The 288358-nt window shown below is 44.0% G+C and overlaps 2 protein-coding genes and 2 long non-coding RNA genes across 5 annotated transcripts; 2 read left to right on the top strand and 2 right to left on the bottom strand.

Moving 5' to 3' along the window:
• The first annotated feature begins 88302 nt into the window (after positions 1 to 88302).
• Positions 88303 to 218823, top strand: TMEFF2 (transmembrane protein with EGF like and two follistatin like domains 2). Its single transcript, XM_037398460.1, has 11 exons — positions 88303 to 88744; positions 90081 to 90190; positions 96220 to 96349; positions 99356 to 99382; positions 165233 to 165329; positions 185594 to 185742; positions 186940 to 186999; positions 210003 to 210126; positions 211664 to 211822; positions 217474 to 217560; positions 217970 to 218823. The coding sequence occupies exons 1-11, from the start codon at positions 88564 to 88566 to the stop codon at positions 218064 to 218066; spliced, it is 1221 nt and encodes a 406-aa protein (XP_037254357.1). The 5' UTR covers positions 88303 to 88563; the 3' UTR covers positions 218067 to 218823.
• A 5807-nt stretch (positions 218824 to 224630) lies between these two features.
• Positions 224631 to 226861, bottom strand: LOC119152643. The gene is made up of 3 exons (XR_005105832.1): positions 226702 to 226861; positions 225898 to 225971; positions 224631 to 225126 (listed from the first exon to the last, which is right to left on the bottom strand). It is a non-coding gene; the product is annotated as an uncharacterized LOC119152643 (long non-coding RNA).
• Positions 226862 to 245497: 18636 nt separating this feature from the next.
• Positions 245498 to 275150, bottom strand: LOC119152564. 2 transcript variants are annotated; one of them, XR_005105808.1, is made up of 9 exons: positions 275058 to 275150; positions 274007 to 274133; positions 273020 to 273120; positions 270055 to 270223; positions 252253 to 252309; positions 250576 to 250733; positions 250138 to 250279; positions 246331 to 246443; positions 245498 to 246209 (listed from the first exon to the last, which is right to left on the bottom strand). It is a non-coding gene; the product is annotated as an uncharacterized LOC119152564 (long non-coding RNA). The 2 variants fall into 2 exon arrangements; XR_005105807.1 differs by having other exon boundaries at positions 245498 to 246443.
• On the top strand, positions 247562 to 258007 carry CAVIN2 (caveolae associated protein 2). Its single transcript, XM_037398028.1, has 2 exons — positions 247562 to 248009; positions 255392 to 258007. The coding sequence occupies exons 1-2, from the start codon at positions 247617 to 247619 to the stop codon at positions 256184 to 256186; spliced, it is 1188 nt and encodes a 395-aa protein (XP_037253925.1). The 5' UTR covers positions 247562 to 247616; the 3' UTR covers positions 256187 to 258007.
• Positions 275151 to 288358: the final 13208 nt, after the last annotated feature.

Below are 288358 nucleotides of genomic sequence, written 5' to 3'. Positions count from 1 at the left end.
ATATCACTTCTTTTCTTAGGATCTTAAAGGAAAAATTCAGTATAGGACTATACTCCCTTACTGTATTTTGTTTAAAAGCTAATTTTTGTGTATACAATTCCTACAAGGCATTTCTGTAATGATATAAATTTAGTGAAATAAAAAAGTTAGAGAAATTGATATTATAATTCAGAATATTTTTATGAAGTCTTTGCAGAATAGAGGATTGCATGAAATGAAAGGCTTAGAAGAGGTTTTGAGGTAGGTGAAAAAATACCAGTGAAACAGAAATACTGGTAAGCTCCTTCAGAAATAGCATGAGAGAAGACAGGGTGGACCTGTCCATTCAAAAAGCATGAATTAACGGGACAAGACAGAAGAAGCAGACAGAAGCATAAGTTCCTCATCTGATTAAACTGATAAAGGTTCTCTGATTTCAGTGAAGTTGTATGGATTTATGTCGGCTGGGAGGATTTGTCCTTCAAACAAGGGGGGGGGGGGGGGGGGGGGGGAAGCACAGAGATGAGTGATAATCTTATCTTAAAGAGGATGGAGAAAGACAATACCAATGAGAAGGTAAAGCAAGGTCTGAAATGCCCGTGGATAGGATATGCCAGTTTGGGGGCAGTAGGAGGGAGAGGGAAAAGAAGAGCTGATGGAAGAGAAGGGAGGATATTTCATTGAGAGCAGCTATAAGGAAGCCTCCCACTCCTATATGCAGAGCTTGGACCTCACTGAATTAAATTCTATTTTGTGCTCTTGCTATGTTAATTTTATCTATAGTTTTTATATATAGTATTTGGTTATGGAGTCCTTTGAAGAAAAAGTATTTTGAGAAAGCAAGCCCTCTTAGCTCTAAATTACTGAAGGATGAGGGAGGATTGCTGTGTTCAGGTAATGGAACTCCATTGCTGTGAAGAACAGCAGCAGCGTACATACGGGCAATTATGTTGCACATGTCCTGTATTCTTCTTTTCTTTTGGCAGCTCAGTTTGTCATCTAGTTTAATTTTTTTCTGTATTGCTTGTGCACTAAATATTTTATCAGGAAAAGTGCAAAATAACCTGTTTTGTTGTGTTGCATTGATATGTATTATACAAGTCCAATGATCCAGCAGCTATATTTTGCCTTTGGTCATTGTGCATATTCGTTGTATATATTTTATATATATATATATATATATATATATATATATAAGCAACTTCCGCTCCATTTTAAGGTTCTGTACTGCCTTTCAGAAAAAAGATGGTTCTGTGTGAAAGCAGTTGATGTTTTGATGTTTTAGCAGGGTTTGGATTGATCACTAGGATCAGGATGCTTTAGTTTTCATGAAGTAATTTTTCAAGCTGCGCTGAAACATATTCTGCTTGATTCACTTCATTCCTCGTGGAGGGATTCCTGGGGGAAATTCATCTACCTGCATTACGGAAGAGATAAGACTAGACCTACGTATTGGTTCCTTCTAGCCTCAAAATGATAAAAGTTTAAACTAGTGGCAATACAGGTTGTTCTGCTTAAGTCATTAGTGCTGTACTGATATTAACACTAATAAGGAATTATTCTGTGCACATGAGGCTGTAGATGAATTTTGCGATCCAGATAAAAGACCTTCAGCTTAGGTATGTAGGTGTATTGTTCAGAATAGCTTGGCTTCTGGCAGTGGATATGTGTGGATCCGAGACACAGAGAAGGCCAGCCACACAGCGGTGATAACAGACATATCAGACCTCTAGTCTTGGGAGTCACAGGCCTTTCTTTTAAGACTTCTCTTTAGGAATACAGGAACTTGAAAGAATCATTTTCTATCTAAAACTCCAACTACAGGTTCCTCTATGAAACCTAATAGGGGAGATCAGGGGTTCCAGTCCTCCTTTACAACAAAAAGAGGATATTCCATAATTCATATTGTAAAATATGTCTTCTCCTGTAAACAGGAATCTATAAACAAGCAACCACCTGCTCTGCATGACCTTGTACAGGCTCTGTTCTTTCCCATCTGCTACCCTGTCTGGGTAGCTGTCACAACCCTTTCCCTTCTCCACAACAATTTTTTTAATGTTGAGCTGTAATTAAGCAAGAATGATGCTTCACCATGTACACCTACTTTGAGATTCTCCCTTACGCAGCATCAGCTCTGGTGTTAGCATACTGGAGCATGCATCGGTTTTGTGGCATGGATGGCAAAGGCTTGCATCTCATTAATGGGCCATGCAAAAGCTAATGTCAATCCCAGTTATATTTGTCTGCTGGAACATAGTAAGTGCAGCTTTTTTAATGGAAGATGAGTGCTAGCGGTGTGGCACACTGAAGACAGCAGACTTTGATGACTTAGCAAAGCTCACGGTTCCTGGCAGAACCAGCAGTTTCTCTGGCCATATGCAGTGCAGCATGCTGATGTCCCTGAGCTGTAACTTACAAACTCTGTGCAGTGTGGAAGTTAGCACTAATGCTTTTTTCCTGAATGGCTGACCAAGAATTTAAATGGAGCAAGGCCCATCAGAAGAGATGAAAATAGATCTTTGGACATGTTTTAATGAATCTGATGGTGAGTGTCCCATTCTTTTTTAACACTGGGAGACCACAGTTTGGGTGTACTCATAGGCAGGATGATGACTGATGTCTGCATCGCTACCAGCAAAAATGTATTCCTTTCCTTCTAAGTAGCATGCTTGTTATTTTCACAAACTAGCACATTTTTGTCTTTCATTAATGTTTCTCAAGTATTCTGATGACAACGCGGTGACAAACCACTGACAAAAAATCAGAATTGCGCAAATTAACACAGGCTGACTTGTAAGGGAGAGACAGAAAAGCAGAAAACTATTTATACACTTCAGCTGGGAAAACAATAAAATACTGACTGCAAAAATGCCTGTGCTGGTACTGCAGGCAAACCTGCTAGCTGAGCTCCTAGCACCAGAAGCTTGGCAGGCCAGGTTGCTGTGCTAAGTATATGTCATCCCTGCTAGAATGTGTCAGTTTTGTGGCTGGTCTTCGTTTTTGTGGAGGGTTTTTTCTGGCCAGTGTTTGTGTTCGTTGGCAGAAATCATCCATGCAAGAACGTTACAACTGACAGTGACTACTGTTTTCGGGGGAGCTCTGTTCTCGTGGAGTCTTTACATTTTAGCAGAAAGAAAGCTAAAGGGCACGTATAATCCTGTCAGTATGGCAACAGAAAAGCAGATCATGGGACTGGGCCCTCAGAAAGATTTCTATTAACTGTAAGTAAGCATTCACGGTAAAATATTAAAGTCAGCAAATCCATAGGTAAGGGGCCTCCACTCATGCAAGCAGGACAAAAGGCACTTCTAGCTCTGAGGGTTTTTTGGTGTGGGGTTTGGTTTTATTTCCTGAAGAAGTCAAACATGTAAGAAAATATAACTCCATATTCTTAGTTGTTTGATATAGAGTTTAAATGTGACTTTTGCTTCTATTTGATTGTCTGACTAAGCAGTTCTGAAGCCCTAAGGGTAAATGGTCCTTGCTCCAATGACCCTTCTCTAAAACAACTTAAATCAATTATTTCTCTGCCCCCACTCCCCTCCTCTGCAAAGGCAGAAGGAGATTTATATGCATGGCTCCAAGCCTGCCTTGTCCTGTTCTGGGCAGATCAAGGCTTTAGTGTTAGCAGAAATGCTAGTGCGGGAAGAGGCTGGAATTGGTGCTACATGAATTTGTGCTTCGCAGGCACGTATATGTGCATGCACAAATAAGCACCGCTATCTGGCCGCCGCCCTCCTTATCAGCCTGTGCTGCTGGTCAGGCACTGTGACCTCTCATAACGGCTTTCCTTCCTTTCATCTTCTCTCGCTGAAGCTCTTTGCCAAACTGTCACACCATGCCTAACTCTATTCCAACCTGCTGAACTTCCTCCTGTGCCACCCCACCCCACTTGTCATATCTGCTGTTGAAACCACTGTCCCCCTCTTCCAGCCGGCTTTACCTCCTGTCCCCAAGCACAGGTGCAGGAGGAACAGCCGGGCAGGGGAAGGAGGCTGAGCACCGCTGAGCCATGGGAGAGACGATGCAGGAGGCATTTAGCAGGAGCTGCCCATGCTAGAGCTCAGGCATGGATCATTCCTCGGTACACACACAGGCAACTGAGGATGCTTTCCATGGAATAAACTAAACTTGAAGAATATATCCCAGTTGGCTTCTAAAGCACTCCTCAAGCCAAACATTTTTCTGTAATTATCTTTCTTACATAACAACGGTGGGCTCCTTAATTCAATTTACAATAAAAAAATTGGCACCACTTTTTTTTCTCCCCCCCAAAGAACACTCTTTAGCCAGTTTTGTTAAAGCATTGTTCTTCCTTTAGCCTTAATTTCATCAAACTTCTACCGTAATTAAAATCCAGTTTATTTTCCCCAAGTTGTTACAGACAAAATATAACTTTTCTCATTCTCTAGACTAAATTGGATTTTAAAAACAGAACACCCTGACTTTTTTGTCTAATAGGATTTATTATACTATTTTGTATAATCATTGTAATTAGGAATTGTGTATCACTGTTTTAACAAAGCTTTTAGTCAGAAACACCGAAAACCTTATGTTTCCTACTCATTACGAACTGATCTTAGATATAGCAAATCACACACACGCACGCACACGCACACACACGCACGCGTAATTTATTGGGCACCCCCTACTCAAAGAAGATCTTACCAGTTGTTATTAACACTTGAAACATAGCTCTTTAATCCCTTCATCCCCCAGCCTGTACCGATATTGGGGATTGCCCCCAGTGCAGGACCCAGACCTTGCACTGGCCTTGTTGAACTTGAGGAGGTTTGCATGGGCGCACTCCTAAGCCTGCCCAGGTCACCCTGGGTGACATCCCCTCCCTCTAGAGAACCTACTGCACCACTTGGCTTGACTGGGAGGGTAGAGGAGACCACCACACGCGTTCCCGATCCTTTTAACATTGCTCCAAGGAATGCATAGTCTCTTCTGCTGGTTCAAAGTTGTGTTGTGGCAGTATCACTAGACCCCACCTGTACAGTGTGGGAGCAGGTGATGTCCCATAAGGGTTCACCAGGCTCATCTCAGCAACATCGCAAATGTGAGCTCCTGGGAGGCAGCAAACTTCTCTAGAGGAATTGTCTGGATGATAAATGGGTGCTTCACTCCCTCTCAGTCAGCAGTCTCTAATTAATGATACTTTCTGTGCTTTTCTGGTGGCACTGGTTATCATGCAAGTGGGTGGCCGGACCAGCTTTGCATGGCGGGCTTCCCCTGGGTCCTGGTCATTACCCAGGTGCTCCACATTGCCCAGCCCTGGAGCATCTACCTCTTATGCAGAGGCGCTTTACAGGAAGGTTTTTCCTCCTGCCCTAATAGACAAGGGTCCACTCTCCTTCTGAATTCAGGCTTACATTCTCCTTAAGAAGGGCTGTGAGGCCACACAGTGTGACGTTAGCCATCTCCTGCGCACATTCCCAGCCACCCCACCACCTCTCGGGATCCCCTCATAATATGGCTACTTCTTTTAAGGGTTGCTCTAGCCCGCCACACTTGCAGCTACAATATCCACCATGAGCTTCAGGTGCTAGGGCGCTTCCAGGTGCTGGAGGCCCATGGAGCCCAAGGCCTGGAGAGCTATTTCAGCCCTTGGGAGGCCTCCTGGGCAGCAGCTGCAGTGCTTCTCCTTGGGTTCCTGCCTTAGCCTTGTAGCTGCGGTGGGCGGGCACCATTTTCTGTCAGGAGCGCACAGTCTCCTCAAGAAAAAGAAACCACCACCAAAACCCACAAACCCCAACCGACTTACAAAACAGGAATTCTTTTGAGGGATGTCACCCTGCAGCCCTCAAGCTGTTGCGTTGGCTGTGCAGCCCCAGGGCAGGCAGGGGGGTGGCCTGACCCCACTGCCCATCAGTCCTTCCCTCCCCACAGGCAGCCCGAGAGTGGCAGGCGGCCGGCACCCCCACCATGGCTTTTATAAGGGTAAATACTGTGTGTAAATGAAAGGCCCCATGGGCTTTAATGAAACCAGCTGTGCCCCTCTCCCCTCAGGGGCCGAAGGGTGCCATTACTGTGCAGGAGCAGTACTGAGCCCAGGCTAGTGTACAGATACAGCGTGAGGCTGAAGCCAAAACCCTTGGAGCGGATGGTGAGGTGGAGGTTTAGAGTTTTGACACAAGCTCAGAGTTTTGGTCATTTGCCCCGTTCCTATAACCCGTGATGGACACAAGTTTCCAACATGAGCCGTGCTGGCCATCGCACGGCGCGGGTGGCTGCTCGGGGCCCAGCCCCACAGCTGAGGAGGAGGTGCCCCCTGCTTCTGAAGGGAGCAGGCACAGGGCTGAAAATGTTGAGTTCCTCCCTCAAAACACCACATACAAAGGTTTTTGTTGGATAGGGAGTTAAATGCGTTATAGTAAGTATACCAGCCTGTTATCTGGTGTGTGATGATAAGCTGTCCCTAGCTCTGCGGCAATGCATAGCAGATATATGCTTTGGCTTTCTTTTGAAACAAGAAAACACACAATTTGGTCATCTTTTTTTTCCCCATGAATCTTCCAATGCAGTCTGCATGCATATTATAGATTTACGAACTCGCTATACTGCTGAACTTCCATAGCTGAAATGAGAGTCTAGACACCCTATTACTATCTAAAAAGACACTTATTCATGCAAGCCAAATTGATTTGAAGTGTCCACTTCTCATTTCAAAGGCATTATTTCTGAAGTGACAGTTGGGGTTATTTTTGTGTGCTGTGTTAATTTGACTTAGATTCGCCGTTGAATAGATAACTTCGGGTTTGTCGCTGCAAACCTGCTGCTCAGCACCAGGAGCAGCAGTCAGGAGGTCAATGCAGAATCCTCGTCTCCTTTTCTCAGCAAGGATTAATGCTTTTGTGTAATACCCGGCTTCTGCTAACAGAAGCCTATATGTAGTGAGATGGTGATACCATTTCTAAAACCTTGTTTCTGAGTGATTGCAACTGAAGTTTTGTCATAAGAACTCAGCAGGCACTTTTAGTAATTAGTATCTTTATATATGTATAATCCTTAATGATTTCTATATACCGTTTGTAAAAGCTGTACGTTGGAGGCTGGTGAATAATCCATGTTATTGAAGATATATGTGCACTATAATTACACTGCTCTAACGCTACAGTCAGGAAACCATAGCAGAGCCTGGTTTCAGCTGGAAAATGAACAGATCATCAATAGTCTATTACGTATGCCTCTTGAGACAGGTTTTCCAAACTGTGTCAAATGTGTGAGTGACTTCCTCCTTTCAAGGATACAATCTTTGTAAACTATTCTGAATTCTGGATGGTTTTGAGATTCTTGCTCCTGTCGAGGAACACACTTGGGAAAGGCGATTTGGATGCTGGAAGTGAGAATTTCAGAACTCTAAATGCCCAGGAAAAAGGCTTGTAAAAGTTGTCCTTGCTTCATATCTCTATATTTCTACATAACCAACCCTAAGGAGACAAAGAGATTCTCATTCATTTAATTTGTATAGTTTTAGAGGATGAAATGCATCAACAAGCGATGTTTCAAAGTCATGCTGTTTCTCTTATTGGCCTGATTTTTGGCTAAAAGCTAGAAGCTATGTAATTGAATTTGAAGGTTCTGTCATTTCATTAAGCAATAATATAATGTGAAATCACTCTCCTTCTAAAATTTTAATTTTTCAGGAGCTTAGCATTGCATGTCAATACATAGAGTAAGTCAAGAACTTTTAAATAATCATAAGGTGGTGAGTCACAGGACTGCAGGCCTGCTCCACCTTCTCACAGTCATTATTTTAAGCTAACTCTGCAATCACTTTATGCCTTGCAAATGAAATAGTAGAATATCATTAGAAAACAGAGGTCATGGTTGTGGTAGCACTCGCTCAGGTAAAAAGCTTACAAAAACAAAAGTGTATACAACAGAGGGGTTGTTATCCAGATGATCCTGACTCAAATCGAAAATGGATACTTGAAATTGTGGAGAAGAACAGAATCCAGTGTTGCATTAGAGATGCAGAGTAGGAGGTGGCAAAGACCAAGTTTACCCTTCACATAAGCTATGAGGTGGGAATGAACAGGTTTGGCTTTGTTCTGTGAATAACGTTTAGCCTCAGTTAATGTACATGACAGAAGGGAAAGTTGGTGGATGTTCTGTTATTCTGCTGTGTGCTTTCCATAAGCACGAGGCAATCCTCTTTGTCATTCCACTTATTCTCACACCAAAGGCTCTGAAACCTCCTTCACCACTTGTGAGAGCACCTGGGTGATGTTTCTGACAGTCCTGTGTCTGACGGAACAGGAAGGAGAGTCAGCATGGGCTGCACTGACATGAACAGTGACTGCTGAGATCTGATCCAACTTCACACACTAATTTTTTCATAATTAAGTGGATAAAAGTGCAAAATTAAATAGCTCCACATTTTTTAGTAAAGTGGGTGGATATGAGAGTAGCAACCACAATACAAGTGGTTCTGGGAATGCACTCACCAGAATGCTTATAATAAAGAGATTGAGACATCTCAGTGAGGAGCAATAGAGGAAAAAAAAAAAAAAAAAAAAGGAAGGGGGAAAGAAGAGTTGGAAGAAAAAAAGGTAAAGTTTAAAACAGCCAAATATATACCACCTAAAAAGTGACCATTTTGTTTCTGATTCAAGAAAACACTTCAACATTTACTTAAGTGCTGCTTGGAATAAGAATGCTTTCCTGAGTTGAAAGCAAAGGAACTGGTAGCAGTCTATGTATCTAGCACCTTGTCCCTGATGTAGGGCAGGAATAACTTGGGAAGATGTAAACATTAAAAAGCTACATTTCATCTGTTCAGAATACGATTTTTGCTATTTCAAGTGAACAATTTCTTGGGACATCCTAAAGTAACAAAGTATGGTAATGTAAACATATTCTTGGGAATAATTCCAGCTTGGCAGGGAAATCACTTCATTGACCCCAGAGATTTTCTTGTGTTGTTCGCTCCGTTGGTACACTTACAAAATAAAATTGGGAAAGCAAACTGGAATTTGCAGAACTGTGAACTCACTGCTATTTCAGTGTTAACTTTCCACTAATGATCTTTGAAGGCTTTTGAGTGAAACCCTCCCTCTTCCCTTCCCCCTTCCTATTACCCTTAATATATTATTATCCATTTTAGCTCCCCTGCCAAGGGAATCTTTTGCTCTCTGATCTCTGCTGTAAAAGGAATGAAAAAGCACAAGTAAGCTGACAAAGTCTGAAGGAGCAAGCTACACCAGGTTCATGCATAATGTAGCCATCACATCGTCTGTTCTTTTAATATTACTGAATTCATATGATATTCAACGCTCACACTCAAAAGAGATAGAGACATATCTATTCCTTACTTATGGATATTATTTCTATGTTAATGAATTCTCTTTCCGTCAACAGATAAAAATTCAGGAGACAGGGAATTCCTCCTCTCTTAAATTCTCTTGATTATAAAACATTTTACATAATTACCAATAAATTATAAGAATTTAGTTTTCTTAGAAAATAAATTTGAACACAGCTCTCACATCCCATATTATAAAGTCCTTTAATATTTCAGCTTCCAAATGCAAATGTAAGCTAAGTAGCATTCTGGATTAACAAAACAAAACAAAAACAACAAACCAAAGACAACTGAAAGTGAATTTAATTACAAAGCTAATTCACTTCAATGGCATAAAAAATTAATCTTATGTAACTTTAAAATGTAAGTCTACCACACTAAGTCCCAAGGCAGTACAGTATTAAAAAGTATGAAGTAGGCTTATTTCAGCCATGAGGGAACAGCTCATGCAAACTTCCTAGAGCACCTACTGCTATAAGTAATATGAAATGTTTGCTGAGATATCATTGCAAGTGTTTTGTTCAGATAGATGCATTATAAAAAACTAATAGCGGAGAGTCTGCAAGGAGGTTTGTTCTGTTTCTTCACGAGTCAAGAAGCTATTCAGGAGGGGTACTGAGAAGCCTGTTTTTTATAGATAAATAGATAAATATGTAAATGTATTTGTATAAAACTGAGGCACAACAATGAAGGGGGGAAATGCTTCTGTTTCTCACTTCTGTTCAAGTCCACATTCAGAAGAACATAGCTACCCTTTGCCATTGCCAAGTGGCATGGTATCAGATTGTGATTTTTTTTTAATCAGTATCATTTAAAAGGAAATAGATCACCATGTACAAGCTAATTCAGTTTGATGAAAAACCTAGAATAACAGAAGGGTACAGAAGTGTTACAGAAAAATTTACTTCTGAGTGACCATGAAGTTCAGTGCTCAGGGTAGCAAAATGCGGCCTGGTCATGAGCTGATGTCCTGCAAAGTAAGAAGAGTGAAAACGTTCAGCAGCAATTTGCTTTCACAGAAAAATCAGCTGAGAGTGGCTGCAGCCTCATTTTTAAATACCCAAACGGCATGTGCAGGTAATAATGCAGCGAGCAAAGGCTGGAAAAGGTATGGAAGGCTCCTTGCACAGGTATTGGTGGTTTGGTGTGAGGGAGGAAGAACCTACAGAACAAATTTTTTAAAAGATGATACTTTAATGTATAACTCTTGGCCAATAACCCCTTGTTCTGAAAAGTATAAATTAGCTCTTTTTCTTTCATCTAGCTTTGCTAGAAATCCCTAATTCGATGTATTGAAATTGACACAGAAATTATGAGGAAGCTTAGAATGGGGCGAAATCCTCCCACATGATGCAATATGCTCCAGGCTCGGCAGTGACTCTTGTGAGCCAGAAAAAAATCTTCTAAGGGCTTGTGTGTGAGAGAGGATTTGCTCTGAAGGGGTATTCTTTGCTGCAACTGCTTCATACAACCCGGCATGGAGAAATGTAGCAGCCAACTTTCCCATACCGTCAGATAGTGCTTCCCAGCATGTGGAGACACAAGTGGGAGCTGTGCACGGCAACTGCGCTGCTAGCCGGCTGAAAGGAGCTAGAGACACCTGTTTCTACATCCCAGAGATTGTCACTCTAAAAGCTCCCAGAGACAGATCACGGGCACTTCATCTTTGAAGACTTTTGAGAACAGGTCAGACAAATGTGCCACAGATGGCCCTTTTGAGATGGGGTAGATTAGATGACCTCTCATTTTCTTTTCACCCTGTTTTCTGCAGCTCTGCAATCTATCTTTTGAAGAATAGCTGGTGCCAATTTCAAATCCTAAATAGCCTACGATGAATGAATCTTCTTGATGAAATGTTATTCCCAGTCCTGTTCCACGTCTTCCAGCCTTTTCTGTGAACACAGCGTATTGCCAGCTTGGCAGGCAAAGTGCAGGGACCAGAGAGACAGCTGATGAAGACAGCTATGTTGTGGGTGCAGCTTCGTATGGGAAGTGATATAGGGCAAAAGAGTGGATTTGTTCTGAACCACTACAAAGTGAGGGGATTAACCATTCCCTTCTCACCAGCTGCAATCGCCTTTCTGAGCACAGAATAGGATTGGCAGTTGGAAGATTCAGAGGCAGAATTTGGGAGGCTCTTTCCTCACATCCACTCAGCACAACAGTTACATTGATCAGAGGGGAATGATCAGTCACCTGTGATATCACACAATCTCATTAATATTACAGCAAATACAGCAGTTCTTATGAAGTTTTTCTGCAGTCTTTCTTGGCAGCCCACAAAATGTTCTGGAAGGGAACGCTTGCTGGCAGTGAGAATTTAGGCCTGGGACGTGTATAAATGCACGTGCATGTTTGGACCACGTTGCTTATGCACTGCCTCTCCCCAGCTGGTAAGGCAGTCCAAGGTCTCAGCAGGGTCCAGGTGGAGGTATAACGGCTGGATAAACACGCCAGATGTGTTCGGTAGGCGTGCTGGTTCATGGAAGGTGTAAGTGAAAAGGGACACGATTGAGCTCTGCAACAACTCTTCCAAGGGAAGGTGACATGTAGTCACGTAGGCTGAGAGTCCAGCGAGGAGTGGAGGCACCAGTGGAGCAGAGTGGTGTGGGAACGCAGAACCAGCAAAGAACTTCATATGTGACCATGATGTATCCAGACTTGGTCTGAGAAACAGTGCATCCGAGTAAAATCTTCCCAGAGATTTGCCAGTTATATGGTTGTGACAAGCTGACTGTTGTGAATTCAGATTGCTTTGTATCCAGCGTCTGGTTTACACTGTCCATGTATTTTCAAGCATTAAAAAACTACTTTCCATTTCCTGATCTAACTACAGAAACAATTTCCCATTATGTCAATAATGCTGCCAGAATAAATGTTACTCATTTCTAAACTGGGTAATATAGAGTTCTTATCAACTATCCTGGAACGTCAACCAGGGCACTCAACCCATCTCACTGAACAATACGTTATTGCTTTCTTTTTCTCTCAGTTCCCTAGCATGTCCCAAGAGATAGGAGATGCTGTTTGTACGCCCACTTTACGCATTTGTATTAGATAGCAAAACTACATGTCTTATTTCTCACTACAGTGAATGGAAAGAGAGAGCCCATTCCACAGGAGAATACAGAATTGGGACTTTGCTGTGGCAGGCTACCCAGAGTGAGTGCCCCGTCCCCTATTAAGCAGTGATCTAGGGACAGTGTGAATTGGTGGTGAGGGCTTAGGGATAACTGCGGTGCTCTGGTTGGAAAAGCAAAACTGCTGCTTTGGATGGAAGTTGGTGTAGAGCTGCAGAGAGACAGACAGCAACTTCAGGCTTGCCTAGAGAGGAGCAGGCAAATGCAAACAGCTCAAGTAAAGTTAATGGGCATAAATAAAAGCCTTTAAACTACAGTGTGCATGCCCTTGTTTGGGGTAAAGTACTCTTAGGTTAATGTAGTTTGAAGGTTGCCTTACTCCCAGATGAGAAGTATGTACATGGTGGATTAACAGGCTTCGATATATGCTCATTAACTTTACACTCTTAGTTGACTCTTCATAAATTTCTGATGTATTGACTCTGTTGGGAGTTCTGTTGGGTTTATTTTAGTTCTTTGTTGTAGTTTTACTGGAAAACAACAATCTCTGTGATTTCTCAGTGAAAATCCAACCCTTACCCCTATTCCAAAAATATAAACAGCATCAAATTAGAATATTTAAAAAAAAAAAAAAAAAAAAAAAAAGACAGTAAAGTTAGCCATGGTAGAAGAGACAGCTGTTCACCAGGGATCCAGTGTACCTGTCATAGGAAATGCTGATAACACCAAAACAGCAAGGCAGGGTCAGTTACTAGAATGTGATTTGTGTGAAAATATGTTGCATAGTTTAAAGGTCCAGCTTTGACAATCTTTATTATTACTTTATGGGGCTTTACATAAAATGTTGAACTTAGTATTGTGCTAGTAATATTTACGAAATGGCATTAGAAAATGCGATAAAGGTTTATAGGAAAGTCATTACTGTAACCATAAAGCAACGGCTCGCCCAAAATACCACTGATGGAAAAGTAATCTGCATCAGATGACTCAAGTGACTTCAGGGGACTTATGGCAGACACAGCCATGCACGCCGCCTGAGAAAAGGGGGCTCTGTAGGTCTGGGTGAAATAAAATGATGGCTTTACCAGGATTCATCACAAGGTATCTTCTCCTGCCTCTGTCCCCCGGGTTTGCAGAACAGCGCTGTCGGTGCTGCAGAGAGATGGGGATGCAGAGCCCAAGCCTGGGGGGGGGGGGGGCGGGGCTCAGCCCTCCCCGAAGCAGTGTCGGTAATTATTAACTGCTAATGGCGAGAAAAACCATTATGGTACACAATAGGCTTTCCTTTCACACCGCTAATTGTGTGATGAACTTACTTTGGCAGTAAATTGTCACATCTGCTGTGGAGAGAGATTACACTTAGGGAGATAAAATAAATACAGTTGCCATTCCTTTATCCCTGGATGATTGAGGCATTTAAAAAAAAGGGGGGGGGGGGGGAAGGGAGGAGGGGGGGGGGAAAACTTGGCAGATGGAACATATTATTTGTTAGACAAGGCTTTAGGGGGAGGTAATAACTTTTTTGTAGATAACTGATAAAGTAGGAAAAACAGGCAAGCTTTCACAAGCCTTCTTCAATTTGTTCTTTCTGCTCTGATTGCACTCTAGAGAGTAGTAACACCAAAGGCCCGGGTCGTGGCACAGCTTTTGGTGGCAGTGCTAGCTGGAGATTCCTTCTGTCCATGTCCTTCCCCTGGTTCAGCCTTGTCCTACTCCTTCAGCTGTGGCAAGGCAGCTGTCTGGGTCTAGAAATAAGTAGGTCTGGCAGAGCTGTGTGGTGTGGGTGATCGGTTGAGCTGCTGCTCCCTTTTCCATGCCAGCGCCGGTGTTTGGGGTGTACTCGTTGTCGGCCAGATCATGGAACTGATCCTGCTGAAATGTTACTCAGGCAACAACATCAACAAATAAAGAGATTTGGTTTTTGGAATAAAAAGATGAATAGCAAGTTTTTTTCTCAGGGAGGGAGGTAGCCGTGGGACATTGAGGGACATTACACAGAGGCCGGGGGGGAAATTTCTAATCAAACTAGTATAATTGTGAACCCTGTGAGTTTTAGGTCCTATTTCCAGCTTCTGGTTAGTAATTCTTAGGCAACTGCTGGCGTTTTCATCTTTTCTGTCCTAAAATGTTGTAGGATTTAACAGCTCTAGTCTTTTTACCAGTGAAATACTTGGAAAGCAGAGCAGTGCTTATTGAATGCATTGCAATATGCATTACTTTTTTCAGTATTTAGTCTGCCACCAGTCTTCAGCTCTTCTAAATACTAGTTCTTGTTATTACTTATTTCTACATACTAGTTCTAAATATCAATGTCCTAGCAGGTATTCTGCAGATTTTTTTCTGAGTGCCAGAAAATGTTGTCTATTTTTCTTCACTTCTAAAAGCTGTTCTGTAATTATTCATTATTTACATTGCAAGGAGGATGACAGTTTAGCAGACCAAAAGCTGTTAAAAGGCAGCAGAAAATTGCATTCCATGTGTACTTTTATGATTCAAGAATAAAAGGGAAGGAAAGAAGGAGAAAATTTTGCAGACAGATATGTAATTTTTGTTTCCTTGGGCTACAACAATCTGTACACAGGAACTGGATATTTATATCTGTACTTAGACATGGAAAGAAGAAGACAGCACTTGTTGCATCTTTAGAGATTCAGTTATATGGTAAAGACATATGTCGTAAAGAAAAGAGACAGCACACTTACAAATTATACTTTCGACTTTTTAAATGAATATGAGAGCAAAGGGTGGTTCTGATCTATATAGCCATGTTCAACTGAGCCTTATAGTTCTCAGTCCACCAGAATTTCAGAAAATGGAAATTTTGGATGAGATGTGAGCAATGCTATTATCAAAACATTGTTCCTAACAGTCCTGAATGGTGTTTCTAAAACTACCAGTGCAGCGTCAGTATTTTCAGTTGTGCCCACAGATAACTGGATGTCTCTGTTTTAGAAAGATGAGACCTTAGAGGAATTTGTTTTTTCTAATGCTCAGTGTGATATTCTGTATAATATGTGCAGGCCGATTGTCAAAACATCAAAGCAATCTTTGGGGTGTCTTAGCAATAATCTCAAATTGCTTGAGAGGAATGACAAAACTTTTATTTAAATGTCCTCTAGCAAAACTCCTACTTTGAAGCATATGTCTATGTCATGTCAGTCCCCCTTTTCAATACAAAATTCCTTTTTGTATGTCAGGTCCATAACACTGGGTTTGCATTGCCCAAAGTCACATTTACACAATCTTTTTGTCAGTTTGATTGAGAAAAATGCAGAAAGTGACAGATGGGTTAATGGTCCTACCACAGTGTCATCACATCACTTCAGGAAATGGCATCAACATGCAATCATGGCATGATGTACTATTACAGTTCTTTTGTTTTTAGAACAATTTTGGACACTCAATGGGTGTCCCATAGTTCAAGATCACACTTGAAACTATACGCATCCTGCTCCTCCAAGTTGTAGATACATTGTTCCATGCCTTAGTTCCTGCAATTGATTTTTGAGCCTCATCATTGCCTCTGGAGCTGGAAAGAGGTTCAGTTTTTCAGGAAGTTTTGCTTTAGTTTCAGTTCGGGGGGGGGGGGGGGGGGGGGGGGGCGGGAATTGAGGGGGGGAAAAAAGACATTCACTCTATGTCCCAAACCAGTTTTGCCAGGAACCAGAAGCATCTTTGCAATTACCGTTGCAGGTGCTTTAGTAAAATTATTAGTTCTGTAATTTTCTGTGCTCCCAGTGTCTGTGGGTTTGGTGAACATTCACCAGCCAGCAAAAGAGGCCCCTACAAACTATGATTTTATCACAGGGCATTTTGTCTGTAAAGTCTTCAATAAGTACTGCATACCAGGTCACATAACCATGGTCCTGTAAGATGCACCCATTTATTTGCATTCTGAATTCTTAGTTATAAAAGTCTCTTTGTCTTCAAGACTTTTCACATCCTACACAGTGCTCTGCTTTCTCCTTGTATCATTCCTAGACTCCTAATTACAGCCTTCCACCAGTCCAGCATTGCTTCCTCTTCTGTTTAAAATTCATCCTGTGATTCTCTCCTCTGCTGTTTGCAGTAGTTCCCCCCCCACATCCCACCAAGCTCTGGGCTTCTCTGCCTCACATTTGCTTTAACAATGCACTAGGAAAGTTTAGATTTCTTGTGCTGTCTGCAATAGGCAAGTTTCTGTTCATTGCTAACTCCCAACTTGAGACCAGTACCCTCAATACTAGCATGCAAACTTTTTTAGCTCACTCTTTCACCTGTCTGCATTTACACCGCTTCCCTTTCATTGAAATACTCCACAATAGAATGCTCCGGTATTACATAACTTCTGCAAATAGCAAGGTATTTCTGTGAAAATGCATTATGAAACAAATATTGTATTGCATTGTATAGGAGGCATAATACAACATTCTCTGGACGAAGCAATTATTTCTCAATAATGTCCACCACATTCAGCTCTTCAGCTTACGGGACATTCTTCTAGGAGCAGAAGAGTATGTTTCTTGGTAAAATAATTGTATTTTAATTTAGAATATCCTCTTTCACTAAACATGAAAACTGTATAAAACTGCATTAAAGCAGTCTCATCATGTTCATAAGAGAAGTGGACTTTTCTCATTTAAAGTATTTTGAGCAAATACATTTCATACTTCTTTTCAAAATTGTTTTTTCTAGATGTGGATGTCCATATAAATTAGACTTCTTACTGTCTGAATCACAGTTACAATACAGTATTGGGAGACAAAAAATTGCAGAAGTTATTTTTGTGGAAGAGTGGTTGTGATATTTCATTCTTTAAAAGTTTTTTTGAATTCTTTTTTAAGCTCTTCTGTGGATTGACTTGTAAACAAAAATCTGAGCCTGCTTGTATTTCATGTAGCCAAATTTATCCATCCTTTTTCTTCTAAGGACAAGTGTCAGCAAAATGACAAGATTTAAATGGCACCCTGTAAGAGTTTTGTGTTACCCTGATAAGTTTGGTTGGCTGATCTCATTCATAAAAAACTTCAGAATATTAGAAGGTGTTCAATAAAAGGCTTCTTATTTCTGCCTTCTTTGTTAATAGCCTTGAACTTTTCCTTAACATTAATTTTGATCGTTGACTGTGTGTAATCACCTAGCTGTTTAGCAGGGGGCACAGGCAGGTTCTCATCTTTGTGTAACACAACCTTAGTGATGGACCAAGTCAGCCAATAAATAAAAATAAATTGAAACTGTATTGTGGTCTGTCAAAACGCACAATTGTGTTTAGACTTTTAAAGATTAGGTGCACTACATGCAATCAAAAGTAGATTAAAGCAGCAAAACTATTTTTTATTTTAATTTTTTTAAAAAAAGTGGTTATTGTCCAGGTACACCTCAGGAGTTTCCAGGCTTAACACTCATTTAAACAGGCTTTATGGAACACTACTGAAGGGAGACAAGAGCAGCTGTGCTGGAGGCTCTTACAAAACAACTTATAAAATTTTGTACCCCCTTAGCAATGTGTAAAGTATTATACTTCTGCAGCACAAACGTTGTGCTTGTTTTCTCAGCCTAAATACCAAAAGAGTACATCCATGAGACAGGAAAATGTCTTTGAATGTAGTACCCTATGTAGCTGGGTTTTTTTTAATAAACTGTGAAGTCTCTATTAAGCACTACCTATTGCCAAGTCAAAAAAAGTCCTTAGAAATTTTACTTTGACACACACACATGTGCATAACACCTTCTGTGTAGAACAGAGTTGTTTGTGGTTTTTTTCCTTTCTCCCTTCTTTTAAGTCAGTTGGTCATCCAAAACGCGTCCTAATTAAATCTGGTTGTGAGTTATCTTAGGCACCCTTGCTCCTGATTCTGAAGGATGGATTTAGGTAAGCATGACTCAGCTCATGACTTTTTTCTGTCAGAAGTGGAAGGAAAGTAAAATCAGATATAAAAATATTTCCCCCTCAGTAAAGTAATGGCAATCTAACAGGATCTGTATGGAGCTTCCCCTTGGCAGAGTCGGCTAGACATCATAAGAGTCTGTCAGATGATCTCTGATTAACCGAGACAAAAATAAATCAATATTTATGTTAAGTAAATGATGGTTGGCAAATAGGTGGGAAAATATCCAAAGTTTAATGTAGTTGACCCATGTAACACAGAAATGGAAAAACTAAACTGTGAAAACTATTTTTCAGGATCTCAAAGTATGAGCAAGGAGAAGCTTGCTGTGGGCCATACTCAAATGTCTTTCTGCATATCTATCTCACCTTTCCTGATGAAACACCCTGCTACTGTTTTGAATTTGTCAAATTCAAACCATGTGGGAGCCCCTCCTCAGCAGACTGCTTCTCACTTCCACATTAATGCATTGCCTATCACATAACAATGCCTCTTTGAAATATTTTTTTTACTTGAGATCAGCTCAAGTACCATCAGCAATGAAATACACCTTTTCAATCCTCTCCTATAAAAGAATCTTCATATAAGCTAATCTGGTCCAAAGCAGTACATATATATATATATATATATATAATTTATATGGATTTATATGCACATATTTGATCTGTATCTTCTTATCCAGAACTGCCCTTCAGTTAAGAGCTCTATTTACAAAGATTGGTTCTGTTGAAATTTTAGTTGTATGATTTTCCATTATGAAGAAGGTTCATTGTTACTTGTTAACTGTGAGAAGGGATAAAGTGTTTCTTTATACATTTGTTTGTCATAGACATCCCTAGCATAGGGATCAGGAAAGCTCTAGGAAGAATGATGTAAGGACAAAAAGAGCAAAATTTTTACTGCAGATGTTTCAGTTGGTGTGTATAAGAATAAATGCTGGAGAAAGCAAAAGAATTGGAAGGCTCAGCTCTCTGACTTCCTTCTGACCCTTATGGACACATCCCCTAAAAAGAAGTATAACAAAATATTTAAAAACAAATTATTCAAAACCAAAGGTGGAAAATGGTTTGGTGCTGAAATTTCTGCTAAGGGTGTGACCTTCTGCTAAGAGCACTCAAATTGTGTACATCACCACATTTAAAAATAAATGATGGACAGAGAATTGGCAGGATGCTCCCAGAGGTCTAAACAGCATAATGTCAGGTAGTTTGTAACTGCATGGTTATTTGTCACTGCAGTCCCACATGAAGGACACACACTGTGCAAACTATTTTTAATGTGTTACTTTGCTTTCTGGTTGTGGTTGGTGAGTTGAGTCTGATATTTTCCCTTTTCTTCTCTGAATTCATTGTGGGAAGCTATCTGGTACTTCATGAATTACATAATAGTGTGTGATGTGAAGTATTCAAGTACCTGCTTATAGCATACACCTGTACTTGACAGCCTCATTGACAAATTTGTTGAAACTCTTTTCTCTTTGTGCCCCTCCAGGATATTATAAGCTGCTTGTGGTGTAGGAGGTCACCCAGGAAGGCCTGCATGCTGAAGAGGAGCACCTTGTTTGCTGTATCATTCATACCTCTCAAGATTTTTAAGATGAATTATTTATCAAAGATGCTTCTGTCAGAAGTTTGGACAGCAGATGTCTCCTTTAATTATTCCTTACTTTTTTTTCCTCCTATGAAGCACATGGTAAGTTTCTTGAAGACAGAATGAAGACGCTTCATCTTCAGGATACCAAGGAACAGACTGAAGAAAAATGTTTCTCTGCTTGCTTGCATGCTAGCAGTGACTAAAGGCAGTATTGTCCTCATATCCATGCCACGGATCCCTGCTCAGATATTCACCTCCCTGGATGTGGGAGAGTCCCAATAGTGTCAGCAAGAGCTGAAATGTGCTGGACTGACAGTTCTGGATGCTGAAGGTCTTTGTCATGTAATATGCATTTTAATAGACTAGACAAGACATTACCGAGTATAATCACAATCTTGGTAATAAGAGGGAAGATGTGTCAGAGGGCATGAGAATTAATTACACCCACCATTGAGATCAAACACATGTGAGAGAGGAGAAATCTAGTGGGAAGCCTTCATGTGTGCCCAGTCTGTGGACTAAGCTCACCTGTTTGAAAATCAGCCCAAGATTTTTCTGTTACTTCAATATTCAAAAGAAGAATTCAGGGATGCATCAGCTGTGGGCTGCCTCTCTGCAGAGGAATCAGACAGCCTGCCTTTGCAAAGCAACAGCGTGCAGAAATACCAAAACACAAGAATTTTTTTTCATTCAAATTTACATTACTTGTGACTTTCTTTGAATATTTGCATAAGAAATATATTGTTTACAAGGACATTGCTTTTAGGACGGACCTAAATGTCTAAAAACCTCAAACACATATCTGAAGAAGCCCTGGCTGTTAAAGGCTCCCACAAACATCCTAAAATACCTTTGTGAGAAACCAACACACTCTTCTAACAGGTAAGGATTGCAACCTCTAAATAGGGAAAGGGAATTTCGTAAGTGCTTATTCCCAGGCTTGCTCCCCAAAGCACCTAGCAATGCCTGCTGCTGAGCAAGGCCAGTGATGTGGGCCGAGTCAGGCTGCTGCTCTGGTGCAGCAGGAGCTGCTGTGAGTCATGACGCAGGAGCACACTAACGCAGATTTTTCCTGTTGATTTGTAAGCATATCCTCATTTCATTGAATGTTTTGTGAAAGATAATTGCAAAAATACTCCCTGGTAAAACACCAACAGCTCTTGGATGCAGGTTTTAATTTATCAGAATAAAACATGCATTTTTCACATAGGTTTAAAATACATCTTTAAGTTTTCATTTAAGCTTATTACTTTGCAGAAAATTGAAGCTATATAAATAGTTGATGTAGAAAGAAAGGCAGGCTAAATGATGAGGAAAGTTGGAAGGGCAGAACCATACAAAAAAAGGAACAAGAGTGAAGGGAAGGAGAAGAAAACAGCTAAATGAAGAGAGAATTATTTCCTTCTCCTGCCCTGAAATAAGCATTGAAGTTTTTGCCTGTGAAGTTTCATTTCAGAGCCGAGCTGCTCATGCAGCCTCCGTCCTCCACAGTGGCTTTGGGCCATGGTCAAGGCTATAAATTAGCCACAGGTGGGCTGGCTGAGCCCTAATATCAGGCAGCTCTCAGGGAGTAGAAACTAAGGCTCAGTTTCTCCACTATGCAAGAAAAACATCAAACAAGAGCACCTTCTCCACCTGCAGACAGGTAGGAAACTGCACTTTATGAAACAACATAGCTAAAAATTTTATTTCTGTTTTTTCTGGTTTAGTGGGGAGTGTGTGTTTCCCCGCACCCCCCCACCCCGGATATAGCTGAGGTCCTGCTCACCCTTGTTTGTTTCAGTATTACACGTTTGGACAAAGGGAAGGGGAGCAAGTAGGTATCTGTGTGCTGTCTCTGTGATAGGGTTTTGGTGAAGCTGGTGCTTCTGGTGTAAAGAATGACTCCGAAGGTAAGGGAATTACTCTGAGCCTTGTTAGAGTGGTAACCTTAGGTCTGCTCTTGAAGGTCTTCTGTGATATGAGCTTCTGAGCATAACATGTGGTCCCAGGTAGCAGCTGGCTCTTCAGTCATCTGCATGGTGTCTGTCTTGGGTGTGGTAGTTAATGGGGCTCCTTGAGCTACAAGTAAGGATGTTGTGTTTTCTGTACGCTATGAAAATAAATGTCTTTCCATACTCTTAGTTTACGATGTTTGCAGGCTGCTGGCTCATCTTGTTTCCTCTGATGGTCTGTAGTCATTTAAAAAAATTGCATTTAGTTTTGCGAACAGAATTTTGTTCCAAACAGACTTTTGCCCTGTGCTCCACCCTGGTGAATCCACCCCACCATTACCGCAGCCAAGGAAAACTTACTATAGCTGTTGAGTAGGCTACAGATCTTGGCCGGTTTTATTTACTGCTTGGGAATGAGGTTTTTGACAAAGAGGCTGTCATAAACATTGAAGCTACCATATTTTCAAGGATCTTGTTACTTCTGCTGCAAAACACACTGCTCACAGCGAAAGCATTGAGGTCTCCTCCTTCGAATACGAACCTAACATTTCTTTAGGCATCAAGTCTGCTGTACCCCACTAGTATTTTTCCTGTTCACTTTGGCAAATGCTACGCTTCCTTTTTTATAACTATGATGTACTGTAAAGGTTAAGATTTTTTTTTCATTTTTGGATATTTGTTTGGTATTTCTCCTCTCTTAATGATACGAGTAGGCCCTTTTCTTCGATTTCTTCCTCCTTTTATGCTTCTCTGCTTGTGACTAACAGACTCTTTTAATCTGTAGCTTTCCTTCCATGTAGGTTGTGCCTATGTTGCACCATACACATATGACTTTCTCTGCACAGTCCTCAGTATTTTTCTTTGTCAATTCTCCAGTATCCTTATCTACTGTATCTTGTTTCAGGGCACTGTCATTATTTCTTTCTTGGATGAGTTAAAGAGAAAATTTGGAAAATATCAATACAGGGATGTATCAATGTGGTTTCAAAATCTCCCTCTTACTCTGTGTGACCAAAAAAGGAAACCTTCTGTTCTTTACAGGCTCGGGGTTTTTTTCCAAATTACTGATGGAAGAAACTGTGTGCTATTCTGCTTCTACTGAAACTTGCTGTGATGTGATGTGGGGGAGAGAGTACCCTTTAGTTAATCATTTTAATAGTAAATATCTGACCTTTCTTTTTCCTGTGGGTTTTGTGCCAGTTCTGGACATGTGTTCTGCTTTTTTTATGATCTTGTGGTGTTTTGTGTACAGCTTTTTTTTTTTCTTCATATTTTATTTCCCTGCATGAATTTGTTTTAAATTGTACTGGAACAGAAGACTGTCACCTATATCAATAGAGCCCTGCAACAAAACCTGCCAAACCATATTTACTTTACATACTGCATTTTTCAGCAGCAAAATACTTATTTTGAGTAAAGAAAAAAAAAACAACCAAACCTCATTTTCTTAATTAACTTTTTTATTGAGAGTTTAATGCATATTCATTACAGAAATTGCTGTTCTACTCTGAAAATTGACTGTAAAAAAATTCTTAGTGGGGTTCCATATTTATTGTGCCTTAGTGATTTTCAGATCAAATACATGCAGTTTGGTAGTAAAAAGATGTTTTTGTTTTTCTACCTGGCAGCCTTCTGCGTTCAACTGGGGCTCTGGCTCAAGCTGGGTTTTTTGCCTTCCCATGCATCAGCAACAGCAGGACAAATTACAGCTTCTGTTTACACCTGCCTCTTCAGTGTGGTTGTGCAGGTGTGACAAAATACAGCTTAGCAACCAGCTCCCCTTGTTATAAGAGGGAACTCAAACCTGGCTTGCCTGCTGCCATGTTGGCTCTGTAAAGTTAACAGGACACACAAAGGGGGAAAATCACCTTTCTTTTTGTCATGGTCACAAGTATGTTTACACTTGAGGAACAGTTCTGCTAGACACACAAACAAGTAGTTGACATCTTCACGCAGTCATATCCTGAAAAGCAGCTGTGTTTCTAGCCAGGAAAAGAAATCCTTTTGAATGAGACAGATGGTTGTGTTCTTAGCAGCTTCTGTAGGTAAAGTTTAGGACAAAATCTTTCCCCCTTCTGCAGTTCCGTGGCATAGAGTCAGTTCCTAATTCCTCAACAAAAGGAAGTTCTCTGCATTGCAAAATGTAAAACTGCTTCACAGACCAGGGCTGTTCTGTGTATGGCTTCTGTTCAGTGAGTATTGTGCAGGTTGGCATGGTAAATACCCAAGTGCCTGCAGTGGCACAGGGGAAAGAAATCCCTTACCTAAAAATTCTGGTGGGTACCAGTGTGAGATGCATGTCATTGAGGCAAACAAACCTGAGGCAAATGAGGCAGAAGATTCACTCCCTGGAGGACGACTGGTCATAAAAACATTTGCAAAAACTTTGGTGAGTGGCCTTTTGGACATAGTTGCCTACTTTGTGAATTAAGTTGGTTCAAAATGGAGATGGGTGAAAGTAAGTCTATCCCAGGGTACAAACTTGAACCCATGTTTACTAAAGTTTTGGTAGACTAGGCAGAGCTTCAGTTTCTGAGCTAGCACCAGACATTACTCCTCTGCAGTCACCAAGATCTTCAGGCATGTTGCTGCAGAGCTGCTGCTTGCACTGGCAGACATCTCTTCCTAAACCAGTCTATTCGAAGGCTGGACCAGCCTCTGTAATGCTCAAGTGCCTGGAGATTTTTGGTGCCACTTTGACATCTGCTATCTGCAAAGCAAAACCTCATGGAAAATGGGCAGGAAAAGATTCCCCCAGTTTCACTGTTCATCTTTTAACAAATCTTGTTAGTTATAAAAGTAGTTGCACCTCCCTGCCACCTTCACTCCCTTGAAAATATTACTGAATCCAAGAGGAGGAGTAGGGAGAGGGGATTGCTTGAATTCTTTCTAGATAAACCTTGCAAATTTTTTTTTTCCTCATTAGTGTAACTACACTTAGAGGGAAGGCAGAAGTATGGACCATTTTGATGACAGGTTCCCTTGTAGTTGCTGTATTTGAGGTTACTGTAGAATGCCAATGTGTGGTGGCAGCTACTTTGTTTCATCCCTGTGCTTTTTTTTTTTTCCTGCCACATGCTTTTTGCTTAATTTCCTTCTTATAACATCATCACATGTCCACTCTACCTGAGCTTGCAACTTTATAAAATGCCATTATAGTCCACCTTGTTACATTATCGACGTATTGCACTTTCATTGAAAAGGCTTTGTGCATTTTTTTTTTACTAAATAGCATGCATGTTATTCTTTGGAACTGTAAAATCATGAGTAGAAAGATGAGCGTAAAACCACTGAGAAGTAATTAATTACAAATGGGCTTCTCGGCACATAAGGAAAGGTTTTTCATTTTGATGTTAATATACTGAGGATATGATTCAAATGCTTATACAGGGGAAAAATGTTTATACAGTTCATTTGAACTGCATTGGGTATGAATAGCAGCTTCACACTTCTGTGGAAGATGCTTCCCTGGAATTTAAAATGTGTGCACCCTAATGCATGGCGCTCAAGTATTTTCTGTAGCATCTTCTGAAGTAAACTGTCATGTAGCCTGGGTTGAATGGTTTTGCTACTCAGTTTTGTAACCAAACAGCAGTAAGAGGTGGTTATCCACTGACGTATACAAGTATCTATGTCCCAGTTGATGATCATGAGAGTTTAGCTCTCAGTCGCCAGAAATATGGCTAGAATAAATAAATAAAGAAAGAAAGAATAAAAAGACACAAAGTGGAGGAGCAGTTCTCCATGTGATGGCCGCCGCTGCATCCCACAGCCCGTGAGCTAAGGGTCTGGTCCCAGGGCCGTGTGTCTAAGAGCTGTGATAGATTTGTTATAAGCAGGTGTCTAATTTGGAAACCCCTGTATGTATTTGGGCTTCATACCACTTTATGGCTAGCAGGTTCCTTAGGGCCCGTTGGGTTTATTATCCTTGTTGCCTCTTTATTCCTTTGAAACATGGGGAAAGAGGAAGAAAAGCTCTTTGGCTTTGTTCTCTTCCTCCAAGTTTTGCATGGGCCCCGAGCCCAGCCTCTGTAGAGGCATTAGTAAGGGCAAGCACCTCCGTCGTGACAATGAGGCAATATTATCAGAACCCTCTTTTCTGACTGTTAACTGAGACCTAGTGTTCTGCCCCGCAGGGTGTAGGTTAGTTCCCAGATAGTGGTCTTGTTTGCTTCCTTTCATGGTGTGAAAGTGCTGTCTTCATGGGTTAACAGTCTGCATGTAGCAAGGAACAAAGGTCAAGGATGTGTGCTGATATTCTGAATAAAAGTGATTTTCGAAGTAATTGCTGAGAAAAGTCAGGAGTTAAGGAAACAAATGGGACTTTGAGCTTATGCAGACCGTAATAGCTCCTCTCCTGCCTTCTGAGATGCAACTTATGTAAAGGTAATTAGAAAAAAATAAGCTAGTATTAACAAGCACAGCCTCCTTGATGTCAGGGGAAAGGCCGTAGAACATAAAATACATATCTTTCCCTTCCTACTGTTTGAGCTGCAGTTGTTTGTTGTGGCCATGAGTGAGCAGATATCTCAGAAAATGAATGAGCTACTGGCTTGTTAAGCACTATGGAATTTAATGGAAATGTGTTCATCATTTCTGGGACCCCGGATTTTATTTCCTCTTTTATACTGGCTAAGGAAACGTTTTTTAACATTTTAACATCATAGAAAGGGGCAGCGAGACGTCTCATGTAAGGCACAGACCTGATGTCTCCATGTTTATAGTGGGGATTGTTTTCCTTGCTAGTATCTTGTTCTTTTGTTTGTTTGGGTTTTATGTTGCTACTTAGTAGCAAAAAAGTAGCTACTTTGCTACTTAGAAGTAGGCAACTTTGTTTTGGTTTGCTTTTTACAAACCATGCATGTTAGAGTAGGTGGATCAGGGTCTTTTATAGAATTGCCTTGTTAATTACCAATTCAAACCAGAAATGAGTGTTTTCCCTCTGTTTTAAGGTAGCATCTCTGAGAAGTGACTTTCCAAACACTGTCTTAAACAGCTCAATCTTTTGATGAAAACTCTAAGGCTGAAAGCAGTATGTTCATTAGTAGAGCAGCAAATCAATGAAGGTATCACTGTTGCTTCATCTACTGTCTAAACAAAAGAGTTCAGTATTTTACATCTACATTTCCCTTCTTTACCCTCGTTCCCCACACCCCAAGTTAAAGAATTTAAGATCTTCACTTCACTTGCAGCTGTACAACGGACAAATTAGAAACTGCTACTTTCTGTGAATATAGCAGACTGATGTATTAAGAATTTTTTTTTTAATGGCTTTCATTGCTACAGCCAGATAAAGTAATTTATTTTAGATCCAACTTTGCAAATAGGTCCTGTTGAAAAGGCTGACTGCTAAGACTGTTTGGCTCTCAGAATGAATCTTCCTTTTGAAAAGTGTTTAAAGATTTAAGCTTAGCCCTAGACATCAATTTCCCAAAGCTTTTGGACTTCAAACAATGAGATTAACTAGCCTCTAGAATAACATGAAAGGTAGTACAATGTCCAGAACATCTATTGAAAAAGCCTCTAATAACTCTAAGTGCCCAATTTATGTCTGGATTTAACTTTAAAACTGATGGACTTTTTAAATGAGGGAAAAGTTCTTCTAAAATATAATCATAAGCTGCTCTGAAACACTGTTCTGAACCGACTGGGACAGATTTAGTTTCTTACATACCTATTTGCAGTAAGATATGCTGCTTGAGGGGATGATTTACTGTTTCTATCAAAAGGAGCTGCAGTTCCTCTTGCAAAACTGTTAGAGGCTGAGTCTAAAGGGATTAGCAGATTTTAAGTTTAAGCTTTTTAGTGTGTCATTTGGTTAATTTATGGTACCTTTTTTAGTGGCTGTGGAAATGGTCTGCTTTCTAATATGGTACCACTGATAGTTTTATAGAGAATTTTAATTGCTTTACAGTTAGCATTTTAAACTCTCTTCTAACCCCCCTCTTCATTCTTTCCTTTCCAAAGTGAGGGCTCCAGCTGTCTGACTCTGGTATATCTACTTTCTCCTTACTTCTGTTCATTGTAACACAGATATATTTTAGATGTGGATGGGAACAAGTGGCTTTGTTAGAGTAATGGCAAGCGTCTTCCTTCTTCAGATGTCTCCGGTATCATAATGACAGGGAATCCACAGAGGACTTGCCTAGGTGTGGCCTTGTCCACACAGGCATGGCAGTTGTCAGATTTTCATGCCATTTTAATTTGCATTAAGTGAAAAAGGAAGGAAACAAACTTTTCTTCATTTATCACGACAGTTCTTCGGTTAAATTTACTGTTCCATAATAATTGCTTCATCTAAGATGTGGTTTAAATGGTTTTCAGCTTCTGGGTGTCTTCTGAATTAAAGTTATTTCATGAAAGTTGTGTAACTTGGCACAAGACATTGGAGAGTAGCAAAGTCCTTAACTGTCTTCCTTCCCCTGTAGTTTCCCAAAATAGCCTTGGGTGCTCAGCTTCTCCCGTGGGGATTTCTGGGTCTATAACAGGGGTGTGCAGAAGTCCTCGCAGCAGGTGCAATGTTTAGAACTTCATTGTCTGCTGAGAACCTGAGCTTAGGAGACCAAACCTTGTAGTCCAATAGACCTATGACACCGGTCACTACTAAACCAGAGCAACACCAGTGGCTGAAGCGGCTTTGTTTGCCCAGCAGTTGGGCCAGGTTGGTCTGGTTTGCAGAAACTGACCCAAACTGCTGCTTCTGGAACCACGGCTTTTGTGGCTGGGAGCTGTCTGGTGGCGGTGCTGAGTTCTGTGTTTGGTACTTCTGGCAGAGTGTATCTGACCTCAGCATCTCACTTCTGGGTAAGTCCTCTTGATATTTCTTCAAAGGTAGTTATGGTGACCTGCTGGGTTTTCTGTGGGTTAGGGGTCCCCCTAAAGAATTTGGCCCATGTCCCTTCTGTTTCTTGGTGTTAAATGAAAATCTGCCAGCATTGTTTTAACTGTTCTCAGCTTTGAGTTTTAAAGAAGAGGGGTGTATTTAGCCTTTCACTGGCTTTCATTCAGCTCTTGGCATAGGTGTGCTTTCTAGGTTTTTTTTAAACCCTACTAAGATGTGAATGTTACATCCACATACGATCACTGAAAGAAAAGAAAAAACTTTAGAAAATAGGCTGAATTTTTTCAAGTAGGCAGTTTAAAATAGACTTTTTTTCCCACTGCTTTTTCTTCTGTTATGATCTGCTTTGATAGAAGAAATATGAATCTGTCACCTTTCCATCTTGGGCATCCACATACAAATACATCTAACTATGATGTCTTTGAATGGATTTTTTTCAGTAATTATTTGATGGTGTCCATCATAAATTCTGTTGTCCGCTGTGCGTTGGTCACTGAACAGAAAATGGAGCCCTTCCTCCTGGGAAGGGTGGTTGCCTGTTACAACCCTCTTGTCCCTCCCAGTCCTTTGGGCTATTGATCATTGCTGGGGAGGTGGTATTTTGACGTGTTAATATTTTACATGCTTATCACATGTTTCTCAGGCTCACCCCACTTAGCCCTTTTCTGGGATTAAAAAGATGGCATTTGGAATCCCAGTTTTCTTTGGGAAATTTTAAGAGCTGCCTACAAGACCAAGCTGGCATCAAATACCTGTGTCTCTCCTTATCACAGAAGGTTATTAGTGAAATTAATTTCCTTCTTATAGCCTCCAATTAACATATAGTTTATCATGATGTACTTTATTGTGATTCACATGAAAAGACATCACTGCATTATTTCTCAGCAGTGAAAATGCTATTTGTAAGGCTCTGGGTGATTTCATGTGTCACTGCTTATACATACAAGAGGAGAAGGAAAATCCTTGATCAGTTGATGGATTATTTCTAAATTGTCATTGTCCTTAATGTTAAAGTTGCTAATAATGATTTATAATGCTTGACCATTTTCTCCTCCTTTAGGAACAGATTTTAGAGATTGCTGTATTTGAATCTTCTTTCCCAAAACCTGATGGTTTGGGGGTTTTTTAGCATTTTTATTGTCTTGTTCTGTTCTACAGATGGACACAATGTCATGATATGAAGACTAGCCTTGATTGCACCAGTATCACTGGTGGCTGTGAATGTATTTGTGTAACCTGAGGAAATCTGTTTAATTATTAGCTATCAGGGAATATTACTCTGATACTCATAACAATTACATAAATAATAAAGTTTCGAAGGATAATAGGGGCTGGTTTCTATTGGGATTTTTAATCTTCTAAAACAACAAAGTATGCCCTTGATAAGCACTTAAATGCATGACTGAATCCATTCTTTCAAGAAAAATAGTTGAGTCCCTATTTTTAAGGATGTTCTCAAGCATTGTAGATAACAAATATCTAAGTTTTACTATCAGGAGAATCACTGCGGTTTTGAAGAACTTTGGTGTTAGTTTGACAGATGTACCTGATAATCCCAAATCAATTTCTGTCAGATTAGAATAATTTGACAAGTTTAGATGTTGATGGGGGGGGTGGGACCATTTTGCTTCAGTTATTCTGCCCAGCTATGCCAATTAATCTCCCCTTAATTTAAAGAAATTACTTACTGTATCTGATAATGAGTTAATTTGTAATTCAATTAGCAGCACCATTTGCAAGCCTTTAATGTGAACAAAAACACCTGCTGAACTGCTCAGCCCATGTTATACCTGGGAGATGGCAAGATGAATCTTCCTCCCCTGGCATGGCAGGCTGGGCAAGGCCAGGTCATGCTGCTGCCCGCAAAGATGGACTGGTACCGCCTGTCTCATAATACCAGTAAAATTTTACTCCTTATAAGTAGCTGTCAGATGGTGGCTGGGACGGGCTTTTTCCTGCAATGTTTTTTTTTTTATTGGGGTCATGATGTAAATACTGAGTTCTCAGTTGCTATGTAAATGGGAGAAGTATACCACATAGGACAATCCATTCACCCTCTTGCCATGAGCAGTGTCCTTGTGGATGGGGTTTTTTTGAGCCAGCTGTTAGCAAAGATCTGGTCTCCCTCTCCTGCAATACTAAAATATCAGGCTCTCAACACTTCCCCACTTCCAGGTTCTGTGGAGATTTCTGGTAGCCATTTAGCAAAGAAATTACATCTATGTTTAATTCTGTTGCCTACAGTGCCACTGAAAAGGGAAGAATGCACCACAGAGTTTTGATTGTTAACAGTGCCCTGAAAGGTCTTTTTTTTAAGGAAAATCTTAAATAAAGTGAAGGTATTGGACAAATATATCTTTTCAACTGTAATCTTGGCAAAATTGGAAAAGAAATTGTGTTGTAGTAAGTGATCTCCCTGATATGACTGACACATTTATGTACAGATACATAAATATCTACTTTATACAATATATATTACTAACATTTTTGTTACTTTGAACCGAAAAGAAAGGTGTTGTCTTGAAAAGCTAATAATGAGAATACTGACAAAGAACAGGTCCACCTTAAAACAACAACAAAAAGCCCAAAAGAAAACAAACAAACAAAACAAAACACCAAAACCACAACGGATGAAAAGACGCAAAGTTACTTTTGTTATGGAGGAAATGGTCTGCAGATCAGTCGCTTTCTAAAGCTGTTTTACACCTGGTTGCTCTAATTAATTGAAAATTGGAAGCATGTCCCTTAGCTATGTTAAGCTATAATGGAGTGAAGAAGGTAGATGTAAAGTCATCTACACAAAATGCTAATACAAAGCGCTAGTCCCTTGGCAAACAGAAATTTTATTTCATTTTTTTTTTTTGGTAGCTACCATAGTGTGTTCTAAAATTAGGATAACGACATAACCAGAGTAGAAAAAGCAGGCTTGCATAAAAATGGCACAACAGGAAGGGTGACATAGGGTATCATAACACTTAGTTCACTGGGAAAGGAAAGGACAGAGCAGGGAAAAGAGATCGAGTGTCTGTATTTCCTACCAGACTGTGACTCAGGATGGGATTTAAGCCAAATGACCAGATCTAATGCTTCTAATCACTTTTTTCTTCTAAGGTTCTTTTTTTTCCCTTCATGACTAGCACCATTTAAAAAAGACCTAACAGGCCAATGTTCATCTTAATTATTCTCTTTCAGGTTTGTGCGCGCTCACAATGCCAAGTATTCAAGGCGATCCAAATTTTTCTGCCTTTGGCAAGGGGAATTAGATGCTGGCCCCTAACACTTATATCCTATGTGCTGTATGTCCACAGCCCCATTGAAGTAAGAGTGACAATGTTAAAACGAAGTTATAGTTTCTGAATTTTTTAAGATATTCAGAATCACAAATAGATTACGATAGAGGCTAACAGGAGGAAGGTGGGTTAGAGCTTACAGGCAGTTGAAGACTAGTAATATATGTATCACTTTAAATATAAGAGTTTCTCATTCTTGCAGTAGTGAGTCCTAAATATACATGCCTTTGGGATCTACATTCAGAATTTTACCAGTTGCCTCTTAGAAAATTATTTTTGAATGAGCATCGATGTAAAATGACAGCCAGCTGGCCACTGGGGTTTTTGTTTGGTTTTGGAGTGTTCCAGGGACTTGGAGGTTTTTTGTTGTAGTGTGGTACCCAGGAACTGAAGCTGCTGTTTAGCCAGTTACTGGCTCCTGTTCTTTCCTTTTCTACATGACTGGGAGGCCCTTACTCCATGATGTGCTTTGAGTTCTTTATTTGTGGCTTTTGGGAACAGCAAACATAAAACCCCCAAAAATTTTACCTGTAAAATTTACATTGGATTAATTAAATAGACTGGGCAATGTAATTAAAATATTAGTCATATCTTTTTTTTTTCTTTTTTTTGCTACTGACTTTTGTGACTTACTCTTATTTCCATATTCCTAAAATATGGGTTCCTGAACTGGCATGCAGTATTTAGAAATATATGTCTCTTGGTATGCAACTCAGAACAACATTAACCCTGCTAACTTAATGTTAGCTAAGGGTTCCTCTTAAGCAACTTAACTCCAACCCTTAAACACCCTCTAACTCATTTCATAAAATGAGTTAGTTACAGCAGGTGGTTTTTTCCATATGGCTGTATTAAACATGTAGTCTTGGATTGTTGCCAGTTTACCAGGTCACTGAACTGTCACCAGTTTACCTACTCACTTTTTCATCTCACTGCCAAAATTGTCTTGGTGCCCTCTGCATTTTCACAAGTTTTTCTGGCTAGACATGCTTTTTTATTGAATTACATCAGACTTGATCCCTTTTAGGACTCAAGTAACTCAACTCTGGTTTGCTGATGTCAGCTAGTAGCTGTAAAACTACCTTGAAATTTGGAAAGGAACTATTTAGGCTGTAATATATTTCATTAATATGTGTATTATAAGGATGTTTAATTATGTTGTGGACATCTAAGTCACAGTAATACCATGGTAAAATGCTAGCTTGTATCATCATGGTTGCCCTTATTGGTCATGTCTTTGGCCTTCTGTGCTTGAAAAGCAGAGGGAGAATTTTTCCAACTCAAATGTATTTATTAGCAAATACTTTGATAATCCAAAACTAACTTTGAAGTTATTTTGTCTTGTGGTTATGTCAGACAATTACTTTCACAGGATCGTGGGATAATTCCGGTTCAAAGGGACCTCTACTCCAACTGTCCTCCAAGGAGTGTTAGTTGTGAGGCAGGGCTGCTCAGGGTGTTAAGGCAGTCAGACCTTGAAAACTTTCAAGTGTGGAGACTGCGCAGCCTGTCTGCATCCCCATTCCTTTGCTGAACTGTCTTCATGATGAAAAAGATTTCTCCTACCCTTTTCACCCTCACACCATTTCTGTGAGTATCTGTAGTTGTTTCAAGTTAAGGGAGTTTTTTCATAGTCTTTATTAAGCTGGCCTATCTTATTAGTTTATAAATATTAGGAAGTGATGGGACAACATATAGTTATTAAAGCAATGCAGGATACTACTGCAAACTTGAACTGGAAGGGTTTTATATAAGCTTTCCACTTTGACACAGGAAGGGGTTTTGTTGTGAAAAGAGTTTCCATTCAAAACTGTGGAACTGTGATATTTTTCAGACAAATGAAACGTCATAATATACTGTCCTGTAACCATATAATGCCCTATATCTTCAGAATGGACATCTAAATGGCTGAAGGTTTCTACTGTGGAACATAGGTGTCGGTGTACAATGAGTAGATGCTCCAAGCCTAGTTATCACAAAAAGCACACTGGGCTAGACAGCATCGATTTGTGCTTCAGTTGGCAGAAAAGCTGTGCTGTCCCTGGGGAGCCTGATCCAAGGCAGAAAGGAAAGGTTTTCCAGAGCTCTTTCCAGTAGAGGAAATGATATCTGCTAGTCTTGTTTTATACCTGTTCTGAGAGTCTCTGCTGAATAGCGTCTGTGTTGCTGTCCAAGGCTGCCAACCCAGCGTGCCTCACAAGTGCCGCAATTTTGTGGTAATTCCTCCCATGTGGATTGAAGCACGCACTCTGTGTAAATTACTGAGAAGAAAAATGGGAATCGCATTGTTCTAGCAGAAGCACTTTCAATGCAGATACTGAGTGCAGGGGACGATACCTGCACTGGTCATGATACCCTCCCTGTTCTAAAATTCTGTCCCTTTGTCTCCCATCGCAGACTTAAGGGAGTGCTTTGTTTGCTTTATTAAACTTGCATTTATCGCCCAACTCTTTAGTTCTTAATCTCCTTTTCCTTCTTGTGCTGAGGAAGACAGAAAACCTCACAGGGAAATGCTTGGTAGGTCATTTACCCAGTAAAAGTCCCACAGTGTTGCTAAGAGAAGGGGAGCCAAATTTCAAACAACATCTAAGTGTTCATAATGATAGACTTCAAGCTTCCTTGATGACAAAATTACAATTGCTTTTTATTGCAACTTTAAAATCTTGGTGTCCACGTTGAAAATACGAGCTCCACCCTATGGTAGAAATGAGGTATTTTAATGTTAGTTCTTCACTGTAGGCCTTTGTTATGATATATGAGATCATGGCCAATGGCTGAATGGGTCTATAGGTTTTCTAGCTTGAGCACTTTAAAAGTCTTGGTATAAAGCCCAAAGGTTATGTACTAAAAAAAACCATGATTAAAAACCCTGTTGTTGCACTGGATTGGGTGAAACGACCAGCCAGCTTGTGTCTTGTTTCTAATGCTAGCCACTCAAGGAGTATCCTTGGATCTAAGGAAATCTAAGGAAAGAGCATTAAAAAAGGCGTGAAGCAAAGGATTATCATCTCCCTGGTACACCTCCAATTTAAGGACTTCCCAGGCCAGTGTGCATTTTTCAGTGCTCTGGAAAGTATCAAGATGGCCTACTGATGTGTATAGGCTCATTTTGATCACTTGTTAGATAAATACTATGTTAAAATAGAACTAGTATGTGTCATCTCTTCTACCCCAATAATTTCTTTCAAAGTTGATCAGATAAACGGCATTCAATCCGGGAAATTCAGATTCATAGTTAAACTCCAAAAATCTCAAGAATGGCAATGTCCAGCTAAGGCACATGCATAACCTAAACCCAGTCCTTTCCCAACAGTACACATTAATTATGGTTATGAATGAAGTATTTTAAAACTGTCTTAGTTTGGATTAACGACAAAAAATGCAGCTTGTTTTTCGAAGACTCATCCAATTGTTCTTTTTTATTGTTTCCATCACTATAGGGCAGAGTTAAGGCTGTTTGGATGCCCTCAACTGTAATTATGCTATTGCAAGCAATTTATCCAATGTTTACATGCATATAATACATTCTATATTAACTTCATTGACCCTAATGCGTTTTGGATTGGGTCCAACATAATGTGTTGCTGAATTTGTAAAATGCTTTGGGATACTTCAGATAAAAGGCACTGTGATAAAGTGGGAGTTAGTAATTACCATAAGCACAAGGAAGTGGTTATATTTGACTCTAGCCGTTGACCCATAACTCTTGGAAAGAAATTGAAAGCTAAATGATAGATACTGCAGAGTAGCATCCCATCAGAAAAGCTATGCAATTTCATAGTCTCTAATTTAACTACCCAGTTCTGAAGGCAGAAGGTGAGACGCTTTTGCCTGGTTACATTTAAACAAAGTGCCAAGTATTTCTTTTTTCCAAGTTGCACTTTGCATGCTGAGCTGTATGCTCATCTGAAGCCTGTTGCAGCCTCCAAAGCATTGGTGTGACCAGCTGTGCTGTTTTAAAGGCAATTCCATTCTGCAGTGTCCTCCTTCCTCTCAGGTGTTGTGACCACCCTTTCTTTCTATTTTTTTTAGTACACTGACGTACAATGCACATGAAGCACAGTCTTTGTAATCCTTCTAGTAATTTAATATTGGCATTTACCTTCATGAAATTACACAGCTAAGTGTCAGCAAGACTGCAGATTGACATGGTCAGATACCCAGCAGAACAGGAATTTGCAGTGCTCCAGATCTCATGAAATCTGGGCACCATCCATTTGGCTGCCAGCAATGAAACCTGATTAGCAAGAGGCAAGCAGAATGTATCTCAGAAGTTAGAGTATGATGTGTCTCGCTAAAGCCAAATTAGGAGGAATGCAAGTGGGTTTGTGAAGTGTGTGCTTGCCTGTAGGTGTAAGGAAGGTAAGTGTATTGCTTCTGATGTAAGGAACAAAGAGAAAACTTGCCAGTCTGGTTTGGAGAAGTAGCAACTACTAAGTATGTCTTGTCAATTTCTTGGTATTTATATTTCTTTTTAAAGTATTCCTTTGTTTTTTTGAACAGAAGATTGTTCAGCCCCTCTGTATAGAAAACTCTGTTGAAGATGATCACAGTCCTTACTATCAGTCACTGAACATCATGACGGTATAGCCAAGAGCTTCGTGGACAGTAGAACAAACATGAAAACACTTAGAGGGTCTTGCATTAAAAAATTAACTAACTTTAAAACAACCATTGATTCTTCTATCAAAAATGGGTAGTGGTGAAAGGAACCTGGGGAAGAGGGCACTTCTGAAGACTTTGAGGGGTTGGGTGCCCTATCAAATGTGAAATGAAGCATGCTACTGAAATCAGCCTATCTATGCAAATTCTGAAAACAAGGTCCTGAGGGGACATATGGTTCCCATCCCTCCTGGAAGGATCATGCTCTCTGTAGCTTAGAACCATGAATTTGTTAGCAGGGTGTTGCTTGTCCCTCTTCTGCAGAGCAGTGGCAGGTGCCCTTTGGATTGTTGTTCAGTGTGGAGGGGCCTGGAGGCACCACAGACAGATGGGGTGAACTTCCTCTCCTTTTCCTGGTACTTACGGACTTTGACATTGTATTGGAAATACGAATTATTATATAGGGAATATTTGTCATGGTGAGTAATTAGCGTGTATGTCATAGTAAAGGCCGCAACAAATGTAACTTTAGAAAACAGAGGTCTAAACCACCTCTTTCCTGGCGTGCCAGTTTTTGTGCACAAAAGCTGCTCCTCACTGATGCAGAGACCCCAGTGGAAGTTCGTAAAATGCAAATATCCTTAGTAAGAAGGTGGCTATCAGAATCACCCACATCATTTACAGGGCAGCTGTGTTTCTGGACAGAAAATGTCCTTGATGTATTTAAAAACAAACCAAAAAACCTCACAGCAAGGAGTTCAAACCCTCCTTTCCCAATGAGAAAGAAGCAAAGTGTGCTGTGAGGCAGTAAATATAATCTGCTTACAAACAGGGTATATTTTTGCCAGTAAAGCAATTTATTTAGGAAAACAGACATATCAATCTAAGGTAATTACAAATTGCAACAGGAAAACTAAAGTAACTACCTCAGAGGCACGTGTTGTGGAAGGAATTTTCAAATAGAAACATACTGGGTGGAAAAATACAATATGTATTGTTTCTGTCCACAGTCTAGATTAGTTGCTGCATTAATGTGCACTAGCGTACATTTATGCACTCCTGCTAATCATATCCAGATCACTTCTGAAGTAAATAGACTCTCTCTGTTCCAGCTAGTACTGCTGTACAAAGCATGGCACTAATCAAGCAAGTTATCGGTGTAATTAGGGAATAGAAATCACTAGGGGCATCATGCATTATGTTTTGCCTGCTCTATTTTTAAGATACTGAAATGCAAATAGGTAATAAATTGTGTTAGTGATAAATTGTTTTTATTTTATGTTGAAATTAGTATGAGACAGGCACCCAAATGGCACATATTGACAGAAATTGCTGGCTTCTTTCATCCCTTCCCCCCTCCCACTCCCCATGCATGATGTGTTATTGAAGCACCTAACCCTATTTCCTTGCCAGAAAGACAAGAATGGGGCTTCTGTTGGGTCCCGTGCTATCCTAGAGGCAGATGCTTTTCTCTGCCTTGCAGTGCAGGGAAGGGAGGGGCAGAGGGGAGGAATCGGAGGGAGTCAGGAAAGCAGGTGCAATGATTTGTGCAAACCACGCTGAAATGCCCACTCTGAAGGAGGATATCTGCGCCTGGGGGAGGGAGGCTGTCCTGTGGTTGGATACCAGGAAGCACGAATTTGCTCACTTTACTTGACAAATTAACAGCACGAAATCTCTGGCAGGAGCTAGAGCCTGAGTGTTGTCTTCCTTTCTGGAGCTCCAAAAGTGATATAGAATAAAGCGCGCGACACTGGCGGCTCTCAGTGCAAACTAAATAGCTATGTGTGTTGGCTTGGGTGGACTAGGAGAGTGACAGTGACTAAACTAATTGATTTAAAAAGTAAAAGGTCATTGCACATAAGGAACAACCATCTCTTCCACGTCTGTTTGCCTGAACCATTCATGTTTTTGCTAGAGCACAGACTTAAATTCCCAAAATGACATACTGTGGCTTCTTCTGTGTTTCCATTTGTAACCTCAGAAAACTCTCGTTATAAAACCACTTCTAAGTTATGCCGTTTGGGAGGATGTAGAACCACGTGTTCTGGAAATCGGTACTCAAAGATGGTCTGTGCATGTAGGAACAGAGGAGACGCAGTCTGAACCACGAGGAAGGCTCACATAGTTTTGTGTTGTTTTTTTTTAAAGCAGAAATTGCTTAACAGGCGAATTTAGTCCTTCAGGCAAGTCTGTGCAAAGCTATGATGGAAAGATGGCACACAGGAGGATAGGAGGTCCCTTACCAAAGTCCTAGTTGGTGGTAACTGTACAAACGGAGAAGCATCTGGCCTGCAGTACTTGTAACTTCAAATTTTGTTTATCATAACAGATCATTTGTTTTCCATAAAGTAATGGAAATTAATCAAGTGACAGGTGACCACTAACAGTTTTTAATCCGAATATTGGTTTTGAGGATGCAGAGTGAACAGACAGTGAATGGTTTCATCCCTCTGGAGAGAGGGGGAAATTTCTTTTCTAAACTTCAATAATTTCAAAGACTGAACACATCCCACATGTTCCTACAAGTAAGAAAATAACCTAAATGTCTTTGAATGTACTTTTTCTCAGTCATTTGCTTATCTCCCAGTGATACAAGCCAAGCACATGTGATGTCTTTCTGAGGGATGGAGGACTGGTGTTGGTCGGTCATAAATAGCACTCTGCAAATATCCAGGCTGAGGAGCTCTGAACGAAGAGCAGCTGTTAAAGAGTACACAGGTATATGCAGGCAGCAGGAATTTATCCACAGTTAGCTCAGAAAGAAAACTGGCTTTCCATGTGTGTACTGAACAGCACATCCCAAGTGTATCTGTTGTCAGGTAATCTATTGGTTTTAGACAGATTGTTGCAGGAAATAGAAGTTATTGGTCAAAATATGGTTCTCTTATAGCAAGATATACAGCAACTGTAGCTGATCAAAATTAACTGCTACAAAATTAGCTTACATGTTTGATCATCTCCCTCCCCTCTCTTCTCAGACTGCCCAGATTCACAAAAATGCATGGTGTTCAGGTATGTCTTTTTTCAGTGTTTGAATAAAGTAGATTTGTTTTTTCTCAGCCTTTCAGTAGTAGATAAAACAATAATTGGGCTCCTGAGGGGCAAGTAGGGAACCCTACAGCCAGCCATGCATCTTGAGCCATAGCTTGTGGGAATCATCCGCTGAGAAAGGGATGTGCAGGTAAGACATATTCAGGCTATTATGAAAGGGAAATGTAAGCAGTGAAACTAAACTTAGCAAAGAAGTCAGTGGAAACCAGAAAAGGGTAAGGGCTGCAGATGTCGAGCAGACTGAACAAGCCAAAGGATGCTACCTGTTCAGTGCTGCTCTCCCTCTGCATTTGTGCCTGCTGGTCTTTGACACATGTATTTTATGGGAGTTTTGCATTTGTTTTCTTTCAAAGCTATTTTCCAAATGAAAAGCCTTGAATTTTTAAAAATGAATGGAATTATTAATATTATTGTTTTTTCAATATTGCAATATTTTTGCTATTGGGATGCTATAATTTATAATAAGTAACTTTTCTTGGCATCTCTTCATCATTTGATGTTAAGCAGATGAAACATTCAAATTCCAAATATTAATCTGAAGTACAGGTTGTTTGAAGAAAGAAAAGACTTCCAGTTTCCACATAAACAACTTCTAGAGGGAATATTTTGTTTGGAGGGAGGGAAATTTTAAAAAACAAACACACACACCCCCCCCAAAAAATAAAAGAAAAAAAAGCCAACAAACAAAAACCGAACCACCACAAACAAAAAACACACCTCCAAATATTTATACTGGAATGAATTACCAGTTGTGCTGTGACATGAACACACATCTGCAAACAACAAATGTGTTAAAATAATACCACAAATGGGTATTTTCTGCAGTAGGCATCCAGTTCTGTATAATGTATCGGTAAATTGTCAGTGCATTGGTACTACTAATGTGTGTGGAGGAAGGTTTTTATTCTAAACCAAGGTGTGGTTTGTCAAGAGCTGGGGAAACTACCCTGTTAGATCAGTTTAGCGTGACAACCTCATTTCTACTGTCTCACATGCGCATTGCATACCTGCCTCCAGGCTTTGATTTCGCTCCGCAAAGCAAATAAGCCCCCAAAGCAAGCTAAGTACCTAGCTAAATGTCTTCCTGAATAGGAATCAAGATCCAGTAGGTGCCTCAAGATCCTGATTTAGCAGAACATGTAAATAGGGGCTAAAATCTGAGTGTGCTTTTAGCCTTTTGCAAGGGGTTCAGGAAAGCACATGCTCAGAGGTCTCAACCCAGCAAACTGCTTTGGCGCATGCGTGGTTGCCAGGAGCAGTATGTCTTTCAGCATCAATAACAAAGCACTGATCAAGCAACTCGGGCATCGGAGGCAAGATTAGCTTCAGTTGATCATATCTTTAGCAGCTTCTGTCTCCTTTAGACCTTTCTCCACGCCTTTGAACAGTAAACAAAAAGAATGTGTTTTTACATCTCTGAGAGAAATGTATTTGGGTTTCTCTGGATATGTTTCCCTCCTGTTTAGCCAGGATCTGCTGGCAGCTGGGGTAGTGTCTTCATGTGTGCTATTTTAGTCATCAGTGTCAGAAGGTCATTCTTCTTCTCTTTTTATTAAAAAGAGTGGAGGGGGAGGAGGGAGTTATGTCCTTTTAAAAAAACTGTTAATGACTTAAAAAAAAAAAAATCTATTTTATGAAACCTCTACCAGTCAGTGCTTTATTATACAATCCACTATGCCACTATAAAACTCTAGTGCCAAAGCAAAAAATGAGATGACAAAATCCTTTCAGTCCAGAAACACAGCTGAACTGCAGCTCTATTGCTATGCAGAGAACCTCGGCTCTGTAATGATCGCTGCTATTGCAGTGATTGACACATAGTCCCAACTGCACGCTTTGGATGGGGACCTCAACCTCCGTTTGATAGTACAAGCCTAGTAATTTTGGATGAGAACATGGTGTCATCTGAGTGCTTATGTGAATAGCATCTGCATTGTCAAGAGTATCATGTAAAAACTGGCTGAGTGTAGGTGAAACCAGTGTTTCAGTACTTTGCCATAAGAACATTAGGTCACATCCAGGTCCTCTGGGTCCCATTTTAGTTAACAAAATAACTTCCCTCCATGTTTAATCTTCTTTCCAAATCCCCTTCCTCCATTTACCAGGTGAAAAGGAAAGACCAAGATGCAGGGCTCATGTAGCATCCCTTTTCATGCTGGACCCCCACTGGTTTCTATAGGTTGCAGTTTTAAGGAGTACAAGTGATAAAGGCCAGTGGCAGGATTCAGTGCCCAGGTTTGCCCCAGGATCACTATCAGTGTACTGCTACTTAAAAAAAAAAAAAAAAAAAATCTAAATGAGGGTGTGTGTGTATTTTTTGTGAGTAGCTGATAGCAGCTAAAAAATGTCAGTACAGACAATGTACCCAGATGAAAAAAAAAAAATCAAAGTTTGCAGGTGCTGTGAGTGAGTGTATTCCTTTCCATCTGCATCCATAGAATGTGGTGTCCTGTGTTTACAAGCATGAAATACAGCTATGGCTAATGCTTACACAGTATCTTGGACTCGGAAGGACATCAATCTTCAGGTTCTGGAAGACTTTCAGAAGAGACTTTTATCCCTATGGTCTCTGAAGTTGTCTGCCTTATTTCTTGCGTCCTCCCAGTGCCATATTTCTGAACAGACACTACAGGATTTGCAAAGCAATGCAAAATGACATTGGAGATACCAGTCCCAAACAAAGACAGGTGAATGTATGATAGATATCAAAAGGTCAAATTCTGCACTGACATTTACAAAGACGTCTCTGTAGGTCTTGATATTTTTTTCTGTTATCCCTGTGCTTACATTTTATATTCATGTCATCTAGATCCTACAGTTCTCACCTCCAAGCACGCCTTGTATTTTAACAGTAATTTTTTTCTTCCCTATGTGTGTCTATACATTAAAGTAAATAATATATACCCAGCTATATGTTTATAAGAAGTTATTTAGAGGTGGTCAGTTGGAACACCACAAAAAGCAAGAATATGTTTATAGAATATTAGCTAAAACCCTGGGTTTCTTGGAAATATAATCCAGTAAAGGTCTAGTAAATAACTTGGGAAACCTTGAAAGAGGGGGAACTGATGGGAGAGCCCTACATCTCGGACACAGCAACCCATCCAACACTCAGTCATAGCTGCAGAGTGCAGCCCAACGTGCAAGGAGAATTGCTGTATTGAATTTAGGTTGCAGTAGGAAGCAAGCATAAAAATCATGGAGAGCCTTTAAGCCTAGGCTGGACAGGAGCAATTTATAAGTTCCTTTCAGGGCTTATTTTGCTGAAAGGTGAGCAATAGAGGCAGAAGTATGTAGTTAAGTCTTGAGTTGTGGCACTTTGTGGATACTGTGCCGTTAAAAGAAATCTTGTCCCATTGTTACTATGGTTACTAGTTAATGGTTACTAGTTGAAACCAAGATTATTAACTGCAAAATGACCAGAAGGCCAAGCTTATCCTGAAGTGAAGAATTTCTAAAGGCCATGGAATAGCTGGTCTGAATTCTGAAGTTTGCTCTTCTCTGGTTTTGTGAATGCATCGGTAACTTACATTCCTTATTACTGCTGCAAAATCACTGGGATATGACAGCTTTGAGAATCTGCATGTCCAGTGTGGTCTCACATGGACTGTAATTCTAAAGGTGGTGTTAGATGACAAAGTCAAGGTCTCATTTGTTAATTTTTTCATATTTCATAATTGAAATATGAAACTTCTTTGTGCTCCCTCAGTTCAACATCCTTGTTCATGCTTTAAAATACAGTGTTTTAAAGTACCTGATAACATGCATTAATGTGCTGCTTCTCTTTCTTCCTGAATTTGAATCCCTGCCCTGGGCTATAAGAAGATTTTGCAAAGTAGGAGTTTCAGACTTAGAACTTAGTGCTGTTTTAGGTTGTGGAGGGGCACTCGCCTTGTCACAGCTTCCGAAGTGATGGGCAATTGCTTAATGGGGTCTTTTGTGCAGCCAGTATGTTGGAAGCATTACTGTCACCTCCTGTATCTTCATTTAAGTTAAATTGGAAGGACATTATCTGGCACTTAAAATCTAACATCTAAAAATGTTGTGAACTGCTAGTGAAGTTGCATGTGAAATTACTTCAGTTAAAGGTATTTCTGTGCTTTTTCATTCTGTTGTAAGCCAGAACCCCTTACCCTCAACAGGAATGTGATAGTAAATGAAATGCATTCATAGAAGCTGCAAGACAAAACAATGTAACTGAAGGGAGATTAATCCTGTACTGATTGCAGTGCTCGCACCAATAAACCCAGATTTTCTTCTTCTTTTTCTTTTTCACCCTTTTGTGGTTTAGTTGCTTTATGAGCAAAAACTGGGTCATACGGAGTGTTCATTTGTTTTTCAAAACATCCTGGAGTTAACAGAGCCATAGAAACTCAAAGCATTTTTATTGTAGTGATACTGTCAATCACAAAGTGATATGTGATTAAGTGCAAATTAAGTAGCAAAACTAAATAATGGAGTGAATAAAAAGATCATTATACTGAGCAGAAGGTGATATTAGGAGCATTAAACTACTGAGAAACAAGTTTTATATCAGAGTAACAAATAGGTTCTCTCCTCTGAGATCTGTATCGCTTAGCTTGTACTCAAAAAGCAGTTCTTCACTTGTAAGGGCAGCAGATCTTTAAATACTCAGAATGTAGCAAGTTTCCTTTCTTGTCTGTCTGAGAGGTGAACACAATTGGGGAAAGAGATTACAGGTAAATAAAGGGGTATTGAAGTGTCAGTGATGACAAAGTATGATCTGATTCTGCTGTTGGGCTCTCTAAGTAGAGTGGTGAAACTGAATTTGTATGTAAAGTGACTTTCCCTTTCTGGTTCGTCACCCTTTTTAAAGTATATATGGAGAATAACTTGTTTGACTGCTGTTGCCTCCTTTCACAGGTGAGTTTTGAACATAAATAAGCTATTGATGTCAGATAGTATTTATTCTGTTTCATTCCAGCTCTAGAAAATGATCACAAAGCTTTCTGGAAGTGGAAGTAGTTATGCGATCTCTGTCAAAAAGCAAGCATCTGTTTATCTTAGATCTGCAATTTTACTTTTAGAATTAGCCCTAGGCACTCAAGAATCAGATCTCTGAACTGGCTCATACCAGTATGTTTTTTTGTTTCACCTGTGAATTTTTCAAGTGCAAACCTTTGTGTACATCGAGCAAGTCTGCATTTTTTGTCTCTTATGTCACTGGCTTCTTTTTGTCATTTCCACATTGCCTGCCTTTTTTTGCTTTTGTGTATAATACAGCTTGCCTTATTTCTAATGTACTGGAGTTTGTGTGTGTTTGCTGCTGGGCGAGAGATTAAATATTTCTCTAATTTTAGCTTTCCATGACAAGTCAATGACTCCAGGTCATTCTTAAATAAAATTATTTGGCATGACGTTGCATTTACCATAAAAGGAACAATAGGATAGATATCACTCTTTTATTGTTATTATTCAAAATAATAAAGTATAATGTAGAAAAGGAAAATGCAAATTTGTTTAGATATTTCAATGGAGCCGGCAGAAGACTAGCTACCTACCTACCTGAATCAGATGAAACATTCCCATTAATGTCATATCTGACATAAAAGTTGTGGGCCAGTAGAGGAAAAACTCTGGTTTAGATTTTAAGACATTAAAGAATATTATTGCTGAGGATTAGATTTGCAACCAAAAGATGCTATATTCTTGATGATGGAAAACAAAACATTGATGGTCTTCTGAAGCTCAGGTAGCTGTGCATAACTGTAAACCAGATGTTACAGCACACTTTTGATCTAGCCACTCAGCCAACATCCACACTGGGAATGAACATCATCTGAAAATAGTTTTCAGGAGGGGGCTGAGGTTCATGCATCCTCTCTGTATAAATACAGTTGTGTTTGCTTGTCTTCCTTATTGCTTTCATCCTGTGAACTATACATATGAAGGCCAGACTTTTTCTGTGCAGAGAAGCAAGGCTTGTTGCTGGTTTCAATACCTAAGAAGCTTCTGTCTGTAACAGTTTCACCAACAATGAGGATGTTTATTGAGTAGATACCCACTATTGGTTGGGCATTTAAATTGAAGATCATCACTCCTTGCCAGAGCCTACCATAACAGATGTCTCATCTCCTAATACAGTACTGAATTCTCCCTGACATCTGTATTTTCATCATGGAAACGCTCTTCTGCAGATAGAGGCAAACTAAATTAATCTGCTGCTCTTTAAGTGGAGGAGAAAGGGTCTGAGCTTTTTTCTGTGTGTATGATGCATAAAGCATGGCAAATAGCAAAAGTCTTGATGGCTTTGTTACGGCTGTTGTTTGTTTTTTAAGTAGTAGAAAAGTATTCTGAAGACATATGGAAATGCAAAACAGGCTAAGCCAGGAGAACTATCTGATGGGATATGTGATGAAAAGCAGGTGTACCGTGTAGGAGGACAATGGAATAGCCTCCAGCACTTTATTTATGAGAACATCCTTTATCTCAGTCTCTCTACAGCAGACGTGTGGCAAAACTGTCTTTTCAAAAGTAGATCAAACAATGCTACCAACACATTCTTCTCATCTCCTACTTATCCTTCCAAGTCCATCATACGACCCATTTATTTTAGGTGCCAAGGAAAGTTGAGAAATTAAATTTTCTGCCAACTTGATTTCAATGGCATCTTCTTTTGCTTCAGATTAATTGGTGCACAAAGTGTGATGTTTTTAAATAAGCTGTTATTTAATGCAGTGGAGAGGCAAGGGGATACCCTTTAGTGACAGTACGCTGCTATCTTATATGAAGACTATGGACTACCCAATGTGACTTCTGGGCTTCAAGTTCTTTTCAGTAAAGATCTGTTGCTGACAGTCACAAAAGGAACTAAATTCCGTAGACGTGGGCAGAGAAATGTAATGTCTTTTTGTACCAAGATACTCTGCCTAGAGATCAGAAAGACTACAGTTTGCCAGGTACCGCTCAGGTGCCCTGTGTGCCTGTAGGGGCATTTTCCCATGTCATGGGCATGCTGAGATGCAGCTAGGAGCTGGGTTGAGACCGGGGTTGTCCTTTCCTAAAGCCATTCAAACATCCTCCTATGTTTTCCCTGTCCTACCCTGTTTTGAATAGATGCATATTACAGAGAAGCATCAGCTTCTGATTATTCGATGGTGAAGAGAAACAGCCATTAGATGGACATTTTCCCTCAAAAATGAAACAATCTTTTGTTTAAAATCCCAGTGAGGCCAGCCTTGCTATTATTAGATCCTTTTGTCAAAACCTTAGCTGCTATGTCTCTGGGAAGAAAAAAAAAGGGGGGGGGGGGGGGGGGGGCACAGAAGGGGGCAAGTAATGATGGGGGAATAACTAGAGATTAAAGTCCAAGAAATGCAGCAGCTCGGGTTCACCCAGCTCTGATTCGGGTCCATCTCTGTGCTCACTAAGATCAGTGGCATGGGTCCTGCTTCCTGCAAAGGGCTGAGAACAAATGCTGAACCTGCAGAGCTGTCCGTTTTCTGAGGGAACGTGTTTTGGAGATGAAGAGAAATGGAAAATCATCAAATGCACTGTCGGCAATTGTATAATTGACTATTTGACCACTGCTCTATGATGGCTGAAGACAGGAGCACTGGGCCTTTAGCTTGCTGTAGGTCAAACATTACTCTTCTGCACGCAGCTTTGTCAAGATGTGGAACAGACTTTCCAAGACAAATGTGCAAAAAGAAACAGAGTAACTGGGATCAGCTGTAGCCATGAATTTTATGAATGGTTTGTTGGAAAGAGCATTAAATGGTAACACCAGTCCAAATACGAGGTCTGCATTGTTTCTGTTCCAAGCCCGCAGATGGGTAATTCACTATGCAAGAGATTTTCATGGCCAACATTTCAAGCCGTCCTATTTGCCTTGGACCAGCTTTCTTTAAAAAGAGAAAAATCTTAACTTTTTGGATCAGGAAGTTTTTATTTCTTTTGGATAGAGTGTAAAGAAAGGAACCACAGAAAAGAACTGCTTGATACCACTGGAATCTTTGGTTAAGCTGGAAAGTGGCAACTGAAGGTTGAATGGGAATGCTTCTTTCATAAAATGTGCACTAAGCTACAGAAGTCAATGCCACAAGATGTCATCTTAGCTAGAAATTTAGTAGGAGCCAGGAAAGTGGCTGAAGTATTAATAAATTTTTAAATACTTATTTGAAAAGGAAGATGTAAAGATGTGTAAAGCTTTGTGGTATAAGCTAGTTCCCAGACCATGGTGACAGAAATTCTCCTTGTATCATCCTTGATTCTCTCTTTCTTTCCTCTCTTCCGTTAGTGGCCATTTTCTAGCTCACATACTGAAACACAAAACCCAAAATTAAGGAACTTTTTTTTTCCCCATTTCAGACAAACTGAGCCTGCTCATCGGGTACAACAGTCTCAGACACATTGCTCATGAAACTATTAAAGTATTACCCCACATTTGCCATACAATGAGCTATGAGTCAATGTTCTAAGCATCTACCTTTCTATTTTCTTCTGATTTCTGTGTCTAGCAGAAACAAAAAGTGGCATGTTGGTGAGGATCCTTTTGCTAAAATTCTTTGTACTGATGTAGGGCAACTGTTTGGCTAGAAAGATTCTGGCTTAGCATGCTTGACAGTGCTTGCCTCATTTTATTCTGGAATTTCTTGTAATTGGGAAAATGACCCTTCCTAAATGAAAATGTTTCACCTGATTTTTGAATGACTGCGAAGCTGATGAGGACTTTTCATGTGCATGTTCAATACCTGCATGCATGCTGTTTTTTAGATTTAAAATTGCAGCCCCACTCTAGGGAATGTTTTCCTTTCTCCCAGAGGAAAGCTTTTAAATATCTGTATTTAAATAAATGTTAAAGCCTCTGCTAATTAATTCACAACAATAAATTTTAAATGTTAATTTTCTCACCCATGACCATTTAACATTGTCGATAATGAAGACAGGTGATGTGAGCAGCACTAAAATTTCTATCTAATCAACACCAAGAGGAGATGTATGCTTGTAAGAGTGAGCTGAAACAATAGTGTAAGCAGGCACACGATACCCTAAGCATTTTCCCCAAAAAACTGCAAAATGTGTTTCTAACAAAAAGGCTAATATTTTTCCCTTCTGTTTTGTCCCACAAACATCACTGGTAAAATTTAGAGGTTGCTTGCCCCTTTCAACTGTAGCCTCAAAATACAAAATGCAACATTGCCATGGTAACAAGCTGCTTCTACCATCCATAAAAATAAAGGGCCAGCTATTTCTTTCCAATGATAACATCTTATGTTTGACTGCCTTGAGCAGTGCTGACAGAGTCAATCCTTGTTACAATAGACGGTTCTTCTTGGTCAAACAAAGAAAAACACTACCTGCTACAAACTAACTGTGATGGACGCAATCATAAATCCTTAAGATTATTTTTTTTTATCTTTTAATGCTGTAAACAATTAAATGGGTCAAGTACCCTTCTGCCCCTCTCACATGTGATGTGCAGAGCACTCATTGGTTTCTTATTTGGAGAAACATATGATTGTGTTTTAGTTTCTTTAAATAAGGTTTTGCCAAGATGGAAGTGTCCCGGTGAGACACAGTCTGGTGACAAATGACAGAGACTGCCATCTGAGACACTTCATAGCAGTAGGAAGTAAAATACAGTCATTATGAAAATGTACACAGCCCTCTGGCCTAAAAGATCATTGCACTGTGTCCTCTGCTAGGATTTCTGGCAAGCTTCTTGCTGACCTTTCTGCTGCTGTATCCAAATGCCTTACATGTGCCCTCTTGAAGGACAGCACTGTTCTCAATATACAGTTGAAAAATGAAACAGAATCGTGAATGGGAGTATTTTTACACAAATGTATTTTCACATATTTGAAGTTGATTGTGCCATAAATTGCAGCCTAGCTGGATTTCAGAGTTTAGTCTAAGGTGTGGAGCTGAAAATACAAGTGTGCATCGTCATACCTCTAAGTACCTAAATATACCAAGTTGGGGAGAAGGATGTTAGCACCGGGGCTGAAGTGACTTGCCTGCGGTAGCCCAAGAAACTTAGCCCAAAGCAGTGAGATGGGCAAGGAATGCAAATCGCTTTCAGCAGGGGGCAGAGGAAGATGGAGGAAAGAGCGTGGCATGGGAGTCCAGGGACTCAGGAGAGGTTTAGGGGGGATTTCTGTTTCACTGGATGGAAAGGGTCACAGTCCCTTCCCTGTGATGCTACCACTGCTTTCACAGCTTGTAGGTGTAAGCAGCTGTGCCTGGGGTCAGGCTGTGTTTCCTGGTGTACAGAATTTGGCAGGATTTGTAGTGGGAGAGGGGGGCTCTCCACCTTCAGGGTCCTGCTGCACAGCAGGACCATGCAGCCACACTGGCTCTCAGAGCCTACCCTTGGCACCCCGACATGGGAAGCAGCTTTTGATGCAACATCTAGAATGGTGCGACCAAGCACAGAAGACCAACAGTCTCTTCTTTCATATTATTCTTTCATAATAAAAAGAAATTAACAGTTGAGAGGACCTGAACAACAGTAGGTAATGCAGGATAAAGGGTACGCCAGTACTTGATGGATTATTTTGAGGGTGAACAATATCAGCTCGCTGCACTAGGGTCTGACTTTAGGAACATCTCCCTGTGAGCTCCCTGGTGGTAAAACTGAGCGTAGCTGCCATGCAAAGACTTGTACTCCTAAAGCCAGTAAATGAGATCTTGTGATTAGTGCAACAATGCGTTATATCCAGGCATTATATTTTTCTGGTTTTTTAGTATTATTAGTTTTGTGTTCCACTTGTTTTGGGCTAATTCCAAGACATCTTAGTGTTCAAGTTTTCCTTATTCTGAAATGCTTACTATTTATTCCCTCTGTCATTTGGGTGACCTTGAGTGCATCAGGCTTAGAACTTGGTCCTCCTCAGCAGAGATACTGTTTGAGATGTGGATGCTTTGAAAAGGTTGTCTGGTGTGACAACGCTTTGCCACTTGACTACTCACCAATACCTATTGGAATCTGTATGTATTGTTCTTAAAACATAAATACTGTACAGGCATCTAGAGCTTGAGATAGACTCAATAAACCACAATAATTTCACTTAATGCTAAATATTTATTACAGGGCCTGGCACTGCGGTAAAATGTAAAGAAACTATAGTTTTGAAGCGTACTAGATGTTCCAGCAAAGTTCCAAAATGCATGTGTAGTAAATACATCCATATTTCACAGTGAAAGCTAAGCCTTGCTTAAGGTCTGAGGGGTGTGAAACCACGTTACTCGTTGGCTAATAGCAGGCTTCATCCACTGACAAGTCAGCCCATTGATACACAGTGGGCAGTGATAGCTGTTACTGCAAATGGACAAAAAAATATAGGTTTGAATAACTTATATGGCTTTTTGTGCTCTTGGCATACAAGCATTATCTTGTGCAAAGGTTATTTAGGGCCATTCCATCCATTTCTGTACTTTGCTTAATTGGACTCTAGAAGCATTTGATAGATAAAAAGGTGCTTCTTCAAGCATATTTGAATCGAGGTCTTTGAGGTTTTCAGAGAAATCTTCTCGTCCCTTCACCAGTTTATAACAGAAAGCACCTGGGGAGCACTTTTCATTCCTCTAGCCATACCTTGTGGGTTTGATCAGTGGTGGGAAGATGTCAGACGGTGTCTCTTCATGTTCACGAGCAGCCCCCTTTGAAGTGATGACGCGGTGCGATCCTGGGGTAATGGGAGTCCTTAGGAAACCTATCTTCCTGTGCTTTTTAACAGAGCAAAGGAAACAACTGGTTTGCAATGGTTGCCAGCAGTGGAAACACTGCAAAGGGGCTGTTGTGTGGTTCTCAGCTAAGCAATGGCACCATGGGACCTCCTTTACTGATTCTGAACACACTCAAGGCAGCTTCGGGCTCCTTCATGGCACCCCTCTTGTATCCTCTGTTCAAGCTAGCTGAGATCACATCGCTGCTAGAAAAAACATCGCCATTTTTCAAGCAGCAGTGCTGCAGATATGTGATGTAGGTCCACTTGTGCTCATGATCCGTGCATGTCTTCTGCACTGACCAAGGGATTCTTAATTGTCAGTATTGTTGGATGTTTCCTTCAATGATTGTTCAAATGGAAAAGTCCACCAAACATTGTCTTTTCTCTATGTGAATGTTTTAAATGATGTCGGTTACCTGCTGCCTCCTTGCTTCCTTACCTTACTAAGTGTATGTCTTTTCTCCAGCAGTGAACGTTGAGGTGACATACCTAGATATATATTTTGCCTTTGAATCTAACTACTATTTAAAGAAAACTGCTGCATATGCTACTTCCTAGGACTTTACCATCATTATCAGGGTGGAATCTGTTTGTTTCTGGTTTTCACAAGTGGGGAAGGAGGCGTACAGAAGTTTAATCAAAAGTAGTGTAAGATTTGAGTGTTTGTTTCTGGTGTCCTCAATTTTGTCTTTGCTCAGCACTAATAGGACAGGTGGCTCTCTCCAACAGGACACCAATGCTCTTAGTTGATCAGGTTTCTGGTGACAAAATACTTGGTGAGCTTACTTAGAAAGCAGCATGCATGATGTACAAAGCTCTGCCCTCTGGCAGTTAGACTCTGACTCCTCATTACTTCAGAATCAAGGTTTGGCACTGTAGAATTTGTCCTGCTCTACCTCCTCCCCATTTTTTCTCCCTCTTGTTTTTTTAAGGCAGTGGCAATATTTGTAAAATGACTGAACAGTAGAAACTACATGTAGAAAGCTGTTAATCTTCATAGATCAGTCCTGAGAATTTGAGGTCAATGGAAATGTTCTGCACTTTTGTGTGATTCTTGTTAGAGTTTTGGTGTGAAACTCCAACAGGCTTTGATGGGCAAAGGTCAGGCTGGCTATAACGGGTAGGGGAGTGTGTTTAGCTTGGAACATTTCTCATTGTGGAGAAAAGAAAGGGAAAGGGAGAATGACCTTTCCAATCATATCTTGGGTTTTACTTCTTGGAGACAGGAAAAAGATAAACAAAAAAAAAATAAAAATAAAAAAATCTAGGTTTGCCAGAAAGCATTATTAGAATTCAAATGGGCAAAACTCAACAGATAAATTATCTTCCTGTAACTATTCAGCTACAGGTGTAAACTTAGATAGAAAAAATATTTTACACTGTTGCATATTATGGTGCTGACCTGAGAAAAATGTGATTTTATTTAGATCATTTTATTGAAAACAGAGGGGGCTGCAACTATGATTAAGCGAAGCCTTGGGGATCCGTTTGTGCTCCTAGGGCATGGTGGCTTTTTGCCTGGAGGTCCCGTTCCTCTGCTTTAGAAGTCCAGGGCTGTGCAGAATCCCCCTCCCTGCCTAGTACTGCTGTGTTAAAACAAAAAGGGAACAAAGATAATGAAAGATTTTTTTAACTTTTTTTGGGGGGTGGGGGCAGAAGCTATATACTAAAAGACTTTTCCTGTCCATGTAAAACAAGTAATAATTAATGGACATTTAACTGGGCTGGGCCTCGTTTCATTGTAGTAAATTTTGATGCTAGTATCTTGCAGTTTTACAGCCGTGCACATTTAATTGTAGGGTAGCATTTAGAAGGGAAACTCTCTTCAAAGACCACACGTGCATTACTGGAAAGGATATTGTGGTGTGAGAGAGATCCAGTGGTAGGCATCCAATGGTTTGCTTCTACCTGAACTTAATGGATGATAATGCATCTTTTATGTCATGTATGATGATAAATTTACTACGCTAATAGGTCCGTATGCCATAACAATAGACCACTGCTCCAGTAAGTTCCACTTTTCTATGAAAAATCACTTGTGTATTGAGAAGAAGTTGACAGGTAAATTGCTGGATGCTGCCATCTTTGGTACAGTGATGAACTATGTCTCCAGCAAAAACTATTAAATCAAAGTCTGATAATGAAAGCAGGAGGGGAATACAAGGAATTAGGTAAGGAAAAGAATCACTTCAATTCTCTTAAAGCCAAATATACAGAGAAGAGGGAATGCTATGAAGAACCATTCCTCTGGACTGCTGATCTGCAAAACAACTTTTAAACTCTTTTGCAAAATATTTGAATATTTATTTCAAATAATTTTTGTGCAGGTAATACACCTCCAAGGCATTTTATTGGTAGTAGGGAGCTGCTAATGATTTAGTTTTTCCTAATACCACAGCATTTAAAATGCATGTGTAAGTATATATCTAAAACATATTGAACTATAATTAAACAAAATATTCAAATACTCTGATTTTATTTTTTTAACAAATTCAGATTTAACTGGAAGAAATCTATCAAATACAGCATTTATGTCAATGCCTCCTTTCTTACGTCCACCTCCCTTCTTCCCTCCTGTCATCCTTCCTCTTGTTTCTATCTCCAGTGTGCAGCGCAGTCCCAGCTTGGTGGTGGCAGGGAAGTATATTCCAGAAGAAGCTGAAACAACCTCTTTAGACACTATATGCAGATGGCCTTCCATAGCTTTTTTTTTAAAAAGGAACTATTAGTTTACAATAGTAATTGTGTGATTCTGTTGTTTCACAGCATGTTAGAAATGCTTTTCCTTCATGCAGATTTAGTGGGATAAAGCCTTACTTTTTTTCCCTAGGATCATAAAGATTACCTGCTATACAAGCAGAGCTGAAAGCAATGCAATTTTCAAGGCTGCTGGAAAAACAAACTCACTGAATATTTGCATTTCATTTTGTCCAGGTTATTTGTCTGGCAAGCAGTGGAGATAGTAGATGGAAAGGGGTGGTTGGATTCTTCAATTGCATTAAAAACAATTGGTGGAAGAATCCATCTTTATTTAGAAGGAAAAAAAATATTCTAGGCTTTGTGTGTGTGTGTGTGTGTTTTGAGACTAAGACTTTTTGTTCTCAGTGGGAATAGAAATTGGGTTTGGTTCATTATGGCAAAGGAGGAACTGAAATTAATTGTGAAGTTCTTGGTATATCAGCCCAGTGCACTACTTGTGAGAACAAATTTCATGGCAGTAATGACCAAAATGGATTTTGAGTCAGCTGGTGAAGTCTTAATGTGTTACCCATGTCTAACACTTAATCACACTAATATGTTTCTTTGAAATGTAGACGTGACATCTAGAGGACCATGTCAGAGGTAGTAGCATACATTAATCTCAAAAGAAAAAGTATATATATTATGATCATCACTGCACACTATTTGAAAATATATTGTGAGAGCAAATCTTGTGAAATGAAGGTGAAGTTACCACAGGTGGGGTACAGTGAGAATAGGGGGATGAGTGGGGTAATATGGAGTATTCTAAAATACCCACTTCTGAAGATAGAGTTATTGCTTGCATTTCTCCCGTGCTTGTAAATTATCTTTGAAACCTATACCTAGCTGCTGCAGTCAGTATATAATACATATATATGTAGCTCCACCAGAAACATCCTCTTTTTTTCTTTTTTTTTTTTTTTTTTTTTTCCTTTTGGTATTAAAATGATGTAAAATTCCTAGAAGAATTCTGAAAGAGGTGTCAGATCACTCAAAGCAGTAATAAGAAAACTCTCTCTTTAAAATGATTTCTTTTGTATCCTTAAGCACCAGGCACCACATGCCAGGCATAAATAGTGGCCATCTGCAGTTTGCAAGAAGTTTAAAATAAATAATAATTTAAAAATAAAACCTGTTTCACTGCTCAATATTTCCCATTGTCTTCTGGGATAAATTACTTTCTGGCACAGTCCTAAGTAATATTTTTAACCTAGTTCACAGGTTACAACAAAATTCAGTGGAAAAACCTCCTGGAAATGGGTAGTTCACTGAATTTCTGTAGCAGGACACTTGCACAGAAGATGTTGGTATATAAGAATCCCCAGCCAGTTCTGGAGACCCCCTTTTTCTACCATACATTTACATGAGACAGCTTGCTGCCCCACACAACTCATGATCTGAATGCCAAACATTTCTTGAGTGAACCAGAGGGATTAAGTAACGTGATGGAAACTGATCATAAATATTTTGAGCTTAAATCAGCGCCTGAGCCCTAGGGTTATTGAACCAGTTCTTAATAATTCGGAAGTCCAGTTTTGTTTCATGTTTGTCAAAAACAGACAATGGATTGCTATTAGTGACCATTTGGGCCATAAGGCATCCACAAACCTAGACATAACTTCCCACATAGGGTTAGTTACGGAAGCACAAAGTTTTCTGAAAAAGCATCACAAAGGGATGTTCATGTGTGCTGCTGAATTGCAAAATGCAAATGCTGAAACGTTGTTATTGAAGCAAGAACATCTCCTGAACACTCCACAGTTAAAAATAAAATTAAGAAAAATTAACTTCAGTAGCAGGAATTGCATGGGGCACGCTCTAAAAATGGAGCAGTAGGGCAACTGGAGGAGGGGAAGGTTCTGGCAAACAAAGGTTTACTTTTTGAAGGTAATTCTCCACTGAGTGGGTGAAGGACCTCTGTAACAGATACAAGGTGATCCTCTACAGCGAGAGGATCTTAAATGCATCATTAGCACCCATTATTTCAGCTTATCCTTAGCTAAAATATTTTAACATAAATTAAAGGTAATGGTTCTTACAGAAGATCTATTCAACAGTGAGAAAAGCACAGGAAAAAAAATAAATTGCTGTATTTCAGCATATTGTTGTAAATTTGAGCTGTGTGGTACTGTGCTGGCTGATTCTCATGTAGGCTGTGGCTCAGGCCTACTGCACAATGGGACTGGATGGAGAATGGATGACATTTGTCCAGAAGCAAAAATAAACACGATTATTATCATCATTATAGTCTCATTGTTTGCTGCACTGATGAATGAATGTCACAACTGGATTTTTTTGTGCAGGCTGTTATTAGAAGTTGACCCTGGAAACATAGGCCACAACTCTGCTAAAAAGACTACTTTATTTGAAAGAAATTAGTTCTCTTTAAGCAAAATAAAAGCATGAATTTAAAACTTAACTATCATTTTTGAAAAGGCACAGTAGAATTTATTTTCTGTGAATGATGAGAGAAAATGGACAATTGCAAGCCAGCTTCTGCTCTAGGGGCTTGAAATCATCTCTGCTAGTGTCATGGAAAAAATGCGATTAGTTTCAGTAAGTGCTGGGTCAGGTCCATATTCTGTAGGGTATCTTACTAGCAGAGTCTGCCCCAACACTTCTAAATGCACGGGGCAAAACAATTATCAGTGGCAGGCCATGGTCTGAGAAATGCATATGCTTGCATCAAAGATCAATATGATCTCTTCTTTACTAGTGCTGAAACATATGTCAGCTTCCATTGCACTTTTCCTACACGTTTGATTGAAGAATGATATAAAGTTAAGCTGTTTGAAAAAGCATGTACGGCACTTAAAGGATTTCAAATTTGTAATTATTATTTTATTATATGTTATGCATAACAGGAAAAAGTTGCAGACAGGGCTGTATGCGTCATGGTTTTCCTTTCTGTGCAACTGCAGACAATGCTATTGCACTGTGTTAGCACTGATTTATTCTCTTCTGGGGCCAATGAAATGAAACCTTAAATCTGCTCAAGGACTGGGAAACCAGTAACCCAAATGTCTTCATTGACTGAAAACCTCTGTAAACAGAGGGACTAGATTTATTATTTTTTCATCGCTATTGATGTTACGGTAGTAGTAAGACTAAAACACATCGGATCCTGTGCAAACAGATGCTCAGAGGCAGACCCAGATCGTAGCGACAACGAGTAAAAGCTTTTTCTGTTGCAGAGCACGCTGTTGTAGCATTGAGATTCCTAGCTCTAAACTAGATAACCTGGATACCAAAAAAAGGGTTTAGCGACCATAGTGTGAAGTCACTAGCATTTTCTGTTTGGGTTTGAAACCTGTTTTTATTATTCTGTTTTCCAGTGACTGAGAGTAGAATTAAAATGTAAGGAAGAAAGCAAATATAAAAATGAGTGTAAGGCTTCATGAGATGGAGGTTGCACCCAGATAATTATGAAAAGCAGAAACCTGCTAGAGGGTAGTGAAGTGCTGAACAGCTTCTGGAGCCCTCTTCTGGTCTTGGTAGCCAGTTCCTCTAGTGCTCGGCCTGCCTCAGTCATCTCCACTAAGTTTGCTCTTTGCTTTTCCATTTACTGCCTCAACCTTTTCATGACCAAAATGGTTAACACCCTACCCTTCACAGTCTGGGTAAATTTACCTATTTCACACGTAATTGGGTTCTCAGTCTGATATGTTATTTATCATTTGGAATAATAGAAAAGCCAGGCATTCAGCTCTTGTTTTTAAGCCATGTTCACATAACAGGGCCATGGTTCCCAGACGTAACTAATGTTTTAGACTTATTGTGGCCATCCTCTCCTACAGAGAGCTGGAACAGTAGCCAATGCACGTATTATTAAATGCACAGCCATTTTCCAAACGTTTTTTGGCAAATCATGCTAAAATACTCTTGAGAATAAAAAGCTTAATTAATTACAATGAATGTTCAGGCATTGGATCCAAAATACCACAATAGAGAATCTAAGAGAGGAAAAATATTTGAAAAGAAATCTTGTCATGTTCCTGTTTATGCCAAAAGCCATATAATTGTTCAGCTTTATTTGTGAATATAAAAATGGAAGTTTTATCCCCATGATCATTTTTGCAAGGAAAATACAGATAATATTTGTCAACCGTAAACAACTAATTCTAATGGGAAGTAAAGCCTCTAAATTGATGAAGACATGAGCATGAGATAGGAGTTTATCAAGGAATTGCAGGGGATTCTGCCTGGGACAACACATAGAAATAATTAATTTCACAGTATCATTGCCAGCTAAAACAAACTGATGATTTAAAGAAAGGACTAAAGAAAAGAAAACACCACAAAAACAAACAGCAAAAACTCTTACGTTAAAGTGTCTTAGCGGTGTTACCTTGGTTGTCTCTCTTTCAGGAAAAACTATCCTCCTTTTGCTTGCACTTAGTTTCAGAACTTTTTCTTGTGGCAGCCTCTTTTAGTTGTCTGCCTGTGGCCCGATGCTGATGCAGCTGATGGTCATCAATATTTAGAATGCCCTGACAAGAGTTTTTGGGTTCAGACAGCTGTTCCCTCTGCAGTCCTTCCCTCTAAAAAGCTGCTTTTCATGTAAGCTAAGAAATACAACTGAGGTACAGGGGATCCCATTTTATGCTACCTTCTTATTTATCCAGAAGTTTTACAAGTTGCTTGAGAAATTTAATAGTTGTTTAGTAGTTGTTCAGATTCTATTTTAAAAGATTTAAATGTTATACCAGAATGGAAGCCTATATATTCGTTGGTTTGACTCTGGTGTGGATAATATCAAGTCTGTAGTGTTTCCCATTTATTTTCTTCGGAAAGAACTCAGATCGGATGCAGCTACTACACTGCATCTAGAGCAGACATGGGTACTGCATCTACTGATATGATCCAGGTATTCAAATTTGGAGAAGTGGAGGAAAAAACCCAGTGAAAGTTACTACTAAATATACCAAATCAGTTTATATCCTGGCCCCAGCTGGGGAGCAAAGGAACTCATGGAACTGCAGAATTGTGAGACACGATTTTTGTATGATTTAAAGTTCAAACCCATTCATGAAAACAAACAGCTTCTAACTTTAGCATGCGTTATCTACTCTTTTTCAAGCTCCCTCATCACCACTCTTCACCCATTAGGCTGTGACATCCATCATACCCTTAGCATAAAGCAGTGAAATATCTGATGGCTTCAGCTAGAGGTGAGGAGGGAGAGTCTGACATCGTCAGCGAGTGCCCACCCAGGCAGTGTGCTCTGATCTCTCTCTGCTTTGAAATATTCAATTAAAATAGGTGTAAAGGATTGACAAGACCCACTGAAAGTGGCTGAATATTTCAAAGAAAAGAACTTGTCATGCTGGGCTGCAGGGTGTGGGAATCTACATAGGAGGGCAAAGAGGAAAAGATTTTTAGTTATAAAATATTCAGGAATATCTCGGTTTAGCTGGGGAAGGAGGATAGGAATCTGCTGCTGCTGGAAAAGAAAGCTCACAAGAAGAATATTTCAAATTTAAACAGATCTGTATTATTTATCCTAGCTTGAAAGAGATCAGACATATCCTGAGCTTGAAGAAGTTGGGTTTTGGTTTTGAAAGTCTTGGGTTCAAATCATGGCTGCTGCAGCCAGCTTGTCACCTTTGGGTGGGGTGTTGTGAGGCGGGTGCAAAGCCTCTTCAGTTTAAAAAGGTGAATTTGCAACCACGGGTACAGAAACCACAGCCAGCCTTTGAACACTTGGTTTGGGCTAGTGGCTGGCTTTTCAACTGTATGTATTTCTACTGTATGGTTGAAAACTTGCTTTATTCCAGTTGCTTTTGAAGGCTGGTCTACTAAGGCAAAAGGAGGAATATTTCCTCCTCCCTTCTCAGCAGACTGACTCCAGGCTGATGGTTGCTTTCATGCTCCCCTGACTCCTTCCAGTAGGAGTTAAACTGGGATGATAGCCAGCCTTTAGTTACTCTTGTCACAAAATTATGGCTCATAATTCCCTCCATGCCCACTAAAAAAGCATTTAAAGATTTTTAGCTTCTGAGTATGTGATGACAATTTCCTGCAATGACAAGTATCGTGAATTTATAATCAACTTAGTATCCAAATGAACAGCCATGAGCTGCACTTGATCTCACAAAATGTAAGCAACGCCGGTGCTTCCCTTCAAATCTCAGTTCTCCTGGTGGTACTTGAGCACCCGTAAATAGTTATCTGTCAGTTACTTCCAGCAGAAGTGCTCTTTTCTTATGTACTGTAAGGGCTGCGTAACAAGTTACTATGGGAGAGGAATGAGGAATAATTGAAGAATCCTTCTGGATCCATGAATTAGAGGATCCAGGAACACATCTCAGAAATGTTTAGGAAGAGATCAGTGAGGATATACTGAGGCTCCTGTAGCTTCAGCATGCTTGTCCATCACTGGCACAGCTCTAATAGAAATAGACACAGATCCAGGCAGCTGCCCGGAGAGGAATCTCAGCAAATGCTGGCAGCCCTTCCTCACAGCCCTGGCAAATGCAAAGGCAAGTCTTGCTTCCTCCGTAATTCTCCTGTCTAGTCTTATATGGAGAACTCTCCTAGATTTACAAGACGTTTAAGTTCCCTTTTCTCCACCCTACTGTATTTCAGGCCCCACCTCAAATGCCAGCGCAGGGATGTAAAATGTTGTTTCCTGATTAATTGCTTACAGCCAGCATGTATGCATCCTGCCATATAAATGATTTGCAGGAATTTTTTGAAAATGACATGCACACATAAATCTTGAGATGATTCCTACTCATGCTGGTTTGTGGGGGCTTGTCTTCATGAATTTATAGCTTACAGGAAACCAAATGTACTCCCTACTAGAAATTACTGGAAAGAAATGCTAGTCTTATTTAACTGGAATGAGTAAAGCAGTCTTTCTAGCACCTTTGCAAATCTCCTACAAAAAGCCATAGAAAAATTACTGATACTGCATTTCTCTTTTCCTCCCTCTGTATGTGGAGCACACAGCCTGCAGCCTCTACATGGCTGGAAGTCTGTGATTTCTGACTTCTCATGTGAGAAGTGCTGGTCATCTCCAGCTTGAGTATCTTTCTGTGGGCTTGCAATTTAGGGGCTCCAGTCCTCTGCATTGTGGGATTTGGGTACCCTCGTCAGTCCTGTGGTGAGAAGTGTCAGGAAATCCCAGACCCCTGGGTGTTCCTGTCAATTCTCGAGATCTTTGTGGCTGTCCAGGAGCAGCTCTCTCGGGCATCTTCTCTTAAGATGCCCATCAGGTGCTATATGTGGGGTGGTGGGACAGACAAGATCCTGGCTAAGGCAAGAGAGCACATCTCCTCTGCATGCCCTGTCACATGCAGAGTGTGGCCCCCAGCCTCACCATTGCAACCTGAAAGAGCTAAGGGTTTATCTTACCCAGTGCCTGCTCTGGGTCAGAGTCTGTACATCGTGGGGAAGAGATGGGAGTCAGGGAGGAGTGCTGCCAGCGAGCATGACTGAGCCCTACTTGCTCGGAAGAGACAGGAGCTCATCAAGTCCCATGCTGTGCCAGAGACCTGGCGAGCGAGCGGTTCCCGCTGGGAGGTTGCTTTGTAGCCCTGGCTGTAACTGTCAAAGCTTCGTGTAATTCTTCTAAGATTTCTCAATAAATTCCCATTAGCAAGGCAGAGCATTGTGATTCACTGCATTACTGTATGCACCAAGAGCAGGTTGCCAAACCACACTGGCTGCAAGCTGCTGCCTCCTCCAGGAGAGCCGTGGCCTGGTCGGGGGCCTGCATTGTTCCCATGTTTCCCTTAACATCTCCAGCTTCTCAAGGCATCTCTTAGGGTCATGCAGTTCAAGCTTCCATGTGGGAACAAGGGGAGGGATGTGCTGGACATATCCTCTTAAAAGGACTATCAGGGATGTGCTGGTCCAAGCTCTCTCCCCAGCCACTTTTCTGGCTGTGGTCTACATTAGGCTTAACTGAGCTTGACGAGTCGTTTGTGATAGCTCTCCAGTGCTCTCCTTCCTTTTATCCTGGCATGAGGGTCAAAGGTGGCTCTCTTTCCTGTGTTGGGAAGATTAGGCTAAGAGATCAGTTGGCAAAATGCTGCAACCCCTTCAACTCTGGGAACAGATTCATGAAAGGAAAGAAGAGCTGAGGAGACTGTTTGGAGGGGAGAAGGTCAGACAAGTTCAGGGATATTGCCTCCTTCTATTAGTCTTAGCCCATGTTTATATCCAGATCACAAACCATTAAGTGACTGTGTCCTTCCTTTAAATAAACACTCTTCTCCTTCAAAAACACATACTGTTTTACAGTTGAAATACTCTGAGAATGTGTTCCTGCTATTCCTACCTCACTCATTTTTTGGCACCCCAACAGTCTTTAGGATGCCATTGCCACTGTGTTGGGCGGGTCTGAGCAGTTTGGTGTTTATACACAGACCTGCACCTGTCTTCCCCCATTCCGGTTCATTGATAGAGTGGATACAAAGCAGATCTAAAGCTTTTGTTTTCCATGATCTTTCAGAATGGCTTTATTCTTGAGTATCCAGTGGAATTTACAAATAAAGAATCTTAATCAGTTTTACAATCAAACCCTTCCGTATCTTCCAACGTTAAGTGGAAGGCTTTGTTTTGTTTTGTTATTTAAAGAACAGATGGGGTCTGATATTCTGAGAAGTGACAGCTGAAGTCATCCCGGACACGTTTCCTTGTGTTCCAGGATGGAAACCAAGCAGCATGAATTGAACTGTGTACTCATCCTCTCCCTCGCGTGCGCACACCCCCCGAAATGTGTGCAGTGCCAGTGTTGTCTCTTGCAGCTCGGCAGCAGGGTTGTGGCTACCGCAGGGTCTAGAAAGGGTCTAGACCTTTGTTATTGTGAAGGAAAAGAGATCCTGGTATTCAGAAAACATTGGTAAAACCTGACATAGTGGGAGAAGCAATTGTGTCATGGCAACTTCTTTGTCCAATAATCAAGAGTGGGAGTTCACACTCCCCAGGTTGTGCCTGTCTCCCGGCAGGGCCAGGAGAAGATGGCAGCTGGTCATATTCTGAAGTTCAAGATGGAATTTATTAGAGACTACTGTTATTAACTCTGGTATTTCTGTTGACAAACAATCGTGAGAAATTTTCTCTTACCACCTCGCTCTGTCACAGAAGAGCATTAAGCATCATTAAGTCTTGGAGAAGATAATCGTTAAATACAGTTCTGCCATATCTCAGAAATTTCTGGTTACTCACCTGCCAAGAACTGATCGGTGCTCTGAACATGCTGCCTTGTTGCCTGAGATGAATAAGGCTATATTCTGAGCTGATGTAGCTGGCTTAGCTCCACCAAAGCACGTAGAATATGATGCTATCCATCCACCAATGTTCTGACTTTTAGACAGGTCATTATGAGTCTGCTCCCAGATCCACCAGCTTCAGTGGACTTTGGCTTAGGACATTATGTCTACAAGGAAGTGGCTCTATAACACATAGTAATTTCTGTAATGGCACATTCCTAGGGAAGAAACAAGTTGTTTCATTACAGCCACTGTTGTGTTTCAGTTCTAACAGCAAAGTTGAAAGCTCTCTGTTAATGTCAGAACATCTTAAAATATCTTTCCCTAATTAAACAATATCCAATTCACCCCTTGTATAGAAATAGAACGGAGCAATTTGTCTGTGTCATGGCTTTGAGCCCACTCTGGACAGTGTTTTTTTACTGTGTGGATTGAATAAAGACATTCCAAATAAATTATTTCAAATTCTTCAAGCTTAACCTGGCCTGCTTCTCAAGATTCCTTTGAATACAGTATCAAATATGAAACACTTGTTTAAACTGTTTTATTTGCTATCATCCTGATTTATTTTGATAGCCCTTGATGTAATCCTGTGTAACTTTGTCAAGAATCTTTAATATTGTCTTATATGTGATCTAATGCGACCCAGCAGATACCTATTCAACAATACTAATTCCAGTAGGACAGTCAGTATATCGGTACCAAATAGGGCTTGATCGGTGTATTGCTATTGAATCTAAGGATGTTCTCTAGAATTAAATGAAGCTGGCAACGTGGAGTATTTGGCTGAAGTTACATGCAACTCCACCAGAATGTATTTATGGTGTAACATTCCGAGTTATAATATTAATTATATTATTTGCAATTGTTGGAAAGAATCAGAAATCAGAAAATTGTGAGCAAAAGTAGTGGAATTCCACATAACTACCCTTTCCTAACTTCTCTTCAAGATTCTCTCCATCCTGCTTGGTAATGTCTTAAAATTAGTTAAGATTGCTACTAAACTCTCAGTGCTCCCCAGCTCTTATTGTACCTTATTTTTAAAATGTGTTCTGTAGTTAGTTACTTTGGGACTGTAGCATTAAATTAAGCAATACATAATATTTGGAAAGGCTTATTGGGTATGTACAACTGCTCAATGGAATGCTAAGTGCAAAGAGGCAGTCTGGACAAGTTGCCACCGACATTCAAATGTGGTGTGAGCAGTGAAGGTCATGAACAGAACAGGGAAGAAGCACAAAAGTTAAAAGGTACACTGTAACTCCATGATCCTTCAAAACTTAAGCTTTCCAGCAACATTTAATTGAGCAGTTCTGTTAAATATAGCACTCTGCTTTAGCCTTTCCTTTTGGCTGTGACTGTTTGAATTCTCATCCAGCCTCCTCCACTCTGTCTGTCTTGGTAGTTTTCCTGCTTCCTTTTCCCCACTCTTGGCGTTCTGCTCCCTGGCTCCCTTGCCAGCCTTCCCCCGTACCTGCTCTGCCACGGAATGCGATAAGGGGCTCGGGCACCGCAGTGGTCCTGGGGGATGGGATGCTTCCTCCTCCGAGGGGTCAGGCACAGCACAGGCTGCACCAGGCACTTTCTCTTCAGATGGCTTCTTAAAGAGCAGCTATTTTGCAGCCTGTTCCATAGCTTTGGGAAAGAGATCAGAGAATGATAAGGGCTTCTTTTTTCATTTTTTTTCCCTCCCATTCTTCATCTTGCAATGCACCCGCCTCCTATTTCTTTAAATCTGCAGCAGAAAGATAGGCAGGAGGCTGGAAAAAGTTTTAAAACTATAATAAAAACAGGTCCCTAAGAAAAGGGCAAGTTTTACCTGCTTCAGTTGAGGCAGCCTGTGAATTGAATTCTGTCAAATTCTTTGTTCATCTCACTTTCCAGCAATGCCCTGTCTGCCCTGAGCACGATCCTCAACTTCTCTTTTCTTTGACTATCCCCACATGTTGGAAGAATTCACATTCTCATTTAAAATGCTAGTAATGCTGGCTCCGATTTCTCATATTTTCTTTCTTCAGACACTTTCAATACTTGGATTTTTTTTTTTTTTCTAGCCAGAGCTCAAGAATCCTGGGGTTATATGAAACGCTGTTTTTATTATAAGACGGTATTTTTCTGGACTTTTTAAATATGAAGAAAAGTTTGCAAAAATAACTTACATGTTCTCTAGAGGCTCAAAAGGCAGCAAGGGGGCAATTCTCTGCTTATTAATGTCTTGGGGGTTTTGATCAGCCTTGTGGTTTTAGGCAATGTGACACATACTGTTTGCCAGCTGGAGGTTAGTAAAGCTGAGTGCAGGGGCTGTTCTCTACCTTTACAAAGAGCAAAATCAAGACTTTGCATCCAAACACCCTGGAGTTAGATGTAGATTCACTTCCCTGTGCAGAGTCACCTCTCACCTTGGTATCTATGTGATCTCAGGTACCTTACAGATGTCCCTTAGAAAATACGCACCTAGTTAAGGCTTCAGAAAAATTATCCCGTACAAAGCATCCAGGCTTGATGAATGTACCCACGCGGCAAGGCTCATGCTTTCTCCCTTAATGCTGCCAGCGGCTGATGATGAGAGCGGACTGATGGCCCTCGCAGGTGGAGGAGCTGCACTCTCACGTCTCACCAGGATTGTGGGAAGTGTAAGCAACACATCTCGCTGTCATGGACACGACTCCCGGTTCACGCGGTTCTGGTGACTGCTGAATGGCAGAGCTTTGCAAAGCCCGGGCTCTCCTAGCTATCAGCTGCTTCCACTGTGCTTGAAGAGCTGAGGGAGGCACCCGTGCCAGTGCTAGGAAAGGGAGACTGCTCCCTACGGGGAATAATTGCCTGGCTGGGGGGCAAGGGGCAGGAACACCTTGCTGTAAGTCTCATCAGGCCCAGGTGAACTGAGGGACAGCATATGTTCACTTACCCGTTCCAAAACCCAGAAGAGGCCAAAAATAAAATATTCCCATTAGCAATGTTCCCTTTCTATAGCAGTGTGTTAACTCTGAAGCAACAAGGACTGAGAGAAGGTAACCATCCTAACATAATAATTGTCTTTCTCCGGTAAGAAAAAAAGAACCGTGCTCACCTAGAACAACCACCTTTCTGTAAGAAAGAAGCAGGAATACAGTGGGTCGTGACACTTGTTCTGGTGAAACTTTGAAAAAAGTAAAGACAGTATTCTTATTTTTATTGCCCTGATGGTTCTCTGTCACTGGACTATATGAGTACGTATTAAGCAGTGCTCTCATACTCCAGCAGTTTCTCTCCAAAGAGAGCTCACTGATGGTGCTCTGTTCATAGATTTTAACCAGAAGTCACATAAAAACATCCTGACGCCTTGCACCTGTCTCCACTGGTTGTGATGGGTAAGAAATGGAAATCTCTAGGCAAAGTTTGTCCTGTGCACCTAAGCACAGGCAAAAAAGAAAGATCCAGATCTATTATCCCACCACACCAGCTGAGAGACCAGAGTCACAGCTGCTCTGCCTGAGCAGTGACCACTAGCCATAGACTCAGCCCACTCGTAGCTGAAATACTTTGTTCCCAGGTCATTCGAGTGGAGAGGGGACACACTGGATGCTTTACCTTCATGGGCTCCTGCGGTTTCTTGCAGAATGGCAGAAGCACAGTGCTCTAGACCTGCACAGGTCCCTTCACCAAGATCTTCACTCCAGAAGTGAAGCTCAGGGACAGTTCAGCAGTACTGTGGAAGGGTTGAGGGGGGCAGCCTGTTTTATTCTGGTTTATACAGTTTATGCTGTTCTTGGACCTGTAATATAGAGCACTTTCCACCAGCATGTCAGGCGATCTGATGATTGGTGTTGAAACAGATACCCAATATTTTTGCCTGAAAGCAGAGGCTGTGTATTTCTTTTTTATAATGGATTTGTATAGTCCCTAGAAAATGGAGCCCGGATCCTTAGATGGACTAATTCAGTGAGTGACGTGATTAGTTTCTTTTAAATTACGAGTACTCAGATGGTGGTTTGATGCACTAAGTCAGTCCTATGTTTATTAATAGCTTTCATTTTATATTTGCTTCCTTATCTTTTTAATAAAGTGAGCATATTACTGAATAAATGTGGTACAGTTTCACTGATACCACCAAAAATGGATGTGAAGACTGAATCATGGCCACAATTAAAATAGAACAGATAAATCTGGAGACTCAACTGAGCAAATCATGAGATTAATATGGCAGATACCTTTCGCATAACCCTTGAGAAGCTATTTGCTTTGTGGGGCTTTGGCGTGAGGGAAAGTTGAAGGAGACTCTTTCGTTTCAATCCAGGGTCGAGCCTGTTCTAGGCAGCATGGTGTGGTGACCTAGACAGCAGAGATACACCAGTCCCTTCTGGTCTTAGACCCTTGCCAAGTGAGCCTGCCCAAACCAGATGGTAATCCATCCCGGTTTGTTTAATTTGCCCTCAGCAGCTCTATGCGAATGCTCTCTCGTTAAATCCCACTGTTGTTGCAAGTTTCTAATTTATTGTTGTTTTTTGTTACTTCCCCCTTCTGCACACTAACACAGAATCTGTCGACACAAAGATGCTATTTAAATCCTACACATTAGCAGTTTTTAAATAATGTCCCTTGGTAATTGCAGACTCTACACAGCTGATGGTGGCAGACGCAGGAAGGGGGAGGGATGGAGGGGTGTGCTTCTGAAAAGAGAATAGCGAAGAAGTAACAGATATTAAAAGTTCCCTACAATCCATGTATTCACATTCACTACTGAAACGTGAAGACATCTTTTTCATCAAGATAAAAACAAAATGCCTTTTGAATTTTCTCTGCTTCATTTTTTTGGGTATATTAATGTCCTGTGGTTCCTGGTACCTATGCGATAAGCCCGCAGCCGGAGGTGGCAGAACAGTAGCCTGTCTCTGCTGGAAGCCATCTGTCAGGTTTTTGGGTGGCCCGACGAGGCCAGAGAAGAGAGGTGGTTACTCAGGTGATACTGATGCTGGCCAGAGAACTGGCACTTTCCTTCTGGCCTGAAGTTTCACACCATCATTTCCCAAAGAAGTTGCTTTGAGATCCTCAGTGTCCTAAACAGCCTGGCTGGGAAGGATGGGACCCGCTCCCCTTGCACTGGTCACTGATGGGCTCCAGGTACAGTGGAAAATCCGATAGCAGAAAAAGTACAGTTGCTGTTTTCCTGCTTAGTGTTTTTTGTTTTTTTTCCTGGAATTGGCTCACTTTGCTGTAGCCAGGTGTTCTTCCAGAAACACAGATTACAGGGAGGCGGAGGGCCCGTGCCAGGAAGAAGGGTGTTAATGCTGCCACTTAGGTTAATGGACATTAGTTCTGCTGACTGTGGGTCTAATGATCTAATCTGCACAGTCACTGCCTTTTCTTTACAGTTGTTATTCCTCGTTCTAAATTAGGAAACTAATAGTTGTAAGATCATAACTTGCTCTAATGACTTTTAACCTAGAATCAGAAGTTGCTTTTGCATGTCTCGGAATAGATTGCTCTTCTAACTAAACAATTAAAATTTTCCCAGCTCAGCTGGAAGCTGAGCCTATGTCCCTCATGTGCAGTCTAAACTGTGTGTAATTAGGTCTTTAATTTCTATTAGAATATGAAACAGCAGCCGAAGGTTCATCAAAGACAAGACAAATCCCATAAACTTTACGGGAGTAGTAGTAATTCCGTGTTAGTGTGATATCAGATTGTGGTCACAGTGGCAATTTATTCCAAAGGAGTTTTGCTGCTCTTTGCAAGGACTCCAGTGTTGGGTTTTCCCCTAAAATAAATCCCTGTTTAGGAGAGTTGATTTTTAGTGATGACATAGGGGTGGGAAAATAAAACCCAACAGTATGTGTCAGAGAGCAGAAACCGATCTGAAAGCAAGCAGGAGCTGAGCACGTACCAGTCTGTAACACGTGGGTTTCTGTCGTTGGAAAAATCTTTTCCCCTGAAGAAAAAACCCTTCCTTCTGCTCCACCTCCTTATGTCACCTCCTCAGCAGGAGCAGGGCCTTGCGTTGTGCTGGGGCGGGTGGCTGGACAGGTGGGCAGGCTGCGAGGGCAGGGCCACACCAACCCCTTGCTCAGCTGTGGAGGCTGAGCCCAGGGAAGGGGCAGATCTGTCCCTCCGGCTGTGTAGAACTTCTTGGAAATACATCCATTTTAACACCTTTCATCAAGAGTCACTGATTGTCAGCGCCCTGGGAAAAGGGTCGATCCAGTTTGAGGATGTGTTATTCTCGCTATACGTTATTTTAATATTCGCCCCTCTCCTTAACAGAGGGAGATTAAGGAATGGTACATGTGTTGGCTTCTGTAGTCGGCTTCTTACTGCAATTAAGTGTTTAAAATGTCTTCTCATCCCCTGGTACTATAAATATTTAGATAGCTTATTGTATGATTATATTTTTGCATGCCTCTTGTGGTACAGGCTGATGAGGATTTTGAAAAAAAATCTGTAATGCCAAGAATTTGGGGAAAACTGAAGAGGTCCGTGGGGTTTTGTACATTTCTAGGCATATTTGTTTGTGTTGCATGTAGCACGCTATGCCATTTACTGTGCAGCTGGAACATTTCACAATTTTCTCTTCCTGCAACAATTACCTTACTAATAGTCATTTTTCATTATTTAGACTGCAGTAACCCAGGTGTGCTATCTATGTTCCAGAGGCAGAAGCTTAGTCTCAGAGTCAGATAAAATCTAGAAAGGATGTAGACACGGAAACACAAAAGTGGGTGTGGGGAGCATGTAGAATTGAATGATCACAGTAAAGGCTGGGATAAATATCATAATTTTAGATCTGTGCTTGGTTTTCTGTGTTAAATAAATTTCTCACCCTTTTTCCTTTCATATAAAATCAAATCAGACAAGTATACCATCAATGTATATTTTGCCAATTCATGCAAATTTATTAAAGAGGCCTTCAATTAATGTGAGAAAAGATACCTCTTCATCTGTCATAGGAAAAAAACCCTGGAAATTAAGTTTAAAAATTTGTGACAGGTTTTTTTTGGTTGGGGCGGGGGGGGGGGGGTGTTTGCTATTCACTATTGTAGAGCCAGGGCCCAAGTCACCCCTTCCACTTCACAGTAGGTCAGTAAAGGTAAATAGCATCCTCATTTTTCTCTCAAAATGTCCTTTATTAGTGAACATTGATACTGTTATGTGTCTTGGATCCACCTCGATAGCCCAGATTATGCTTTTTTAAGACGTTGGCCTTTGTTTTGTCCCCATTCTTCAAGGTAAATCCAAAGTCATTTGGCTGAGGTCAGGGGAGTTACACAGATACCAAGCCAGTCTGACAGATTAATCAAACCATGTAGCTAACTAAGAAAAAGTTTATGCATTGCTTGAGTTGGGTATAGATTTTTTCTGATCTCTCTGCACACAGATGAATTTTATTTCCAGCAGTCATCTGCTGGGAAAATAGAGATGCTGTATTTAGCACAATCTAACTCAAAGTGCAATGAAGTGTGTAGAGACATTCCTGTTGGTAACTGTGAGTTTTAGGTTGGACCCATACAGTTTTGAACAAAATTCACATTATATTGATTAATCAAACTCTCAAAAGCAGGAACATTGTAACACCTTCCAAATCGCACAACAGCTGCTTGCAGAGGTGGCCTTCCAGCATGTGGGAAAAGCAATATCTGCCCAGCAATCTCCTGCAAATGAACCTGGATCACAAAGCCAAAAACTGTCTCTAGTGAGCACCCTCTGACCAAGGAGAAAGTAGCTAACTAACAGCTGTTTTCCAGCTGACTCAGAGAAAACAGCTGCTACCAAAACAGTTGCATAGCACTCAGCATAACCCCAGCCAGGTTTTTTGAAGTGCCTTCTAGGTATAAAGCCAGAATTTAGCAACACAGCATCTGTAATTTGCAGGCATAGGTTTATGTGTAAGGAAATGGAGCCAGCAGGAAAGGGAAAAAAAAAAAAATAATAAAAAAAACCCAAAAACCAAACAAACAAAAAAACCAAAACAAAAAAAAAAAACCACCAAAACCACAAAATCCAACAACAGCAAAAAGTCCAACTTCTTGCACAGTAGACGCAAAGAATTGAGTTTATGTTCCAAGATGGGGGAGAAACAGAATGCCACTTCTCACTTTTGGGTGACCATATATACAACAGCTGTTGTATCTGCATAACTTCGTGAAAGATGTGGCTACCTTTCAGAAAGCAACTTACACCAGATGTCCTCAAGGAATGAGCAATTCAGAGGTGTAATTGGAACCAAACTTTATGAGCAGATGAATGATAATTCAGTGGTCCATCTAGAGCTGGCAGATATACCTTGTTTCGCTACCCGGAATTTTTTGCTGGTTTGGGCTTCATTAGTTTGGCAGTGTAACAGACAACGCTACCCAAGTATAACACCAGGAATGTTCTGCTCTTTTAAGATCCACTTAGCTATTTGAAAACTGTGTAATTGGTTGATCTGCTTCGATATGAAAAAATGTGTGGATAGTTATATCATTAAGTATGCGTTTTAAGCAAAAGAGAAGTGATCCGGCGATATGGGAGTGCCTTTGTTACTTTTCATTATCCTCTGCACAACAGTAAGATGATCTATGACTAGACATAAAGGAATCTGTGGGGAGCCACTTAGTTTCTGTCTTTCTCCTGCACTGCCTACTGTATATGAAATGGGCAATTCTTTCATTTCATCTAGATGAAATAAATAGAAGTCACCTTACCAAAGCATTTGACATTTCAGATTTATTTTTTCATTTCCAGAAAGGGAGATGGTTTGAGAATAGCAAAAAGTGAAGAGAAAATGAAAAAGATGATCCTAAGTAGAGCAGAATTTACTCCAATTATAAAATGTTGAGCTTTAAAGAAAAAATCAATTAATTGGGAGGGGAATTAAGAAAAAAAAAAAAGCTATATGCCATACTTTTGAAGATATATCTTTGTAGTGTGTGTGCCCAATCAGAAAAGCTGCCTCTGTTCTGCTATTGCATCCATCTCTGAAAACATAGTACATGAAAAGCAAATGTAGCTATGAAAGGACACTGGGGCTTAGGAAGATCTCTGCTTGTCTACAAGTAATGACTTTTCTCCAGCTGTTGGGGATTAGTGGATTAGATGCTATGCCCTGTGTCTATGGCTCTTAATAGGTGATTGCCACATATAATGGGTTTTTTCCTACTTGTGATGCTTTTGTTTGGAGACCCGTTCAAATTTTTAAAATTAGGGAAGTTAATGAGTATGTCTCAAAGAGTATATATTTGTATATGAGTTATATATAATATGTATTTATAATACATACTTATAATGAGTAAGTCTCAAGAGAAATTTCCTGTGCATATACCATAGCAATCAACAGTGGGTGTAAGCAGAGTAGTGGTTCTCTGAAATACACATTGCCTCCAGAAGTGTATCAGCCATCCCGAGATACCACCTCTTCAGATGCTTTGGCCTCTTTCCTAGAGTCTCAAGAACAGCTACGAGCTGTTCTTCTAGTGCTTCCCAGTCTGATTGCATATGTTGAATCACCTGGAAGGAAATAATTGGTGACAGAGGATATCTGGTCAAAAAAAGATGAGAAATGAGGAACAGCAGAGTGCACGGCTGGAGGATGTTATGCCTTTACCATTCCTACACTGCTGATTCAATCCAGTTCTGTGCACTCTGGTAGTATGTCTTGGACTCAGAAGATAACAAATACAGCTCAACTTCTCAGGCTTTCCTGTGTATGACAAGCTCTAAGAGTACCAGTATTAGATTTTTGTCTGCTGGTGTCTAATTTGTGTCTAATGGTCTTTGACAAAGGTCAAAGTTTCATATGGATTTTACCTGTAGTTGGCATCATTTGAGAATTTCCTCTTGAGGTTCTTCAGTGCCTATTACAAATGAGCTTAGTTCAGAGCATGTCTAGGGTCTCTGTCCTTTTCCTGGTTTTCTACTTCAATGAAACTTGTAGGAATTTAATTACTTCCGAGAAATCTGTGATTCTCCAGTTTGGTTGAAAGCGGCCAATTAAATAAATAATGGATGAGGGAGGAAAGAGTTGCGTGCTCATAATCAATGTGATCACATAAGCTCTGTTTCCACTGGAAACAAGGCTGAGACCTGACCTCCTCACTGTACCATGAAGCTGTTTGACATCTCTGATTTCAACAGCGAGGATGTGGCAGTAGTTATCTGTGCTGAAAATGAGCAATGGCTGAAAACGATTAATGCCTCTACAGAGAAAGCACACATAAGAACTTAATACTTGCTCTTTGTTTGAAGTTCTGTATGAAGCTTTTTTGGCCCTGAAGTTTTCAGAGTGCACTTTCATGAAATCATTTAGCCCAAATGGGCACATACACTCAAAACACACTAAGGTTGCAGATGCGCATACATGTATTACAATAATGTTAAGCAATTTCTCATGACAAGTAAGCTTTCTAGTGGTTGTTCCTCCAGTTAGATGCAAACAATGGTGATTTCATTACTAGCTTGCAGTGTTCGAGTACTAGTGGAAGTTCCTGTTTGAGTGACTTGGCTTTTCTAGCAATAGAGAGATGATCTCATTATCATTCAACGAGCCAAGCAGCTTCTCCTGGTTTGAACTGCTGAAATTGATGGGACAATGATTGTCATCATTTTGAGTGCTCCTGTGATTGCTTCTTGAGGGTATTACCTGGGAGGACTCTCTTAACATCAAACACTAGTTACTATTTTGTCTACTGTTGCATGATAAATAACAACAAAGTCTGTAATCTTGCTAATCTACTCATTGCCAAACTGCACGCTTTATAAATAGGGCAAGGGGAAGACAAACCACTCCTTCCCATTTCTCAGCATAGATCAAGTGACAGAGGGTGATTTCCTCTGTATTCATAAGGTTTCATTACTTTTTTACAAAATACAGTGTAGCCTGATAAGAAGAATGATGAATTATTAAACTTAAATTACAATTCTCTAAATCAATATACAATATATATTTTGGTCACAGTATTTTTCTCTCTCTTTCTTCACTTACTGAGTAATTAACAAAATTCTGTAATGTGCTATGGGTCTCCTAGGTATTACAAACAGAGAGAGTATGTGGTAATTGCAATTGAAAACCCCAAGCTAGCTGTTTACTTAATGCTGATGTATCTTCATGCTTTGTCACTATCTACAGCAGTGCTGTAATTTTGCTTTAGTTTTGTACATTTTCCAGAAATCTTACTTCTAAAGCTGTTTGATGGTCTTTAGCAAACATATCATTTACAGAACGCAATAGAGTGTCCGCCTCTGGAGCACCATCTCTCATGGGTAGGGGTTGTTTAGATAAGTAGTCTTGGCTCTGTTGGTCCTCCACAGGCTCATGCATGCCCTTGGTCGCTGCTGCTCTGGGCTGGGATCTCAGCCAGACCAGCCCAGCCCAGCAGCCCTCGTGGCCTTCATGCCACGCTTGCTGCAGAACTGCCTGGCACAAGGCAGGGACGGGCCATGTGCTCAAGTCTTCCTGCAGTGGAAGGTCAGAAAGCACGTTCGAACCCAGACTTAGGAAGCGTTCCCAAGTTTAGATCCAGCCACAGCTTCCCATCTCTTTGGGTCATCTGTAGCCGGCAGACGTGACTCAGGTGAGTGATGGTGGGCAGCTCAGGTCTGCCCTGTGCAGCTTTTTCTAATGACAGAGGGAGACACTGTCTTTTAAAGCTGTGCTGGGGCTGCTTTCTAGCACAAAACAAGTTTCTGCAATAAAGCACTTGTACACTGTCTTTAGAGGTACCACACAGAAACGTAATGGTGAAGTCATACCGTTGCTTTTAAGTGTTTTTCCTATATTTCAAGGTTCCAAGTTGGTTAAAAGTGCTCTAGAAGGTCAAAAAAGAAAATAGTTAATTTTGGGTCAGGGAAATCGCCCAAATGTGCTTTTAACAACAGCAAAGAGGATCTGACCAGGCAATCCAGACCTCACTTCCCACATCTTTTAAGCCATTTTACATTCTCTGAATGACGCGTGCAGAAGTCATTGGTATATGTAGACCAGATGAATATGATTGGGAGGAGCGTTTGCACTGGATATTCTCTATTCTTATTACAAGGCAATACACCGTTATGGCAATGCAAGCTCTTCACAATGGTTAAGCCTAAGAAAAAAGAAACAATTATTTTATTACATCTAAATAATCTTTACTTGAAATAAGTACAATTGACACACAAAAGAAGCAGCTTTTTTACTCTGAAAAAAAAAAAAAGTGAAGAGTTCTAAATAAAACTTGCTGCTTGAGGCGTGGAAAATCCCCAACACTGCCAGGTCTGCTGTACAACACCTAGTACAAGGGTCACCTGTCCCTGCACAGAGTCAGTGTCCATTACTGCAAGGCTACAGAAAAAACACCCACGAGCTCTTGAGCATTCATGTTATGACACCGCATTTAATGAGCAGTGTAGCAGCAGTACTGCTGTTACCAATAGTTCTGCCTTTCGCACTCCTGAAAGCCTTGAATCTGTGATTATTTTGCTCCATTTGCTGAAGCCATTGGCACTAACCTCGACTCTGAAGACATGTGATGCTAAAGAATTTTGTATGCAATGTTCCTAGCCAATCCAGATTGTTTTAGCTTTCTATTTGGATAGAGCTTAGAAGGTGCTAATCACCTTTCTATCTCCCAAATACGGTTTGTGCCAGCACGCAGCATTAACAGGACCCTTATATTTGATTGTCACAGTTGGAAAGCGTTATGCCTCAGTATCAAAGAACGTTTCGGGCAGTAAGCTATTAAGGCAGCCATCATTTAAATTACAAAAGATGCTTTGGTTTAAGTGTGGGTAATAGGCACTGTTCTCAAAACAAGGGCTGAAACTTCCTGATACAACCGAGACAGGGCCCCGTGCTCACACAGTGAGCTTTTCCTGCTGCTCACATCTCCCTGGTGTAACCGTGGTGGTGGGTGTAACTGGGGTGCGCTGACTTCAGGAGGGTCAGCAGACTGAAGAGGGCAGATGCTCAACAATGTCGGGAAGTTCAAACCACTCTGATCCCTACACATTGCTTGGACAATCTTTTTCAAGTAGTCTTGTGAGCACAATTTCTGCCTTCTGGTCACTCAGAAACTACTTAGTTTTTTTCCTTGTGGTCCCATATCTGTTCAGCGCTGGATTCGGGAAGTACCAAGATAAATGAAAAGGTTTTACTTGACTGCTAAGTAGGCTTTTCTAAATCTCCTATGCTGTACAGTTTGCATTAGTTTTAGATTAAGTTTATTTTTTAGATTATCCACACTGGTTCAGCAATCCCTTCTAAAGCCCAAATGATGCAATAAATAATAGCTGAGGAAATCGGGAACCAGGATCCACGTGGAAGAATCTTCTTTTTAAGGCACACCAGATGTTCAGAATGGGAGATTGAATCAGGGCAAGGATCTATAAAATGAGAAGTATAATAAGTGAAACACTGCATTGCCTTTTTATGAATTTTTTGTTCAAAAATTCCCATCATCCCTTACTGCTTCCAGAACGGTTCTGTAGGGGAAGCCATGAATTCATTAGATAGCCATATCTGCAGAACCACCACCTTGTCTTCTGCAGTTCAAGGTGAGCTTTTCTTTAATAGTTTCTAGCGCTGTAATAAAAAGAAATGAGCGCAAGATTCTCCAAAGTTCATAGGGAGATAATAGTACGTAAATCAAGGAATAACTGCATTAGTCATGAAAGCTGATAGAAAAAAAAACAAACCTGGCTAACTAGAATAACTAACTTACATTGATTTCAGCGGGTTGAGAGTGTCATCCAGCTTTCTACCAATGGTAGTACCAGTCTCGACCTCCTTATTTGGGAAAAAGTTATGACCTTGTGGAAGAGTGGAAGCTTTTCTACCTGACTCCCAAAGCGTATGGTACACTTATTAATACATTAAAGGCTGCAGTTCAGGGATGTAATTTACATTGATGTAATTTCAGTTCAACAGTTCTTTCTTAAAGACGAGAGCGGAGTTTCATGCAAAGTTTTGAAGAGCATCATGGGTTGAGTGACATTCTTCTTCTGTAAAAAGCACAAGTGCAGAAACTCACATAAAGCAATTTGACCCTAGCTCAACTCAGCCCAACCCCTTGGCTAAAGTTCATCTTTATTTGAAAAAAATAGGCTGAAATAGGAGAAGTACCATCATGCAAAACAGGTGGGAAACTTAACTTGCCTGAAAGCAGGACCTGAAATTGGGAAGTATTGTCCCTCTGGAGGACACAGCAGGAAGGGAGGTCGCTCAGGGGACTCCTGGCGTTGGATGGTGTCCGTATATGCCCTTTTGCCTTCACTCTTATTTTGCTTGTGGCTGTGTACGTGGTTTTAGCACACTGTGTATGACAATAATACTACATTATTTTATTACTGTACTATATAATATGATGCTGTAATATTCTACATATTTGTGCTACTGTTTGTTAGGGGTAAGATACTACAAGGCTACATTTCTCCTTCCTATTATAATGGAAAGCAGCAGCTCTATATTTTTGTTTCTATAGCTGCCTTTATCAGGCAAGATTGAGAGAAAAAAGGTATCGTTCATCTAATAATGAGCGTGTGAGCTTTTAGCAATTACATTTTCTCCCTGCTTTGCTCCCAGAAAGTGCCAGGTACCTATACAGAAAGAGATTATGAAAGTAAGTTACATTTTCTCACCAGCCTAATGAGTACAGATACATACAGAGAAAGTGTTCCCTTGGCTAATTATTTAGGCGGCAATCACTCTGCTTGTCCCTGCCATGAAACCAAGAAACAGGAGGAGTAAAATAAATATAGGCTGAGGTTGCTGACCAGGAAAATATATCACAGTTGGGTGGCGTAGGCCTCAGGACATGTTATGTGGAAAAAATGCATTTAGAGCATTGACAGAATCAAATTTAATTAAATTTTGAATAAATTTTCATGCAGAATTTCTAGTTCACATACTATGTGGCTGGCTGGCTGAATAAAGTTATGTTGTACAATTCTTCCCCCTTGCTTTTAGGAGTGATTAAATAGCTGGAAGAATTTGATTGCTTTTGCTTTTGTTATCTGTCTTTACTCAATTCACAAAATTTAGGCTTGGAATATAAATCACTGCCCAGACTGAGAATGAAATCTCCCTTCTCAGAAAGCAAAAATGGCAATTAAATGTTATCTACTGCATTCATACAGTCATAAAAATTTGTTTCAGTCCTCTGTAGAACTGCTAAGTGTAAGCCTCCCTCCTGGACCCCTCCCCTTAGGGGTGTTAGTTCATATATGCTTGAGAAAATCAACTCTAAATAGACATAGCTCAACTGCTAGTTAAGGAAATCTAACTTGCTAACTACATAACTGGGACTGGCAATACTTCCTCTTGCACAGAAACAGAGGTACTGCAGAAGTATTGTCTCAGCTTTTTCCAGTCTGCTTAAACAGCCCTGAAATTTCACTTAAGATTTTGAGGGGAATTTCAAGCATGCTTTACTGAAAGAGGGGTATGTGTTTTCCTTGAATTATCAAAAATAACTAAGCTAAGAACTTCGATACTTTTGGGCAGGTCTGGAGAGAAGATGCCCCAGTTTCATGCTCTCTGCCCTGTCGCCTTCCAAAAAATACGGTTTGAGTGCTTATTTTCTTCCTGGCATGTAGCAAAAGCAGCTATTACTCAATAACCAAGAAGTTGTCTCAGTCCTATGAAAGCCATAGGCCTCATATCTTGAGAGCCATCTACTGGCACTTTATCTATTATCCACATATTATAGATCCACACACCCTTCTCAGTTACAGAGCTGACACACAGCAGACTTTAAATCTTCCTGCTATGATATAAAGAAGAACTATTTAAAGCAGTCTAAGCTCATAAATCATCTGCAGGGGATCTCTTGGAGACCTTATACCGCCGGACCCCTCTGTGCCCTGCCCACAGGCACACAGCGAGGCAGTGGCTAATGCAGGACATGGGACTGCAAAGAACTTTTCATACCTGCCATGTATTTCTCCTGCACAGCGATTAATAGTTATTGCCTTGCTCCAAAGTTGTGGCACATTTTATGAAGCAAAGGGAAAACAAGCAGCGAGGCTGTATTCTGGGCAGAGCGTGCTGTTTCCATAGGAAGCAAATGCCTTTGCTGGTCATATCCTGCTGCTTCCCAGCACCCCCAGCTGGGCTTGAGACCTCGACTAGGACTGCAGCAGGAGGAGGGTGGACACCCCACGGAGCCAGCTTGTTGTGCCAGAAGGTCGCACTTCTTCCAGAAGCATGGGACCACTGGATAGCAGGGTGCGTGCTACGTCTCAAGACATGACAGGAGAGAAGGGCTGAGAGTGGAGCAGGATCAGCGAAGACACTGATCATTGGCAGAGGAAAAAAACAGTTGAGAGGTTGTGGAGAGGGACGGGCAATGTTGCGGGCATCACAAGTGCAAAGACATCTCGCTCACCTTCACTTTGCGTCCTCCAGTATTAGCAGATGCAGAAGCCAGTCTTATTTTCACATGTTGGGCAGTGAATACCCAGGATGCTTCTGTTTATGCATGTCACAGACCTATGAAAAATGACTCTGTGCCACCATTTTCAGAGTAGATAGGAGTGGTATTTAGGACTGCACTCTGCCTTTAATTCCTCTTTCCTTAAATGGAAGCTATTAAACTTTCCATCTAAGGCAGCAAGGGTCTCTTTATTATTACAGAGCTTTACTTGATGTACTTGACAAGTGTTTTTTTTTAAGTTACCATTTATATGTATCACTTGACATCAATGTTTTAGCTAGTGAAGCATCTTCATTTACATTTTTTACTGTTTTGAGTTGGTATGCCGTCAAATAATTTCTAAATAATAGTTACTTTTGCCTGACTGATCATAAAAAAAATGTTTCTATCACACACAAGCAATGACATTTTGAATAAAAAATTAATTACATGATAGGGAGTGAAATGTTTTTAGGTTTCAACAATGTTTTTCTGTATTGCTGTTTTGTTTCGTTTAAGGTAAAGTTAAATATATGCATGATAGCTTGCAAATCAGGTGAGAGAGTAGTGTGGCCTGATAAAAATACTGTACCTGGATAATTATTGGTGCTATACATTAAATGGGAAACAATATTAGTCTTCCTTAGATCACCTCTGTGCCAGCTGTTGGTAGTCTGTTGTATACAACATCAGTATCAACAAAACATCCCTTTCAGATCCTTAGATAGAAAATGCCAAATTATCTGTTATTCAGGACCATATCTCTTCTGCACTTCTCCCTTCTCAGGTACAGAATCTGATTTCATAATACCTAAATCATGAATGTTTATGCACGTGTGTGTGGGTATGTATGTGTCTGAAAAATGTGTAAAAGATTTCTTCTGATCCTTGTGAGAATCCTGGTTCTTACGCAAATCCTTCAAGAGTCTTAGCATGTTTTCTGTTATACTTAATTTTCCTTGATGCCCCATTCCCAAGAACAGTCAGAAATACTCCCACAACCCTTCACTCTCTGACCTGAGACAGGCCAGATAAAGGCTGCCCATCATCAGCCTTTCACTGCTTAGCGCACGGGACCACACCACTGCTCTGGCATAGTCGCTTTGGTACGATACCATGACAGAGTAGCTGAACTGAAGTCCACACGCATGGTGTTTGCCTGGGGCATACAAGTGTCCTTTGTCCCCAAAACCCTTGTGTGTGACAGGGAATGGTATCTTTGGGTGCATGCTCTGGCACCCTCATCATGTGCTCAGTTACTGTGGCAGGGACGCTCCATCTAGATGCTCCAAGCTAGATCTCCATCCATATGCAAAAGGAAAGCATGGACAGGCTGTTATCTGTTAGAATGATTTAGCAATATATCAGGAGACATGGAGCAGGGCTTACAGATATGGGCTGGCACAAGGTGCTGAATACGAAATGATTGTTTATTGTTTCATAATGCATGAAGTAGGAGTATCAAATGATGGTAGCAGGTGCCAAGTTTAAGAAAGTTATCTTCTCACACAGTGTGTGAAGCTCATGACCACAGGTCCTCCTGGCTGCCATATGTTTGTGTGGTTCATGGGAAATTCATGGAAAGAAAATCTACCAGGAGCTATTAACCACAGAGATGCTAGCTCTTGCTCCTGAGCAGCCCCAGCCTCCAGCTGCCTGGAAGAAGGAAACACCACTGTAACCTTCCTTTGATGTTCCACTCTTAGCTACACATCAGAGGACCCATACAAGGTATTTCAGCACAGTGTGTAGTGTCTTCCACGGGCTTTCAGCAATGCTGCCTCTCTCGTGTGAAACGGCACTCTTCCTTCGCCACATCTGTTAAACAGCTGGGCAGTACTACCTACCTATCCTTAAGGGGCTACCGAAAGCAAGCAGAAAAGGCTCACACATCTGCACATTGAGCACTACTACTACATCTGTCTGTGGTTGGGCCCTCTCTCCTCTGCAGACAGACGCAGTTCAGGTGTTTCTGTTGACAGCACTGCCACATGGAGACAGGAGCGGATAAGTCAGACTGCTTGGGATTTATTCAGTTAAACTGTTCATTCCCTTTGGTGATCTGCAGGAATCATATCTAGGTAGAAGGATACCGTACGGTTGGTTGGGGTGAGCTGAATGTAACTTCTGCAAGACCCACCTTTATAGAAGGTGAGCCTAAAAGTTGACTGAGAAACACCATTTGAAAATGCTGGTTTATGTCTCCAGGTTGTTTTTTATTGAAACAATTTTATTGTCTGCTATGGAAAAAAAGCAACCCCTACAATTCCAATGAGGTAGTTAGAAACACCAGTGGTGTGTTAAGGTTGCGCTCACTCTTTCACATTATAACACTTTCATGCTCTTTGTCTTGAAAACAATTCTGGGCAAAAGAGCCCAAAGATAGAGAAGGAAAATAAGAGATGGATGTTACACTGCATTGGACAGAAGAAATAGTTTGCATCACCAAGAAACTGATGTTACACAGAAGTGACATCAGTGAATCGCCGCTCTGGGGTTTCTCCTCACAGGCCCCAGTTCTGCATCTCTATTCAGTGCTGCACTGGGAAGACAGCTGCAAAAACAAAGCTCGAGCATCCCCACAACAGTAAAGGTCCCTACCACCACCACCTTTTTCTGTATCCGACTCTTTGAAGAGCTGTCAAGCCACTCAATCCATTGTAGTGCAGTCTGTCCTGGGAGATGGAGGTGATTCCTACTGCTGGTAGCAAAATGTCCAGTGCTACAAAGGTGCTTGTAAAAGCAAAGCTCTTTGTAAATCAGTCATGAAATAAGACTGTTAAGTTGGCTAACCCTGGTAGTAAACCAGAGTTATGAATTTCTTCTCCCTTGAAGATGTTTTGTTGCTCTTCAGGAATAAACACTGCTGAATAACCATGACTTTATATAAATAATACGCTCCCTACAAGCTGCATGAAATGTTAAAACTCCAGAATGGACTATAAACGGATGCATAAATCTTTAGGATCCATGCATTTCAATACATCTATTTAAAACTGAAGGTAAAAGTATCACAGTATTTATTCGCATTTTCCATGCCCTTTGTGCAATTTTTTCTGACATCAATTTCATGTGTGGAGCAGCACAAAATAGTGTTCCAGTATATATTGCAATACTTTGTTCTGTTTCTTGGCATGTGCCAGCACATTCAGTTGAAAGTAAAGCGTAATACAAGACAGCTTTTTTGGCATAACAGGTCACCAAAGTAGTGGAATGTTTCAGTCAAAACTCAAAGTGTGAGACACATTGCTGAAAGGCAAGTTGTCTTTCAAGAAAAGCTGAGACCTTTCTTCATCTTTATACATGAGAAGTCTTGCTCTGAAGCAGTTAATTACAATGAAAAATACAGCACGCTTTTCTCCTAACTGGCCATGAATTGTACTTGGATTACACACTAGTTCAAGTGAAGAGTGAGAGCCATATTTCTCTCACAAGTAAGGGGAAAAAAAAGTCTGACAGTATGTAGATGAATATAATCTGCTTGTTGTTTATAGACCCAAAGGATCCCTCAGAGCATTAAAAATCCATGTGATATCCAAGAGTGGTATACTTTGCATTGAGATACGGGATTTAGCTGAAAGCTGTATAAAATCTGTAAAATTGCATGTAGGCAAAGAGTACCTACTGCCTGTGTGTTCAAGTGAAGCCATGTGTACTTTTCCTGAGCACATAAAAAATAGATGATCATAAAATCTGCTGGAGATTCACAAACTTCTGACAGGAGCATGTGTGTAGGCTAAGGCTGCCAACTTTTGGTCAAGCCAGGCCTGAAAATACACAAATCTGAAACAGGCATTGTTCTTCTGTGGGGGGAGAGACTCCAGCTTCATACTCAGCAAGTCCATACAGGCTGTGCGTGCTTTGCTGGTTTCTGCTGGAGCAAGAAGCATCCTTTCCTTCTGGGCTGGGTCTTCTAAGTGGCAACTGGCCTCCCAAGCCTTTTCTGGTGTGGTCTTTGGAGTCAGACCTGCTCTTTTGGCAAGAACTGCCATCAGAAAGAGGTGACGCCTCCACTCTCCACTCCCTTCTTTTTAGTACTGGGTAGGACTTTATTTGGTCATTTAATCTCTTTTAAATAATTTTTTTCCCCTACTTCTTCCCCCCTCCCCCCCCCCCCCCCCCCCGAAACTAACATTGATGGTGGCATCTTCCTCATGAATGTGGTGTGGCTCTCATGCTCTCAATAATTGTGCAGAGTGGATTTTATTTTTTCAAAATCTGTACATGTGTGTTTCATAAACCTGTTGCAATATGGTGTCAGTGGTGAGGAGGCTAACTTAAATGTCCCTTGGACATTTGTTAGGATTTGTCCTTAGCAGCTGTGGAACCTTATCCTGTACTTCTAGTGCTGACTTGAGGAAAACATTGTTGATAAATATTAGCTGGGCCATAAGAAGCCTTTTTTCATCGGTATTCCTGACCCTGGTCACCTTCCTAGGGCCTTTAGAGAGTGTCTTAGAGATAAGGATCCATGAACTCAGCTTTGTGGTCTTTGGGTAGATAGAGCAGAAAGAGAGCGGGTGTTGTGCACCTATAACTTGCATTGCTGAGGAGGTTTTGCTATACTTGTCTGTACCATTTGGCTTCTCCCAAGTTCTGGGAAACTTTTTCGAAACTGCAGGCTTCCAAGAGCAGCACAGCCAAGATATAATACAAGTGTGAATAACTAAGGTTGCATAATTTGCCGCTAGTACACCAGCTCCTAGCCAAGCACAGCAACAGAAGGCATTACTCACAGACATGGCTACGTGGGACTGGGATCAGGTGCAGTCTGGCCCCAGGGCTCAGCTGCTGGCTACTGCTGCCCACTGCAGAACACAGCCAGGGCACCCCTGCCCTTGCTTTGAGGCTTTCAGAGCACCTGAAGCATCTCAACCAGCTGTTTTTCATCTGGGAGCTGATCTCCTCTGAGCACCGGTACATGTGACATGACCATGTGTATTGGATAAAACTATCAGCCTCAGTGATATTGAAATATCATGACCATGTGTATTGGATAGATATTCGTATCAGCTGCCTTTGAGGCCTCTCATCTGCCTATTTCTTGTAACGTAAGCATCTTAAAACTGGCACAAGCCTCAGAAAAGCTCTACAAGTAATGGGTTTAATACTCGAGATGTAGCCTCCCCCCATCACATCCTAGAAGAGCCCTTCCAAGAATGGTTCAGATAGCTTTTCTGCTTCTCTGGTGCTGGAGCCAAACACGTAACCACAAGGAGCTATACCAGTGGCTGTTGGTCTTCGGTACTTGGTTTGGACACGGAGAATGGGAAGCCAGGGCACACATGCTGTGACCTCAGTATCTCACTGAGAAGATACTGGTTGCAATTTGTATGTGACATTGGCATAATGCTGCCTGCGTGGTGGTGAACCCACCACATGGTTTACAAGGAGTAGGTTTTATGTAGCGGTGAGATGGGATGGGAACATCAGGGAGTACAAGAATGCAGGTGTCAACTAGCCTAAGTGTTGAAGTATAGCTGGGAATAATGCGTTACCAAGAGATTGTGTGTGCAGTGTTGCATTAACAGGGCAGAAGAATGTATGCTCTGGAGCCAGGAACTACATAGAAAAATGATTGTATCTCAGTCTCTACAATTCAAAAGAGATTGCTAGAGAGAGTAATGGAGAAATTGGGCTCGTGGGTCTAGCTTGGAACACTGTCAGATGTATTTTTATCATAAAAATGTTTTTATAAGTAAAGTTTTCATATCAACAAGGAAAATCTTTTTAAAGAAAATGCCAGTGGTAGTCACAGCAAAAAACGTAATACTGTGCCTTAAGCAGATTGCCCTTCAGACAGTTTCAGGTTCATAGTTCAAGCATCATGTTGTGACAATTACAGGACCTCTGATGGAGCTTCCATATTCCAAAGTCAGAAAACAAGCATAAAAATAGAGGGACTCCTTTCTCTCCCCAGGCAGTGCCTGTTGTCTGAGTGGCTGAAAATAAAGCAGGGTAAATATAAGTCAGAACCATGTGCCTGAGATTCAGTCGCTGCGGTGTTATATGGCACTCTGGGGAGAACACGGGCCGTAGCGGGGCTTCTGCTGCTGTATTTAATGATACTCTGTGAATGCCAGATACAGTGGCGGTATCATCTTGGGTGTGAGTTATAGTGACAGGAAAGATGGATCAGAGAGGGTCTCGCTGCAAGACTGGGAAAAACTGTTTCATTCCCTGTATCATCTGGTTAAAATGGTGCAAAAATAAGGAGGCCAGTGGTACCTTTCTGAACTGCAGCTATGTGGAAAGAAGGGGGTTTGGTGTGGAGGAAGGGAGGAGGAGGGTGCAGGAAAAGAAAAAAAGAGAGAATGAGAATAGAAACCGTAGGCTGTGGTAATTGCAACCAGGGGAAAATAGAGCAGTGAGACCACATAGAGGAACCAGGGGAGTGGGAAGAAGAAGCCAGGGGGGAGCAAGAAGAAAGGAAAAGAGCAAGCAGGACATTCCCCTGGTGAGGCTGTGCGACTGTGCTACCTAGACAGCCAGGACATTTTTCATTTTTAAGCACCTCAATGATCAGCCAAGCAGAGAGCTGAGCTTCAGCAAGCAGCGAATAATGAATATGAGAAAGAAGAAAAGAAGTTGAAAACAAAGAGGAAGAGGTGAGAGGGGAAATAGAAGGAATATGATAGTAAATGGAATAACAGAATGGCACACACAAAAAAAATAAAGAGCTAAAGGGAAAGAAAAAAAAAACCTTAATCTGACACCAGGTGCTCAGCTGGCAGATGCTCTGTAAGCCCACAGAAGATGAAGGATAAGATTCTGTGCAACCACTAGCAGGCAGTAAAAATTAATATTTCCTTTCTGCTAGGTGCTGCTTAGGGCTTGATTAGTCAATAGGAAACAGTAGGCACAGGGATTTGTGTGGATCTTCATCAGAGCCTTAGCACATATTGGAATGTGCAAATTGATACCCTTTTAATTGTAGCAAAGGCTTCTGGACTGCAGGTGGGTAGATAAGGTCAACACAGATCGTGGCAGGCGGGCAGGGCCAGGGCAGGGACCAGCCGTGTAAGTATGGGGCAGAAAGGAGGCAGAAGAAAACCTGTCATGGAGCGTACGGAGAAGCCAGAAAGGAATTACAAAAGCATAAAATATTCCTCAGCTCTGGCGTACCAGGCCCTCTTTATGAAGGGATCCCAAGCAGTAGTACTGTTGTCTGGATTTGCATAGAGCCCTCAAAGTGCGGTTCCATCAAATACCGTCAGCCAGTATTTTTAAAAAGCGAGTCCTAAATCTTTACCTTAGGGGTCGCAAAGGAGGTCACGCGTTCGGGAAAAGCAAACTTCCAGCAGGGCCCCTCCTCCCACTCATTCGGGGGTCTCCAGACCCGCCCGCAGCGGCCCCCTTCAGGGCTCGCCCCTGCCCCCCCGGGGGCTGCTGCTGCCCCGCGGCGAGGGGACGGGGCAGAGGAGGGGGCAGGGCGACCCCGGCCGCCTCCCCCCGCGGTCCTGCCCGCTAGGATGGGCCCGGCGGCTCCCGCCTCCCCCCGCGCTCCGGCCCGAATCACGGCGGCCGTGCCCGGGGAGCGCTTCCCTGCTGCCGTCTGCACCACCTGAGCCGATGGTTCCGTTTCGGTTGGCGTCTAACGTGCCCTCGCCCCGCCAGCGCCCCGTCCCGCGACGCACGTGCAGTGCCGGGCGGGGGGCAAGGGGTCCCGTTTACCTGGCAGCAGGTGTGTGTCGGCTCCGCTACGCCCGTGCGGCGAGCGGCTGCGGGCTCGGAGACGAGAGGAGGAGGGGGGTGAGGCTGAACAGCCCCCAGCCCTGCGGCGGGGCCAGGGCAGGGGCCGGGGCGAGCGGCTCCCAGCACCGCCTGGGGAGGCTGCGGGGGCACGCTGCTGCTGCGCTCCCGCCGCCCCGGGAGCGGGGGGCAGCCCTCACCGTCCGTCCCGACCGCCGCCTCCGAAAACTAGAGCCCCGGAGGGGCGGAGGATCCGCGGCGAAGGGCGCAGCAGTGAGTGGCGGCTCCGCAGCCCCGTGGCAAGGCGCCGGCTGGAGGCGGAGGGAGGCTGCGGCGGGGCTTCCGCGCCCTCCGAGCGTGCGTTCGGCGTTGGGGGGCAGCGCACCCTCCGTGCCGCGGTGATGGTGCATTTTTCCTCCGGCTCCGTCGCGGGGATGGTGCTGCAGCCAGGCAAGGTGCTGCCAGCCGACCCTAGGCAGGCTCTCCCCGCTTTCCCCACTGCGCTCGTTCCTTCCCCTGGTCACCTCGCCCGCTCCAGACCCCGCAGCTGTGCCAGTGTTTTATTTTCCTAAACGTCGCAGACGCGCGTGATTAAATACCGGTGCGAGGCCAGCAACTTCAGCAGCGCCCGGGCGTGTGTGCGCGATGGGGGGGACGGGGTCGCGTACGGGCATGCCTGCGCGCCCAGGTGAGCTAGCCCACCCGCGGCTACGCGCCGGCCGGGGGGCGAGGCGCACACATGGGTGGGCGCGCAGGAGGGGAGCAGCCCGGCCCTCGCCCCGTCGAGGGTACCCGCAGCCGGCGGTGCAGGGCTGACGGCGGGCGTGCTGCCCCCCCGGCCCCCCCTCTCCTGCCCGGCCCGGCCCGGCCCCGGGCGCTGCCGCGGGGCGCAGCAGCATCGCCGGCCCCGCCCGCCGGGCCCCGCATCCCGCTCGGCCAATGGGGGCGGCGCGGCGGCGGCACGTGACGCGGCGGGCCGGGACCTGCTGCTTCCCCCGCGCAGAGGGATGCGGGCGGCAGAGCGGGGCAGGCGGCGGCGGCGGCGGCTGCGCGGCGGCGGCCCCTCCGCGCCCTCCCCCCGCTCCCCGCCGCCCGGCCCCTATGGCAGCCGCTCCCCGAACCGCCGCCGCCCGCACCCCCGCACCGCCCCGCCGGGCTCCGCCGCTAGCCCCAGCAGCGTCGCGCCCGCCTTCGGCCGCCGCTCGCTGACCCGCTGCCGCCGCCGGCCGGGGCCCCGGGATGCCCAGCGGCCCCGCCGGCCGTCCCTGCCGCCCGCCGCGCCGCCCGGGGGGCACGCCGCCGGAGAGTTGAGTTAGGAAGTCATGGTGCCCTGGGAGCCCTCCCCGCCCCGGCAGTGCGGCGGCGGCGGCTGGACGCTCTGCGACTGCTGCTGCTGGCTGCTGCTGCCCGCCGTGCTGCTCGTCCTCGCCCGCCCCGACAAGCTGGCGGCCTTCCCTACCTCCTTAAGCGACTGCCAGACGCCCACCGGCTGGAACTGCTCCGGTAAGCACCGGAGCTTCCCGCGCCTGGCCCCGCCGTGCCCCGCCGGGCGCTCAAAGTTGCGCGGGCGAGCCCGGGGGAAGACAACTTGAGCGGGCGATGCCGCGTCCCGGTCGGTACGCGGGAACGGAGACGGCGAAAAGTGCCGGCCGTCGCTCCCGGCGCGGCGCGCAGCCCCCGGGCGACCCGCTGCCCCCCGCTGCCCCCCGCTCCGCGGGGCCGGGCGTGCCGGCCGCGCCCTCCGCCGGTGCGCAGCGCTGCGGGCGGCTCCGCGCTGCCGCGGGGCACCTCGGCGCGGGAGCGGGCAGCCGGGCCGCCTGCGCGCATCCTGCCGGCGGCTCCTCCCGTGCGCGCCGGGGCGAGGGCGCGGCGGGGTACGGGCACCGGGAGCCCCGCGCCCGCTCCTTGAAGTCGGGTGACCTTTAGAACGAGTTTCTCACGTAGGGCAGCAGCCGGCCCTTCCCGAAACCCAAAGTAAGCCTGGATCCGGCTGCGATAGCCGCCGAAGGGAGAGAGCCTTTTGGGGTAACGTGTGCCCCGCACGTAACGTGTGAGACCTGGGGGGGGGGGGGGGGGGCACTGGCACTGTAAGCTCTTCGCTTCAAACATGTAGCGATACGGTTAAGAGCGCTCGGATGTGTTTTTTAAAAAAATCGATGGATTTAGATCTTAATGGGTTTGGAGTCTGATAGAGCTGTTTTGTTTAATACCTTGCCGCACGTTGTTGGAGTGGGAAGTCAGCTAGCGAAATCTGAAATTCACGCTTGTATTCGTGAACTGAATCTTCAGTCAGATCTGTTGGTTTTTCCCAGAGAAAATGAAGGCAAAGAGCTAGGTTCGCTCAAGCGGCTTGTGGGGAACCTAGCACTTCTGTTAACTTAGAGGTGATCAATCTTCATTGGGATCAGGCAGACCATCACGGAAAACATACAGCCTGTTTGTCTTTATTATTGGGGGCTTTATTGCATCATGGGCTGGAGAAATCCCAATCTGGACTTTTGTCCAACAGATTTGTGATCAGATGGGGATAAGTTGATGACATTTCCACCCTAACATAAAGAAACAGCATAATTACCAGGTGACTTTTGAGGAAACGGAGTCTGTGAAATAGAAAAAAAGTGCATGAGGCATTTGGGAATAGAAACTAAGAGAAAGACCGAGGGAGAAACAAGAGAAAAAGTGGGAAACTGAGGACGGGGAAGGACAAAAGAAAATCTGGACTGTGTCATTTCGTCAACAAGGTTATTGTGCTGCGTGCATTAAAATGCAATCATTCTGTATTGTTCCTTTTGCTAGACCAAAGCTGATATCTTTTTTTCCCCCCCTCTTTACATTTGAGGTTATGATGACAGAGAAAATGATCTCTTTCTCTGCGACACCAATACCTGTAAATTTGATGGGGAGTGTTTAAGGATTGGAGACAGTGTGACTTGTGTCTGTCAGTTCAAGGTAAGAAGATTGATATTTCATTCTCTAATTCACTAATGAGAATACAAATCAAGGATCTCCCTTTATAACCTATCACTTGGCAATTTATTTCCCTACGTGCAGAGAAGTTAGAGGGAAAACCTGGCAGCATGTATAAAAGCTGACAGGAGAACCAACTGGTGTCAAGAAGACACAAGTTTCTCTGGGAAAATGCAGATGCTGTGGCTTTAAATGTCCCTTTGGGTTTGCAGTTTCAGGTTGTGCATTTCTGATTTTTTGTCTCTGCCCTTTTAACAAAGATTTAGAGCCCTTTCTAAATTCATTTTTGATACAGATCATGGCTTATTGTATTCGGAGTTCTGATCTAGTTAAAGAAATGGATCTGTAATGTGCTTATGCAATATTTTCAGGAAGGGCTGCATAGTGACAATGCTCTTGCCTGTTTATCTGCCCAGCTGATCAGATTAAGGAGCAATCCCGCTGTTCCCAAATCATGAACTTCCTTTAGCTTTTATATAGTTTTAGGGGGGGTGTTACTGAGTAGTAGGGGGGTTTCCTGCTATTTCTTCTCTCTCCCTCTTCCAGCTGCATCTAAACCTCAGGCGTTCTCAAAGTCAGATGATTTCATTATGAAGGATTCCATTTAATATGTTTTAGCCAACTCACAAAACAGCTGTGCTTTACATAATGACCTGAATAAAAACGGAACAAATTAAAAGAGTTTTAAGCATGTATCAGCACGTGTTGTATGTACATTTATGCCCCTGTGGTTTCTTGCATTTTAATGTGGATTTGTGAAGTTGTGGAACTTGTAACACTGATTTGTATGTTTACAGTAGAGCAGGCCAAATAGTGCACAGTTCAAGATTGTGCACATCTATAATGATTAAGTAGTTATTGAGCTTTGATAGACTATTTGCTTTGAAGCATGACAAGTATCGTTTATATTTCTAGAGCCAAATGTGTCTTCAGAGAAAAAAACCCCAAATGATAAATTCCTTCATTTAAAACAAAGAAGGAATTTTCTGTAATAAGAACAAGACAGTTGTTTGCTGAAATGCTTGTGTTTCCGGTGTTGGGAGAGAATTCATATTGGCCATGGGGTTTTGTTTTTTTTATTTTGTTTCTAGTTTGTGTGCAATCAAAAATTCAATGTGAGAATGCTGTTTTGAGCATTTGCCTTGGCTCAGGATGTGCAGTGATTTAAGGGTGGGTCTGTTTTCTCTTTTCAAGAAAAATCCGTAATGCAGTGAGACGTCTGTGACTTGTCCCATTGCCTGGCGGTAAGCTAGGGCAGATGTTGTGCCATGAGCACTGAACTTGGAGCAGCCACAGGACATGCTTGGGTCTTGTCTTTGGTCCTGGTTTGGTGTTGCCATGTGGTATAAAGCAGTGGACTCATGGCCTAGAAGGAGCAAATTCAGACGTTGCCATCGGCAGGGAAGAAGGCATTGGGAGCACTGTTTCCCCAAGGCAGGATGCTGGTCCCTGGTGATTTGCAGTAAATGAAGCCAAATGAACCTCTTTGTGCTGTGTTGTCTCCTCTTCAAGAGGTGAATACTATATATTTGCTGCATCGAGCAGTGCTGTAGGGGGCAGTTGAAACAAATCTAAGATAATCTGAGAACTTATATATGAATATGTAAATGAAATTAAAAGTATAAGTTGGGCAGTTGTGGGCCTGATCCCACTAATAAATGGGTTGAAATCAACAGTAATCTTCGGTTTCAGCGCCCTTTGGATCAGGCCCTGTAAACACTCAGAGCTTTTTGTCTTGATTTGAGCCCTCTGTGGAGCCGCAGGGCTGGCTGTGACCTTGGAGGGCAAATTACCTGTGGCTGATCCTGTGCCGGTGCTGCAAAGGGCGGTGCGGTGCCGGGGGCTTCTGTAGTCAAACGTGTCCACTTTGATACAGGCAGAGCTTGGGGGGATGTTAACTTCTCTTGTAACATCAGTGGATAATGTGACAAGCCAAAAAGATACGCCACCAGAGTAGAAAATTAATTTTGAGTGTGGTGTCTGAGACTGGCCAAGTAAGGCAGAGCTGGCCAAGTAGTTTGTGTCATGGGTAAGGGGGTCCTCCGTCAGAATTCAGGTCCCCTGTTTTGATGATAGCTCTCTGGGGTGATGGTTAGCGAATCAATAGCAGAGTCCTCATCACTATAACCATATTTTATGTTTTCTCCAGAATTTGCCAGGGGCTTTAACTGCAGCTTGAAAGAATAGACAAGGATGGAAAGCTAATTTTGCCTCCATACTGTTGAAAAGCCCTGGGCTGGCCAGCCTGTGTCTTGAGGGGCTGAAGTGGGGAGCAGGGCGTTTGCAGTCTTGGTTTGGGTTTTTCAAACCGGAATCACAGATGCACAGTGTCTGTCCAAGTGGAGTCAAAATTAATTTATTTTTGTTTGAAAGGGTGGATATGATCAGAGATTCTGGAACACCTGAGTTAGGCTTCCATCCCTGGAAAGCCAGCAGACGTGTGCTGAGAAAGGGATTCATAGTGGTTGGCTCTCTTGCCGTACTCTACTGCAAAATGATCGCCCCTTCACTACTTCCTCACAATGAGATGTGTATTGCATTGGAAAACACTCTCCTGCTCTGATCAGTAACTGCAGATCTGTCCCCCGCTCAGGGCAAGCCCATACCTTGGTGTCAGCAGGGCAGGAATGCGCTGGGCCAGTGCTGGCTCCAGCAGTGGGGCCGAGTGTGGGAGAAAGCACCACCACCGCTGCCCCCCCTGCACAGAGCAAATTCAGCGGGGCCACCAGAACAGCAGGCATGTGGTTGGAGACATGGCTCACTGGGGTCTGCACCCTAGTCTGCCCAAAGCCACAGGTCTGGCAACCTGGGGTTTTTTTCCATCTTAGATTTCATGTACATATCTAAAAATACTTCAGGGTATTTCCATCAATGTTGCACGCCTCTTCTCTTTGGTCACCACGAGACCTTGCATGCATGTTGAATCCTGTACGTGCCTCAGTGTTTGTGGTGCTGGAACATCACCTGGCCAGCTTGAAGCTTTGTATCATATTTCTGGAATATATTTTCATGCTGCTTGGTTCAAGATGTAGGTGACATTTTTGGACTAGTTAAGTAGGAGGCAGTCAAACTTTTAACAGTGTTACCAAGAGAGGGAGTTATGCAAGTTATCATTTTCTTTAGAAAACAAACCTTATGCTTTCAGTGCCTAGCACTGACCCCCAGCGCTTGGCAGAGCTGGTTTGTCCTTGGCTGTGATAGTGGGCACTCCGGGCTGCTAGAGGTGAGGAAGGCAGCCTTTGTATGATATTGGCTGAATTGCATACATATGTTTCTTGCTCTACAGCTGAATTTTATAAATGTGCATATGTAAGAGAGAAGGGGACAGTATGGCACTATGCTGCTGCTTTAGTGGGAGTTTTGACATGCATTCCCCTGGGTGCTTGATCAACCTTTACTTGAGGGGTGGAGAATCATTCCCTCATCTACAGCTTGTTTTATTGAGCCCAAAATTGATGCCAAAAACGTGTCACTGTACTGGGGAAACTGATAGTCAACATCTAATTGTCCAGTACTAGCAAGTATTTTGTGATGTGAAGAGCTGCAAGTACTGGATTTAGCATGGTCAAGTACAAGAGTCTGGCTCTAGTGGGTTAGGAGTAACCTGGTGACTAACATCACAACCTTCTCATCGGTGGTCGTCTTTCCTGGCTACCTTCCAGTACGGTGTCCTGGTGGCTCGTAGAGCCATCCCAGCTCAAAGCCAAGGGAGAATCCATCTGGAAGATCTCACTTCTTTTGTTCCTTGTGGCTCCTGCCTTTTCCGTCTTAATACTGGTTGTCCAAAGGCAGTGGTAGGAAAAGTGGGCAGCAGATGAAGAAACACATCCTTGACCAGCATGATTTGCAAAAGAAAAGGCTGCATCACCTGTGCTCATCACAGAGTACCCCCCACCTCTGCTGCCCAAAGCCAAGCTTGAATGTGGCAGGAGCCACGGGAGAGATGGTGAAGCTTCTGCCAGGAGAGTTAATCCTTCCTGGAGCCCTGGTGTCTCTCAAAAGTGTTTTGAAATTGCCAAGCTTTGGAATAAGCTCCAGCGTAGCTCAGAGCAGCTCTGTCACTCATTTCTGTGGATCAGGATTTCACTCTTGATGCTGTGTGCTGCTAATGTAGGGCCGTCTGGCCTTTCAGATTTGCAGCTGAGTCAGTGTAAAAGATCGTCTCTTGCTCTGGGCAAAACCAGCAGAGAGTTTGCTGCTGTGTTTCTGGGGAGCAGGATCCAGCATTGTAACAGTGTAACAGAGCCTGTTGAGAAACTTTGGGCCAAATTCTGCACAGATTAGATTGCTCTGGGAAAAGGTCCCATGGGTGGCAAGCAGATAATATGTCTAAAGCAAGCATGATTTGCTCCTTCCTGCTTTAAAAAAATTGCACCATTGTGTTAATTGTCCTGGTTAAGTATTCCAGATCAGCCTCCAGCAATCGTTGAGCTTCTGGATGAAGTTGGCATTTTCTGCTTGCAACATTACTCAGATTTGGAACATAATGGTGAAAATAGCATAGAAACACTTTTTAATGAACTGTTTAAAATCTCTGCGTGGAGGAGTCCTTCGTTAGAAGCGGAAGGAGAGGATTTCTACTGTTGTGGCTGCTGGTTTCCTTTCTTGTTCCAAGGGAAGAGAGTGCTGGGGGTGGGCAGCAGCTTGGGAAGACAAGAAAATACAATGCACGAGGAAAATGTCATTTGATTTGGCCCAATCAAAATGTCACTCTGACCAACTATGAATAATTTCTTGGCAGCTGCTTTGTGTGGAGGCCTGCAATTAATGCAATCTATGCAATCATTTGTGTTAATCACTTCTGTAGTCATTCACGTTGAAGCATATTTGATTTTTATATCCCTGGAATTTCAGTTCTGTGTTTTACATTGTGCCTGACGAACACACCTCAGATGCTTTGTGGCGTAGTACAGCTAAATAGGAAGTACGATTTCTTTTTAATTTTTACTTTGATTTAAACAGAGGTGAGCATTTGTAAATAATAGTTGTGATCATTCCATTTGTTATAATTAAACAATGAGGCATACCAGGAGTACAGTAATCATGAGATAATCATATCCCCAGTATAATTACCATGTACAGGGTATATCCAAGAATTTCTAAGCCTCAGAGGGTGATTATCTTATGATAACTGCACCCGGTGGGTGCCCAATTTTCAATATAAAATGGAATTATTTTTATTAAAATGAACAACAGAGGGCAAAGCTGTCTTTCAGTGGTAGAGGGAACAAAGCAGGTAGTTTGCAGAGCTGAGCAGGAGTTTTGAGCCAAAAGAGGGGTGTGTAGCATGAGTAACTTCAGCGCCCTTTGGTGTGCGGGCTGAGCGTGCTGCAGTGCTGCTGCTCCTGCCCGCTGGCCACCATGGGGAGAGCTTGGACCTTTGTGGAGCATCCCGGCCAGAGCTTGCCAGGAACAGAAACAGCTCTGCAGAAAGAGGGATGGGGTTTGATCATAGGTCTCTCAGAAATAATTTCCCTCTGTCCAATCAGTTCTAATTATAGCTAAGTACTTAAATAGAGTGTTATATACATGCACAGGCAGACACTTTGGTGTATGCAGACTGTCTGTGTAGCAGCGAGGGTGTCTATGCGGGAGGAGGGGAAAAGTGAGCCTGTTCGTTGCAATTTGTCTGTAGCCATCCAATGGAAACACATGAGCTGCTATTGCAGATGCGAGGAGCTGTTTGCCTTGCCCATCTTAGTTCCCTGGGGATGCCCCCACATCCTCCTCGCAGGGAGAGGCCTCTCTGGGGGCACTTACTGACCACTTTGCCCATTCACATTACCTTTTCCCTAACCTGATCAAGTCTGGTTTACACTTCTCTGCCTTTTGCCTTTTTTAAGAATCCCCCCTCCCTCTCCCCTAGTAGCTGTAAAGGTGAAGAGTGTCTCCCTTTCTGTGGTTTTCCCAGGGGTTTAATACTGGAAGGGGGCTGGGGGGGTCACGCAAATGGGTCCTGTGCCACCCCACTTGTGTGACCAATGCTTCTGCTCTCTGTCCCTTCCCATCAGTGTAACAATGACTACGTGCCCGTCTGCGGCTCCAACGGCGACACCTACCAGAATGAATGCTACTTGAAACAGGCTGCCTGCAAGCAGCAGAGCGAAATACTCCTGGTGTCCGAAGGATCATGTGCGACTGGTATGTATAATGCACTCCAGGCTGCCTGCAGACCTTGCCGTGCCCCTGAATAAAAGAACCTGTGGATGGCGAAAGCTATTTGAATGCCTGCTTTGAATTCATTACAGAAGAATTCTTTGCAGTCTTAGGCATGAGAAGTTGCTGCCATCCTTCCCTGTGAAGTCACTAACTTAGCACAGGCTCACCATCTATGATACAGTATACCCTTGACACTGTTTTGAAGAGCCAGCACAGAAGTTGATTTCTTTTTTTTAATACGTATCTTGTGCTCCTGATCATCCTGTGCGCTGCGTACACTTCTGAGCTGCTACGCCTAGTAACTGGAAGCAGATTAAATGAGCAGATGTCTGATAAATGGGCATCTGGATTACCACAGACCCCTCCGTAATCTGGAGAGAGAGAACTGGAGCATTATTGCCTGCAATCCAGTTTCTTAGCTTTTTCTTTGTGCACGTAGGGCTAGATTCCCAGCTAGTATAGTTCAGCAGACCCCTGGTTGTAATGCACCCTGCCAATTTACACCAGCTAAAGATTTGGCCTGAAAGATGCTTAACAAACAAGTCTAGGCAACAGGTTTTACTTCTGGACCTGCTGGAAGAATTCATTAAAGAGCATATGTGAAAACTGACTGGCATTTGAGACATCTTTGCTTAACTCTGAGCATCGTGAGCTGTTTGTACCTCCGCTTTTATGAAACAGCTAGAAAGGTGAATGAGCAAAATCAGTCACAGAAAACTGAGTTGCTTATGTGCAGGAGTTCTTGATGTTTTTCTTTTGTGCTCAGTATCTGTTAGAGGTGGGCAGTGAAGTTAACTTGAAAAGAGCAGGAGGAGTAACTCTTTGTTCTTGAGAGAGTTCTTTAAACTTAAAGCAGAATTTTTTTCCTGGCTGAGGATGGAGGAGTCAATAAAAAGTGCATTAGACAAACTTTTTGCAGTGCCGCAATTTTGTGTTTTGTACACCTGAGAGAAAATAAACTCCTTTCTCTGGAAATGTTGTTCTTCTCTGAAGCTGTTACCTGACAATTTTCAAGAGGGAAAAAAACATACGCTGCAATTTTTTTGTCTATAAATTGGTATTAAGCAGAGCTCAGGCTGACAAAGCCTATTGTGGCGTAGGATTTGTTCAACTTGGTGAATTCTCTCAGCGCAGCAACCGGTCTTTTTTCATTCAAACTTTTTGATTAAAGGGATAATTGTGAAGCTTTGCTACATCTTTTCTTAAACTTCATGCCTACTGGCAATGGCTGTGTTGGAAGCATTCTCTCTGAAACACATTTCGGATTTCAGAAACAGAGAAGGAAAAAAAAAAAAAAGGCTTTCCTGAAGTCTTGATCGTTTGGCCTTTTTTTCTTTCTCCCAGGAGGAGGCTCCTGAGGAGGCTCCAGCAGAGAAGGGAGCAGCCATGCACCTCAGGTTTTCCCCATGGGATAGGGATCTCTGGAGGGTGCCTAGGACCCCCCAGCAGCGACCTGGGGTGCTGAGAGGTCTGGCAGTGGGCAGCCCTCCTGGCCATGACCGGCAGGCGTCTGGCTGTTGAAGGGTAGGGGCAGGAGAGACACAAGGTTTTTTTCATGGAATCACAGAATCATTTAGGTTGGAAAAGAGCTTTGAGATCGTCAATTCCAACCGTTACCCCAGCACTACCAAGTCCATCACTAAACCATGTCACCAAGCACTGCATCTATTCAAAGTGCCAGAGAATATGGTAGTTCACTGGGGGAGGCCGGTGGTAGCAGGCATTCGTTCCTTTCTCTGTGCTGGGGAGACCTGGCACACCTGGAAAAGCAGTACTTCCCAGAGCCATGAGGGCATTCTAATGAAGACACGCTCCTTTCCCCAGTAGCTCATTTGGGAAAGAGCATCAGGACAGAAGATCAGATCAGGAAAATGCAGGAGATGGTCACTGGGAAAACCCACCATTTTCTGTTCTCTTTTCCAGCCCCTTTTTGCATCTGTCCTATGCAGTCTTGCTGTGTAAATCTTCCATTTTAAGCCATTTTTGTGCCACGTTTATTGAAATAAAGGTTTTCCTTTTTTTTTTAACTTTGAGCAAGGATGGCGTGTGCAAGCCAGTTCAGGTCCACCAGACCTTGCTGTCAGTAAATTAGGTCTAACGGTTCATAGGGTAATTGGATCCCAAAGCAGCCTTTCCAAACTCTGTCTATTAATCTTGATGCTGATAAATGGATAACCCCTCCACTAAGGGGGAGGTTGGGATGATAACCTCCCTCCCTTCCCTGAAAAAGAAATTCCTCTTATGGATTATTTTTGGTAACCCTACATGTGTGTGCATTTCTGTGCTTTGCCTCGCTTGGAAAGTTTTGTAATGAAGCTCCGGGCTTGGCAATGTCGTGATGTTGCACTTTCTAAATTTGTGACTCTCGTCATTCCAGCCAACAAGACATTGAGCAGAGGAAAAATAAATATGAAATACTCACTCAATTTTGAAACTCAGCAACAACCTTGAGAAAAATGACATTTTAATAATTTATCTAAAGGTTTTGATTGTTATTTCCAATTTCCATTTTTTCCCAATTTTTCCAATATTTTCCAATAATTCCCATGGTTTATTCCAACTAGTTAAGATCTGATGAGCTGATGTTGTTTTGTAACGATAATGACATGAATTTCCAGTTGGCCTGGCCTTAAAAAAATGGGTTTAAAAATTGTCTTTGATGGTGAGTAGTGGGCAAGGGAAGTAACTTTGCACAGCTGTTAGGAACAAAGCTTTATCAGTCTCAGTACAACAAAATGAGGTAGAGGCTGATGAGGACATTACAGCAGTCCAGGGCTTAGGTTATTTTAGTCTAATATAGAGACTTTAAAGAAAAGACATGAGAAAAAGATGGTTCGAGTGAGCTACATTCAGATTAGAACTCGATGATTTACCCAGGGATGATACCAAATGTGAGGTACACTGTAATACACTTAACAGTCTTGCTTTGCATGCTTACAGGACATACTGTAGAACATGAATATAAATTTCTTTCTGTTCTTTCTTCAGATGCTGGCTCGGGATCTGGGGACGGAGGTAAGAGTCATCTTTTAGTATCTCTGTGGTTATGTGTACACACGTTGTCTTTCACAGTTTCAGATTGTAAGTGGATAGGCTTTGCAGTTTACTTGTGACATTGCATATTGTCTTTTGTTTAGCTTTCTCTCTGAAAAAAAGTGGTATTTTGCGTTTTAGTCAAGCTGGAACCTAATAATGACATGCTGTTTTCTAGGGAAATTCAGAAAGCTGTGATATTTTTAATAGGACTTGGAATTATTCATAGCTTGTGCTAGGAGCTCTATCTCCATCTACTGTTACAGTTGCACTCATTTGTTTTATGTTTAGAGTAATATTTCTTTTGTTTTAAAACATGAGCCAAACCCTTGGCTCCTCCTCACTGGAGGATTCAAGCCAAATATTTTGTGGTAACGGAGAGCATTCTTTCAAAGATATGAAGAAATGTCAGAGGGAAAGAACAATGTGCTTTTATAAGAACAGCAGCAGCAAAAATGAACGTGGAAACAGTCCAAACCCTTCACTGCATACAGGGGGATACTGTAAAATGCAGGAAAACTTGCATTTCAGTTCAGAGTTGGGGATTGGTTTTTTTATTATTATTTCTTAGGTGCAGTCATTTATGGGTTTACTTGTTTAACGCTGGTTCTAGGGTTTGTGACCAGTCGGCCCTTCCTGGAAGTGTAAGTGTTGGGTCTGGGCAGTGCCCTCCCCCGGGACAGGGAGCGTGACTGCTGGGAGCTACTTGCATGGTGGGGCCAGTGGGTCAGGTGGCGCTGGGGGCTGGGAGGGCCAGGGCTAGCTGGGGTGGCTGTGGAAGGTTGTCTTTAAGCGTTACCCTCATTTCTGCCCAAGCCCCCTCAGTGAGCTCTGGGAGCAGGGGAAGGGCAAGGTCAGCATCAGGCAGGGTTGCTGCTGGGCTCCGCAGCCTGGGGCAGCCACCGGAGCTGAGCCAACTTTCTGCATAAGGCACAGCAGGTCTGGGCTCTTACCTGGTTTTATGGCTGGCCCTGGCTGGATTCAGGTTTTTCAAATGCAACCCTGTTGTTTGGCAAAATATCACCTAGTCCTCATGTAGTTTTGGTAACCAGTAAATCAGAGAACACAATGTATAGGTAAAGTATTAGTTTTACCCATGAAGTGGCCAACAACATGAGCATATAAGGAGCTTGCAAGGGACCTAATTTTCCAAGATTGGATGCAGGCTGCTTCCTGGAAATCAGGACTCTTTAATATGCTTCAAATCTGGCTCCCCAGAAACTTAAATACTGCGATTTGTTGTCAAAAGTTTTGTCCAGCTATTCCTATTTAACTCTAATGTCCTTTTAAATTGTCTTTTTAAACTACTACACCAAAGAAATTCCTTATTCAGTGCTTAACTGAAATCTACAATTCAATTTATGTTTATGATAAGATTTTCACACATATGGTCAATATATCAGTTTTCAATGAAGTTGTGCGAAATTAATCACGTACGTACCAAGGAAAACAGAAGATCTCCCATTCGGTTTATAACTGCGGAGGTGAGGAAACAAACTTGGCTGCTTTCTACAAGTAATGAATTCCATACTCAAAACCATGGGAATTTAAAAACAGAATTTCCAAATAGTTTCATTTTTAAAAGCTAAGGTTGACGAGATATGAGCAGAACAGGACCTTGGGGACTGACTGGGCAGGTAGTAAGAAAGCAGATTTGTGAAGGAGATGGAACCAAGTTGGTGCATGTGTTTAAAGGTCTACAAAGCTGCCTTGTATTATTCAAGATTTAGTAGGCAGCTACGGCTGTTCTTAAAGTACAAAAGTATATTTATGTGCCCTAAGAAGCTAAATCCAGCCAAGTAAATGTTGTCACTACATCACTCTTTACTAGACACGGTCTTGTTGTAAAAGCTGTAATAAATTTTGGATGTCATCACAGTAAGTCTTGTAAAACCCACTCCAACAATCTTGAGTGGGATGTTTTGTTCTGTGAGAAGCCTGAAATTTTAGACAATCTTCTGTGTTTTCTGGTTTTTATGAAAGTTTTTGTTTCTTATGCTTCTCATGCATCAGTCTTGACTAACAAACTGCTAACCAATGCAGCATCATATTTTGCAAAAATAAGCCATAGGGACCCTCCCAGCTGGCCATGCCTCTGCCTCAACCAGCAGAATGGGGCTGTCCTGGACGCCACGGCTGTCAGGCGTGCTGGGTCCATCTGCAGCAAGGTACCCGCTGGCAGCCCGCAGGAGCCGCCATTCTCTTGCTGATTTGCCCCTTTTCTTGTTGCTGTTGGAGTGCCAGCAGGGCACAGGCTAGCGCTACACTTCAGCACTGCTGTTTGCTCTGTGTTTTGTTTCCACACATTGTGTTTTGCGCAGCTAGCAGACTTTCTGGCAAGGTTCAGGCTTGTGCAACTGTTGTGGTCGGTCTTTGGGAGGTTCCTTGCAGCCAGAGAGACCCAGATAGGGAGCCCTGTGGGACTGCTGTGGGCACAGGCAGGGTGAGTAGTGCCTCCAGGGCACGGAGTAGGAGGCTCTGGTTAAAAAGACAAAAAGTAGATGGGCTTCTACTTGAAGGCACCTATAATGGCTGATCCTTCAGTCTGAATTGCTGAGGACCGTTAGCAGTGGGAATCTCTGCCTCTCAGCACTTGTAGGTGGAAAAGGGTGTTGCTTCTTACCGGAGCCCCTCCATATTATTCCCATGGGTTCCCTTAGTGCTCTTGTGTATCGCTCTGCAAGCTGTGAGATGAGGGAACCAGCTTTTCAACAGAGTTGTATCTCGTGGTTGGATGTCTTTGGTCTGATAAGATACATGTCTAATAGGAAATTAACTGAGCTTGTGAACTAGTAAAGGGCATCGTGTTTCTCCAGTCCTCGAAACATGGCAAGTTTCTTGCTTTGAGGTGGTTTCTCCGCTGACTGACACCAGTTCAGCTCTCAGTGATGCTTCTCTCTCAAGGATGCTCCTGTCACATGAAGTTACAATTGGTTAAGTGTTCAGAAATTGCTGAAAAGAGGTTGATGCGATGGGCAGACACACAAAAACACATTGTGTGTTTGTACGAACCTTGTTTTCTCAGAAAACTGGACAGAGTAGGAGCAAGGAACAACATAGCCAGAGGCCGTGTTTTGCCGGCCACGATTCCCTTCCACACATTCCTACCTGGGTTTGCAGAGAAGTCTTCTCAATTCATTATTTAGGAAGTGGGGGTTTCTGCTTTCCTGTCAGGGATGCTGGGATCAGAGAGGTCTCAGCTTCTTAGCACTTTAATGATCTTGAGGGCTTTCCAGAGGTGATTTAATCCTTCTTTATGCAGCAATAGCATACAAAAGTCCCCTTATTTGTAAAGTGGTGGAGGAATCTTAATCTCATTTGATTACTGAGCCTTCAGTATGCACTTTGGGGATATCCAGAAAATGGGTAAGAGCAGTAGGTGTTCAAGCTTCTTACTGCAGAAGACATTTTTCCCTGTAAATGAAGACTAAAAATGCAGATCAAAAGCCGTTTCTGTGTTTTGATTGCAGAAGCTGGGAGTGTGGTGTGGAATTATTTAAAAACTCGTATCCCAGAAAGATATACTAATCAATGGCAGAAAGAATGAATGTGAAAGAGTTTATACAGAGAGTAATTTAAAGAGATTCCATTCATTTTCATCTACGCCGTTCTCTAGACAACTGGGTTTTTTTAGAACCCAGTGATTCATGTTTTGGTCTTGAGCAGCTTTATAATGAATTCTTGCTCATTTCCTAGCTTTCTGCAGACAGCGACAAACTCAAGATGCAGTATTTCATTACGGCTCTTAATGTGCTAAGAGCATGTCTCCTTGGTTTCTTTTTTACACTGAACCCTCCTTTCCCCTCCCTGCATTATCTGTATTTTTAGCTCTGTTGATTGGCTTGCTTTCGTAGTCCGATGGGCTGACTGTGGGTGACTGTCGCGCCAGGAGATCCCCCAGCACAGCAGTGCATAAGCACCTACGTTGAGTTACTTTCCGAGTGTCCTTCAATTTCCATTCAAGTCCTGCTGACTCCAGTGGGAATTATATGGGGCCCTTGGGTACACAGATCTTATCCTAGTTTGATTTTTACATTAATTCTTTATGACCTAGACTAAAGCAGACTGAAAAAACAAGTCATGATTCATCAATATCATCGTCACCATTTATTATTATGGTGGCATCTAGAGGTGCTAATTATAAGATTAGGACTCCAGTGTGGTCCACCCTGATACTGCGAGGCACTTCTTCACCCTGAGGGAGAGAATAAAATCTGTGAAGCAGCGGCTGCATACCCAAGTTGGGCAAAGGTATCACACTTCAACGGCTGAATTGGGAATAACACATGCTGCTTCAGAGCCAAACCAGTGCTGCATCTTTTGAACCACGCTGTTTGTCAGCATACCCATATGAAGTCCAGAAAGAATCAGAGATTATACTGCTCCCTAAGTTATTCCTAATTTTTTAGATAAACCTGGAAATCAACAACCTTAGAAGCCACCTTCTTCTCCCCCTCTGTCTGTGTCTCCCACTTTGTGTGTGTATTTTAAGGACGAGACTGGCTTGTTTGTTTGTTCATTCTTTCAATTTATCCCTTCAGTCTTATCCAGAAAAACTGAAGTCCTACAGCTCTTTGTAGGTGCCAACATGTAGATTTAATGATAGATTTTGAATTCTGGTCTGCCTTTCCTGTTGGCTTAAAGATGTGTGGGTAAACACATACATATTATAAATCTGTACGAAGCAGCAGTCATCTTGAAACACCAACCCAGGGAAAATAGGGAGGGAAAAATTAACGCTTTGAAGCCTAGATTATTTTTTAAGGTAAACTGTAATGCAGCACGTATATCTTTTTTTTCTTTAATCAACAGGCAAATGACACTTTGACCTAATTGCATTTGTTCTTCTCTCTGTGCTGGTTTTGTATGACTAACTTTGAATTCGGCAGCTCTGCAGCTTTTCCACTGATTTCCCTTTCTGCTTTATTACAAGGTTGATTGATGGGCAGGGCTATGCAGAACACAATGAATATTGCTGTAAACACTGTCCTAGCAATAACACTTGAGCCAAAATACACCATAAAACCTGGAGTGTGTATTGGTTTGAATGAAAGAGTGTATAAAATGCAATACTGATAAACACACACATACACACATGTTCTCAGTATATGGGAAAATACTGGGAGTGTGTTTAACCTGTGAAAGAAAGAGAATTCATATTTTGAGCTACAGATCCCGTCCTTTCTTTGCTCGGGTGTAATGGGTGATACATCCTTCTCTCATGTGAATTCCGAGTATCTGCTGACCCCACGTGCTATCATCAGCTGCAATAAGGTAATAGGAAAGCTTTTTCTGCTCTAATTTAATTTGGGAGGTGTAATTTAAAGCAGCATCAGAAGGTACAGAATCAACTATAAGCAACGTGCACTGACTGGGTAAATACCTCTGGAGGGAATGTTTAAATCTTAAATGATTGACCTGACTCTGGATGGTCAAATATACGTCTCCTTTGTTAAACAGTTTTTTACCTTGTTAACCTCAGCGTGGCACTGAGCCCAAACCAATAAGCTCTTTGAAAGGCCGGGTTTATTAGCTCAGGCTCTTTGCTGTCCTAACGTGATTACACGACTTCTAGTTCAGGGCTGGCGCGCATCTGACCTATGTAAGAGTTAGATCAGGAAAAGGCAGTTAATGTCTCTTTGTGGCCTTTAAATATTAGGAGAGGATGAAGTTCCTATGGTTTTGTTGACTAGATGAGAAGCACTTGACCATTCACAAGTACTGAAATTTTAGGCCGCTGCCGCATGCACCTTGTGTTGGGTAAGATGCATTAACGGTTTTGGAAATCCTAGGAAGGTATGGAAATGTCAGGAATACCAGCTTTTGGACTCCTCTCAGCCTCTCATTTGAGCTAAGTACTCAGCTAATCGACCCTGCCTGCCTGAGATGTTTCAGCAAATCCCCACAGCCCCTAAGGAGTTGAAGCTCTCCAGGGTTGTATGTAAAGTACCGGTACGGGAGGTAGTGGTTTTGGATTTAGTCACCTGGGTTCTGCCTCTGTTTCGCTTGCTGCTTCTGAAGTTAGAATGCAAAAATCCAATGTGAAGTAATGCATTTTATCCCTGTGCTTGCTTTGCTATGAATGGGCCAAAGTCCTGGCTGTGTCCTTAGTGCGAGGTGTGAATGCACAGGTCCCGTCAAGCAGACTATCAACACAGAGAAATACTGTGGGAAAGAGTTGACCCACAGTGAATGATCTGTGGTCCGTTTTCAGCCATTCCTGCAAAACTTAAGAAAATGAATAGAAAGTGCCGTGAAGATCCACAGACTTTTTTAGGTGGGAAGTAGGAATGTTGTCCGTTTGTAGCCTCTTGCCTAAATTATACAGACCTTCATGGTTTTTAACACTTCTTGTAAGTAGTTCAGAGCTACACAAGGAGACGGAAAGGGAGGGTGCTCACCTACATCAAAAAATACTGAGGTTGCTCTGGTTTTGCTTTAAAAGTCAAAACTGCCTGTCCACATCAAAACAGAGCAATAAAATCAAAAATATGCTGTCTAATCATGTGCAATCTGTAAATCCACAAATAACTAAGTCATCAAACCAGCAAACAAATCCTATGATACTCCAGCAAACAGATTAAAAAGGGGGGATCTAATCACAAATACTCATTTATTGGTCCATTATTGTAAACACAGCAAGAGAGAGATGTAGTGGATTACAGCTGTCTGCTACATCTCTGTAAACCTGGATTAATTTTGCTTGTGACAACTGTGGAGTCACTAGAGATTAGCTGTGATGACAGTGAGAGGCGAATCTAGCCCACCGTTTGCTTTCCTATGCAGGGAAGTCTTCCACAGGGAAGAAAAATGTTTCACAAGCTTTCAGATGGTTTTGTCATGCTTGCTGCAAACACCTTACTTCATGGGGTAAGAGCATGCGTTCAAGCACATGCTTAGTTTTTATCACGTGCTTAATTTTTATCACATGCTTAATTAAATGCCATTGCTTTCACAGTTTTCTTTTGAATGTGGGTGTCTTGCACAAGTGGGGCCTGAGGCAGTCTCGGATTGACCAGAACTTCTTCAGATCCTTGTGCATCTCTTGGTTATATATTCTGTAGTTTAGCGATTGAACAAGCTGATTCACTATGCGCTTGCTTTGAACGTTTTTTGGCATGACATAGGATTTTGTGAGATGCTCTCATGAGATCTTAAAAAGAACAAATGGGATGAAAACTGCCAAGTCTCTCTCAAGGTTCATGTACTTGCTTTTCTTTAACTCTTACTACATTTCAGACCTCAGCTGCACCTGGCAAATCTAATATATTCTGCATTGGGTGTTTTAATTCCCTTTTGTCTAAGAGGCTTTCTTTCCTTTCAGAGATTGGGAAATAAAACCAGAAAGTTTGCCTGCTGTCTTTGAAGTCAGTGGGAATTTATCTTAAGGAAGGGCATGACTGATTCCCAAACACTTAGCAAACTGGAGATTGCCACCTACTTTATGTAAATGCGTATACAGGACAAGTTTGGGTGCAAGCCCAAGAATCCAGACCAATTCATAATCAAATCCAGATAAGTACAAATTTTATAGTACAGTTCTACCAGTTCTTAAGAAGTTGCCACAAGTCTTTCAGCCCAGGTTTTTGAATAGTTTTATAGAAGGTGCTTAATTTGTCAATTAAAACAAACACATAAAATGCTTTTAGTCCTCAGGAAAATACTTGAACAGAAGCCCAGAATGCTCAACAATAGGGAGAACTCCAAACTGCATTTTGAAAATATCATGATTCAGGAAAGAAGAGGTCAGAATTCTTCCATGATGTTTCACATGATTATTTTTTTTTTTTTTTAATGCCTTGGACTTCTTGATCTCATTTGTTCTAGCTGCATGGGAATTAGATAATGATGGTGCCTATTTAAACCCATTAAAAAAGCAGCTACTGAAGCAGGACCCTTTTTACCTCGGCAGCCTCAAATATCTCACGGGTAGGAGTTTAAAGAGAGCTAGTTAAGGAACTTTAATGTTGGGTTTTGATAAGTCTGATAACATGGGAAAGTTCTAAAGGTCTGAAGGAATGTAGGTGCATGGGTATTAAAAAGGGTAGGGAAAAAATCCAGATTATTTATAGGCCTGTCAGTCTGACTCCGAGGTAAAGCAGGATATGCGGACCCGGACCTGTTTAATAAATAAATGAGAGCTAATGCTGAGCAGTATGGGCTGATGTAATAGATTTTGTCAACTAAATGAAATGTTATTTATGAAGCTACAGGTTTTCTTGATAAAGACAACAATGTTGATGTAGTGTACGTGGATGTCAGTGAAGTATTTGGCATGCCACTACATGACACTATGATTAAGGAACAAGAATCATGCAAAATTAACATGGTACACAATTAGTGGAGTAAAAACTGCCTTTCACAAGTTAATTGTAAGTGGATTTATTGTTGTTAGACAGCACAAGGATCAGCCTCATGCTGTTTATTTATTTGTTTGTTTTACCAGTGACTTAGGTGGGCGCATACTTTCCTCATTGATCAAGTTCTCAGCAGATGTCACTGGGGAAGTAAGAAACCCAACAGTTCACCGATGCAAAGCAACCTGATTTACTAGGTACAATGGTGCAAGAGCAGGCCGCCTGACGTGGCCGAACGTAAAGCCATGACCCTAGAACAAAGACAGCAAACCAGAGGAGTGAGGTGGGAAGAGGGTCTTGGAAACAGTGATGCTAGGAAGAAAGCTGGAGTCTTGGCAGTCAGTGGGCACGTTGCGAGAGTCCCCTGTGAACACAATGGGCCAAAGGGCCACCGTTATCCCCGTATATGTAAGAAGCAGGCTCCTGAGCAGGAGTAAGGATGTCAAATTGCCTTCACCTTTACTGGCCGTGGTGCCTGCAGCTCCAGTGGCACTGAGCAGCAGAGCAGAAGGCTGTGCACAGCCGAGGGCAGTGGCTGGCCAGCAAGCTTTGCCGTGAAAGCTTTGCTGCCCTGAGTTTTTTCAAGGCAAAGGCAAGGGGTGCGTAGGTCACCATCAGTAAATACCGGTGTGGGGAACACAAATGAGCAGCAGGGCTCTTTATGCTGACAGACAAAGGTCTAATGAGATGCCAGGCTAGCAATTAAAGCTAGACAAACTCGGAGTAAAGTTTAGATGCATGTTTATAAATGAAGGCAACAGCACATAGAAGTGATTAAAAGTTGTGTAGGTTTCTACGTCACTTGAGGTTTTGACACTTGGATGTCTAGATTGCTCTGCTCAGTCAAGCATCAATTTGGAAGTCAGGGGCCTCTGTCACGTGGGAGGTCAGAAAGTGCTTGGTGGACCATTAATTCCAGGTGCCATAAATTAGTTTACACATGAAATAGGCTGAGTTTAGCCTATTTTGTTAAGCAGTCTGGGAAGGGATTGATTATGTGGGTATGTTTGTTCATTTCAAAATGCACACAAGTGTTTTTCTCTCTGCCCTCTCGCTTCTCATTGTGTACATTTACATATGCAGGTAATGGAAGAGATGTGGGCTTTAGCAGAAGAGGAAAACCTTATGCAAAATGCTGGGCTAATTGCTCTGTGTTTAAAAATAGGCCATCCTACACTGCATTTCCTCCTAAGACTTCTTTACGTTGTCTGGCACTGGATAACTTTGGTGGCTCCTCATCTCATCTCACTCGTGAGACGCCCCTTTGGGCTTCTGTCTGCCCTGGGGTGCTGCTCTGATTCCCAGTGTAATTACTGGCCTACCCCAGCTATTGCTCGGAGGGAGCCTTGGGGAGGAGGAGGATGGCCAGCTCTCCCTGGAGGGTCTGTCCAGGAACCTTTTTCTTCCCATTTCTCCTGGTGTAAGGGGGTGAGAGCAGAGGGGGGGACCACACCCAGAGAGCTCTGAAATTGGAACCTGTACCGATCATGATTAAATATAATTTGATTTGTATCTCTTATTACAAAGAATCCTCCCTGGCTTTGATGTATTAGTGTATGTGATGGGTTTGGGAGGTGAGCGAGAAGGTACCAGAGCAGGCTGTAATTGCTTTGGCTCATACATGTCGTCCACTAGATTCAGACTGAGAGGCATCTTCATCTTTGTTACAATAGAGCCTTGATAAACGAATAACGTATTCTTTTGTACAATGCCTGAGATTTTCATCAGAAGACGAGGGAGCCAGTTATGCGCATCACAAGGCCAGTGCAGGATAAGTCTATGCTGTAATTCATTTAGGCAAATGTTGAAGTAAATTGATGGACTCAGGTGTGTTTAGATTAGTGGCCTTTTGAAAAATGAGTTGTCCTGTGTGTACAATTTTTCAATCTGTTTACATCTAATTAGCTGTTCAGATTGGCTAAAATTAAGCGATGTCACTTGTAACGCATTCAGAGGTGAGGCTATGGTAAAATAGGCTCTTTTATAATCTCTTCAGCAAGTGGCTTGGAGCACTGGCATAGTGTGAACCGAGGGTGTGTGGATGATCAGTCTGTGATGTGGAATCAAATATAATCAAGCTGCAATCTCACAAATGTAGTGAATGTCTGTAGCGTCTCTCTTACACTGATTCACAGAGGGAGCCAGGTTTTCCATCGTCCTCTCCCACGACTCCTTTTCAGTAGATTTGCCTGGCTGTCTGGGGTATGGTGTTGGGGTGGCTGCCCCTGCACGCTGGCATCTTTACCTGTTTCGCTATTGATTCCTGTGTGCTAGATATTCCTCCCTGGAGGCAAGTCATTTGAACAGCTTGAAATCTAAAAACTGACTGCTGCAATGTCAGGTTTCTAATTCTGCAGCTCAGCTGACAGCTCTGGAAAGTCCCTATCAAAGGCAGAAAATACAACACTCTTCAGCAGACTTTGTTCTGCCACCATACGGCCCCAATTCTATTTTATTGCTCCAAAGCCTACAGGCTTTCACATGTTTCTGAACAAAAATTCTTCTATTAATATGTAAGCCTCTCAGCAATTAAGCTGTCCTTATTGCTGCATCAGTGCTTTTAGACTGTGACCGGGAAGCAGCACCGATTTAGTTCTCATGCTTAGTTGTGGATACACATCTAAGGAGATTTTGGCGCAGGTTCTCTCAAATATTTTGAAAAGTTTTGTTAGTCTTTTCTTTCTTCCTTGGCTCTCCGAAGGCTTTTGCTAGCAATGTGCAGAGGGCTCCCCTGCCCTTGCGTAGCACTCCCTAAGATTACGGGATTGGAGTATGTGCCATACTGTGAGCTTTCCCCCTGGCTCCTGCCTCCAGCTCCCCTCCTGCATGGCACGGCAGTGCTGTCCCCTCTCAGCTGGCCACTCGGCCCCAAAGCACGGGGTGTCACGGAGTATGGGCAGGTTCGCCTGCCCCATTTGTGTGAGGAACTTGAGTGGGGTTGTGGCCCCCCTCCTTGGTGTCCTGTCTCTCTTCCCGTGACCTGATGCACCAGGATCGGTGGTGATGCCCCTGTGTATCTGTGCTGGATAGGGAAGCTCAGCTCAGGGCTTCAGGGGGCAGGGTCCTGCCCTGCCGTTCACTTGGGTGCCACAGAAGCAGCAGAAGGGGACCTTTAAAAGCCGGCGGGAGGGTTGTCCTGTGAAGTCTTTGCAGGCAGCGTTGGAGAGGCTCAGCAGGCGACTGTAAAGTTTTGTTAGTCTTCGCTCTTGGCAAATACAGCCTGGCCAAGCTGTGCATGTGTGGGAATCAGGCTGTGAGCTTCTACCTACACAACAGGACTGAAAAGGGCAGATGACACCTGCCCAGGCACCTTTGTCATCACACCCCCTTCTGACCCAGCTCCCTCAGCTGCTGCCTACAGCTGCGTTCTGACCCCTTACATTTCCCGAAGGGTGCTCAGCGAGTTACGAGATCAAACCACGCGATCTCAGGTGCTGGGGCCACGCCAGGCTTGGCTTCATCCTTGCTGTTAGAACTCTTTCTGGTTTCCTCCTGGGGTTTCTCCCCTCCTGCCCTGCTGGTGATGACTGTCCCCTTGCTGTGGCAGTAGCAGCTTGGCCAGGCAGGGATCCCTTGTGTCAGAGGGGTCTACGCCATGGGTCCTGGAAAAATGTGCTTGGGTATTTTCCTTTGATTTTTCATTTACCATTCACATGGTAGACTCTTACCAGCTGGTATCCTGTGGGGTGCATCAGATCTGAGACCCTCGATTTCAACACTTGAGCATTCTCCTAGAGGTGAGGGTGGCAGATGCCTAAGCAGTATCTATAGGCAGCAGCAGTAATTTCTGCCGCCCCTCATCCCCACTCCCCACCCCCACCCCCCCAAAAAAAAAGCCAGCCACGAAGACTTTACATGGAGAGAAACTCTTCTCACCTCTCACCTGTAGAGTAAATCTGTATCTGAACCTCTTAGTGTTACTTATGGATTCGGGTTGGAAAGCCGCAATGTGCCCTAGATCCTCTGCTCTAAGGTACTCTTTCTGGATATCTTTAGCTGGATGACAGGTGCTTCTGGACTAAAATTTTCCTTATATTGTTCAGAAGGATTTTCTTGGATTCTTTTTTTATTTGAAAACAGTACCATGAGCCAGTTTTTGAATTGACAATAGTACATATGAAGTGAAAGATTTTGGTTTGAAGACATTTGTTCTTACTACTTGGAAACAGCAGTTTTAACAGGCATGTGGTAGTGCTGGGCAGCCTTCAACAGGATTTTTCTATGGATTTTTTTGTGCCTGTCCATCCACCCTCTACCTGAGGGTTAAGTACCTTCTTTCCATCTCAGCTCCTGTGTGTTTGTTGGTTAAAAGATTCTCTCAATTTCACTGGGCAATCGGACAGTTGTGTTAAAGCTAAACCTGCTTTACAGAGGTCAGCTAGGTAGAGAATAATCTGCAGTTTGTCACAGTCTCAAGCCAGTGCCAGGGCAGACAAAAAAAGTACCCTACTTTGGAAGTAATGCTGAGAAAATCTATCTGTAATTTATGTATTGGAAAGAATATCTGAAGTCTTTCTAGAGCATTATAGTTATTTGAAAACAATTACAAACATAGAACACAAGAAGGTTCAAAGTTGATAAACAAATGGAAGAAACCTCTACACATAGCAGCCTGGATATTCACTGTGCTGCTTCGTATTTCCCTGTCTTCATCTTGAGGTCTTCCTGCTTCATTGCTTTTCACCTTAATTCATAGGAAGGAGAGATTTTTGCTTTGTTTAAACTAAGGAATTGGGCAGCTGCTAGGGGCAGGAAAAAGGGCGGCACAAACAGTCTTTCATCCTATTTCATAAGACATTTCAGAATTCTCTTCTTTCTTGAAGAGATTACTTGTGCAAGCTATGTAATTAGGAATATGCACCCCCACTTGTCTTAAATGATACCTGGTGGTGAGGCATATAATCTTAATTTTCTCCCCTCCCTTAAAAGTGCTGTGACTTCAGGATCAGGGCCTTGAAAAGTCATCTCTGCTGTTTCTGTGTTTAATGGCATTGTAGAGCTAACTGATGAAATGCTATTAATTTGAAGAGATGTAGAGGGAATGGCAGATCCTGAGCAGACTCTGATCTGACAGCAGGTGAACAGCATGGGGAGCTGTCAGATTGCGCAAGTTGCTAAGGTCAGGTTAAATCAGGGCCCAGCTACTTGTACAGTGGTAGTAGGTGCTAGCATATACGATACAAGTGTCACTGTGTAAATCTCTGCAAATTCCAGTCTTAAATTAATGGCCCTGAGAAGTAATTTAACCATGTCACTTGTCAAATGGCAGCGTCTCAGAGTGGGGCAGGCGATGAAAATTCTTTGTGTTTTTTAGGACTTTGTGTCACTTTTAGTGTCATTTGGTAAGGGGTTAGACTGGTTCAGCTGGATGTCAGCTGGGCTTGTAAACAAGCTGGAAGTTCCAGCAACCCATTGTTACCTCCAATGAGGGGGAAAAAGTGGTTATGCAGGTGCCATCATCCTGCGGAGAGAAAAGCAAGCACGCTGTCATGATCACGTATGAATGTAAAGAGGAGAGGGAGAAGATGCTGCAGAGCACCCTGGCCTGGTGATCAGCCTTTGGGAAAACCGCTCAGGGATGTGTGCTGGAAAGCAATACAGTGAAGCACAGCAGGAAAAAAGAGTAGTGAGGGAGGGAAAGCTCTTCCCTCAACTCATCCCCCTTGCTACGGTTGCGTTGTTATTGTCTGGAAAGACTCGGTGCCAGAGGGCTTCATAAAAGACAGTAATCCTGAAAATGGTGGAGAAGGCCATGTTCCGGAACTTCTCTTCCTTTAAGGTAAGCTGTTGCGGAAGGCTGCTGTAGCACGGCTCTCAGCAGTAGCAGCCAGTTATGCCATAAACACCATCGAGACAAATGTTGTGTTTTACCAGAGGCAACCAGCAGATGCTTTGTGTAAACCTTTAGTCTGCTGCTGGCCAGATTAATTTTTTGGTATATTTTACATTGCATTGTCTTTAAACAAATACATTTAGAATACTAATCCTTTGCTAGCTTGAGTTTCTTCAAAGTGCTCAACAAAGATTCCTCTCAGTTTGAAGGAAGGGTGAAATTTTGTGCTTTTTAAGAGCTCCTGTTGTAACCACCAATTCACTATATAGTTTACAGGCATTGTAGAGGATTAAGCTACAGAGTACTCCAGAGGCGCTCTTCACTTGTCATCCTACAGCTGACAATGTCAATTGAGGGAGAAGAGTGTAGGTAAGAAATGCAAATAAGCCAAAGAGAGTGAAAACATTGCTTTCTCCCTTGGCTTGTCTTTCAAAACCAGAAGAGATAATTTCTGATCCTTTAAACCTGCCTGTAAATGAAAGCATGTCAATGGGTGTTGCAAAACATTTGGCTACTAGTGTCTCCTATGTAGAAGTCATTCTGGGTAGGAAAACCTGCGCCTCTGCTTTTATGCTCAGAATAGTAATACTGTAAAAAATTCAAGCTTTCAAGCCAACCACAGTATCCTTGTGATGAAAAGAAGAGAAAGGTCGCTGAAGCTTGTCCTTGATGAGAAACAATCCCAAGTGACGTTCGGAAAACTGAAACGGTAAACTAAGCCGTGCTCACGTGTGGCAAACACGAACAAGCTTTTCACTCATTTCAACTGCTTCTGGACAATTCTTTTCAACTAGAGCTAGTCTTCAGCTAGACTTAATTGAGAAGCTGGTCTTGCTAATGAATTTGTATGAGTTTACTGGCCCTGGCAGTTTTCACTGTAATGCACTCAGTATATTATATTAAAAATGTATATCACAACTGAAGCAGTTTTGTAAAACAAGCTTTAATGCAGCATCTGCTTATTTGTGCCTTGGGGATCTGAGACAACAGCAAACTGCTTACTGCTTGAGAAATCAGCACACCACCACGGGCGTTGCTCTGGTGTTAGAAGTCAGGGCAGCGCCTTAATCTGGATGCGGATCAAATTGTTGTGTTGATAATTAGAAGACAATAAGCCTGCATGAAATTGAACCAAGATATATTAAAATCAGGTAGTAATTTTCCTTAATGCTGACTGGAAGAAAGCCATGTCAGAAGGTAACCAGAATGCATTATTGTTTGCCATTATAAAAAGGTCCATTTAAATAGCTCTCTGTCACCTAGGGCTATTTAACCTTTTGTAGGTATGAGCATTACAAGGCAGCCTAATGCATATTTTGTTTGCGTTATTGTGCATAAATGCATGCCCACAATTTTTATGTTCTTATGTGCATATTCATCATGAATCAGACTGGGGTCAGTGTATTTCCAGATCATGTCACTGGTGATAGCCAGGAGCAGCTGTTCCCCAAGAAGGTGAAAGAAGCTTCATCCTTGAGCTACCCTAGTGGGAAATCGCTTGCTAAAACCTACCAACAAATGCTTGGTGTGTGTGCCGAGATGGGAGTGTGAATGTGAACTTGAAGGGTCTTGTATAAAAAAATGTGTTTGGATGTGAGAATCAGCTGTGAATATGCCTAAATGGTGGGGTCTGGCAATGTGATAATGAGCTTAATAGTGATCCCTTTGCTGGAATGAAACCTGTCTCCCTGGATGTCCTCTTTTCCTGGGATTCTGAAAGCTAACATGAGCTCCTTCGGGATGTGAAGGACCCTTCCCACTGCTGGCCCTTATTTTGTTTGCCTCTGTCTGCTTCTTTCAGCTTCAACTCCCTCGTAAAAGGGATTGTCACTTTAGGGAAGCACTTCTGTGCTCCAGAACATTTTCTTTCCTAGCATTTCAACTTGTCTATTTCCTCCCTGTGCTTTTTGTACACTATTTTTATGCCAATAGGAGTACTGTTGCTACTTGCTAGGTGATTGACTGCAGTGCGTTCCCATAACCTGGTGTAACTGACTGCGGTTTGCTGCATTTTTTAGTAACGCTTCCTTCAAAACAGATGAACTCGTATGCTTGGGTTGATCAGTAACTAAAAGGAAGAAACTAAGGCAGCATTTGAAAGCTCACGCTTGGTCTGATCATCAACCTTATGGTGAGTTTCATTAGGAAATAATCATTTGGACAAAATGGGGCAGAGCTGAATCTCAGCTGGTCCTGGGTAACTTCACAAACGTCAGCTTTTTGGTGTCTGTGCAGCTCTGACAACAGATGCGCTGCTTATTTACAGACAGATGTAACTGGAATCTCAGACCTAATTTTGCACTGCCACAATGAACAGTTTGAAAAAAAACCAAACACCTGTGTGGGCACCTTAGCATTGCTCAGGCAGCAGGACAGGAGACGTGTGGCAGAGCCTGGTGTCCCTCAGCCAAAGTAATGGAAAGAAAAGAAGAAACTTCCCACTGACCTCTCTCCTGTTCTCAGCTCCCGAGCACCACTTCAAGTGGTGGTAGCAATACAGGGCAGAGTATTAAGAGAACGTGTCAATTCTCTTTGCATTTATGGTGTTTATTCAGCTATGAAAAACATCAGCAGAAGCCCTTGCTGAGGCTGAAGGTGGTACTGTGCTGTTCACCTAAGCAGAATAGGGAAGATTTTTTAATCCCCATCCGTGCAGAGCAGTCTGGGTGCAGGCTAATAGACAGGACCAGTGACATTGCTTGGAGACTTGTAACTCGAAAGCAGTGACATTGATTGGAGACTTGTAACTCGAAAGAGTGCAGCTCTAGGAGTGAATCTGGTGGTGTAGCTCTGCCTGAAACCTCAGAGCTCAAATGATCCATCTACCCAGCCACAGAGGTACGTAGGCATTCCGTGCTCTCCCTGATCACCTAGCAGTGCAAAAGGCGGTACAAGTGATCTGGAACTTGGATCCTTGAAGCCTGATGCCCCAGGAAATGCCTCTGTTTCGGAATTGTGGGCCTCAAAATAGTTACTCAAGTGCTTACACATCATTTATCAGGTGCTTATACAACAGTTGAATTCCTGAAAATGTTAAATATCTTTCATCCATAATCTCTTGAAAAGAAGCTTGAGGTAGCCTCCTCGGATACAATGGCTTCTGCCGTTCCTAAGGGGGTTCTGGATGCAAATAAAAACAGCGCCTTGTACCTTCTGTGTAAAGGCATTTAAATGGCTGATCCTTTCCCTGCTTTGCTCTTTTGGAAGCTGGCTTTCTTTAGTGTGAGGGGAAAGACTGGGGCGTTTTATGGTTATTGCTCAGACCAGTAACAGAAGGAGAGAAGAGCTGTGTCAGTGTTTGTGTATGTAGCACGTCATATATGGACATACACTACATAAGACTGAGTTACTTATATTAAAAAAAAACAAAACACAAAATAATTGGTTACTTTAATTTTAAAGCAATGGAAAGCAGGATGGTTTCTTTTTTTCTTTTTCTTTTTTTTTTTTTCCTTAAAGGCCTGCAGTAGGCACAGACTGTGAAAACCCACATTATTAAAATTGACAATCACAATAATGCTCTGAAATCCACAGGAAGAGGCTCTGATGATTGAAAAGCCAAGGAAATCATTAGCAGTCAAGGGCAGACAGGGATCCTAAAGGGATTCCAGCTTGTAGAGAAGAAATAATACACCAGGAAGTAACAAATGGAATTAATTGGTTCTTCAAGTAGAACAGTTACAGGAGGAAGGAGGATTATACATATGTATTATTATTTAAATAATGCGAATGAATAGAGGACTCCAGACCTACGGGTACCACACAAACACTACCGAGAGACCCTGGGCTGCTGAAATAATCTGCATTACAACTGGACAGGGAAGGAGGAGAATAAGGTACAGCAGCTCCACTTGAACTTATTTCAGCTACTGATGAATTTGTTAAAATGTTAAACCTTCGGGTTTTAAAATCCCATTTTTGAACACTGAAAAATTCCATTTGTTTTTCATTTGTTTATTCACGGGTCCTTGGTTGCTCTGAAATAAGCAGCTTGAGAGTTGGAATTCTGCACGCCTGATATTTAAGTGGCAGCTTCGGTTGTATGTAATTTTCTTCTTCAGTTCTTTGTGGAGTGCTTTAGTGTCCTGTTACGCAGTGACTGTACTACAAACTAAAGTTGTCTGCATACCGTGGGTCGCACGTCCTCCTGCATTTCATCCCTGGCTCTAGGCAGGAGTTCTGCCTGGGAAGTTCATAAGATTTGAGAGATGTTTGTAGTTTGGCTGTGTGCCCTTTAAGCACAGAGGTATTGGGTAAACGTAAAATACTGTTCTAATTGTGAAGTGGAAAATCTTCAGCAAATCTTAAGTCAGAAACTTGTCATAACAGCTATGCTATTTCCATTAGAGGAAATCCCTATAGCATCTTCCAAACAGACTCCATGTGTTTCTCCTAAAAGGCATAAACCAACTTTTTGCTTTTCCCATCTCTTATAATTATCAGGGATAAAAATGTTCAGGATTTCAACAAGCCTTTCTGCTGGAGTGCAGATGTGATTCTTGGTGACTCAAACGTTTCCCGAGTGCAGATGTGATTCTTGGTGACTCAAACGTTTCCCAGAACTTAGTTACCCTCTGTGTAATTATTCCAAAGAATTATCTTCCCAAAACTGGAAGAAAAAAACATGTAATTACAACTGCAATATTAACATACTTAATGTCTGCCTAGTGTCTGAGCATCAAGTCAGAGGCTGTATTTTCAAGCAATATACACACTGTAAGCAAAATGAATTGGGCCATGCAATTTCTTGAACAAAGATGCTAAATATATAAGCTCTGCATCATTTATGCCGTGATTGGCCATGGAACTTGAAGAGAAACTGAGGAAAGTAATGTTTCTTTCCAATTACTCTTTCTCTACCCTCGTTCTCCTTTACATATTGATCCGGCTGTTTTGTCAAGCGCAGCAATCTCGGCTCATCTCACCGTGGGCTGCCGAGGTCCTGCCCTGCGTTTCGCTGGCCTTGCTGTTTTCCCAGCCCCTTGCTGTGCGCTTGCCGTACAGCACCCCGCAGAAAGCCGCCGCTGCGGCCGCAGCTCCATCCTCTGCTGACTGTTGCAGTCGAGTGGCTCAGCACAGGGCTGGGCACGGGCCAGAAGCGCCTTGGGGGAGGGGCTGGGGGGGCAGCAGCCCGCTCTCCCCGGCAGGAGGGCGCAGGGGAGCTGGAGAGGATGGGTGAGCCTGTGTCTGCTGCTGTGCTGCATAGAGCGCTCTGCAGGCATCGTGCTTGTCTGTCCCGCTGATCTCTCTTCCCTGCGGAATAGCTGGCTTTATAACCAGAGCGAGTGTTGCACCCACCAGCCCCGAACTGTTGTGGAAAATGGGGAGCAGGAGGTGGCTCAAGCCAGAGGTATATGTATTAGCAACAGCGGTGGAAGAAGAGGTGGCTGTTAAAAGCCTTAGAGACACATTTTGTTTAAGGGGTTAGTTAAATAGAAACGCTAGAGCCTTAGATAAAAGTCAGGTTGCATAAAATGTGCATCATTTATGAGTTCTGGGTTGTTTTTTTAAAATATAGCACCTGGCTGAACTCTCTTTTTTTTTTCCGGAGAACTTTGTTTTGTGCTTTATACTTCTTAGTAGCTAATTTGACTCCACCAATTTAAAGAATGAATTTTCAGTTTGCTATGCCTGATTAAATCTTGCTGTACTTTTGTTCGCAAGGAGCTGTGAGAGCTGGAGGGAGTGGAAAGGAAGGCAGCATGTTCATATATGTGATAGAAAATGTAACGAAGCATGGTGTTACATTTATGTGACAGGACATGCTCATGTGAATCAAATGTGCTGTTTTTATGGCATGTATTAATTGTGAAATTGTAACTGGTGCTACAGCAGTGCCAGAACTCCTGCCAATGTGCCATGTAATTTTATTTTAAGAATGAAAGGTCTTGAATGAGAACCCTGTATTTCCAGTAAATTTATTCCATTTGTCTAGGGTCAGCTATGCCCATAGGTTGTTGCCCTCTTTTTGTTTGATTTTTTCCTTACACGACATTTGATTTCATCTCAGAATATGCGTAGAGAAACCTAGATGGCTTCTGCAGCTGTACAAGCACGTACAGTGCAAGGGAATGTCCCTTTTGTGTATAGTGTGCTCCACACCTTCAGCCAGTGTTGACTGAGGTCACTGGAGATGTGTCGGTGACTTCGTACACTCGTAGGTGGTGGACAGTACCCTTGGCTATGGAATAACCCCTCCCAAAAGCAGAGTGTGACTTGGGTTAGAATTCATGCCAAAAATCATGGCACTATCTACACTGGAGACCTGAGCCAGGGTGCACTATTAACACAGTGATTAGTCCCAGAGCGCGGTAAGCAGTTTGTGGGTGCCTAACTGGAGACGTCATGAGGGGACATGTTTTGCTAGAAAAACTTGAGTTTTCAGAGGAGTCGGCTCCTTCAAGTCATCTCATGCTATGCCCAGGAAAACACCTATCTGGTTTTAAAACATAGGCATGTCTTTGATCCTCCTTCATCAGAACGAGGTGATTAACGCCAGGGACGGACTGACACTTGAGGAAAGGAGAGTCATGATGGCCATCAGACTCCTGCAGGTCCCCGCCAGCTGCCACCATGCGCTGCAGCGTGGGCAGGTCAGGCAGCAGAGGAGCAGCAGTGAATCACTCTTGTGGCTAATTGGGGTCTGTCGAGTCCAGGTACAGGACAGGATTGCTGGGGGAAAAAAGGAGGGAATACATAGATGATGAGCTCAGTCAAAATAAGAGTGAAGGGGGTTTTAATATTTACCCTTTATATTTAATATTTACCCTTTATATTTATCTCTTTAATGTTTCCCATCTCTCGTATGTTCACCTAGAGTTCATATTTCTAAAAATCCAATACCAAAACCCCCCACAAATATAACTCATGATTTCAGAGAAATCATACATAAGTACAATAAAAATTGTAATTGTAGCTAATCCAATTAAAGGTGATTTGTAGCGACTGCAAATTAATTACAGAAATACTGGATTTAAAGAGTGGATTACTATTTGTTTTGATAAGACAAAATGCAAATACCAAGTTAGAATGTTTAGGTCACTTAGATCACGCTAAACTCGATTCTGCTGGATTTACAGAGCCATTTGTTTCTAAAACGAGGGAGAGCATAGTCCCAGCTGAACACATTGAGACAAATATCAAGCTCTTTTCCTTTCAAAGAGTGTATCTGTACGACAGGGTCAGACTTTCTTGATTTTCCTATAATGGAAATCAGATGTGATGTCTGAGGTCAGAACTTGCTGTGATACATGGGGAAGAAGTATCTCTCTGGTGGTTGTTTTTTTCTTTTTTTTTTTTTTTTTTAGTAGGTTTTAATCTAATTTGCAGTATAAGCTTGCTAGCTTATATGCAGGGTGCTGCTAGACAAGAGGCTTCTCTGCGCACTGTGTTCCTTTTCTCCCATTCAGTAACAAGCTGAATCATTGCTGGCTTGAGTGATCCTGTTGTGGCCTGACCCTGCAGCTGCTAGGATGGATACATGGAGAAGTGAAGAAGCGTGTGGATGTGATCAGGCTGGGCAGCTGACAGCCCAGCAGAACCAAGGTGCGAGGCAGTGGTCGCTGGCTGTGCAGCAGCTGTGGTGGTGAGCAGCTGGGGGAAAAGGTCTTCTACTGATGCTGCAAGGTGGCAAAATACGTAGGTGCATTGCATCCCTCAGCCCTAAAGCAAAGGTGGGTGCAGGATTAAGCTCTCCAGGGCTTTGCTGGGTAGTGTCTTGTGTAAAGGTGTTGGCTGGGGGGCACAAAGCAGGTACTGCAGCTCTGTTTCTGCGCCTTCCCGGTCAGAAGGAGCAAGAGGTTACCCTGCTTCCTGCAGGACCGCAGCACAGGAGAATTAAAAGGCTAGTGCTGAGGGCTGCGTGGGTGTGTGTTGAAGATGGAAGAAACACTTGTTGATAAGGTTCAGGTCTTGGGAAGTCAACAGTTCTATAAAGCCAAGAGGAGCTGAGCTCCCCCATTAGAAAACACAAGTGTCTTGAAGCTCTGATGGTGGAGTCTCCCAGTTACCAAGTACTGCACACGTAGAAATGGAGTCTTGTTCCAGAGATGTGCACAGGCCTCAACCAGGTGTTTTCGTAGTGGGCATGCCATCTTCTCGCTCCACACAACTCTTCCCCTGCCTTTTTCTCCTCTCATCAAACCTGTCACTTCATTTTGACTGTCCATCTGCTTCTTACCATCCACGGGCTCCCCTGCACGTGGCTTGGACTCACTTCATCCTCAAAGCCTTTGCAGCTCTTAGGTCAGTCTCTAATTCTGGGCTGTGCAATTGTATTAGCAGATTTTTGCAAGCAGGTAACTGTTTTGGTTGTGTTGTCGAAGGTGATTGACTAAGTAAATGGAAATGAGCTTCCTTCCCAGCAGCTCTTGCAGCAAATTAGGTATGGAACAAACCCCGGTTCCCAAGGAAGTCAGAAACTACTGAGCAACCTGTAATCAAGGTTCTCCTAATGTTGTGTTTTAAGTAGACCCATTATCATAGCAATGTCTTCCTGAAAGCATTTAGACTTCATTACCCCATTAGAGAAATTAACATATTTTAGCTGATAAGCTTCTGGCACATTCAAAAACTTGCAATAATGCTGGGTGTTGAAGCTACTCTAAAACATGCTTTCATTAAAGGGGTCTTGTGCCACGTAGGAAATATATAAATGGAAAAACCATAATTAAAATGCCACATTATCTTGTTCTAAACTTAGTGTGTCTTGAAATTTAAATATACAATGCTATCTTTAGAATTTTCCAGCAGAATTTTCCTAATTTTATTAGCATAGCAAAAAGAAACTGGGGGTTGTGTTGATTTGTGTTGGGTGCTTTTTTTTTGGTTTTCAAATGTAACTGTAGTAACTGTCTTTTAAAGTTGGAATAAATCTTTTTAAACCAGTCACTGATTCTAAGAGGCAACTGATCATCGTTGTGGTATTCAGAGCAGAGATTGCACAGGAGCAAGTCAGGAAGAAATGACAGGGAGGATCAGCAGGGTCTGTGTGGAGCCAGTGTAAGCATTGTGTCTAATTGCAAAGTCAACAGAGAAGAGCCAGTTTATGCCCATAAATACAGATGTAAGGAGGCTTTTTTTTTTTTTTTTTTGCTTTCTGCAAAAATAGCCAAAATTCAGATTTCCAAATGCTTTCATGGTCAGTAGAGTATATAAAGCCAGTTCCTGTGGTGTGGATTCACAGCAGCTGTCTCCTGCAAAGCTCCTTAATGTTGCAAGTACCTCACAGTTTCTAGCGCAGCCTTTCCATCAGTGGGAGCTCCAGTTGGGGTATCTCGCCTGAATGAAGCTGCTTATTCTCATGAGGCTTGCAGGGAATTAGTATTCTTTTAAAATCTGATCCAAAAGTTGTGGGAGCCGTGCAGAGAGTGTGGGAAAGAGAAAATAAAAAAGTTACCGTGCTTAACAGTGATGGAAATGCCGTGTGATCTCTGGAGGGCAAATGTAACTATAGGAGAGCAGAAAGATTTTTGTATTTGTGGGTACCTGTGGTATTTGTGGTGCAGGGCTGCCCCGCTTGGTTCCAAATCAAATTCAGTGCCTTGATATTAGGGAGTTTTGAAAGCTCAAGCTGCAGCCCATCCAGAGAACACTGCGTGGGCCCCCGGGGTAAAAGGGAAGGCATCCAAGGAGAGGTGATCAATACAGTGACTTGATTAGCAAAAGGGTGATGCAGAGCATAAGGCTGCATCATTGGACAACTTCTGATTGTAATTACTGTCACCTCTTCCAGGTCATTTCATGCAAAGGGAGAGACTTCACAAATTTTGCCTTTTGAAATATTCTGGGAGTGTTTAAAATAAAAAAAAAAAAAAAGGGCAAAACAAAAAACCACCACCCCACCCTCATTCCTGCTTCATGCGCAGAGATCTTTGACTCATTATCATTTGCACATTTCCATAAGTTAGCTATCATTCTGCTTTTTAAGGGGGACTGCAACAGACACTGGGAAGCACGCAAAGACGGTCCTGTCCGCATGGCGCACTGAGAAATCTTACAGATGTGGGTGGAGGTTTGAGTGCTCACACTACTTCATGGATCCTGGATAACTGTCTGCCTTATTAGTCAATACATGACCTTCTGTATGCTTTGAAAAAATTATACTTTGATCGATTGCAGGCATGTTGTATATTTTTGTTTGTTTGTTTCTGCTGGTAGGGAACCCCCCAGAAGCATGGTCAGAGACGATCTAGATGCCATTCCCTGGGCGCAGCTTTCTGATATTGGCTGAGCTAAATGCAAAAGGAGCAAGTTCCCATTCATCAGACTGAGCTTCAAAAGCATAGCAGGGAGAGAGGGTTGTCTCTGTACTAACGATCTAATACACACTGTTTGTATCAAAACTGTCATAGCAAGGACACTGGTGGGAGTAAGAATGCAGTCAACTCAAAGCTGTGCTTCTGGCATTATCTGGCACGTTTGCAAAATACATCCTCAAAAATGTAATTATGCTGAATTCACAGAGGTCTTGCGAAAAATGTGTCAAGTTGGATGTTTATTCTGATGGTAAATGAACTCTGACATGCCTCTCTGTGTTGAAATATGATCGTGCGTGGGTGTGTAATGATATGTGTGCATACACACATAGGTATCTCTGCACATTGGATACAGACAGAATGTGTATGTCAGTGTCTGGGTGCATATTTATGTATCTGCTCTCTCACAGATGCAGCAAAGTGGTGATTAGATGCCAAGGATGGTAAATTTTCACAATAACTTTGTCAGGCCAATCTGTAATTACCCGATATGGTAAATTTTCACAATAACTTTGTCAGGCCAATCTGTAATTACCCGATATGGTAAATTTTCACAATAACTTTGTCAGGCCAATCTGTAATTATCTGATCCCATATCTTACATAAGAGTTACCATGTGGCTTAGGCCTAAATCCTGCCTTCCTCCTGTGCTCCGAGAAGTCGGTAAATTCTGTAGTTCAAGGAGTTCAAGTGAGGTTTTGAGGTCATGGGACCCGCTGCTGGGTTATCTGCAGCGGGCGGGCAGGTGGGTGGCAAGGTGTCTTCTGCCAGTGCTGCGCCGGGCAGGGGACAGCCTGGGGACCTGCTCCCGGGCTGGAGCACAGACCCAGGTACAGGTAGCATGGGCACCAGGGAGTGCTTCCAAATGCTGCCTTTAGCCTTGCCGTGCTTGACTTTTTAGCACAGCGTTTGACTTACTTGGCCTCTGCTAAATTTATAGACGTGGTTATGCCAGGGAACTCTGCTCCAAAAACGCTTACGGGCTGCGCAGAGAAGACAAGCAAGCGGGCAAGGAAAAAGTAGTAGCTCTCCTTCCGTTTTACTGCTAAAGAACTGAGATGCAAGAGATTAATGGATGTGCCCAAGGTCATATTGGAAATCTGCAGCAGAGCCAGGCACTGAATCCAGATACTCTGCATCCCAGCTCAGTGCTGTAGCCATATTTTTTTTTCCGCTAGTATTTAAAAGAAATACTGTTCCTGGAGAGTGAAACAAATCAGAAAAATAAGCTGCTAGTGTGCGAATGAGAAAAGGTCATTTGTCCTGTTCCATCACTTTGGTGTCCAAAAATCTAATTACTTCTGGAATTACCTCAATGGCTTTCAGTCAGTGCCTGTCTGTCTTAGGTCATTCTGCACACCTCACCTTGTCAGTTTAAGATGCTTTCTAAAGATTTTTTTTCCCCCTCTTAATTAAAAAATAATGCTCCTGGCCAAATCTTCTGCACGTGTTTTTCAAACCTATGCATGAGGCTGAATACTGGTAGAACCAAGCACTTGTACTGACATCTGATGATTGCTGTGTAAGAAGCGAGGCGCTTTTACCCATAATATACCACAGCTTTCCAGAGATTGGAGATGACTTATAAATTACACCATGGAACTTCTTCACCTGCAATTGAAAAGTAATTGCCGTGGTGCTGGGAGGTGCGGGCCATTTAATAACACAGGATTTCTACACTGCGCACTCCCTCACAGCACATTTGAAAATCGGGAACGACTCTACATCAGCTTGTTTTAAAAGAATGTGTTTTGGTTCTGTTATTCCCTTGCAGCTTCAGAATCTTTAAGGGTGCATTCATATTTTCAGGGGTTTTTCTCTGCAGTTAGAGTTGGGCAGGACTCCGCGGCCGCCCCCAGTCCTTCCCCCACCACTCCACGAAATCACTTGTGTGTTTTCTTGGTTCCTGCACCATAGGCCTCCACAAGACCAGCAGGTATCATACATCTCACAACAGAACCATGACAATAAGCGGTTCTCCGTGTATGGCAGGTTATGCTAGCAGCTGACCTGGAAGAAATAGAAAATCAAAAAGAATGTGCTCATTCTCAGTGAATAGCACTTTCAGCCTGAAAGATAGTTGGGATCATTCCCCAAGAGGTCTTCCCCCCTCATCTTTGTAACTCTTCCAATTTGTTTGTATGCTGACCCAGATTCTGGATGACTGATTTTGGGTAGGACCATGAGTTATCAGGAGAGGCTTTTCCTGGCTTGGCTCCTGACTCACGCTGATTTCTGCATGAACGCTTACCTAGGATGGTTACCTGTTCTAACGCCAGAGACACCGGGATTTCATGGAAGGACTGATTATTAAACTGAACAGCATAATTCTTCCCGCTATAGCTCATAAATCTCAAACCACGTTCTGCCTTGCCAGCTGTTAATGCCAAGCAAGAGCTTCAGAGGTCCTCCAGCAGCGGGCACACCGCTGGCCCGTGGCTAGCCGAGGTGGGCTCGCCTTCCTGCTCTCGGAGGGTCAGTGCGCTGGGGCCCAGCTACTCTGGTCGGGGGCACAGACCACATTTTGCAAGACACCCAGGTACAGAGAAGAATGAGTCTTTGCCCCCAGAATTTTACAATCCAAGTAGGCCAAATCTCAGTTAATGGCTTGAAAATAATTTTTGCAAAGCTATAATTAGGTTAGATTGTACCTTACCCTCCTTTCTTTCCCCCTTTGATGAATGGAGTCAGTGACCTCAAAGCTCTGCTAGACTCCATCCCTTTGTTTCTATTATTAACAATGTTTACTTTGTATTTTCCTTAGTGTTGAAAAGGACAAAAGATTATTTTTTTTGTTCCCCTTAGATGCAATTTGTATGATACTCTATTTATTTAGCATTAAATGACAATAACCATGCCCATTCTAGGCCCTTTTGAAACTAATGAATCTTCCTCAAATTCTACATGCAATAATGAACTCACTTGGGCAGCAGAGAAAACAGAAGAGTAAAACTGCCTCGTTTCACAGTTTTCCCAAAAATGTACCCTGTTTTTCTCCTCTCCGCTTCCTCTTCTCTCTGCCTTCTCTGGTTTGCAGAGCAGCTTCCCTCACTCTTTGCGCAGTCTGCTGAACCTGATTAGTGTATTGCAAACTGATCTTTACCTACGAGCATAATGGCAAATTTAACCCAGAGTAAGCTTAAAGCGGCTTCTGAAAGAAGAGAGCAAGACACTTTTTCAGCTACACCTTACAGCATTTGTTCAGTCAGGGACATAGAGCAATAAATTCATCAAAGGAAAAGGTTTGGCTGTTTTCTCAGACTTTTTGCTTGTTTGGTGTTAGGAAATCAGCTTTCATCAAAGATCTTAAAAGCAGTGGACAAGCCAGTTCAGTGGAGGTTAAGCAGAAAGGAGTGGCAGGTAAAGTCCAGCAATTCTGTACCAGCTTCTGTTGGTGTGAGAGGTCAGAGATCTTTATTGCTCTTATTGTAGAGGAGAGCACCATGGGCTGGGTTTTATAAAACAGTGCACAGCTCACCTGAGCAAAGTAAACACAAAAAAACCCGTCAGCCAGTGAAAAAAGAGATCCACTCTTCACAGAACTCTGCAAAGAGTGCCAGACACCAGTTGGCAACCCAATGGGAGCAGCAGTGAAATGCTAAAAATGTTGAGGATGGAAGATGTAAGTCAAGGATTATGGCAGTGCTCTGTTGAGGTGCTCTTATTTGTTGGCAGTTCTGTATCAGATTTACATCAAGTCCCAAATTGAATAAAGCTGTGTTACTCTTCATTTGTTTTTTCATGTCAGCAGCTAATTCAAGTTACTGTTGACCAAAGGTCCTTTCATAGTCACCTGGCAACTTCTACTGCATCACATTAATAATCCTCATAAAGATGTGCAGAGGTGAAGGACCTTTTACTGGTTTCAGACTGAAAGTGTATTTTGAAAGAATAAATGGAATGATTTTGCAGCATTTAGAATACCACAGTACCACACTTCAGTCTGCACATCCTTGGGTGAGTTTAAAATTGTCCTTGCATTAAGCATAGTTAATGGGTCTCTTTAACGTGCCTGTAACAGTCTGCTGCCGTACATACAAAGGATCACGCTTTTCCCCCAACAGGACAAGAGCAACAATACCAGTTTTGAAACTTCTGGACTGATCCGTCAGTTTAGTCCTTTACTCAGCATGACCTTTATTATCCCATATCTCATTAGAGCCAGAGATTAGCGATTTGTCTTCTGAAAGATCAAAATCATCATTTTTAGATGCTGTTTCATATCTGTATATTTATATCATACTCTTTTCCTTGGCATTTTGGTATATGGTATGAAACATTGGGTTTTAGCTCTAACAATTCTTAGAGGGGAAGAGCGAAACACTAGTAAAATGTCAGCATTATTACGGCTTAAAGAAGAACATTACAGTGTTAGCAGTCGGAGTGTATGTCTTCTTGTGATGAAGTTAAGTTCCTCTATGAGAAGAGTACAGTTATTTTCATTTTACAGATAAGCAATTGAGATACAGATAAGTATAATAGTATTCCTGAGATTGCAGAAGGAGCTTTGAGAGAGCCAGTTCACCCCTCATAAATCTGACCCTGACTAAATGAGCTAATGGAGGATAAAGATTTATGCAAGAATAGAAAAAGTGGAAATGAGTGGATGTGTGTAGGAAAACATCCATAACAGCCCCAGACTGGTGCTTTCAGAAGCATCGCTCTTTATACCTAGTACTTGGTTTCTAAGGATTTCCTGCAGTGGAGTAGAAAATGTTTTTGTGCATTAATCCTCTTCCTGGATCAAAATCATGTAGTAATAATTACTACTGGATTTTGATCATCATAAACACAGGTGTGTATGTACATTTTCACATAGGCATAGTGGCAGAATTATATTTTGCCTGTTGAAGGGATGGTGTGTCGTTAACTAAAAATCACGCAGAATCACAGCTCCTTACCTGCTTCTCCCTTGATAACGTGTCATTTTTGATACAATACTCATGCAAAGGAGATGAGGTGTTAAGATCCCCACCTCCTTTGCTCATCGCAGGGCAAAGGGAGGCAGTTGCATTTTCCAGTTGCCTCTAAATGTAGGTGCCTGCAGGGGCAGCTTAGCCTCTGCGGTTACCCCTGCGCTCACTGGTGAGCAGGTCCCTTTGCCATGCTGGACCCTTCTGGCCAGAGCAAGCGTTGCCATCCCCTTCCCTGTGCAGAAAGATGTAATTCAGGGTGGGCAGAAGGGGTAGTTTGTCCTACATTGGTCTCCCATATAGATGGTGTGGGGCAAGTTTTGACCTTCTTGGTGCTGTTGTGAGGAGGTCCATGTGGAGAAGATGCTCAGGGACTTGGTGATATGATGGAATGATACCCATGGGATATGATGGGCAGGGCAATATGCATCGACATGGGTTAAAGTCAATTTACTGTATCTGTCGGTGGTACCCAGGGAAATTAAATATAAGTGCGATAGCTGGAACATACCTATTTGTATGGTGCTTGGCACAACAGAGCCACGGACTGTCCTCAAACACAGCAAGAACCTCCCACATCACCACTGGCCCTCGTGCCTGGGGAGGGCATGTTCCAGTCTTTTTAGTAGTGAAGTATCAGCCTGTAAATCAGGTTAACCAATATTGGATTGTGTATGCAGTAGTTCTCTTTTTCTTGCAACTGATCATAACCAAAGCTGGACAGAAAATAATGCGGTTCATATATTAAGTACGACATTTTATGAGTGTTCAACACAGTAATTCTTGTAGAGGGGTAATATTTAGGCCAAGTGGTAAACCTAAAGGCTGACAGGAAAGACCTTTTTTTCTTTTTAGAAGTTGTATTTTTTTAACAAGAACCAAACTTTGTGTTATTTGTTGAGCAAAATGCATGAAAGTTTATTAAGCAAAATAAATAAAGGAAAATCAGAATAATTAATCACACAACTACAAAAGGAGGAATGAAACATCTTGGCAAATTGCATTTGCAGCACAGTAAAATGTGTACTGTGTCTACATAAATACTAAATCGGCATTTTTGTAGCAATACTGTGTGAAGCCACAAACTAGATATGTGTAAATATTGCGAAGTATGGATATATTTGAATATAAGATGGTAAATACACTAAACCAAAGTCCAAAATTAGGCAATCACTTCCTAATAATTATTTGTAAACATCCTGTTAATCTTAGAACTCTATTTGATGTTTTTATACTCTGTTCAGTGATGATACATTGCATGTAAGGCAGCATTGAAATAATCATTAGTTTGGAAGTTTCTCTTGTTAGCAGGATACCGAGAAGATAAATGATGAATTGTGGTTTCCTGATTCCATCTTTTCGTTGCTCCCCATAGGCCTCGTTCTGTCTCCTCTTGATTTATGCCAGCATCAGAGCATGATTTCGGTCTGACTGGTCTAGTCTGAGTACAGGCTCATTTTTGGGTCCACATCGGGGAAATGAAACCGTTTGGGAGCTGGGGTCTGAGAAAACCCCCGTCTCAACATGCTGGTTTTCCCTTCTGTGGCTCAGAGACTGGCTGTCTCCAGAGGCCCGCTCCGGAGATCATTAAAAGCGTTGGGGATGCTGATATTGGCTTAATGGGCTCAGGCATAGGTATATATTGTCAAGAGAGCGGTAAATAAGTGCTTTGGGAAGATGGCTTCTTTCCCAACTGTGCATAGCAAGGGGTGGCACTTGCTGCCAAGTTTTGAGGTTTCATCGTGGGCTCTGTGGTATTTTGAATTTATACACAAGCTTAGGATCCTCTACAATGCAATTTAGTGAAGATCTGAGCTTTCTTTGATGGTTTTTAAGGGATGCTCTTGCCCCTCTGTTGTAGAAAGCAAGCTGGCAATGCAGTCTGGAAACCCAGGGGGGAAAAGGTGGGCCTTAGATTTATTATTTTTGATGAAAGACGTTTTTTAAGCTGGTCTCACAGGTCCTGGGTCCTCCCTCATCAGTCTTGAATTCTTGTCCTTGTTCACTGAACCTTTGCTCTGCAGTCACGCTGTTTTGCTTTCTCACTCCTCTTAACAGTGCTGGGTATTAACGTATTTTATCCTGTGTTCAGCCGGTTTACGGTCATCCAAGGTAAGTACAAAGAGTGGAAACACAGAAAGGTCCGGATGAAGCCTGTGGCTAAAATGGGGAAAAGTAGCTGTGGAAAGGCAGCTTCAGGGATTCACTCCAAACATCCATCTCAACAGAAATGTTTTAATTGCAGATCGGAACCTGGACACAGATGTCCTCTTTCTTTCAGTCTGAACCTTGATAAAGTGCTTTGACATGAATGCATTTTGGGAAATAAACAGCAGGTTCCCAGCACAAGGCAGTTGATCCAGCACTGCCCGTGTAGTGGAGGAGCTGCTTATCGCTCACGGCCTCTGCCAGTGCTTTGATTGAGAGAGTACAAAGATGTTGAAGAGCCAAAGGAGGGTCTGGAACCTGAACGGGAACTTGCTCCAAGAAGCAGAAGGCATCTCATCAGGCGGAGCTGAGCACTGAGCATGCATGGGGTTAGCTCCACTCGCCTTTCCCCTTGAACAGTTACGTAATAAGTATTAGGGAAGATAACTTTGCTTGGCAGAACACAGTTTATGGAAAATGAACTCATTACTCATGATGATTTAGATGCCACAGAGATTATGATGTTAAGGCTCTTGTTTTAAAGGGTTGTAGACTTTCAACAGAGATCACAAGGAACATCTTGCTTTGGGATTTAACATTTATTCATTCAGTTCATCAAGTACTGATATGCACATAGTACTTTGTTGCAGGCATCACAGTGCTGATAGTAGCCCGAGGTTATGAACAAGGGATCTCTAGACAGTATAGAAAAGGTTGGCCTTGCGTAGTTCCAACCCAGTCGTCATGTAATATTTCCTTAGATCTGACTTGCACGTTTTGTACTTTGAACAAATACATGCAGTGCTTTTGCTCACCTGCCCTGCTTTGTGTTTATAAAGGGCTTTATCAATTGATTCTCGAAGCAGCTGTGAAATGGGTGATTTTTCTTTCCAGTGAGTTTCAGCCATACTGGGTCTGTGATAAAATTACCAGAGCCCGTCTGTTCTGAATGCTGAAGCAATCAAAATGAACATGCTACTAATTTTAGCAGCAGTCTTTGAGTTAAAATTATTAAACACCTTCCGTTCCTTAACACATTAACCCAGCCTGGATTTCATTATTGCAGAGATCGTACAGTAACGAGAGCAGGGTTTCGGCTGAGTTCATAATGTCAGAATTTCACTGGCCCCATTTGGCGGAGGGGAGGGGGCATGACAAATACAGTGTAATGTTATCAAAATCAATATCCATTGATTTCAGCAAGGAATAATATTTCCATGTGCGTTTTCTTCTCTCTTGCACTGTCTTTTTTTTCCTCCCCCATCTTGGAAGATTCTATAGCAGGTTTTAAAACCTCACAGAAATGCTATAAATTTTTCCAGAGGAGCAAAAAGTTTACTGTAAATATTCAAAATGAAAAGTTGAGTGTCATGGGAATTCCTGCGGGTGGATCTTCCATCAGGAAAGAAGTTGGTCAAGATCACCCTTCCTAGATCTCTTCCGATGAGAGCCAGCTGAGCAGCTGCGTGCAGAGGTGGCAGGGACAAAATGGCTCATTGATCCCAGTTCTTGCCACTTCCTGATACATGTCCTCTCTCCCCACTCCCACAACATCCCATGATAGCCATTGCACTTCTTCTCAACCTCTCTCTTAGGTCAAACAAGTCTCAGGTAATTTCTCTATTTCCCCTTATCCATAGTCAGTTAGATTCAGAAACTGGGATTCCTTGAGCATGAGAGCTCAACACAGCACTCCAATAACAGTATTTATCGCGCTTTCTCTGGATGGTGAAAATGTGTCATCCCAGAAATCCTAAGATTTTGTCACCTTTCTCACAGTGGCATCCCAGCCAGATGTCTCCTGGGCTGCCCATCACTGCCCAGTTACCCCTTGTGGTGTTGCTGTATCCTCAGTGTTTCTCATGACTAGGGAGTTGCGGTCATTGCTGCTGCCGCCTGAATTTGACTCTGAAGTCTGGATACTCAGATATCACTGAAAGTTACTCAGTAGTGGAAGTAACTTTCCTCTGGACATCATGGGGAGGTTTTGTGCCCAGATACTGTACAGCAAATTTGTTAGTGTGCATCTGCCACTTTGGCTGGTGGCAAGTTGTTCTCCTGTGTCACTCATCTCCAAGGAGGGGATGAATGCAGGTCAGGCATAGGGTCACGCATGGGGGTCTCCTAATTTTGTCACATACGTCGCGATAGATAGCATGAACAGTGAGCTGTGCTTTGACATGTGCTGTGGCTGTTGCTCATAGAAGCTTTTTCAGCATTTTGCTGAGTTGAGGTAGAAAGATGGAGATGATGTTGGTTTTTCTAGTCGAGAAACAGATGATAGTTGATGAGCTGGATGGCACCAGGCTTGTTCTCCATTAATGCTCTTTGTAACTGTACTGCACGGTGCCAGCGTCTGCTGTATGCAATGTGTTTTCATTTGTGCTAAGCTGTCTGTTTTTTCTCTCAGAACTCAGCTCTCTATATATTCACAGTAACTATTATCCTAAAAATCTTCATGAAAGGTTATTGCAGTTGTAAGTTAATTTGATGAAACGGCACTCTTAATGCAATTATTCATGATAACCATGATCATAGGAATGAAGGAAATACATGTTGAAAAAATGTATTATAAAACTGGTAAAAGCAATATTGCTCGCATTGTTGCTTAACAGCATTCAATTGCTTTGCGTTGCCTGTTACATTGAAATCAATGGCCTTGTTCACCATCGTCTTTTTTTCTTTTTGTGTAAATACAATCTATGTTAATGAATATTATATTTGAGCATATCCAAACTGGTTTGTCTTGGAGACTATGAGTAACAGTTTATTTATAACCTCATCAGAAGCAGATCAACATCCAGGCCAAGCTTTTTTTCTCTCCCTTTATTAAGAGAACGGAATATATTTCATACGGTCATATTTATGTTGCTAGAATAGAAACCGTGTAGTGCTGGGAAGCTCATAGCCCTGGATTATTTGCCGTGTCACTAATGTTTTCAGCAGTACTGCAAGCTAACCCTTTGGAAATCAGTCAATGCTTTTACTAAATGGTAACATTTAATTTTTGAGTGCTTTTACAAAATCCACACAGTTGATGAAAGCAGATTAAAGGAGCATGAAATTAGTGGGGCTTACATCTCTTTATGGTTTGTGAGCTGAACTATTATTGGTCTCCAGACCTGATTCTGAATCCCAATAAACGAAGGCCAAAGTTTCTTATATTTAGATTTTCTAAATAAAAGAGCTTTTAAATTACCTTCTTCACACCAGATGAGCACCAAATCTCTTGCACATTTGTGTATGAAATTACCCTCTGTCCTTTTCTTTAAGCTTTAACAAAAAAAAGAGGAAAATGTTGAATGAACTAACACTTTGGCATGACATTTAAGGGCCAATAGTGATTACTAGGGCCTAGGGGGAAGCGTTCCCTGGGGCCACATTACTGCCTTGATGTCTAATGATGGGCTGGCGCTGACTGCATTTGGAAATCAAATAATGCATCAGACTGTTAAACTCCCATTAAAACCGTGGTGTCTAATACGTCTGTGGATCGGAGCTTGCCTTACTATATAAATCCCAGTTCAGAGTTAAAGAAGAAATGCTCTGTAGGAGCACCTAGAAAAGATCTGTGCTCCTTTACTGATCCAGATTACTGTACTGTACAACTATTTTATTATTTATTATGATAATATCCATATTGCATTAAATTCCTTCTGGCTGAAAAAAAAGACCCAGAGAGTTCAAATTCTTAAAGCAGAAAGGTGAGTAAGTGGAGACTGTCATTGCAGAAGTGCTGCAGGGTGCAAGCAAAGGTGTAAAAATTGTTCGTGCTCACACCCTAATGTAGTAACTTCCTTTTGACTGCATTGCTGATTTTATTTCCCTTTTCAAGTATGATTCTCATCAGAAAACGATGTTCAGGAGGGGTGCGGTGAAGGTCTATTGATTTTATAGGTCTGTGAAAGCAACAAAGCAACGGGTGTATGGGTTTGTAATGTTTGTAAGAGCCAAAGAGATGGGAAGGATGAGGGATGGACACCAGGTAACCAGGAAAGTGCCAGGGGTTCAAATGCATGGCAGGACTGGGGGGAAAGCGTCATGCTGCTGAAGGAGGGGTAATGTAAAAGCAGTATTGTACCCTGGAAAAAGGGAGGGCTTCTCAAAACACTGCTTTGAGAACGTTTTCACTGTCAGAGTCTTGTTTGTGTTTGCAACGTTAGAGGGCTAGGCTGTAAGGACTGCGTGGAAAGTAATGAAATCTCAGATAAGGTAGGCTCCTTCTGGGAGCAAGAAATGATGGGTGGGGAAGATCCCCACTGCATGGCGCAATTAGCAGGAACTCCAAAAAAGTTCTGCTCGGTGGTGGGTTTAGGCAGGTGGTTTCTTTCCTCCTGGGGAAGCGGGAGGTCTCTGGGATTTATTCCATTTGCTGGAATATTCTTCTCCTAAAGTTGGTGTCTGAAGAACTGCTTACCAGACTGACAGCTCTTTTTTGCCTGGTCTTCATGTGTATGGAAGCTCTGCTGACATTTTGGCACGCCACTCTCACTTGATACACAAGCATGTACGGTGTGCATACTTCACCCTCTTCAAATGACTGTTCAGAGGTGTGAGGGGAAAGGGCCACATTAATTCCAACCACATGTCTGAAAGGAAATGCAGTGACAAAAATATTTTGTTTGCTATGAGATTTAAAACTTGTGCCTCCAATACCACTTAAGGGTTTAGTTCTTCTGCTTTCATGCCAAAATTAAAAAAAGAGAGAGAGTGTGTGTTTCTGATGCAATCGGAAGCAGAATGATCTGTGATTCCTGGAAAGCTCAGCTAAGCAAGCTTTCCACAAACATGAGAGAGTATTGCTTAGAAAAAAAAGAGGAAAAAGGAACAACTTTTTCCAGATGTGAAGTTACACTTACACTTTGACTTTTGTTATTGTTTTCATTTTTCAAAAATTTTCCAGTGGCTAGATCGCAAAAAAATCTGGTTTTAAGTTTGAGGCTCTTAATGAACACGAATTCTCAGACACTCCCAGATAGTGTTAGCTTTTGAATATAAAGACCTTTATTCTTCTGCCTTGTTGTAGTTACAGTTCTGTAATGATTATCTTTTAAGAGAATAAATACTTTTTCATCTGCATTGTCTGTAGAGATACACAAGTGCGAGTCCTACTGGCATCACCACGCTAAAAAACTGTAGCACAGACCTGGGTCCCAGATATTTCTAATATAAGAAATATGTCAACTGAACTGCTGCTTATGGCTGTTCACTTAATCTTAGCACAGCAGTAGGGTAAATATGTTGTAATGACAGGGGGTGTCATTAAGAAGAAACCCTGAAAACACCAGTTATTTGGAATGGCCCCCTTGTAAAATGTATGGTTAGAGTCACCTAAAGAAGAAAATTAGTTTGAGTTCCTGCACAAAAAAGAATCTGAAAGTTTTCATTTAAAGCAGAAACTTCTGCACTGAAAGCCACATTTTTGTTAAAAAGAAATGATTCTTATCGGAGAAACATGTTAAATTTTCAGTCAAATTTACTTTCTCGTGCTTTTGTTGTTTATCCATCTATCCGTCGATCTATTCATCAAGCACATTAGCTGTGTCTACGCTGCCTTTGGTTGCTGCGTTCAGGTTGGGGTTTGAGTATAGAGAGCCAGATGTCTGGAGACAGCTGTCAGTGCTGCCTTTAATGGGCAAAGCCCGAGCGTGATCCATTCCATCTCCCAGGCCTAAAACTGTCTTTGTGGAGAGCTGGAGGGTGAACCAGCAAAGAAGACAAGCAATCTGCACAGCAGAGAGTTTCACCTGAAGCCTTTTCTGTGTTCCTTTTTTATGTGCTGGGTTATTGCTGAGTTATTGCAGTCATACCAAGGTACATAAACATTGTGGGGTTGGGTGTTTTTTTTTTTCCCCTTCTCCAAATGCACAGCTGTAAAACCCTCCTTGCTGGGAGAACAGGAGCAAGGATTGATTCTTCAATCTCTTTTTGTTTCTGTTTGGTCCCTCTAGCTCAGAAATATTTCAGTCATCAAAGGTTTGATCCAAACTCAGAGAATATGCACATCCCTCTGTTTTCAGCAGGAACTTAAATTCATGAACCATTTTTGATTAGTATTAACATCAGGTTTTAGGTTTTCCGTTCGGATGACAGAAGAGACCTTTGAATATAGCTTGGCTGCATTGCCTGCATACTTAAACACCTTCACATATTTCAGGACTGTGAGCAAAATGAGCTGTGTGCCCACAGTGGTACTTTTGAGGTGGGAGACTCAGAGGATGGCCAAGAAGTGACGTCTAAAGAGATCTCACGAAACACAGGGCAGCGTGATATTATGCAAAATCACAATGAAATAAATCTGGATGAATCCTTTTAATGAAATAAACATCAGAGTATTAGGACCAGAAGATAGCTTTTTCATCTACAGGAAACAAATTTCCAGGTGAAAAATTCTTGACAGACACTCACAAATGTATGCTCCCTTAGAGCTAACATAAGAGCAAAGATCACATTTAGCATTTCACCTGTAAACAATTAAACAGTGACAACTCAAAAAGCCATCTACCAATGACATTAAAATGTGCCAAAACCCCAAAATTTCTGGCAAACTTGATATGAATCTCAGTCCCGTGAAGCTCTCATTAAGACTGCAAGTTTAATGTTGGCACCAAGAAAAAGTAACTGTTGGCAAATAGTGGTATAATGTGCTAAGTGTTAAAAAGAACAGTGAAACTATTGTATGGTGTAGATCCTGTAGGCTAGGTGCTTGGTTCATTGGTGGCAGTTGAGATCTTCATGGCTGGCAGAGGAGCGCTCTGATTTATTCCACCTGAGAAATTGCCCCAACTTCTCCAAGCCTGATTTATTTTGCTTTTGTTTGGGTTAGAATACTAGATTTTATGAGGCGAGGCTACCATGGGCTACTGTGATTTCTTTATCTAATATCCTGCATAAGAAAAGAGTAAACCAAAACTTTATAAAAGGTCAGGCATAATACCTCACTTACCTCATCAGATCAACACTCAACGAAGGGACATGAGACAAGGATCTGTGCCAGTGCTGTTCTGTGGATGGTAAACTGTTGTAATCTGGTACATGAGGGCCAAAGCACACAGAGATCAGCATGAAAACACCTGTTGGCTTTGGTGGGTCATGCCGTTTGTTTCTAAGGCTTAACTGTCACATACGGGGTTTATATCTGGTAGCAAAGAATCTTGTATACGTTCGCCAGCAAGTTAATAGCTGATGGTTTGGTCTGCATGAGCAATACTCAAGGTCTGAATGGAAGATTATAAAGCCCTTTGGGATTTCTAGTTTTTCCATTTCTCTTTTTTAAAGTACCATTTGTTATCAAATTTAAATTCTGCATTTTATTTGTAATGATTTATCTAGCAAATAATTGAAAACACAGGTCACCGCTTGTCGGAATGAATGGCCTAGAAGTCCATTTAAAAGAAATGGATTGGCCAAAATAAATCCAAAGGCATGCGTGGCAAAATAGAAATTGTTCGTGATTTATTTGTCGGGTTTTCAGCTGAAGATTTGATGTGGGATACAGGGATGTGTTCTCTAATAATAAGTATTAGTATTATCTCTGATTGGATGGATTAATAAAGAATAGGTTGCCAGAGTCCCTTTATTACTTAAGTAACCTGTGTAACTATTCCTACTGTGTTTCATAGCAGTCCGATGTGGTAATTGTGTATTTAGTCTTAGATCCTTCTATTGCATAGTCCAAGAATATACGTATTGCAGGTTACCACAAAGTTCATGGTACATGTTATATTTTAAAGTATTGAAGGATGCTACTAAGCTGAATTTGTCTCAGGTCCGTGTAGCTCCTTTTGTGGAAGGTACTACGTTTATGGTGCTCGTAACTTTGAAGTCAGTCTTGAAGAAGGTGTATCGAACTTTCTAGACTCAATATCAGTGATGGGATTATGCGTGTGATCTTTCTTGTGATTCTGTAGAGTTGGACCTAGTGACTCATCTGATCCCTTCCAAACCCATTTTTCTAAAAGGAGCACATTTCTGAGGTGGTGGGAATGGTGATCGGGGATTTTCTCACTGGACCTAGTATCAGGCCATTGTTATTAAATGGTTGTAAAGGCCACTGTAAGGGGAGAGGTGCTGACTTTCAGACACAACATCATTAACTTGTGGTCGTTAGAAAAATCCCACGATACTTTTTGAAAAAGTAGAGTAGTTAACCTTGGTGGCTTGGCCAGATTCCAGCTTTTGTAATTGCATCCTGCCTAACTAAAATTGCATTGCACGCATTCAATTGGATGGGGTATTCTTCACCTTTACCCTGAGCTGCTGAGTAGTTCTGTTCAATATTTTCTATATTTCAACCCAGAAATGTCTTCATTCGGCATTATTTGTTTTGAATGATAGTTCATAAAGTGCTTTGAAATCTTCCCGGCTGAAAGTTGCTGTCTACTATAAATGTAAAATTTCTTTGTTGCCAGCTGTAAAATCATACAGGATTTGACATCAAAAGATCTATGCCTTGCACCATTATGATTTGGCTTGAAGGGCTCCTGAAAACCTAGGTACAGCGTGCATTAAACAAAGCCATTTTCTGCAAGGATGCCAGAGAGCGAGTGCGTATCTCCCAAAGCCAAGCAACTAACGTAATCTACCTATGGATCAATAGTATGCCCTTCAGGGACACTGATACTCTGAGGCAGTCAGGGAATTAGCTACATGGTGTGCAAATACTGTGCTGGTAATGGTGGTGTTAGCTTTATGGGACCGTGGCTACGCTCGAAATGCTGCGAGAGGTTAAAATGCATCGCCGTGGTACAATACCGGCTTGTCTGAAACGTAACTTTTGTAGTCAGCCAAGGGAAGTCTTCGCTTGTTTGCACTGAAACCTGTCAGGGGAGTTTGGAGTGGACTGTGGTCTAAATATAGCAGTGATTGTTTTCTAAGCAAATCTTATATTTTTTTGACAGAAGTCTTCCATCCATGCATCAAAGCAAGTGCACTTCAAGGGGCTTTATCTGTGTAGATAAGGCTATGTGATACAGGAATTAGGAAAGGAATAAAGCTGGAATTAGTGCTAAATCCACAGTAATATTCTGCTGTGAAATACTTCGACCTGCGGTTCTTTTCAAGTTGTACTGTGTGCGCTGTGAGCCAGCCGTATGTGCTTGTAATGAAACATTAAGGAAAGTTTCAGGCACCCGAAGGAGAAAATCACCTGTTTATTGTTCTCCCAGTAAAACCTACCGCAAGAGTCAAAACCTGCCTGTGTCCCCAGAAAACAAAGAATTCAAGGGTGAATGTGAAAGAGGAAATAAAAGATGTGCCTAGGGAGAGGGGTAGTAAAGACAAAGCTTTGTGCTTTGCCCAAGTGTAAATTCAGGATTCTTTTCCCTTCAGATAATTCTCTGTACTTCTTGATTTTTTTTCTTGTGGGATGCAGGCAGACTGCGCCAGCACAAGCAATGCTACTCTTGGGATGGCTTTTGCTGGCATCTGTGGCTTGATCCAAAGCTGACCAAAGGCAGTGCGGTGCTCCCTGTGGACTTCAGGGAGTTTGAGAGTAGAAAGCTCAAGTGCTCCAACAGCGTCTTTATTCTGCCAGTCTCTACAGAGAGAAGATGCTTAAAAATGCCTTTCATCCAAAAAGTCTGAAAGTTTTCAGTCTTTCATATATACAGACAGGGGAAGTCTTCTTCCCTTTTTCTACCGCGAGCCTGTGGCCCCTCTTCATGGGCACGTAACCTGGTCGGTGTTTGATGTGTCCCAGTGGTGTATCTTTCTGTAGGGCTTATGTGGAGGCCAGCAGACCTGCTGCCTGCGGAGGGGGTGCAGGCATTTTCCAGGCAGTACTGTCTCCTGTCTTACAAAGCATTACCACTTAACCGGCAGTATTATATTATTTGATACACAACTTATAAATGTCTTTAGAGGACTGTCGGGTGTAACAATCATGGCCCAAGGAGCAATGAAAATGATGGGTTTGCGGTGAATGTGGGGCTAATCAGGGACCCTTGGCACAGAGGGTTTTTTGGAGTGCCCTGCCCTGGCAGGGTGATGGGCAGAGGTGACAGCCTGCCTGCAGCCTCCATTGCAGGGGTTTTCAGGAGAAGGGAGACCTTCTCCCATCCATCATGCTGCTTTCTGGTGAGACTGGAGCGTGCAGGGACAGGAGAAAACATCGGCGGTTTATAAAACAGCCAACCTCTTCAGTCCCCTGGCAGCACAACTGCAAATCTGATTGCAGATCGTGTGCCGATACACACAGTGGCAGCCAGGTTTTAGCCACACGCAGCCAAGCCCCCTTCCTGAATGCGATGACTTTCCTTCCCTACCCAAGGAAACATGGTACCACTCTTCTTCATTTCTACAAATGCTTCAAGTTGAGCCTACAAGGCTTGTTTACTCAACTACGTGCCTAGATTTGTGAAGATAGGTGCTGAAGTCTGTGAAATGAATTATAGACAGAGGTGGTTTGTGTTGTTGATTTTTTTAAAATACCATAATTAACTCTTGCTCTTGGCCCTCTTAATAAGCACTTGTATTCAGAGCATACAAAACTGCTACCCAGACAGTGTTGCTACCGTAGGCCTGGATGTATTTGCTGTAAATTTATAAAATTGCTGGCAGTATTCTGGATTGCCTTAGAAATGCAGAAGTCGTAGAAATATGATCTGTATAGTTGAATTTAGTAAGCTGGTAGTTTTAACAGCTGAAGGTATATGGTCTTATTTAGGTGGGCAAGGCACAAATCTTGGTGTAGCTAGCGTAGTTCCTCCACAACCTGATGATGGAGGTTCTGGTATTCTGTGTCCTTTTATACTGTGTTTTCTGAGTGCTCTGGCAGTATAGGCCAATTTTCTAGTTGTCTACACACCCACCTATTTTTCTCAGGTATTCTCCAACTGCAGCCGTGAAGACGTTTGCGTTAGGCCTTATAGAACATGCCACTCTCCTGAAAAGAGCTCTTCTACCTCTAATGAAGTCGTGCGGTGTTGCCATAGTAATTTCTTCTTACCTGCGTGTGAAACATCTACCCTGTTTCATGACCGCAAGCCCTGTCTTCTACAAAGCCTTCTGCCCCACACTGGGGTGCTGATCTTCAAGAGGAATGCTGGCCGGCAGGGAGAGCGTTAGCCTGGACTTCTGCAAATTTGAGTTCGGAGTCTGTTGCAATAGAAAGCTAGGAGCCAAAAAGGCAACGAAGAGTCAGTGAGACACTGAATAGCCATCAAAACCGTCCTCTGTCACTTTCCACTGCCTTCAGCATCCAGCAACTGCTGTTCTGTGCAAAGCCACCAGGTTCCTCTAGCTCAGGGCTCACAATGGCTAACTGTGCATGGCACTAGGTGTTTCCCTGATGCTGTTGCCGAGTGCTCTGGCATTCAACAGCTTTGAGAGCAGGTAACATGTAAATGAGAATGTGGTAGCTACGTTTTGGTTACCATAGTCGTCCTGCCAGAGCAGATGTCCTTGGGCTGAAGGGACACCTGCAGTGTCACCCCTTCAGCGGTTCAGCTCTTTGGTGTGGGTCCATGGCACTTAGCCCTGGCGTGATAATAGTGGGATCTGCTACCACGTATCAACAGGTGACATCTTTATTTCTCTTTTGAGCTTTTCTAGCAGATTCTTCATCTGGTATCAGACGGGTTACCTTCAAAGCTTACAAATGGCTGCCTAGTCCTAGGAGCAGTAATTTCAGCACCTAAAATCCCATACCCAATTAGGGCATGGAGATGGGTGCTAGAGTACAGGGAGAAGAAAAATAGGTTAGCAGTAGCATGAAAGCATTATCTGTTCCGTGAAGGCAGGGTACAAAACTGCGGTAAATAACAAGTTATGGTTTAACCCCAGCTGGCAACTGGGTAGATAGAGCCACCCACTCGCTCCCCCCGTCCCCCAGCTGTGGCGGGGGAATCAGGAAAAAGGTAAAACTCATGGGTTGAGATAAGAACAATTTAATAATTTAAATAAAATCATCGTCATCATAATAATTGTAATGCAAAGGGGGAAAAGACAGGAATAAAACCCAAAAGGAAAAAACCCCAACAACCGATGCACAACGCAGTCACTCACCACCTGCTGAGCAGTGCCTGCCCAGTCCCTGAGCAGCGATCAGCGGCCCCTGGCCAGCTCCCACCAGTTTATATACTGGGCATGATGTTCTATGGTATGTAGTAGCCCTTTGGCCAGTTCGGGTCAGCTGCCCTGGCTCTGCTCCCTCCCGGCTTCTTGTGCCCCTCCTCGCTGTCAGGGCCTGAGAAACTGAAAAGTCTTTTGACTTAGCATAAACATTACTTATCAACAACTAGGCACATCACTGTGTTATCAACGTTACTCTTACACTAAATCCAAACCACAGTGTTCTGCCAGCTATTGAGAAGAAAAATAACTGTATCCCAACTGAAACCGGGACATAGGTTACTTAAGAGGTCTGCAAAGAGATGTGTTCTGAGTATTCAGTGGAAGCAGTGGTTCACTCCTTCCCATCTAACTCCAAAGTAAGAGTCAATAGTTATGTTTAAAATTTGTGGAAGCAATTAAGGCAGAAGCCGTGGTGTCACGAGGCCTGTTCAGGATTGCAGGGTTGGTTTATGGGCTTGCTGGAGAGCGTGAGCAAGCAGGGGTGCTGGTGACTGCTCAGCCGGAGCAGCACAGAAAGGGAGAATATCATAAAATCATAGAATCCCATCAAGAGGGTCCAGCCTTTTGCACAGTGTGCACCGGTGAACGGTGCACTGAAACATTATATAGGTGCTGGGGAATGTCTGCTGGCATGAGGCCAGCTGCAAAAGATAAATAAAAAATGGAACAACGTGACCAAAGACTCTCTGGGAATAAATCACTGAACTCCGGTCAAGCCTCTGGGATCTCAAGCTAAACTAGTGCAAAGAACGAGTGTGGATAGGCTGCAGGAAACTGAGCATCTCCTAGAAGGACCTGTATCATTTTTTCCATTTGTTAATGATACCTTCGATGTGATTTAGATCTCAGCTGGTTGAACTATTTAGATCCATCCATGTGGTTACTGGTAGCAAGAGGGAAGAGTAGCTCGCAAGGACATGGCGTTTATGGCCTGGCAAGGATTTTTGCAGCAGATTATAGCATTTTTCAACTGCTTAATGTCCTTGTTGGCTTTGAAAGGTTTCTGAACCAAGTATTAGAGAAGCGAATGTAAAGCAGGTGCACTGTTTTACCTTGGCAATGGGGAAAGAGCATAAATGATACAGAATGGCATTTCCTCAGATGCTTAGGTTTGTCACTGTTGTAGAAGGACTGGAAATACTCAAAGCTAAAGTTAAAGTAATAGGCTACTGGGTAAGTAGTAATATATTTCAGCATCAGATCCTGTATTTGAACAGGGATTGATTCAGAGCAAGAATAACCTGTTCCAGACCTGTCAGAGAGGCAGTGATGCTCGGTAGATGTAGAGGGTGCTGTACAAAATGGGGAAAAGCTAGGAAGCTATGCCATAGGCACCCCTCACGCAAAGCTGAGATGAAGCTTTCTGATACTGTATAACTTCTGTTAATCTGTTTACTTTGTAAATAAAAAGTAACCATTAAAAATCCTTATGCTTCCAGAGGGAAAATAGATGCTCTGTAAAGGTTAATATCCAGAATCAAGTCTAAGTATGGACTTCTGTTTGTAAATTGCAAGTATAAAATAAGTAAGAAAAAAATGTAGAAGCTGATAGAAATCATAATGGTGGGGGGTTTTATTATTTTTTTCCCACTTGTTCTAATGACAGTGTGGTAGAATAGCTTCATGGACATTTTTCCCTTGATCGGATGCAAACCCAAGAGTAAAACAGAATCCACTGAAGTAGCATATGCATATGTGTCTTATAGGTCGCATACTGCAGGGGGTATTTTAGCAAACCTGACCACAAGACCCTAGACACTACTTGCGATAGCAGAGAGTGTCTAATGCACGCTGTTCTTGAGGGTAATTACCAGGAAATGCAGAGGCATCAATCATGCTTGATGCATTGAGCAATTATATTTTATCCCCTGAAAAGTCTTTTTCTGTACAAGGGATGCAAAGTGGGGGAATTTCATTTTAGCATAGAAATACTGTTAGGAAAACAGCAGCATTAACGAAGCAGAAAGGCACAGCGTAAGACCATGGAGCTGCTCGGATGTTAGGGAGATGCTTCCCATAAAATAATCTCGCTTTAGAAATGTGAACTAAGAAAGAAAAATGACTGGGGGAATTTGCAAGTTGGGGACAGGTCTTTGAGAACAACCATCTGGCACACACAGACCCAAACCCTGCTGACCCTGATCCAGGCAGGAAGGTGGGATGTCATGAAAATAGGCTGATTAAAGAGTGATAAATACCAGGTTCTTTGAGAGACAAGAAAATCACGTTTCATGCTCTGCTACAGGGTTTTTAATACACTTGTGGGGACTTGGAGCTCCTTGCCCGCTTGGCTCCTGGAGGTGTCCCATCGTGTTGGCAGTTGCGTTGCCTGTTTTGCAGCCAGCACAACCACCAACCGGTGGGTTACTGGAGGTTTCTGTTCCTCTAAAGCATCTTTCTTGGAACCAGCACAACCCGTGGCTGTGTTTTCCCTGCTTGCTTTGTTAGCTCTTTGATTAAACTACCTGTGATAGTAAGGCTAGAAGAGATGATTCCTGTTGTCATTAATAAAGCAGTAACATGGAGCTAGGCAGAACATCTGGTAGATGCTGGTTGGGTGGTGCAGCTGGATCCTCTCAGATGGCCTCCTGCTGCCCACCAGCCCTCTCCCAAATTCTGCAGCCGGCCACGGCGTGCTATGGATACTCTCACCAAAATGTTGGAGGCAGAGGAAGAGTTCTGCTCTCCCGAAAAGCAAGGCCATATGCAAACTTCATACATCCACAGGTCTCTTAGAAACGGGCCGTCAGCTCTGGTTTGGGTGGCTGAGATTTTGTGGCTTGTCCAGATCTCAGGCAGCAATGCAAAAACCTGTGCTGTCCTCAAACTTCTCCCCCATGGGTGTTCAGACTAAAAAGAAAGTTGAAAGCATAAATCAAACCTGGTAATGGTTTCTGTTTTGTTTGGCCAACGTGATCGGAAAGGCGGTGCTGCCTGGGGCTGGGAACTAAGCCTGATGGCAGGTGGTGGGGGCTTGCTCCCACCGTGAAAGAGAGGCAGGCAGAGCCAGCACTCAGAGCTTTTTATTTGAAATCCCTGAAAAAAAGAAGTGATGCAGACACCAAGTTTTGTTAAGCTGAAAGAAGTCTTATCAGTTGGTGGGTTGGACTAGCCACCTCTGTCTGGAGAACCGCAGCTCAGGGGGCTGCCGGGGGCACAAGCAGGGACAGGCTCACCCCTGAGAAAGGGGCTGACACGGTCCCTGCCTCTCAGAGCAAAGCCTGAACAAACCGAGCTGTTCAGTGTGATCCTCTTGTGAATTTTTACTATCTGCATCTCGAACAGTGCTATTTAACCAACATTTTTTATTCTTTTTATTTTTTTTCATGCTTTTTCTTCTTTGAAGTTTGTCTTTCTGAGGTTTGTGACGATGGGGTATCCTGAAAGGTTCAGTCAGGTGAGGCTGGGGGGGCTTGTGTAGCCCTTCCTGATGAAAAATGGTTGAGGGGACTCACAACTCCCACAGTGAGAACTCACTGCAAATACGTCTGCAGAGCATACAGGTGCTAAGAAATTAGGCAGGCACAGAGCCCGTGTGAGTGCTGTTAAGTGAAGAGTCATCCCAGGGGGCCGTATAAAGCAACAGCTGTATAAACCAGAGCGCACATGCCGCACAACGTCCCAGCCTGGGTTTGCTCTTCACCCCATCAGTCCATTCACATGATTCTACTTGCACCCAATGTGGAAAAGCGGCATTAAAAAAAAAGTTTGGAAAATAAAGCAGGCAAATAATCAGGCTACAGAGATGTGTCTGGGGTTTTTTTAAAGTGTATTCACAAGTTAATTCAGGTAGGAAATTATTCTGACAGGTAGAGAGTAAAGTTTACTCCCGTGGGCTATTTGTGCTTTATTTAGGGTTTAAATGAAGCGCAAAAGCTCATGAAAGACACAAAATCCTTCAACGTGGAAGACAACCCTCTGGAAGTGAAATACAGCTAATCCAACGCCACCTTGCCCCACAACATTTGCAATTGCTGCCCAAGAGGGTCGGCAACCCCAGCCCTTGATGCGCCAGTGGACCAGGCTCAGAAAGCCAGTTTCTCCAGTGCCTCCCTCCACATGCAAATGGTCTCTTTTAAGCTCGCCTGTGCATGCTTCAGGGGTGCTGGGCTCCCAGGGAGGATAAACGCCCCTTGGAGACACAACCACACGTTGCTGTCGACAGGGATGTAAGCAGAGGCAGGCACCCAACCTAAACTGGGACAGCCCCGGACTGCTGGTAGCTGGCAGAGAGCTTTTTAATGTGTATTTTCCCTTGAATGAGTAGTCTTCTGTTCTTCCTACGGTTAAAACACAGACACGAGCTATGCACCTTGCACTTACATTTTAATGTGGAAATATTATTGCAGAGTCTGAGGTAATTACCCAGTTGTTCCTTTTACTGCATGTAATTACAATAAAATACTACGGGGATAGTTTATGGCAACTCAGTGTAAAAATAAGGTACATGAAAGCAGTGGTTAGGCTAGGTGATGTTTACAATTCTTCCACTCTGAACAGGCTTTTGTAGAGAAACGTACCCATGTCCACCGTATGCTAATTAACTTTTCCTAAGAAATGTTCATGGTGAACACCCAGAGCTTGGTCTCAACCTGTTAGGAAGCAGCTCTGCTCTGCTGCAGTCAAGTAGGCATCCACCTGAGAGGAGCTGAAGGGTGGCCTCCCCTCGGTGCTGTACGTCAGAGGCCACCGCATGTCTTATGTCCTTGACCACCACATGTGGATGGGATTTCTCCCAGGGGTTTTCCTGAAGCCAAATTTACAGTGTTATGAGCAAGAACAACATTGCATCATCTATTGCAAATACCTAATATGTGATAATGTTGAAACTGTTCCCCACCATACTGGGCCATCTCCTTTTTTTCTGTCTCTGTGTATGTAAACATGGGGTTGTACTCCTTAGCTACGTTTACGTTGCTTGGTTGTGCTTACAGGGCCTGGCTGCCTTCCATATGATTTTTTTTTTTTTTGTCCAGATCCCCTCTGCCCATGTTTGAGGGGAAGACACAAGGGGTTTGGTCTGTGCTGAAATAGCATCCGTACCATCTGTATGTGTTCTGTACGTATTCATACATACAGATTTATTGCATTGGGGTGGGTTCAGGTGGCTTACCTGATGCTTAACTGCCATTTCAGGGACTAGGCTTTCTTGCTTCCTTACCTCTGAGCTGTATCTACTCAACCAAACATAAAGGGTTTAATGTGATTGTTAGCAGAGGTAATGGAGAGAGTCCCATTGATTAGAACAGGACCTGAATCAGACCCTTCATTTTTCCCCAGCTGTCACATGGGACACATTTATTATGATGGCCTTTTTTTTTTTTTTTTTTCCTCTCATTAGAGTTCACTGCAGACGTTTTTTCCATCATTATCTAAGAATTTTTGGAAGGAAAAGTTGCATTTTAAAAAGAGCCTGCCTTGCTGCAATTTATTCAGCTCACCGTTTCCTGACTCCAGCTGTGCCCTCTTGCTCTAATAGGGTTAAAGAGGTTGAGCTCCCCCAATGCACTAAGTAGGGAAAAAATCTCAAGGTGATCAGGAGCCGTGCATGTAATATTCTTAACTGTTCTGTGCGTCATTAAAATGTTCATGCATTTCATGCACTTCTGGCTAAAAATTGCCCATTCAGCTTTAACAGCTAATTACAAGAGTGACCAGGCATTCATGTGGCCCATGCGTGCTTATTGGATATGACAGATGGATATGTCCGGACCTCTGATTCATCATTTCATATTTCCTTTCTGAAAGGCTCCGCTATCAATGTGCAAATAAACTGTAATTCTGCCCCGGGCCCAACTGCTCACAAAGGAAAAAGGAGGGGACAGAGCGCACCCGTGTAGTGTGGGTGCTAGCTGCGAACACCGGAGGCTGAGGAACCTCTGAAGACCAGCTTGGCTGTAAAAGGGCTGCTCGCTCCTTGGAAACGGGAACGGAGGGGACAGATTTTGTGCTGTGCCTCCGGCAGATGCGGCACAGAGAGCACAGCTCCAGGGGCTGCAGAACAAAGGTGGCTGCGAGCCCTCTGCGCCGCGTGACTCCGGGCTCTCGCACGGGCCGCTGAGGCTCCTGACACACATTCGGGCAGTGCAGGCTGCGCTGGCTGGAAGCAGGGCTCCCGGGGCTGCCCGGCCTTGCTGTCCGCAGATAGGGAGCTGGCACGAGGAGCTTCGTTCCCTCCACCACCTTCTGCCCTTCGCATCGGGGGCACCGCCGCCGCAGGGCCCGTGGTGGGTAGCATCGGTTTGGCGTGAGGGTGGGGGGCTGCTGGGCAGGACCCCGGCCCGGGCAGGGGGGGTCCCCCTGCGTGAGCGATAGCGCTGGAAACCCATTGCCGGCTGCTCCGGGACAGGCAGTACGTTACCGGTGTTCCTGTACCAACGTAGGTTTTGCAACCCATGTAACAGAACACTTTAAAATGTTTTCCTGTTAAAGAGATCTATGCCGTTTCTCTGAAAGGTGTTTTATTGTAATGGAACAAAAACTTGGTCAACTGGAACAGGTATTTTCAAACCACTGTGTCTAAAAAAAGACACTTCTCTCCTGAGAGAGGGAGAAGATGCGGTTGGCTCCCCTGCCTCTTCAGGATCAGAAGAAGAGTTGAAGTCTTGTCCACAAGTTCCTAGATGTAACCAAATCCTCCAAATCTACAGGAGCCAGGAACTTTTAGAGATGATGCAAAAATACGTACTGGCCTCATACACGGGCAGACATCACACCCCCAGCTGACATAAGGACATTTTAATTACATTACCAAAAACTGCCCCTTGATTTCAATGGGAGTTTGTACAAGTAAAGGCTGAGCCATGCATAGTATGGAGACCAGTTGTTGCCTAACCTGCAGAAAAGTGACGATATAGTCGGAGACATATAGTTCTGGAAGTGGCTTCTCATCCATCCTTCTCAGTTCTGATGGGAACAGCTATAGTTAGATGGTCCCTTGCAGAGATGTACACGGAGTGGTCTCAGAAGCTACTTCTGAGCACACCAGCTTCATTCTGCTGTGCCCCGTTCCAGCACATGGTAATACTTAGAGGTTGGGGGTGAAAAAAAAAAAAAAACTAATATCTAACTTAAATCTTCCTTGCTGTAAATTATATCAATTATTTCTTGTCTCAGAAACAGTGCAAGTGGAGAACAATTCATTATCCTTCTTTTTATAGCAGCCTTTTTAACGTTCCTTTCTATATCAGACAACTAGTCTCTTTTCAGTCTTCTCTGGAGTAAAAATTTTCCATTCCCCTAAGCTCACCTCGGAAGTCGTGTTTTCTGAATCATGTCATACTTGCAGCTCTCCCTTGCACTCTGTGAAGGTGGCTGCCCCTTCTTAAATGCTCTGCTGGAGCATTTCTCTACATGAAACCAGAGCAGTATCACGCAGAGTGGGATAAGAATGTCTTACAAACACGTCAAAACAGGATGAGGTGGGGCATAAATAAGGCATCAGACTAGCCAAAATGCTGATTTATTTTTTCAAGCCCAGAATAAAATTGGGATTGAGGTTTCTTCTGCATTACACATTTTTTTCTGCCAGTTGTCCTGTTTTGACCTTTCCTGTCCCCAGGAGGTATGTACTGACAACTTCTATTGTATTAAAACAATCTGGTCCTAGTTAATCAATGAGCAAGGCTCTCAGTCTGTACTGGGCTACGTGTCTGCATTTCCTCCTCTAAATTGTTCATGCTTTTTCTGTTTTGATGTTCAGCCACTTCATTAATAAAACGTCTGAGAAAATTGCTTACCCTCTCTGTCAAAGGATAGTGTCCTGTATGTTCCATATCTTGTAGGTCTGCGTTTCCCCTAAATAAGTGTTCTTACTCTGGCTTGGATTTCAATTTAAAAAAGCATTAACCCAATATTTACTCAGCGTTGGCAGCAGTAGACCATTCATAGGATTTTATGTCCTGAGGGTATATAGCTTGTTCCCTTCATTGTTCATTAAAAACAAATACGATTTGCACCCTTTGTCTATTCCCTTTAAAAAACCTCCACCCTTTTACTCTGCCCACCAGCGAACATTTCATTATTTATTGTTTAATTGCTGTTTCATACTTGGCATAAAAGATGTAAAATAGGATGTGACTACCAGAGGAATAATTATTAGTGGGGAACAGAAGAAAAAGAACCCCAGACATCAGTGGTTGTGGAAATGCTGTTTCTCACTTGGCGGCATTTGGTATCATTAGCCATGATAGCAAACCCTCTCAGCTGGCATGGTGAACCCTCGCACCATGAAGCACTTGTAATCGTTCCTCTGTGGCGCTGCACCACAGAGAGACACCATTTTCTAACTCGTTTCTATTGTTTTGAAATGAGATCTACAGTCTGTGGATGCGACCTCTTGAAAGGAGCTCCGTGCTTGATCGTCCTCGTCGTATTTAGCTGGGGTTTATAGTGTCCACTTGAGTCTACTGACACAGTGGGTGAGAAAATAGAGAATTAATCTTCTATCACATTCCCTTCTGTAGAGAAATTTCCTAATTAAACATTGCAGAAAATTACTTGAAAAGTAGCAGGAGGAGGAAAAAAAAAAATCCTCCCTCTATTGTGGGCATGGGCAATATTAATTGAAAAATTGTAATTTATTCATGCAAAGCTTCTAACTGCACCTCATGTCTGCAGTGATTTTCCTAATGTGGAGCTAGCTTTGCTCCCAACAAGGACTTGTGTTAGGAAACTAGAAGGACGTACTATAATTACTGTTTTGCTTCTGGTTGGTTTGCTTTGGCTTTTCTGTTCGTATTTATCTGTGTTTCCAAATTTGAGAAAAATCCCTTGATAATTGTCTCTTCTCTAAGATCTTCTCACTGTGGCAGTTGTCTCACACACTGAGACTTTTCCATTTTAATATTCTGGTCTATTGGCCACTAAGAGCACGGATAAGATAACGAAAAATGAAAGTCCCCTTTTTTAAGCATTTTTGTTTAAAAATGACAACTTTAAATGTATTACTCTATTTAGAAAGAAAAATCTGAGTGGATGGCATGATGGGTAATGATATGTAAATGACCATTCATGCATGAAAATCAGGGCCACAGTTGAATGTATTAAGCAATGACTGATATAATCATTATTTTGGATTTTGCATCTGAAGAGGGGGGATTGCAGATATCAAGTGAATTGCATATTTAAAGAAAACATGCGTGTGTGTGGAATAAAGAATGTTTTCGACATTTTTGTGTTAAGTATCCTAGCGTTGTGCGGTTTGGACTTAAATAAGGTCAATATGTTGGGTTTATGCTTTTCATATTATCTCTGGCTCTCGCTTTGGCAGATCCTCCCTGTCCCTGTTTGTGCAGCATGCCATCGAAGTGCCAAGTTTGTAATGTCAACTCTCTTCAGCTCCCTGTAATGCTTTTATCTACAGAAAGCTGCCTACCGCTCACGTGGGGGGAGAGCTCAGGGAAAGCCAGTTGCTCACATTTGGAAAAATATGTAAAAATTCATCATCGCTTGCGATCCCTGTGTCGCTGTCATGCTTACACGTGCTTCCCACGCTAGCAGAGTGGTGTGGGAAGGTTAATGCTGGAGGTCTCCTGGAGCAGGGAGCTGGCAGCCCCCATCGTGGGTTGACACTGGTCCCCATCTCCGCGCATCACAGATGTGCCCAGGGTCCTCGCTTAGCCGGCAGTTTCTCTTTCAAGGGTGGGGGTGGCTGCTCTGGGGCTTGGGGCCGTGGCTCTGGGGTCACAGGCTGGGAAGGGGGTGGGCAGCACGCAGGCACCGATGCTCCGTACGGCTGCTCCTTCATCCCCCAGCCCACACGCTGTGCTGCTCCTGCTGCTACAGACAGGGAAACGGGACCATAACGGGGGCTCAGAGTGCACCTGGTATTCACTCATCGCTGTAAATTTGTAGAACTTGTACCTATAAGTGTAGACATATTCTGAGCAGTGCTGCCGAAGTGAAAGCTGTAGGTGCTTTCTTCTGGTGACCAGGGGTGGCAGGCAGTGGGAAGGCTGTCTGAAGCTGGCCCAGAAAAATGAGGAAAGTGTCTCTGGGGATCCTCGCCCGGGAGGTGACAGCAGAACTCACTGCTTTGCTCTCTAGCCAACGCTCTGCGGCCGTTCTGCTTTTAAGGTGCCACTTGCATGGGGAGACTGGTAGTCAAGACTGAAATAAGGAAAGGATGTGGTATCGCTAGATAGTTGAGACAGTGATGTTTTCTTGTCTCATCTCATTTTGTATTACGAACTTTAAAGAAAAAAGAGAATTCCATTTTGGAATAGGAGAAAAATAAGCTTCTGTTACACAGTATCTACATTAATGGATTCCTTCTGTCAAAGGCAGAAAATAGCTGTGTTACTAAAGATAATTAATGCATCTGGAGTTTGGAGAACATTATGCTAAATGTCCATGATACATTCTCTGTCCCCTTCGGCAGTAGCATATGATCAATTTTGCTGCTCTGTCCTTACCTAATTATTGCTGTCGCTAATGAAGGGAAGTAGAGAAAAACATGTCTTAGTAGGTTAATAAGCCATCCAGAAAATTATATTAGCCTGATCAGTCCTTAATGATTATGGTTTCTCATAATATTAGATCACCTGAAAGGTGTTTTTCATAGGAGATAGGAGGGGAAGTAGGTATCATTTTGTAGCCATTCTTCCAGGTGTGCTCAGTTGGCGTTTGGAGAGAAAAGCAGTCAGACTTTGGCTAGCCAGTTTTGACTGCTCTTGCAAACATTGATTCACTTAGTGGAGCTGGGTTTTTTTATCATTCAAGCATCTGGAAGGGCAGCAAGTATGGGAGATTTTCGATCTTCCCTCCTTCCACAAACATTTGTGGCGTTGGCTTTCACCTGGGCTGATGGCGTGCGTGTTCTGTGTGGCTTTTCCTGAGTTTTTGTGAATAAGCTGGCAGTCTCAGATCAGTCTGAGCAGCTTCCAACTGGCGTTTTCTCCCTTCCTCTCTCCATGATGATACACCTTCATTTGCAATCTAGTATCTGGTTTAGCATCTGTTAGGATTTCTTTCATTTGTTTATTTGTTTGTCTCGTTGATGCTTCTTTAAGCACTCATGTATGCCAGTACTGCAGCGTACTCAGAAGGTGTTTATTTTGATGAAAGCATTTCTCTTAGAGCATGGCCAAGGCATTAAAATGAAAAGCAGAGGGGAATGATCCTCAAACATCAGACTTTTTCTTTTTTTTTAATTTAAAGATTTTTCCCAAATTAGACTGAATCACAATCCTCCCTTTTAATTTGTTAATTACACTTCTGCAATGGTAATGCAATCAGTGAATATAGCTAAAGTGTTTGTGTGTGGGAATCAATATTAATGAAAAAGAGCATATTTGCAAAGTGTGGGATGTATCAGCTGTTTGCTTTGCATCCGCCTGCCAGTGTGAGGCTCCTCTAAACCGGACCCACCGGAGCAATGCAGGGAAGCGCAGTTGCGGGAAGAGAAGGGGGAAAGTCTCTCCAGGTCATTCACTCCCTGTAGTCCTTCCTACATTTTCCATACTCAAGGGACGGGACGGAGCCGGGTGCACAGCTGTTCGGGCAGGAGGGGTCCACATTTTGGGCAGCACAGCCCTCCAAGAGCTCAAGCTGAGCAGCTGCGGCACCTTGGCCAAAGCAGAAAGTAGAGGTTTTCGCAGCCTGCCTGCCCTCAATGACTTCACAGGTGACAAAACTCTGAGCGAGCTCATAAAGGTTAATCACAACTAAGTGAGAATGAAATCTGGCATTTTCCTGCTGGGCTTCCAATTTTCTGTATATGCAGTGTATTGAAGCTAAGTGAGATTAAATGTTTAAACCTTTCGTGCCATATGGCTCCCCCTATATCATAAACACATCTGTAAAATTATATTCAAAAGGGCAACATCGTTCTGGTGTAAATGGATTCAGATCCACGCTTCTCCTCTGCTCACATCAAGGCTGAGTTTTGATGTGTTGTACTCAACCTGTTTGTCCTCTTAGTGGAGGTCTGGGAGGTTTTTCCCTACACAGTCATGTAAATTTTAGTTGACAGCAGAAAAATAGATCCCCAGTTTATCCACAGACCTAGCCCGTGGAGGCTCCTTCTCCTAAATCTTTGCCACCCTTCCAGGAGTGACTCTGCTACTCCTGCACTGCCTTGCCTTTCTCCTTAGGCTGCCAGTATTCGTTACGGGTTTTGTGCTGTGGGCACGACTATTCCACTGCATAAACCGAGGAGTACAATCAGCCAGTAACGGTGCTACTCATGCAGTGCCTGAGCCTGCCCACTAATAATGGAAATGAAAACAAAAACCATGGTTTGACTGATTTTTTTTCCTATTTGTCCCAAAAGGTCATCTTACTGCTGAACGTGTTCATGCAATTAACTGACACAGTATGTTTTCTTGTTTGTTGAGGAACAGGGTTATAGAAAAGACAGAATCTATGTTACATAAATGTGCATCTTCTTCTGCAGGACTTAGAAACTTTGCAGTTGCCCTCGTCTTGGCTTCTAACAAGTTTCTTAGGTGCCTGCACTCCTGCACACCCTGAGCTACAGCAGAGGCTGAAGGACTGTTGGCTAGCTACGGGCTTGGGAAGGCAGAAAGACCTTTAACGTGTCAGGAGAGATGTTTTTACAACTAGCTCTGAGCTGGATTTCTCTTTTTTTTTTTTTTCCTTTTTTTTTTTTTTTTATTGTTAAATAGAAATTCTCACAGAGAAAGCAAACGCAGGGATGAGCCCTGGTTTTACAGGTTTAGAGGATCAGCTCAGCAGTGACAATTGCAGATCAGGGACTGCTGCTGCGGAAATATTAAATTCTTTTGGGGCAAGAGCTGGGAAGGGGGATTGGGGATTGCCCTTTGCATGCAAGCTGACCGCTGAGCTGGCGGAGGAAGAGGCAGATAAGGAACCATCTGTCGTGGTTTAAAAACTGCATAGGTGTGGTGCTTAGGGGCATGGTTCAGCAGTGGGCTTGGCAGTGCTGGGTTGACAGCTGGACTTGATGGTCTTAAAGGTCTTTTCCAGCTTACATGATTCTGTGACTCTGTGGCTCCCAACCACAAGGGTACTGCCTGGCTGAGCATGGCTTGTGACCACCAGTTCTGGCACCTGACTGAGCTCCCTGCTTCGGAGAGCCTGTTTCAGAGCATGGCACTTGCCTTCTCCACTTCTGAGCTCCGGGGCAGCTCCTGTGCTCAGTCACGTGCATGTAACCTGCATTAGCACCCCAGAAATAAACAGAAAGGAGTATAACATGGAAGAAAAGCAGACTGGGAGAAGAAAACTGCCATGCTCTTCTCAAATTCAGTGAAAGGTATTTTTACTTTCAAGTAAATTTCAAGTCATTTTTACAGTAGAGTCACTTTACACCACCCTGAATATGTAAATGGGACATAAAGTAAATTGGACTTTCACTTGCTCTGACACTCCTTTCCATTGCCAGAGTGATTTACAGGAGCCTTAGTGGAAATTAGAACCAGGACCAGTGTCTGCGGTCTGCGTTCTAGGATTTAAAACCAGTCATTTCCCAAGATAATTGTGGTGCAGTCAAGACTAGGCGCAGCTTCCTAAAATTGGTTAATACCCAGATTTGGGTTTCTTCAGTGGCTTAAATGGAGTGGCGTATTATCTCCTCTATAGTCTGCCTAAAAGATAGATTTGATGTCTGCAAGCAAAGACATGAAATTGCTATAGGCTTCCACTCTTATAGCCTGCCACCTATTTGATTTATGCGATAAGTGATCTCAGATGACCCTCCAAGGCACTGAACCATTAGAGAGTTATGTTGCACAGCGATAAGAAATCTTCAGAGATACCTAAATCTTCTTTTACCACTGGGAGTTTCATCTGTTCCGGAATAAAGAACATTTTTATGTATGATGTTGCTATCTTGCTAGCAATACTAATATTCAAAAGGATACACAGACTTAAATCAATAGCAAAGTGACAAAGACCTTAAAACTGAAGTAGTCACCAAGTGGATGCTAGACAGCTCTTTTAGGTTTTATCTTTGTTCCTTTCATTCTGTTTCTTGAAAGATGAGTAGCTGTAAGGGTTCACATTCAAGCCTTCTGTTAATCTTTCCACCAGGTAGGAAGCTGGCAAAAGCATCCTTTCAGCACAGAAAGCCCTGGAAAGTCCCATCGCCCATTTGGGAGTTCCTTCTTGCAGGCTTTGTGAAACCCTGGGTTGGATCCTTCCTTATTTTTTCCACTGAATTTCTTTAAATTCAGTGATCCGGGTTCGTCTCTGTCTAAACTGAATAGAAGTGCTTAGAACCTCAGGTGGGATGCAAATTCTTGACAGAGGTCAGGGTAATTTCTGTGGTTTACATCCAGCTGTAGCCTCTTCCCCTGCAGAGGAAGGCACTGCTGATTCATACTCCTCCAGCTGAAGTTATGTCTAATGCAGTATTTGCTTGATAGAATTTGCTGTAAGTGCAGTCTTACAGCATGTGTACAGTCCATATGTTCTGTCCGTCAGATTATCTTTGTGTCTTGTGTTTCGTGCATCAAGCGTAAGGTACCCGGCAGTAAGCTACTGTTTCAGGCAGCATGGGATGCAGCTTCTGCCCAGACATACAGGAGGAAGAGGAGGGGCCAGAACCAGTCCCTGCTTTTCAGCAGAGCACGAAGATGCTGGGGCTCTTTGCAGGTCTGCAGGGAGTGGGTGTTTGGCAGTTCACAGAAGGGATGAAGAGGGTTTTGAGACTGGCCTGCTCCCCTCCCTTCTGGCATGGATGGAGAGCCAAGCCAGCCGCAGGTGGCTCACACTTGACTTTCCTTCTGAGGAACCTTTGACGGCCATTTTTTCTGACAAGTAAGAAGAGCGTTGCGGTATCGGGTACTTTCCTGGACTGCAGCTTCCCATCTCCCTTGACACAGCGCTGAGGTTTAATGATCTGTGTGGCCAGGCAAGTCAACCTGAGGGAAGAATCTGACATCATCTTTTTCTGTTTCTCCTTGATCCTGAGAAATCTTTTGGTCCTTGCAGTTAGGACTACAGTAATTTCCTTCCGGGCTCTTTAATAATGGCCTTGATTGGTGACTCGTCGCATTGCATCCATCCAGCTGTGGGCATGTCCACTTGGATGTTTTGTTCATGCTGTTGTGCATATTTAAATACATGACAGCAGGGAGTGATGCCACAAAAGCTTTGGCAGCATCAGAGGCATTTTTTTACAACAAGCTGTATCTATTCCTTGAAAATTCTCCTGCAAGGAAGTGATTTCTCTTTAAAATTAAATTAATACAAGGCGGAGATGAATAGTCCCCATGTGCTATTTGGCTTTTTACTCAAAGCTGTTTATGAGGGGAGGCTCTTGGCAAAATTAAATGAGCCTCCTCTTCCTCAAACTGGCAAATACTGTCAATGCTGGTCATCGCACACCTTCATAAATCTGCAGTGTTGGCATCCCACATACACCAGGCAAACATCAAATTTTGTAGGGGACCACGCAAGGGTGCAATAATCACAGCTGTTTCGTGTCAGCATTCAGAAAGCTTACAATAGGGTTTTATTCAATGACCCATTCCTTTTGAAATGCCATTAGAGATACTTGCTAGGAGAAACTGGCCTAGGCTAATCATATTTAATTTTTTATCAAATGCACTGTGGGAGCAGCGGGGATGTGCACGAGACAGAAACTAGCAAATGGTGTTTATTTAGAACAAATAAACTTTGAGTAAGAATTGAATCTGTTTCCTCTTAGCCACAGTTGTACAAGCCACAGGCAAGTCCCGACAGAGTCTGTAGGGGCTCATCTCCTTATTTCAGACCCAGATGCACTTGGAGACCTCCAGTTGTGCCTGCCAGAAGGAGAGAACTGCAAGCAGATAGATGCAGAGGAGCAGTTCTGCTCCGGTGAAACTATTCCTGTCCCATCCACTTTTAGCCACAATAAATGAGGTTCAGGAGGTGTGAAGGCTACCTACCCATCTCACCTCCAAGCCCCCGGACTGGATGATAGCTGGAAGTGGCTTCTGATGTTCCTAAGACATTGAGCTGAGTGAATTGAGAGGCATGTGGCTTTGCATGGGCCCATGTCTCTCCCCACAGCAGCAGCACCTCGTCCGCAAGGCTGCCGGAGCTGCTCCGTGCTGGGCTCCGTGCCGGGATAACTGCCACTGAGAAATCGGGGGAGGAGGGAAAGGAAAGAAGGTAAAAGAGAATGGGAAGGCAGGAAGGAAGACAGGAGTTAGAAGATAAAGATGGAACTAGAGAGAGGTGCTTAGCAATAAGGTGAAGAAAATTTTATATTAGTATTTACTGAACTCAGGGCACTTCCCAGGCACTGTTTTACTGCACTAATTAGACCGTGTGAGGGCAGAATCAGGGCCCTCGGCACAAGGTGCGGGTGAGCTCAGCACGGGGCCTTGCACGAGAGTGAGGTCTTTCAGAAGTGCTTCTTTCCTTTCCAACAGAAACTCAGCATTGCCCAGAAAAAATCATTAATCAGCCCTACAAAAATAATTTGTTTTTAAAAATCATATACTTGATGGTTTCTGATATTTATTATACTCACAGGCTTTTTCTCCACAGCTCTAAGGCTTAGACATACCTTTCAAAACAAATATACATATAAACTGCGCTCCTTACACATTGAGATAGTCCACCAGCTGTGATTTTAAGAGAAAATATAACCTGAGAGTCACAGTAGAAGTCTGAGAGCTGGAAAACACTGCAAATTGAGTCTGACTGGCATCAAAGCAGTGCCAGGCTGTATCTACATGGTCTTTAGCAAGAAGATAAGAGCACATTTTATCAGCAATCTGAGCTGGCTGGATACATCTTGTTCCTCCCTGAAAAGCCTGTTAGGTATTTGCATCGAGCTGAACTCATCCCGTTAACCTTTTCCAGCACATAGCTGAGAATGGCAACGTGGAGGTACCCAAGATGGGACCTGAAGCGATACAAAGGCTGGGAGAGATGGGCTGGTTTCCAGGGCAGCCAGCTCAGGTATGGCACATCCCTGGTCCTGCTTAAATAGCTTTCCCATCGCTAGCGGAGAGGTGGCTTCAAGGACTGACCCTTGGCGCTAGGGAGAAACCCATCAAAGGCCCGTTGGCACAAAGGAGAGTGTGTCAGGTCTCTTTAAGTAGTTCTGAGTCAGGTGCTGAGCAGGATAGACATTGCTTTCTTGTGCCATAAGTAATTTCCCCAGCGTGTTTGTGGGTGTGAAAGAGCAAATTTGTATTTATTGAGATGGAGCCGGACGGCAGGAGTAAAGCAGAATAAGGCCTGTCAGAGTTTGGATTTATTACCGATACGGTAGGCCGTTTTCTTTTTCATTTTGACTGTAATGCCGTTCTGAGCCTCTGCCAGACTTCGAGAGCAGAGTCATTCGTGAGTCGACCCCCTGCTTCGCACCCATCATTTTTCTCACTTTGCAGGTTTTGACTGAGCTAATGCTTTCAGGAAAAAAGACTTATTGATCAGAGTGAAGTTGCTTGCAGCATCTGGCCTGTTACTGGTCAAGATTGTGAGGTGGTTTTAGCCATTTGGTAGAGGTGCAGGTAGTGTTTGTTCTAACACTTTATTAATTCTGCTGGCTTCTCTGTCCTGGTTTCTCAAAGCTTTCTCACTTTGTCCACTCGTCTTGTCACCTGCCCAGGGCACCCCTGTTAGGACTGAAGCATGTGACAGGATCACCTCAGCTGCTCTGGAAAGCGTTCTTCTCCTCCTCCTCCTCCTCCACATTTTAATTCGCATATTGTCTTTCATTCCAAAATATTAAAATGGCCATCAACCCTCATCTCAACGTGATTTTTGTTATTACCTAGCTTTTATAGCTAAAAACAAGTGGATATGCTGGTAGGGTGAGCTAGAGCAAGCTTTGTTTGAAGGTCTTCTTTCAACAATAGCAAAGATGTCCCACCATGAGGACTGAAGTCAGAATCAGGGATTGCAATGAACACGTCTGATCCCATCAAAGGAAGACTATGTAATACGAAAGACAATCATAGCAATTCCTTATAGTGATACTTCTGTATGTTCAGGTATACGGTGGTGATGTTTTATACTGTTCCTTTGTTGTGTTCTCCACTATAGTTACAATATATTGGGTAAGGATTATTCTAATAGTGTTAGTAGTCCTGCAAAGCCACGTGGAAAGTGAACTGAGACTCTCTTGAGTTTGCCCTGTTGCCTTCAGAGGTGCATTAGCAAAGAGATATTGAGATCTTTGTGTTTAGCAAGTGTGGCCACCTAATTGTCTCTCACCTTCCTGGCTTCCCTTTCCACTTCCATTTACTCCTCACAGTATGGTGGACCCTCAGGCAAGATATGTGTGTGTCCCTTGTGCCACTTAGGAAATAGGTGACACTTTGAATATCAGATCAAGACTGTGAGCTGCTGTGCATACTCCTAACCATCCCACTGGAGCTGCTTTTCTGGAAGTTACAAAGAGTTGTTTTCCATCCTGCTTTTGACACTTGTTGAGCAACTTGGGAAGACTTGGACCGAGGGCTATGCAGAAGCTTGAGCACAGTTTTTGATGTCCATTTGTTAAAACAGCTAAACCACCAGTCATCAACTCCTAGTAGAGCATGAGCCTGGGAACCTGTGTGGATAAAGTCACGGCATGATCTGTTGGGGCTGTGGCACCTACAGAGGACTCTTGACTCAAAGAGATGGAAGTGCAAAGAGAAAGTAGAGGTGTCTATGGTGAGGGGACAGTTTGGGACTTGTAGTTTTCTCCTGATGTTACAGGAGATAAGCACAGAGCCAGACCAATCTATCAATGATACTTTGTCTGTTTTTTCAGCTATGTAAACAAAGTAAAATGTCTCAAAAAAGGTTTTTTTCTTGTGGGATTTGCAGGCAGTACTGATATTCTCGAAATCGCATCTAATGTGAGTGCAGTGAGAATGCCAGAAAAGGGCCAAATGATTAAAACAGGAGCTGTTGTGGTTACCACAGTTCATTGACTCTAAATTGTGTGTAGTGCCTTCCCAGCTAAAGAATTTATATTGCTTAGCAGATTGAGGTAGTCTCTGAAGTGACTTTCAGATAATGTTAGTGACCTTCTAACCCATGTTAGCACATTTTCTTGAACTCTGGAAGTTGCTAATCTTGCTAATACAAATAGAAACTTGCAGCTTAACATTTCTCAGTTGCGTGAGTAAGAAGCAGTGGGCTTCAGCGATTATCCTCCCTAGAGCCCTGCTATGTTCCTACAGGATCTTGGTGTCAAACCTCAACAGTTGCTAATATGAGAACTCTGTAATGTGCGTGAGCAAAAGAGGATCGTACTTCTCTTATTTTTAGAAGTGGAATCCAGAAATTAGATTATTATTGCTAGCAGGATATTTTTTTTTTTAGTTGGGATATGAAAGCAAGTGCAAATCAACAAGTGCAGCGAGGAAGTAAAAGAAGAGTCACCTTAGAAAATGAGCATCCACTGGTCCTCGAGCTATAAAGCAGCAGGAAATGTTGGGAAAATAACTCCTTCTAAGATGTCCAGATTTATCAAAGCACTTACGTGCATAGTGTGGAGAATACAAGCCCCTATGTGTGTCAGTCCTGGGTGTGGGTGCACATGCCAGTGTGTATCTTTGTGTTGGGAGACAAAACACACTTTTAGGAAATGCAAAGAATAGTATTATCTGTGGTTACTGAAAACAGGAAAAAAGATAAACGGCTGTCTTTTTAAATCAAAACTGCTGCATGCTTGGTCATTGGACAATGACAAGGTGCACATTGACTATGGAATGCTCAGTGCAGAGCTTCTTCAGAAAAGTATGAAGGAGTGACCTATTATTTTCTAGTAGAAAGTAAGAATTGCATTGTGCTGTAGTGTGGATGTTATTCTCTAAATCAGTTACTTCTCTTCAGCATGCGCAATCTTTCAAATGCCTTCCTTTAACGACTTAAGTAGCTATTTTACTCAGTTTGTGATGCAGAACGGTGTGAAGTCCCTGGTCCAACCACACCTGCTAGACGGTTACAAATGGAAACATTCCAGGGAGGGATACAAAATAGGGCATATGTTTTTAATTAAAAGGAAATAGAAAGGAAGTGATTTGCAGAATAACAAAATAAAGAAATTATAGCTCTTGTCCATAAAGAATATATTCTCAAAGTGCTGAACTGAAGCAGTTGGTCATATTCCTGATAGGTGAGGAATGCTCAGCTGTCATAAGAAGTCTTCTGCCCGTAGGTCCCATTGTCCTTTGCATGCAGTCATTCATTACATGTTCTGTCTAATAGCTTCACCACTGGAAATCCCCTGCCAAAACTGGCTGTCAAAGTTACCTCCTCTGTAAGAGAGATTTCTATATTTAAAATGTAAATGAAACTTAGCGAAAAACGCAGGCCTGGGTGCAGCTGCAGGGCGGCGGGGAGGAGGTGTACAGCAGCATGAGCCTCCCGGTGCTGTTGGGTCAGGATCACACAGGCGACACAGAGATGCTAATGGCATGAGAACATGGCACTTGGACACCTTGTCCACACTCTTACATTGGCTCTTACAAAATATGAGCTGACACGGTTCCTTAATCATTTAAGGAACCAGAAACCCCACAGCTCAGACCCTCCCTACAAAGCCTGACAATGCAGCAGAACAAAAACCCAGTGTATCTTTTCCGAGATTCCACTTTGGGAGTTTTGACATGAACTTTATGGATATAAAGGTGAGCAAACTTGTACAGATAGGGCAAAACCCTCTTTTTTTTCCTTTTAGGATAATCAGAATGTTCATCATAGGTGAAGGTTTTCAGTTTGATATAGTCTAAATTCAAGCATGACTGATAAGAAATTGCCACAGCATAGCTCATAACTAAACATACCAACACTTTCTTTGTCTATATTAAGCCTCAGGAAAAAAACTTCTTAGACAAGCCATCTACTTTAGGTGTTTCTGTGGTCCGTATCACTGTAGTGTATCAGCATATCACCATCTTTTAATATACTCATTTACATATTCTGTGTTGGCAGACAGTGGTATTTTCCCCATTTTACACTGAGGAGAACATGACAGAGGGCTTGTCCAGAGTTAAGAGAGCATTTCTATTGAAAAACAAGTATTGGGGTCACACTTGCTCTTCGATGGGCTAAAGCCCTTTGTCCTCCAGCAGCTCTGTGAAAGCTTGGGACTTGTATTTTCTTGAGTAAATAACAAAAGCAGCCTACCCAAGGTCACTGCAACACGACAGCCTGCAGTAACAACCCGCTTAACACCTGGGTTAACAGTCTCATGCAGTGGATGTACAACATCAGGCAGGTGATTTGACCCATCAGTGTCACTGGGGCTACCAACACACTTCAGCGCATCCACCAGCTTTGGTAGGTTGGATCCAAATGTGCGGTAAGCCGGCACCGCAGTGCTGACACCAAGTGAAAGAGAGGAATGAAAGGATGGCACTGCAGAGGCTGCTTATGCAGATAACAACATCAGTCAAAGCTGACTGGTACTTAAAGTCTGGGTTGTTTTAATTATTCTCTAACTGGCAGAAGGATATCGTGAGGTACAGTGTCTTGCTAGAAAGCAGCATCTTTCGAAAGATATTAAAAGGTGCTTATATACTTTAATGCAAACAGATTATGTTTCTTTTGGATCTTGTAACAAACCCTCTTCTTGGTGCCTGCCTTAGTGGTCTCTCTCCCTGTCAGTTGTCAGCCATCAATATTTTTTAGCAGTCCTCTTCCACCCATATTTTTTATTTTCTCTGGTCCCTTCACATTTTTGACTTAAGAGCCAGGTGCAAACCTTTCACAATTGCAGACATTGGTGTTGACTTCCCTGGCTTTCAAATTCAACCTGTGCTGGAGTTCGTCCCCTCCTCTGGACAGTGCTAAATCTTTCCTTCCAGAGATAACTAGTCCTTGGGGCTCATGGCTGTGCTTCTGAAGAGAAAAATGTTTTGCCTTTGGAACGGACTAGATTGCACCACACGGCAGGTAATTTCAAAACGTTTTCGAGGGAAGCATCCCCTTGGGTCCATCTCAAGGCCCTTCAGCGGTAAAGGACACCAGGCAGCACGTGATGCTATCGATACACCTCCGCTACTGTCCCTGGGAGCAAAGCAGTGAGGCATGGCGGTGACACAGCGTTCCCGGCTGCAGCTCGAAGGGGTCAGGGTTAAGTGGAAAAGGAAGAGGAAGGGTCTTGCTCCACTTTCCTTTTTAACTCTGCAAGTCAGGGAATTTATCACAGGCCAACGTGGAAGTCTCTGCGTTGGCTCCGTTCAGAAACACTGTTGGCCACCCGTCGGCTTTGTGAGCAACACACTAAGCTGACGCAGTGCATAGATTTTTCTAGAGAGAAGTGCTTTGCTACAGTGCTGTCTTTACTAATGTATATTCTTTTGCTTTCCATCAAACAGTCAATGAAGGCTCAGGTGAAACCAATCAAAAAGAGACATCGACCTGTGACATTTGCCAGTTTGGGGCAGAGTGTGACGAAGATGCAGAGGATGTTTGGTACAGTAATTTGGTCTACTCTTCTATTTTAATGAATGTTAGAATATTTAAAGGTACTGTGGTTTAGAAAGCATTACAAATATTAGATATTCAAATTTCTGCACCCAGAGATTCATTGTACAGTGATTGAGGTGGTTGTTACTCTGAAAAAATGTACAAAACAGTCTGGTTAATAATTTTGGAACATGCAATTTAGACAAAATCTAGAAACACAGTTATCCGTTTTGTTGCTGTTATAACTTATGTCATTCCATCTGGGGTTTTACAGCGTTATACTTTGGTAAAAATAGAATTGGGAAAAACAATTGACCTAAAGCTTTTCAGGTTAAAAAGTATCATTAGTATTATCATCATGTTAATTCTTATCTGGCATTAGAAATGCTGGGAAATCTGTCTCGCTTTTTCCTAGTTGCTGAAGTTGAAGACCTCACCCTCAAATGCTTGAAATAATTAGAGTGTACATTTAGATGTTTTCTCGGTGGAAGTTGTTTTACTTTTTTTTTTTTTTTTAAAGAGGTATCAAATTTATTCAGGGTTTTTTTATTATTTTAAATCTTAACTACATAAGCTGAAGGGAAATAATTCTATCTACTCACTTCTTTTTTATTCATTTTGCCTAGAAACTATGCAAACATACATTAAGCCAACTTTAAACTAATCATTTCATTGTGATTTTGGAGCAGCCAATAGATCAAAAAAGCCGCTATTCACAGAGCTGTACTTCTAACGCTGCCTTAACACCAAGCCTTGTTTTTCTATCTAAGTAATTAATACAACGGTAGAGAGACAACAAAATAACCATGCAAATGTTAGAGCTGTTTCTGGCTGCTGCTGCTGAAGCTGTGAGCTGGTGGCCGGTGAAGGATGGAGGCAGAGACTGGGCAGTGAGGTGTCGGTAAAGCAGTGTTGCCCAAACTGTAACTTGGACAGTAGGCTTAGAGCAGAGAGGAGTCAACGAATGAACGGTGAACATGATAACTCGGCCCAGTGCTGGGCAGCTGACCTCACCCTGCACTGTTGGTCAGGCATGGAATAATGAACATTTCTGCTGTTCAGTGAAGAAGCTTAGGAATATGGTCACAGCCATCCATTTGGGCTCATTTTGTTTTTTTCTTGCCAGGCTTTCAATAATCTCCAGTTCTAGTCTTTAAGAAACACCAAGTAAACAAACCACAGCAGCTTGGCTCTGGCTGCCATCGTGGAAAGGGATTGTGGTGCTGAAAAACAGGAGCAAGGTGCAATGAGAGTTGTGTGGAAGAAATTGCTTAATGTTGATTGCTTAAGAAAATTACCCCAGGTATCAGGATTTTCATTGTCTCCTTGACCGGTTGTCCTTGAGAGTTTTGGTGGTGCAGTGTAGAAGGAAAACCATGGTAAAATTAATATATCAAAATTCACAGTCTAGTGCTCGTGTTTTCATAATTAAGTGCACTTCGAAATTGGAAGGCAGGAGAAGAGAGGGGCAAGGAATAAAATTAGCTACAAGATAACATTATTAATCATAAGCACTGAGTAGCAGTGTTTATTTTTTTCCAGAAATAGCTTGGTAAAATAAGCTGATCCAACTTACCCCAGTAATGTTCCCACTGCAGCTTTTGCGTTATCTAATTCCTCCCCTTTGAAACAACTTGGCTTATACGGAGCAGTGTAATGACTGCAGGAGCTGAAGTTCTCAATCTTTATTGACAGGCAGTCTTTCTGCAGGGCAAGATGCTTCTGGGGCGGGAAGCAGGGAAGGGCATTTACTGGGAAGATGCTGCCAGACAAACTGTTAAAAGGCAGGAAAGCAGCTTTCCAACCAGAAGTACAAAGACCATGTAAAGCCTGTTAAAGGTCTGCTTTGAAGTAAACAACTTCATATGCCGTAACAGAGCCCTGTTTTCCTGTCTCTGCCCCCTGATTAGTCTTGGATAAACGTCTTTCTAAAAAATGAGCCTTCTGGTGTTAGCTCTTTGTTATTCTTATTTCTAGAATAAAAGCGGACTATGTACGGAGGTCCTAGATCCCCCTTTCAAATGTGCGTTAATTGAATTTCCATGTTTGGCACCAGCTAGACATACTCCCCCACTCCCCCTGCCAAGATGTGTTGTATGGAAAACGTCCTTAGATTAAGTGGGAAAAGAAATCTCCGTTCGTTATTTGATCACTGGTTTTATGCGGATCAGATTTCAGATGTAAGCAGGGCTCCGTCAGCTACCTCACCTGACTGATGAGGTTTGTGAAATCCAAATGGGGTCAGTGATTCCCGGTGGCCCCGGGACCTGTTGTTAGGGGATGATGAGCCCAGCACTGGCAGCATCCCCCATCAATCAGGAACGATTTGAGGGTGCAGGGTCAGCTGCCTGACCCGTTCCAGGTGACAGGGATGCAGGCTGGTAGCAGAGCCAGACCGCAGAGAGCTGGAGATGTGAGGCTGGCTCTTCGCCTAATATTGCTAGGGTGCCAGAGTAGATCAGAGAAGAGAGCACAGGTGTGATAGCAGATGTGGTTGGGCTGCTGATGATTTAAAGTGACAATTAACATTATTCTACATTGCCACAGTCTGTTATTTTGCAGTCCCTTGTCTCTGATTTAACTCTTTATTTTTTCTTTTTTCTTTTTCTTTTTTTTTTTGGTTATTCATTGCCAGTTGTCAGTCAGCTAAATTGTGCTATTCTACTGTGCCACCACTATTTTTAAATCTTTTTATTTGTGTAAAACCAATCTGTTAATGGCTAGACTCCTGGGATTCTGATAGGGGGTTTGGCACATAGAAGACTACTCGAAGGCGTAAGAGGTGTGTGAACATTTTCTGGAAAGTACAGAGAAAAGGTGGAAACGAACCCACCGTAATAACAGGTTTTGTACGGCATGGTAAAGCATACGTGTACTATTATCTTATTCTACAGCCTAATATCATGAGAGTGAATGCAATTTGGCATTCCATTAGTGAATCTCTTTCTCTAGGTTAAAAACAAAGACTGTTCAGTTGAAAGTCTTTAACATCTTGCTACTTTAGTATGTGAAAGCTTCTTGTCACTAAGAGGATCGTGTATTACTGGCATTATTCCCACCTTTAATGCATTTTGCACCAGTGGGCTTCATGAATATTTAAAGCAGGGCAGTGGCTATGCTCTTTAGCACTGGATTGCAATCTATTGGTAAATCAGACATTTAGTGTTGCTTACTTGGGGTTTTATTTCTGAGCTCGCTAAGGAATAATTGATTTTGTAAGACAGGGCTACTCAACGTAACACCCCGAGAGATGTTCTTAAAAGGAAATGAAGAATGAAGCATAACATTCTGAACCATGGTGTATTTCTAAGATCTTCCAAAAAACATCTATGAAATACTCACCAAATGGAGTGCCCACTCATCTGCTAAAGTGGCTTAGTGTCAGCACATAACCACATCAGAAACCTGGATTCCAGTATTAATCTCCTCCTTATGGGCCACTGAGGAAATAAGAGCACTCTGTACACTGGACAAGCCATGGTTTGGAGAGATACTGGGCAGCTATTTCAGGGGTCCGCAATGCGTCCAAGTAAGTGGAAGGAGATAAATAATAGGAAGAAGCCCTCTGTTGAGTCTCCTGTTGGAAGACACCAATAGACAGGACAGGAGTATTTTCTTATAACAAGATTAAAGCCTGCAAACCTCTGACTTGTAGAGTTAATCAAAATCACAATGATGAATTGGGGTTAAATATGCATGCTTTTCCTTTGAATTTCAATATCAGCAGGTCAGCCAGCAGCAGTCTCAAAGTGCAGCATTGCCCGCAATAAGATGCAGTTTGCTAGCTGTAAGACAGGCATGCAGAGATGTACGATGTGCTCAGATGAGAGTGCTTTCCCTGCAGCCGGGTAGTGTCCGAGGAGGTGAGGAGGCCATCTCCACAGATTGCTCCTCTTCCTTCCCCTTCCTCCCTCCTGGAGGTTGCAGGTAGAGGAGAGAGGCAGCAATAGCCCTGCCACGCGCTGCCTGACCTTGAAATGGGCCTTGCACCAGTGATAAAAAGGGACGTAAATACTCCTGCTGCTTCCTGCAGCTCGGTCCCACACACCCCAAGGATTCCTCCTTGGCTGAGCATAGGGGTTTGTGCTCTGCTCTAGGCACCATACTCATGGTAGGCAATTTTCCTCCCCCACCACGACCCTGGCCTGTGCTGGAGAGGCCTTTTCCATTTCTCACAAGTAGGCGAGGACCCCACTGGGCAGGTTCAGTTCAGGAGAAGATGCTGAAGCCATTCCACAGGGACACTGTGTCCCTGAGGACCCAAAGCTGGCGGCTTGGAGGAAGGCATCCAGGCCTGAATGAAGGGCTTGGCAGTTTCAGTGTCTAGGTCAGCGGGTGAAGGAGGGAGCGTGGCCTCAGGCGTGCTGTGCGGCTGGGTGGTACTCCCAAGTGACGTGGTGACATTGCAGCATAAATTCCAGCAGGTCCCTTGCGGCCTGTGCTTCTGGCCGCGTGGCTCGGACACCCAACTCCACTTACCCACAGCAGACAGGCAGACAGATGGACACACACACACAAAACATATTAAGAAGATGTACTATTTCAGTCCTTTGTTTCATATTTCAGTGCTAATCACTGATATATATATAGTTTGGGTAAATGCTCCTATAAGGCAGACATGAGGATGGTGAAACTGCATTCTCATGCAAATAAGGAGCACTGTACATGGGGAGGATATTTGTGCAAATCATGCAGCTGCCATCTGCAGCGACCTCTACAATCGATATTGCTCTAGCAATCAATATTTATCTTTATTATAGTATAGAAGGAAAGCATATAAAAGAAACTAATGATTTTGCCAGCTTCTCAATCCACACAGCAATTAGGTCAGTCAGCTTTGGGCCCTTTCACTGTTCCATCAGTTGCTCTCAACCAGAGCATCTGCAAACAAGATGCTGTGCTACTATAAAGTACTAAAAGGTAGTTTGAAAGCTCACATACATTACATGGGTATTGGCTGCTTCATGTTCAGCAGTGTGTGTAATAACTATGTGTGACCTACTTGTTCCAGATGCAGAAACAACGAGCTGCTTTAACATCTGCAGTGCCCCATGCATTACACAGTACATATATTGCCAGTTGCTGCTGCTTTCCTTTCTCTTTCAGAGAAAAAGTAGATCTTTGTTCATGGCTATGTGTAAGACTTAAACATATTCGTTGCACTTGTGGTTCAAACAAACACAGAAATGGAATCAAATCATTAAAAATACGCAATCCTGCAAAGACTTGAATTTCTGCTTAACTTGAGATCATACCTAAGGCATGAAGTAAAGCTGCTGCTGCATAAATCTTCATGTGGATCTTAGTAGTCATGTCTAATAACAGTCCAGGCAAGGGTGTACAGAGGAAAGTAAAGGCACTGCAGCATGCAATCTCTGCATTGCACAGCAAGAGACGACCAAGCAGTTTACACCCTCTTACACCCGTGTCACTTATCTTAGGCCCAGCGTAGTAACAGAGCAACCTCCAGTGCCTGCCCAGAAATTAGCCTAATTCTGGCTCTGTTAACTGTTAATGTTTCATTTGGTGCATGTTCTCTGATTTAAAAGATTTTGAAATAAAAAGCAAGCAGCTGACTTCCAGTGTAACTGTTGTGACACCATGTTGAGATAACTGTAGAAATATGGTGCAGTGGGCTAAGAGGCAGTGATGCTGTAAAAATGTAGCCTAAGCAACTGGAAATTGGTCAATGAAGGATTCGCAGTGAAAGACAGAACAGGGATTTTAGAAAAAGTAAGATGACACCTACTTGTCTATATGTTTTATTTTCATTATGAACCCTGTGCTGTGAAAGGGCCAGGTCAGTGGCTTTTCTGGGAGACTGGCCAGCCAGATCTGCTCTCTGGGACAGGAGAGTTGAATAGAGAACCCAACCATGTTCCTTCGTTTGGGCTGTGGAAAGAAATGCCGTGTGAACTGGTACAAAAGTGGAAAAACTAGCGAAACACAAAACTGTAGCATGAATTGCTGTCCACAGCGCAAAGGACAAAGTTGCAGCAGTTCCAGCTGAGGTGAAAGCTTCAGGCTTACTAGAAGCTAGTGTCTAGCCATCATGTTAAGAGTCAGAAAATGAGGTCCCCAGGTGAGCATTGCATAAATGCCACAGTTCCTATCAAGTTTCTCGATGGCAAGCTACTGAGATATTGTAGGACTCTTTCAGTGGGCAGTTTCAACTTAAAGCTAGCCCAGGTGAGAAAGTGACTTTGTGCCCAACCCTAGCCAGAGAAAGATCCCCACCGTCTTCTAAAAGACCTTAAATCAAGCCAAAAAGATGTGGGTTTCCTCTTTCTTAGCAATGAGTCTGCTGAAAGAGCAAGGGAAGATATGGGAAGAAGTTAGCTTTATCTTCAGGGGAAGCTTCTCTAAGAGCAGCTTATGGTCCAGTCCTCCAGGGTAGGAGGCAGGAATGAGCGCCTTGTACTTTTAAACTGAATGTGCTACTAGTGGCTGGGCTAGAACAATGGAAAAACGATGGCTTGTTTGGCCATCTGGCGAAATAGTTTTACTCTGCATACCTTTTTTGGGGGGGGTTAGTTAAAAACAGCCATTTTTCCCAGGCAGATAAGTTTCACAAAATCACCTTACCATCTTTTCATCCTTCATCCTGTGCCAAAAAGCCTATTTAATTTTGAAGTGAGAGTGATTCCCAACTCCCTTAGGGTGATGGTTTGGAGAATTTGACCTTTCCATCCATTGACTCAACGCAGTCCTTCAGAGGCTTATGTTCATTTGACAAAGTCCTACCTTCCCAGATTCTCAGGATTTATTTTCTTAATAACATTCTTAACAAAAAAACAAAAAAACAACAAAAAAAAAACCCCAAAAAAAACCCAAACAAAAAAAACCCCAACCAACTGGTTTTAATGTAAGCCAAGATTGTCTGGAGTTACTTATACTTCATAGTGTTTTATTACCAATACACTTTGGAACACTCTGGTAAATAATTCAGCTTACACAAAGAAATTGGCTATATTTTCTCTATACATCGAGGAAGTCTGTCATGTAGACTGTATATCAGAGCTCTAAATGTTCTCAGATAAATGCAAACCCACATTGTGTTCCATCTGTACTACTCACCCAAGCAGGTCTTTTAGGGACCCTTTACAACACATCCATCTCATCCAAAAACTAGAATCCCTAACATTTGACTTTGTAATAAAAAAGATGGTTTTTATCTTTTGCAGTTACAGCAAAACTCGCTCTGTGTCCAGGGGATAATACCCTGCACAGTCATAAAGCTTATAGATTATTTTTTTTCCTTGTGCTCCTCTTTTCAGATGCTGATCCAAACTTGGGTTTCAGTGTCAGCTTATGGAAGTCAATGAAAGTTATTCCACTAACTTCACTGAAACAAAAGTTCTTTCCCGGTATCATAACCGTGGAATAACTTCTTGGTAGCCAGTGGAGCCTTTCACTGGCAGAAGCGAGAACAGACTGCTTGAGTGTAAATGCACAGTTGTTCACAGAGTGCAAGGGAATAACTTGGAAATTGTGATGATAAAAGCAGAATTTGGCTTACTGACTGCTCCTATTGCTTCAGAGGACATATTGATTTGCGGAAAGCCAAAAATAACTTCTGAGATTTTGGAGGGGTTTCTTGTCTTATCATGGTGCCATGCTCCTGTCGGAGCAAGATACAAATTCTTCTGAAATTTAAGGGGAGGAAGGCTTGTGAGACATGTAGAACTGCCATTTGTCTTCATAATTATTAGTTTGACAATGTTAGAGTTGAAAAAAGGAAAAAGCTGCAATAGCTTTAAAAGTATGGCTCAAAATAGCCAGATTTTCCTGTTAGGTTTCCATGGCGAAGATGCTATAGTTCAGCATGTGGTGTGCGGACAAGAGGCATGGCGTAGAGGGATGGGTGCTTGTGGCAGAGGAGGCTGGAGGGGTGGACTGGGAAAGGACAGAGGACTGTGGAAGCACGGAGAAAACCTAAAGCTGACTTGCAGCTAGTCCATTTTGCTGTTTGCTGGAGAGCGAGGAGGAGCCGCAGTGACTGCCCACGTGCAGGGGCTCGGGGAGGGTTTGGGGGATGCTACCTGAAGGCAGCAGGGAGGTCCTCCTCACCTGCCTGGGAGGCTGAAGCGGCACAGCCAGCACGGAGCGGGTGAATTAAACATTTATACTGCAGGGACAGCTGGAGGGTGTGTGGGGTAGCGGCTCAACTGCATTGAGGTGGTGTGGCTGTGGGCTGTGTTCACGCCGATCTGCACGTGTCTGTCACAAGGGCGCACGTGTGTGGCTGGGCATTGAGTGCAACAGCCACAGCACCCCTCTCTCTGTTTTCAGGAAGTGCCTATATACAACCTATACGCCTGACAGCATAGCAGAGAGCAACCATTTTGTCTGCCCAGCTTAACAGGGGAGCAAATGAACCCAGGGTTGTGGTTTTTTTACTCTTCTGCCACTATCTGAGACGGCGGTTTTCAGTCCTAGGTAGGAAAAGGTAGCAGCCTTCTGAGCGCACGCCTTGATTTGCATTTGACAGAATGGTTTTGGCAGGCTGTTTTGTGTTCTTGCTGTAGTACAGAGTGTTGGGAAGATCATGCCTGGCTCCTGCCGCTTTGTGGGAGGCACACAAAAGGATCCCTTTGGGCTCTGCAAGGGCAGAGCTGTGCGCGGGTGCTGCGAGGCGAAGCCACCGCTCGGTTGTGTAACCCCATGGCTGGGAGAGCTTTGGCTGTAAAAGTGCACGTAGGGGATGATACGATAATGCACATCAGATATTAATGTGCATTGACACATAATCGTCTGCATACGTCGGGGCGTGACAGCATGAGTGAGCAAGTGCAGGGACCTTGGAGAGCAGTGCACTTTTTGCACCATTTTTTACTGGTTTTCTTTTCCCCTTTTTTGTTATTTAAAAATAAGCTTTCCTCCCTCCCTGGCCCCCCATTTAGCCAAAGTCATACCCTAGTAGTAAACTGAGTGGTGCCTTCATGACGGCCTATTTAGTCGCAATAAAAAGCCGATTGGCCTAATGCGCAATCAAGAAAGGAGTGACATTTATTGCTTCAGTTTTATGATGCTGTGAACTGAGCAAGATTTGGAGCCTTACAGTGCCTTCAGGGGGCAGGAGATCACCAGCAATGAATTGTATTTATACCTTTTCCAATTTCCTACTAGCATTTTAGCAATAAATAGACTGTGTTGTTATTGAGTTTTATGTAAGTATGTTTACGAAAGCAGGAATACAACTTTGTAGCTCAGAATTACATGTGTTGGCTAAATAGATCAGCAGAGAGAATAACTATGTAAAGCACTGGGAAAGCACTTTCCAATTTATTATCAAATGTCTTAATAGAATGCTTCATCTCTTTCATCCCACTTTATGTTAACTATTAAATTAAAACTGCATCCACTGCAGAAGGTCGGAGGCTCCTTCACACACCCATGTTGGAACATCAAGGCCACGATTTGTTCACACATCTAAGCCATTAAAAATACATCCCATGCATTAAATATGAGCCTGAGGAAAACTCAATAGGAGCTGACGTGCAGGGCTGACCTCGGCTCGCGCAGCCCCTGCGGGGTGGCAGGTGTCCCTTCCCCACAGCATCCATCTCCTGCCCTTCTCCTTTCCCACGTGCAAGTCACAGCTAAAAGCCTGCATGAGATGTGCCCAGACGTACAGGCTTAATTGCTGTCTCTCAGCCTGCCCGTGTTGTAACGAAGCTCTCCCACGCAGAGGAGCACAGGTGCCCCAGGGATGCCCGTGCTTGTGGCGCATCCCTTTCAGGAGCTGCAGGTGGATTCCACTGCTCTCTGTCCCAGACCTGAAGAAGGTTGCTTTCATCTCGTTAGGTTGTGGGCAAGGACGTGTCCTTGAGATGGCACATTTCATTTGTTCGTTGGTCTTCATTTCTCTGGCAGCAGTACTTTTCCTTGGGGCTTGCTCCCAAAAGCAGCCAGCCACTGTGGTCATCATGAGACAGCAAAAGAAGGGGCAGCATCCCCAGCCAGTAATAATGCCTGGCCTGGTACGGCAGCTCTAACCTACAGAGCTGAGCGCTCTGAGGAAAGAGAGGGTTGCTGCTGCTCCCTCCGTCTTGCACATGCAGCCGTTTGCTTGGGCCCATCTATGGGCCGAGATCTTCTTTCATCACAGTGTGGGATTACATTGAACCGTAGACTCATTTAGGTTGGAAAAGACTTTTCAGATCATAGAGTCCAACATTAACCCAGGGCTGCCAAGGCCACCACTAAACCGTGTCCCTAAGCACTGCATCTATGTGGGTTTTCAATACATCCAGGGATGGTGACTCCACCACCGCCCTGGGCAGCCTGTTCCAGTGCTTCACCACGCTTTCGGTGAAGACATTTTACCGAATACTCAATCTAAACCTCCCCTGGCACAACTTGAGGCCATTTACTTGTCCTGCCACTTGTTACCTGGGAGAAGAGACCAACCCCAACCTGTCTGCAGCCTCCTGTCAGGCAGCTGCAGGGAGCGATAATGACACGAGGTTATCATGCCTTATTTCTGTCTGTGCAGAAGGTGCAAACAGTGCCTGAAGGAAAGCCTGGAAGTATCCTCCTAAAATTTCATTACATACCTTGACTGGCTTTTGGTTTGCAGTGTAAGTCATCTTCCCACGCAGGGTGGCCTGGAGTGCAGAGCCAGTCCGGGTGGTGCTGCCTCAGGCAGCGGGAGGCACACATGGTTGAGGGTGCAGAGCAGTTCGCGGTGAGAGGCAGTCTGATTCTGCACATGTGGATGGAGTCTTTACAAGAAGGAATTATTTTACCATGGGCGTTTTTCTCACTAATTGCAGGAAGGCCACTCCTAAGCCTTGCCTTCCCCGCCGGCAGTGGGTGGCTCACGTGCTGCATGGGATGGGGCTTGCAGCACGCTGGTCTCTGCTAGCCTGAAGGCTACCAGCCCCTGCTCTCACTGATAAGTCAGAGTCCACTTTGTGCTTTCAGGAGTAGCCGCTAGTGCGGTTAACAAAACCCAGAAATTTGCCATGGGTCCCGGCTGGTGCCTCATTTCTTCCTCAACAGACCAAGCTGTCCTGCATCCATGCCAGGACCTGCAGCTAGATGCTATCCCATGCTTCCCGCCAGACATTGCAATATTCCTGCTGGCTGTTCCAGGTGGAACACTGGGATTCGTGGGAACAATTCTCATTATTCTGCTGGCTTCAAGATAGAAGCAAACAATATCAGCAGACTGAGGCACACAATACAACATTTGCGAAGGACAGCCTCAAATGTTTACAGAGGGAGAGAAACAGTCAGCAAAGCTTTGTTTTAACAGAGACCATAGAGACATGAAGGACAGTGAGTGTAGGCAAACCATAAAAAGGCATTTATTTTATTCTATGTGCTTTAAATAAACTTCACACGTTAGATACCTGCAGACGTTTGAATTGGCATGTGAACAGAATTAGAATTTTCTTCTCTAGTCACACAGCTAGGACTAGATTGAGGATTTTTCAATCGCTCTTCAAGCCCAGTCATCAGCCTTGTAATTCTCTCATTTCTCTGTTTGAGTTTAAAGCATCCAGTCTAGCAAAGAGTGCTTTACACAACTTAGTTCCTCTTAAATAGGAATGATACTTTTTAAAAAAATAAAATGAGACATTTATTTTGCCCTAAAGGTGTTAGCATACAATTCAATGTACTGTTGAGGGCACTAGAGGCATCGGGAACCCAGGTGAAGGTCATATTATAATTGGTGCTTTGAATTGTAAGAAGGAAGCAAAGGTGAAGTTTGTGACGTTTTTTGTCAAAAACTTAGTAAAGCAAGTGTTGCGGGGGGGGGGGGGGGGGGGGCGCGGAACGCAAGGAGAATTAAGAATCAAGTTGCAGTGTCTTGCACAGCAGATTAAAGCAGTTTCCATGAGCAGCAGTCTCCAGAATGAAACCTTGAAAGCTGGTGGAGCATGGGACCAGCTCCGGGAAGAAGGCAGTGCCCCAGCAGCTCTCCCCATGCTGTGAGGTGAGGTGCCTCCAGGAGCGGTCCACAGAACCGTTTTGAAACAACCTCTGTGAGCTGCCATAACAAATGTGCTTTGAAAAATCCATATGCGTTTTTAAGCATTGCCAGTCACTCCCTGCTATTAAGCAGCAGCAGCAGCAGCAGCATGGCAGCTGCACAGCCATCGCCCGAGCACCCGACTCCGCGCTCCAGGTAGGCTCCCAGAGTATGTTGCATTTGGTATGCAAGGAAGGACATCGATAAATATATTCACCACTTTAGTGCATTTTAGCTTGACATATGTCCAGTAAAAAATATCTTGGTCTCTTGCAGTCATAAACAAAAATTTTTTTAAAATCACCTGATTATTCAGTGCTTCCTTCTCTTATGATGCTTTGGGGTCTTTCAAATCATTTTCATTATGCACTACATAATAATAAAAATCTCTAAGCAGTATGCTGATAATTCCATGCATGGTCTCTGTGATTCCTAATTGTTTGAATAACAGGATGCTGTTGAAATGCCATGCAGAAACATTGCGTCACCCTGAGGGAATCAAGCTTTTCTCCTTTTACTCCTGATGAAGATAAACATTTGAACAGCTGAAATAGGTAAAATATCCCAGGGAAGCCACTGAAAAGTAGATGTGCTAAAGCCCTTAGTGCAGAAGCTGAGCTGCAAAGGACAAAAAATAAAAATAGATTAGATAAATAAATAACATTGAATGGAAGGCACTCAAAATAAGCTGTGCTTTTTCTTCTCTTGTGATCTTAAAGCAGAAAAGAAGAAGTAGCAGGCCCGGGAAAGAAATATCGCATGCTATTTTTGTGCTGCCATTATAAAATATGTATTGTTTATTGTTCTGCACTGCAGCTAAAGTTTTGCATCAGCTTCAAAAATACAGCAAAGTTTGGTTTGAAGGAGACACGCAGTGTCTCTATTCTTTAAGCCTCTTAATGATGTTCTTAAAAGTGCGGTGATAGGATTTCAATCTCCTGGCAAGCACAGGCAGGTTGTAACGGATGATTCATAGAAAGCGTAAAATATTGTGTGCCTGAGTGCATTATCAATATATTTTATATATGTAAGTCTGTGTACCTGATGTTCAGCTGTATGTGAAACCAGGCGAGGATGCCAGGCAGTTTTATCTCCCGGCTGGAGGCATCATCAGGTGCCACCCTCCTGGGCTGTGCTCCGCATGCTGCAGAGACCACTGCGAGGGCACCTGCGCTTGGCCCAGCTACCAGAAGGTACCTTGACTCTGTATTGAGGGTACCAGGACTTTACGCTGCAACTTACCTCTCGGTAAAATGGGTGTAATAGTACCAGGTCATTGCTGCTATAGGGCTGTCTGAGGTTATTGTAAAGCTTAATGGTGCACTGGTAAACGGGCGGAGGGCCAGAGGAAGAAGCTGGTATTTCTGTGGTCTTTTCAAGACTGATGTCAACACGGAGGTGCGTTTGATTCCCCTGGAACAGTCCCATGTAGGTGCCGGGGAGGGGGGCGCAGCTTTGAGGATGACTGATGTGGCGCTGAGGTGGGTAGCAGAGGTAACCTCTGGCTGCTCCCCGCTAAAGGGGTATCGCAGGCAGTGTGTTTTAACAAGGCACGATGCCTCAGCACACAGGCGGTCGGAACGGGCTAGCTGAGCTCCCAGAGGCTGGGTCTGCCCAGCCTGGTTAACCTTGCCAGTCCCTGCTTAGAGCTGGTTCAGATATCTCTGCGTGGTGTTGTGTTGAGACATATTAAACATACCCAAAGCTGCCTGGGTAAATGAGCGCTCCCACCAGCCTCCTGACACGCGGCTGAACCATGGTACAATGTGTGTTCGAATGTTGAGGCGTAATGTTAAGCCTGGCTTCATTTCAACTTGCCTGCTGGTAATGTCAACAAAGATGCCCTGTGTACCAGAAAGAAAAACCTTGCAGGAATCCAAATGATAGAGAAGGCATTTGGGACTGATTGCCAGGCTCTTTATGCAGGCATATACTGCCAGGTTTGCTTTAAATGGATGTTTAATGTCCTACTCGGAGGGGCAGGGGGCTTGGGGAGGACTGTACTGACAACCAACCAGAAATTTCAGTTGCTGCTCGCTGTTTTCTGGTCAAAGGAAGATAAGAAATGTCTCTGGTGGAAATATCATAAACGTACAACAACCGTGTTTTTATTTATACACTGGTTTATGGCAAAGGGAAGGCTTTGAGCTTTTTTATACTGCAAAATGCTGTTGTTTTTTTCCTTTCTTTTTTTCTTTTTGCCTGGAGAAAATATACGACATTTAAAATGATTGCAGAATGGAACATCACTTTCCCTGTAAAGTAGTGCTCACTGAGACATGGTGGGATCTCACACTTGACCAAATTAGCATATGTGCTCAAATATCAGAGCTCTGACTAGTAAAAATAACACTATATTTGCATTTTCACATTTTTAGCTCTCGCTTCCCTGTCTGTTTGGTTTTATGCCTTTTTTCTTGACTGACAATTCTCTTTGTGGCAGATTTATTGCTGTTCTGCTGTTTGGACCCTGTAATCAACGAGACACTTGGCTGAAGACGTTAGTCATTTCATTAAGTACTTTTTTGCAGATCTCTCAGACACAATTTTCTGTTGCTCTGCTTCCAAAAAGCAAATGACCCATGGCCAGCAAAGTCTGAATATGAATCTTTAATAAACAGAGGTAGTACCAACAATGCTCTCAGGTTTCCAAACTGCAGAGAGCTAATTAAAAGATGTTGAATAGGGAAGAACTGCCACTGCCATCTCGCTCTGACGAAAATGTGCCTGCATCTGTTCCCAGTAAAACCGCTCTTTTAGAAGCATTGTCTCATTTATCCTCCTTCCTTCCCATCAGAGCTACATATGAAACCTTCCTCATGCTATGTGCAGATATTGCATAGTGCTTTCTTTAAAATTATTATTCAGTAATACTTTGCTGAGAAGGGAGACTGAATAGTTGTCTTAGGATTAAAGATAAAGTGTGGAGTGGGGCTCTTTTTATCATCACTGTGTCACTAATGATTATACTTTATTCATGAACTAAGGAAATATAATTATAGCATTCCCCAACACTTCATGGGCAAAGCACCAGTCTCTCGTTTTATTGAGACGCTGCCTTAAAACGCAGTTCCTCCCTCCAGGGACAGCACTTCATAGCCATGAATCCTCTCTTCAGTGGCGTGCTCTCTGCAGGCAAAGGTACTCTCTGTGCCCAGAAAATAATACCATACGTTATTTGCAGAAAAGTGGGGCGTTAGGAGCCTGTGCACTCACCAGTGTAGTTGCCTGTGCCTGGTTTATTGACCCCATCAATCTTTACAGAGGCTGATGCAACAGAAAGCCAAGTTGGCTGCTCCAGTGTGGCCGAGCAACCCGGTGCAGCACAGTGCCATCGCTGCTGGGACACAGACCCCTCTGAGCTCTGGGCAGCGGTTTTCCTGGTCAAGATCTGTGCAAGAAATCACTGCTGGTCTACCCTGTGCTCTTCTCTCATTTCCCTGGGAAGGGGAGAAGTACGCTGCGCAGGTGAAATAATGACAACCCAAAGGCACACGCGCTCCCTTGTGCTGTTTAGTATATTTACAGCAGTTACTGCCTTGACAGAAGCTCAAAGGCCGAAGCGCAGCGACTTGCACCCCGCAAGTCAGCAGAGAGGCACAAGGAGGTGCCTGTCAGCATCTTACCTGCCTCGGGCTCGGTTCAGCTCTGCCAGCCCTCCCACAGGCAGCCTCGTGGGCTTCTCCAGCATGTTAGCTGCGAGCTGCCCCTCCGTCTGCAGAGACCTTCCAGTTGTGCCTGAACATGATGTTCTCACAAGAGGGTCTGGCAAAGCCACCAAGCAGTGCTGCAGGATGCCCCTGGGGGAATTATCCCCAGATCCCCTGAGGAGGTGCCCAGGTATGCCCGTCAGACAGTCTTTTTAGTTTGTTTTGATTTTTCTTGCTTTTCTGATCACCAGCATAACTAAGTGGGTTGCTGGCTGCTCAGCTCCTCCAAGATTTTCATCATATGAAATGAAATGGAATAAAATAAACCATATAAAAGTAGTGGAATTCATCAGAGACTGTCATAATGACCTGAAAGAATAGACATAAGAAAGTGAGCCTTGTTTAATGATTGTTTATAGTGACAGCCCAAATTTTAATCAATTAACATATGAGCCCATTACTTGAAAGATGTGATGGGCCTGTGGGACAGCATTCAGTATTTCTTCCTTTCCCAAGGGAGCTGCAGGGTATCAGCTGGCATCTTGGAAGCACTTTTTCCTCACAGATGCTTTTAAAGCTGCTTTTCTGACTGCAGAAGGCATAGTTAAGCCTTACACATGTATTTGGTGTATGCTCTTGGGTACAGTTTCACCCTGTGACCCCCCTAGGAGACCTCATTGACCCTCTCACAGCTTCTTGAGCCCAAGGAAAGCTCAGTCAGCCTTTATATTGCCAAGCTTTCTTCAGCGCTGCGCTTAGGAACACAGAAACCAAATAGATTTATTGATAGAACTATAATCAGAAGCCATAGTCAGGATGATAAAATGGTCAAATGATCAAATTACTTAAAATTAGAGGCGTATTGAAGTGTCTCGGGGACCGGGAAGCTGCAGGCACGTGGCAGTGGATGCATGCTGGCAGCCCCGTGCAGGCAAGGGGACCTGCGGGGAGCCCCGGGCCAGGACAGCCAGCACCCAAAAGAGATGAGGCCGCTCCGGCTGTGTCACCTGTGGGAGAGCGAGAAGATGACAGGGCAGAGCCTGGCCTTGGCCAAATTTGCAGGTTGAGTGTGAGGAGAAGCACCAGGGCTGGATGCTAGCCAGGAGCAGGACGGGATTTCTGGGCCTGACACGTGTTGGGGCGAGGACCTCCTTGGGGCAGGGCATTCCTGTGTCCCGCAGGATCTGAACTCTGGACACTGGGACGCCCACCTAAGGTGCGCCCTGGGGGCCAAGCGGGAATGTGACGGTTTGGTTCTGCTTGTTTAGTGGGAGGCGGCCACACTTCTGCATTTTGTAATGCTTCGGGAAGTGAAGGCAGCGTTACCTATGGCTACAGGATTTCATTCAATCAAATGCATTAAGTGCTGTTCATGTTGTATTTATTACGTTGCCAGTGGATCCCGCTTAAGGATGATGTATGCTCTGTGACCGCGGGTGCCTGGGCATGCACATTTGGAGTAAATGCCCCACCTCTTTGTCAGTTATTTACTCTTCTGGAATTTGGGGGCATGGTTGAAATGGCAGACTGCTTGTTCCTCTAGTTTGAAAAAATGTGTTTGAATATACTGTCATTTTTCCTGATAAGATGAGCGCTATAAATTAAACAGAGTCAGCAACCCAGGCACATTAATCTTCCTGATGCAATCCTACCTTTAGCATTTCCTGACGTATACTTGATGTTGACTTAATTGTGCAGCCTTAAAGTAGGATTTGAGTATATAAGTGCAAAAGCATTAAGAAACTGCAGATGCAAGCTAGAAGCCGCCCGCTGAAAGCTGTGCAAGGGGTGGATGACGCACAGATCCTTGCTGCAAGGAGATTGGGGTGACAGGTTTATTGTAGTGTTTTTTCACCGCCCTCTAGTCAGCCCCAAAAATCAGGTTTCACACAGGAGATCCTGTAAGATAGCGTCATCCCGAGGTTGTCCCTTTCTTCTGTCCCTCCCCCATGAGCAACCTGACAGTGGCACAAGTTGCACATGGTCCGTGGTGCTCATGTGGTGCGGCCTCAGTGCAGCATGCAGCTACGGAGCCCTTGCTTGGAGAGAAAGGCTGGTCTCGCAGTGAAGATTTTAGAATGGAGTTGAGAAAAACCTTGGCTCTCTTCTTACTTTTACTGAAAGAGGTTAGAAAAGTCGTTTTGGAACTTTGTTTTTTGGAAGGTATCGAAGGATGCAAATAAATGCCTAGTGGGCTCTGAAATGGTCTTTGAAATCAATGGGAGATCAGTCTCTGAGATTTCAAAAATCCCACACAAAGTGTTTGCATGCATCTTTAAGCATCTAAACACCTTTGAAAATATGTCTCTTAAGTGCCTAACTCCTAGCACAGGTTCCTACATCCCCTAGGCTTTTTTGAAATTGCATCCAGTATTGCTTAGATTTCCCCTAAAGAGCACCCTTTTGTTTTAGTTTTCTCATTGACTTAATTTTCTCTTGACTCAAGACATAATATATATTAACCTACACTCATTTTTTGTAGCAAAATGTAGGGAAGCGAAGCTGTTTCTGAGCTGGTTTATTACAAAAAAGGAGCATATGGCTGATTGTGTCCCATCTGAAATGCAAATGGTGGAGCTACGTGGAAAGAATCACTATTACTTGAGCAGTAAATGTTTCCTAATGTTTCCTAATGAAGTGAGTTTGACTAAGGTGGGAAGCTGGAAACGACTGTGGGAAGAAATGGCGATGGTTAATATCTCGGTGGAGCAGAACATTCTTATTCCGCTGATAAGGAGGTTCTTAGGAAATGGACTGGGGTTTTTTCTTATATTCCATATGTTCATCAGTGTGGGGAAATGGTTACGCAGGGAGTAGACTCTCTTCTTCCCCTAGTTATGAAATGTAATTTAATTTATAACCACAGCTTTTCACTGTTGGTCTCTTCTTGAGCTCAAGTTTTCTGTACTTTCTGAACGTTTGGGGGAAATAGACCTACCCAATGTAAAGGAGAAGGCAAGCACCAGTCCCACTGATTTTCATCGCCCTGGGCGTGTTTGAAGAGGCGAGAGGCCAGAGGGGGTGATGGAGGAATCCCACCCACGCTGTCTGATTTCCTATGCTTCCTCTTTCTGCCAGAGGTTTCTCTTGCCTGTATCCCTCTGCATTTCCAGTGGTTGAAGGTGTCCAGATGTCTGCTGTGAATGGGATGTGAACTGACTTTTAAACGCTTTCTTAGATCAAGCAGTGAGGCTAGAGGCTGACATTTCCATTACTTAACTTTCCAAAGGGAAAGCTGTGGAGTCGGCGCCGTGAGGTTCAGCACAACCAGTGGGCTGGAGATAGAGCATCGGTCGCATTCCTTTGCCTTAAATGTCAGAAGGAGCCGGGAAGAGTTTAGATAGCAGCATGTGCACAATTACGTGCTCAGAAGAGCTGAAGCAGCTGCCAGGTTAGACCTCTGGCTTTGTCCCTGAGCAGGAGCACATCGGTGTTAATGCAGGCGTTGCTGAAGCTGAGCTGTCTGTTCTGTGGCGCAGTCGGGGGACAGCAGATTAGCATGCCTTTCCCTTGCCGATGCCCAAGGGTGTCTGACATCGCTAATGATAATGAAATAGGAGAAACCTAAAGAAAAAAGGCTGCAGCCTGCTGTTGATGGAAGTAATTAGGTTTCTCCATCTTATGAGCAATGCTGAGGCTTGCTGGGATCAGGGCATATCCACGTTAGTGTGTTAGTTCAGCTCCAGACCAGACTTTTGAAGTGAATGCCCCCACTGAGCTTTGGTTCACATCTTGTGGCATCCCAGATGCTCAGGAGTTTGGTCGTTGTGGCTCTGGAGATGCCCCTAAGCTCCCCGAGGCCAGGGCTACCACTGCCTTACCCACACTTGCCCGCACTTTGCTCACAGCTGTGGGGGCCACCCCCTGCACAGAGCGTGTCCCCAGGCTGGGAGTGGGCGCGGACCTTCCTGGGTGACACCTGAGGAAGGCGTTTTGGTTGTCGAGTTATTCAAATGCTTCAGAAAGGGCTTGTGCACAAAGTCTCTCCTAAGAACAGCATTCCCCTGGCTTTATTACGGAGCAGCCTCGCTGCTTCCCGTGCGGGAGCTGGGGGGATCCCACCAGCCCCGGGCACAAAGAGGGGACAGCCACATCCCTGCTGCCAGTCGCCATCTGGGCAGGTGGTTTTATCCCAGTGGGGTGAGGTGAGGCTCCAGTATCACATCTTTTATTAGGACCAGAATGCCTCTAAGTAATTATTATCAGAATTAAATCATAGTATAAACCCACATTTATACCGTGTTGCATACGATGGGCAGCACCTCAACAGAAGGGCATTTTGTGGCTTCTTTAATTGCAAGAGGGTGCAGAAGCTTGAATTATCTGCCTATCTGCTTGGGCGTTCTTAGGTTTACAAGAAATTACAAGTGGTAATGCTGTGGCATAGTTTTCCACATATAACACTTTTTTTGCCTTTCCTTTTGCTTGCTTTTCTGTGTCTCTTGCCTCTCCTTGCATTTCATTTACATCCAGAAATACAAATGACCTCTTGACATAACTTTCCACTTTCGTTCTGTCAATTTGCATTGCGCAGTCAGGAAAATACACACACTTTTATTTCTGAGATATATTTATGATGTCATGAAGAAGCTTTCTTATATTAGCCTCTTCTTTTTTCTCTTTCTTTATCTTTTCAGGTGTGTGTGCAACATTGACTGTTCTCAAACCAACTTCAATCCTCTTTGTGCTTCCGATGGGAAATCTTATGATAATGCATGTCAAATCAAAGAGGCATCATGCCAGAAACAGGAGAAAATTGAAGTCATGTCTTTGGGTCGATGTCAAGGTAACTCTCACAACAAAACTCATTTCAAAGAATGTTTTCAATTTTTGTTCAGGAAAAAAAAAAAAAGAGAGAGAACCAAGGCTGGCTTCTTATTTGGCACTTCTTACATTTCCATTAGACTCTCGCAGTCTATACTGTAGAGCACAGGCTGTGGGAGGGGGCAGAGCTCCCTGCAGCACAGGTGCCAAGCCAGGCGTGAGGAGCGGTGTGCGTAACCCTTCCCACACCCTGCCCGCAGCAGCAGGGGACTCTCCAGCCCCACAGGGCTTTCAAAAGCAGGCGCCTGGATTTTGCCCAGAGCAGCTTGCCCAGAGCCCTGTCCTCCGCAAAGGAGTCGGAGCAGGACAGCAGGAGAGCCCCGCAGGTACATTTTGCCACCCAGAATGGACGGATCCTGTGTTGCTCCCTTAACTGGAGCAGCAGGGAGCAATCTCAGGAGGCCAAAGGCTGCTTCCAAGCACAGGGCTGGTGTTGGTTTCTCATGAGACCTGTGCGGCACCCATGGGTGCCAGAGGTGCCCGGAAGGAAATTTTGCCAACAGCAGCTCAGAGAAGCTCTCCGTGTTTCTCCACGAATGCCAGCTTCTCTGTGCCCAGCTGCTCATGGGCTACTGCATCATCTGTAACCCTTGAGTTGACTTCGAAAACTCTGTTTTGTTCTAAAATAAAAATGAAGGAAATTTGCCTTTAAATAGCTCCTGTAAATAAAGTGTCTGCTGAGGCTCAGATTCTTAATAGCTTTTTTCCCCCTTGGCTTCTGACCTATAAATCCTCAGTACATCTATGTACAAGACCGTACTATACAGGTGTATTAAACACGTTCTAGTTTATTCCTGTATCTTTAAAGTTAACCACCCTATGTTGCAGTTCATTTCAGGGTACATACTAAAACTCCCCAATTACTTGAAATAGAGCAGAAATGACAGCTCCTGCTTCATACTGATATATTTATCCCAGCTGCAATCTGTTATCACATATTGTTAGAAAAAAATGTGTTTTCTTAATGGAAGATGTTTCATGTTTGATTCCAAAAAGCCAGATCCTCCTGTTTTCACCTGGCAGCCCAGGGGAGCCTTGCAGCCAGCAGCGATGCTGTGCATGCAAGCGAAGCTGGGTTTGCCTGGGCACTGGTGACTGGGGCATAGGCTGTATCAAGGACAGGCTCCCCAAGCAATTCAACGTATTTCTTTTCACACAGATAATACTACAACAACTACAAAATCGGAAGATGGGCATTACGCAAGAACAGATTATGCAGGTACGGTTCCTATGCTGTCAGGTTCATAATTCGCGGGAGCTGTGTAAGTCTCTTCTCTCCTCCCTTTGCTACGGTGAGGTGTCCTCATCTTCCAGTGGGGTTTTTTGGTTTAAGAAATCACTGTCTTCATGTTACTCTTCCTTTTGCCAGAAACTCTTTTTCTTCTTAATAAATGGGCTGCTTCCATTTTTGTCAATGTACAGATGTTCTGGCCATAAAATACCTGTTCTGACAGTGGCCATAACATTTGTAAGCTATTTGCCAGAAGTGACAGACATTATTGAAAATTATTGAATTGGTGTGCTGGATTGTGCATATCTTTGTCACGATATACAGGTTTAAGAAAGTGAAAATCCAGAATATCCACAGCATAGCACAGCTGTGATACCAGGAAACGTTGCCACAATAGAAAATATTACCTGTCGGTGTTTAACTATGAAGTTAATAAGGTTCTTAAAATGTTTGGGGTTTTTTAAGTGATAAATGGTTTTAATTTATTTAGAAGCTACAATAAAATATAATGGCTGAATAGCCTTATTTGGCATTTGAAATTAAAAACATGTAAATACTAGTGAGTCTTGGGAGATATTTTTTATACCCTTTGCCTGGGAGGATTGATTTAGAAATTGAATGTGTGTGTGCGCGCGCACGTGCATGCAAATTTTCACAGCTCGCACTGAGAATTCAAACCTTTGGGAAGGTATTTGTGAAAATGGGTCAGGTGGTGCATTCATTGCTTAAGTTTGTGATCTTTTTGTGGTTTGAAAGTATTCCGAGAGAGAAGGTGCAGGTTACTGGGTTTAGCTGAGCAGCTTGCTGCATGGCTTACATGAAATCCAGCTGATGGTTTCACAGGTCTTAACATGTCTTACCTGGAGAGCCCTCTGGCAGCCGTTAACTCAGCTGGTCATCCCTTGTGAGGGCCCTTTGTGCATGACGTCCCTGAGTTATTAGGGTACCCAGCCGCTGGAAATGATTGTTCTGTTCCTACTTAAAAATGGTGTGTGATGATTAAAACATAGAGCTATGAATAAATGATGCCTCGGTGAGGCAGAGGAGTGCTAGGTGTTGGGGGTGGCTGCAGCACGAAGCGGAGAGGGTGGAAATGTCTACGGAAGGTAAATGCTGAAATTAATTTCCAAAAGATCACAGGTGAGCCACAGTCCAAGTGTCTCCTACTGCCAAGGAGCCCTTCCACAGGCGAAGTGAGGGTCACGCAGAGAGAGTGTTCAGTGTCTTTCCCCCAAACCCTCGATTACTCTGCTTTTTTCTGCGAGGCAGCAGCCGGTTTTCTTAAAAGGCTGGAATGGCTGAGGTTGTATCCTGTGATGGGCAGGAGACATGGCCAAGTAGGCCAAAATTATTTAAGTCAGAAATAAGGGCAAGTAATATTGTTGTATTAAATCCTTCATCTTCCTTCCTGGAGAACTGAGGAGAGCACTGCATGCCCAAGTCAAGATGAAGGCCTGCAGCCCCTTGTTAAATGTTGTGCAACCTGTCCTACTCTGTCTGCTGCTGCCTGGTGGTTTAGTGTTAGGACGGCAGCGACCTACATCACCTAGAGAGGAGACAGCGCATTTAAGCACAAAGCAGCTGAGCTGTAGCAAAAAGGGAGGAGATGCAGGTTGAGGATTAGGGAGGAGGAGGATGACAAAAGATAGCCAAGTCGTGGGTGATGGAGGAAGAGGCACACAGAAGGCACCTTCAGCTCAAGTGGGCAGGAGGAAGAGAACAGCTTTGGCTTAGGAGAGAGATGATATTTTAGCCCACGCTTGAGAAGAAAGATAGCGGCTAGAAGAAAACTGATTGCAGCAAAACATTGTCAGGAGTTGGGCACCAAGCAGGGAAGTCAGGAGGAAACTGGGTTACTGGGCAGGGAGGAGGGCAGAGCTACGACACAGAGGAGTGGGTCTGTAGTGGAGATGGTGTCTGAGTGCCAAGAGGTCAGGAGTGTGGGAAGAGATGGTCCAGTGAGAGGTGATGGGCGTCTATGGAACAGAGAGAAGGCACCTCACTCCCCCAGAGCTGTGGGGAGGGATGGAGACATCCTGAACCAGCACTGAGGTCCAGCAGGTACCACTTCGGCACAGACAGGCACCATCACTGTGCCTTAGCAAGCGGCTCCTCGAGGCTTCTGGTATGGCTCAGTCCCCACTGGGCTTCTTGAGGGCAGCGACTGTGTCCCCTGGATGGATCTCATCAGGTACTGTCCATTGATTTAACCTGAACCACAGTCGCTTGTGCCAGCTGATGTCTTCTTTTTGTACACCTATTATTCTTGCTTAAATTTTTCATGTTTACATACGGTGACAGCAGGTAGGGTGAAAGCTGCAAGTTCGTGCAGGGCAATCCATGTGCCTCCAGTGTCCCCAAATGTTTGCAGCATAACCCTGCTGGGAGACCCCAGGGGAAATGGACAGCTGTTATTCAAAAGCAGCAACAACTCCAGCCTTTCAGAAATAGTTGGTGAAAAGGAAGACAGCAGTATAAAACAGAGGCTCCACGAACATTCAGGCTTCAGCGTTTGCCAGGCAGGAAGCTGCATGCCATCCTCCTGTTCTTTCAAGTGCAGAAACATTTGATGATGTCTATTATAAGAATGTGGTATGTGCTACTTTTTTCCTACTTTTGTATCTCCTCAGAAGGGAAATTCTGCCCTGGCCATGGGGAGCTTTGTGTGAAAAAGCCGCAGTTCCTCAGCCATTGTGCCTCTGAAGCAATTTCCCCAAGCCTGCGCCCTTCCAGAGAATACCTTTGTTCTCTGCCATTTAATGGCACTAAAAATCACCGAGACCATGAGCACTACACGCTTTTAAAACATTGACTCATATGGACTCACTTTCCTAGGGGAGAAAATAGCAGTGGGCATAATTGATGTTGTCAATTATGCTAATGCAGCAGTGCCAAATGCTCTTTGCAGAGATTGTGGTAGCAGAGTGGTGTGGGTTTTTCCATAAACACCCCCGCATGCTCAACGTGGGGTCCCAGGAAGGCAGCAGCTTTGCGAACAACCACAAGTCCCAACACCCAGCTGATTTTTTTCATATTGAGCTATTCAAACTGTCTGTTCAATCAGTGTCTTTGCTCCCTCCTGTTCTTTCAGGCACATCGGTACTTGCAAATAACGCACAAATCTGTTTGCAAAAGCAAGAGTACTTGTTCCTTTAGAACATAAATCTTCACATTTTTTGCATCACCTTGGCTTTTTAAGGGCTCTTACTTTATACAGGCAAGACTTACTGTAGTATTGGAAATGCCTAATGTCAGAGACATCTGAAAAGCAGCATCCCCTTTTTCAGCACAGCAGACGTGGGGAGAGTGAGCCATAGGTGGCTCTTCTGTGGCAGTGCCCGCCGCGCCGGGCTCACCAACCTGCTCTTGCCATGGCTGCGAGTGCAGTACGCGTCAGCACAGTGTCCGCACACGGGCGTGTTTGTGTCTCTCTTTGCACGATTCTGGCCTCTTTCCATCTTCTGAAACCTTAAAGTATTTGTTGGGGGTGGGGGGGTGGGGGAGGGGATTTTCACTCTTTCCAACAAATGGCAGTTTGTTGGTGTTGGTCAGGTTTGTGAAATAAGATTTGGGTTATAGAAACACACTTTATCTTGTGATTTGTATGAAAGAGCATTTCTAAACATTCTAAGTGTAATGTGTGTTTTGGAAAGTAGTGTCTGAGCCGAAAGTCCTGTGATTGATGTTTTCTTGAATTTTCCCATTATAGGAGTAAAGAAGTTGGCGGGTTTGGTGGCATTTTTGCATTCAGGGTCTAGGCAATCAAGGAGTTTTCGTCTTGTTTATTCATTTACCTATTTATTTTTGTTCTTCTATATTTATATTCCCTTCTTAAGATCTGGATATTAGCAATTATTCTCCTAACTGATTTTATCCTCTCTCATTATCAAATTACAAAGATTTTTTTCCAAGCCATTTTGAGCACTATAAAGAGTAAGTCAGTATGGATGAGCCATATTTCAATGTTATATATTCATGAAAATTGTCAGCGAAGACAATGACAAATTTGGTAGACCTACTCAATAATATCATCTTCCGGGCCAGACAGACCTCCCTATATGAGCATTGATTAGATCAAGTCTCAGCAGTTGAACACCAGCAGTGCGGCAAAGCTGATGGGAAGGGGAAGAAGGCATTTCAGCCCCGATAGTCTCCTTTGGTGAAAAATGCACACCCAGAAATGGTCAGTTTGAGGTGTATTTTGGGGTTGCTCGATGGTGGTAAACTCCCCTTTGGCAAGTGGTGCCTTCTGTGGTCTTGGCTAGCTCAGGGACTCTCTTGCAGGCGGTGCCATGGCCCCTCTTGCTGATGCTGTTGCTGTGCCCGGGAAGCGCTAACAAGCACAAAATGCTGCGTGTCTGCTCATGGCTGTTCTCTTCCCTGCTCTACCCCCTGGTTTCCCATGGGATTTCAAATCTACGTGACAGCCTTGGATCTTGTTCAGACTGCTTTCTGGCACTGGGACCTTCCTGGCACTGCCGGAGGTGCTCGGGCGAGTAATCCGGCAGATGGCTGTGTTGCCCAAGCAAACTGAACACTCCACCAAAAGGGGCAAAATCCATCTGTGTCAACACATCATCTTCCCTCGGCTGGGCCGGGGCCGTGGGATAAGGCCACAGGAGCCATCGCAGATTCCCCACGCCAAGGATAAAGAAGGGTCTTGGACTCTTCAAAGAGTCTCTTCAAAAGTCCAAGAGTCTTGGCCTCCAAAATACATACAATATACAATGTAACATTCATGTTTGACAAAAGGCAACTATACTAAAACTTTACCAAAACCCGACACTTTGCATCGCTAACTTCCAGTTCCTTTGCACGGGAGAGCAAGCTGTGCCTCTCGAGGAGAACTGGCAGCAATGCACCAGCCCAGCTCATGAGGAGCGCTGGGGTGCGGTGCCTCCCTTTCTTCACAGGCTCGATCCAGAGCCCGCCGAACGCAGTCACAGTCATCTTCATTGTCTGGAACAGGCCTGGAGAGTGGTCAGGAGCCAGAACAGCAGTCCTAGATTGCTATCGAGTGACTGTTTTAATTTTTTTTCCCACACTAGGAATAAAGTCTGAGAACTTCAGACTAGATTCCTTCTCCAGATTGTAACGTTTTTCAAGTAGGTTAAGTTTTGAGTGTAAACCACTTGACATTGTCCCTTTAAATTAAATGTTGTGTCTACTACCGTGTCAGCCCTTTCCTAACCTGGTGCAGAGTAATAAAGCCCCAGAGCTTAGCAATGGGATATAAACTGCCGTGCAGTTTTTCTCTGCCTTTGTGAACCAGGCTTTCCTTTCTTCTTAATGGAATTAGCAAGTGAGACATAGACCTGAGCACCACGCATCCATCACAGCTAGAGAAACCATTTCTCATCTGCAGCTTTGTAAAAACGCTGGGGAAATTGCATCCTTGCATATGCAGATTTGCTTGGCTTTCAGTTCCGCAGGCTTCAAGTCAGAGGTTGTCACACTAAACAAATAGATTATTTAGGAAGCGTTCCTGCTTTTCCATCAAATCACTTAAAAATTGAAAAAAATCCACATTTTAATATTTTGACCAGCTGTGTGGCAGCATGAATGCTGTCTAGCTGTGGGGTCCACCTGTGCTCACACGCATCAGCACACACACTCCTGGTGTTGGGGAGTGCAAGAATAATACAATTCCTACATTCCTTAAAAAATGTGAGACTTTTAAATGTTGCTACAATTGTTAGTTGCATTTACAAGTGCAAGGTTTTATGGGGCATTAATGCAATTTTATAGCAGTGGGCACTGCAGCAGCCTAGGCTACCCCAAGTGTTTTTTCTTCTATAGAACATTCTCAAATTTACCTTTAGATCCTGCTTGGCTCCATCTTACTGAAATCTATGTAATTTTTTTTGGAATAGGAGATGGAAACACTGTTGTAGGGATCATAGAACAGCCTCACAAACAAGTCCCATACCAGGAAAGAAGCTGCAACACTCTGGAGTGCCGCGCCACTTACTCCTGACAGTCTTTTCCTGAGCAACATGCAAAATCGAAACAGGCTTATGGAGATTTTAAAAATAAGCAATAGGGAGAGAGAAATATTGTTCATTTAATCTGCCAGCCTGAAGAGAATACCTCACTTTTTATGAGAGTTCTCCTTTAACTTTGAATCACATATGCTAAGGTTGGTAAAACATGCCTTGGTTTTTTGGATTTCTGGTTTTTTGTGGTTTTATAATGAGAGAAATTCTTTTCATTACTTACAATTTCCCAGTGTCATGCTCATGGAACCTGTAATTGTTAGCATTAAAACTTAAATTAGGTCTCCGGTGAACTGCTAGGCGTCGCTTTACCTAGGCTGATGTAGCTGAAGGAAAAAGAGCATTTCCATTTGTGTTTTTAAAGCTTAGCCCTCAAATTAGTCACTAATGAATGGAATCAAAAGTTGCAGAATTCATTTGTGCTTTCTTCCCCTAATAAACAAATCCTTTTTTGGATTAATGTTGTGAGTGAACGTTATCAAGAAAGCTATTTGATCTGTGTAGAAGCTCGGTAGCCTGAAAATTCAGTATGTCCAGGCTAAGAATTTGATCCGTAGGAAATAAACAGGAAAAGCAAGTACCGACTTGCCACACCGATATTGGGTTGAGATAAGATTTAGGGTGAGAGTGGGGGTTGTAATGCGAGTATATTTTCCCATCTGGGAATTCCATCAGAACTGTGCAAAATTCATAAAGCTCTCTCCAAATACTGACTCCCACTTCTTTTGCTTCCCCAAGACTCTGTACCTTACTGGGGTTTTTTTCCCTTATACTATCATGTAAGCAGCCTTCTGTAACATTTTGTTCTGTTAAAGGTTATGGATCAAAACAGAAATTGGCTGTGCAATAGAGATGAGCAGACCCGAGTTCATGTAGGCATTTCTACAGATCCTTCCGTTTGTGTCCCAGTCCATAAACGCATCATGTATCATTTACATATGTTTTGTCTTGTTTGGAGCATAGAAGCCCATTTTCCTGAGCAAACCTGAGTGTTCAGTACCCACTGGGTTTTTTGTCCCCTACTTGGTACCTGTGTTTTGATCGGAAGAATGAGTAAGTTCCAAGGGAGGTAGAGCGTGCAGGGAAAAAAAGGCTTTTTCCTGCTTGCGTATAAAAATGTGATCCCTAAACCTCGATCCAACTTGAATAGTGCCTGCTTTCTCAGTTGTCTTTAAGCAGATGCCTTCTTTCTAAAAGGACCTGTAAAGGCAGGGGACACCCAGATGAAATGAATGCAGGAAGGCCCCTTGGGAAAACACTTTCGTGCTTTGCAGTCGTGCTAGTTGTTATGCTCTAGTGAAAGCCACTTCCAGAATTTGTTTTCCCAACCTTTGCTTTCAGAAGTTTATGGAAATGAAGACCCAGCAGCATGGCCTACAACCACTGTTCAGAAAACCAGGTCGGGAAAAAACATGCAGCCTGGTTCTTCTGTAGGACCAACGAAAGCGCGTAGGTACGGCCTGAGGCGTGCTGTGACGCAGAGCAGTGGCACACGTGGCTCTTGCGATGCTCCGCTGCGGTGGCTGGGGTTCACCGTGCCAGCTGCGGTGCTCACTTAGGTATTGGTGTGTAACTCCTCGCACTTCATCCGCATGCCGGAAAACTGGTAGATACCAGCTGTCTTTGGCCTTCCGACACCTTGGTGAAGGCATTTGCCTCTTGACAGCATCTTCTTTCCCTTCTCTAACCCCCTGCCTCCCCTACAAGAAAGGAAAGTAAAAAAAAGTATTTGAGACAAGCCTCTGTCAATCTTCCCCAAGGGAAAGGCTGGGAAAATTAATCTTGTTGTCTGGATTTGGGGAGGAATTTTGCTCACCCTTGGTTCCACCCATCCTCTGGGCTCCAGGCACTTTGATTAGCTTGAGTTGGCCTTGAAGGATGCTGTTTGAGGTGGTGGTGCACAGCAGCTGTTTGCCATCCACAGTGCTAGTTTGAATTAGTTAATGGATATTAAGGAGTACCACAGTGTATTTTTATGCCTAGCAGCATTATTTTAGGCCTAGTTTCTGTAAATCTGCTGTTAGGAATTACAGAGCCTTCCCAAGGATTTGAGAGTTAAAGTTATAATCAGATGCTAAAATATCTGTTTTCAGGAAACATCAACATTTAAACATTTGTGTTTGATCTAGTCTGAAATGTAAAAAAAAAAAAAAAAAAATTGAAATATTCATAGAACTGAATTTCTTCAGAATTTTGTTTCATGGGATGTTTTGGCATTCTTCATGAAATGTTAGATATTGAAATACTATGAGATGAAAGCATATGACAGTTGCAATAAATAAGTTGTATAGTAAGGAAGGTTGCTACTTATAACTGCCTGAAACATCATCTTTTCTAGAAGAAGTATCATCATGTCAAATTACAATACAAACACAAGATAATTTGATCATTTAGACACATGAAATGGTAACCTGAACCTTAAGATAACAAAGGCTTTACCTAGGCTCAGGGAGTGTGAATGCGTCTGGTAGAGTGAAAAGAAATGCGGCTGGGGGAGAAAAGGAGCTGGTGTGTCTATTTTTAATAGACCTTTAGAATTAGACTACATGGAGACAAGTAGCAATTTCTGCCTCTTTTAATAGATGTGAGTAAAGAAAATAAAGACAGACAAATATCTTGCCACATCGGTTTCACTTTGCTGATGGTTCCACTTCTTTTCATTGACTACATCTGCTAAAACCCACACTTGTTCGAGCAATGCAACATAACTATTCTTTTTTGATTTCCTAACATTTAGTGTATGAGACACTGAAACCACTAGTGACAGGAATTTATTAAGAGAAATGGAAATGCTTGGTAGGAAGTAGGAATTCTGTGGGAGATGCAGCGTTTTGAGGATCAGCTATACCTTCTGCCGTACTCCCGTCCACAAAAGCATTTCCCTGCGCTGGGGCACCCTGCGGCACGCACCTGTACCACCAGCAAGGGAGGCACTCATAGTAACGCGGGTTTGAAAAGCAGCGCTTACCTGCTTAGCAAGGGGACTTCTTACACACTCGGGCTGTCACTTTACCATGGACCCATCCGTGTTAAGTTAGTGTGAAGCTCTCTTCCTGGAAATACAACAGCTCTAAATGAAATGCGCTATTACGGAACCGGTGGCAGCGCATTTCAGCATGTTATCGGCACTGAATCGAAATGCACTTTGCCTACTGCTACCCCCAGCCTTAGCCATTTTAGACAGCGTTACATAATGGCAAAATATTTTCCAGGAGAAAAAGGAAAAAAAATTATAACCCTCCCTATGGTTTTAATCTCCCTCTTTTATTCTGTCTGTGGTTTAAAGCTGTGTCAGGTGTACATCAAAAACACCCCCTCCCCAGGGTATTTCATTTACAATTTCATTTCATAATGGAAGCGTACTTCCATCTAGCTAGGATGGGAAAGGATTAAAAAAAAAATGCGCTGTTCTAAAATCAAGTAGCAGAAGTCTAGCCTGTCTTTGTGCTCTCCAAATGAAGTAGCCATGGAAGGGCCTGTTATTAGTCTATAATATCAGAACTGATAAACTATTAGTGTTTTGTCAGGCATGATACATGCTAAACATTTTCCTCTGCAGATTGCCTCAACAAGAGCTGTGACTGTTTTTAGACACATCTGGCACTGCAGATTTTTTTCCATCCTGCATTTCAGTGATTTAAAGGGCCTTGGCTGGGCAGAAGGATGTCAGCTGTTTCGTTTAAAATACTGTTATAAGAGTGAATAAGATTTAAAGAGGCAGTGGGTGAAATTCAGGCCTTCCTGAAGCTAGTGGGAGAATGCCCATCGAGTTTAATGGCTCTGTGATTTCTTTATACATCTTTTTCATCCATTTTTATTCTTATTAAATTTTCCATTTCCCAAAATTGCCCTTTCTTTTCCATTCAGCTTCTCCCACTTTGAATATTAGTTCAAAGATAGTGCTAAGACAAAATACTAAACCCTTTATTTACACAAAGGCCATCTCTACAGCTCACTTCTGTGGCTCTTCTAGAAGACAATAATAACAGGTGCGGGGGTATAAAAATAGTAAATGCAGGTGTTCATTTATAAAAAAGATGTCCTTAATAGACTTTCCTGGCCATGCTTCAAAATGGGCTGCGTGACCACTGATGAATTTCAGGACCTCTGTGGTGCAGGGAAGCTGTTCTGCTCCTTAGGGAAAGAAATGGCAGGGCAAGCTCTGCACTCGCGCTGTGTCCCGTCACGCCAAAATACATCAACGTGTATAGGCAGGGGGAGCCATGGGGGCTGAAGAGAAGGGTCTGATGGGAGGTGGACATCGCAAGGCAACCAGAGCCTATCTGCAGCTGGCTTAGCGCAGGAAGCAGAGTCTGAACTGGGTCCATGGAGAAGTCACTTCAAGGACATTGTGCTTCTGGAAGAGTTTGCGGTCATCAGCCACGGAGAGGTGGGGGCTCCATAACCGTGTCTTCAGGGCAACATGCACCCTGGAGGGGTCTCTTTCAGCTTCTGAGGCTACTGGTAGGCACAGAGTATGTTCTGCAGCGTTGGGTGGTCTCCTCTCTGCATCTCAGAGACCAGTTGTAGCCTGATAGACCTTTGGCATTGAGTAATAGACAAAAAGTTTAAATTTGTATGGCGAGATTGAACACTTTTGTTGCAAAACCAAGAACATGCAAAGGTTTTGGCTTGATCCTGCCATCGCAGAGCTTCACAACAGGTGGGAACCAAAGTGTATCTTCAGTAAATCAGGTGAAAGAATATAGCAGGTTTTGCTGCAGTGGCATTTGATACTGTTTTACCATTTTCTCTTATGCTATGGGAATAGTAAGGGATCTCTTCCCATCTTCAGGCATGGGAAGGGAAACATACTGAACTCCTGATTACTAAGTAGGAATTTCTAACATAAGCTCTGCTAAAAACTGATCCTCTGAGCAGCCACAAAATATTTTAGCAATAGAACTTGGCAGATACAGAAAGCAAAGCTGTAGGCTGTGTGGACCCATTGCCATCGCAGCTTTACAATGCAGGACTCAGAGGAGACAGGTGAGTAAAAATAGAGGCAAACTAAGCAGGATTCATCCCTCAGCAAGTGCAGTGCTTTGCTTTGTACAGAGGAGTGACCACAGTTTTGCAACATGCCAATAAGATGTTTCTGAACATAATAAAACTTCTCTGAATAGACCAAACAAAAGCAGTGACAAGCATGGCTGAAACCATGCTTTTAGCCAGCGGCAGGCATATTTCTGAATAGTCACGGGCCATTCAGGGTCATAGTCTGGCAACTAAAATAACCGAGATATGCACAAGGGATTTGCCAGGCACGTGATTCAGGAAGCATTCAAAAATACCACATATAGGAGATAGTATTTTTATTTCAGTCTCCTATTTTCTTACACTTCCTGCAAATTCTGCAGCTCTTTCTTCAGTTTCCTGGATGAAATCTCTCAGGCAGCATGTTTTTACAAGCACAGATGCTACCTTGGAAAAAAAGAAAGGAGGGAAGGGAGCCAAATGGGTGTCACACTTCAGCTTGGCAGCACCTTACCAACATGCGCCCCCACTAAAGAAAGGGGAAAAAAAAGACTGCTTTTAGTAATCAAACCTGAATATAAAATTAGTGCAAAACTAGGGCTGTAAAACCTTCAGGTTGTCAAAAGGACTGAAGGAAATGCCTTCTGGCTGAAATGACGTCCCTGACCTACATGCCCACGCTGTCACGTACCTGGGTAACCTTTCCATCTCCGTGCCTTCCATCAAACCCCTCTGACAGTTTTGCCATTCATACTTGATTTCAGTTGTAATTTTTTGAGTTTGTTTGAAGTGTGCAACCAAAAAGTAAATTTTCCTAGCATCACGCTGGCAGGACTAAATATAAGTCGGAGACCTTTTCAAATACTGCTTCTTGCCATCCATTGATCTCCGCAGAAAACAATCCATTCGGAGCTGGAGTTCCTATTGGAAATTAGGGGACAGCTTGGTAATTGGATTAGGGTGCGCTTGTATTTGCAGTAGTTTCTCAAAATGAAACTCCAGTTTTGTTTCATTGATCGCCTGCCCAATCTTTCTGCCAGTAAAAGCCACTCACATAGCTGAAGAGACAGGGCGAGGATTGATGGAAAATGCAGTTTTGTTACATAAGATGTGTGTGCTCCTTTGATATGACCAGGTAGGTACAGGTAAGTGCATCTCCATTGAAACATGCGTTGTTCATGCACAGTTACATTGCTTAAAAAGCAATTTTTATCAATGTAGTCCTTAAAAATTGGAAGAGCTGCTAGCTGCATCAGTACTTAAATTCCTGCCAGCCACCTGCGTAGGTGCCAAAGAGAAAATAACTTCAGGACACTGGGATTGCGTGTGTGAACTGGAGACCTTTGGAGGCTCTGTTATTGGAGGGACTGGAGAGGAGAGGAAAAAACTGCACTTGACTTTTACCTTTCCAGAGATGGGTTGGAAGTTCTAAATCGAATTTACAGGTGTACTCCCTCCCAGAAACACGCCAGGCTCAATCATGTAGGAAGCACGAATTAGCCTGGAGGCAACTGCAAGGACTTAGGACACTACAACGCCCTGTTTTGCTAGTCCTTCAGAACAAATCTGCACCAGAACTGTTGTTCATAACTCTTAGCCTATCTAGCATTTTCTTCCATCAGAACATATACATATTTTATTCCGTTGCATTTATGAAAGATATGCTTAGACAGTTTAATCCCCGTACAGCCTTTCAGAGCTGTACAGTAGTTGCAGCTGGTCACAGCCTGCCCTAGCGTGAGCCACGTTGCTGGCCAGCCACGCCAAGAGCACTTGCACCCCATTTCTCCCATTTCATCATCCCCATGGAGGAAAAGGCACGTCCTAGGTGGGCAGAGCTGTACTAGCAAGCTGAAGCACAACCCTCCCCGAGCCCCCTCCCCGCGCACCCGCGCCGGGGAGATGGGAGACATTGTTCATCATGCGACTGTCCCCCGGGGCGGCACCAGCGAAACGATCTTGCTCCCTCTACACATCAATATTCTTGACACCCATCTTAAAACTTAGGTCATGCATATCCATCTACTCTTCAAAAAGTGTCACAAGGGTACAAATATCCCTTTGCTATTTTTAGGGCCGTATCAAAAGTATTTATCGGCTTTCTGGCACCTCATCCCATTTGTCATATTTGATGCTATCTGCCACTTGGCAGGGGAGGAGGATGAAGTCCTCTAGAAACGCAGTGGCAGATGGGTGAAACTCCATAAGCCAAGACTGCAGTGATGGTGACTCCCAGGGGTTGTTGTGCCTTTTGTCGCCATCAGGAAGCACCTGTCACGGTCCCCCGACAGCAGGCGGAGCAGGGCCTCGAGGGAGCAGCTCATCCTCACCTTGGCATTTGCCCACCCACGGGGTAGCAGGGATGGCGAGGATGTCCGCTCGCAGCCGTGGCGCAGGGCTGAGCTGGGAGAGAGGAGGACAGCTGATGTCTGGTGCTCCGCCATCCGCTCTGCCTGCCATTAGCACTCCCACACCGCCGGGTGATACCCAAAGACCGCTTCCTTCAGCGCACACCCATGCCTGCGCATCCCAGCACCAATAGGCACGAGGACAGGGCTCAATCTGTGTATCATACATAATTCATACTATTCATGCTCGGTGGTATGGGAGAGGTGTTGAGATTTGTGTTTTTCCACACATGCATTGCCAACGGGAAACTCTTGCAGCTCCTCTGTAGCACGTACCTTGAGGCTCCGCACTGGGCAGCGCTTCAATGCACAGGTAGCGTGTTCGGCCACCTTGTGTCACAAAATTGGACTGTTCTAGCACTGGTGGGTTTTAGAAGGCAATGTATTCAGGTTGAAACTTTGCCCACATACCATCTGCTTCAGCCTTATCTTCCTTGAACGAGAAAGCTGAATATATAATGTCCACTTGGCTCCCCCGGCGTTACGTAAGTTTGTGGTTTTGTGTTAGGTTTGCAGTTTGGGAGCTCCTCGGGAGTGCTTGCAGCAAGCTCCTGCTCGTGTTTTCAAGTGAAAGATCAGTGACAAAAATCAATACCATCCTCATAGCTATAATGAATGCGACCCACAGCCTTTTTTCGGATGACCACAAGCTTCCGTCATATGTCTGAGGCCTATTTGCAAATATTGATTTGTATTGCAGATTATCTGTAGCCATTTCATATGCAATCTTAAGGTCCTGCAGTTTTGCTCTCTGCGCTCGGTTTGGTATCAAAGGTAAAACTATAAATCAAAAGATTTGCCCATAGACGCTATTGATAGCCAAGGTTGCCAAGTTATGAAAATGAGATGTTTCAGGGGGTTTTAAGCTTCTTAAGGAGGATGGTTCTCAGAAAGCTCCAGTTGAGTGAAAGCATGGCTTTGGAATCACGGCAGAATCTGTTTACTCGAAGTGGGGGAAAAAAGTGGAACCTTCATATGCAAATGTATGGCATTTGGAAATGTCATATAGCCGCATCTACATATAAATAAGCTGCTTTCCGAGTGCTGCACTAGCAAGGCTGCTTTGATAGAGAAATTGCATAGTAGCACGCAAAGCAGAAACAGCAGGACACCACTTGGCCAAGTTCGGGGAGGTCTATTCCTTAATCGCCACTTAACTAAGTTAACTAATGTTGCTGCGTTGCTGCGTGTTAGGCCGGGAAGGGTTGCGAATAGCTGCTGTTGCTTTTGCTGCTGGGGAGACACATGTGTCTGTACATGCCGCATGGGGCTGTGTGATAGGGACCACGGTCTGGCTCCTGTCCCAGAAGACAGCGCTGAACACAGATGCTCCCTGTGCCAGCATCCCTCCTAGCCACCCTCTGCCTCGTTCCATAGATCTGTGCCTGTTTGGTCTGAAGGAGACACAATTTGGTCATATAAAGAAGCACCTTCTGCTGCTAACATCCACGTACTGGGATGGTATTTCCATCTCTCTTTAATCTGGTATTAAGAGTAAATTGCAGCTCTCAGGCATACTTTTTCAGAGGGGAGGACAGAGAGAGGAGCCTTGGGCTGGATCCCGCTGTCCATTTTTGACCCCCTCCAGCATTGGCACTGATGAGTAGCTGGAGGAGAGGCGGATGGGAGGGAAAGCAAGCCATCAGCCAAGCCACTGGGAGGAATTTCTCGCAGAGCAGTGACACCCGCTCGGCTGGTGCCGTGCCGCGTGTGATGGATACAGCATTCACGCCTCTACCTTCAGGCGTGCAGCCTAATTGGAGGGAGCCTCACCAGTCTCTAAACTGACACCGACTTTTTTTCAACACAGAATTACAATAATATTAAGGTTAACTCATCCTCTGAGGGCTTTGTCATGGGCTGCCTAAGGACATCATACACAAGGAGAAAAATTGCTACTTTATTCCTTGACATGGCTGGTTTCTGAAGGGGGAGGAGGCCGCTCCCACGGGGCCGGCAGCATCTCTCTTAGACATGGGAATCCGAGTGAAGGGAACGTTAGTGGCATGCCAAAAACAAAGAGTAGCTGAGTTAGCACACAGAGGGATTTAATCTATTCTAGGAATGGGGTTAACACAGATTTATTCAATCCTGGCACAAAAGAAGGAAGCACAGACTCGAAGGGCCCCTTTACCCGGGGCTTTGATAAATCCACAATACAGCCCTGCATCATTACATCGCATCCGTAGCAACGACTGCAGGCCTGGGGACCAGCCGTCGCTGCGGCACTCTTAAGGAGCTCCATCGGTGTAGTTTATCCACAAAACTATTGAGATGGCTTGGTGACGGCTCACACAGAGGCGACTTGGGGACCTGAGGACCTGTCCCATCTACCCGACTGGGAGGTGTGCAGGTGCCATTCACACGCAGCCATGGACCACTCCAGGAAGCTGCTGAGGGAAGAGGTCAGTGTGTCACCTCTTGATGTCCTCAAATGAAGTGTGGAGGTGCTTATGCAGCATCTGCTTTTAACAGCAGCGACACTGCTTTTGTTTTGGTGGCCTTGGTAGGGGTGATGGGTGAAACGGGAGAGAGAGCAGAGGAGGTCAGGCAAGGTGAGACAACAGCCTGCCTTAGCTCCCTGAGTGGAACGGTCACCCGAGGGAGGAGCTGTGTCTGCCGAGAGCCCCTGTACGCTGAGAACGTGCTGGTTTGGAGCAACGCATTAGCCCGTACAGCAGGGTTTTTTCTTTTCTTGGCTAATATTGCTGGGTCCCTGTTCAGCCATGCGAGCAATGCTTGCTAGTATGCGCTCTTCTCACTGTGCCGTTCTGGGGTTGTGTTGCACCTTGTAGCTACTTGGTAGCACCTACTCGTGTGTGTAGGAGCCTGGGCTGCTAGGGGTCTACACCATCACTAGGATAAGGCACCTGTGGCGAGCCACTGAACACGGGTGGAGTATGGCCACTGAAAGAACAAATGAGAGTTTAAAAAAAATGTTGTGTTTAGTTTTGAGTAGTTAAATGGTCTTGTTCTGTGCAGGAAAATGATTAACAAGTTGCCTAATTTCAAACAGTCTTCTCAAATAAGGAAGATACATTCACAGAAGTTTTAGATAAAAGTGCTTCTCTGTTTCAAAAGTTCAGAGATAGCTTTAACATATATAGCATAGCCCGCATATACATGCTGACAAGCTGAAAGTATTTTGTTCTCCGTTTGAACATCTGGGGATTATTAGTGTCTTAATTCATTGGTTTCTATTATTAATTATGGCAGCAGGCTGAATAATTACGATACATTGCTTGCAAAAGACAGAGCACAATATTTTTTTTTCCAAGTGCACTAGGACATCTTGCCATCATCTCAAACATAAAAAGCACTAGATTATTTTTAAAAAGGAAAGTGGATGTTATCTTATTCCAGGGAACTCATTTGCATAGGGACATTTAAAATTAATAAATTACTGTGTTGAGCAGGCCTATTTTGTGCCTGAGAAAAGAACTGAATGCAATTTAATTCACAAAGTCCCATTTCATTTTTTTTTTTTTTCCTCTCGGTAAAATAGCTAATACAGGGAGGGTATTTTTTTGTGCCGTTTATGTAGAAAGACTCGCTGGAAGTTTGTACGTGAAGTGGCTGCAGGATGAATTTAGGTTAGGGCTGCAGCACCGTGGTGCCAGACGTTTTCAGCTGACATTTGGTGTCTCACTTTCCACAAGCTCTCGGGGCGAGGGGGCTGGCGCGCTCCCACAGAGCAGCAGCAAGCGCTTCCTTCGGAATTTTCGCTCCAACACCCACCCAGTGATTTTCAGGCAACTTGCTTGCCACGCGTTTTCTTCGTTGTAAAGAGAAATTCTATATTCTTAAGATCCGAGAGCAAGGTTTGAAAGGTTTTAGAGGAAGGGAACCTAATCAAGACAATTAAGAGGTGAGACCCGAGCAGCTGTTAACGGCGAGGGCAGCTGTGCCGGTGGACGGCAGCTCTCCCAAGGGCAGGGTGTCTGGAGCTGTCGAGCAAAGACTCAGCAGAAATCTCTTTTCTCTCACCACAGCTGGGTCTGAGCTGGGATTTGTCACCACGGTTATTCATTACAAGTAGGTAGGACTCCTGCTTAAGGACCTCCTCCTGCTAAGCTGCTGTGGGACCTCAGTTCCTCTTAGATGCTTGTAAAGAGGAGGGAAAGTACCAGCAAACCTGCTAAAGCAATTCTGTGCTTTCAGAGGGAGCAACACCGTTACTACCCCATTCCTCCTGACTTTGCAGAGGGACCTTCGACCTGTTCCTGCAAACGTTCCTGGGCTGAGGAAGCTCTCTTTTACCCAAAAAGAGCAGCGAAGACTGCAGATGAGTAACGTCACCCGTCCTTAGGCTCAGCCACATGATTCAGGTTCCCCCCTGGTCAGTACTGAAACTCTCCCACAGAACTCAGGGCACCCTCTGCCTTTGCTCCACAGGTTGATACTCTCTGGACCTTTATTTTGATTTCAAATAAGAGCTGCACACCGAGTCTCTGTGGTGCAGAGCAGAAGAGTCTTGTTAAGTTCCTAATGCTGTGCTCTGCGGCGTCTCTTTGGGAAAGCTGCCAAGGAGTTGGGGGGGACACCTGCCATGAGGGCAACCCCTTTGAGAAAGTTAAGGATGTACATTTGACCCAAGAATCCCTTTCCTCCTTTACAAATCCTCTGATAATGTGATGTGTAAGGAGTTACTACCTCAATATCAGCGAGAGCTTTCGGCAGCAAATTTGACTGACCTCAGCGGTATTAAAAGATTAAATTATTACGTAAGTCAATTCTCCTTAACCACTGTTGCCAATGAGATAGGTGTCAAAATAGCTTCTGCTGCACATCATTCACCGCTTCATCCCTTACTTGGTGAAATAGAGTTGTGTGTGTGTGTGTATATATATATATATATGTATGTATTTTTAGGACCTCCCTTGGTCCAGTGATGACTGCACACTAGGTATTAACACTGTACATGAGCCAGTATTTTTTCATATGGGCATAACCTCTCAGTTATTATTTCTATAAGCTCCAACGTGACACACTGTACAAGTGAAAATGCCAACATGAGAACTTACAGGCTGTGGCCCTCTACGTTGCTTGCTTGAAATCACCAAGGAGTTCTCACTGATTCAAACATAAAGAATAACAGAATTACCAGCCCGGCAGAACTGATCGTTAAGTGCCTGGCAGTCAATTTTTGGATGTAAGAAACCTTTTTTTGCTTAGATTTGTTATCTAATATCTCCGAAGTGTATTGCGGGAACTTATGTCTGGAAGGAATTTGCTGGGCACTCCAGGCAGTACTTCATATAATCCTCATCAAGGGCACTACCAGATCTATCCGTGTGTCAGTGGCACGACTCCACATGTTCGGTTGTGTGGCAGAAGCTGCACGCTTGCTCAGCTGGGGGCTGGGCACGGGGGGCTGCCCAGGGAAGGGGCTGGCTGCTGCATTGTGTTCATTGCTTGCATGGTCCTGCAACTGGGCAGACCATGTCAGCTCTTGAATTTCAGCCTTCACTGAAATATGTGCTTGAGAATCCTACTCGTGCACATTCAGCTGCCAAAAACGGAAAGAAAGGCACATAGCTAAACCAGAAATTAAATAAAAAGAATACAAAATATGTTTGAAATAATTCTTCTGCTCCTTAATAGAGGACAGGCACAGCCATAGATGTTAAGGCAAGATTTAGGCAAGATAGCTTTAAATAATGTATTTAACATTTTGCAAGGTAGTCCATCAGGAAAAGAAAGATCACTGAGTGGGTGGCCAGGCACCCTGGATAACTTTTCAGGATCCAATTTATCCCAGCAAAATAGCTCATCGTCTCAGCATCTCCCTGCCATCCACAGAAGGGCTGGAGAACAAGTGTTCAACTGGGAGACTCTTCTCGTAAGCAAGATGATAAGCTGTTTCAGTCTACACAAAGTAGCATCTGGCCTCAATGCATTTAAAAATAATCTGTTTTGACTAGTGTAGCTTATATGATAGGCTATCATGTCATGTTCTGGCACTAACAAAAGATGTGAATATGAAATGTCATGTTAGGCTAAAGATGCAAAAAGTGTTGCAGAAATGCAAAAAATGTTGGCTTTGTCAAAGTGGCATTTTCTATCAGAGAAATGCTTCAAAGAAGAAGCTTTCTGAATTCAGTTGATCTGGAGGGTGAGGGTGTATTTCTTTTTAAAATAAAAAAGAGAAGCATTTTGAGAAATGTGCCAGGAATTAGATTTGTCCAGAGATAGGAGAGACTGACCTAGTCAGTCCAGTTTTTATCTTCAGGCTTTACAGCTTCTGTCTCAAATTCTAACCATCACAAAAAGGTAAAATCTGGTTTTTCTGGTGCAAATAAAACTCACCCATAGTTGCCAATGACAATGCAGCAAGTCTAATGTTTGAAGAGGAGCTACTGAATTCAGGGTTACTGAAACCTGGCTAACTGTGAATTTGGTCTGGGTCGTTGCTGTATGAATACTGCTCTGCTGTGCTTGGGAAAAAGTGGGTAAATTTGTATTTCAGCTTTGTTCTCTGTATGTGTGAGCTTGGTGTGGTAGAGGGGCTCCTTAGGTTAGTGGTACTGTAACCTAGTTAGTGTGGATTGCCTCTAGTGCGGAATTTATAAGCAATCCAAAATTATAATAAGGGGGGAGAAGTCTTAATTTATTTTGTTTAGGTTTAATATTTTAAAATTTGTACAGTTCCTATTTGATTCATAATTTGAACCTGTTTTTTATTCATATCCTCTCTTTTTAGAGATGATTTGTAGTTCTTGTTCCATAGTGATGTAAACCCTGTGATGCATTCGTGAGGGTTAGTTTCTCATCGACGGCCGGATTACTGAGAAGCGCTCAGATCCTTCAGAGATGTGAGCAGCCAGTTTTAACACGAAGGAGCTTTTAAAGCATGTCTTGGTGTTCGGGGTCTCTGTTTTGGATCTGAAAAGGTGTTTTGTGTAATGAGGAAAATAACCTGTTTTGAGGCAGGGAAGCCCTTTGGATTAATCCAAAATGTGCTGGAAGAAGGGAACTTCTTAGTCTGAACTGAGTGATGCTTTTATTGTTGTCTATCTTTTGAACATCTGAAATGGCAAGTCAAACTAAATACCGGGGTTTTTTCCCCCTCTCTGCCTTTATGTTCAATCCCTAAGTCTTTTAGAAGAGTCATCAGTCGAAATGAGGGACTGCAGGCAATTCATGTCTGGGTTTTGTGGTGCCTTCCTAGCCAGATGACAAGTCTTCCCGTATGAAGTGTTTATCCTATGAAGTGCTAGCAAAGCTTGGGCCAGCTCATTTTTGATTCAGTAAAGGCTTTTCCATCATGAAATTACACCTAGAGGTGTAATTACAAGTTCTGCAGGAACCTAGATTTACTTTAAAGCATACTACAGACATTTTTAAAGTAAACACGGTTTCTGCCCACATGATTGCAGAAGGAGGAAAAATCATTCCTCTTTTTACCAGCCCTACAGTCTACACGCAGTGAGAGCATCTGCCAGTCTGGGACAGGTCCCAGTTCCCCTTTCAAGTCCTAGCACATTACTCTGTCCTGGAAGTAACAATTTCTCTCTCACACACACACACGCACGCACGCACACGCGGAACAGTCTCCTGTTCTTCAGGAAGGAATCAAACTTCCTTTGGATGGTGGAAGATTTGAAGGAAATGGCATAATATTCTCCACAAGAGAAAAAATGTGTATTAATAAGGATCATGTATTAATAAGGATCCTGTATTTCCTGCTGCAGTTTCCTGGGCAGAAATATATTTGAGTATGGACCATAGCAGAGGTCCAGCACACCCAGAAATTGTCGGGCATGGTGCATAGATGATCATTTTGTGGGTACGGAGTCCAGCAAGTCCCAAGCACAACTGGACCTGTGTGTGTGCACTGGGCAAGTCCATTGGTAGCTGACACACATAATACACGTTTTTTTCTGATCTGGGAAGATTTTCTGGGGGAAAAAAGGAACATAGATGAGGTCCTGGTAGGATGATAACTCTCTGCGTAAGTATCTCACGTGCTGGTAGCCACTGCCTCACCTAGAGGGTTGATAGGTCGCCAAAAATGTTTAGCACCAGACCGAATGGACCTTCTGCTCCCATCTCTTTCCAGTAGCAGAAATTCCTGGGCCAGCTCTCGAAGGCGGTTATACTGTGCCTACAGCACGTCTCCTGTCAACCCGTCCTGCCTGTGCCGTCCCAGAGGCGTCACTGCACTGTGATGCCCGCTTCTGCGCCGCGTTGTCGTTCACAGCCTTCACAGCAGCCTCGCGCAGACACCCCAGTGTGAGCAGGGAGCCAGGAGAGGCTGTGCGTTTAGAAAAGATAAAGCAATGGTCCCTAGTGCAGGGCTCCTGAAGGTCCTAACGATAAAAGAGAAGTTCGTGCTGTCTGCGGGGCTGTAGAGGTTGCCCTGTCATTCTCATTTGCTGAGAGCTTGTCCTCGCCTGGTTTAACGTAAGGGCAATATAACGAACTTCAGTAGCACAAGTTGTTAAGAGACTCGTAAAAGTCTCCTTGGACAACAATGACAGGAAAGAAATTCATTATGAAAATCTGGATCTTGGATCTGCCGCACACACTTTTCCCAAAGGTGGGATAATACCTGCGCACACCTACTGCCGGCAGGGCTGGCTGGGAGGCAGAACACAACCTGCAGTTGTTTCCTGACACTCGGGGACTCCTCTCGGAAGGTGCAAATGCTTCAGCATATTTGTGTGCAAACGACATTTCCTCAGACATCTACCATGAGAGGTTTTTTCTTCTGCTTTTAATTAGTTGTGGCTAGATGTTACTACCACGGAAAAGGGATTTTTACCATTTGAGATATCGTAAGTATCGGTTACATGGAAGAATTTGCCAAAATTACCTAGAGTAATTATCACCTCGGTGGCCTACAAAGTTCATGTGAGTTTATTGCAAGTAACACTCTGCACTCCAGCCCGTGGTGTAGATGTTGAGCACATGCCTGTTTGAAAACCAAATGAAACCTCCATTTTCCTGGCTGCCTGGAGGGAAAAGTTTTGCAGGATTTGCAGTCTCGGTGGCTATGTGACAGCTGCAGAAGTAGGCACAGAAAGCCAGACTAGTTTAGCAGTGCCCAGGCTGTGGGATGGGGAGGAGGCCAGCAGGCTCTGCGGCATGGGGCATGCAGCACTGGTGAGAAATGTCAGCTCTGGACTCCTGCTCCTCCACTTCAGCCGTAAAATTATCTTTCCAAATACGTTGTATTGAATGACCAAATATATTGTAATGGTATGTTACATGCAAACGTCCAGAGCCTTGCTCCTAGCTTTGCCTGGGTGTGAGGAGGCAGTCTGTAGAGGATAACAGAAATGAGCAGGCGTTTTTCATGTGCTCGTCTGGTTTTGAATATTTTGGGGTTTGAATACTCAAATTATTTTTCCTGCTGTCTCATTTGCTGTAACTTGACAGTTACCAGGAGTTAGACAGCCAGTAGAATGACAGAACACCTTGCAAAGCTTTGTACCTACAGCAGCCCACCTGTTTCAAGGTGCAAACCCTTGCTCTTGCTTCCTGTAAACAACATCTTTCACATCTTGTTCTTCTGATTTTCCTTTCTTTCATACGCTGAGTTCTTTCCATTGTTTCACCTTATCGTGCGTTGTCGGGTTAATGTTCCCTTCACCTGTGTTCACAGAGAATGCGAATAAACTGGAAGAAAGTGCGAGAGGGATCTACATCCCTTGTCCAGAGCATTACAATGGCTTCTGCATGCATGGCAAGTGTGAGCACTCCACTAACATGCTGGAGCCGTCTTGCAGGTAATCCTTCTCCTACCAAGGCTACATGCATGAAAATACTGACTTACAAAAACACTTGATCTAGATAAACTATGGAAAATAACGGTAACCGTGGCCCTTTGTGCTACAAAACCCGTTAGATGTAAATTATTCAACAAAGTCCCCATTTCATGTGGCAAAAGCGTATTGAGTTATGCACAATGTTAATTGATTGTAAAACCGTTCCGTAACCTTCAGTTATATTTAGATATATTTTAAAAAGCACTTCAGCCGGTGCTCAGGCAGCTGCTAGGTAGCCTCCTCAGCCTGAAGGAGAGGAGGGCCACCAGGGGTATGGCCCTGCTGTGGCAGGAGCGATGCTCGTGGGACAGTGAGCTGGGGTGAAGGTGGCTCCTTCATGCCAGGGCTTTGGAGGAGGCTGGGGCAGGGAGGAAGGGTAACACTGAAAGGACGTGTTTCTGCAGCGAGTGCCTCCCTGCAGGGGTGGAGATATTACTTCCAAAGTCCAACCAGCAGCCTGGTGGCAAGGAAAGGGACTATTACACATGAAGCACTGTTTTCCTGGGACACTGGCCTGGAAGAGCAAAGATACGGACCAGACTTATCCCCCAGGGCAGACCCTCAAGCCAGCTTCTCCCAGCTCCCACAAACAGGCAGGGCACATTTTGCTCTTTGCAGCTGCTGCGTTTTAGGTTCTCCATTCAGCTGGAAATGTCCTTTTCTCAAGCTGCTGGCAGCTCTGGGAGGGCAGGAGAGGAGAAGGGTGGGTGCTCAAGGCTTAACCCGCCAGCGTTAGCACAGCACTAACACTTCTGAGAGGAGCCCAGGCAATCTGGCTCCGTCTCTTATGGTTGCTGCTGCCATTGACCTGGATTTGTGCATCTTCTTGCTTGGGCTTTTTAGGGGAAACAGGGCAAGAGCTGAAATGGGAAAACCACTGTTTGCTCCCCAAAATCACAGAGGGGAGATAGATGTCAGGCTGCAGGATGGGAACTGGTGAGCAGTGCAGCAGGCAGCATTGGCGTGGATGGTTGCAGCATCAACAGAGGGGTTTTTTATAGCAACCAGACAAAATGTAAATGATGTATCCACTTGCAGGAACATCTAATCACATTTCATACGGAGCATGGATGATTGCTTATCACCTCCTTAGGGGTAATCTGCATAAGGAGCCACAACTAGACGGCTTTTCACCCTCCCCCACCTCTCCAAAGAAAGGGAGAAATCTAAAAGATGTTGTGCAAGGAACTAAATGGATTCTCATCACAACGTGCAAGTAGCTCCACTTGATGCTAGATAAGTCCCAGTCCCCTGGGCACCTCCTGGCACCATCGCAGTGTCGTTCACTCTCACAGACCTCGGTGATGCTGAGGATCTGAAGTCTTCCCTCTGAGAGGTCTGGGAGACTCTGGTACTCACTATGGGGGGCCCATCCTGCAAAAAAAGCACATAAGCTTATACTTCTGACACTGATATATTATTTTTTTTCTGATATAATTTTTTTGCAGCATTCTTTGAAAGCAGCAGATATAACCAGAACAAATATATTTTGTTTCAGATGTGATGCCGGCTATACTGGACAACACTGTGAAAAAAAGGACTACAGCGTTTTATATGTGGTTCCAGGTCCAGTACGATTTCAGTATGTCTTAATAGCGGCTGTGATTGGAACCATCCAGATTGCTATCATCTGTGTTGTAGTCCTCTGTATTACAAGGTCAGTATCTCTGGTACTTTGCAATAGAAAAAGAAAAGACTTTTGTTTTTCCTACTTTGTGCGCTGATTATACAGATTTCTGCAGTGACACCACTGATAACAAATGCTGTTTAATTCACCAACAAACAGAAGATATCGCCTGGGCCAGCCAGCCAGTGCTGCTTCATTATTATGACTGAATTTTTACTTCCATCTTAATCAAACTTAGGTAGCAACGGTGCCTACAGCAAATGAAGTTTCCTATTTTGTATTCAGATGCTTGGACAAATATTGTTCATATAAATAAGGGGAATATAAATACAGCAGCTGGATCAACACTTAATAAAACTAATCATATCTCCATCTGGTTTCCTCAAGGGCCCATTCCCTTAGTCATAATCAGGCAGAGCATACAAACTTTGAAGCCTGTTTGCAATCCCATTGATTAAATGATTTCATTAGGCTTGTGTATATGTTCAAAGGTACCGCACATGTTTAAGGTCTTCACTAGGTGGTGGCATGCCAAGCCATATAGGTTTTATTTATTTTTTCTTAAATGAGGAGGAAAGAGTAGTAACTTTCGCTATTTTCCAAGAGTAGCTGGAAATGACAGCCCCAGGGTAGTTCAGAGTGAGATGGGCAAAGGCAGTAAATGGGTAAATCCCCTTCCCCTACTACACGTGCTGCTCTGCTTTCCCACTGAACTGCCTCTAGGAGGGCTGGGGGTAAGTTCTGAACTTCAGGCATCTTCAGGCTTCTCTCAGAAATCACAAGCTTAAATTATTTCAGCTAGCAACATAGAGAAATCACTCTTTTAAAAATAATTTTATTTTTAAAATACAAAAAAATAAAAGCCAGGTATCGTACCTCTGTAGAAGATAAAATCTTTATTATATTCCAGTCCCTGTGTTGCAGTCCCTACCCAGCTGGAAGCTGGAAGACAAGTGTAGCATTTGTTCCTGGAAAAAAAAAAAATAAAAAAAAAGTCACAAATCCTTCTCTGGCCTAAAGGAATAAACCAAAACCATCTGATGAAAGGCAGATGCTTTTTTGGCCAAGCTGAGTCATCACAGAATCATTTAGGTTTTAAAGACCTTTAAGATCATCGGGTCCAGGACTCGTTAATGCAGCACTGCCAAGCCCACCGCTGAGCCATGTCCCTAAGTGCCACGTCTACATGGGTTTTGGACACCTCCGGGGATGGCGACCACACACCCCCCCGGGCAGTCTGTCCCAGGGCTTCACCGCCCTTTCGGTGGAGAAATGTTCCCTCAGACCCAACCTAAACCTCCCCTGGCGCCACTTGGGGCTGTTTCCCCTCGTCCTGTCACTCGTTCCCTGGGAGAAGGGACCGACCCCCCCTGCCCACAGCCCCTGTCAGGCAGCTGCAGGGAGCGATCAGGGCCCCCCCCGAGCTGCCCCCTCTCCAGGCTGAGCCCCCCCCAGTGCCCTTTGGGGCTCCTCACTCAATGGCAAATGCCTAATGAGGCAGTAGATTAGGCTGGTATTCACAGAAATAATTCAAACAGCCAAAAATGTAGGGTGTAGTAAGAAAGAGAAGATGGTGTAGTAACTGATAATGGAACAAATGTTCTGTATCATCTTGTCAAGTGACTTTACTTTTGTCACCTTGATGCAGTCCCTCAGAGTACTTCGGAGAACGAAGGCAGTGTGCTGAGTGATCTGGTACTGTCATGCAAATCACCCATCGCACTGTTTTCATAGGTGGATGGTACCCTTTCCCGCACACTTTGTAACCAAGTTAATTTATGATCTTTTGACTTTTTTCTGTAATGCACGTAATTACTGCGGAGCATCCTCCATCCCGGCATAATGATTCAAGATACATTTGCAAAAGTGTACTCCTAAGTGGCCTAAGAGAAATCCACATGACAAGAGAGCATTGTGGCAGCATGTGCATAAGTAATTGAGTTTTTGAAGTCAGCTGCTTTGGAGAACCTGACTGTACTGGTTTGAACTCCACATCCTATTGCTAAAACTGCCCCGCCAGGTTCCTGGGAGAAAGAAGGGAAACTTTACTTGCTCAGAGGCCACTGCAGCCAGATTCTTTGCTGCTCATTTCAGTGCAGCTTCACCTAATTCATTTATCAAAGGAGTTGAGTGCAGTGTCCAAACCCTGCAATGGAGCCACATGAGGCTGCTGTTGCAAATCTTTTAGCTACCGTTACTGTTGTTGCTCTTAAACTCATACCTGTACAGTGGTGCAAGTCGATGGGGTGTCTTCCATTGCTGGAAGGCTCTGAGCAATTCCCGGGCGCTTGTAGGGCCGCTGTTGCACAGACACTTTAATCTGAATAAATGAGCTGTGCTGCTGGCAGGGGTGGTCTGCCCTCGGCCCTTCCCCGGCTCCTGGGCGCTGGGTCCTGCCAGCGCTCTTGTGCCACCGTTAGCATCCCTGTAGGCACACGGCGAACCCGGTCAGGGGATGGATTCAGCTGAAAACTCAGCCGACAAAACTGGTAGTTTGGTTGTAAGCAGCTCGATTCCTTGATGGAGTTGGCCACCTGGCTACTCATTGCTAGTGCCAGCAATGGGAATAAGTGGCTGGAGTGCAGGCGTAGGGGACGGGAGGCCAAGAGGTACGGAGGGAAGGGAGTGGAGCAGTAAGGCACAGCCCCTGAACCCAAGGGCTTTTAGCTTAGAGGTAAGGCGCAAGAGAAGCGATGATAAAAGCAGGGTGGTAAATAATATAGGTATGGCCTAGTGTCATAATGATTCTCAGCAGTTTTCTTTACAGCTTTGCATTTTTTGTGCTCCCCTAATGTTTAGTCACAGCAGCTTATTTATGTGAAGAAATAACTTGATTAAAAATGAATGCGTAATGTGTTTTACCTGCTATGAATCACATTGTGAGTAACTCAAGCTTGCAAGCAAGCTTCAATGGAGGGAGGGCAGGCAGCCTGTGCTCCGTACCTAGTTTACATTGGTATAACTGCTGTGTTCATAAATGAATGCATCCCACACACAGAGCACTACAAAGACTGTTTGATTAAGGAGTTAAGGACCAAGGAAAAGTTGTCACTCAATTTTAGCAGATGATTAAGTCTAAAAAGCTGGTTAAATGCCAACGCCCCTCTTAGGAAACCCAGATGTACTTCAGACACAACCTACCTGCAGGTGCAGCAGCATTGCATTCAGGCGGTCCTGCTGTCAGTACTTGGACCCCGGGCCTTCCCAAGCTTCCATCAGTTGGTAGCGGGGTGTACGATGCGGTTAAAACATGGGCATTTTTGGTTAAAAGATGCTTTTTCATCATCTTAATTGGAGTAATCTCTACATTTTAATTTATTTCTCTCGACCTTGGACTAAGTGACTGCACAGATACTGTCAATGTCAGTTTGGGGAAAGCGCCGGTGAGGTGCTCATCTCCCTGCTTCCAGCTGGAGCAGTCGGTATCCACTGTTCTCCAGGAATGCACGTCTGCATCCCCTGGGCTTGCTGACCATCCTGGTCAGCCCCCAGCCACCTGGTACCTCCACATTTCTTACAAAACCAGCCTGCTTCACATGGCTGAGTGCAGGGGCAAAGTGGGGCTGCGGTGTAAATCTTCATCCCCTGGGAGTCGGGGGAAGCCCAGCAGCCTGGCCATACCGCCTGGCTGCCAGCAGGATTTAGCAGGGCTGTCTCTCAGCATGTCAAGGTGTCGGTGCCGTCTCCCGTGGAGCGCTGCGAGGTCCTGCTGTGCCGTCTCCGGCTGAATGGGCAGGAGGGGCCGCTTGGGGACAGTCGGGGCCGGGATGCTGTCAGCGTGCCCATGACATGCGGCTCAGTGAATCAGCCCTGTGTTTGCTAGCAACAGCTCCCTGACTCACTCAGAAAGTTTGACCGCCTTTTTAGGAAGGTGCAGTGAATGATGAGTTTGTCATGAAATCGCAAATCAGCCAAAGTCTGCGTTAGTTTCATAATGAAAGCTCTTCTGTGACCTCCGCGAGCGCTGGAGACGCAGGCTTATTTTTCCTGGAGTAACGATAGCAGCCTACTTTACTGCTTCCAAGAAAGGAACGAGGCAAAATATAGCGCACAGCCATACAGTTTCTCATGAGGGGGTGGTCCTGTTGGCTTAAAAGTGAGGCAAGTCAGGACAATCTGACCCATATTTTGCTAGACTCTTACATAATTGTATTTCAGCATTTTGAAATGCTCCATAAGTCCTTGTGCTCTTGTTCAGCCTTTCAGCCGGCGCTGCAAAACTATAGCATCACTCTCATTCAACAGGAGGGGAAAAAGTGGCCTTTTTGATTTTAAGGAGTCCGTATAAATTTGTTTTACTCTATTTTGCTGTTAGTTACTTGACACAGAGCTGAAGACAAGTGCTTTGAGCTCTCGCTGCACTGAGGGGGTGGGCTCTCCCCGGTGCCTGACACATGGCCTTTCACAAGGTGCAGCCGAAAGCCTTCCTGGAACAGAAAAGCGAGTTAGCCCAGTACAAAGGGAACCTTCTGCCGTGTCAGTATGTTCTGGAGTATCTGGGGGCTTTCTGCCATGCCACTCCAAGAAGGCGTTTCAGTCTTTCTTCTGTAGCTGCCCACGGGGGGGGGGGGGCAGGACGAGGTGCACCCAGGCTAGAAACTTGCCCTGAGCTTCAGCTGAAGAAAGAGGACTAATGCATGGCCGAACTGCAACTAGCTTGTTCCTCCTCCTGTGCGAAATGGTAACTAGATTACGCTGGGTGAAGGACCATTTTTATTGCTAGTTGTTTTTCTGTAGCTCACCATTTTCCTACTGGTACCACAAACGCAAAAAGCGCCAGCATCTTTAGTGGGTGTTGGTCACCCTGCTGTGGTTCTGCTTGCCTGAGAGTTTCTGCCATAACCCCCCCTGGCTTTCGGCTGCCTAGAACCTCCTGTGGCCTCCAGCTGGGGCTAAACGGCTCCACGCTTTCTGTCTCAGGGTGCCTTTCCATGGGAGGAAACCAGAAACGTACTATTACCTTTCCATTAGGGGGAAACGCTTGTAGCATCCCCCTAGCTGACGCTGCTGCAAGTAAAAGGCTGAAACATTCCCCTGCTGAGGAGCACCATGAGGTCCTGAGGCAAAAGAGATTTCCTTTCACAGCCGTTCAAAGGAAGAAAAAAACAAATTTTTGGTCTTTTCAGTGCAATTGCTTTTCACCCCAAGCCAAGCCGCTGCGTGAGGAGCGTAGCACAGTGCAGGCACCCGTAGTAAAGTAGCTGCTCGCTAATGAGCTGAGCGTGGAGCATTTCCATGGAGACTCGTAGGGACTGCGGACGCTTAGCTCCTCGGAAAGAGAGGCCCCATGTCCGCTTCGTAAATACTTCACAGACCTGGGACGCTGAGCAGGTGAGCAGGAGACCATCCTAAATCTTCCACCGAAAAAAAATGCGTTATTTAACGAGGAGAGATGCGGTGTAGCTGGGGCTGTCACCACGCAGCAGAGTCACCACTGCTCACCAGTAAGGAGCAGGAATCTTATGTTTTCCTTTGCCATGTTTTTGTTTACAACATGTTTTGTGGGCTTTGTGGGGGATTGTTGGGGGTTGCCATTAGCCAGCCCATTTCATGTCATCGAAGAGGAAACACGCTGAGGGCCGGAGGATGCCTGTCTCGCCCTCGCGTCCCCTGCTGCCCACGCCACCACTTGAGCAGCCGCCTTGTTAAGAGCTGTGTATTCTCACAACTCTCTTTTCCAGGAAATGTCCCAGGAGCAACAGAATCCACAGACAGAAGCAAAACACAGGGCACTACAGTTCAGACAACACAACAAGAGCATCGACAAGGTTAATTTAAAGAGCGCATGTTTCCACAATGGCAAAACTAACTGCAGAGAGCTTGGACTACAAAATACAGTATTATAGACAAAAGATTAAGACAAGATCTACACATGTTGCCTTGCATTTGTGGTAATCTACACCAATGAGAACATGTACTACAGCTATATTTGATTATGTATGGATATATTTGAAATAGTATACATTGTCTTGATGTTTTTCTGTAATGTAAATAAACTATTTATATCACACAATATAGTTTTTTCTTTTTCATGTATTTGTTATATATAATAAATACTCAGTGATGAGAAAAAAATTGCCTTTCTTAAATTTGCTGTATCTCATAGCTGTGTATAGTCTTGGGATATTGTATGTGGACACTAACAAATCTCTTCTTTTTTTTTTTTTCTTTTTCCAGTTCTAGTGGCAATTTTGAGTCTACTGAACTCAGTAGTAGGGTTTTGAGTTGGTCCAAGATCAGCGACAATTATGGATGTGGGAAAGGTGAAGAATAATTTAACCTACATTGAGGAGGGATAAAATATTTCAGATCCGGAGTCAACTACATTTCATCAGCCTTCTTCTCCCATACCATCTATCTTTACTCTCCCATAGCTTAGGAAGTCTTTGCCTTCTAAATTAAATCCTAACTGAAGGGGAAATGGAAATTCTCAGTAACCGTGATGAGAGTGTCGGGGGTAATGTTTCGATTTGGGAGGGAATTAGGTGTCTGTCAAGATGAACCCTACGAGAACACTTTGCAGAATCTCCAACTATGGTCAGTGGAGTGCGTGAAAATTGCTTCTTACTGTTGATTGAAAATCATTAGGTTAAAAAAGTTAATAACATAATAACAGCTGAAATGCCAGCACCATTTGTACCTCGCGAACATGCTGATATAATTTATTTTTTCAAAGAGAAGGTGAAAACCACTCAGAAAGTACCTTATGAATAACTTTATGGGTGACCCTACTCCATTAAATGTAATGAACTCCAATGTCAGCTATACCTCAGGAAAATAAGGGCATGGGTTTTGTCACAGCCACATGATGGACAAGATGCAAAGTTATTTCCATGGTAGCTGAAACTCTCCAAAACACGTTCTTTCGAGAAGGTAATATTACTCTAGTTTGTGCTATGAATTTTTAAGACGACAGAGTGAGACTGAAGGGCAGAGTGCAGTAACTTCACTCCTGCTAGATAACATCCACTCCACTAATTGACTCCCGGACTCCTAGTCACACTGAATAACATAACCGAACAAAAAAAAAACCAACCTTGTAACGGTATTCATTGCGCTGCTCCTTTCCAAAGAGACCTTGCCTAGGCAGAAAGTACCCATGACAAGAGTCAGGAGTATTCTCACTGTCACTGCCACGTAAGAAATTGTGTTCGGGTCAGAATCAGATCTGGGGTTACCTGGGATGATGTCTCATGAGTGTGTTTCCATTTCCTGCTTCAGCATCGCTCTGATCGCCCACAGCAGTCACCGCCAATCCCACCGGTGACGGTCCACCCGGTCTGGCCTTCAGGCATGGGTGAAGTGATACTTCTCCTCTAACATGGCTTTTAGTCTCCCCCCCCACCTCCCGCCCCCCCCCAGCCTGCTTTAAAGTGAATCCATTGCATGATGTTCACACGGTCTCAGTTTTTGTCTTGTTCTGGGTTTCTTGGCTTTTTAAAGGTAATAAAAGGCGATTGGCAAGAGATGCTTTCAGGCACCTGGTCTGTGCTGATTGATGGGAACGGGAGTGCGGTGCTTTCGCAGGCAGCGGGGCAGCTGATGGCACGGGGCAGCTCTGCCGGGACCATCGGCTTCGCGGAGCGGTTGGCTGGGGCGAGGCAGGAGGAGAGGGGGCTCCTCAGCCCAAGCTCCAGCTCTCCACTCCTTGAAGCTCCTGTTCAGGTTAGAAGGGTGATGGTGCAGGGTAGGAGTGCGCAGCACGAGCAGCCGGCATCCCAGCCCGCTGGACCACAGAGACGTTTCCATTCTCAAACCCACCATCAAATCCTCCTCGTTGTCCCCGTCCCTGCTGGTGTGTCTCCCACGCACAGGCTTGGCACAGGTGGCACCATGGAGGGAGCCCAGGCACGACAGCGCTGAGCTGTGCAGGTTTGGTGCTCCAAGATCCCATCTAAGGAGACTTTGCAAGCTCTGTTAATTAAACAGATCCCTAAGTGGCATTCTAGCACCCCGCTTACATCCCTCCATCAGCTAAACCCGGTGCGGCGATGGCAGCAAATGCCTCCGAGGAGCGTGGCAGTGTGAGGATGAGGCTCAGGCTGGGGGTGGCGAAGGTGGCTCTGCATCCCCCGGCCGCGCTTTGTGCTTTCGGAGTGACATGGCAGAGTCGTAACAAGCATCGAAGCTGCAGATTTTGAGCCGAATCCAAATGTCAGTCCCCCCCCACCGGGACTATCAGATCTGGATTGCTTATTTCAGTCACATTAGATACAAAAATCAAACATTAACACATAATGCGCCGCCACGTAGTTATAGCAGTAAACCTAATGGCAAAAAGGCAAGGCTTGGCCTGGCCTCAGAGCATATAGCATCGCTTAGAAGTGAAGGCAGGAGTCCGGCATATGCTCTCTAAACTTCCCAAAGTAAGTCGCCTTGCTTTTATGGTGCAACACCACGTCTAATCCCTAAAGAGCCCGCCTTTGCGAGGCGGTGTTTGTTGCCAGCTGCAGCCCCAGCAGCAGTGTCTCACAGCCTTCACGCCTCTGAAAACCAGAGTTTTACGCACGTGCTGCAGAGCAGCGGGCAGAGAGGGGAAGGAACCGTGGTTATAATGCACAGAGGGCAGGTCCCGCCGAGTATCAGACCTCTTTGGGCCTTTCAAACTTAAACTTCAACATGCTGGTGTGGGCACCCGCTCTGAAAATTATAGTGTCTGGGGGTTGTGCCTACAGGAATGGAGTTTTCTGTAGAAAATATTCGCAGAACTTGTATGTGCAACAGCAAATTTGGAGACGTGGATTTGGGGTTGCTTTTTCCTTTTCTGAAGGGATTGGAAAGTGCATTTGCTAGAGCCATATGCTGGCCAGAACTTGAGATGTGAAAATCTTTGTGCAGCTTAACATTACCCAGCGAAGGGAGGTGGGCTGGGCACATGAGGGCCTGGCCGGGAAAGCCATGGCCATGAGGCTAGTGCCACGTGGGAGGCAGAGCCCAGCTCCCTCCAGAGTCGCGTGGAAGATGCTGATGTGTTGCTGTTTGTCCACTTCTCCATGCACTCTTACACCACCACAGCAAAGCCCCTCGCAATGCTGATGGGGATGAGCTTGTTCCTTACTTGGGGTGGGGGTGGGGGTAATAATTCATTTATTTTGGCTGTTTCATGGGCTTTTTTTTTGCCATGGCACTGTGATTTCTGTAAAAAACCTCAAATACCAGCACACACTGAATTACTAACTACAAAAGATGTAGATGTACAAAACCACTTGCAAGACCAGTGATACCACACTTGGGGCAATTGCTTAGGGGCAACACCCCCTGCTCGCGCCCTGATGTCCCAACAGCTGTGGGCTCTTGCCAGCCTGGCTGTTGTTTTACTGAGGCCAAACCACTTGGTAAAACCAGATAAAACCAGGACTGCTGGCACACCTTTCCCCAAGGCTTTTCTTCTCAGCCTGTAACATTTTTGGAGCAAGAAGCCATGTGCTTATTTTGTACGTGATGCATTTAACGCAACAGCAGCCTGACCTCGGTCCTCAAAATAAACCCTGGCACACGCTGAGTGCTGGTGAGCAGAGCTCACCCTCCCTGCCCAGCCTGGGATGTTGGACGATGTTCAACCCCTCGGTGCCTTTGGATGCAGGCAGGCAAGCCCGCTGAGAAGTCCCAGCCCACAGAGAAGTCAGTGGCACATGTAGCTGCCATGCAGCCTGGGTGCAGTGGGTGGGTGACACACAACTCTCGCCTCCTCCCACCCCAAAAGCTGCATTACAGGACAGGGGGAGCTTCCATGCTTTGCCATTGTGATGCCTTTCCTTAAAATAAAGTTGGATCAGATGTTCATTACCATTCCCTTTCATCCAAGGATGGTAAGACATGATTTACAGAATATTGTCATTGCAAAAATATTATAATTAATAAAGGAAGGCTGGACATCCTATTCTAGCTGCTGCTCCCCCCCTTCACTTGCCTCTGCACGCTGAGGAGCCGCGAGTACCACAAATGTGAAGACTCTGGGGTGGTTTTTCCTCGCTGCTGTAGCTGCCAGGGTCTCACCTTGCCGCCGGCCAGCACTAGGTGGGCTCAGCGCTGCCGAAGTGTCCCGGGTGCCAGTGGAGCGGGGTGCGTGCTGAAGGCAGGGCGCCTGTCCCTCTGTCCCACGCGCAGGTCAACCGAGGGGGCGGGTGGACGTGAGCCGAAGGTGGGTGCCATGTATAGCTGCCTCCTATTTTCCAGAAGCAGCTCTCAGAAAGCCTCATCTTCAAAGAGCTCTCTAAAGCTTCTTTGAAAACAAAATGATTAAAGGCTATCTTCCCTCTCATCCAACATCAGACGCATCTCGCGCCGCATCCTTGCTTTCACCCCTTATTATGCATGCAGCTTTTCCGCAGCTCCCCGTTTTGCGTCGGGATGGAAGTTACAACCCCGAATTAAAAGCAAAGTTCATTACTGCACATCAAAGTAGACACTGCGCCTGGGCCAGGCCTGCCCTTGCTTTTATTTATAGGTATGTGGCATGGCCGTGGGGGCTGGCCGCAAGGTGTTTGCAGATGTCAGCCCGCACAGCTCGGGAAGGCAAGCTGGAGGCAGGAATGCCCCCGTCTGCTGGTGCTGGCGGGGTTCCCCCCTCGCAATAACCAGTAACCCCAATGGGACTTCAAGCTAGATGGAGATGCGCTGAGCCATTACAATGAGGTCTTTAGAGCCACTTTATTATTAATAATAATATTTTATCTATAGTTCTGCTCTGGATGGGCCAAAACCCAGCAGACTGAGCCAGTTAAATTTGCTCTGTTTGACACAGGAGCCAAAAATTTCGGTTTTTGCTCCGCACACGGGCGGCAGCTGGGACACTGCACCCTGCCAATGCCATCAAAGCCACCTCTGCTGGCACCCGCGGGCAGGAACAGCCAGCTCCTACCCCAGCCAGCCTTTAGGCTGGTGCTCTGCCTTCAAATGTTTCCATATTAGGTGGGCTTAATTTATTTTAGTTTCAGTTTAATTAACAGTTTTGTCACAGCAGGAGGGCTACTGAAAACAAAGATGCATTTTGAAAAAAAAAAAAAAAGCAGGATTTTTGTCAAATTCTCCTTTTTTTTGCCGTATTGAATGCAAGCCACAAAGCAGTAAAATATTCCGCAGTCTCACACAGCAGCCGCCAAGCTGCATAATAAAAAAGCATGTGAGGAAGCTGCTCTATAATGCTAACTAGGCAGCACCAGCCTCAGCTTTGTAAATAAAATGTTGAGACCCCTTTTGCTCAGCTAGAGCAGACCCCCAGGTAGGAGCCTTGATGTCCATCCCTCTCCCAGTTTCCCAGGGCCGTGGGAGCCCACAGGGCTGTTCCTTACAGGGGGCGAGGGGGACAGGAGTGGGGTGTCATCCCACCAGTGACCAAAGTCCACAGACGCAGAGTGACCCCGGCCACTGCCATCCTCCGGCTCACTCTGCAGCGGCCACCGTGCCTTCACCTGTCACCGCCCCAACGTGAAATAAAAACGATGGGAAGGTGAAAAATGTTAAGAAAATGTAGTAACGCCTCATAAATGTGCCATGAGAGAAGCTTTAAAAGGGGCTTGCTTTACATCAGGTCACTCGGAAATGAAATGTAATTATTCAGGATAAAAAATCCAGCTTCAAAATGCAAATGCAGGCGATGGACCATCACCCCGACGGGGAAGAGGTGCTGCGGCAGGTTGGTCGGTGAGCAGCTTTCAGCAGAGCAGGGACGAGCCGAGAGGTGAGGAAGAGCTGTTTAATGTGACCTGAATTAGCGGCTATAGATAGTGCTTCCTGCATGTTTTACATTTTCAAATAAAAAGGATCTTCTTGTTTAATGGTTAATAAAAATGATTAGTGCTCCCAGGGCATGGATTCTGACAGATGCAGACTGTGCTGGAGGGACCAGCTACAAGACACAAGAGAAGATGAAACTGATTTTTTTATTATTATTTTTTTTCCTGTGGAGTACATCTCTGCCAGCATTTGCAAGTTAATTTGTAATATAATTATACGTTGCTTTTGTCACAAAAGCACAGCACGTGTGACGGGCCAGCGGCCCACCGCTGCCACCGGCAGCCTGTAACAGCCCAGCAAACACTTCAGCAGCGAAAAGCCAACAGCTAAGAGGTTGTGTGTGTGTATACGTTTATATGTATGGATTTCCATGTGCATGTATACACATACATGTATTTATATACACATGTACACAGATGGATATACACACATTTGTGTTATATATACATATACTCATATACATACATGTATATACATATCTATACATACACATATATTTTAAAAAAGTAATTTTATATATATATATGTATTTCCGTGACGGATACTGCGCTGGGGAGCAAGCTGACTGCCTTGGAGCATGTGCTGCTCTAAAGCCACGCAGCTCTGCCCTGCCCAGCTCCCCGGGGCAGCACCCAGCAGCAGCACCCTCCGAACCCAGACGAAACCTGCCACGCCAGCCTCTGGGCACCTCTACAACCTCACTCTGACAGCTGGGTTGACTTTCCTTTTTTTATTCTTTCTTACTTTCACGGCATGCCATGTAGAGGATTATGGTCAGTAATAGTTTTCTAAGAAATAAAGTCTCTGAAAGTAATTGTTAGGAACAACCAGCAATAGCACATGCTGGCTGAGTGGTTGCCATAGTGCAGGAGCACAATTCGAGATTTAATATCATTACTAATGATATTTACTTGGCCTGCAGGAGAGAGTGAGACTTGTGCTCCCTAAATGTCATTTGACTGCTAATATGTCAGCGAGCGCACCCAGCCCAGTGCCGGGAAAAGACCTGGTGTGGCCTGGGGCACTGCTGCCCGCAGGAAGGCAATGCTGCTGCTGCTGCTGCTGCTGGGTCCCCCTCCCCAGGCTCTGCCTGCCTGCCCGCCACCCTGAAGAGCCCACATTTGTCAGGTATCCAGGCCCCCAAAGAGCCCCCACACATGTAACCACAGCGCCAGAGCTCAGCTCCTCACTGGCACCCATGGGCAGCGCCGCCCAGCACACAAAACAAGCCCCAGCCTCCTCTTTACCTTCTTTTTTCTTCTTTTATTTATCTTCTTTGGCTGTGACACAGACTGCGAGTTCAGGCTTCCTCTCCTGTTGGGCTTCTCCATGGGAGGGGGAGACATATTGCGCTGCAGTAAAGCGAGCCATTTAGTTTATTAAATGCTGTTAAGGGTGCCCTGAGGTCTCTGCACATGTGGGACCATCAAGGCGGAATCGTTATTATTATGGTTCTTATTAGTCATAGTCATTTTCCCAGCGATACATCTCACATCCAGATGTCTTCCCATCGATCTCTTAAATTTTGCGATGCCAACACAAAACTTTATGAAGACAGACTAGTCCAAGCCCCAGTTCACACGGTACAGGAGTAGAACCTTTGTGCAAAAATAAATTATTTTTTTTTTTAAATTAAAAGACAAACGAAAGAAAGGGTCATAGTTGGCAAAAAATGAATTGCACAGTGCATAAAAGAGACAACAGAGAAGATAACGTTTTAGTTTAAGTGTTCCATCATTATTAATTCATTTGGTGCTCTTTATGATAATACCAATCATTTGGAATTCATTTGGTGTTTATGTGGATGTCATCTCTACTCCTGCAGAAATTCCAAAGTAATTCAGCATTAATGTGCTATTAAATATTGTTGCCAGCCACTACCTTCATTACCTCACCAGTACAGGCTAATCTTTCTTCTCTCATTCTCTAAATTCAAATTCCGCTGTTTATTTTGCTTTTATCTTTATTAGGGTTTTAAAATGTAATGCTTCTATTTAAAAATTCTCCTTATGCTACATGAGTGTTGTCTTTTCTTGACAGCATCAAAACTAAATAAAGGAGGGGGTTTAATGGTGATTTTTCATTTTTGTTACTGGCATTTGACTGCGAAACAACCAAAGAGGTTTCAGTTTATCATTTACAAGAGCGAAGTTACCGAGCTGGTATTTATGCTCACAGCAGATAACACTGAACCAAATCTGTATGAAATATCATCTGCACCATGTGGAGCTCTTTCTCTTTGGGCACAGTAGATGCCCCTGAGTCAGGCAGGGAAGGAATGCGGCTGCCCCAGCCATCCCAGGGACACAGGGTCCCCAGGAGGCACCAAAGGGGACGAGCTGCTGATGACGACCCTTTTCTGGACTCACCCCATCAGTGGAGCATCTGTCTGCTTCCAGCTGGGGAACAGTTGCTGCAGTAATGGATATGCTGGGTCCAAACCCTGGCAAAAGAAGAAAAAAGGCTGCACTAGCACGTAACATTAAAAAAAAAAGGAAAAAAACCCTAGGAGATTAAATGCAAAAACCTAGCATTAAATGAGCATTAATTAGGTTTTATATTCAGGGACTCAAAGATTAGAAAATACCAGATTGCTGGAAGTCTGGAAATAAATAAAAATTAAAAAAGAAAGAGAATACAAAGGCTGGGGTCAGTTCCTCACTGTGCCTGTCTCGTCGTGCAACCCCCTAATTACCCCATCACGTACTATTTTTCCCCTGGACACCTGCTTCTTTTGAACCACAGGACAATGGCGTACAGGCCAGAGTGAAGTTTGGGCTTGGTGACTCTCAGCCTGGCACCTGTAGTGCCTGACCACCAACCAAGTGACACTTTTAATGCTACTTCTTAGCAAATGTTTGAAGTGACAGACCACCACAGACCCACGGATATGTGAGCAAAGATTCCGGAGTGGCTATTATTCAGCACTCTGTAGCCCTGAGAAAGCAGAGAATACAAGAGAAAGCTCACCGTCAATCACTTTAAACACATTTTTCATGGAAAAAAGGGATGAAGTCCCCCAGGTGACCAAAGACGGGTTGGTTGGGTCCCTATCAGCAGGGTCAGCTTGGTACCCGGACAGCACGGGTGGGACAGGGGAAACAGCATGGGCTGCTCACACCGGCTGGCACTGAACACCCGCGGCCGGCAGCAGGGAAGGAGCCAGCACCCACCTGGCTCCTGGTCATGGAGGAGGGAGATGCCACCCCCATCCCCTGGCACCGCCGGGTCCCGGCCAGGGCTGCGCACCCTCTGCCGCTGGCGCCGACCACAGAGCACAGCTTTACGTGGAGAATAAAGCCCATCGCAGAGGAATTTTCCACTTAATCAAAATCCTGCAAAGAATATGAATGCTTATAGGTTAAAGGAACCTGGCAGCTCTTACTTGTCTGTCATGTCTTTAAGGATTGCCATTAAGTCATAAACGTGACAAAGATTAAAGAGTTTATTAATGTTATTAGAGAGTTGAGATAAAATGCTATGCCTTGCAGGGTCTCTCTCCCTCTCTCACTATTTAATGAAAACATTTTCATCACTTTCTGAATCTATTATACCAAATATTCATTTCAGGAGTCCTAAGATGATTTTATTTTAATTAGAAAAGATGTAGCAACCACCTGAAAGTAATACAGTTGAAATACCTTGCCAGGTTCCCCTTCTCCCAGCTGCTGGCAGATGACCATTTCTCCAGCCGTGCCGCCGCGACGGAGCAAGCCCAGGGTGACCAAAAGCGCACAGGGAAGTTTTGCAGCATGGCAGGAGCATCGCGCCTGTCCCCCCCGGAGCCCCTGAGAGCCAGCAGCCCCCAGCCCCAGCCTTCAGCGGGCTCCGTGCATCTCCAAAACCACCACCTTGGCCAAGGTACGGTGGGTGGTGAGAGTCGCTGCGTGCACAGGTGGGGGCGGGGAGCGAGCGAAGGGTGGGAGCAGCTTCTGCAGGCACAGGAGGCAAAGCGAAGTCCTTACCAGTGGAAAAAAAGCAAGAGAAGGAAAAAAAGCTTAAAAAAAAAGAAGAAGGGATATTTGTGATGGCCTGTGAAAGGAGCATCATCCTCTGCAAACCTATGGCAACTGCGCAGAAAAACAGAAGAAAATAAGCAGCCCAAGTCCGTCCTTGGCGTGGCTGCTTTGATTTCGGTGGGCTTTACATTGCGGCTGAGTTTTAATCCATGTTGAAAGCAGATCCAGTCTTTGATGGTAAAGACTGAAAATCAGCCACTTTCAAGCGGTGCGGGCGGACAGTTACATTTTTCTGGGTGCGCCTTCCCTTCCAGCTCAAGACTTCTTAACTGTATTTGCAATGCAAGCAGCTCGCAGACGGCCTTTTTTTCAAGCTCTCCAAGTAACCCGATTTAATTTGTTAATTTATTCTGTAACCTGATTTACTGTTAATTTATTTTGGTGAGTAAGATATCCCAGCTTTAAGTTCCAATTAATTAAAGGGGAGGGCTTAATGTTTTTGCTACGCAATATCTTCATGCTACATTGTATTCCTTTTTAACACCGCACCGAAGCGCTTCCGAAGTTTATTGCCACTAACTAATATAAATCCATACATCTGCAAATTAATTTCATGCACACAAAAGATTACTCTTTGCAAATGTACCTTTAAGAGGGGAATATTGGCTATAGCAATCATCACTTGTTGCTTAGCAACAGCCATAGCATCACTTATGGCAGGTTTATCCTAAACAGCAATGTAAAACCCCGGAATGTGGCTAGCCACCCCAAGTCATCCATCCCTGCCGAAGCTGCTCAGACCTGGGCTAACACAGCCCAACTTTGCTCATTTTATTTTTATTTTTTGGAGCAGTGTCTGATTTTAGGAATCTTAAAAAACCGTAAAATAATTCTCACCCGTTAAACTAATTTTAAGCAGCAATTCAAAGCTCGGTGCCCCATTCTGACCATGATGGCAATGCCGATGCGAGTCAATGTGAGCATGACCGCCTGCTCAGGTTGTGGCTATGCCTCTGCTGGCTCAGCATCTTGCACCAAAGACTTGTAAAAAATTTACACATAGTTTGTTGCAATCAACTCAAGATTAGAAGAGGGAAATCAGATTATATTAAGACCACCCTGAGGGTATCCTGGGGCTGTTCTAGTCTTCCTGAAGCCCAGGGAAGCTCCTACAGCCAGAAGCTGTCAGCTCGCATCTCTAGGCTTGCGACTCACTGGCACCACAAGAAACGACCTTTGTGACGGCGCATCCATCCCCGCACCCGGCCGCATCGCTGTGCCCCCCCAGCACCTCCCCTCGGCACACTGCCTGCCAAGCAGCTCGCGCACGGCGCTCCCGCCTGCCCTTTGCCAACCATGGGTGCCAGGCAGCTGCTCCCTTTGGCCAAAAAAGTGGCAAGTAAATATTCTAACAGCATCCATTAGCCCTGCCTTTGATGGCCTGTGGAGAAGGGCCTGCAGGCTCGGGCCTGGGGTTTTAAAGCCGTTATGCTGTGTCTGTAGGCATGGTTAATTCACAAAAGATGAATGCAGGGTTTGCAATCAAGGAAAAATTAGCATCTCAGCCAGCAGAGAGGGCGAACACGCGAGCCAGCCAGCACTGCCAGCAACCTTGATTCTGTTTTTGGCAAAGCTGGCTGGCTTGGCAAACACAATGGTAATGAGATAAACTGAAATACCAGGCAACAGGGCTGCTCTTTGAAGTAATTATCCTCCAGGGCAACAAGGAACAAGATGAAAAGGTTTTTAGAGACATGGTGTGGATGCATAGGGAACATTATTTGCATTCCTGAAGTCAGGCCTCCGTTTTCAAGGCTCAGGTGTGCCGAAGCCAAACAGCCGGAGACAGGAGAGGAAAGCCCCGGCAGCGGGTGCAGCTGCAAGACAACACAGCAAGAAGAGGAGCCATGCAAGGAGCAGCACTGCCCCAGCAATGCCAGTGTTAACCCTTTATTGCTCCTGAGAAACACCCCTTGGGGTGGCCATGCCATACCCAGTGTACAAGGCTTCATTGCAAATATTTAACTTTCAGAAATACGTACCCATGTAAGGGGCAGAGCAGCAGACAAGACAAGGCAAAGGATGGAATAACACCCTGTCAGATCTCCTAGTTGAGAACTACAGGTGAGTAGTGTCTGGGGTTTCATCCAGCCAGCTCTGCAATGCCATGCACGCACGAGAAGAAGGAAAAGGCAAGGCAACGGTGACACATGGCGCAACAGGCTCCCTTGGGTCGCTTGTGACTAACTGGGTAAGCTGCTGGCATTTGACTACAGGGATACTTGACTTTAACCTAAATTTGAGGTCTTAAAATTATTTTCAAAGTAACAACATACCAGCTGGCATCATAGATCCCACACATGTCAGTGCCGTGACGAGCAGGTTGAAGTTGCCTCAGCAGCGGACCGCCCCGCACTCCTCAAGCATCTCCCCAGGCCCCGTCAGAGGGGACAAGCTGGGTGGGGTGCAGGACATGTCCCACTGCTCCTGGCTCCCACCACAGACAGCAGCGCTTGTCCAGATGCTCTTCCGATACTTAAGAGTCAAAATCTTTTCTGAAAAAAAAAAGGCTGAACAGGTGAAAGCTATAATTTTTTTGCCAACATTCCAGAGGAGGCAGAGACAACTGGCAATTCCTGCTGAACCTTAGAAGCTTTTCCTTCACCCACCTGCAGCAGACTTATTTTTAATTTATTTATTTTTAATGGAAATTAATTATTTACTTTATTGTGAATAGAAAGGCCATGAAAAGACGTGAGGACTGAGAGGCGGTGGGGGCGCACCCACCAGTGGGGATGGCAGCTGGGCAGCTGCAGCAGGGACACACACGGAGGTGGCAGGACCAGGAGCAGTGTGGTGGGACGAGGGAGAGGGACACGCAGGCCTGGCCATGCGGTGCTGCAGCTTTCCCAGTGCCAGCCCTTCCTCCTGCCCCTGCCACCATGGGGCTTCTGCTGAAGGAGCTGCAGGCAGAGCACCAGAGGGAGAAGCCCGGATGCGCTTCTCCAAATCCCTCAAAAAAATACAGCTTTTTAAGGACAATGATGCTGCAGGAACACCTCCTGCCACAAGCCTGTGGCTCCCACCCAGGCTGGATCCCGGCAAATGGTGATTTCTGAAGAAAAAGCTCCATTCTAGGCAAAATCCCACGTTTCCTTCTGCACAGCAAATAGTCCCTGTTAGTGCAGAGCCAACCAAGGCAAAAATGTTTATTACAAAGGAGAATTATAAAAGAGGAGTGCCCAAATCCAGAACAAAATGTAAAATGGGAAACAAATGTAAAAAGCTCTATAAAAGTTTTAATGGATCCTTTCAGATGTGGAGTGGCATTTTAATGTGATGTTTTAAATTATTTCTTTTTTTCTTTCTTTCTTTCTCTTTTTTTCTTTTTAGCTTTTAGGCAGACCATTAATCTGAGGGGCTTTTTCTGCCTGCCTCAAAGCAGGCACCTACCAGCTGGCTGCTAGGGGTCAAAACGCAGGTGGGGTTGAAAAAGTCAGGGTGCTGGGTTTTGCAGCAGGGGGAACCCCGGCCCGGGAGGACGGTCACCCAAACGCCACGCATCCAGCGAGACCCAGCAGCACAGGAGCCCACGGGAGCTTTGCGGCCGGTTTGAGAGGGAGCAGCACATGGAGGGGGGTTGCTGTGGCAGGACACCCAGCTGGCACAAAATGGAACGCGTACATCTCCTGCACGTGCATACGCACAGGCAGTCCTAGCTAGAAGCTGCTCCCAAGACTTACTTTTCTGATGCCAAGGACCTACTTTCAGGATTTGCCTCCAGCCTACACATTTCCAACACCTTAAAAGTCTGTGTGCTTAAATATCTTTGGCCTATTGCTGACCTTTCCAAATCCTGGGCACAGCCATTTCTTCTTGCTGATGCAGATGCAGGAAATTCTTAACTAAATCCTAACTGAAAGCCAGAAAAGCAGATAAGCAGGCTAATCCCCCAGCCCGTCAGACCCCAGGCTCCCTCGGACGGCGGGTCAACTCCCTGCTCTGCAGACCAGCTCAGCAGTTTGCTCACCCCAGTCTTGACTGTGTCGGCATGTGCTTCACAGCTGGAGAGGAGAGCATCCCCACTTTTCAAAGAGGAAAATATTTTGCTGCTGTTCATTCACTTGCGGACATCTGCGGTGCACAAAGCCCATCTCTCGCTCCCTTCACAAAGGACCTTGCAGAACTCTATGGGAAATACATTTGAAGAAAAACACATGGTCCAGGTGGTGGGGTTTATGTGTATTTCTTAGGGGTTTGGCTACATAAAGCCCTCTCCTCCTCAAAAATGCTTGATGCTACTCAGCCAGGAATAACAATGTCTTTTAGTGATATGTCTATGTTAGTTAATAAGAGCAAATAGTTTCAAATGAAGTAGCACTTGATATGCAAAAAGTATCAATTTGATGCCTTCAGAGACTCTGTTCTGGTTAAAAGGAAAGAAAAAAAGAGGGGGGAAATGGAATTTTATCTAGAATACTGTACTATCCCTTTCATCTGAATTTGGTCTGCTTTCTCAAGGAGAGGTCTGGAAAACTAGTACGGGGGGAAAATGAAATCCCAGCTACTCACTCATTAATGAAACAGCAACAAACTCATTAAGAGCAGCGATTGCTGCCGAGGATGCCCTGGTTGCACCAGCTGCTCTGCGCAGCAGAGCCCTGCCGGGAGCCCCAATTAGGCTGATGGAGCTCGCCGGGGCGACGGGGGGCCAGCCTGCCCTGGCAATTTAGAGGAGCTGGGCTCATGCGGGACTGTCACAATGACAGAGAGCCCACCTATATTAAAAACAACACTAGTGGTCGTCACAAAAGCTGCTGCGGAAGAAACCTGCAAAGAAGAAAAGCATGGACAGGAGGGTGAGCATGCTCACTGCTTCTCTGCGGTGCTTCTTCATAACTCACTGACCCCTGCCCCTTCCCCCATGGAAGGCTGGAGGTCACCAAATCCCCCCTTTTCCCCTTAGTTCACATCTGTTCTGCTCCCGAGCAATTCTCCCTGAGCCTGCAGGCAGCAATAAAATCACAGGTAGCATGAAGACAGTGAGAAAACAATGAAGTTAGTTGAAAATAACCTCAATAAATTAAACCCCTTGGATGTTAGTTTTGTCCCCTTGCCTTTCAGACTCGCATAGGATCACTTTTACCAAGTCTGCTTGTCACCACGAGACCCCCGCAGTCTCTGCAAACACCAGCAATACCTTGGTTTCCCTGTGCTGCACTTGCTGGAGCCCAGCTCCAACCTGAAGGACAGCCTGGCACAAGCTCAAAAGACAAGTGGGCAACCTTTCAGTTTGGAGTCATCTACAGCCCATATACGAGAAGCTGCCAAGCCTTGTCCTGCTGGCAGTGGAAGCCTGAAGGTCAAAACCCATGTTTAAGAGTGAATAAATCATTTCAGAAGAGGCTGAGTGATGTTTAGGAGGTGCTTCTCAGAGAGCTGCATGGGGCTGGGGTCGTGCCTGCAGGACAGGGCTGATACCTTGAAGCTGGGAGAAAGGCAATCCTCAGAGGACAGTAATACAACATATATAGCTCTGTTGTTTCAACAATATTCTTTTTTAAATGCATGTGCTCTTCCGAATGGTACATAAAAGCCTGGGTACTTTTTGGGACCACTGTCATTTCTCTCCCAGGGAACCGAACCTCTTCATCCCGGCACATGTCACCTGCTGAGACAGTCACAGCTGCTGTGCCAGAGGCTACACAAAAAACACAGGAACCCCCCAAACCAGGGCATACCAAAGGTCCAGGCAGCCTTTCAACTGAGTCACCAGCAGAAGGTAAGAATGTTGGGTCCCTCACCAGGGCTCCCCTGAGGAGCACGTACTGCTGCTGGCTTCTAGCAGTCACCCGCACACTTCTTCCATTACTACTGGGTCAACGCTGGGAAAAGGCAGCCTGTGGACTTTGGGGTGGATAGATGCTGCAGTGAACAGCCCACTGCTGCTTTGAGCAGTAACACCACGAAGTGCAGGGACCTTGTCTTCCTCCTCTCTTTCTGCTGTGTCCTCCTGACTTCCGTTCACCTGTAACCAGGGATTCACTAGAGCAGGCACTTCCCCCTCCTGCTCCTGCTGCTCCTGCCAACAGTTCTTTTGCTTCTCCCTGTCTAATTAGTTTGAATTTCAGACTCAAGGTTTTCCCTAAAGCCCTTTCCAATCCTCCCAGTTCTTCTCCTTGTACACCTCCATCCCATCCTACATCAAGGACAACTGTAAAGTCACTGGGAAGTATGTCTTCACAAATGTTGGTGCATGCTTGTTCAGTATTAAAATTGGTCTATATTAATGTTGCCATAATTAGTACTTGAATAAAGTAAGCAAAAAAACAGAGTACTAAGAAATATACTAAACTGTCGCAAAAACAGGAGTTCAGCAGCACAGCTGAAGTACTTCCAACCCTCTCCTATCAAAAATAGAAAGACTGTGAAGGAACCTCTTGACCATGTCCTCATCTCACCCTGGTGAGAGCTCCAGGGGCTAGAAGGTTGGTGGAGCTCCGTTGCTTAACACACCAGATTCTGAGAATATTAAAGGTCGTTTCAATGGATGCAGGATGTTTTGCATATCACCTATTGCATAGGCGCCTTACGTTACACTGCCAGAGCTTCACCAATGTTCATCCGTAGCAGTGAAAACAGTATTGCCTCCCCGTGAGGTATTAGGATCTGCAAAGCCCCGATAAGTGCTAGACGTGGTCCTCTCACTGGCTTGACCTGCCTTTCCACATGACCATACCTTTGGATGCCCTATGTACTTATTTAGTATTTCTAGATGAGATTATTTTTTTTCTGGTGCATATTAACGTTCTCTGATTACAAAACATGTACATCATAGCATGGTGGAGTAACAATACCAACATTACACAACACTATCCTCCTGTAAACTAAGACATATCATCCTGTACTAAATCTCTGGTCCCATCAGAAGAGTCTCAAACATGGATTATCCCCACCCCTGTACCACTTTCTGTAGCCATTCCCTAAAGGAAGCAGCAGAGAGACACCCGCCAGCTGAGCAGCAGTCACAGAGGGAAAATATCCCACGCCAGAAGCTCTTTCCTGAGGGCAAGCTGCCACAACGCGCCAGCCATCAGCCAGGGTTTGGTGGCTTGCCCCTAACTCAGCACCGTTCACAACTACACCACACCACTGCTCCTAGCACAAAGAAAATAAAATTACTGTAGGGCGAGGACCTGTAAAAGAAGAACATATCAAGGCCCCTAATGTTGCTGGACATACCCAGCAGAATCTGGGGACAGTGAATAAACTTCAATGACAACTAAGACTGACCTGGTCAACTGGTGAAGGCATGCTGAATTTGATTAATACATTCATTGAGAAAACAAAACCCTGCATCCAGAAATAAATACTCTCAAAAAGGTTTTGACATTTTCTAAAGCTTCATTTTTTTACCTTGGCTTTCCCTAGAAGGGCACACACAACAGATTTTAGATGTCCATCCTTCCCTGGGTAGTCTCCCTTCGTAACCAAAGGAGAGATTTCTTTAAAATGCTCTTAAAAATAGGTTCTGAAAAGCATCTGCAGATGACCACCATCCTCCACAAAGAAAATGTCAAGGGACGCCAGCTAGCTTTTCTAGACGCTCCGCACTGGTGACAGTGAAACCTCTCCCCCCACTGTGCTTGGAAATTCCCACGCATTTCACTGCACCTGGAAGCACTGCCGAAAGGTGTTGCTTGCCCTTTAAAAAGCAAAAACCTTTCAAATCTAAAAAATAATTACACGGATTTCACATGAAGCGACACCTGTAATATGCTTTTAGAGATGTACAAGGTGACATACAAAAATACTGAGATCAGAAACTGAGTAATCCTAAAAACCCATTTTTACAGGAGAGACGGAGGAATGAGGGAGACAGGGACAGATAACCATGGTCTGAGTAATATCAGAGAGAAAGTACTAGAAGGTGCAGAATTAACCTTTTCCTAATTAATTACGAGTTGTAAGGCAGAGGAAATCAGCCAGTTGAGAGCAATTTCAGTGAGACAGGGATTTCAACACTTGAAACACTTTGGCTGTCCTTTAAAAGCAGAAGGAGAGGAAGGGAAGCGGCTGGTGTCAGGAGAGGGGGGTGAGCTGGAGCTGCGATACCGCCCCAGCACGCCAGCCACAGCCACGGCCGAGCCCGCCAGCTCCGGAAGGACCACGCTCCGAATGACGGCGGGGAAGATTTCATTACAGGATGCAAGCCCGCAAGATAACGATCAGTAAATGCATTCTAAACAGGGTTATTCGAAAGGCAATCAAATTTTTGCAAGAGGAAAATTATTCAGGAAGTTGGATTCCAAGAGACTTCTTTAACCTCCTCCGACCCGATATTTCTTATGCTCCTACATTCAGCTCTTAATTCTTCAAATATTACCATATTTAGTAACTGGAGAAGATGGGAAAATATTTGCTGAAGGCGTTCAGTGGAGAAAATTTGATTATTTTCTTTTTAGTCTGGATCTTAACTCCTGAAACCACCCAACAACTCACCACAAACCTCCTGCATCATCTCTATGGCAAATACCTTGAGTGTACCTTGGCCAGCAGCTTTTCTTTTTAATTTTAAATTTTCTTTAAACCACTTCATATTTATTAATACCCACACTCTTACATCTCAAGATGGAGAGCTCTCATGGATACAGGATTCTCATAAATGCAGATATAGCAAATGACATAGAGAAGATTCAGCTGAAGAGCAACACTGCTCCGTCTGCCTGATCCTCTTGAACCCCTTTAAAGCCACAGAAGGTGCAGACCTGCTGTCTGGACCAGTAAATGTGGAATCTGGGAAAATATACAGCTTTAAAACATGCTGCTTCTTCAGATTGTGCTACCTTGAATGATGTGCTGCTGCACTACATATAACTGTAGACTGCTGTGACAATAAACAGGGGGGAAATGTTTATCAGCATTTAAAAAAAAAAAAAAAAAAAAAGAGAAGGCGAGAGGATAGAAACTGTGTTTTAATGCAGAATTTAGCTTGGTTTTTTACCCATACAGTTCCCATTCAGCTGGGGGTTGTCCAAGAGCAAAAGATATTCTTCTGAGTCCCTTCAATGATATTTTGCATCACAAGTCAGCTAAAGAAGCCAGTAATTCTGTTCATAATAGGTTTTGGAGTTACATGTACCTAACCTACAATAGCCAGCTTTTTTGCTTTCTTTGCAGGAGGGTTAAAAGCTAAATAGCATCGAGAATAACACTGCAGTATCTCTCTTGCCTTAACCCACTTGGGGTACCCTCCGATGCCTAGAGCTCATTCAGAAACAAACAGACAAGCCAACCCACCGCAGCACTGTAAAACACTACACTGCACAACAGTTGCTATGATGCCTAGTGCTAAGAAACAGCGTGGAGTTGTTAGCAAAGCTCTGAAGTTGGGCAAATGTGTTGAGCAGTCAGGAATCAGAATTTTTTTATTCTTTTAAATGTACTACTTTTTAGGACACACCTTACTGAAGCACAATGCCAATTGAATACTTTTTTTTTTTTTTTCTGGCCTTGTAGATTTCATAAAAGGGAGATTATCTGCAGAAAAAAAAAAAAAACAAATCCCGATGCTTCATTTCTTCAATCACAACTTTTCCCTTCCATGGTCTTCCTTGTTCCTGTTCAGTAAAGGAGTTGTGGCTACTGCTCCCAGAAAGCAACAAAGAAGCTGGGAAGCAAGATTTTGTGGACAAAGCAAGCTAGAGGAAAAAGCCCTTCCCAGATGGCAGATCAGTTTTCTCAAGCCCTCTTTCAGCAATTGGCAATGCTGCCAGAAGATTCAGAGAGGAAAATGCTTTGGTTTTGTTTTTTTCTTGGAGGGTTGATGTCCCCTTAACAATAGGACTGACTGCACAACCAAAAAGTCCTTGGCTGAGGAAAACTCTAAGCTAGCTGAGATGCCCATGTACTCCTCCTGTGCCCTAAATGCCCAAGCTCCCCTCGTCCTCCCCTCCTAAGCGATGAAGAGCAGAAGAGATGAATCTCCGTTCACAGGGGAAGCCGTGAGACCGGGGGACCTGCTTACAGCTGGCATCGCGCAGCCAGGGACAGGTACAGTTGCCACTGATTTATATGCCACTAATGAGAAATTTTTGCAACATAATTCAAGCAGCACTGCATGGGTATGAAATCAGGGCGAAAGCCAGTTGAAAAGCAATGGCATAGCAGCTGGTTCGTTTGAAGGACTAATTATGGGATGGAGTCTCACACATCTGGGTCATCGCTGCACATCCATCTCAGTTGCATACTAGCGACAAGGTCATTACTCTTTGATAGTTCCTTGGTGACAGACACAAAATGACTCTGCAGGTCCAGACCACTTTGCAGTGCACCGGTCTCCTCCTTAGAGTACCCCGCATGACAGGGGCTAATTGATCTTTGCATTGGCAGCATGAGCAGAGATCTCGGGGCTGATCTGCTTGGGAATGACATCCAGATTTGATGCACTGCAAGAGGCCAGCCTGGAAGAAGGCTATCCCACCAGCTCCCCAGCCACACCACTTCTGCAGCCATCAAGACAACTGAAAATCCTTCCATGATCTTGTTCAAACACATGCGACATGGCAAAACAAAATGGGCTTTGGCAAAGGATCCTTAGTGGCAGAGCGCACACAGTGCAGCTGCTTCACCACTTTCTCCACCTTTATGTGGCTGCAACCCTGAGTTGCGCTTACTGTCTGAGAGATCCAAAAAAAGCCTGGCAACACAGCCTGGAGAACTGTGGACAGTCAGGCCCTAGTAGTTAAAGATCCATGGCCTAAAAGGGAAGTAAAATCTTTGTAGGGAAAGACATGCACCCACTTCACAGCTGCAGCAGCCCCTCTGCATCTGGAGTAAGCAATGGGAAACTCTCAGATGGTGCCGGAGGAGGTACACGGCACGGGGGCGAGCTACAGGCTGCTGCAGGTCACAAGCCAGCGGTCATCTGAAACACTGAACAGCACCATGAGTTCAGTTCTGCAGCCAATGCATGTAAATAACTCCTGGTGAACTGTGCTCGGGTTAAAAACCAAGTTCACCCTGCTCATGGCTTTGATTTGAATGTGGGTTCACCAACTGTAACCTAGAACGTGTCAGCAAGAGAGAGGGTCTGAAATCCTCAGTGCTTGCTGCATAAACAAACTAATTTGCAGCCTGACATTTTAGCTGTGTCCTATGTAGCTGATTTTCTGCTTATTCAATACCCTGAATCAAAACACTTCATAGCTGTGCAATAATAAATAAGGTATTAATACTACGCACCACAGGTGCTCGGTCCCTGATTTAACCTTTTTTTCTTCTAACCCCAACCGGGGCTCTGAAAAATATGTAACTTTTTTTATAACTAACTTAGTGTTTTCAATCACTGGAAATAATTACTATCATGAACAGACAGCAGCATGCACAGGGCATATATAAGACAGCAAGGGGAGAGTGCAGGAAAGAGAGAGAGAGAACAAGAGAGAAGATAAGATACTGTCAAATACTCAAGATACTTCCAGCCTAGATTTCTGTTTTTCATGTACGAGAACAAACAGTTTTCAAAATATTCCTCTGTGAAGAGGAAGTAACTCTGGGGGTCCAGAACGCACTCCTACTTTTTGGATGCTCTCTGCCCCTGGCTGTCCTGGGGGGCTGAGACGCTGGCTTCTCCCTCAGGCTCTGCCAGGTCACACCAGATGCAGTTTTCATGACAAAATGAAAATTTCATGGCTGGTCAAGGTTTAAGTCCTAGTTTGGTTTTTTAAACATTTGATTTCATCAGTTCCTCCTCTACCCAGCTCACACAACTTACCATGTGGTGGGTGGGTGGGTGTGTGTGTGTGTGTGTGTGTGTTCTTTCCCTTTTCTTTCACTATCTTATCACAGACACGCTAATGGTGACCTGAGGATAAAAAGGATAGAGAAAAATCAAGGGTGCTGCAGTGGGCAAATGCTACCGCTGAGGCCAGCTGGCCCCTGACAGATCTCGCTCGACTATTTCTGACATAGTTATAGTGCTCAGCCCCACGAACCTCACCTTGACCAGGTACTCAGAAAAGAGCTCTGGGATGCACACCCAGAGTCTGCTGTTCCTTCGTCCTTTTCATGCCATCTTGTCCCATCACCGCTGTTCATCAGAAACAGTAACTCAGGTTGACAATATTCCTACTAAAGACAGGAGCTATTGAATTATCTAAGGACAAAGCTAAATGCTAGCTTTTAAAGGATAACCGATCTACTAAAAGCAAGTATTGTTTTGGACATGCCATGTCATATTTATCATGCTTGGCTTCGCATTGCACTGTTATTGCCTGCGATGTCATTTGAACAACATGAAGTCGCATGGCACAACATGACAGATGCCTCAGCAATGAGGGAAAGACACTCTCTAGATTCCAGGTCCATTATAGCTCATCCCCAATAAAAGATTCAAGGGATACGAACGACAGTGTGTCTGCAGACCGTAAGTGACTCGAGTCTCCCCAGTTATCTGCAGAAAACAGATCTCCTCGGTTCACCTGCTTTTCACATAATTGACGTTCTATTTGGGTCCATTAAACGTGATTTCATCATCATCTTCTACCAACCAACCTGATTACAAAGTAGGAAAAGCCTTTCTTTCAGCTTTTTGCCCATAATAACAGTCCTGAGGAATGTGCTGGGTAGAGACAGACTCCCTTTTAGCACAATACTGATCTTAATCCCTGATTTACCAGTAGAAAATCTCCCCTCCTTTAGGAAAAGGCATCACCTCAAGCAACACAGGAACACTCTGCCAGTCTTCAGAGGAGTAGACCGTCCTCGTCCTTTCCAATGAGATTTGCTCTCTTAAATGTTCCTTGAGAAACTTCAAAAGACAATAAATCATTGAGAATGGATTGTAATAAAAAGTATCCTAGAAGAAACTGCATCCATGTGTATTCAACTCTGAATTATTAAAAGCTTTCTAATTTTTACTCTCTTTTAGTGGCAGAGGAAAGGGAAAGCAGACAGGTTATCTCTGCCTTTCACTGAAAATTACCTCCTCTTTTTCCAGAAATATCCAAAAATGGAAGGGAAAAGTAGCTCCATTTCCACAGATAGTTTCTGATCTGAAATTCAGAAAAAAACCCAGCATTTTCTTCCAAAGAACCTGGCACTTTTAGAGGAAATTAAAACATCGGTGAGCATTTTAATCACCTTCCTAAAAGCCCGTTTTCCAGTTGGAAAGGGCTTTCACCAAGAACAACAATAAAACCCTCCCTTCAGGCTCCAATTCCCCAGTCCCCATGACCTTGTAGCTCCTCACACCCATCACAAAGGCTCGGCCACGGGAGCAGGTTGTGAGGATGAAGCTGGTTCTCTGCTTCAAAAGCAGAGCTAGTTCCCTGTAGGTACTCACGGCCCATCCTGCAGATCCTGCCATTTTTCATGGCCTTTTAATATCACCTCCACATCTTTTTTTTATTCCAATATTAATGGACTCGCTTATCCTGCTCTGTGCCCCACATATTCGCTAGATGAATACAATAAATTGGCAAGTCCGGTCTGACTGGCCATATGCTGTTCAATTTGTATCCGCTGGTGTCCTGACCTCGCTTTTGTCCGAGCTGCTAAAAAGTCCAACCGAGTGGCTGAAATATTCTCCTTTATCTGAAGCTAAGGAAACTATTCTTTCCCCTTTCACAAAACTTAAATTGCTTTTCAAAGAAAAAAAAAAAGAAAAAAAGAAAAAAAAAGTGGTTTATTATTTTGCTCCTCAAATATCTGAGGAAATACACAGAAAATGCCTGGCACATATGGTATTTTTATGTGGCTTATTTTTTTAACTTGTCTACAAGTCTGCACAGAATCATTACTATTTGGCACGCAGCAAAAGGAGGTCTCCTGTGCATAACATGATTTAGCCTGGCCGATAAAGTGGAAGTGGATTTCTACATTGCATATTAAGTTCTACCGGATACCATTTGCACAAGAGAGTAAAATTGCAGTTTCATGTTCTTCTATGATGATACATTTCCCGTCAGGCAGCCTCATCTCTCTCTTCCTCCAAATATTAAAATTTCTCCCAGCAGCGACTCCACATTTCCCCCCCTCACTCCCATCTTGCCTCGCCGAAGGCCGTTACTCTTGTTTGCAGGGAGTTGCCAGCCAGAAGCCGGGCCCTGGGGTCCCCTCCCGGGGGAGCGGGGTGGGTGGCCGTGGGGACAAGCAGAGCCCTGGCAGGGGGGGTGCAGCACCCCAGGGCCGCTGCAGCAGGAGCATGGAGCTTCACCAGACAGGGCCTCTCTCCACCTCTCCGAGGCTCACGCTGCCGGGGCACCGGGGACACTCCTGCTGCATCCTCCCACTCCAGCTGCCTTTTCCCCAACCTCCCCCACTGCCGGCAGAAGTCCCAGGCTGCCCAGATCCCAATCCACCTTGCACACAGGTGGTGGGGTTCCACTTGCTCACCTTGCACTAAGTATTCTGCATACCTGCCACGCGGCGTGCGGCCTCCCACGTTGTGTCCGGTGCCCCGGGAGCTGCCAAGCAGTGAGGGTCCTGCTCCCCAGCGCACAGCCCACCACGGCATGGCACAGTGGAGATCGTGACACCTTCCCAAAACACAACGGCTACAGCTGGCGGGGCTGGGCGCGCTCTGCGCTGGGTAACGAGTTGGCGGGATGGCCGAGTGGTGGGGAATGGAGTTACCTCTGCTGGTGCCAGGCACTCATGGTGTCCCCCAGGGCTCCGTGCTGGGGCCGGTTCTGCTTGATATCTTTACGGGCAGGATGGACGAGGGGATGGCAGGCCCCTCAGTCTGGGGCTGGCACCCAGCCAGGGGCTCTACAGGGGCAGGGGGCAGGCCGGGCCCAGGGCCCGAGGCCACCGTGTGAGGGTCCCCAGGGCTCAGCGCCGGGCCCTGCCCGCGGGTCACCCCAGCCCCAGGCAGCGCCGCAGGCCGGGGCACAGCGGCTGGGCAGGGCCGGGGGGAAAGGGCCCGGGGGGGCGGCTGGGGCCGGCTGGGCACCAGCCCCCGGCCTGCCCGGGTGGCCGAGGCGGCCGGCAGCGCCCTGGCTGGTGTCCGGAGCGGCGTGGCCGGCAGGGCCGGGGCAGGGAGCGTGCCCTGCGCTGGGCACCGGCGCGGCCGCCCCTCGGGCCCCGGGGCAGCTTCGGGCCCCTCACGTCAGGCGGGACGCGGAGGGGCTGGAGCGTGTCCGGAGCTGGGCTGGGGGCTGGGGAAGGGGCTGGGGCACAAGGCTGATGGGGGGGCTGGGGGCACTGGGGGCTGTGGGCAGGGGGGGTCGGTCCCTTCTCCCAGGGAACAAGCGACAGGACAAGGGGCCACGGGCCCAAACTGCAGCACAAGAAAATCCATCTGAACGTGAGGCAGAACTTCTTTCCCTGGAGGGTGGCAGAGCCCTGGCACAGCTGCCCGGAGAGGCTGTGGGGTCTCCTTCCCTGCAGACATTCACATCCCGCCTGGACGTGACTCTGTGCGACCTGCTCTGGGTGACGCTGCTTTGGCAGGGGAGGGACCAGAGGTACCTTTGACCCCGACCAGTCTGACATTCTGTGATCTGTGCCACTAGAAAGACCAGCCTGTGGCCAAGGTGGGAAATGGCTTCTGCTGGGACAAATCCCATCAGCACTCTGAGCCTCACTGCCCAGGATCACAAAACCCACTCCATCACCGTGCACGTTGAACCAACCAGCCAGTCTGGCCTCTTCTTCCCCAGAAGCTTTTGGTCGGCTTCAAACAACCCTGGATGAAAGGCAGAGGCTCCAGTGGCATGACAAATGTCACTGCAATAGAAGGAGCAGACTGATGGGAGGGAAATGTTACGGTGACCCACGAGCAGCCCTCAGAGAAACCCTCTGGCAAGAGGTAACCAGGTTTCATGTCCTCAACCACTCGCTGGGTGCAGACGCTGCTGGTCCTGGTGCTAGTCGATGCAGCATCACTTCTTCCCATCCCATGTGTATTCGTGAGGCGCCCACTCTCCCTTGCTGGGCTCCCCTCCCATGGCTGCCACAGCTCCTCTCATTAACCAGCCCTTCACCCACCTGCCTTCACCGAGCTAGATTGCTTCACGCCACACCTTTAAAGTCAGTGGGAGCTTGGACTGAAATTCAATAAGCTGAGGACGACCTGTACGGTCCCTGCCGTTCTTCCTTTCCCTATTAATTCCTCTCTCCTTCTTTTCCCATCATATTGTTTTACCAATTACTCCATGCCTAATAAATTACCACTAATGCTGCAGCATCAAACATTTATTATCCTGAGCACCACGTGACTAATGAGTGAGTTAACCTCCAATTTCTGTCCGTGTAATTCACGCACATTGATTTTACATGAAAAGAACTCTTGACTTACATTGGATGACCCTGATAAATTTAATCTCTTTAATGCTGCTTCTTTCTAAATAAATGTAAAATGTTTTCCTCTACAAAGTTTCTCACCAGTAAAACTTGCATTGCAACTTGGCAAAAAACCTCCTCTATTACTCTGCCAAATAAATCAATAAAACTAAAAGAAAAACCTAAACCTGCATAAAAAGCCTCCGATTCCTCCAAGCGCTGGCAGCTCAGCCAGCCTGACAGCGCAGTTACAAACGTGACAGGTAATCAGAGCTGACAGCTGGTGTCAAAACCCGCAGCTGGAATTTAGCGGCAGGCTGGGATAGGTACGAGTTTGGGGCTCTCTTATTCTTATTCTTATCACCCCTCCTTTCCCCCATGGCATCACCTCAGGGCCTGTGACCGGAGTGGCAAGGCTGGGCAGGGAGCACAGGGGCAACACGGCACCTCCCAAGCCAGGGGACCCCGAGAATCCTCTCGCGTGGGTGGCAATGGGCCTTGCAGCTACATCAGCGCCGCCGCCCCTGGCTTTGCTTTACTCTGTCAGAGGGCTAACAGGGAAACCATGCTTCGGATTCTGTGCTGGCTACCATGGGGTGCTGCAGCTTTTCCCTAGGATGCACACAAGGCTGGGAGTTTTACACAGTCAAAACCTTGCAGAACCTTTGCAGAAGGCTCACGACAGGAGTTAGGGGAGTGTTTATTTAGATTACAAAGACGGCACACCTATCTTCTCTGTCACCCATATGTACCACGTACAGTGGAACATTGACACAGAAAGGCTCTGGCAGACAGGCTGCAAAGTGCAAACCAGCAAGGGGCTGGAAAGCCAGCTTGTCTAGCAGCCGGGACTACAGCCAGGCCATAGAAAACCAAAGAAAAATTAATTTTGAAAAGAAAAAAAAAAAAGGTGGGGGGAGAAATTTTACTACAGGAAAGGTACGTAGCTGAGTATGGCCAGGGTTGCTCCTTCCATGGGGAAAGAGAGAGAGAGGAAGAAGGACTGGAGTAGAAACAGAGACAGGGAGGAGAGCTGGGCTTGCAGCTCCTCTGGCTTTGCAAGGGAGAAGGCTGCTGGGAGAGCAAAAGCCTTGAGCAGTGTTGCTGGGAGCAGTGGCCTCCCTCCCTCCCTCCCCTCCACCACCTGCATCTCACACCTCTGCTGCAGGAGAGGCTGGCAGCAGCCTGGGCCACCTCTGCTAGAAACTGCCACCACTTTAGACTCCTGCCCTTCTCCCACGGTGCGCGAGACCCCACCAGAGCAAGGTGAGCAAAAATGCCTCCTCCTCACCCAGGCTCTTGAGGTCCCGGCCAAAAAGAAGGGAGAAAGCAAGGAAGTGAGCGAGGCAGGAGCAGGGCCGACAGCAGCCATCCTTCGGAAACACACATGGCTCAGGAAGGGCGGATCAGGTAGTGTGCTGAGGAGCACCAGTGGAAGGAAACAGAAGGGATTTGTTTAGGTTGTTCCTTTAAAATATGTCCACTCCCCTCTGAGCCTGCATATTTCACAGTCTCAGCATACTTTCCTTGTTGACAACTCTGGCAGACTCGGTAATTGTTTTTTTCCTAAGTGAACTCACTCACCAAAGCATTTTTCAGGCTCCCACAACTTAAGGAATAGAAGCTGCAGCCTGAAAAAAAGCAAGGAACAAAACCAGTCACACCGCAGAACGTTCAGGGGCTCAAACATGCAGTGCTTGAAATGGCTAATTCATGTGCGTTATTCTGAAGTCATTAGTTTCTATTCCTTTTCATGGTAAAATAATTAAACTACTTTGTTTTCTGCGTACAAAAAAAAAAAAGGGAGGGGGGGGGCGGGAATGAGGATCACAGCCATTTAGACTCCAAGTAGGTGTTTTTAATCTACAGGATGCAGGAAAATTGTGGAAGAATTCTATACACCCAAGTATTCAACAGTAACGCATTTCCACTACCCGAGTATTAGAATTTTATATGCCCAGGTATTAGAAACATCCGCGTTGCGGCGAGAAGTCCTGTTACCAGACAAACATCAAGAACAGAAGATAAAAAGAAATCTACTGTGCTGGAGAATGTCAGTATATGGATGAGCAACCCAAGTCTGTGCAACTTTGTAATATTTTCCCTGACGATAACAGCTTTGGCTCAGACCTGGGAACAGTTATGTATTATTCTAAATAAACAGCTTGGTATTTCTCCATGCCAAGCAGCTCCGTTTGGTGCTTCGCAAAAGCTTGAAAACACTGTCCCGCTGCCACCACCCCCAGTGCATTGCTATTCCCCCAAAACAGCCCTTCTAGCCCTACGATTTTTTATCAAAAAAAAATGTCCCGGAGAATCCAGTCTGGGCAACCAGAGCGCCCAGTTAATTGCCACATCACGGGCAGTGAATCGCATCTCCTGGTGCTCCCTCCATCCATCCAGCGGCCCAGGCAGCATCGGCCTCAGCCTTCTTCCTTTGAAATAATAAGATAAGAATGAGAAGAATGGAATGGAATAATCATCGTCTAAAATATTATTAAAAATAACAATAATAAAAATAATGATGAGGGGAAGAGGGAGAGTTTAAATACTTACCTTTAAAGACCAGTCTGATGTTGCATGGGGCACTTGCTCGGTGGAAGGACTGCTGGGAGATTTGATTCACCATGTGTGAATGTATTTACATATGCTAATTATGATGGTAATTCCTGCACATAATTATCAAGATATTAATAATATATAAGCACAACTATACCAATATTATATTTTTATATTTGCTATGTTGTGTTAATATTAATATATGATTTTAATGATGATAATAAAATTTATTCTAGCAATAACTTAATTTTCTAAAATGTTTTGTTATTATATTTGCTATGGCATATTAACGTTATTATATGATTTTAATAATAATCATTGTATTGATTCTAGTAATAATTGTTCATTATTATTATATTTACTATGGCATATTAACAAAGTACGCTTTTAATACAAATTATATTTATTCTATTAATAATTTAATTTTTATATATTTTTATTATATTTGCCATGACATATTATTATATTAATAATTATGATGATTCTAGTAATAATTACATTTTTAAATTTTTGTTATATTTGTTATGGCATATTACTATTAATATACCTATATTATTTTAATAATTATGTTGATTCTAGTAACAATTGAATTTCTAAAATCTTCGTTATTCTTATATTTGCTATATCATATTAATATTAATATATCATTTTAATAATAACTACATTGGTTCTAGTAATATCTTTTAAGAACTTACTATATTTGCTATAGCACATTAGTATTAAGATATTTTTAAATAACAATCATATTGATACTCGTAATAACTTTTTATTATTATATTTAATAATATAGTGTTAATACTAATAAACGATTATTATATATATAAAAATTAACGTTAGAAAATTTTGTTATTATTAGATTTGCTGCGGCACGTGGATATTAATATATCATTGAAATGATTATTATAGCAGCAGCATCTTAATTGGTAAACAATTTTTTTGTTATCAGCCAAACTCCCGACTGGAGCCGCCCCCCCCGCCGTGCCCTGCCCATCCCCCCCCGCCGCCATTCGGCGGTATCTCCTGCCATCTACTGATGCTGCCGCGGCTGCTGCCTCTCGCCACGCGTGGGGCGCGGGTCCCCCCCTCTCGCCCCACACGGGGGGGCTACGGGATGGGGGGAGCCACCGGGAGCCCGGCCCCGGTCCCGGCCCGCCCCGGGCGGCCTGGCCGCCCGGGGCGGGCCGGGACCGGGGCCGGGCTCTGCCCGAAACCTCCCCGGGGGAGGGCGAAGGCGCAGCCCTTAAGAGCGGCGGCGGCATCCAGCGCCCCATCCCTGCGCGGCCATGGGGGAGGCGGTGGGAGGCAGCGCGGTACCCCCGCTGCCGCCGTCGGAGGCGGTGGGGGGGCAGGTGAATGCCCTGACCGTCCTGGCCTTACTGGAGAAACTGGTCTCGATGTTGGAAGCGGTGGAAGGGCAACAACGGCAGATGGAACAGAGGCAGCGGGGTTTGGAAGGGGCTGTGCGGGGTATTCAGGGAGACCTAGGGAAATTGTGCCGCAGTCACGGGGCGACCGGGGAAGCGGTGGAGAAGCTGCTGGAGAAGTCGCGGAAGGTGTGTGCCCATACCCGTGCCGTGCGGGAGCGGCTGGAGAGGCAATGCGACCAGGTGCGACGCCTGGAGCAGCATCACGCCCAGCTGCTCCGGCGGGACCGCTTCAAGGTGCTCATCTTCCAGGTGAGAGGCTCTGCGGCCACCCCTGCGCCCCGCATCCCTGCATCCCGGCCCCGCGAGCTCACTCCTGAACTGGAGGGAAGAGCCCTTTTCTGCTCACTCCTAGCAAACTTGGGGAAAGAGCTGTCTTTGTGCGAACTTGGCAAACTTGGGAGAAAAACCTTCTTTTCATCTTGAAAAACTTGGGGAAGGAGCAGTCTTTTGCTAACTCCTAGCACACCTGGGGGGAAAGCCCTCTTCAATTCTTAGCAAATTCAGGAGAAACGCCCGCTTTTACTCTTCGGAAACTTGCAGGGGAAATCCTGTTTTGCTAACTCCTAGCAAACCTGAGGAAAGTTAAGCAGTCTTGTTTGCCAGCTCTCTCGGCAAACAAACGTGGGGGGAAAGTTCTTTATCTTTTTGTGAGCTCCTAGCAAACAAGGGTCAAGAGCCTTTTGTTTTTGCTAACTTTTAGCAGAGTTTGGGAAAAAGCCCCCTTTAACTCATGGCAAACTTGGAGAAAGAGCTGTTGTTTACTGTTAGTGAATCTGAGGAAGGAGCCCTTGTTTTGCTCTTAACAAACCTGGGAAAAGTGCTGCCTTTTCTTCTCGGCAAACTTGGGAAAGAGCCGTCTTTTCCTCATTCTCAGCATACACGGGGAGAAGAGCTGTTCTTTTGTGGATGTTTTTTGGTTTGTGGTGTTTTGTTTTGGCTTTTTAAGCAAACTTGAAGAAAGGGCCCTTTTTTTTTTTTTTTTTTTTTAAGCAAACTCAGAAAACTTGAGAAAAGAGCCCATTTTGCTAAATCATAGCAGTGCCCCTAGAAACTGCCATCCCATCTGCCCTCAGAAGCAGGAGAGAGACAGCACTGCAGCTCCCTGTCCGCTCAGGCTCACTCCGCCCCGCTTTGCTCCTCAGGCTCTTCTGGCCCATTCAGGGATGAGCTAAAAATGCAGCTAAAAACTCCACTTCCTGGGAGTCCATCCAGTGATACCAGCAGTTTGCATATTTTCCCCTTTTTAAGCAATGGGCTGGATAGAACACTGCATGAGCTTTAACTAAACACAGGACATGACTTTCACATCTTTAAAATTAAAAAAAGCAAACAGACCTCCACAACACCCTGGGGGAAGGAAGGAGGGAGAGCAAACATGAGGCTGGAGTAAGCCACAGCTCAGGCACATCACCAGCTCCTCATGCTAAGCTTGTTGGCCGAGTCACTAATTCTGCTCCTTGGGTTGCTGGGTGTTTTCTTTCAATTTAAACAAAGCCAAAACAACAGAGCAGTATTAGATTTTAAAAGCTGGCAGGCCTGGGTAGTACACAGGCACTTCCCCCAGAAAGGAAGCTCCCACCTCCCTGCTTATTGTTCTCCCAAATTACAGTCCAGGCTTGTCAAGCCAGAAGAGGAGGAGCTGCAGCCTGTACGAGCACAGTGGTTTCCACCACAGAAGGAATGTGGAAATTATTCCAGGGACTGGGTAAATTAGAAGACACATGTTCTCTGCAGTTCTGCAAGTAATTTAAGATCCATTACTGCAAGTCAAAAGACTGCCATCTCCCAGGCCCCATTAGCTAATGACTGGCTCCCCCCTCCAGGTTCAGACCTAGACCCTGAAGGTTTCCCATAGGGAGGGCACACCAGCGTGGCCTGGGGGAGGTAATCTTGTGGCGTTTCTGATACCTCCAAGCACGAGAATTAAGGCCTTGCCATTGCAACTACAGCATCTTCCTCTACAGAACTCAAATTTTAGCATTTTAACATGACATAATGCGGAAAGAAAAGACTAAAACACGTGTGTGTGTGTGTGTGTGTGCGTGCAGGGCACTCCGTGTTACCTTCCTTGGCTAGGGATCTCCATTGCTGCTGGCCCGCAGCAGTGATTTGCAGGGACCAGGTGAAAGTAATGGTAAAACTCACCAAGAAGGTTTGAAGGGTGAAGCAGTATCCCAACAGGGGAGAGCTAGCTTTGCTTGTTTCCTGACACTACGTAGCATCTCTGCAAAGCTAAGGCCTCTCTAAACCTCCAAGTCTTTCCTTAATACCAGATCCTAAAGTGCATAAACCCAAAGCAAACGACACAGGTCTGTGTCCCAGAACGATGGCTAAATAACATCCACTGCTTCTCCGCCACCCACCACTGGGCTGGTACCTTTGAACAGCAGGTCTGTTCTTCATTGCTTTTACAAGGATTTAGTTGACTCAGTTCCCACCTCTCACTGGAAAATATGTTGCCGTGGCAGGGGGAGATGAACATAACCGATCCCAAGCCGATGCAGATCAGGAGCACAAGCCTTTGAAAAGAAATACTGCAGTTAAATTCAGTAAAAATATTCATCTGTCCGCCGGGAGTTGCTCCTGGCACTGGTCTGCTGCTAACAGGCAGTGTGGCTGTTTGGAAAACCAGGACAGCCAGCAGCGCTTCCCGGGGCGTAGGAGGGTGGCCGGGTGGGCAGCACCCAGGGCTTTCTCCCGCAGAGCCTGGGAGGAGCTGGGATTTTCCACCGAGGAAGCAGCCGCACCCAGAGGGATAGTGGGTGCTTACTGGGCTGTGCCCAGTGCCTGCTGCTGGCCTGGGCAGGCGCCTTACCTGCGTGCCCACCTCCTTGAAATCGCCCCGTGGGGTCTCCTTACAAGCTGGAGGTGGGATGACCTGGTAGTCAGCAGGGCCACCACCTTGCTGGCATAATTGCACAGAAGGAAAAGCAGAAAGGCTGGCTGCGTTTCTGTCCTGCCCCAAGCAGGAATCTATGGAAAAACAATTGCAGGAAGGAGAAGTTATACTGACGTCAGATTTCTGTAAAAACAAAAGGGAAAACTGGATGTCTGAGGCTCCTCTTCAGCTGGGGTATTCTTTTTTTTCCACTGAAAAAAAAAAAAAAAAAATCCCAAACTTCACACAGCATGTTTCTTGTTAAGACCTGCTTTTCCAGCTTAGGAAGACAGCTCGGCATGAAAATAAAAATACATGTTTGCGAGTTGGTTCTGCGTTCACTATATACTTCAAACTCCCTGATACTTGGTGGGAGCACTGAGCATAGCCAAAACACATGACTGAGCTTCAGCTCTGCATTTTTTGAAACCGTGCTGCTGCCCACCAGCATCAGCTTTCCCTCAGCGTACACGCTGAGAATGAACTACGTTTAGAAAAGTTCATCTATTTACATATTTTCCATTAAAATGCTCTTAGTTTTCTCTCCCTAGACTGTCTGCATATATTTCTTTAATTGGTGACATATTTTCAGGGAGCTCCATTCCAAGCATTTGAGGATGCAAAAGTTATTACAAATGCCACAAGTGACACAGCAATTCAGCAGAACACTAAAGTGACTGTTTTAAAAATCCTTGTTAAGCTTTGGCATTGTTCCCCTCTGTTTTGTTCTCATCACATGATCAGCTTTTTGGTTCTGGTTTGGTGGGGGTTTTGTTTGCTTTTTTAGCTGCAAAAGCAAGATGCAAGATAAAAAAAGGCTCATGTTTAATTTTTTTTTTTAATTAAATGTCATGTTTATTAGTGAATAGGAGAGATAAGTCAAAATTACAGCTTGGGGTCAAGTACACTGAATTCAAGTCCCTTCCAGATGCTGCTCTTGGTTTTCATGCTGAAACGAAGCAAGAGGAGGGCACAGGAAATTTGCCATTTGATTGTACCTTGTTGTTTGGGTCGCTCCAATCATCTTTTGAAAAACTCAAAAATGAACAAGTGAGGGAAACAGAAGAATTACAGGCCATTAATGCTATTATCTAACTACTAAATTTCCCAGTGGAGCTTTGCAGGGAGAATACTCTTATATCGACTAATGACAAAAATTCCTCTCGAGGCTCCTAGGACTTGACCCAGCTGTGGTTTGGGCGGCTGGGGGATGGTGCAGCCAATGCCTCAGCCTACACAGGACCAGGACGTGCAGATGGGCAGCTAGCAACCTCCTCCTCCCCACCCTCCTCCCTCCCTGCGGCAGCATCCCGGGCTGCAGAGCATGCGTTTGTCCAAAGGAAAATAGGTGGAGCTATAGCTGTTTTTAGAAGGATTTGTCATCTTTCAATAAATTTTGTGCTGCAAAACAAGTTTTAGACTAGTAATCATTTAGGCATATAACAGCATCTACAAAGTAGAGAGGAGCCTGGACTGCTGTCAGCATGGGAAAATGCCATCTCCCCTTCTTGAAGGCCATGGCCTCGTACATCCAATTAACAGAACCCAAACCAAAGCACAATGATTTCTCTTTTGTAGCATCAGAGATCCAGCACTTCTGAGTAAGTTAGTTACCCGTTCACTCCAGCTGTCCAGTTTTGTAGTACACCATTAAGGATCTTATCTTCCTTTCTGGTAAAAGAGATGAGATTATGACCTATAGGAAGTTCCCGAGAACGGCTGATCAAGGCCACAGGGAAGGCACTGATTTTAACTTTGCAAGTATTGTATTAGCAAGAGTTGTTTTACACAGGGAACTTGCGCTATTCTATTCATCTCCTATGTGGAAAACTAAAATTCAGAGGAGCTAACTACCTGCAGTCAAGCTCATCTGAGAAAATACAAAGCGCTGTTGTTGAACTCGGATGTGAAAAATAAAAAGATGTCTTGCTTTCTCAGAATTTTAGATTACATCAAGAAGAAAAGATCAAAGTTCTACTTTTTTTGGCATGGAAAATAGGTGTGCAGTTTGTAACAGTTGGCATTTCTCAGTGTATTGTTCTAGTCTTCCTAAATGAAGTACCAGGCTGCTTGAAAAATGTATCAAAACAAAATATAGCTGTCATATAAACTTGTTAGACCAAAAAGTTACCAATAGCCCACTTACAACATGTTATCAGTAGCTGTATTTGAAATAGAAACGTCTGTTCCACCACAGAGCGTTCCTGCTATACCACCACCCTATTTCCAAAGCATTTTACTTAATTTATTTTCATTTGCATTTTAATTGTTCCTGTGATACTAAGGTCTTTTAGAAAGGTGAGATAGGAAAGCAGGTCATTCCCATTTTACAAGCGGAGTAATAGATGCCCAGAGGCTGATGTTTTCCCCAGGCCACGCAGGAAGCTTAGATGGAGAGGTGATTTCTTGAATGCCAGTACTGTCCGATAGCCACCTAGGATCTGCTTTTAATTGAATCATCAGCTCATTGCGTAGTGTCTTTTTGTTTGGTTTGTTTTCTCCATAAATACGGATAGTTTGACAGTCTCCTTTCTACTCAGTCACTAACTTGATAAAAATTACAAATTAAAATCTGTGTCCACATTCCTCTAGGGCCTGCACGCAGTACTTTAGTTTAACGTGAAGACTGTAGACAGCTAAACTGACCTTGAGAAGAGCCACACAGGCCCATCTCTGGCTCAGGCTGCACCGTGATCAATCTCATATGACACTACCTTCCCAGATTCGATACTTTAAAAGTTACAACCCATCTTCACTCATTAAAATCAGAGTTTTCTATGCCATTCAGGCACTTTCACCTGACGTTCAGATGTACGCGATTACCTGGGTTTGGAAAGAACGCACAAGATACGTGATTTATGCTTTATACTGAGCTCTCACACTCTGGGGAATTATTTAAACACTGCACCCACTCATGTAATCCACATTTCATTAACTGCAGTGGAGAGAAAATATAAATATTTGTACTGCAGTTACAGCTGCCTTCACTTAAAGCTGGTGCAGGCTGTCTTTGTTTTGTTATCTTGGTCACTGTTGCCGATAGCTGCAACAACATTATAGGTGTCGGGAGAAGAGCGCTGGCTTTATTAGCTTTCATCTGTGCCAGCGTATCTGACTGAAGCCGCTGGGCCAGAAAGGTGTGTGGAAACCGTACAAGGAAAGCAGATACCAACTGCCAAAACCCCATCCCTTTTTTTGATGCTTTTCATTTTTATATCCTTGAGGTGTATTCATCAACACGCATGAATCCCAGCATACACGATTATATACTGCGTCTATATGGTACAAAATGATTCTGCTTGCCCACGTGCATATTCCTGAGTACCAGAAGCACTATGAGGTAGTCAGGACTATTTTGTTTTTAAAAACAACTATGTACAACATCCTTATACAGCCTTGACAGCAAATTTAACCCAAGCCACTGTTCTCTCCAGTGATCACAATTGCATGCTCAGTCCTGAAATAATGAGCGTGAACTTTGAAGTGCATGTGGCCTTTTTTCCCCTCAACTGTACACTCCAGCCCGCTGGGACAGATCTGAGACTATTACAGCCATTTCACTCAGCACTTACCACCTTCTGTATCTAAAGATAAGTCAGGGCGGGGGGGGCGGGGGGTGGGGGAGAAAATCCATATGACCAAGTGATGTTGCATGCACTCTGTCTGAAAGTGATAAAAAAGGTAATGAAAAGAGACTATGCAGATCTAAGGCGTAACAATCCTGAAAGAAAAAGGGAGTGTGCGAGGAGCCTCGCTTGCTTTGCATGGGCAGATGCCTGCAAAACCCACCACAGAACAGAGTGTTTATTGTGCCGCCTCTGAACTCTCGGGGTTGCAGAGCTTCTGCACTCGGCAGTCACAGAGGTCCTTCATTACAAGTTGCAGCATCTGCCTTTGTTCAGCGTGTTGTTTTCAGATACCTTCTTTCTTTCCATGCCCTTTCTTGGTTTGGTTTCTAAAAAGCAGTAATTTTCCTGTTACCTAGAAATGACTACTAGTGTTTTCTAGGTGGTATAGTGTCTGTTTGGTTTTGTGTGCCATAAACATTTGTTTTTCAAGGAGCCATCCTGTCCATATTTTTCATATTCACCAATTTACCAACCAAATTTGCCAACTTTTTCTGTAAACAGCTGTAAAATAGCACATACTCTATGCATCGTGGACTGCATGGCTTCTCAGTATCAGCAATCCATTTTTAACAGCAACATACTTTTTTCTAAAAATCCAGTGAAAGCCCTAACTGAATTTTGACATCCAAGATACCTCTCAGATGCAACTAACACCTCTGCAGAGATATTTCCAGTCTTTGGCTTGAGAAACTGAAATCTTGGGCCGGGGGGTGGGGAGGGGGTGTATATGACTTCTGTAGGACTAGGCAGGGGTCTGTAGCACAACCCCTTTAGCCACCACACGATCCCTTCTCCCCAGGGATAGGTGTACAACTACACAGCTAAACTCTTATTGCAAGAGTGTCTAATTTAAATGACAAAGAACAGGATTTCCATTCTGTATACATTCCAAGTCCCTCCAAAAGAGAAATCTTACAGCTGACAGCTCATTAGTCTTAAACTTTACCAGATAATGGTTCAGTGGGCTTTGAGTGGCTTGTTACTGGTTAAATATACTGAAACAACAAGAAGTGTTCAGCATTCTTCATCTCACTGAGGGGAGGGGGGAAGCACAGGGGTTGTGCTTTGTTTATTAAATTTGTGCCGTGTGAACTATGAAACTCAAATATTGTCAATTCTTTCAGGAGGAAAATGAGATCCCTGCCAGTGTTTTTGCAAAAGAGCCTATTCCCAGCATTACAGAAGGAAAAGAGGAGCTTGTGGATGAGAACAAAACACTGGAAGAAACCTTGCACACAGTGGAGTTGTGTTCAGATGATGAAATGTTTCATGAGGAAGATGATGTGGATGACAGTGCAGAGGAGAAAACAGAGGAATCAAGAGCTGAGAAAATTAAAAGATCCAGCCTCAAGAAGGTGGACAGCCTCAAGAAAGCATTTTCCCGCCAAAACATCGAGAAGAAGATGAACAAGATCAGCACAAAGATTGTCTCACCTGAACGGAGAGAAAAGATCAAGAAATCGCTTACTGTACATCATCAGAAATCCTCTTCTTCAAAGAGTTCAGCTTTCAAAGTATCTCCCATCGCGTTCAATGTGAAGAAAGCCCGTGAAGGAGAAAGCCCCGCTGAAGCTGAGGACAGACCGACAGAAACTACAAGCAACGACCAAGCTGAAAACGAGGATGAAATGTCATTCGCCGACATGCACTCCGATATGACACCTACCACCTCCCTGGCTGAGGAGGGCAAAGCAGTAGCCGATTCTCTAGAGAAGGAAGCCAGAATGGTAGGGAATGCCAGGATGGACAACAACATTGAGCTGTCCATTGTTGAAGATGATGAAGAGTATGGGGTGCCTCTAGAAGTTTCTAGCCAGAAACTGTACGATGAAAGAAACAACCCAGTCGGCGGGCAAACGGAACAATCTGATGAAGAAACGACCCAAGCAGCTGTCCTGCAGATAGACCACACAGCGTAATCAACCCGAGCCTTCCTTCGCCTTCCCGATGCACAGTTTTACTTAGGCGAGTAACTGGTTTCTGCTACACAGCCAGTCGTAGTAATTCAGCTTCTTCCATCCTTTTCTCTGCAGTGGTAATTTATTGCATCGTGTTGGAATGCAGAGTGAACGAGGTCAATGACACAGGCTGCAACATGCTCCGTTTTAGGCCAAGTCACCAGTGTTTATGAATTTAGAGATGCTGTCAGCTGGCATAAAAGACTATCAGGAAACGAGCACGTCTACTAGGAGCAAGCTGGTCAGCTGGCTTCCTCATAGTTAGGTCAAAGGAACGCATGGAGAGTAGTCAAAACCCAGACTTTTTTGTTCTGCTTTCTTCTCTCAGTATTTCACAGCACTGTGAGTAGTTTTGTATGTAAATGTAGAAATACCAACGAGAACATTTGATTCGGGTTTCCTTGCTATGCTCCGTGAATACCAACAGCCTCAGTAACCACGCAGTCACGTATGGTCGGTTTGGGGCTTTGCTCCACGATGCTGTATGACTAAAAGAGCAGAGGAAAAGTTGGCTTCATCCATTTCAGTCAGGGAAGGATTTTTGCCAGTAGTCTCTCGCCATTCACTTAGAAGAAATGACTGTGTTTAGGTGGAAATGAAAAAATGTTTTCTAATCTACCGGAGTTATGGAAGTACGTTAGTGACAAGCATGAATGTATGATCAGTTACTGTACCTTTAACGGATGAGAAATGGAGAAGAAGAAAAAAAATAGAAACACAGAAGGAATTTGATAGGAACATGGAGATAGTCTGAAGAAAGTATGAGATGCTATGAAATGTAATTTTTAAAAAAAAGGCAAAAATAAAACCCCAAAATATTAAATCTATATTCCCAGCTTAAAGTATATATACTTAGATAACACTAATTAATTTTTAGTCTCTATAGCAATATACTATCAAACTTTGCACCTGGCACAACTTTGTATCTCAGAGTATTTTGAAAATAGCATAATTTATCTTTTTACAAGTATTTCATATATAGAGCTATATCTACACAGAATTTAGATAACTACAGGGATGTAAGGACAATTTTTTCAAAAAAAGTTAAATACTCTTTTAAGCACGTCTAAAAGGGAACAAAGTGTTACGGATTGAACTTCATAGCAGGGATGAGTTTACGTAAGGATGACTCGGCAAAGCCACAAGATTTGATTCTCTGCTAATAACTTTCATCAAAGCCACCTACCTACTCTCAAAATTACCAGTCTGTGATTTTTCAAAATTAATTGAAACTGAGAGGTTACGGGGTAGTTTGTTCACTATGAATGTTCATTCTTGTCACTTAACAAAGGTAAGGGGGAAGGGAGGAAAGGGAAGCATAATGCCCACAACAGTTACCTTACATCCTTGTTTGCTTATGCAGTGGATTATTTTTTTATATATATATAAAAATATATATAAAATTCTACTGATACTTAACATTGCACTAAAAGGTTGCTTCCTTCAACTTGTATTTAGTACCACAAATTACAGGGGAAATAAAAACTACAAAAAACAAAACTATCATTATGATATGATTAACAGGTATTACTCCACAGGGGTAATATCTGTTACCAGTAAATCACACTGGAAGTTAGTTGGTAAGAGCTTAGTGTAGGCGAGTACTATCAAGAGTTAAGCTCTTAAGTGTGTGGTATCATACAGGTGATACTGTCTGTAAGAAAAATCATGGCATAACTCGTGCAGCTATATTTTTATTTTGTATTAACTACAATGGATTTCAATCATTTTTACTTGTAACTAACTACAAAAATGACAAATAAAAGCATAACATAAAGCACACAGCCACGTCAGTCTTTGGGAGAAGCAGCCTGAGAGGCTGGCAAAGATGAAATTTAAAGGTCAAGCATTTATTACTAAAGTTCATGTCCCTATTGTACCTATACCATTTTCTTTCTCATCCTCTGCTGTTATTTAGCAACGTGAACAGCAGTGCTTTGCTTTCCAAACACTTGTCAGATCTCTAGCCCATCCAAATGTAGTCAGGCACTTTCCAAAATCTGCTAGCTCCATCTGCATTTTTTATTGGACTGCAGCACACTTCTAATACTTTAAATAGTCCTTAAAGCATATTTATATTGAAGTGTATACTCTGTTTATGCACACAGATAAACTCATGTCTTCTAGAGTGCCACATAGTCTTTAGCAGGCTTAATTTTACTGACAGTCCAAAGAATGCACGTTTAACCTTTATGTAACAGCTGTCAACTTCCCACAGCCACCCAGCGCTAACCAGGAACCCCAACATCATGTTTACATTTCCCTTTCAGATATGCCTGGTTTGTTTGTCCTGCTAAGCTTTAATGCAAACAATACCCCTGGCCACGCTTTATACAGTTTGAGAGATGCTGAAACGAATCCCATGCGCAGTGTGTTAAGAGCATTACAATGCCATCCAGTAAAACCATTGGAAATGCGGATACCGAGCATCTGTGAGAATTAATTCAAATACCCACTTCAGGATACGTTACGCACACAGCCATCAGTTGCAGGACTAGAATTAAATGTTTTCTCCATCATGATCACACATTTACAAGGATGAGCAGGCCTGTAATCCTAACATAAGGAACCATGCTTTGCAAGAGAGAAAAATGTTTGCTCAACTCATGAATGTCTGATTTGGTGCTGTCCTATAAACCAGAGGAAGAAGCAAGCTCAGGATCCTGAGATGTCACCAGGCTCTTTCTTCCCCTCTCCTCCTATTCTGGAGTCTTGACTGAAAACATTAGTCTGCAAAACTTACTGTTTTGGGGAGGAGACAGACTGAAGCACCAGCAGCACTGTATTCTTTCAAGTATCTGAAGTATGTGCCTGGATCTTGTCAGGCTGGCAGATGTCACACATACGCATGGGTATTCCATGCTTGTGCTGACAGGTTTGTCTACATAATTACTTTTTGAAAAAACTGCTTGTTTACCCTTCCTGACACAGTAACACGGGTACGGCGCCTGCCTGTGAGCTCCGCTCGTACCATTATTACTTGGAAGACCTGACCTGTTAGCTGCTGCATGGATTCAGAGTCTGACCTCCACTGAAATCAGTGGGAGCGTTGCACAAAGAAAGAGGGTGTGATGAAGTCCTTACGGTATAAATATTTAAACTAGCAGCACTCAGCAGCTGCTGATACTTCCATTTTCAATGCCAGAAATCCAGCTGACATTTCTGTCCCCTTTTAGGGGAAAGGGCAAAGAGCATCCCGTTGACCCCCACGCGCTAATCCATGAGCCAGCTCCTCCGTGAAAAGGCACAGATAGGGGCTTTCTGGACCATTTCACTGTCAAATAAGAGAGTGCAGTGAAAGCCCTCAGACGGGCCTGACTGAAACGTGTTTGACAATTAAAGAGACAGAAGAAAGGAAGAAGAAAAGGATCAGAAGGTAAAAATATACCTGTATGCCTTTTACACCGATGCAGTGAAACCCATTTGTCGTTACAGGTTGTGATGCCACACAGTTACACAGCTGAAGCCTGATAGTCACACACTTCAAAAGAAAAAACAAAACAACAAAAAAAAAAAAAGGAAAAAAAAAAGAAAAAAAAAGGGGTAAACTCAGAAGAATTAGTGAAGCAATGGCAATTTGCTAGAGGGCAAACTGCTCGCCAAGGGACCAGTCCAACCCTGAATGTCAATGGAAAGCCTTCAGCTGGCTCAGACAACTCTCTGAGCCGTACAATGTGTTTGGGCCACACGTACAACTCCTGTGACCATCAGTAAGAGCTGCACGCGTAGATACAGGACATGAGATCCGTGTATCTCCCCAATCCAATCTGCTTAGCTCATCAACAGAATAAAAAGTTTTACTGCCATCAGCATGGCAGATGCAACAGTGTGGCAGAAAGGAAAGCTATAGCCTGCTTTGCAGGGTGCATTGTGAGCAAAATTTCAAGCAAAGTTCTGACCGCAGGGTCTTCGCTATCGGTAACTGCAAACAACGGAGCAAGCGTAGCTCCAACTCCTGAAAATAAAGTCACGTATGCAGGTAGACATGTTTTACTGTGACCCACTAAGACACACATGCTCGCTCTGGGTGTCAAGAGAACGCTGGCAAGTAGTCTTCCTGCATGCAAAGAAGGTTGACCGGTGGAGCAAAGCAAGCACGCAGCTGTTTGGCCCCAGTCCTGGTTAGGGTTTTGCCTAGGCAACTAAACAACTGGCAGGAAACAACTGCCAGAGCAGCCCGGAGGGTGCTGACTCAGCACATAAGTATCCGCCGCTCTGACTCACAGCCCTTACTTTCCCAAATAAATGGAAAAAGGCTGATAGCCACTTTCCACCACTTTAAACTGCCCGTTTGCCAGGGTCTTGTTTCAGAATCTGCATTTGAACCAGCATCAACCCCAGGCTGAGCCTAAGTGCATGCATAAAGAAATTTTAATCAGCATACTTGCAGCTGTCGGTGGCGGCTGATCTTTATGCCCTCCTTTTGATCAAAATGCCTTTTTTCTCTTCCTCTCACTCCGCCAAGTCATTTGCAGGAGTCTGAAGTGCACACATTCAAATAAGGAACTCACTCTAACTGCATGTTGAGAACTGATAATCAATGTCATCTTTAATTTTTCTTACACGGTTATCCCCTTTAATGGAGTGTGCGGTGGTAACTGAGAATAAATCCGCTTTGGGTTAAGCTAGAGATTGTTATTTATTTTTCTTTCAGATCAGAGATTAATATTGCTGTATGACCGTTGGCACTAACCTCTTTTTCCATAGCAACACTAAAGAGAACATAAACTATGAGTCATAATTTCTCTCTGGAGGACTTTTTTGTAATTATGATCATTCCACAGTTCCTAAAATATGTTAGCTGATATATAGCTCTGGTATAACAGCTTTGATTTTCCTTCGTTTGAACACACAGGCAGAAAGAAGAGACTTCCATTATTTTCCCTTTCTCAGGCTGAGCTAAACACTACACAAAGTACCATACATTCATTATTCATTATAACTGTGCAGCTTCTAAAAACTCCACAGCAATCTTTTCCCTATAAAGGTGGAACAGATTTCCTCACTTTCAGTAACCTTAAATGATACTGACCTTCTGGAAGAAAACTCGTGTCCTTTCTACCATGGTTAGTAAATTGGGGTCTGACAGCTCGAATTGATCCAAACTGGAAGCCGTGTTATACTGGGTGGCAGCAAGGTTGGACACTAGCATTGCTCCTCTGCCAGTCGATAGCTTTAAACTCTCCAACACCTCCTCTCCCACGGAACACAGCTGCAATACACAGCCCAGGTTTAGTAATAAACATGGTTCTCTTTACTCCCTTCAGTACTGGCCTTGGAACAACTTGTCCATACAGCTTCTTGGAATATCTTAACAGATGATCACACCAGATCATCACAAGAGATTGTAAGACTTTTTTGTGGGTGCAACTGCCTCCTACGTTCCCCTTACTCGACAGTCTGCTGTGCGCTAGTGCAAAGCAGTCAGAAAACCTATAGCACCTGTTGCAGGAGAAGAATTAGGAAAAACAGTTAGCAAGCCCAAGGGGACATGCACTCAGTCAACAGTCAAAACCCAAAACGGAGAGACAGAGCAAGCTCTCAGTGGGATCCCCAACAGCTAAACCAAATGCCGATTGCACTGACAAAGGATGCACGGCTCGCTATCACCTTGCCAGGATGAAGCAGCAGCGCGCACAGGCTCAGGCTTGTGCAGGCACACAACGAAACACCAGAACACCAATTAACATAGTATCAATCGCTCCACACTCCTCCCTAAAGGTTTGGGGGGAAAAAAACCCCCAAACGTTCAAAGTCCTGAACACAGGGAGGACATTGTAACAGGCAGGTCATTGTAACGCCCTATGCCATTAACTCCGGCGAGGAGAGTCTGGCTCTGCCTGCTTTACTCCTCCCATCAGGCTTAAGCTGCGTAGAAGTACGGGTGAGGTGAACTGTGCTAGATACCGAAAATGTGCAAGACAGTGTTAGGAACAAATCGCACACAGGGGATGTCTGCACTGCACACCATGTACACATACCTCATTTAGATCAAGTACCAGGCACAGCCTAACTACAGAAACACAACACTCCATTCAAGCAAATTTATCTTATTTCTCAGCTACTTAGCTCCTGATGTCCCACGCTATTCATTTAAAGCAAGCTTCACCATCTTTTCAGTACACTGCCAACTACAGTTATATATGCCCTTATATTACTTGTTCCTTCTGACATGCCTGTAGGCAAATAAGCCCCGTGAGGGTGACAACATGAGCTGCATTAACCAGCTGCCTGGTCCCTGCATCATTACAACTCAACACAGGGCTGTGAGAGACATGGAAAAGGGGACAGTAAGAACGTCTGACTAGCGGTAAACAAATTATGAACACACAGAAGTTGTCTGCGTTTGCAGTCGATCGTCACTTCCACACTATCACAGTGAAAGCTATACTCACTATGTGACTTCTTTTCAATAACCTTCATTTTCCTACAAGGTTTACTATTTACTGTTGATGATTGCTGGAGATTGGAAGTCAGTGAGCAGGTTATGATTGAAAACATTAAGAGGTGATATGTCATGAAAGACCTGTGACCCATGTAATTAGGTCCTATGTAAATCTGAGAAGAAAGGGGTTTCTGTTTGCATGTCCAGGTGTCAGCTCTTTGGAAGAATGACTTTATCCTCCGCGTGCCACTGCACACCTCTTCAAATGAAAGGCAAGCCTGCAGTACATCGAAGCCTGTGTTTCTGGGTTAGGTTTAACAGCATGGAGATCTCAATTAAAGCAAGATCGTATTATGCAGTAGCACTAAAATACTATGTATGACATACATACGTAATATATATGACACCCAGTTTAAAATAAGGTGAGAACCTGGAAAAGTTTTCATGGATTTTGGAGCGGTTGTAAATTCTTTCACTAAAAAAAAAAGTAAGACTGACAGGATCCAGTCCTAAAAATCAATCCATCTGATATTTTTGTTTGATCAGTTCCCATTCCTTCTTAATGATACAATAGTTGACATCCAGCTGGGAATGGAGGGAGGCATTAAGACAGGAAGAAGTGCGTGGGAGGAGAAAACAAATAGGAAAATGTGGGTAACAAACGAAACAGTGGGATGTGCATAAGAGAGAGAAAGTGTGAGGGAAGGAGTCAGTGGGAAGGATGAGGAACTGAAGGAAGGAGCTGAAAGGCTGCCGAGAAAGAAACACCGGCAAAGTGCCAGGGCAGAGACAAAATCCTCAAAGCAAAGGATGGGACAGAACCCAACAGGCACCAACAAAACAGGGAAAACAAAGAAAAACAAGAGTCAGTAAGGTCTAGGGTTCAAAAGGATGGAAATGAGAGCAGGGAATCGGAAAGACTGTGGGATAGCTGCCATATAAAAGACAGTAACAGTGAGGAAAGAGCACAATATTTAATATATCATGTCCCTACCTACCAATCAGCATTGCAGAGGCAGTGCCCTGGATTTAGGTCTAGAAGTGACTTTTACTGTGCAATGTTGTCAATACCTTTTGGTTTGCTTGTATTATTTTTGTTTTGAGAGAGAAAAGTTAGTCAGGAGTAGGCAAAAGCAGTATCTTATTCACACACATCAGAAAAGCTCAGCCTGATCCTGCAGAAGCCCATGCTGGGAACTGCCCCTTCCCAGGTCTGCTGCACAAGCTCGCACAAGACCATGCATATGCCATGTCGACTTGCTTCCAAAAATGCTTGTGGGGAGGCGGGGGCTAGCAGGAGAGAGAACAAATGCTGGTAACAGCAGGATGGGGTCTCCGCTTGTCCAGACATTTAGCTAATCCCCCACCGAGTACAGACCTTCTGCAGACATGGGGCAGGCAGGGTGTGCAAGAAACACTGAGGAATGCACCTCCAGCAGCTGGATTTCCCTGCCAGATCACTGAATCCTAATGGTTTGCTGGAACAGAGCCAAAGGGATTTCTTTGCTATTGCAAATGGGGTTTTGGGAAAGCAAACCCAGCTCTCCTCCTCCACCGAGCCTCACCCCCTTGCTTTGCCAAGTCTGCTATATTAAGATACTAGGCAGCCATGCTGGCTGGGCCATTTCTCCTTCGTGCTTGGCCTCCCGTGGGAGTTGCTCCATTCTCACATATCTGCTGAGAAACAGCTTGTTCTTTCTGGCTTTCCTCAATTTCTTTTTTTAGTGGTGCCTTTCTGCCACTTCGCACAACAGAGGCCAGGTTCTGTTCTGATGCCAGCATGGACCTGCTGAATCCCCTTCCCACCGTGCAGCCCCCAGATCAGGAGCAGCTTCCTCCTGCTCCACTCCTAACATCTTCTAGGTTATTTCCTGACCGTTTCTTGTGCTTTTCCAGAAGCTATCCAGTTTGCTGTATAATTCTCTCCTAAAATGAAAGGCATTACTATGAATTTTTGTTAATGGCTCATAGGATACAGGGGGTTTTGTACCTGCCGTACCTGGATAATTTTCTACACGGAAGAGGGAAACGGAAAAAATGATGACGAGCTTTGGAGCCAATGGAAGGCAAACCTGGACTAGGACGCTTTAAAAGGGAAATGTCTCCTTGCCTACTTGTTTACTGCTGTCATACTTCAGTGCCTGAAAAGAAAGTCTCCTTCTGTAGAGAGGAAGGGAGAAATGTATTACTGAGAGAAAAAAAAAAAAAAATAAAAGACAGTGGAAACTCAGGAGTTGTATGGATTCTTTGTCATACAACTTTACAGTGACACATATGTATCTCATACATGTGCATATATACATGCTACACCTATATATATACACACGTGTGACACACATGTATCTCTGTATGCATACCTGTATATCCATCTGTACTATTTAGCACAAGAATTAACGTGCTACACCCTAAAAAAAACATATTTGGCATCCATTAATCCATCTCATTAATTTTGAAGACACCTGCACATCTGTAACTCATTCTGTAAACTCATACAAAGTCCCTGAAAAGTTATCCTCCTGACTTTTCTTATAGTGCCTATACTATCACAGTATTCAGCATCTACTCTGAAAAACTAAACAAATGCAGGCGATCCTTTTTTTGCATCCTGTGACAGTAGTCCAAATCTACGCCAGCAGTAGGAGACTAAGAAAATCCAAATGTGTTTAGAGAAAATCAGGGACAAAAGAACTTGACTTGGTGGTTCTTGATCATATGTAAGAGTTACTCAAGCTGCAGCTCTAATAGGAGCAATTTTGTATTAGAGTGTTTCACTTTATAAGGATTTCACAAAATCACTTTGCAAGTCTTTCACACACGGTTTTGCACAATATTTTTCAGGCAGAGGCAATGTCCACACGGACAGATGCAAGCTCGCTCTGCCCACGCTTCAAGCCAACTGGAAGACATGTTAAATGTCAGATGTTGCCCCAAGCTAATATGCCACGTCTCTTATTAGCTCAAATGGGGCACTGCACTAACTACATCCATATGATGCCTGGTCAGCTCAAAACACAGACAGGGTGAGATCATCTCTGCCTGTACAATAATGATAGGCAACATAGCCAGAGAGTTTTGCCTGCACAAACAAGGCAGTTGCAAGGGATATTACTCCACTGCTGCTCCGTTAATGCCTAACCTACCCCAAGAACAAAATAGATCCCCAGATTATAGTTAAAATATATATACACACACACACATCTGGTAAATATTTTACATGTAGCAAGTACTGAGTAATCATTTTTTTCTCCAACTCAGAACTCATCTGATTTGCTTGTTATAGTAGAAAGCATGGCAAAACCTCCTCTTTGATGCCACTGGAGCAATCTGAAAGATTATTTTTGGCTCTATAAATCTTAATCATCACACTACAATACAGTGCTTGGTGTCTGCTCACATTTTCTTTGTACAAGGCTCCAATAAGACAGTAAAGAAGGGATCAGCTAAGCTCTTCAGTGGCTTTCTTCTGGTCAAAATCCTCTGGGAATGTGGCATGCAAAATTGCCGGTGGACTCAGCAGCAAGGCGTGTGCCTGCCCTTCCATGATACAGGGGCCCATCCACTGGGGCTCTGGGCAAAGGTCACTAGCAGATTCATTGCCAGCAGCAGTTCTGCCATCCAGATGACCACAGGGACTTGAGGTGGAAGAAGTGCCAAGATGCTTACAGAGAATAATTACTTTGTGTAGATAATGACAAGGCTTTAGCCTACTTCCATATCGCCACTGTGATGGAGACATTTTACTCGTTAAGATTATATATTATTCAGTGAGCTCTGCCATCTTTCTCCAAATATTATTTTCACTCAACAATGTAGCTGGCCAAACACTGCAAAAAAGCAGTAGCTGAAAAAATTATTTGTCAGGAAATAGGGTTTCCTTTCCTCCACCTAATGCATTCCAGCAAGTTCCAGCTACATTGCTCCCTCCCAGCATTTAACTTGACAAAGCATGTAGTGAGCCTGGCAAGAACCTGAAGATGTCAAATGTTCATGATTATCAGCATTAACAGTTGTTATTGTTCTTATAGCAATAGTTAAAGCTTGCCCTTAGTAAGAAATGTTCTTTTTTTCCCCGACTAATAGAAATTTCTTGTGCACAATAATCCTCTTTACATAGCATTGTGATATTTTCAGATTTTCATGTTCACCTTTAAAGCTACATGAATACTGCCTGGTGAGGAAAAGCCTGCTACATTCAATACATATTATAGCTTCATTCTTAACTGGATTTAGTACAGTGACCATTTGTTGTTGTTCCTTTCCCAAGCTGCTGCCTTCTAAGTCTCTTGCTTGTTTTCCATCCATATTTCGCTACCGTTACCACCATGATTTGCATTATCAGGTCGGTTTTCACTAGGCTTCTAGTAAGATATGTTAAACTTTGCAGCCACCTAACTATACTACTTTATTTTTTTTTTTTGTGGTAGCAACAGGGGAGGTGGGGTCCTGACCTTCATCGGCAATGGCATTCTGGAATCATTTGTTGTGTCATCCATTTATTCCGACCATACAGTAAAACTCCTTATGTCGCTGCTTGCCTTCAAATCTGAGTTTGTACCTAAGGTACTCAAAAGTGCCATTTTCAGAAACACAATCATCAATGGTTAAACTGAGAGGTAAGTATGGGGAGCTTAATTCTACCCCTGTATAGGGGGATGCAGTTTCGGAATGAATGCACTGAAGCCAGTGGAGCTGTGGAAGCTCTGCCTATTCTGTGTAGCAGAAAAGATGATCGTGAACCAGACTCCCCGGCACAGCTAGGCTGGAATTACAGAATTCTTGTTTGTAGGAATACAGAAGCCCTATCTGAGCTTCTTCAAAAGACAGTCTCTTTACTACCTTCAAGACTAAAAGCCTGACCTGAGAGCCAATCGACTGATTCAAATCAACTTCAGCATGCTTTGCATCTGATTAAAATCAAGATCCCCTTCTTTGCTGTAACTTCCCCAAATACTTTCACTACGAAAACTAGCTTTTAAGAGAACTTTCTCTGAGCACAGATTGAATACACATCTGCAAGACATTTCTTTGGATTCAAGGTAAAGTACCGAGATACTATTCTGAGGAGTATGATACACAATATCTTAATTCTCACTCAAACAGTTCCTGTTTATCTTCATGGAGGACTAACTCAAATATTAGCTTTTGGATTTGATAAGGGACACATTAAACAAACACTGATGCCTGTATCATAAAAAAGCTGGCACTCAGCCAGGTAAGTGGAGCACTGCTTACAAGTTAGGTATTACTATATTCAGGCTTTGCTTGCAGTGGTATTTTCTTCTACAGCCTGCATTTTTTCAGTAGTGCATAAGCATATCTAATAGAGTAGCTTACAGAGAGATTTCAATCAGCCCCTAGCACAGGACAGATGAGACATTTCTTACGCCAGCTCAGCTGCATGCAGTACTCCCCTCCCTTCCAAGAACTCCAGTAAGGACTTCAGGTCTGAGACATCATCTTGTTACTCCATTATCACACAGTGATGAAAGAAACAACACTTTAATTGTTTTCTATCTGTGAGATAATGAATTACTCCTCACTCTAAAACAGAGAAGCAGCAAAAGAAAGGAACAAGAATACTCATTTCCTTTTCCAGACAACAATTAAAACACTTGTCAGAAAATGTGACAATTGGTAAAAATCAATGTAAAATTTAGTAATAACTTGACACTTTGAATATTGCAAAAGCTCTCACCTAATACTCTCAACTAATCAGCCTTACTAAAGCTGACTGGTTCCTTGAAATTAACAGTGCTTCCTGTGGACTACACTGCTTCTCAGCTTGAATTAGACAAGCAAAAAAACCCCAGTACTTTCCAAAGAAATTTTGAAGTAGGCCTACAGTAACTTCCAAGCAGCTTCTTTTGATTTTTTTTAAAAACAAAAAAACAAAAAAACAAAAAACAACCAACCAAACATAACAACACAACAAAATCAGCCAGTAAAATAAAATAGAAAAAGACCTGTAAGAAAAGGTCACACTTAAAGAGAAAATGGTGAAAGTTTCCACAGGCATTTACCAACTTCCTTACCACACAAATGTTTAAACACACTCTTAATAGATCTTCCAGCAGATAGCAAATGTTTCACCCCTTGAAGATGATTCCTACATCTTCTCAAACCTGTGTTTTACCTTGATTTTTTCTGATACCACAGGCATAGGCTAAAACTGCCAGAATTTGCCACTGAAACATGCCACCTGAATGCAGTAACGCTTTCAGAGCTCAGCTTACAAGCTCCTCTTCCCAGGACTCTGCCTTCCGCTGCTCGTATCCTGAAGTAAAATGCTGAAAGGAGTTATATTGCTCATGTTGGCCATAAATACCAACCGCTCTGTCACTCATTTAGAAACTAATGTATTTTTCCATAAAACTTGAGAAAAATATCAAACTTCAGCCCATCCCTGTGGAACCATCCCCTTTCATCCCAGTCCCACTCATAATCAATTCCCTGCACAAGGGGGCTCTGAACCATGACTGTGGTTCTCAGACACTACCACAAGAAAGAGTAAATAGTGCAAACAACAGGTTGCCCCCTCCCCCGAGAGGATTGCATCCAGGCACTTGTCTCACACCGATAAGCGAGCATCCAGACAATCAGAGGCGCAGACAGCATTGCTCTCAGAATAGTTCCTGTTTCCCTGAGTCTCATGAGAGGTGGAGGAAAAGATCACCCTCTCAAGGGCCACTGCTACACACACTTTCCTGAGCCCTGGCCCACCTCCGGCCCTCATTGCTCAGCCTGCCCTGCTCTTCAAACAATTCAAACGAGAAAATGCCAGAATCAGAAACAGCACAGCTCACTTGTGCACTATTCGCCGTAGATTTAGTGTCCTCTCTAACCAGCCCCCAGATCCAACAGTATTGGTTGTACCTGAACACTGCCATCTACGCAGGGAGCATGGCTGAAATGGGTGACTGCTGATGAAGATCACCTCTCAGGGAAAAGCAGCACCCTCTTTCAGAAAAACTAGTGCTAGCTTAGAGCCTAAAGAAGCCAGAAAGAAAGAAAGAATGAGTACTGCCTTTTCCTCAGGCAGGCAACTATCCTTTAGAAAGCTATTTCCAAAGGTTTAGGACAAACTCTGATACCTTCCAGGTGAAATAAAGCTCTGAGCATCCTCAGCAGATCTTGTTCCACAAGCAGGTAAATAAGCTTCCCACAGCTGAAGCAGCATGACACCCAGGTTTTGGTTCCCATCTAGTAGAATCACCCAGGAAGCAAGATTTATTTTACTTGAGGGTACAGAAGGTCTGTTCCCACAGGAGAGCTTCGCTTCCTGCAGCGGGAAAACTAAATAGGTTGATTATGTCTGCTACAGCCTCATAAATCCATGTCAGCTGTTGCCTCAGGGAGAGCCATTGCTCCTCTGGGTGATTTTCTCCCCCACTTAGAAAAGATGAACAGCTGGTTACGTATATCACAGCTCCGGCAAAACACTTACCCGTAGCCTTATGCCAATGATAAGTAAGGAAGCAGGTTTCTGCCATTGAGACCACAGGAAAGCAGGAGGCAAAACGGAAGCAGCTTGTTTCCTTTTGCAGCAGCTTTATCAGGTCAGAAGACAAAATGGTAATCAGAGTGGACTTTGGTAGATGGCTTTCCAAATGGAGCTAGGGGCAAACCAAAGAAACCAAACTTTAAACTTCCTTATGAACATCAAAGTAATTATAATTTGCACGCACAATAAAATAACCTTCTATACTATAAAACTGCATGAGCCTAGATAAAACAGATTTCTGCACTGAACATAGAGGGCTGCTGCAGAGAGGGAGAGACTGTGCCTCATGAAGATGAACTTCCCGTGCAGTCACACGAGGCTCCGCTGCCAGGGCCGTGTTGTGCGCCAGCACTGCGTCTCAGGACAGACAGCACCAATGGCTATGATGCTGCAAACTTTAGCCTACCCACAGCACAGCACACCCTGTAACCCACCCCGATGCAGCCGCAGGGGCAGCCTCTATACTGCCTGCAGGCAGGCAGCGGCAACCTGGGCAGTGCAGCCAGTCACTGGCTGTGTTCAGTCATCTGGACCCCACGTCATCCAGTGCAGCTTCTAACTCCAGGGTTTTGTCTTCAGAGTCAGCCTTAGCTTTAGGGAGCCCAGGCTCAGCCCTCACGATACAGACATACAGGCAAAAATACCAATCACCATGAGCAGGTTTAGTAAAACCAGGTCATTACAAAGCTCCAGGAACTACACAGCTCTGGTTTTCTCCAACAATACACATAGGTCCGCTGATACCAACATCAGCTCACACCCACTGAAAATCAAGTGTAAAATAAATTAGGGCAACACTGGTATCTAATAACTCAGTGCTTATAAGAATTTTTTAAGACATGCAGTTTTGCACGCATATGGCAAGTTTGCAAGGAGCATTAAAGTTCCTTTATACTGGGGCAGAAGTATTATCACACGAGTTCTCAGTCTGTTTTTCCTTTCATAGCTGGACGTGTCAAACAGACCACAACCAGCAGATAAGAAATGCCTACAAAATCAAAGTGCAGATTAGAGAGGCAGCAACAGCAGCTGAGAGAACCATCTACCACAGCTGTGAGACAGATCAAGGGAGCTGAGAAAAGCTAAGTGCAGTTTCAAACTTTACATGACATTCAATCTATTACATAAATAAATAAGGCATTACAAGGCTGTGAAAACACTGATTTTCTTTCCTGCTTGTTAGCCATGGACTCTGTGACATCAGTTGTGGCTAGGGCTAGCGCTGCCGCTCATGATGCTGAAAGGCATGAAGGTAGAGTAGAAATAAATTATCCTCTTCCCTCAGAGTGAAATTTTAATGCATCAGTGTTTGTGAGGATGTATACGTCTGTTTTCCAGCAAACTGTCACAGCAATATTAAAACACAGAACTATTAATATGGGAGTGCTCGGTGATTCAAAGACATGTCTGACATGTAAATCTCTCCCTGTAATACATGCATTCCCTAGAACTAAGAAAAGCACAACTACAGCAGAGTTTGCATATCTAGGAACACATTTAGGTCATGCAGTGTCAATGTAAGGAATGCACTAAACAATGCGTGCACAAGGCCTGCAGTATTTTCCAGTGCTTTAGAATTACAAGTCAGGTCTCATCAGGGATACTGGCCAAACACTTTGTGTGAATAAAGCTATGCAATATGAAAGCAGTCCCTAGTAGAGAAACACAAGAAAGGTCATGAGATCATGAATTTCCCCAACTCGGACAACACGGGGCTCTGCTCAGGCAGCCCTGGCCCGCACTGGTGAGCACCTGAAGGATCTCCCACCAGATCAGCATTTATGGGTGCTCTGTGGGCTTCAGACAAGCAAAACCACTATATCTATGGGAAAACAAAAGCCAAGCATCTGCTGTCTGGGATCATGTGGGCAGATGAAAGCAATACCAGCTAGGGAAACTTAATTCCCCTTAATAAAGTGTTGCTTGTTAAACCAATTGATTTGTGTTTGCAAGTGAGGAAAATTAGCTTATTAGGCACCAGGTAGTTTGGTTTAATTTTCCTGAATTTCCAGGTAGGAACTCCAACCAGCATTTAAGTAGCAATCCCTCTCAATTTGAGCTCAGTTCATGCAGTTGCATGCCAGCCAGATTCCAGCAGAGGCATATCACATCTATAACAACGAGAATATCACCTGTCAGCCAATGCCCTGTAACACCAGCTGATACCGAAGAATCTTACAACAGCCATTGAGATATCTTAGCTGCTCCCCAGAAGGCAGGCCATAGAGCCTAGCTATTTCATCTTAGCTTTGTTGTAGTTAGAGACAAGAGCACCCTGAATACACATGGCAGACATTAGAGTATGCAGTTTCTGATTTTAGTGTCCAAACGGATATGTAAATAAAAAACAACTTTAAAACTTCCTCTTCTTCACCATTGTAGTCCTTTGGTCTACAACAATCCTACCATCTGAAATTCACCATTTGCAAAACACATCTTTCTTCTTGCTGTGAGAACAGTAACTCGAAGTGAAAATATCAAGTGAATGCAACTGTGTCCCTGATGTCAAAAGAGGAACAGAATCTGAATAAACAAATAAAATTTACATGTCATTTGCCCTTCCCCGCAAAAGACTGGTATGATGCACTGAGGTCCATAATGTCCTTACAGCATAGCTCCTTCCTGTATGCCTTGAAGCACTGGACTTTCAAGGACTGTATTTTTCCCCACTCACAATAAGCCAAATAATACGGGTTGGAATGAAATTGCCAAAGGTAACAAAAACCATTGTTGCAGCTTCAAACATCCACTCCATTTCCTGCTCCATCTCAATACCAAGACACGTTTATTCTGCGATGATGAAACTACTACAATGCACACACAGTACAGGAGCTAAGAAAAACATCTAGGGTGTTATTAAGTGTCAGTAGAAAATCTTACAGCACTTAAAGTATCCAGTTATTTTTACCTGGGGTTCTGGTGATTAACAAGCTGTGAATGTCAGATCCATCTAACTCACCCTGAAAGTACAGGAGAGGGAACCAAGGAACAGGTCCTTAGCACCACTTACTGAAACAATACAAAAGTAAGAATTATTATTATTGCTAGTTCCACTATTGCACTTCAATTCAACTGAAAATCTGCCCTCTGATAGCACAAAGGTGAGTCAAGTGCCTCAGGAGATGAAACAACTAGCATTACTCTCCAGCTTAGCTTATATTATACCTTGCAAGAATAAACTATTAGAAATCAACATTCTTTGTATTCCTCACATATGCAGGTGCTTTTAATTCATAGCTCTGCCTTCCCCTCCCCTCCCCATGAAAGAGTCGGAGGGTTATGAATATCAATTAAGACAAGAATATGGTACAAAATGCTTAACGTGCCTCACTATGTACTATCGATGGACTGCATGCCCGCACGGCAAAGCATCGGGCCAAAGCAGGAGACAGCGTCTGCTTCAGGAAAAGCCATGTAGTCGGGAATTACCTTTCAGCGGAAAATATTTAACCAGATGGGAATGTTATTTATACGTGATGCTTCCCATTAGCGGCGACTAACATTCGTGGTATGAAGTCTATTCTTATTACAGCACTAGAGTTATGCTACGCTTTTAATAATTAGTGGTACTATTTTATTTTTTTTTCCCCTTCCCCAGCCCCTGCTTTCAAGTCACCTATGCAAGAACCACTGAACTATTGCGGTCTGGTGACCTGCTCAGCACGAAGCAAGGCAGCAGCCAGCAGATAAGCAAGGGAAGAGAGGCAGTCACAGGGACTGGAATTCGTCACTGTGTTATGATTCACCACTAATTTATGTGGGATGCTGCAGAGCGCAGGCAAAATCCAAGGGCGCACTGAATTCACCCTCTGCATTTTCTTTTCAGCTCCTAGGTGGGGCTCAGTGCACAGGATTTCCCCTTCCTCTACCATCACAGATTTTCAAGGTCGCTTACCCGGCAGGGACCGCGGGTTGGAAATGCCTGGAGAAAAGCCACATTGCACCCCAGCTCCGGGCAGGTGGGCGCTACGCCCCCAGGGCGGCTCAGGCCACCAATGCCTCAGGGCAGCAAATTTTTGCACCTGTAAAATTTAGCGTGAGTCAATATATGCTCATATAAAGACTATAATTTCCTTTCACAGAACTTGCGCTTGAAATTACGGTACATCCAGCACACGCATGTTGCCTAAGGACAGTATTCGTTGCAGGTCCTGCAGCACCGAGTCCCGGTGCCGCCATTCCGCAGGCAAACAGCAGCGGGCTCCCACGGCTGGAAGAGCCTGGCCTGGCCCCACAGGCTGCTGCTGGCCCAGCTCCGGAGCCCCCTCACCACCCTCGCCCCCCTCGGGGCACACAGCCCGGGAGAAGCGCAGCCCCCTCCGAGGCGTCGAGGCCATCCATAGCGGGTGGCCCACGGGCTGCTTACCCACGGGGGAAACAGGGCTCCGACAGCCCGGGGGCCAAACCCGCCACGGCCGCACCCCACACCGGCGTGAGGGCGAGCCCCCCTCCGCCCCGGCCTCCGCCGCCCCTGGGCCCCGCCGGGCCGCGCCGCCGGCCGCTCCCCCGCAGGCGGTGACAGCCCGCGGGCAGGGGGCAGCGCCGCGGCCGCAGCACTGCGGCGCCCCCTGGCGCCTCGCCGCCGGCCTGCGCCCGCCCGCCCGCCCCCGGGCCCCTCCGCCTCCCTCGGGCCGTGAGGGCGCGGTGAAGCCGCTGCGGGAAGCAGCGAGGGTGTCCTCCGGCCTCCCGCTGCCCCGGGGCGGGGGGGGGCTCCCGCCAAGGCCTGCCGGGTGCTCTCTGCGTCCCCCCCAGCAATGGGAGCCCACACAGGGCCCCTCCACGCCACCAGGCAGCTGCTCGCTGCCGTGGCCCAAGCCCTTCCCGGCGAAGGCTGCCCCGCAGGCTGGAGAGCGGCCGGGGTGGATAACATGGCTGCCTTCCGCTCCACATCACCTGCCTCAGACCTCGCTGCATCTCGCAGGCCGTGGGGCGAAGGCCTGCCTTACCGTGGGGAGCGCTGGCAGCAAAAAGGGCTAAAACCAACCAGCGCTCTGGCAGCGGTTCTCCGGCGGCTTCCCGTCCTGTTCCCCTCATTAAATCTCCTTTTAATACAGCCCTGCTGAGACAGCAGCTTTCAGAGTTGGTGTGTTTCCTGGCTGCGTTTCAAGCCCTGGTTGAAAGCAATTAAAACTGCTAGCGTGGTGCTGCGCTCCCGAGGTCCCGGGCCTTGTTTAGGTCGAGGCTGGCAGGGTACGGCAGGAGCGTGTCCACTCAGCACGTTCATCCCTTGGGTTTGTGGCAAGGCAGCCTGCTCAGGACGGCGTTACGCCAAAGGCACAGAGAGAAACGGACTCACCTACGTGCTGACTGGCATGAGAATGTATTCTTCTGTCTTAGCCATGCTCATCCAAATCCCATAGGGCTCAGAGGAAAAGGAATGTAGGAAGGAAAATCCCTTCTGCACATTCCCTACACCTCGGCCTGTCCACCAATTGTTTGTCCCTGGCATAATGGCATCAGATAGTAGGCCAGGACACAACTTGCATGAGCCTCCATGATCATCTTGCGCTCCCCTTCTTTTTAAAAAAGGAACAGTGACACATTACTTTGCCTTCAGCAAGGATTTCTTTGCAGATATAATCATTAAAAAGAAAAGGAAACACAACCTAGAGTGCAGAAGATACTCTGTCCACAGAGAGCAGTATCAGTGGTTCACTGTCAAATTGAAAGGATATTTTCCATGATGATCTGTCCTGGGTGACTTGAACACTTTCATAAATAATTGGGATGATGGAAAAGAACACGCTTACTAATTCTGCAGATGACAAAAGCTTTAAGGGATTTTGAAGACAGAGCTAGGATGAACATGATCTTGGCAAATCAGAACAGTCTTCAAAAATGTCTTAAAAATGTAACCCAGATCGTAATCTAGTGAAGAAAAATGTGGTGGCCTACACTTGGCCAGGATAAGCACCTGTATAGAAAAGAGACGGGCAAGGCAGCGGCGCAGAAATGCTTCTGGAATGTTTGTAAGGAATCATAAAATTAATGTGTCAAAGTTATGCTGCTGCAGAAAGACTTACATCATAAAATGCAATATCTATAAGAAATACCCGTGGAGTAACAGTAACAGCAAACCCAGCAGTCCTTAGATGTTGGCTGAAATACTACATTTAGAAAGCTACAGGTCAACTGGAGGGAGCCAAGAGTGTCAAAAGAACAGAAAATATGACATGACGCATTTGCCAAAATTCTTTCAACGTTCCTGCACAAAGAGGAGAAGATTGAAGGAAAACATAAGTAGCTATTAGGTACACGGAGGGCTTTCCAAAACTATGAAGGAATCACCTAGGTACCATCTCCCTAAAGGAAGGGGGAAAAGTGATGACCTAAGATGTCAGCAAAGAGAGTTAGAATGAACACCAGAAGGGATGAGGCGATGCTTTTTAGCAGTAGCCACCCACAAAGCACCAGCGAGATTGCTCAGGGAGGCTGAGGAGTCTCCATCATCAGATCCTAGTGAGAGCAGGATGAACAAATCCCTGCCAGGAATTAGATACCTGTAGCTGGACGAGGTGGTAGGACTAGACCCTTTGCAGCACTGAGCCTCCAGGTGTGTTCACTGGCAAGGGTGGGAGCTAGGATGCTGCCGAGTCAGCCTATCCCCAGGTCACCATCAAGATTTTTGCTACCCTCAGGCTGCAGGAGCAGAAACACCCAGTGAGTTTTCAGAGGCTGACCAGTCCTCACAAACAACACTGCTTAAAATACCTCCCTTCCTCCATGGGCTATAAATAGTCTCTGCATATGAAATGCAAAACTGGAGTTAAGTCTCTGACTGGACACAGGAAATAAGAAATTACATACTCTGACTTGAAGGGTTTATGTGAATCCAGTCAAAACTTTCTGAAGTGGATGCCTTGGATCAGGCCATTAAGTCCCTACACAGAAGCCTAAATCAGTGGCCTCATTTTCAAACACACACTGAGCACTCAGCAGCTCCTGTAGAGTCTGAGAGAGGCTGGTGATTGCTTGTCACATCTGAGAACTCGTGCCACTTTGGCTCTGAAATGTGGACCTGAAAGCAATTTTCTATGCAATTTTTCACAGTCCTAATCCTGGTGTTTTGTGAACACTTTCCCTAGGTTGTTGTTGGGTTTTTTTCCCCTAAGCCATTATTTTCTTTGTAATGTAAAAATAAATATTTCACATTAAAGCAACTCCAAAGCTCCAACTTTGGAAATCTTCAATGGGTGCAGAACTTCAGGCTGAGAACTACAGCACACCAAAGATTTTACCATATCAAACACAGTTTGCACTCCCACATCCCCTCCTGCATTCATAATTATGTTCTGACTCACATTATAATCGCATTCGAGTCCCAGTCCTGCTTTGGAAATTTCATGGCTGCAGGCAGGGACATATCTTCCAATGCACAGCACCCATCTTCGGTTAAGCCATATGCAATCATTATTGCCGCAGCCATGAAACTGGTTCTTCGCCATTTGAATGTACCAGTTACCTCATCTGGACTTCCGGCTGCAAAAGCCATATGGTGCAGAATCTTCAACACCCTCTTTATTAGAGACATGAGAAACAGGAATACAGTTCTAGCATTAAGCGGAGAGATTTTGTTACTGTCACTCTCAAAGAAGTTACAAGGCTGGGGTTTTTTGGAGCTTAGCAATAGAACAAGTATGCTGTATCTGTAGGAGGGGTGGACAAGAACTCATGGTTACCTACAATTATAGCAGAAGAGGAAAACCAATTTTACCCTCAAACTCTTGAATACTTTAAACAAAATGCATCAAACACATGATTTTGGGTGAGCTTTGAACAGAAATTCCCAACTTTCCCCAGAATTCATCCTCAACAAAATGTAAGAACATGCTTCAGGAATTTTACCAGGAGGATGCACAGCCAATAGCAGATGCTTGCAACAATAATTAAAGCTCGGAAACAGGAGAAAAGGATCCACTAAAAATCTTATCCTATTACTAAGGAGCATATGCCATATGTGGTGGGATTACTTTCACCTACCTTCAGACATCTACAAGGCAGACTTCTCCATGGGACATAGTCACCCTTGGCTGGCACCACAGCCAGAGAAATGAGCACGTGGTATCAAATGAAATCAGCTTACCCAGGGTTAGCAGCACTTGCACAGCAGGGAAAGGAAGAGCCCCTGCTTGCTTTAATAACTGCTTTTCCTTACATTATTAGTTGGCTTTCTTTAGTCTATTGCATTTATCTTAAGTGGTTGCATGTATTTCAGTGTTGCAATTCATACATCTCAAAGTTTGTTCTCCTTTACCCTTCCCTTTTTCCTCTTCACAAATCTTACAAACAGTTAAGATTTATGGGGAACTACACATGTCCCAGAGAATATGAACCCTTACCTGACCTAAGCTGCTTAGATTTCAGCCATCTTAACTGAAGTACCAGTTAATTACTAATGCATTTACAGTATTTTAAAGAGTTATTTCTTAAGAAAGCTTTATTTCATGTGTAATGATGCTGCCTTCTCATTTCCCCACCTAGAAATCAAAATATCCCAGTGATATCCTTGAACTATGCTGAAACTGGAAACATAGCCAATGAGTGAGTACCTGCTGAGTTCACCTGGGTCAAATGCAAACATCAGCAGCTTTCCTTATTCCAGTAATTTTCTCTTCATCACTATTAAAATATGAGATTTTTCTTATCTTCACATTAAAAATCCTATCTGCCAATGAAAAAAAATCCCACCTTCCACTTCCATCAAGTAAGTCACCCTGACACGCAGCAGCTATAAATTTGGAAGCCATGTCCCACTCTCACATGTGACACCTCCAGTTTCTCAGAAGAAAGTCAATCTAACATCACCCTGCAGTCCCAGCTGCTTAATCAGAGTGACTAGGAGATGGCATCCCCGTGCCTGCATGAGACAGATGGAGAAAGCCACGTGCCACCATCACGAGGGCCATGCGAGGTGGTGTGTTTCCACGCGTCTGCTCAAGCCATCCTGCGCGCCGCTGACACAGCTCGCCTCTGCAGCATCTGAGAAAGCAACACCCGCAGAGCCAGCCAGCAGTTCCCCAGTCCTATCCCTCTCAATAAATCTTATTACCTTCTGAAAGCAAATCAGCAACTGAAAAAAAATCAGCAACTGAAGCAACATCAACAGGCATGTGAAGTAGCCGCAGAGCTGAGGATGCAACCATTCTGCAGGAGACTGACAAGGTTAACGTTATTTTGAGGTAGAATTTACGTATTTCAAGAATTGACTTTGCATGCTTCATCTCCTACCAAGGAAGCTTTTGTTATTGTGAATTCTTTTGTCTGAAGTTATAATTATTTGGGTTCAAAGTAAAACTGGCTGTGGGTTTCTCTTCATAAGAATTTGGTCGTGTTTCAGGGCGAGTAAACAAACCCTAAATGACATCTATTAGCTACTCCAGCCAGAGGTGTTCAGAACAACATAGGGAACACCGATCAGGAGCTTACAACTCTTCATTAAGTGATAAGACATTTGCGTTTAGCCTTAAAAGCAAGTACTAAACACTGAGCACAATCATCAAGGGGTTGTTTTGGGCAGCAGAGTCGGGCTTGTGGGCAGCTCCTGGCCTGGCGGCCACTGGTGTCGGGCATCCCTGGTCGGGGCAGCCACCGCACAGACCTCTTGAATATCCGCTGTCAGCCACAGGAGGGCAAAGCGAGCCCAGCCAAACTACAGAAACCACAGGAAGGCAGCCAGACCACGGCAGGATCACACGCGGTAAAGGGGAGAAGGTGTAAGGACCAGCTAAAGGAAATACAGAATATTTCCAGACGTCCTCCAGACCAAAGGGGTTTTTCCACTGCTCATTAGCAACCGGAGCCAGCTCAGGAAGGAGCGGCAGACGGCGCAGGGGGGAGCAGCCTGCCAGGGCTGCTGGTCACCGGCAAAGGGTCTCCCAGGGACCAAACTGGCTTTGTGCAAGCCGAGTCCCAACCGGCAGCTTTCCGAGCACCAGAAAATCAGGCCCCGAAACCTCGAGAGCTGTTGAGCATTTTGCCAATCAGAGCGCCAAGCCCTCATTTCAGAGTAAACTTATTTGTCCATCGCAGACACTGCAGCTATTCATAATTCCCCCTCAATCAAAAACAATTTTGTGATTTGAAAGAATACTCGTTTTTCATAAATGCTGGCATCTCCCCAGCAATCAGTGAACTCCCTGGCAGCCGGCCAGACACATCCACTGGTGGCAGCAGTAATTCCTTCTCATTATAATGTTTATATGTGCATAAATCTGAGCCAGGTGAATTCACAATATGCAGTAGAATGACAAATGTATCACATACAGCGAAGGGTCGAGAAGGTGACTCTGGAGATTTTTCATCACTGGATGACAGCATGATCCAAATACAGAGTTCTCAAGGTTTGCGAGTTCCCAAGTGCATTGCCAACTTTCTGCTAGGCCACAGCCTTTTACTTTGTCCACAGATTTGCTGTAGTTTGCATTAAACAGAGAATAAAAGTAACATGTATACGATTTTTTTTGTAACTCAATTCAATGGCTTTTTAACTTAAATACTCAAGAAAGATTTTTTAAAGGAAATCTTGGGTTTTTCCCTTAGAAAGATAAGGCAGACCTTTTCCAGCTTCACTGCAGGACCTGTGGGAAATAAAGGGTGCCTATTTTATGTATTTTTCATCCTAGCTTAGAGCTGTTACATACAGGGTGGTTTTTTTCCCCACTTGGACACATTCTCTTTTCTCACTATCAAAAAATCAAGTCTGGAGGGGAGACCCAACAGAGCACAAAGGATGCTCAAGACTTTAATTTATTTGGTGTGCATTCACATCATCCAAAGGAAAAATTACTTCGATACACACATTGTAGACATGACCAGGAAAAGACAAAAGGCTGCCTCCACCTTCACTGGTAGCAAGGGATCTTTAACCAATGTACGCTCTCAAAGCGCACGTATTGACAGCCATGTTCAAAACAGCTTGGCTAAAAATCCACTAGTCTAAGAAAAAACCCAGTATTTCCAATGTAGAAGAAGAAACAAAAAGACTTTTCACAACTATCCTTTCCACCCTTAGATATATTCCAAAGAAGCAAAACCAGGGGAAAACATTCTTTCAGGTGCCACCCTAAAAATAAAAGCCAGCTGTGAATAGTTGCCAACAGCACACCAAAATTATCACCCTGGTTTCCTCCAAAGAAATCGTGACCTCTAAAGTGAAAAAGCCTTAAAATGGAGGGTTATGTATCTTTGTCTTGTTTTCAAGCTCGGTGTGTCACCCTGTTGAGCACCCTCGTGCTTTCAGGCCTATTTTATTTAATGAAAGCACTCCGATCACAAGACTGGGAGCTTGAGTCCTAAGGAAAATACTGCCTATCACAAGACTCCCTAGTAAAAGAACAGGAGGGAATTGTGAAGTGCAGAGGTCTTTAAACATAGAGGCTGTGTTTCATATCTGTGCCATTTGCCTGTTTGTGCAGGAAGCTCATGTCTGGTTTCTTCCCTTGGGTAGCAGGCAGTTGAGCTTTCCATCTGAGAACTGAATTAGCAATTTCCAGGTGTATTTCAAAAGGAATTTGAAAGATCCTCTGCTTGTCTGCAGGTATTTCAATCCCATCACTCAGGCAGGAACTGAACAGCTGCTACATTAAAGGGAAAGCCCACGCATCAGAAGCGGAAAAGAGGAAGATGTTACAAGCAGACCTGAGCAAAAGGCAGCTTATGATTAAGTCATGAGAATGTAATTAGGGGTGCAAGAGCACTGGAATACCCTAGCAGATACTTTCTTTGAGGCCTCCACCTTGGGAAGGCAAGAGACTCAGCTGTACACGCGTGCCGGATCTATGTCAGCTCTTCTTTGTCACAGATCCCTGCTAACTTCCAGGGTTTCTAGAAGGAGACAGGCTAAAGTAGGACCTTGTGAAGGAAATTGATGCCACCACGCTTGTCAAATTAAATCTGAAGAACAGTTAAGTAATAGGGAAGACTGACTTTTACAGCACTTGGGGAAAAGGTACTGAGCCTGCGGTAGCTTGTCCTGATGCATTTGGGTCTGCTATTAAATTGCCCCAGTTACATCTTCCCAGGCGAGGATTTTAGCTCACAGCTGCAGTGGGGCTGCAGACAGGCAGGAGAAACGTGATGCACCAGATTGCTTAAGGCAGGAATGAGATGAAGGGATAAGGCAGCAACTGAAGGACAAGGGAAGTGCTGCTAGACTGTGGGATGCAGGAACAAGCACACAGGCAGAAGGAAAGAGCATTGTTTCCAAAAGAAGGGAGGGAGAGGAATGGCAGAGCCAGAGATAACAGGAGCCAGCAGGGGAAGGAGCTCAGGGCAGACAGAAGCAGGGGGATGCTGCCTTTGAAAAGTTTAAGTGACAAAGAGATACTGGGAGTTAGCAAATACAGGAGAAGAGGGGGAAGTCAGCACCTCTCTCTATGAGGCTGTTCTGAGGAAGGTCAAGGTCTGTAGGTCTGTTCCTTGCATTTAGGGGAGGGGCACGGATAAGACATATATTTTTAAAGCCTTGAGCTGCTTTGAGTTCTTTTGAGTTAGCTCTGGTTGAGTTAAATCACTATTTGCATATAATTAACTTCTGCCGCTACATGGTCCTATTTGCCATTTTGAGTCTAATTAATCATTAAGGCACCTGGAGCCTTTGTACCAATGTTTGAGAAATCTCATATATATTTTTATATGTTCGCTTTCATTTGCGTCTTTGTTGAAAACAGGCTTGCTAGCCAGGGACAGAGCTGACAACCCCCCTAACGCTGCATGTTTATAACTTTTGAACCTTGACCATCAGGGATCTTTACAAGCATTACTTGTGTGCACTTTGAAGTTAAACTCTACTCAGAATATCTTTCACTGCAGCAACTGATCTATTTGGTGTAGAAATAGGTTTTTAAAACCTAAATATACACGAAGGGTGTGAGGGAGGGAGTAAAAAAACTTTGCTGTCTGTATGTGCTTAACCAGGGAGCTTATGTTAGGTGCCTTCTTGGCCAGTCCATAGCCAGTGAGATGGGCCTCCCTGGAGGCGGATTCAGGATCATCAGGATCAGCTGTCTGAACATTTAGGACAGCAAACAGACCCTGGGGAATGGCAGAGCTTAGGGGACTGATCGCAGCTTAGAAAACCTGGGGCTACAGGTTCGGTTCTGCCCATTTTTACAGGGAGCAAAACGTAGTATCTGCCAAAACCAGGTGTTCCCAAGGGGCTGGGATTCAGACGGTATGAGGCAGAGGAGGAGGAGGAGGAGGTGTCTCAAACCCAGCTGGACTCAGCCCAGCAGGGACCTCACGATGCCTCTCCCAGACTTTGGGCAAGTAATGAAATATTTTGAACAAACTTGCCTTGGTCATCTGGCCAGCCAACAGGAATTAAAAGGGTAAAATTCCTAACAGAAAGGCCTGTGAAAATCAAAACTCACAATAAAACCCTCAGCTCTTCCTGAGTGAATCAGACAGAGGAAATGAAGCACATTTCTGTCTAACACTTATTTACTAGAGCTGCACTTTGCATTTTTGCCATTACCATTAAAGTAATGGCTTTGATTGACAGGAGCTCATTTTTAATTAGCCAGATCAACCAAGGCACAACATCAGCATTTCTGAAAGCATCTGAAAAAGCAGCCTACTTCTGCAAGAAAAGCTTATTTCCATTTGAAGATTAAAGGTTCTAGACAGCGGCAATATGTTTCTATCTGCCATTTCAAAAGGAAGACTTGAAAACATCAGGCTGTACCACATGAGAGATTAAAAGGTACAGGGAGATAACTCGCAACCGGTCCTGCTTCTCATAGGTCTTTCTTCCTTAATCCTGTCCAGCAACAGCCTTGAACAACAACAATATAACCACATTAATCAAGGATTATTAGCGAGAGATCTTAATGCAGCGTTTTCACCCATCCAGCTCAGAGGTGCTCCGCATTTCACTGGAGAGTGCCATCATTCCTGAATTCATCAACAAAAGAATCACACGCTGTTAAGGGAAGCGACCCAAGCCACTTGGTGGAGTGGGTGGTGTGGTGGGCCAGAGCAGGACCTGCCCACCTGGCAGGGAAGCTGGGGCCGACGGCAAGGTCTGCTCTTCGGCTGCGGTGACCGGAGAGCAGGACAGCTTTTTCCTGCGGCTTGACTTCAACAGCAGCAGGAAAAAGCTGTTGCCCCATTCAAAACTGTGCTGTGCCACGAGAGGCAGCCAGGAAGGGGAGGGAGAGAATGAACGACAGATACCAGAGCATGATCTGCCTTAACTTTGCTCTTCCATCCTATCTGGCAAAGGCCTTGATTAATCCACAAATGTAGCAAAGCAACAACGTGGTAGAAAAGCTGTCTAAACCCTGTTATCTCCCCTACTCCTATCACCAGTAGCACTCTTGCTGTTTGAGACATTTTTAACCAAGCAACGTTTTCCTGAAGCATACTGCTTTTCCAGAAAACCTTTCAGCTTGGAGATAGACCGCTTTCAGTTCAAGCTGCTTGGGAAAGCAGGCAGGGAGGCTGGACAGGGTGCAGGCAGGCACACGCATACACCGTGGGTTTTGCAGGTCAGTGCCACAGTGCCCAGGGGGCATCTGAGTCTCCCAGTAGTTGCACCTAATGCCCTTGCACATCAGGACAAGCAGAAGGAAAATGTGCACTGCACTGAGAACACACCCACTATTTTTACACCCAAAGCGGATGTTTCCATTTGATGAAAATGGTCCGAAAGAATTTTTTGGGTTTTTTTCAATGTGAAACAGACACAGTTAAGAACCTTGAAAGCCACAGCAAAGGGAAATCATCATTACCTGGACAGCTGTGAGCGGGATGACTCCCAGCTACAGGGCATGGAAGTAAACCCTTTTAGAAAAATATTCCTGCAGCCAGACTGCACCACTTGCAATTCTCTCTCCTTGACTTCATAGTCTCCTTAACATTAAACACCAGACGGCCTGAGCGTTAATTTCTTCTGCTGTTGGGTGGACCTGCAAACAGCTATCCATAGGCATCTATTCTGAAGAAACAGCTGAACCAAATACTTCCATATAATAAATTTAGACTCCACAACCCCACAGTTAACCACTGGAAACACTGGGACACATCTCTGGCAACGGACATCGTGATGGCCTCATGCTCCTGCAAGCCACTAACTCTGCCCCTCCGATTTATACCAGATTTCCCAGACCTGCAACGCAACTATTTGCAAACCTTACAGGACACATTTACAGTCTGATCAGCAAACTACGCAATTGCACGTTCAGTGTGCAAGGACCTGTTAGACACCTGACTTTGTTAGATCCTCTTTTTCTATATTTTGAGCAGTCATAGCTGCTTTAGCTGACACCAGGGCTTTGTCGCTTCTGCTCAGCATCAGCAAGGTTTTCACTTCCATCAAAACCCCTTAATGCTATGCAGAACGTGGAGACAGTCTAATTGCTGTGCCGTCCTCCCTGCTGCAGCCTTTTTCCTCCAGGAGCTCCGTTTCAGCTAGCGTGGCTCACCCCTCTCAGCTGCCGCAGCCAGGCCGTGCGGCGAGGCTGGGGGAGCCCCCGGCAGCAGACCCGGGGCTCCCACCGAGCCGGTCATTACCCTTGGGAGTCCACCACTGTCTGCCCTGTCCCTCTGCTGCAAGACCTGTCTAAATGCCATCTACCAGGCACAACTCCAAGCACCTATGGAAGTAACGTACACGACATGACACCACCTCTGCTGTTTGGGTACTGCCCAGACCGTTGAGAGTGCTTATATTTAAGATTCAGCTTTTACTTACGGCTGGCACAGTGTTTAGCTTTTACTTCTCTGATCCCACTATTAGCCTAACATGCATGCTGCAAGCTTTCAAAAAAACACTCCGGCTACCCAGAAACTGCAGCAAACTTGCACCACCTATCGACACGACACAGCGCAGGCGTTGGTGTAGGGCCAGAAACCCAACACAAGACAAAGCAGCCGTGCTCCTTCGTATGGAAAATCACCATTGTACTTCCAGCACCCTACGTTACAATATGCCTCAAAAAACCAGTGCTTGATCTCACCAGCTGTTTGGCAGACACCAGGGTGCACCTGACCTGGCTGTATCTTCTGCCCTCCTACATGTCCAGCTATTCCAGCAAGGTGGACGAGCCTGGAGAACCCAGGGTAGCCAAGGCGTGCTGCTGCCCCTTTGTCAGCGACTGTGCGTTGCAGAGGACGTCTTGTGCCTCCTCACCTCTGGCTCAGGCACCTCTGGATTCCTTGTCACAAAGAGCCCTGGCAACAGAGAACTTCCTCTGCCTGAAACTAACTTTCTTCCTCCTACCCATGTGTTTCAAGGACTCAAAGACAATGTCTTCTCCAATTTAATTTATTCTTACCATATAGGAAACTCTCAGCTTACCCCTACCCCACCATCCCTGCAGCGAAGGGATGCCCATCCCTTGTGCAGGTTGCATACATCCCTGGCAGTTCTGCACCGCTGAGCCTTCTCTGCACACTTCACAGCAGGCACTCAGACATCGGTATCATCAGAAATAACATAAAATAACATAAAACTTTCTCCCAGCATCATCTATCCTCCGTGTGCAGCAGAAAGCTACAGTTACTTTGGGAGGCCTTCCCAGGTGACTACTTTAAATACCAGTTGCAGCTGTGAGCTCTGAATAGGATGGAGAGTCAAGCACAATGCCTACCAGCGAACCAAAGGATGCTATTTCTTCCTCACCTTTGGCCACCACTCACTGCCCTCAGGCCATGGTCTCTGCGGAGGAGGCATCTCTGTGATCCTGAGGACACGATGGCCTCTCAAAGTACAGAGCTGGTGTGACCCAGATGAATATCAGCCCTGCCTCACACATGGCTGCTGCGAAGCTTTGCTTTTGCTTTTCCCCTGGAGTGGGAAAGGAGATGTCGAATGTCCTTAGAGCGAGAGCTCAAAAGGAATACGGGGTTTCTGGCTAGGCTCTTCCCAGACAATTTAGCTGCTATTCAGCATGCCCCACATTTTGACCACAGAAGTAGCGTATTAATTCCACTGTAATGCACTGAGCTTCCTGCTGTGGGTATTGTGGATTTGCCTCATATTATAACAATTTTAACTTGCAGGCTTAAGCATTACCAGCACACACTATGCTTCTACTTCTTCAAAGCTGTGTACTCACTGGGGAAAGCTGGTTTTATTCCCTTTTTCCCTGTTCTGCCTAGCCCATGCTCCACTTTCTACCTGCTCTGAATTTTTTTCCAAGAATCAAATCAAGGCAATGGTGTCAGCGTTTTCAGACTAGGTCCAGATGTCTGTGACCCTCGGGGATTCATTTCATTTTGTTCATAAAAGGAACACAGGGGAATGTGCCACTGCATGAACACTCAGGATTTGTACGGCACCTCCCTGTTCCTTGTAATGAATCTGTTTCTCAGACACACACACTAAGTCACATCAGTTCCACTGAAGATAACGAAATAGAGGCAATCCCCACCAGGTGAGAATTTGCCCAACAACAATAAAAGGCATGATGCAGAGTGCAAAGACAAGCTGCTGTTTTCTCCTTGTGGTGGTGACCACCACTCTCCATCTCCTGCAGTAAAACAGGATTTTCCTTCAGCCCCTGCCAGGACTGATCCCTCTCTCCCCCCCTACTCCCTGCAGCACGGGTCTGCTTTGATCTCCTTGCCTACAAACCCTTTTGGCTCCCGAGTCTTTTCTGACCTCATTAACGCTATACAGAAATACACATAGTTGACAGAGGCTAAACACGTATGTGGGCATCGCTGCCCTCAGCTCAGCCCCTGGGTTCGCAGCAGGCAGGACCAGGCTTGAAACCTCTGGCTCAGAACGAGAAAGCTCTGGCCACAAGTACCACATCTGGAGCCAGCCCAGAAGTGATGGGGGAGGGGAAAGGCTGGACAACTCTTTTGTCCAAGCCCTGTACGTCTCTGAGTGCCACGAGACATACACAGCAAACCTCGGAGGCAACCAGAGAGGGGCCCCGCTGGTTCAGAGGTGCGACATGATGGTGCTGTTTCAGAATGCTTCAGTGGCTTCAGCTGAGCTGCCTCAAGCTCAGAAATTCTGCTTTTTAGGCCATTTCAACTCTTAGCAATTAGGTGAAGCTTCCTTCCCTAATTGAAATAACACACAAGTCCTTCCAGGGCAATCAGCAGCTGGGAAAAAAACCATTGATTTGGGAAAATTTGGGAGCTTGGGATTTCAAAGTTTAACTTCAAATTTTATTAAGGTGTAAAACTGCATCATACATATCAACTAGAAGCCAGTTTGCTGGAGAAAGGCAAAAGTACTATTCAGTTGTACTCAGGGCGACATCCACTAATGACCTTTAATATAACAGAG

Source organism: Falco rusticolus, chromosome 8 (genome assembly GCF_015220075.1).
Source record: "Falco rusticolus isolate bFalRus1 chromosome 8, bFalRus1.pri, whole genome shotgun sequence".
In the NCBI taxonomy this organism is placed as follows: domain Eukaryota; kingdom Metazoa; phylum Chordata; class Aves; order Falconiformes; family Falconidae; genus Falco; species Falco rusticolus.
Note: the sequence above shows the minus strand (reverse complement) of the source record. Positions and strands in the feature narration are given on the sequence as shown.

Coding starts and splice junctions, on each gene's coding strand:
- TMEFF2 (XM_037398460.1), top strand. CDS start 88,564: ATGGTGCCCTGGGAGCCCTCCCCGCCCCGGCAGTGCGGCGGCGGCGGC. Junction 96,350..99,355: donor CGAAGGATCATGTGCGACTG/GTATGTATAATG, acceptor TTCTTTCTTCAG/ATGCTGGCTCGGGATCTGGG. Junction 187,000..210,002: donor CGCAAGAACAGATTATGCAG/GTACGGTTCCTA, acceptor CTGTGTTCACAG/AGAATGCGAATAAACTGGAA.
- CAVIN2 (XM_037398028.1), top strand. CDS start 247,617: ATGGGGGAGGCGGTGGGAGGCAGCGCGGTACCCCCGCTGCCGCCGTCG. Junction 248,010..255,391: donor TCAAGGTGCTCATCTTCCAG/GTGAGAGGCTCT, acceptor CAATTCTTTCAG/GAGGAAAATGAGATCCCTGC.